General features: G+C 31.4%; 6 protein-coding genes across 8 annotated transcripts; 3 read left to right on the top strand and 3 right to left on the bottom strand.

Annotated features, from left to right (window-relative positions):
• Positions 1–78,493: 78,493 nt before the first annotated feature.
• LOC129984677 (prefoldin subunit 2-like) lies at positions 78,494–146,952 on the bottom strand. 2 transcript variants are annotated; one of them, XM_056094608.1, is made up of 4 exons: positions 146,913–146,952; positions 133,789–133,880; positions 81,637–81,760; positions 78,494–78,669 (listed from the first exon to the last, which is right to left on the bottom strand). In XM_056094608.1, the coding sequence occupies exons 2-4, from the start codon at positions 133,821–133,823 to the stop codon at positions 78,550–78,552; spliced, it is 279 nt and encodes a 92-aa protein (XP_055950583.1). In that variant the 5' UTR covers positions 133,824–133,880; positions 146,913–146,952; the 3' UTR covers positions 78,494–78,549. The 2 variants fall into 2 exon arrangements, with proteins under 2 accessions (XP_055950583.1, XP_055950582.1); XM_056094607.1 differs by lacking the exon at positions 146,913–146,952 and having other exon boundaries at positions 133,789–133,914.
• Positions 136,203–136,631, top strand: LOC129983948 (uncharacterized). The gene has a single exon (XM_056093679.1). It carries the CDS (start codon positions 136,203–136,205, stop codon positions 136,629–136,631), a length of 429 nt encoding a protein of 142 aa, XP_055949654.1.
• Positions 137,124–137,582, top strand: LOC129983947 (uncharacterized). Its single transcript, XM_056093678.1, has one exon. The coding sequence runs from the start codon at positions 137,124–137,126 to the stop codon at positions 137,580–137,582; it is 459 nt and encodes a 152-aa protein (XP_055949653.1).
• A 3,737-nt stretch (positions 146,953–150,689) lies between the features above and the next one.
• LOC129985362 (torsin-1A-interacting protein 1-like) lies at positions 150,690–163,482 on the bottom strand. Its single transcript, XM_056095366.1, has 3 exons — positions 163,287–163,482; positions 154,004–154,057; positions 150,690–152,396 (listed from the first exon to the last, which is right to left on the bottom strand). Exons 1-3 carry the CDS (start codon positions 163,320–163,322, stop codon positions 151,269–151,271), a joined length of 1,218 nt encoding a protein of 405 aa, XP_055951341.1. The 5' UTR covers positions 163,323–163,482; the 3' UTR covers positions 150,690–151,268.
• A 366-nt stretch (positions 163,483–163,848) lies between these two features.
• Positions 163,849–179,105, top strand: LOC129984146 (28S ribosomal protein S23, mitochondrial-like). Of its 2 annotated transcripts, none has more exons than XM_056093946.1 (7): positions 163,849–163,925; positions 164,764–164,826; positions 166,058–166,219; positions 170,315–170,389; positions 172,508–172,631; positions 175,983–176,033; positions 179,007–179,105. In XM_056093946.1, the coding sequence occupies exons 2-6, from the start codon at positions 164,783–164,785 to the stop codon at positions 176,016–176,018; spliced, it is 441 nt and encodes a 146-aa protein (XP_055949921.1). In that variant the 5' UTR covers positions 163,849–163,925; positions 164,764–164,782; the 3' UTR covers positions 176,019–176,033; positions 179,007–179,105. The 2 variants fall into 2 exon arrangements, with proteins under 2 accessions (XP_055949921.1, XP_055949920.1); XM_056093945.1 differs by having other exon boundaries at positions 175,983–176,045.
• LOC129983945 (probable ATP-dependent DNA helicase HFM1) lies at positions 176,061–244,763 on the bottom strand. Its single transcript, XM_056093677.1, has 32 exons — positions 244,593–244,763; positions 242,913–243,054; positions 238,922–239,073; positions 234,937–235,017; positions 228,617–228,788; positions 226,158–226,200; positions 224,545–224,698; positions 220,446–220,578; positions 219,315–219,416; positions 217,351–217,496; positions 215,025–215,072; positions 213,083–213,129; positions 210,600–210,733; positions 208,371–208,418; positions 208,189–208,272; positions 206,741–206,832; positions 204,656–204,759; positions 203,666–203,713; positions 202,767–202,864; positions 199,231–199,362; positions 197,704–197,789; positions 196,933–197,016; positions 193,627–193,784; positions 191,621–191,724; positions 186,824–186,891; positions 183,618–183,654; positions 180,608–180,795; positions 179,562–179,673; positions 178,964–179,039; positions 177,149–177,215; positions 176,331–176,410; positions 176,061–176,139 (listed from the first exon to the last, which is right to left on the bottom strand). Exons 1-32 carry the CDS (start codon positions 244,761–244,763, stop codon positions 176,061–176,063), a joined length of 3,270 nt encoding a protein of 1,089 aa, XP_055949652.1.
• Between the last annotated feature and the right edge of the window lie 4,569 nt (positions 244,764–249,332).

Here is a 249,332-nt window from a genome sequence, read left to right as displayed (position 1 = left end):
CTGTAATTTACCGATGAAATTTCTTTTTTCTTTGTTGAATGAATTAAAAAAAAAATAAACTCTCCAAGCTCCATTAAGTTATCCATTCATCAGCGGTTTAATGAATCTGTGCTTTAAAGTTATTCTCTCAAAAATAAGTTATAATGAAATGTCTGGCCAATGAATTGCTAAGACTGTCGGAAAAAAAATTTACTTTTTATAAATAACAATAATTAAAACAACGCTTTTGTATGTTTTAATCATAAAACACATTTAAAAGAAATGTGTTTGGGTTTGGTTTTGTTTGAGATGGGTTTAATTCGTCAAAATAGGGGTGAAAGGAAAGATGAAAGGAGGTGATGTTTACATTTAACAAATGAAGACTCACGGTTTTATGAGACGTAAACATTACAGATAATTAGTAATACAGAAAGAAAAAGGTACTTATGCACAGTAAAATATTTCAGAGTAATTTTTATTTAATGTAAGGGGCATAAACATTAAATTATAAAGAATAAATGAAAAATTTCTATTTTTAAAATTTGATAATCACTTTTTTACTAAATAATAATGATCTTTTTTATATTAAAATGCTTCTTTTTTATATGTTATTGAATTTTTTCGGCAATATTTTAACAACAATAGGTAATAGAGAGTTTATTCTATTTAAAACATTTTATTTTCCATTAAGGAATTGCTGTAAGTATAGAACTTCTTAAAAATATTATAAATATTATTTTTAAAATCTATGATATTTTGATATTTAAAAAACTTTATTATTAATGATTTTTTTACTTTAAAATATTATCATTTTTAAATACATTACATGAAATAATTTGCAAATTTTTACCTTTAAATATCGTCTTCCTCACTTTTAGCTCAAAGATTGGCTTCGCTGTCACACTCGCTATCACTTTCTTCTTCATTTATTAAAGAAATTTGAAGAGTTTCGCACATTTCTTCAATAATAGCGTCCTTTTCCCAATATTTCATTTCAAGTTTTTCAACGTGCTTACAGTGAGACTGCTACCTATCATTAGATGTCTTATATATTGCCTCCTCCGTTTCTTGGAGTAATTTATTCATTTCCACGTCGGCCGTGGGGTTGATATCTCTAATTTGTCTTTTTATATCTACCCAAATGTACTCGATTGCATTGATGTCGCAACAGTATGGTGGAAGGCGAAACACTTGAAAACCGTGTTTTTGTAACATAATATCAAATCTATAAGTTTTAAATTTGGAAACATTTAATTTAACTAATTCTCGGTTTTCTGCTTCTTGGTCTCAATATTTAAGGATATTATATTAAAAAAATTTCGTACCCTCCTGAAATCTTTTTTACCGCTTGAATTAGCCATATTAATACGAAATTTTGAGTTAAAATAAAGTGTGGCACATAACACACACATACACGTGAAAAAAAAAATTGAGCTAAAAAGTATCTAATGGGGAAAATCCAAAGTAAAAGGTGAATACCGGATATGCGCTTATCGTTCCGCATCTCACCCCTTAATGAGATGGAATCGTCGAAATGTGATCGTCTCAGAATCCGTTGACGAAACAATATATATTTTTTTTAGTACCGCTGTATTATATATATATATATATATATATATATATTCCTTAATGCGCATGCGTTTGTAAAATTTGGCGTTTTTGGCGTGAAAAAATGGATCACTTTGCATAGATTAATTCCGACATTTTTTGCTATTTGTTCTTTTTGATGTGAGGTTGTGTATTTTTGTTTCATTTTATTTGCCACTTTTTTTCCTATAGTTTTCCAAATTTAGGTATTCTGAACTTTTTTTTTTTTTTTTTTCAATTTTGCCATGCTTCTTTGAGTAAATATCCATCATTTTAATACTATACGCAGAGAAAAAGAAACATTCAGGGACGCCAAAACGGCAATTTATAGCTAAACATGGAATGCATGAAATTGTGCCAAACAGAAATCAGTCCCTTTTTGCGCATGCGCTGCCTACTGGCCGTCTTATAACTAGCCGAGTGTAAAACCGACATAATTGTGTTTGGAAGAAAAACTTTGCCACAGACTTTGCCCAAACAATCATAGAAATCTATAATTAGAATATATCAGCATCACAATGGTGTATCAAGGCACAAAATTTCATTCATCGTGGTTATTTCATTTTTGAGTTGTCATGCTTACGGGCAAACAGAAGAGACATAATTCTACAAATATATTCTTTTTGTTAATTCAGAGAAGTCTAAAAAGTAGATTCATCCAAATCTTGAGGTCAAATATTTTAAACTATTATAATATTTTCATGTGAAAAAAATAAAAATATTTAAAGTCATATTAAGATTTCACAGGGAAAATTACAATTTACGATAAAATATGTTTTATCAATCCTATTTCTTGATATGTTCATAAATAAATTCTCCCTTTATTATTTTCAAAAACCGCCACCATAAAGTTAATTATAAAATTTTTATTATGTGATTTTATTATTTACAGTTAACAAAACAATTTTTTTAGAAATGAATTTATAAAGATTTAAATACATTCCTGATACTCTGTCTTTGATCAATGATAGAATGTTAAACACTGCGTACGGATCGCGAGATTTCTCGTTTTTAGCAGGCCGAATGTTGTGGTCGGGTCACGAGATGTCCCGTTCTCATGTTTTTTCGGCTAAATTGATGCATAGCCATCTAGAGGCAAATATTTCCGCAAAGAAACCTGTAAGACCTGGGACAGCACGTTTTTGGGAAAAATTGTACGTTCTAAAATCATCATAACTTCTTTGTTATGTATGAAACAATAACAGACGGAAGACTCACCACGAAGAAACTCGTGAGCGGTCCGTAACAGATTGTACTCGAAACACGAGAAAATTCATGAGTAGTCCTTAATGTCTTTAAAAAAAAATACTGCTACAAACATGTCGAACACCATTGCACAAGGGAATATGCATTACGAAATATCACACTCTAAAGCATTATTCAAGTCAATGAAATAAATAGCAGCTAAAATGTAAAAAAATCTTATATAATAAATACATGTATAAAACCTATAGTAATATGTAAGGTAATCTAAAGAGTATAACGCGCATGTAAGTGTAAATGCATATGCATTTCCTATTAATATATTTTAGATGATTTAAACGTCATATAAAATAATTTCTATATTAAAAACAACGATACTAAAAGAATTGCTAATAATAATCATAGCTTATAGCACTGAATGGATGCAGTTTCAAAATCATTTCCCAGAGAAAGAAATAATAGCTTGATTCTACCAGTCGTAATCTACTAGGACAATTCTAAACATTTTTTTTTTTTTTTTTTTTTTTTTACTAAAAGTTATAAAAATAAAGTTACAATTTATCTGTTTCATGGTTGATTTGTTGCCAAACATTGTCAACAGTAGCATTTAAAATTTTGACAAGATGCATGATTATGTATGTATATATATTTTCATGAAAAAGAGCAATTCATACGTAATTACTTGATTTACTTCTATTTCTGGTCTAGTGATCTTAATCCTTTGTTTACATCTTGAATTGAATTCCTATTTTCGTAGACGCGACAAAAGAAACATCCCACTGGAATGAATTACGACACTGCAGATCACGATAAGGATAACACGCTTTCACAATACTTACCTAGACCTAATGATAACTCTCACGAACTCTGACAAAGCTCATTTCCGTTGATTGCACTTTTTTTGTGATCTAGATATCAAAGTTACTGGAATTAAGTCTGTAGAATGATTGTTTCTTTTAGCAAACATATGATTTGATCACCTTTGTTTGGTTTATAACATGTGGTTGATGTCTATGGCGCCAGAACTTTCATCAAATAAATCTAAATGTAATCGCGCCATTCTAATTCTATTATGTGGTTTTCATTATTTAGGATCTACATCTAAAATCTATCTCTAGCTTTCAATGAATCGGAGATATCATAAAACACAGAATAACATTTACTGACGAACACGAACACAAAGCTACATCGTTCTACGTTACATCTCTAATTAGACATTACAAATTCTGAATCACTAAGTAATAAAAAAAGAAGCGTATCAAAGTTCTACAGAAACTGCGCGTGCGTCGGTTGCCTGATGACTACAGCTAAAATACGGGAAAGGCGTCTCTAAGACGGAACAACATGTAAAAAACCCCAAAATTATTATCAGACTTTCTTTTGACGATTTTCATAAATATACTGGAAGTAGAAAAATGAAAAGTAGATTTTGTTAAAAACTGATGCATTAAAAGATTTTGTCAAAAAAAAAATCATCCAACATTATCTGTATAAATATGTGTAAAAAAGCATGAATTACTAATCTGTTGTCCCAGTTTTTGAAAGATTTAAATATTGCAATTTTTTTAATGTATAGTGTTATAGAGATTTATAAAATGAATTAATAATTTTCTAGAATAAGATGCCGAAATTTTGGAATGGCAATTTAGTGTTTTGGATTTTCCACGTGCTACGTGGAATGTGCATTTTTGGAATATTCTAATATGTTATTTTACTTCAACGAGTTCTTTTTAAAGATTGAAACACTTTTTAATCTTTTGAATAAGTAATGAAAAATATTTTGTAATTTCAAAATTGAAACTAAAGCTTTCTGTAGCATTTTATGGTCGCATAAGTAGTTTATGATGGAAGTAACTCATTTGCCTTCCAGCTAAATTTCTTTTTCAGAGTTCACCTTACAGCGTACAATATTTATATTACTTTTTATTCCTAACATACTTTATATAGTGACAAATATTTATTTGATTTCGATTAATTATTTTTTAAAAATTAATTTATGTCTATTTTTTAATAAAACTGATCTATTTCCAAATATTTTTCTGATTGCAGCTAATTATTTTTAAAATGATAATAATTAAAATAATTTTTCATGTTCTCCATTAGCGACTAAAAAATAAATTTTGCATGAGTACGACGTTCATCCGCATACTTCTTTACACAAGGTGGAAAGTAAAATAAAGTACGACATTTTTCTAAAATAAATATTTTGTTCTATTTTACTTTAAGAAGTTCTCATATGTTAATTAATACTAAGATCATTCGACTCTGTTAATTCTTTCAGTTTTTCCCAACATTTTTCTTCTTAAAATCAACATATTTTCTTAAATATTCAAACCCTCTATTGTTCCCGAAATACTTTTAAAAAAATCAATACATCACAAATGATGTGAAAGTTTTTTTTTCTAAAGAAATAAGGAACTTTTGAACTTCAGTATCGCATATATATATGCGAATCTAAATAAATCTATTTCATCTTCTTTTTTCCATGATTGAAATTATAATTATTTCTTCAAAAATCGTCGCTAAAATTTAATTTATTCCTTTTGTATTTACAAATCTTACAAATCTATGTTGCATATCAATGATGTGCAACATAGATTTGTATGTTTTAAAATTCTGCTAATAAATTTATTGCATAATTATAACACTGATTTCCAAAAGTATTCGTACACTTACAAATTTTAATGAAATACTGTTTCATAAATCATTAAAATTTAATATTTCAGGATGATAACTTTTTTACTCATATCAATAACTGTTTCTTATCAAAACTTCTTTAAATATTCTAAAAAACATTCAAAAACTTTTTTTGAAAAATCATTAATCAAAAAAGAACAAAACAGCTGTTTCCCATATATTTCCGTACGTTTCAAGGAAACTTTTAATTATTAGTAAATATTGTTAAGATTTTGTTAATTAGTATTTAGTAAAATATCCTGAAACATCTACAAAGCTTTTAAACATCTAGGCATGGAGTGCCCTAGTTCTTTCGTTGCTGTAGTTATTTCTGTATCAATTTTTTTCCCATTCTTCCAACATTTCTGTCCTTAAATTTGGTTTTCGTATTAATGCCGTGTGCCTTCATGCTGTAAAGAATTCGACCCGAAAATTGCCAGAAGATAGATGTCAGCACTAATAGTATTGGTGTAGATCAAAAATATGATGACATCCCACCGGTAGTACGTTTGGCAGATGGAGATTTTTTTTTTTCCCGGCTGGATTCAGCGTGATGTTGTGTGGTGTTGAAAGTGAAAGGCATTGATGCCTGTTGATGGTGTTCTATCTTGTGAATTAAGATGATGGTCGTGGGAATGGATTTACAAGTGTTGTATTGTATGAATTTCCTATTGTTTATATGTTTGTGAATGTTTTTATGCTGTGTGTTTTGTCCGAGTGTGATGTTATAAATAAACAAATTTAGCCTATTCACTCGGCTGTATTTTGAAGACATCACAACACTCTAACTTTCAGCTCTGGCCAAATATGTTTTAGCGGATTTAAATGGATGACCGAGGAGACATTTTCTGATTTTATAGATAGTTATAGATACCAGAGGCAGACATTGAGAGCAGTTGTTTAGGATCTTTGTCATGATAAAAAAAAAGTCATTTTAAATACCTCATCTTATACTGAAAATTTTGTATTGCATTTTAAAATATTTAAATAAAACAAACGATTCATTATTTCATCAATATATACTAAATTACCTATTCCTGATGCTGACATGTACCTTCACACAAGAACACTTCAATCACCAAGTCTTACTATTCCAAATAATTTCTTTGGATTCGCTTTTTCATTTTTATTCAATTATATCCCCATCAGAAAGAAAAAAATTGTATTTCCCTTTATCTACGAATAAGAAATAATTCCAATTCATTTCTGTTTATTTATCGTTGATTTAGCGAAGAAAAATCAAACATTTCTGTTTTTTTTTTTTCCCACTAGCAAAATCTTTGCAGTACTAAAGCGTAGATTTTTCATAAATTTTTAACTATAAATGTTTTATTACGAATCTTTATTAACTCGAATCTTTTATTTTATCGTTTATTAACTAGAACGAATGACATGTTCTTACCATATTTTCAATTCTACTTTCTTCTTTTATTTCTGCGTTTTGCTTTTTTCAATTCCACATTCATATACTTCACTGTAGAATGGAACAAATTTCAGCAATATGCTGAATTGATTTACTGCTATTATGATGAAAAATAATAACATTTCATTTTTTTCTTTAAGAGTTGTTAGCTATTCGTTGTTTTTACGAACTATTTTAAAATAATTAATAGATGTAGAGAAGTATATAAATAAGGTGAAATAAATTTTATAGAATTAATTAAAATAAAAATTTTATTGTTAATTTAAGTTATTTCTTTGTTGAGGAATAAAGCCATTAAAGGAGCAAAGATTAATTAAACGTTTTAAAATGTCATCAAAATGTAGAAATAAGAAAAAGAAACCGAAGATTGTTTTACTTATGAATTTATCTGAAAAATGTTAGATATACGATCATTTTTGTAATGTGTTTTATCTCTTTCTTCTTGCATTTTCCTTTTTATTAATTTTTTTATTTTTTTTGTGTTGAATCACATCTGAAAAAATACTTGACTTCATACTCGAATTTATTTCCAGGATATAGCACTCTTTCTTCCCATTTTAAAAGTGCACGTATACTTTGGGGAGTCGTTGTATATATTTTTTGTTTTCTTTAGAATAAAGTTAGTTTAAACATCATACATTTTATTATAACAATAGAAAGATAATAATAACAAGAATAATTTGTTTCATTCATGTTTTGTAATTAAATAAACATGGATAAAACAGAAATTATTTTTATTTCAATATATTTTCTGTCTTTTTTAAAAAATAATTTTAAAAAAATTGGAAATAGAAAACTTAAGAACTTTCTGAAATGCAAGCTGTAATGATATTTGGCGTCATTGTGTGGCGGAAAAAAACCAACAATAAATCCAAAAGGAAAATAATGAATTCTGACCTTTTTAATTCATTTAATAATGCCTTGGGATATTTTATTACCTAAATAATTTCAGGCATGTTTATACAATTTTGTATTCTCGAATAAATGATTGTTTCTCTTTTGAAAGTGTTTTGACTTTTGCAAATGATTATTTACTGTAACAATTCAGGGTCAATAGCCGGAATTGAGTAACAAGTATCAGTTCTCAACAAATAGCTTTCCATTATTAATCGCAGCTTTGATTCTGTTTCAGCAATAAAATAAAAAAAGAGAGAAAATATTTACTTTGATTATTTATAAATGTCAAATAAAATTTAGTTTCTTGACATTCCTTCAATAACAAATGTTAAGTTTACTTATTCTTTTTTTTAAATTATTATTATCAGTCTAGCATCTTATTATTGAGGTAACGTTTAAATATGAAGAGAAAGGACAGTGGCTATTAAAAATGACAGCTTATTTCAAAATTTATCGAAATGACATATTGTCTAATAATAATAAGACACTCTACGTACAATGGAAATTTTTTTAAATTTTCTTTCTTCTATTCTTAACAAAACTATACAATGTAGCGCGAATACAAATTTCTTCAAAAATTAAATAATTAAAGAATAACGAAAAATTATCTAATAAAAGTCATTAGATGCTTCAAGAAATCATTAAAAATTAAATATATTAATTTTTAGATGAAGTAAATATAGCAATTTATTAGTACATATAGTCATTTTTTAGATGAAAAATTAAAATTTTTTAGTTGGATATTCTTTAGCATCCATAATAATTTTCACATGTCTAGAAATTAATTTTACACTTTATTTTATAAATTCTGCATTAATATTCCTCTATTTTTGGAGTAACTGTTTTTAGTTCATTCTATTCTTGACTGTCGTATTTTTGACCTTTAACCTCTAGTTCTTTCCGATTCTACTCAGTTGGGTTTAAATTAAATAATCAGAGAGGCGTTTTCATAACATATGGATATTTACACAGACAGAAGGGGAAAAAGTATGAGATGTATTTTTAGAATCTTAACAAAAACAAAAACAAAAAAAAAGTGATGTTGTTTTCGATACAAAAATTTGGATTGGCAATTTTAAATTATTTTTAAAATAATTCAATAAAACGATGTACCATAATGCTGTTAATAAAAACTAAATTATCTAATCCTGATGCTTCCTACATTGAGCAACTAGATTTAGAATTAATTCCCCCCCCCCGATACATCGATGCTAACGAAGCTGTAAATTATCCAAAAGAGCTTTTGAACTCACTGGATTTGCCAGGCATGTCACCACACCTTCTACGACTAAAAGTTGGATCTCTGGCTATTTTACGCGATTGGTTATTAAAAAATTGATGAAAAACGTTATCGAAGCCACCGTTTTGAATGTCAAATTCCTAGCCGAAAATGTTTAGTTGCCACGAATTCCAATGATTCTCACAGACGTGTCAACTGAATTCGAAAGCGTTCAATTTCCTATTAGATTGGCATTCGCAATGACAATCAATAAGTCGCAAGGCCAAACGATGTCTGTTTGCGGCTTAGATTTGGACACACCATGTTTTTCACACGGACAATTATACGTGGCACGTTCTCGCTTGGGCAAACCATCGAGCTTATTTGTGTTCTCTAAAGACGGACTGACAAAAATTATCGTACACTCAACTGCTCTTCGAAATGAATATTGATTTTATTTATTTCATTTTTTTACTTTAGGATAAAAAATGTATTACTTTTTTCACTTTACGTTTACCTTTTAATAAATCAAACAATGTATATGTTCATTGCATTAATTGAGAAAATGAATGGTTGGTGTGTTTTTTTTATTATCGGCGATCATTGTCTACAGCGCTCCATTCCTCTTTCTGTCATAGATCCCATCCCCACACACTTACAATACATTCGTTATTTTTTAATTAACAACTAAAATATTCACTAGAAATAATTTATATGACAGAACAACATTTGCCGCATCAGCTAGTATATATATATCTTAAAATTATTCTAAAATTATGTATGTAAATTGTATGTGCGTAACGTAACCGGTAAATAAATAACTGTCAACACTAATTCGAACTTTTTACTGAACCCTTTAGCGACACCACACTAGGATTTTGCGAAATAATTTAGCAGATAAAAGCCAAACTATGCTTAAAATATCACTGCTATATATAAAAAAAATGAATTGAGAAATAAAAAATAGGCACGAATAAAACTTTTTTTTTATAAATTTATCTAAAAACATGTTAATATCTGATGGTTTTTGTGATTTCCTTTTTCCTTGTCTCTTTATACTTTCATTTTTAGGAGGAATTGAATCCATATTCAACCCTTAACCATGATGCTTGAGCGTATATATATATATATCGAATAATCTTTCCTTCCAAAGGATAAACTAAATCTGGTAATTTGATGAAAAAATGCAGATGTCTAACTAAAGATATATGTTAAATTTCATTTGAAATTAAATTGCGATGATATGAAAAGTAATCAAATATATATATTTTCGAATTCAGTACCTGTTAAAAGAAGCTATTATTCTTTCTTTGAGATTTTAAAATATCGGATCGCTTTAAACACTATCTGCTTATATTTTTGTTAAGTAAGCTTTAATAATTTAGCACCGTCACACACGCAAAAAGAGAACTCACCAGAAATTTGAGAAGAAATTAATTAAAGATATCAAATTACCTTTCTTTCAATTTCAACTTACAAGTGGATTGAAAAGCAAAGCAATTCAAAGATGTATTCGAATTCATACTGTAATGTCTTGATCCTGACCGACCAAATAAAAAAGTAGCGCAACAAAACAATTCTTTTATTTACAGCCGTATATATTTACACAAAAGCAACTTGTTCTCATCTAGGTTAATATTATTTACAAATATCAAATAACAGTTGAAAATTTAATCATTAAATGTAGTTTCTCGATCAATTCGGAGAATATACATCAGAAAAACGCTAACAGGCTGTGAATTCAAACGGCTACTCCAGAGGTAGCGCCTTTTGATATCTTTATCGGGTGGATCTTAACACAGAAGCTCAAATCACACCGAGCTTCTCACAAAATTAGGAACACCTTCCAGCATTCACGTCTCTCTGACTCCTCCTTAAAACGACTCTCACTGCTCTCCCTTCTCTTCAAAAAATACAGTAATTTATTTCCATCAAATCTCCGCCTCTCATTTTCTCCTGGGTGCACTTGAGCTCCTTATCACCCAATAGCTTTCTTTAACTATTGTAATTGGACATACATTTTCTCTTGAAAAATTTCAGTAAATAATATATTTAATTAAGGAAAACAGTTTGGTTGAGAAAAATAATAAAAAATTATATTTTTATATGGCCGCCCACAGCAAAAACTTGTCAGTGAGTAAAATATTTCTCTTACACTTTTCAAGCTGAAGTTTCACATTTCTATCAGTAACATTTGTTGAGATATTAAATGCTAAATTTACTGATTTACACCATTTTTTCATACATCTGTTTAGTGTTTGATAGAGCCTTTCTTGCAATTTTCAGGGATTTATAAGTGTTGATGTCTATGGAGCTAGAGTTTTCAACAACAACAAAAAAAAAAAAAAAATTCTAAATGTAGTCGCGCCATTTTAAATCTATTATGTGGTTCAGAGGTTTTAATTATCTATGATTGAACATCTAAAATCTATTTTTTAACTTTCAAGAATCAAAGATATTATTAAACTAAGATTAACATTTATTGACGATAACGAATATCTACACGAGCACAAAAATCTTCGCCATTACATCTCTAATTAGACATTACGAATTTGAATAGCTAAGAATTAAAAAAAGTACCAAAGTTCTAGAAAAACTGCTCATGCACCGATTTGCAGGGCAATCATTGCTGGAAAAGGAAAAAGTCGTCTCTAAGATGATACATCCCGGCAACAGTTGGATGGTTGTCCAACACCTTCTTCAAAAGGGAGTGGACAGAAAAATTTCTTTAGGGGTTCTGATGTCTGGGACATAAACTAGCCCACCTACTCCAGGATATGTCCTTTCAGTTTGGGCCAAATTCAATTCCACGGTGCTCTTGCTATTACACGTCATGAGTGCCAACTGTCCGGGTTTGATATTCGGTTCAGGTAGTTTCCATTTAGCTCGAGATTGCAAAGAGTTGAGATATTCTTAGGTCCATCTTTCCCAAAATTTGTATCTAAGAGACTGGATGAGAGACCATTTAGAAGATAAAGAAATGTTAATCAAGGAATCACTGGGTTCTGGTATTGACAAGAAGGTGCTCCCACCAAAAAATGGTCTGGAGTCGAAGGCTGAAGATCAGCTGAATCGGCAGAAAGAGGACACAATGATCTTGAATTCAAAACTGCTTCAATTTGTGTCACCACCGTAGTAAGTTCTTCAAAAGTCAACACTGTTGATTTAATCACCTTCAACAAAATCTGTTTCATAGTTTCAATTTTGGTCTTTCGCAATCCATCGAAGTAAGGAGATGCTGGAGGTTGAAAATTCCACACTATGAAAAATGAAATTCCACACTATGCCTTCCTTGGCACAAGAATCTTTGCACAGAATCCGATTTGCATGTTTTCCGTAGGGAGTCGAAAATATTTTTTGTACTAGTTGTCCCTTAAAATTAGTGGCAATGTCGCTTCATATGATTGAGGGTTTCGACTGCCTAGCTATGAATCTCCTAAGACAAGCTAAAAAAAAACTCTCGGTAGTCCAATCAGACTCAGTAGTCAATCAGAATTCCTCGAGCTGTTTCAAGCCAGTAATTATCAAATGGAGAGCGAATATAGACATTACATGTTTCTAATAGTACGGAACACTGAGTGTTTACTCTTACTTCTGGTTCTTTAATCTTTATATAATAGTTACAGCGGGAAACTGCGGATGCAATTTTATTCTCTGCGTTAGTGTTAATAGTTTTGTTTTTAATTTATAACAGAGTGATTAGTAGTGCTTCTTGTTACAATTTGCACACATATCCCTTTTCCTACAGTCTCTAATTCGATGATTTTGTTCTAGACATAAGAAATAGCTACTTTGTCTTCTTAAATTATCTCTTTTTTTCATCTATTGTTAAATCCTCACAAAGTTCTGAAATATGTTTATCATTGCAATATACACATTTTTTCTCAACAACTGGTGCAAAATATTCATGAGTTTTTGACGAATTATTATTCCACGGAATGCGATTTCTATTATATTGTCTATCATTTGTAAAGTTTGTTTATCGCATGATTTTTTTTGACTGTATCTAGAATTTTTAAAATCAACGTTATGAGCGAGGGTTTTTTTTTCTTTTCTTTCACCTTTTGAGACACTTAGCAAATTAAATGATTCTCGACACTCGATTTCAATTTTCAAAAATTCTAAAAATTCCATAACATTGAATTTACTTTTTTCCACTCTTTCCAAGTGTTTTCTATTAAAATCTAAAACTAGATCCTCGGGTATTATTTTAAGGAGAATCGGTTGAACCAAGTGACTATACATTCCAGTTGTAACGTTAAGTGACTCTAAGATATTGATTTGTATTTTACAAATGTCATACAACTTTCTCAATCCAACTATATTACTTGAGTCTTTACAAAAAAAATATTCAACAGTTTCGACATGTGAGCATTTATAACAAGCTCCTCTCTACCAAATCTTTCTTTTAATAACATTAAAGCTTTATCATAATTTTCGTCGTTCAAGCCATTCGCCACATTACTGACAGATCCCACTAACAAAGATTTTATTTACTCAAATTTATCTATTTTTGTTAAGGTTTCGTTTTTGTCAATCGAGTTTTGGAATTTATTCAAAAATTCTAACCATAAACAAGGATCACCGAAATATTTGTCAATGCTCAATTTAGGTAGACGGACAGAATTCACAGCACATTTAATAACCGAAGTATTTAAAGAAGCACTCTGTGTACTCAGTTTGCAAATTTAGGTTCAACTGTGATAAAGTACTAGAATCAATTTTAGACAGTTTGTTAATTTGTATTGAAATTCTAGAACATAATAAAGCAATCTTTTCATTGTATTGAAAAAAAGATTCTATTTCCGTGTTGAATTCGTTTTCATCTGAAATAATTTCTTGGATCTTACTACCTAATTCTCTTAATTGTCTTAACCTCTCATTTAAATATTCTAAATGCTCTTGTAAGTTATCAACAGACTGCTCATCAAATTCCCTTTCTAATTTATTTATGAATTTAGTTACGTCTGTACGAATGACAGCTGAAGGCATTTTCAATTTCTTTTTTAAGTCCATTCTTATAATATATTATTAATAGTACAATATTAAAAGTAATTTTAAAACAAAGGCAATATTTTAAATCAAAGAAATGTTCAGCAAAAAGTAGTAATCAAAATTCTCAAAATATTCCATTATCAATTCAATCAATCTCAACGGTTTCGTCACATCAATAATATTTCTATTTCAATGCCTGTCTCTATTTCAAACAATCAAAATAATATTTTCAAATCAATTCTAACTGTTTCCATCGAAATTGTATAATAAGGTATAAAGGTATATCTTACTTTTTTTTTCTTTCTGTGCAGTCAGTATCCGTAAGCGAAAACGATATTCTGAATCAGGATATTATCACATCCGGCTTCCCATTCCCAGCCGATGCAACAAAAAAAAAAAAAAAAAAAATGTTTATGTCTATGGCACCAGAGTTTTCAACAAATAATTCTAAATGCATTCACGCCATTCTAAATCTATTATGTGGTCAGTGGTTTTAATTATCTATGATCTAACATCTAAAATCTATTTTCTAACTCACAAGAATCAGCGATATCATTAAACACAGAATGACATTTATTGACGAAAACCTACACAAAAATATTCGCCGTTACATCTCTAATTAGGCATTACAAATCTGAATTAAAAAAAAAAAAAACGTATCAAAATTTATGAAACCACTGCTGGAAAGAGATAAAGGCGTATCTAAGACATAACGATACGTATAGCAAAACATTATTAAAAGAAAAAAGCGTAAAATAAAAGCACATTTTTTTTAAAAATTTCATTAGTTTTTCTAAAAAATGATCAGATTATACATAAATTGCAGTGTTAAAAATTTATTCATAATGAACACATTAAACATCTATACAGAGTAGTATTCTTTCTACAACATTTGCACATGTGCAATCGAGTTCATTTTTTGCAACGTAGAGAGAAAAAAAAAAAATTGAATATACCTGGAAAGATCTACAGAGCACGTTCTGCCAAAGTCAGTGCATTTCTTTGTTCAAACATAAGGCACAATTGAATGCATCGGCCATCGTTCAGTATACTACTATACAAAATGGAATTGACCAAAAGATGGTTTCTAAAATTTTTATACTGCACGTTTATAGAAAAATTGCCATTGATGATGAACTTCTTATACGAAGAATGGAATTTTACCGTTCCAAAAGTGGTACTTTTAAAGATTAATGTTTCTATTTCGATTAAAGCAACCTTTGTCTGTCCAAGATTGCTTGGACAGACAAAGAGATTACCAAAGATTTGATCTTATCTAAGGGAAATGTTTATTTCAAATGTAAAATCATAGACATCAATCGAGTAGTTGTTAATATAGTAATTACTATAGCTGTCCGTGGAATCCACGAATATTGTATAGATGTCACTTATTACCTTAAAATATTTTTCATATCGTCGATTTTGGAATATTGAGATCTGAGCTAACTGTTCTAGCATGAAAGTAATGTCAAATATAAGACAAAATATCGATTTCTGCATCACTTGTAAGATGTCTCATCTTTCTTCATCTCTGGGAAAATAAGAATCCTGTAGTTTGCAATCTCTTTCTTTAAGCACACTTTCTGAAAAGGATGCCGAGAATTCAGAAAACGATATTTGCATTTTTCTTCTACTAGGCCAGCGCTGTGATTGCGTCGAGTGTAAATCGTCAGCACTTCCGCACGTTTCATGTTACCAAAATATACCACTCTATTAATAAGCACACAAGTTAGAGCAAATAAATTTATTTTCTTTCTAGGCATTTCCAGTACTTTATTGAGATATTTTTAATGTTCAATTTCTCAAGTTTCTCTTCACTTCTTTATGAAACTGATGTTGCAATCATCAGTCAGTCAAGATGGTAAACAACCTTACGCGTGATTTACAAATTTCTTTGAAATCATGATGATTGAATGATGCGCTATTAGACAAATATTTACATATGGCACATTTTTTTGCATTGAATAAATGTGCATTTCCGAAGAAAAGGTTTTCATCTAAATATGTGATTTGTCTTTCTAAATTTAAAAATAAGCATATCTCTGCAAATTTTATAGATAGAAATGTGAAATTTTATGTCTGTATAGATGAAGGTGAGAAGAACATTTTATTTTTGACATTTTTACTCGATGCGGAACGTATAAAAATCTATTTATTTTCAACTTTACACTACGGAAGACACATAAAAATTATTAGTTTTTATTAGTATTAGTTTTTAACTTTTTGCACTCAATCTTCACAAAGGCCATAATTTTTTCATACAATTAAGACCTTATAATTAAAAATATCTAACTTGGTGCAATATTTAGGAATATAAAAACTTGTTTCACTTTTTTAGGACATCGAAATCTTCGAGCAGACGCGACAATTAATCTATCATCAATGAATTAAAAATTTATTTTCAGCAAAATGATATCGGTGAAGGAAAAGTTTGCTTCCATACTGCTGGTCCTTCACTTGTGTGAATTGCCACTTTGCGATTGGAAAGGATGTCTTCTAAGGTTTCTGAGGTATTTTCTTTCGAGAAAAATTTACTTACTCTTTTTCTTCTAGTGTCATATTTTAAGATGTCAAAAGCTCTGATATCTAGTGAAATAACGTAGTGTTCTCTTTCCTTGGCCTCTTCGATAACATCTAGCAATTTCCGAAGAGCATGATTTATAGATTTGCCTTCTGTGAAACCAAACTGGTGTGGGTGTAACACTTGCTGCTGATTAAGAGTAAAATGAACTCTTTGGAGTAATTTTAATTAGTAATTTTTCTAATAATTTTCCTAAGGTCGTAAGGAGAGAAATGGGTCTATAAGACTTCAATCTATTTTTTTTCTTTCCCTTTTTTGTGAAAGAGAGCTATTTATCCCGTTTTAAAAGGAGTTGGAAATTCTTTAAGCTCAAAGCATTTGTTCATGAAAGTGGTTAATAACTACTTTTATAGGTATTTTCTACGCCAATTCTTGATAGTGAAAGACTAAAGGATAAGATAGTAGATACCGTGTTTAGTATTACAGAACAATGGATGACGAAAACTAAAACAGTTTTGGCAATCTTGAAGCTGCAAAGAATACTTACCAAATCTCCTACTATAGTTGGTATCACTATCATTTCGATTAAGATATCAACACCCTACAGAACTAAATATGTGGTCTAACTGTAATAATTCTTGAACAATGAATTTTTGTAATCAAGGAATGATTTATTTTTTTTTTGTCTCTCTGCATTATTTCAAATGAAACGTCTTCCCTTTTTCATAGATCAGTAATTTAAATAGAGATAAATCACAACTTTCATTCGCAAAGGAAAAAAAATCAATTTTTATCAAAGAAACATATTGTGTCTAGCCTTCATGAAGAGTGAGAAAAATTAAATATAGTAGACTGCCGAGTATCCGACCTAATGTGGCGGAAGGAAAGGCCGGATAAGAAAAAAGCCGGACAGGCCGGAGAACTCATTTCTTTGTCCACCCATACCAGAAGACAAAGTTTTTATACCAAAACTAACTCTTATAATACGTATTTTCTCACTTTCTATTGAATACTAAGCACTCCATTTATCTCAAACCACGTGGAATGTGAACGCGGTAGGGGCGTGGTGAAACATAGAAGCAGTTGCTGGTAGAATGTCCAGTTAAAATAGAAGGCTCTGTACTGATAGTTTATATAACTCCTAACTACGAAACTATATTTTTTTTGCTGTTACATCAGAAACTATTCATTGTATTTCTCTCTTTTATCATCCATTTTGAAATCTTTATTGTGCTACTCTTAAAAAAACAATTAGCACATCTTCAGAACAATTTACGAATACTATGCAGTTATAATCAATCACAGCGACAATGTTTGAGGTCAAATGGCACTCTGACGGAAAAATGAAGAACGAGCAGAACACTACTCTTTTCCTGTCACAATTTGTATTTTGCACACGACACATAGGAGGATCGTAGCAGATGCCCGCAAAGCAATGCCTTGCCTTCCTACTTCCCGCCTTTCATTACGGTAAATGAAAACTAAACCGGATAGTCGCGAACTGGATACTCGGGAGTGTACTACAAATTTTATCCATTTAATATTGTTCAATTGCAGAGAATTTAAAGTAATATATGTAAAATCATTCATTTATTACAGGACAAAAGGGCGTATTTTATTTTCTTAGACACTTTTTTACAGTGTTTTTAGATTCTGAAATAATTAGAAGCCTAATAAATAAGTGTTCATATTTTGCTTGAAATGTATTTATCGTTCGTTACTGTATAGTGGCTTCAAAAGGAAACGTAAATCTAACAAACACAATATTATAATTTTTTATTTAAAGCGAACATACTGGAAATAAAAAACTGTATGGGTTTAATCGTCTATAGCATAGTTTGCAATATAATACGAATGAAAAAATTGCGGGTTCAGTAAAGATGATGATTGCAATGTTTGTGTGTTACTTTCACACACAAAATCATTTATATAACTGACGAAATCTGCCAAATGCATGTTTATGATTATTTATTCTTTTTCCTACGATAAGCTTTAAGTTGCAATCATATCTGGAACTACACGATTAGAGTGCGATTCAATGTTGTGGCGATGAAGATATTTGCCGTAAGCGGTTACAATGGAAAAGTAAAAAGGAATATAATAATAGTCGTTATTCTTTTGAAATGATAGCTTTGATCGATGGTTTTAAGTGAAATATTATGACTAAGTCGCGATGTTTAAATATAAAACGTTTCATCTTTCATCGTATAAAAGGGCTAAATGAATCTGAATTCACAATTTCGTCACTTTCATGAATAAGATTAAATTTTTGGGATATAAAAGAATCATTTGTACTTTCAACTTTACCATGAAAGATCTTCGAACATTAAATTAGCGATTTAGACCCGAATCCATTTATCCACTCCAGGCAGACTTTAAAATTTTTTTTCCTGTATCTCAAGCCGGAGATAAAGCTGAGTATTAAGATGAAATATATTTATATAAAAATAATGCTCAGTAATTTTAAATAATCGCGAGGATGTTAGATCATTTTAGATGTATGCTGGAAGTCATCTTTTTTAAACTGAAATTCGCATAAGCATGTATGATACAAAATTTTCCGTTACGTAACGATCGAATTTGCTCCACTTGCTATGATGGACTGGTCCAGATGCCTCTCTCGTCATTATCTCAAAGCTCAAAATTATGAGAGCAGATCATAAATAGCCCAACTACAGCTTCCTAATTGAGATGTTTATCAAGTTTAACCGACCCAAACTCAATTGTTATTGTATTTTTTAAACAATTTTTTAAAAGATATAATACGGAGTTCATTAATTGTCTCAACTTGCATCTTATTCTTTTGCATTCAAGTAATTCCGGAATTGTTTAAATATTTTTTAATTGTAATGCATTTACTGCAGAAAAAGGAAAGAATATTATATAACAAATTAATTAAAATACTTTTCGTCTATTCAAGTAGTTACAGCGCATGCGCGTATCTCTTGATGATTGACGTTCGACCCTTTCCTGATGACAGAAGACCCGTGGACGCTTCATCACGATAAAAACCGGTTCACTGGTATATCTGGTGTCAAATTACCAATCAATATCTTAAATTTCAACAGATCTAAAATCAGCTGATTTCCTGATCTCGCTCCTTGTGATTTTTTTTCTAACAGTGAAGAATTTTCTTATTGATAAATGATTCTCAAGTTATGAAGGAATGCAGAGACAGAGTCTTTGAAAGAATTGTCAAAAGAAGGCTTGTCATCTACATTCATATCTTTATATGAAAAGTGGCAAAAATGTATAGATACTTCACGAAAGTATCAATGAAAAGTTTTTAGCTATATTCATTGTCTCATCATAAATTTTTGAATATAGTAGTATATTTGTATCACACTCTATATCTTAAGTTCGTTTGTTAGACTTGTTCGTTGTCCCGCATCCTGCCAAGTATTCGGGACTGAAGCAAATTCAATCTGCGGCCTAGAAATTACATTTGTGAGGCCTCTTTTATTTTCGAAATTTATTTTCAAACTGTATTGCCATAACAAAATAATAACAATTAAATTTTAACAAGAAGCCGTGTTGCATCCAGCTATCTTCTAAGTTAAGGCATTGTAATATCTTGAACCAGATCGACCCAATAAGAGAGTAGCGCAACAAAGCAGTTCTTTTTTTACAGCCTTGTATATGCACACAAAACCAACTTGTTCTCATCTAGGTTAATATTATTTACAAAAATCAAATAGCAGTTCAATCACGAAATAGTTCCACGATCAAATCGTTGAATAAGTCACCAAGAAAAAAACACTAAGAGGCTGTTAGCTCAAAATGGCTACTCCAGGGGCAGTTCCAGAAATCCCCCTATCTTTATCGGGTGGATCCTAACACAGAAACCCGAATCACACGGAGCTTCTCAAAAAATCAGGAACAAATTCTCCGGGCACCGAAATCTCTTCGAATTACAATTCGAAGGATTTCTTTCTTCTCCTCTCTGCCTCAAAATCAATAAATAAAAAATCATGCATTTTATTTTCATCCGATTTCCGCCTCCGGTTTTCTCATTGGTGAACTTGAGTTCCCTATCACCCAATAGCTGCTCAGCAATGCTTCCTCAATGGTCTCCACTCGATAGTGGGGATGTCTGTTAAGGATGCATTTTTGTAGATGACCCTTTTGGAGTACATGTTAATTATAATCAATTCACAGCTAACACCGACTGAAGTCCACCTATGTTTGGCACTTAATGACAACGGCTGCTGGTAGTTGATCGTGTCTTCATGATTTAAAGAGTCTCTTCATAAGGAAAAAAAGTTTTGCATCAGGATCTTTTGTATCTGTGTCCCCTTACCTAGAGGTAACAAATGACCAGACACAATGATTCTGCTAGTGAACGAATCCCCATCGTGGAAAACCGGTTGGTGATACATCTGGCCTGAATGTCAATTACCATGCGAGGAAAAAAAAGGGAAACGTTACAGTATGCATATGTGAGAAACAAGTCTATAGTTTCCTGACTCTTCCATTGCTCATTATGACATTTGCATTATCTAGCTATACTTATATAAAGCACAATGTGTGTGTGTGTGTTTGTGTGTGTGTGTGTGTGTGTGTGTTGGCGCTTTACAGGCCAGACCGTATGACCTACAGCTACCAAATTTGGTACATGTATACCTTGGATGTCAAGAATGTGCACCTGGGGTCCCTTTTTTGAATTTTTAATTAGAATTTTAATTATTAATTAAAAACTAATTTTCCTGCAAAAAAAATCTTTTCATTTTCCCCACCACCAAATGAGTAAGGCTTCAGCATTTTTTTCCCCAACAGTAATGAGGCTAGGCTTAAGATTTTTCGGCTGATTATTTCAAACGATTCTTTTTATTTCCTTAATGTTTGATGCATTTAAAGTTAAACAGCGTTAATGAATCGATCTTTCAGATTCATTCTGAAGTACTTTTGAATTAAAATAAAACAAAATAAAGGAAATTATAAATTACTAATCTGCATAGTGTTACCCCAACTGGCGTAGAAAAACTCACGCATTTGCGTTACCGTAACTGGCGTTGAAAATTCACGCATGCGCATTGTGTTCTGATTGTTGACATGACAACCATTATCAAAGGATGATTTAAATTATTTTTAGATTAGTTGCATGCTTTTGTAATTAAATTGTATTTATTTCAGTTATATATTTTTTGTATATGCTTATAGCTTTAATATATCGTTTTTTAAGTAGTTTATTTTTACCTGTTTTAGACCGATTATTTTAAGCGATTCTGCTTATTTTCTTAGTGTTTGATGCATTTAAAATTAAACATTGTTAATGAATCGATCTGCTCATGATGAATCTGAGAAAATTTTGTTGACAAATTCTTGAGATATTACATAAATTAAGATATACAGTACACTCCCGATTATCCGCGGAATTGGGTGGCGCGGCCGCCGCGGATAACAAAAATCGCGGATAATCCGAAAAAAGCTAAAAACGGGTATAGCAAAAGAGAAAACAGTCATTCCAACTTTGAAAAATCGTTTTATGTACAATAAAACGTAAAATAAACAGCAGGAAATGTTTAACTAACGGCTTAATATTTTAGTATATCACTCAAAACGAACCTAAAATGCATTTTGTTAATGAAAACAGAAAAGTGCTTTGTATTTACGAGAGGCGTCAAGGATACACAGAAAAATGAATACATATGTACTGTTTTAATACTGTAATGCATTATGTAATTACAAAAGCATAAATGTAAAACTGCACCTTTTTGAAAAAAACAGTCAAAAAAAAAAAAAAACTTTGTGCGGTAGGCACTTTGTGCAATCCGCACCGCGGATAACCCGCTCGCGGATAATCGGGAGTCTACTGTATATTCTTAAGTGCCCATAAAGTTTAAACGCTCAGTGACTCTGTTTCCAGTAATCATATTATAAAAGAATGCTTTGTTTCAGTAAAAAATATTATTATATTAATTGCAGATTAATCCTTTCCACTTTAATTTAAAGCATAAATTCCACGGGAGCTAACAGAAAATTAGAGAGATACATATTACGTTATGACCGAAGGCCTTTATAATATAATGAGTGAATTATATGACTATCAAAATGTGAAGTTTTAAAATATTTTGACGAAGAAGCTATTAAAGTAGGAATTGCATAAAATATTTAATTATTAAAATTTTAACGAGCATTAAGATTGGCTAACTGGCTGGTCGCCAAAGGCGGTTAGTATTTAATAGACTGGCATCAGATTTTAGCAATGAATTATTTACTCTGTCAGGACTCAGACTAAAATCAGGAAAATTAAAATATATATATATATATATATATATATATATTAGCCTAGTTGCCAATTTGCTAGATTTTGTAATAAAAAACAAACAAACAGATTTTATGAATCAAAATGTTTATATAATACTAGCAATGTTAATTAACAATGTTTAATTTTAAATGCATCAAACACTAAGAAAATAAAAAGAATCGTTTAAAATAATCGGTCGAAGACAGGTTAAAAAAAAAAAAATACTTAAAAAACGATGTACTTAAAACTATAAGCATATACAAAAAATATATAGCTAACATAAATGCAATTTAATTACAAAAGCATGCAAGTAACCTAAAAATAATTTAAATCCAGTCCGCATCCGTTGTTAATAATTGTCAACAGAACACATTGCGCATGCGTGAATTTCCAACGCCAGTTACGGTAACGCAAATGCGTGAATTTTTCTACGCCAGTTGGGGTAACACTATGCAGATTAGTAATTTTTAATTTAATTTATTCTGTTTTATTTTAATTCAAAAGTACTTCAGAATGAATCTGAAATATCGATTCATTAACACTGTTTAACTTTAAATGCTTCAAACATTAAGAAAATAAAAAGAATCGTTTGAAATAATCTGCCGAAAAATCTTAAGCCTAGCCTCATTAGAGTGGGGAAAAAAATGCTGAAGCCTGATTCATTTGGCGGTGGGGAAAATGAAAAGATTTTTTTGGGGGAAAGTTAGGTTTTAATTAATAATTAAAATTCTAATTAAAAATTCAAAAAAGGGACCCCAGGTGCACATTCCCGACATCCAAGGTATACATGTACCAAATTTGGTAGCTGTCGGTCAAACGGTCTGGCTTGTAGAGCGCCAACACACACACACACATTGTGGTCTATATAAGCATATATTTAACTTCGTGAAGAATATATTTGCTTCGTTATTTTCACTTGCTTATAATAGTGTTTATAAATATCGATAACTTGCTAAAATAATATTGTTTACACCACATAGGGATACCGCGCAATCATGAGTCATAATAAATAAATTTTCAAAGACATACTTTTTCGAAAAGTTTCTAAAATAAAAAATAAAAATTAATTAAAATATAAATTATTAGCATAGTTGTTAACATAAAAAATGGTAAAAATGTAAAATTAAAGTAACTATTTTATTAGAAGATTGTTTCAGCCTGCCACTTGGTTCTCAAAGCTAACTTTTATCTGCAGAGGATGCTACACCTCCTCTTTATTATAAGTCGCACAAGCAGGACTTGACACGCGAGAACAAGTGGGATTAGAGTTACCTCTGTAAATGCATCAAAACCTTGCTTTATCTATTAATAGAGTTATTACTTATATTTGCATGAAATTGCTAACAGTTAAGGAATTCAGTTTTGAAATGCTAACCTTCTAGAGGAAATAAGTGAATGAAATACTGTGTAAAATTGATATTCCATCCAATATTATGAAATTTTTGTTTCAGCCATATGATGCAATAATTTGAAAAGTAATAAAAGATTAAATTATATATTGCTTTTCAATGCTGACAGATTCCTAAATAAGTTAATATATAACCGTAGATTTTAGAGATGTCACAATTTTAACCCTTTGCACTCGGAAAGCTCATTCAATGCATTATTACATTCTTAATACATGGACCTGTTTATGACACCAAAAAATAAATACATGCAACTGCTTTCAATTGAGTTATCCAGAAAAATGAATCTACATCTTCTTAACATTCTGTAGGTATTTTTAACAATTAAAACTAGAGAAATAAATTTAAAAAAATGTCAAAATGATGGACCAACTTGAATGGGGGCAGAGAGAAGATATTCGATTGCAAAGGGTTAATACATTATATAAAATCTTGATGCTTAAGGAAGTGACCCTTTTTCTTAATTGCATTATAATTAACTTTTAAAATGTTAAAATATTAATAAGAAAATTCTGTGTTCCTCTCATTTCTTTCTTTGAATTCCAATTCCATTTTCTTTGGATTTATTGAAACCAATTAATAACAGTTACAGGAAAGATTATTCCACCCTCAAAGATTTGTTCAATTCTTTTTAGAAAAAAATATCCATTCTAACAAAAGCAACCTTCTTTTTAAACCAGAAGCTGCACTTTCTGTGCTTAATCTACATCTGAGTTGTAGTCTCAGATGACTAAACAGAAACATACTTTTCAAACGTATACTTTGATCAGACAGAAATTATTTTAAATCACTTCAAATATACGCCTATAAATACTTTCGATAATCTCATTTAGAGGCTGATGATTCCAATTTTAACCGAATCTGTTTACTCATATTCGCACGAGTGGCTGTTTCATAATCTATGGGAGCATCTTCAACAAACAAAAACAGATCGATCCTTCACCGAGAGCCCCTCACACCCGAGACTGCTCTTTTCCTTCTGATCTGCAAAGGGGTGGAGTAGCTTCCTCCACTTCTTATCTGTTTATTTATCGTTTGCTTCGACTTCCGCGAAAAGGTGGCCGTAGGGGAGAAACAATCTTTGTGCTGGACCGCGCAGGAGGGTCTCTTCGGAGAACATTAGTTATCTCCGATCTCGAAGTTTGACATCAAAAGTAGCCATTATATTATTACATCTGGGATCGAAGAATAGTTCTTTCTTCTTTGGAAATAAGGAGCGATGTATTCTGTATTCTAGGCACAGCAAACATTAAAGATATACATTGTAGGGAAAAATATTTTAAAAAAAAACAGTATATCGTTTTTATAATTCTTTCTAAGGGTACTTCGTTTCTTTTAGTTTATTATTACAAAAGAAGGAAGAAAGAAAAAAATCCCTTCTGAATATGATTTTTAATAGCCTGGAAAACTTTTTTTATTTATAAACAATTTTTTCGGATATACGCTTTTCTGCAGAGATGCGAACTTGCCCAGTGTTATTTCGAGTCATCTTGATGGAGAGGTGGGCCATCAACTGATAGGAGAGCATGAGCTCAATATCAAACAATATTCAGAGCTACAATAAGATTAGGTTAAATGGATTTGGTAATGCTTTCCTACTACTGTTCTGCAGCGAGGGAGAGTTCGAACTGACAGAAATTATGGAAGCCTCTGAATGACTTTATTACTGGAGAATGGCGGCATTTATATTTGAATGAACGCAAAAGAAATAAATGGTGGCGTGTTGTCGGAATCAGAAACTCATCCAAACATTAGTTTCTGAACTAGTTTATCCTGCTTTCAGTTAAATTTCATCCCACTCACTGGATCAGAGGGGATATATCATTTTCTTCTCAGAACACGACGCTTTCTCTGCCTACCTCAAAAGATTCAATCTGTCGGAGAGTGATCAGTGCAGTTGTGGTGAGATTGGCACGGCACTTCATTATGCTACGGAATGCATCCTCACAATCTGATGGCATATGAAAAAACCATCACCAAACCATGAACAAGAAGGGCTAAAAAAAGTCGCCCTCAACTTCCTCTCCAGGCAAAAAATCCATGGGATAATTAAATGTATCAGTGAAAATACAGATCTCTTTTTGCCTCCCCAGCTCTCAACATCAAGTGTCATCCTCACAAGGACTAAGGGGAGAGGGGGGAAGCACCACAGTTTCTTCACGTTCATTTGCATTCATAAATATCAGTCAAACAGAGTTTTTCTTTGTTACCACTAACCAAATTATTTTTATTTGATTTTTTTATAGCTGTGTCTTCATCTACTTTGTCATGCTAACGAGTGAACACAGAATTCATGCCTATTTTCATACATTTTATCCTGTATATTATTATTCCAGATAGTTTTCTTTCATTTTTCAAAGTAGAAAATTTTTGGAAACAGTTTCATTTTATTATCATTTCTTATATGCTTGTCAATTCTGTGCATAGTTATTTTTGTTTTTTCTACTGTGAGTATTTTGTTACTTAAATAAAATTCCGTAACATGCCCATCAAACCGTTCAGTGACCAGAATGGTTACGGATACGAGGGTGTGAAGCGGTGCAGTATAAGAAAATGAGTTTCTTCACCAACGAGTTGCAACCCCTCTGCTATCTTAATTTAATGATTGCTAGATTCTTCCTTAACTTCCGATTTAAATATATAGTGTCATTATGAAAAGCATCCATTACTTGTTTTTAAAATTTGATTCAACTTCAATAAGTCATTTACCTTGAAATATATCTTAATATAATTCGGAATTATTAGACAGAACGTGAAAATTTTTCCTTTGGAATTATTAATTTTATTTATGTGTGTGTGGTGTGCTGAGTTTAAAATGAGTTTTGTTTTACCCGAACAAATATAAAGATATCCCTACATTTTTTGAGTGATTGTTCAATACCTTTCATTTTTTGTTTTCAGTCAGTTTTGTGATACAGTAACGTTCCTGAATTTTTGCTTATTGCAAAATCTGTACTTTGTAAAAATGTTTTATCCAGTCAATAAATATCGGATCCATTAAATGTGAATGGCACGGATAGATATTTGAGGAAAAAAAATCCTTTTTGTGAGCATTGTAAACAGAGTATGCGTTATAAATAGTTGCAATACATATTTATATTTTAGCATAAGGAGGAATGTAAAATATCATTCAACAAGCTCGCTGAATATTTGAGGTGTCGTGTTCATATACATAAAGATAGAAATAATTTCACGAAGATCTTCCTGGCTTAGGGAATTACAAAACGTTTAAATTATTCAAAATCTCTTGGTCAAATATTTTGTCGATTTCTCTTTGCATATTTCCTTTAAGAGAGAGCAAAAAACTCCATTCGCAAATACCAGATACTGGTTCTCAAGACGACTGTATGCACACTCAGCAATTCCAAATTCACGAGAGTTACATGAACTTCAATCTACAACAAGTTCAGTGCAAACAGGTGGGTGTACTGACAGCCATTCCCTGTCAAGACATCTGAAGTGGCCGGCGCAGCTCTTCCTGCAGCTTCAAGCAATCTCATTAAGAATCGAGCATCTTTCCCTTCGCGATAGTTGGATGAAACTCAATCTCTCTTAAATTCCGCGGAAGTCGTTGATCTTTCAAACAAAAGTTTGTTCAGTTTTCTTTGGTTCATCATAAAAAACGGAAATAAATGTATCAGAAGCAGGATGTTTATTCTGACTTTAAATTTGATGAAATCTATAAAGTGATAGTTAAAAAAAAATTAAGATATTAGTTTTCAATATTAAAATGATGATTTTCGCTATAAAAGAGATGATATTTGTTTGATCTTCCTTAAAAATCCTTGATATTATAGTTTAGTTCAGTTACATTTTAAAGCAACACTGGGGCTCATTTGGACAGACCTCGTCATTCTGAATCACGGTCAGATGATGAAGACAGCACCTGAGCTGGCACTCCCCTCCTCTCCAGACTTACACACCACACCAGGGGGTGGACGTTTGGCCCTGAAAGATTTAACCAGACCTGCTTACACAGCGCGTCTTCGGAGGAATCGGGTCTCGAATCAGAAACCCACCGGTTCCGAAGCCGAGACCTTACCACTCGCCCACCGCAACCCTTTGCTCGTAATTTTACATCTTCGGAGCTGAGGGGAAAAAAATGGTGTTTATATTTCAGCAAAATGACATTAAAAAGTAAACGCCCAATGAGACAGTTTTGACATGAACATAGTTACAGAAGTATCCAGTGGGATATAGCATAAATTACGCCATCTATTTTCCCCTTCATCATAGTAAAATCACAAGAAGGGAAACATTTCTATCACTTTGCTCTTATGTACTGGTGGGAATAGATGTGTTCCGAATTTCGTCCCTTTTTTAAAAACTATCTCTCCCGAGGTAAAATATATTGAACCTCATTCCAGAAGATTCTTTTTGGCCATGCATGTGCAAAATTATGTTTACAGTATTATATGTATCTCTATCTTTACTTATAATTAAGATGCATGCGTGTTAATGTTCAATGATATGTGCGTGAATTAACGCTCTACAGGCTAAACAGTTTGACTTAGAGTTACAAAACCTAAGGTATAAGTATTTTAGAAGAAGGAAATGTGCACCTGGGAACGATTTTTTTGAAATTTCGATTAGAAATTGAATCAAAAATTAAATAAAGTTTTGGCGTTTTCCGAGATAACTTCCAAAATTATTGCAGTATAATAAAGATTTTTACAATATATTAAAATTGAAAAGCGTACCTTTTCAAGGATATTAATTTTTTTATTTTATATTATTTTATTTCTATTTTTACTTAATTTTTAAAATAAATTAAAAGCATTTTACAAGATAATTTATTGTTAAAGTGAAATTCAAATTCCTCGTATCGTTGCTACTGATATTTCATCACGGCGTTTTTCCGATTGTTTTGATCAAGATATGAATATTTGGCGTATTTTTCCATGTTTAGAGTTTAAAGCATGCTTTTAATGATTTTTTGAATTTTTTTTCTTTTTCTTTTATTTATTTATTTATTACTATTATTATTGATTTTGGGAAGAAAAAAAAATACTCGCAATTATAAATCGTAATATGACAGATATTACGAAATTTCTTTTAATTTTAAAATTAGTGCGCAAATAACAAATAAATATAAATTTTTGTAAGAAAAATTCGTAAATATTGATGATGCACTTATTGGTGATGTTATTTTTCATTCGTGTGTGAATATGAATTCTACAGCAATCATTGCTTGTAAATCGACACCAGGGTTGAATGAACGCAAAGGCACTTGGTCCCGCGAGTGCGAGCTATATTCTAAGTATAATAAAATAGGTTGCATATGAAACAGAAACGTCATTGTCATTTGGATTAATATTTGTTTTACCTTACAGCACTCACTTTTATAGCAGTTTCGTCAGCTTTGTTGTTTTTGAAGATTCCTATTTAGTTACTAAAGAACGCTTTAAAGCCATTGAATAAACATATTTCAAGTGAGAATTATTGTTAGTAATAAAGACATGGAAAAATATGAAATAAACTAAAAAAAGAATCCCTAAAATATGACAAGTTAAAAAAAAAAAGCGAGCTTCAATAGTTATGCTTGCTATAAATTCCTTAATTTCAAAAGAAAACACTTCAATGAAAGAACTGCTTCAAAAATCATTAAATCATTCAGTTTTACTTATATTAAAATAATAAGATGGGATTTATATTTATAAAAGGGAAATAATGATCATCGTCTCATTTTTAGAGATGTTTGAGAAAAATACAAAATACAATACATCTCGAGTATCCGATCTAATATAGCAGAAGAACTGGTCGGATAACAAAAACGGAGGATAGGACTGAGTTCTATGAATTCATTTCTTTGCCCACCAATAGCAAAAGGCAAAGTTTTTATACCAAAACACACTGTTATAATAAGTATTTTCTTACTTCTTATTGAGTACTAAGTCCTCCATTTATCTCAAGCCACGTTAGAATGTAAACGCTACAGCGGCACGGTGAACCATAGAAACAGTTGCCGGTACCGTGTCGAGTTAAAATAGAAGGTTCTATACTGGTAGTTTATATATGTAGTGAATGTTTCAAGAATTTATTAGAGAAAAAATCAGTAAAATGATTTAAACTCTTCACATTTTAACATAAATTCTGTAATGTCCAACTTAAATGTATTAAACATAAACAAAATTTTAACGTAAAATCGTAGGCCTAGTTTTTAAGAAAATTCACTCAAACTGATTTTATTTTTCACTGATAAATAATTACAGAAATGAAAAGTAAAAGTAATAAAGTTGTCATGCTCTCAGGTGCGTGTTCTAGTGGACAGCTAAACTAGCGACCGCCGTTTACTAACGATAAAACCATACGCCGGGCTCATTCATCGAGCTCAGGTGTTTTGGGTTGTCACGTGGACAATCAAATAGAAAGACAAACAGCCAGACATTGAGAGATTTTGACAAAAATTTGAAGCATATAAATAACTTGATCGTAAAGATTACATATCAGATTTGATTCGTTTATTTATTTCCGTTTTTATCAAGTTCACAAACCGAAAGAGAGACAAACTTAATAATAAAAGTGTTTTTGACTCCAAAAGTTCTAAAAGTGAAAAAGAATTAAAATTCTGAATCTATTTTTTTAAAGACTGTATATACAGTACACTCCCGAGTATTCAATTCGCGATTATCCGACTTCCGTACTATCTGGCCTCATTTATCAATAAAAAATCAGTTTGAGTCCATTTTCTTAAGAATTGGTCCTACGATTTACGTTAATGTTTTGTTTATGTTTCCTGCATTTAAGTTAGGTGTAACAGAATTTATGTTAAAATGTCAAGAGTTTATATCCTTTTACTTATTTTTTCTTTAATAATTCCTTGAAATGTACAGTGCAGTATATAAGCATATATAAATTAGTACAGTGCCTTCTATTTCGACACATTCTAACTCTACACATTATCGGCAACGCTTCTATGATTCACCGGGCCAAGGCTGAGTTCACATTGAGATAAATAGAGGACTTAGTGCTGAATAAGAAGTAAGAAAATATTATAACAGTGAGATTTGGTATAAAGATTTCGTCTTCTGGTATTGGTGGGCAAAGAAATAGAACTCCGACTTTTTTACTATCCGATCTGCCGTCCCGCCACATTAGGCCGGATACTCGGGAGTGCGTTCTTTCTGTATACGAGAAAATTAAGAAAGGAAGAGAGAGAGATTGCAACGGATGCATAAACATATTTTTAACTATTAAAATATTATTAGAATTATAATATTATTAAAGTTATTATTACTCTGTTATTGAAACATTATACCATAATATATTAAAAGGAACTCCATAGTATCATAAAATTGTATAGATGTGAGATCTACGCAATCGAAATCGGTACACATAAATGAAAAACCACGCAAATCACGTCAGACAGAAGAACAGTAGAGCATGTTTCTAGGTTCCAGAATTCGCATTCATGAATGGTGTCTTTTTCTCATCATAAAAAAATGGCACAGACACCAATAAAAATCATAGCAGGTCAACAACATAAAAGTTATAAAGCTAAAAAAAAAAAATACATTCCATTCTAAAAAAGCGATTTCTACAAACATAGAAAAGGTGGAAATGAGGGAAATTTTTTTCCACTCTGATCCATCTAGTATAATTTGTATCAAAGAGATACCCTCTTAGTAGGAAAAAATATCCAACAGTCGGACTATTTGAACCTGAAAAACCGAACGAAAAGAAAAAGTTGCGAGCGGATGCAAGAAAAAGAACACGAATTGCAACTTCTGTTTAAGAGGGGCTAAGAAGAAAAAAAGAAACAGAAAAGAAAATGCAGCGAAGCGAAACCACTTTTTGGGGGTCAACACCTCGGCTTAGAGGAGAGCTGAAATTGATTTTCTGACGGCTGGTCAAATGAAATAGGAAACAGTTGGCTGATCACTTTCGCAGCGTGGATGAAACATTTTTTTTTCTTTCCTTTTTAACATTCATGGGCAATTCTGCAGACGATAATTATCAGATGCGTTTTGTATTGTTCTTATTTTTCACATCTGATTTGTGAACATCGTTGAATAGCTTTGTTATGGAAAAAAAATATGCAACTGAATTTTTTAGTAAAATTATATTAGAGTATAATTTTATTAAAACGTTACGTTTTTTTACAGTATGTTACATAAGCATAGGCTATTTTAATACGAATTTTGAAGAAATGTGATTCGCATATTGATAGTACAATTGAGTAATTCGATTGTTTCAAATTCGAATTCATCGATAATTCATTTTTTTTCTTTGGTGCTTAAATTTCCTATTAACATATCACCTATAATTCGAATTTCTTTTGGACAGTTCGAGATCAAAATAAAAAAAAAATTATTATCCTTTTTTAATCGTTTTCGTTAATTAAACACGTCCTTAACATGTGTCCGTAATGCAGTTAAGGAAATAGATTTTAAGGCTCTAAATTCTTTCGAGTATTTTACTGCTACAAAATTTATTTAATTAAAAAAGAAATAAAGATTCCACATTTTTTTATAAAAAAAAATTAACATTATATATCTGCCATCTACGGATGTTTCAGTGGTTTGAATTCTGAAAAAGAGCATTAAAATAGAGTAGACCTAAAACTTTTGATGGACAATGGAAAAGTGTGAAACAAGAGGGGAAAATTGTTCTATAACTGTTATGAAAACGCTTTTAAAATTTACATTCTGTTTTCTTATTAATAATGTGTTCTTTATTGAGATTGTTAACTGACATTTCTAATTTAATTTTTTTCCCTTACAGTAACTCCAGTTAAAACAACCTTCTTTTCATTCCGATCCGCTTGGAATTAGACAAATTCCTTTAAACGATAAAAATTTATTCTTTATCTTGCTAATCTCAAGGAGTAAAAATAACCATATTGTTTAAAACTGGAAACTAAGCTTTTAAAACATTTTTAAACATTTAGTGTCAAATAGATAAGCTGCCATTGGATATAATGTATATATGTAACGGCATTTGCTCAAAACAAGAAACAGCTATCAAATCCGACATGGAGTAAATTTTGAGTAAGTAGCTATTCATTGAGAAAAGATTTTTCGAAGTTTTTAATAAATTTTTAATTAATTAAAATTTATCGAAATTGTAACTTCTTTATTCAATAGCTTCATTGCGTAGCAAGTCAATGGAGAATTAGTTGGATCAGCCCAGCGAAGCACAAGCGATTGGTAAATTCAGCTGTGAGTCGAATCCTGGAGTTCATTATATAAGCAGCATCGAGTCGTGCTTGGAGTAGCCAGTCGTGTAGTAGTGAGTCGGCAGTTGGATACCGAGGAGACAGTGGAGAATTGTAGGCATTTGGAGAGACCGTAGACTACGTAAATTCCCTGCTCCTACTGAATTCTGTCTGACCGCTTTGTGAGCTGTGGTCGTTGTTTATTACCGATTACTACTTCTGGACTATTGTTTGTTGTAAGTATGTTGCTGTGTATTGCGTGTTTACGTCTCGGCTGTGTATTTGTCGCCTGTGAAATTCTATCTACGTGTTAATAAACGTCGTCGTTTGTTATTGAGGCCGTTTGATTGCGTTACACCGTACATCCACTACAAGCGACCCCGTAGATTTTATGGGCTCAGTGGAGGAAATTCCGTAACAATATTTAATTTAATAAGCATTTAAGGGATGCGTTTTTATTTTATGTAGTAAACAAAGTTATATTTCTGAGAGTCAATCAATTGTCAAATTGCTTCCCACATTGGCAGCAAATATAAAAACAGAGAAGTTTAAAGTGTTTTTAAAAATTTGGTGTTTTCTCCCACATTATCTTCGGAGAATATTTTCCTAAAAAGTCACTGTAAAACAGCAAAATTTGAAAAGAATAGAAACTAGTCTTCACTGTGAAATGTCAGGTTGCACGCGTTTATAGGCGGCAATCGAGATCTGGTTATGTAATTCATCGGCAATTTTCTCTTTGTAAATTCGTTAAAATCTGTTTCATATTCTTAAGTCATGGAGAGAGTTTTCAACAACATAAAGCTTCTAATTTTTATTCTCTCATTAATAGATTTTATTTCATAAAAGACTGGGAATTGAAACACAGTTTAAAATGCACCTCATTATTGGTGTTGTTTATAATGGCATTTGTCATGGACAAGCTCGCTGCCGAAGTCAGCGATTTTAAGCCCAGGGAGCGTCTCTTGTTTTCAGTAGCGCCAACTAGGGTCAAGAGTACGTCTTAGTTACTCACGCATCACATTCGCTTGTACAACCCCTTTTTACAGGGGGTACATTTACACATCTCACACATAGAACAGATGAAGAACAACCATACCCGAACCGGGACTCGAACCCAGAATACCCAGATCACGGAGAAGACGTGCTACCCCTATGCCAGGACACCGGCACCTCGTTATTAATTATCATTATTAATCCACGTTTTTTATTCCATTCAAAATTATTTAAATTACAGTACACTCCCAAGTATCCAGTTCGCGACTATCCGGCCTTGTTTTCTTTTATCGTAATTAAATGAGGAAGGCAAGGCGTTGTAGAAGCAGTCATCTATTAAGGACTTTTTCCAAAACTAAAAACGGTAAGTTTTGACCCTTATCTTTGGATTATCTTTTCATATCCGTGTAATCATTTATCAATCTATACTTATAATAAAGCTCAATGTGTGTGTGTGTGTGTGTGTGTGTGTGTGTGTGTTGGCGCTCTACAGGCCAGGTCATTTGACATACAGCTATCAAATTTGGTACATGTATACCTTAGAGGTCGGGAATGTGCACCTGGGGTCCCTTTTTTTGAAATTTTAATTAGAATTTTAATTATTAATAAAAAAATAACTTTCCCGCCAAAAAAATCTTCCATTTTCCCCACCGCCAACTTTTCCGCCAAAATAATCTTCCATTTTCCCCACCGCCAAATGAGTAAGGCTTTTTCTCCCAACAGTAATGAGGCTAGGGTTAATATTTTTCGGCGGATTATTTCAAACGATTCTGTTTATTTTCTTAATGTTTTATGCATTTAAAATTAAACATTGTTAATTAATCCATGTTTCAGATTCATTCTGAAGTACTTTTGAATTAAAATAACACAGAATAAAGGAAATTAAAAATGTATAATCTGCATAGCGTTACCCCAACTGGCGTAGAAAAATTCACGCATTTGCGTTACCTAACTGGCGAAGAAAATTCACGCATGCGTATTGTTCTGATCGTTGTCATGACAACCACTTTCAACGGATGATTTAAATTATTTTTAGGTTAGTTGCATGCTTTTGTAAGTAAATTGTATTTATGTTAGTTATATATTTTTTTGTATATGCTTATAGTTTTAAGTACATCGTTTTTTAAGTAGTTTTTTAAACCTGTTTTAGACCGATTATTTTAAACGATTCATTTTATTTTCTTAGTGTTTAATGCATTTAAAATGAAACATTGTTCATTAATTGATCTGTTCATGATGAATCTGAGAAAATGTTGTTGACAAATTCTTGAGATATTATATAAATTAAGAAAAATATTCTTTAGTGTCCATAAAGTTTAAACGATCAGTAACTCTGAAGTACTTTTGAATTAAAATAACACAGAATAAAGGAAATTAAAAATGTATAATCTGCATAGCGTTACCCCAACTGGCGTAGAAATCAGTAATCATATTATTAAAAAAAAATGCTTTGTTTCAGTAAAAAATATTATTATATTAATTGCAGATTAATCCTTTACACTTTAATTTAAAGCATAAATTCTACGAGGGGTAACAGAAAATTAGAGAGATACATATCACGTTATGACTGAAGGCCTTTATAATATTATGAGTGAATTATATGACTATCAAAATTTGAAGTTTTAAAATATTTTGCTGAAGAATCTATTAAAGTTGGAATTGCATAAAATATTTAATTATTAAAATTTTAACGAACATTAAGATTGGTGAACCGGCTGGTCGCCAAAGGCTGCTAGTGTAAAATAAGTTTGAGTCAATTTTCTTGAGAGCTAGGCTTACAATTTACTTTAAGGTTTTTTTATGTTTCTTGCACTTAAGTTAGACATAACAGAATTTGTGTTAAAATGCGATCCTTTAACTTACTTATTCTCTAATAAATTCTTGACGTGCAATATATAAATATAAATAAACTGCCAGTACAGAGCCTTCTATTTTAACTCGACACGTTACCGGCAACTGCTTCTATGATTCAGTGGGCCGTGGCTGTGTTCACATTGAGATAAGTGGCGGGCTTGGTACTCAATAAGAAGTGAGAAAATACGTATTATTATAGTGAGTTTTGAATGAAAGCTTCATCTTGTGGTATTGTTGAGCAAAGAAATGAATTCATAGAATTGCAGCCTATCTGGATTTTTTTTGCTATCCGGTCAGTCCTTCCGCCACATTAGACCGGATGTGTACTGTATTTTATAAAATTAGAAAAAATTACCAAAATCAAATTACAAATCTTTTATAATGAAGCAGAGATGGAGACGATTTAAGCGTGGAAATTATTTGAATAATAATAATAATTTCATTCTGGACAACTCAAATGACTCTTTACTTCTTCTTTTTTTTTTCAGTCTCACGACGGCTTGTTTACTAGAAAGTGAATTCTTTTGTCAAGTGCATTAAACTGAATTAAAACATTTAATTGATTGCAAATAAGGTAAATTCACGAAGTCCATCATGCATTCCCTTCACGGAAAGACTTTCCTTTAATGGATCGACGTTTGAATTATTTCGCTATAAACATTTCCGACGTTGGAATAAAGGAAGATTAAAGCAATCCACCCGTGCTTAAGAACCCGACGATATTCATTTGCTCCCAGAAGAGGATCCCGATTCCGCTCGGATGTTTTAATTAGACGACTTTATTTTATGGTTCTTTGGTGAATGAGGAAGACAAGGCAGTGTCTAATGAGTGCGTTTTAATTCTGGGAAGAATGGACGGCGGAATGCGGGCGGCGGTCAGTGGCCCCGGTCTTTACGACTGCCGCATCCTGCAGACTAATGACTCGGAAAAAGGAGTGTCAATGGTCGAGGGTCCCAATCGGAACAGAATTTCACTTCGTTTGATTCTTTGGGTGCTCTCTGGAGCCCACTGGGGAAACACGGAAATAAGACAATGTCAGGAGCTTGAGATTCAGGACGCCGAAGTAAAGCTGACCTCATTGCCAAAATTGCTTTCATAACCTTCGCTGTTGATGAAGAAAAATGACTTCTGCATGAGATGGTCGTGTGTCCATTACTAGACAAAAGGGCAGACACGTCCTCAATAAAAGGCGGTCAAACATTTTTTTTTACTGCTATGGTCATCTTCTGACGGCCAAAATTTTTTTTATTCATCCTCTATACCAGACTTTTCAGGTTAGGAACACATTTCATTTTTTCAAGGTGTTGCGGTCCACCCAGTGGCTTAGTTCTACCATAGTTATTATAACTTAATAATAAATACGGAATATGTACTTACCTACATAACTACAAATGTAATAATAATAATTGTCACAAATATAATATCAAGTGATGCATTTAATGTCAAACAATTCAAAATACATCAGAAAATAAATCATTTTCATCTAAAGTGAGTTCTCGTATTTATAGTGAGTAGAAAACTTCGGCTACATTCTGTCCGCCAATATCTCGGTCAAACTGTTCATCTTGCACTGATTCCAAGGGATCGTCTTTGAGACAGGAACGATATGTTGGCTTCATTGCATTCATCGATGGAAATTCAGTTTCACACAGGTAGTTAGAATTAAGATACGGTTAAAGATACAGGTAAAGATAAAGATATTAAGATACAGGTTAAAATTAAGATACGTCCCTTAGATTCCAAAAGTTATTCTTAGGTTCTGAACAACGTGCTTTAAAAATTATGTCATTTTGGAGGAGATAAATTTTGTATTCTCTTTTATTTCTTGAGAAAAACGATGTTCCATAAATATGTTTTTTTTTATATGCGCATCTTGGGTTTTAGGCAGTGACCCCAAAATGCTTTGGTGATTTCCCGGTTGACCGCGATCGATATAATGCCCACCCCTTCTCTGTGCCAATTAAAACAATATTTGAGGCTAATCAATGAATGACCATTTTTTGTTTGACAACTATCTTCGTAATGTAATATGGTGCGAATTTTATCAAGGAATCTTTTGGGTGATATGGCCTTCTTCCAGTTTTCAGTAATAGTTCTTGTCATCAAACAAACTAAAAAAAAAAAATGCCTTCAAGAATGTTTTTGAGCTCAGCGCCACCTTGCTGTGTAAGACATTATTTTTACAAAGAAAATGCCAATAAAATTTTCAGGCACATTTTTAAGCGTCCCGGCTATTTTTCATTGTCTGATTATAATTTTATAGATTACTATTTTAATAAAAGTATTGAAATACCACTTTTAAATCCAAATGCAATTTTTTAGTGCTTCTTATTGATAGACATTTCATATGCTGATAAATAACGCGAAGTAAATTTTCAAATAAAGTTGAGCCTGAGTTTGGTCAATTCTTTCAAAAATTCAATTTGCCAATAAAAGTTTTTACTTCCTTGTATGCGAAATATGCAAAGATAAAGTATTATGATCGTCAAAAATTCAAATTCAAACTTTTGATGAATCTCCAAGTTTCAAATTTCTCTGAGTTTGAAATATTTTATATCTGTTTATGAATACTACTAGTTTCTGTCTGTCTATCTTTGAACACGATAACTCAAAAATGTTTTAATCTAGAAAGATAAAATTTGGTAAGTAACCTTCAAGCAGAGTTTGTAGATTTGAATCAAATTTTAAATGAAATCCATTCAGAGGAAGTTTGTCTATCTGTCTGACAGCAAAGGGCACCGATAACTTAAAAAAAAACAAAAAAAACGTAAAACCTTAAAATTTTAAACGTATCTTTAGCGCCTAAAGCACAAATTTATATCAAAGTTTTTAAGAAAAAATGTGCCAGAATTTTAGTGCGAAATTTTATTAGAAATTATTCAAAATTCTGAACGTTTTTCTTCGGAATCACAGAGCATCTTAGAGCATAAAAACTATATATCTACAATCAAATATTAAAAGAAAAAAAAATTTGGTAATATTAATTTTATTTCTGAACAGTCATTTTCAAGAACGCTAATAAATTAAAAATATATTTTAAAATTTAGTACTTAACAACATTTTTTTCTTGTTTTAATTACTAAATTTTAGCTCAGCTTTTTGAGACGATACATTAAATGTTATATTTTATGTACGTATTATCGCTGCAACATAATGAAAGTGGAAATTTTAAAATTATGTGAAGAGAAAAAAAACCAAGTGTAAAAACATATGGTGTCACGAAGTTTCGAACTCGAGAACCAAATCAGCTATAATTTTTACTTTCTATTATTCGAAATATGCAAAGAAAAATCATAGTAATCCTTAAAAAAATTCGAACTCGAGATTTTGATGAAACTTCTTTTTTCAGATCTCTCTGAGTCTAAAAAATACATTCTTTTTTTTTTAATTATAGCATCTACCAACCATTCTTTCTATCTGTGAACACGAATATTTAAAAGCGCATTGAGCTAGACAAATGAAAATTGGTACATGGTTTTAGCACCAAATTTGCAGATTTCTATTGAATCTGAATGAAATCTATGTGCAGGAAATATGTCTTTCTGTCTGAGAGCAAATGAACATGATAACTACAAAAAGTAAATTGCAAAGGGAATAAATTTTAATACTTTTTTTTTGCATGTAAACGCAATAACTGAAAAAATAAAATTTGATATGTTTTCTTGACACTAAAATTCTATTTGTTGGTCAGATTTTAGTTTCAATCGATCTACGAAAAGTTGTCCAAAAGGCATTTACGGAGATCAAAACATTTATTTGCGTTGCTTTGAAAATAAAAATCTGAGCATTCGTGGCTTTCACGGCCTTGCCCAAGCTTTAAAATTTTATGCAGGGAGAGAGCATCTTTATTAGAGAGTATACTCCTCAGGGGGGCACCTCGCAATCGAGGATGAGAAGTTTCCGGCATGGTGATTGGTTCTCGCCACCCTGGTGGGTACAGAAAAAGGTGGAGACTGGCTCCTCCCGTCGATGACGGGACTTACTGCCCAAGGGAAGACTTGTACCGTGGCCGGTAGTGGGCCTTAGGACTCGACCACAGTTCCCGCCAATGCTCTGTAGCGGAGGTCAGATTTTTCCGTGTGCGTTCCAGTGGGTCGAAGTAGCCGGTTTAAGGTTATTAGAAAGTATACCAGAAATTTTGGGGAAACCACTCCGGCTGGGTTTTTTTCAAGAATCAATGGTTAACAAAATTAATTGAAAAATTCGAGATGAAAAGTAATTTTTTTGTTAATAATTTTAAACTTAGATGCTTTAAATCTTCATTTAGACATTCATTGAAAATATTAACTCAGATACTTTCTTACCCCTATTCCTTCACTTTTTTACAGATTTCTGGGATTCTTTCATACCAGCAAAAATATTTTTTCATTTAGTTGTCGATGAATGTTTTTATCCCCAAATGAACGGAACTATAATTAATCAGCCAAATTGACATTTGAAAAAAAGGCGCCCAAAATCCATACTCAATTTTCTTTACAATATTACGAAGTACAACATGTTTATGTGCAAGGCTTAGAAAATGTATCACTTGCTCATAGTTTACATTTTTTTTTTATTAGGAGAGGGGAGGGGGTAGCATCTTCATTATAAAGTATACGAGACAGTTTCGGTGAGACCACTACCACTAGTTAATTTTAAAATTGTTGTTTGCTCTTCCTGTGCTCGGACTCATCAGATTTTAATTTATCAAGAACCATTGAGTATTAAAATAAAATGCACTCCCTGAACCAAGATTCGCATCAGATATAATCGGAATGTCAATTTTCCCCTAAAGATTCCTGCATGGCTACGAACGGATTCCCGCGCTCGATCCGTTTTCTCTGACCTTGACCCTCGTTTTATCTGATTGTGTCACCTATTATCTTCCAAAGAGGTCATTAACGCTCCAGCAACTGTTATTGAACATTTATCGTCTGCATCGCTACACGTTCGACGGCGAAAGTGTTTTGTTCTGCTCTTTTTCTTTCTCTCCCATTTTAACTTTTTTTTTCCCTGCATGCTTTAGCTAACCATAATTGACGTTTTCAGTCATTGATACATTGAAAAGACATGAACTATACAGCAGTGTTAGAGGTATAAGGCAACTGAATATCAAATCATATAACGCGTTTTTATTTCATTTGTTCCATATTTTCAAAAATGAAATTTTGAAATGACGTTTTATTCACGATGCATTCTGAAACAATCCTTTACTGGATGAAAATACAATGCTTTAATAGTTTCAGAACATAGCAGTCATTTAATCAATTGATTTTCATCAAATGTTGATTTCATTCCACGGACTTCATCTAGAAGTAAATTTGAAGAAAAATTGAAAGGAGGATTCAGTTACGTTCATAACAATAAATTGTGAAATAAGTCACAGATTAAAATATCAAAGTAATAAAAATTTTAAATATTTTACTTTTTAGAGCGCTGATAAAAGTGTATTTTTATAACTTTTAGTCTTTTAGTGTATTATATAACTTTTAGTCTCTGAAAGTTCCATTTTGAAAAGAGTTGATGAGAGATGTGCGAAGATACCTTTTATACATACGCCGATATTATTTTTGAAATCGGGTGTTATTCTATTTTAGTGGTGATAATACTGTTATTAACCTGTTGCCGTAAATAATTAATACAGAACAAAATTATTATATAGTATAATCGATATAAAATTCTTAGTTACTTCTACATATTTATAATTATTTTTCTTACCATTGAGCAGTTGTAACATTTTGTTCAAAATAATTTTAAATAGCCTCTTTTAATATTTAAAAATACATTAGTGATTCTCTTTTTAAAAATATGCTTTTATTAGTGAATCAAAATAGAAAAATTTGATTAAAAAATTATTTCTACTTTTCAGTACACTAATACAAGCATGCTTTTTTAAAATTATTTTTATTTTCAATATCGGATTATTTGGATTTCCGATTATTAATGAACTTTTCTTCACATGTTTTTAGGAATTCATTTTATTTCAAATCTAGCAGGAGAAGAAAAATCCAATTTTCAAAACATATATTTCATTTAACACAGTCCGAAAACAAAATCAATTATAAAACTGTTTTGATTAAAATAAAACAACCTTTGAATAACCAAACTCTTTTTTTAATGAAATAGTTTATTGCAAATCATTTTTAGATAAGAAATAATTTTTACTTAAACTTTTAGTGTCAGGCTATTTTTAATAACGGATTCAATGCAATGCTTGGAATGCATCCAAATACGTTTGAAACGAGACGGATTACAATCATATAACAAAATGTAACGTTGTAATGAAACAATTCAATTCTATTTATTGTATATATAATATGACCGCCCTCATTTACATAGTCTACTCATAATAAAGATGAATGCACGTGTCTCTCTCTCTTTAGGCTGGACCATTTGATTGACAGCTACCAAACTTATCACATGTGCATTTTAAAACAATTTTTGAAATTTTTATTAGAAATTTAATTCATTAAAAACTACTCAGAATTCTGTCATTTTTTGGCGATAACATCCGAAAATACTACAGCACAAAATGGACTCTGACATCGTCTTAAAATTAAATGTATATATCATTTCAATTATATTCATTCTTTAACATGTAATTTTCTTTTATTTTCAGTTTTTAAAAAGTTATCTTAAGCATATTTTAGTGTTAAAATGACATTCACATCGTTTTCATCGATGCTTCTTATATTTTATCTTGATTCTTTCTGGATTCTTGATGATCGAGATGTGATGAGAAGGTTTATTTTTCCACGTCCCAAGGCACTTTGTTGCACTACCATTTCCGAATGAAACAAGAGTGAATAACTTTGAAAGTACGCTCATTTTTAATTATTTAAAAAAGTACTCGTTCTTGTTTGAAAAGCGCTGTGGAATAAACGAAAATGTGTATTGTTCCTTACTTACAAAATTCCACTACATTTAGAACAAAATCCGTGCACAGAAAGGGTCGGTCTGTCTTATTTCCATTTCAGATGATGTTTATAAAATGTAAAAAAGTTTGACAGATTGAAAATGGATGCACAGTTCAAACATCTGAAGTGTCGAACCGAACCAAATGGTGATCGAAATTCAACAACAGGTGGGTCGTCTTTGCATTCACATGCATGTAAGCTGAAAAGCCAACCAATTTAGAAAAATAAAATTTGCAAAGCGATCTGTCATTAAGATTGTCATTTTGAGTCAAGTTTTGATTTCAAAAGGCGAGAAAAAGGCTTCCAAAATACTTACCTCCTTCCCTATGGCGGAAAGTAACAAACGCTTATGTGTGGGATGGTGCATTTAAAAATCTCAACAGCCGCGGCATTTCTCAACTTTCACGCGGCACGGAAAGAGGAGAGGAATAACATCTTTATGAAGGAAAATGTCGGGGAGATGACTCGGTGGGTTGAATTTATATTTTCTTCGAAATATAATTCTAATTCGATTTTACGAAATTGGAGTAACCCATTCAAGACGGCGCTTTTTTTTTTCTTTCGAGAACGCCCTTTTGAAGCTGACATTCCATACTGATGGCCCACCTGGTGTCCAACCTGGTTCCGAATGTGTTCAGTTTTTCAGATGTTTTCGATACATTCTAAAATGTTGTTTCATTTATGTAATACGTTTTTGCTATGGATGTTAAAATCATGCGCACTTGTTAAATACCATTTACGTTGTATCGAGTCTTTTTGAATTCATAAAATATTTTGGCAGATTTATTTAAATGATCTATTTAGTTATTTTTTGTATTTATATTGAATGTATTAACAGGAGTGCAGACCATGGTGGCAAAAAAAAAAAAAAAAAAAAAAAAAAAATGGAAGCTAAAAAGATCACAATGTATACATTTTGATCGAAGTAGACGTAGAAAACTCTTTGTGATTTTTCACACACGCTATAATTGCTATAATTCATGCTACAATGCTATAATTTATGATGATTGAGGGAAAAAAAAATATTTTCTTACGGCAATCAACTAGACTTTAAAATGTTTCTTTTTTTCTTTTTTTTAGCAAATTGACATCTGTTTTGTTGATAAAAATAAATCAAAAGAAGCTTTAATTGCTAATTCTTTAGGCTGTCTAAATAAATTAAATAATATATATATTTTTTAATTGCTAAATGAAACATTTTTATAATTATTCTGAATACATTTTAAAATTCTTGCTGCAGCATATTTAGTTCAGTGCATCTTCTCTTTGCCTTTTTTAAAAATAAAATAATATAACTAAAAAGTTTCTGAAACAGAAAATGAAAGCAAGAAACTAAATTATAATAACAATATATAATCAAAACCAACCATTACATAAATAACAAAGCGTTGTTCAACATGTAAATTTGTTAAGCAGACCGTAAAGACAAGAGCTTTTATTAAATAAATAGCGAAGAATGATAAAGTTTCTACTACAACATTATTTTTCGTATTGGGAAGTAAAATAATACTTCTATCCCTAAAGAAAATAAACTGCTCCATTTTTTCAAAACACAGTGGCAGTAGGTATTTGCCTAATTTTAAAAGAAATTTCCGGTTGCCTTTTTGAAAAGTTTAAATCTGTTTCTTGTTGAGCGATCATTCTTTGTGGCGCCTAAAGAAAAAAGTCACCCATCGTCACGATGTTATTACTTCGCGAAAAAGAACTCCTGATTCCGAAAAACAAATCTCACCGGCTGACGACTCTTTCCCAGAGTCACGAACGCCTCTTCCTAACCTTCAATTTCTTTCTTCTTGCGGTGTTAACAGACTGCGTTCGTGTCGAGGTTGTTCCGCGGCACTCAAAACAATCTTATCATCTGCCAGCATCGGAGCCCGAGTTCTGTGTACACAATGCACGCAGGTGAGACAAAAAAGGGTAGTTTGGTGTGTTGTTGGGCATTAGCAACAATCACCAGAGAGAGAAAAAGAGCAGTTTTTCAGCAAACTTAATTGAATGGAATAACTGTAATCAATTCAGACATCTGAACGACTTTGGTCAGGTTTTTTTTAACTTGTTTTACGTTTACCCATTTTACGTGATTACGACGTTTGAAATCAACATATTCGGTTAAGTCTTTTGAGAATTCAGTAAGAATGTGCGCAAATTGGTTTCGGAGTTTTACATGGAAATGTTTATAAATTGTAGGAATGTTATTTTTTTATCTACGCAACCTTGTACCATAAGTGGAGTAATGAATCGTATACCAAGTTTACCACAGTCAATTAAACATCACGCCAACAGTTTGGTAATTTTTGGCCACAAGATTGGCGGAAACGAAAAATACTTAAATGTTTCACACATAATAAAAATTTAGCATTTAATTCGGTTCATTACCATGAGAAAAGTTTTTAGTTTAGAGTTCTAAAATGCGTAGAAACAAATATTAAGAGAATCAACAGCAATTTGGAACCATGCAGATTTGTTGGTCAATTTCATTTCTTGGAGACGATAATAAGAATTGACAGAACGGTTTTTGTGCATTTGAAAATCCGATGCTTTAAAGCCAAATAATTCTGATAAAGCAAAAAATCATTGAAAAATTATGAGACATAAATTTAAACATAAATAGGATCGATGGACGACGGAGATTTATGTAAATTCTGCACAAAATCATCTCTGTAAAGCAGTATTCCAACAACCGAAGAATCTTCAGGCGAGGCACGCGTTCCCCCGTTTTCCCTCTCTTGCTATTTACTGAGGGGCTTTGATGTTTGTCCAGTTTACCGATAAATTGTCGGTAAACTGGACAGACATCAAAGGAAAATTCAATTGAAGATTCTTCGGCCTTTGGAACATGGTTTAACGCTCTCCAAGAATGCAAACACACCAGCCAAGTGCTAACCTCGTCGAACTATAGCACTCACTAATAATGCCAGTGCGCCAACCTCCTTGCCAATGCAAAGTACGGCAGTACGATGCTAGCTGCAAGACTGTGAGCATGTAAACCTACCGATCTCGAGAATTAACTACGTTAAACTGTAAATTTAAGTATTGGCTAAATGCAGAATTGTTGCTGTGTAATTGTAAGTGTAATGTATTGTATAATTGGTTGCCTATTAATTTTTTAAAAATTGCTAGAACCCGTTTTCATGTATTGCTCTTACATCTCAATGTTATTAGGAAAGCAGTTATTGCATAGACACAATTCTAATATTGAAAATACTTCTGCTAATAGCTCGAGCCTGCAATAACTGCCAATTAACTTTTTCACAGTTAAACTGGGTCAAAACTTTATTCCAGTAATTTTCTCACCTTATTATCAATATCCGGGAACATTCTAACATTTATATATATTTGTATAGTTCCAGATAACTGAAAGTCATTTCATTGTTTTATACAGCCAAATTTTGAAACTTCAAAGCCTAACATGGCACGTAAGCATGAAGTCTATTGACAAATGCGCTTACGTTTTGGCATCGAGATTCCGTACATCTATATTACTTAGAATTTTTTTAAAATCTAAGTGCATGAAATCATTATGAATAAGTTGAAAGCTGTTTTCAGTATAAACAAAATAGTTTACAAACAGAGACGTTATATTTAAATCTAACAAAAATTATTTTAATTGTAATCTGGTTCTATATTATTACATATGGTTAAGATTTTGACCCATTGAGTACAGTTATACAAAATAAAACTAACTATCATTTCATACTTCGAAATTACCCCAGATTCGTAACGAGCTACTTCAAATGCCAGCATATGATCCGTCTGTACCCAGTTCTAGAAAAAGACTTAGAGCTGCAATCGAAAACTCTTACATTCAATTCCCGTCTATAAAAAAACTGAGAATTTACTAACTTTGTTACCAATCTGGTGGATTAAAATCTCCCAAAATTATTCCTGTTTCGACCTTAGATAGCTACGATGAGCTACAAGCGTGAAATTTCTGGATTTTATCAAAAATAAATAATCCAAATAGTTAAACCAGTCCCCATAGTAAAAGGCATCTGCAACGCAATTCCATTAAAGTTCTCTTTCCAACATAAATAATCAAAATATTATTTTATATTAATAATTATATTATAAAAATATTAATCTAACAATTCTCCCAAATTTCAGGACGTTAGAGCACTATGCACTCGTCCAAACTAGTTTCGATTCACTCGAAATCTTTCCCTAAGCTTACAAATTATAATAACTATTCCAAATTTGGTGTGGAGGTGTTCGTGTCACACCGCGGAACCTCGAAATCAAACAACGTAGCCCTTACCGATTTCGGCTAGTAGAAAGATGTATCCAATTTAATGTAATTTACCGAACAATATTAAATCAACAGCAGCCCAACAACTGATAAAATAAAACAATTTAAAGCTGCAACATTATACATTTTACCATAATTGTTTCAGGAAGTGGCTGGTCTGAAAATGTGTTGTTTGGAATAGGTTCTCTATAACGTAATTGTGTTCTGCTATTATCTCGTATGATGGCGTTGCTTTATTTCAGTAAACATGCCTGCTTTGACTTATGAAGATGAAAATTTAAATTGAATAGTAGTTGTGTTTTTCAAATAACCTGCTTCCCCAAGAGAGCATCATTATTTTAAATAAAACTCGTTATTCCAAACAGCTGCAGGTTATCAGAACTCTGAATCGAAGAAACAACTGAGGCGAGCTCTTCTCGCTGTCATTCAAAACTCTCTCTCTTCGAGCTGTAAGTTATGAATTTAATTTAAAAGTGCAAGCTAATTTAAATTTTTCTAAAATCTTGTAAAATTTTTTTTTATTTCATCTTATTTAGTAGAATAATTATTCAAACATGAAACTCTAAACAATAGCGGAGTAAATAAAACGTACGAGAAGCTCGCGGAAATGTTATGCAGATGTTTTAAGGTTTGTAAAGACCAGAACATCGTCAATGGTAGAATTTATTCTCTTTCCAGTTCAATGACATCTACCATTAGCTTTTAAAAGCTGTTGTGGAGGAATATAAAGTTGAACGGAGAAGAAAAAAAAGTTTTTTTTTTTTTTTCATCTAAAGCCAAGGTTTCATTCTTGTCTTTGTCTATTGTAACTGGTAACTGAATTCTTTGCGATTCGAGGGCTCCTTACGGTTGGCTGAAATCCTGCTTGAGGTGATTTCCTAAATGCTTGATTGACTCGTGTTTACAACGTCGGCACCAACTGTAGCTTTGATTTAAAATGAATTTGAATGAAAACTCCAGAAGTGTGAATGTTGGATGTAATCAAATGTATCAGTGAAAATAGAGATCTCTTCTTGCCTCCCTAGCTCTCAACATCTAATGTCATACTCACAAGGACTAAGGAAGGAAAAGCGCCACTGTTTCTTAACATACATTTGCATTCATAAATATCTTCCACACATCACAGTTTCTTTGTTACCATTGACCAAATTATTTTTTAAAATATTTTTTATAGCTGCATCCTCATCTATTATGTCATAATCACAAGTAAGCACAAAATTCATGTGCTATTTTTTTGCTTTTTTTAGTAATAATATCTTTCTGCATATTCTTATTCCAAATAATTTTTCTATAATATTGCAAAGTAGGGAATCTTTGTAAACGGTTTCATTTTATTATCATTTCTTATATGCTTGTAAATTTTGTACAGAGTGATAATTGTAAATTCTATTTTTGTTTTTCTACTATAAATATTTTGATATTTCATAAAATTCCGTAACATGCGCATCAAACCGTTCAGTGGCAGAATGGTTACGGATACAAGGGCATGAGACGGCGCTCTGTTCTGTAAATAACTATGATTATTTTCCAATAAACTTGTACCTGACGTTTCCCCCCCCCCCCATTTTTTTTTTCTTTTTGTTGTTGTTAGGTCCGAAATTAAATTTTCAGCGATAGGGCTGATCGATCTTCATCATCCCGATATATCAGCCAACATAAATCAATATTTCGAGATATATCGGGTTCTAGATTTTATTATTTATATGTTGCAATTATTGATAATCATTGGCCTTAGGCGACCAGCTGATTCGCCAGGAGTATTGGTGACATTTGATTTCAAATAAACCGTCATTTATAACTCTATGTTCACGATTCCGCCAAAGTATCTGACATTCAAGCTGTGTTATTTTAAAGGTCTTAGTCAAGTTCTGTTTATCTTGCACATGGATTTTTCTTATGGAAGCACACCCACAACATCATAGTGCTATTAGAAACGTAAATATCAGATTCAACTATCTTCTGAATTTCACGATATTGCCATTTCATCTTTTTATTTGCCTTGTAAACAACACAATTATTAAACAGAATCTTTCTTCTTTAGTTTTCAACAATAAAAGAAAATCATGCTATTAAATATTTGATGAAACAATGCAAACGGTTTGGATTTCAAGGCAGTAATGTAATATATTACTGGAAATGAGGAAAAAAAATATTAAAAAAGTTGTCAAAATTCAGTAAAAATTTGCTTTGCTATTAAATGGATATCATGAAAAAGATAATTATTTAAATTTAGAAATATTGTAAAATTTATACATAATAATAATTTTCGAAGTTATTGCTGAAAAACATCAAAATTTAGTTTAACTTTTAACTAACTAAAATTTCAGTTAAATTTTTTAAAAAAAAATCGCTTCACATTTCCACCCTCCAAGATATGCATTTGTCAAATATAGTAGTTGTAAGACAAATAGTCTGGCCTGTAGAGCATCAACATACAGACACACACACACGCACTTTAATCTTTATTATTAGTTTAGATATAGACATACATATGGATAAACGATGTTATTTAAAATACATTAATGCCTTTAACATTCGAATGAACTAGAAATTCTTCAAACAAAAGGAAATTTCAGTTTATTTTGCCACATTTTTATTTTATATTATTAAAATTTTTAGTCCTTTTTTTCAGTAAAATAATTTAAAAAAATAATTGTATTAAAATATTTTCAATAAAGTGGGTCAGATTCCAAACAATGACTGCATTCTAATATGCTATTTCATTTCCTCAATAATGGTGGAATTTTCAAAATTTTATTTTTTGTACTTCTGATTTATAAAATGTCTCGGGTTTTTCCTTTCTTCGCAAAACAACAATATATGAATGCCTCCAATCCGGAATATAAAATCCATTGTCATTAAAATTTTATTTATTCAGTACATGAATAATGTATTTTTTGTTTTTATTTAAAATATATTAGTGAAAGATTTTATTTAAAAATGCCATTTGAAATTTTACTCACTAGGCAGATAAGATGATCACAATTAAAAAGGGTATAATACAATTTCTAATTTCAGAAATCAAAAGGAAACTAAACGATGGGCATTTCGAAATGTATAAAACATGAAAAACAAGTATAATGGAATGCAAGTTCATTGATGGAAGAATCATACAATACATTAAACTGTTAGAAAAGATCTCCCAATTATTAAGCATTTATGGAAAAACATTGATATATAAAAGAAAAATATGGCATTATACATTACTATTAATACGAACTCACCGAAAAAAACAATTCAAATAAAACGTTTATGTTTCTACCTATTACTATCATTTTTGATTTTTTCTACCAGCATTAAGAAATATTGTGATGTATTCGAATGATTTAATTAGAAATTAAAATATGAAAAAGGGTTATATGAAAGGATCATCCTTTGAAAAACTAGCATTAAAGATTATCTGAAAAAATAATTCCACATAAATAATAAAAGTAATCTAAATGAGAGAATTTTTAAGAAATTCCAGACATTGAATATTTAAATTTATAAAAAAAATCCACATGAATAAAAAATGAAAAAATAAAAACTTTTTTAAACTGAATAAACTTTTTAAAAAAATAAAATCGCAGCAATGAACATATGTCATTCCAACAACATATGTTCCCATCGTTGCCTTTTCATCCATATAGAACCAGTTTCAGTATCGTGCTCCCGAATCGAATGTCGCTCCATTGCAACCTGAAATGAATCCGAATAATAAAGGTTTTAACACTCTGTCAGAAGGCACGACTTTTCTCGAAACGGTTCCCAAAACGATGCATCCGAAATAAATCGAAGACAGGATTCGATTTCGGATTGATTTTTAATGGTAACGAAAATTCGATCAACATGGAAATCGATGAAACTGGATCAGCATCGAAAGTGCGATGACCATAAGCGGCTCGATCAAGTCCAACCACCATCAAAATTTAAATAGTTATCAAATGATGAATGAACCGTCCTACCACTCATCTTCATTGGAAATACAAAATGAAATGCTTTTATAAAAAAATATAGTATTATGAATTTATAAAAGAACACTTTTTTTAAGACATAAAACTCAAAAATTATATTTTTGAAAATACAGGGTGACCCTACAATCATTTTTCCTATTTGGCGGCTTCTAGATCTAAAACGAATGAATGAAATAAAACCACTTTCCATATAAAAACTGTGGAAAGCATGAGAAGATAAATTCTGCACATAAAAAAAAAATAGTACTAAAAGTTATCGATTGGAGAAATATTGGCTCTGCTGTCACGTAGGAACGAAGGAATTTCTATATCGAGATGCATTATGTAAAATTGCCAGTGCGTGCGTGACAGCAGCGCCATGCATTCCTTGTAAAAAGGGGTAGAGCAAAAGACCTGTTAGCAATTCGTTCTTGATATGTTCTTGAGTGTTATTCGTGATTGACTGTTAATATTTGCTTAATATGAGGCCTGCTTTACCTCAGAATGCTTTACTGGTAAAACTGTTCCACACTAGACAGTGTCATGCCGTGGCTGCTCTTAAACAAACCTGCATGTCTTACGTACAGAACAAAAGACGGGCTGGTATGAACACCGAAACTGACAGTTCACACGCAGCAGGGGTGAACGTCATACACCGTATGAAAAATGTATTGAAATATTGCATGGCGTCCAGCCGACCTTCATATTGATGAATAAAAGATTATTTTCTGTGAATTTCAAGAATTTATTCATTACTATATTTCCACAGCGCCAGTATTTCCCCTATCAGCGACTTTCGGTACTTTTTTTTTCTGTGGAATTTATCTTTCCATGCCTCCTACAGTTTGTATATGAAATATATGGTTTCATTTCATTCATTCATTTTAGCTGCAGGTGCCATCAAAGTTATTTTATGGTCGCCCTGTATAAAAGCATATACTACAGTGAAGCATATGTATTAAAAAGTAAAAAAGAAAAACATTCCAACGTATATTCCATTCATATACAATATGAAATAAGTTCGAGTAATAAAAGCTCTCAATCTACAACAAATATGCTCCTTTGCGAAGGTGTTGCAAAGCAGTGCCTCCTGATAAAATCTGAAGATATTGCCGGGACTGATACTTGATACTTGAAGATATTGCCGGGACTGATGGAAAATTCGAACAGAATCGGAAATTCAGTTATTAAGTCCGATCAGCACTGAGGGACCGATCGAATTCAATATCAAAATTGAAATTGTGATAAAAGTACAGATGAACTGTTATACTATTAATCATTTAACTGTGTTCGACGTGTACCATCGAAACCTTCATTTCGGTATTCTCGACGTGTATGCGTATAGTGTGAAGTAAAATTTTTTCATTCGACATAAAAAATTAAAATGTTACTAAGATGTAATGCAAATGTCATTTAGTTGTATGTTTTCACTATAAAACAATAAGCTAGCTATAAATTGAGAAAACAATTAGGGTAAATTCTTTGAAGCAGAAATGATTCCCTGCATAATGTATTGTAGCTTACAAAATGAGTTGACAATTTTCCTCGATGCATTCCCTGTACTTTACTTGTATATGAAGTATTCCAGGTTAACAATTGCAACAAAGTAAATAAAATGCGCGAACTGTGAAGGTCACTAATAATTTCTGGTTCATGGGAGTAAAGTGATGTCTCTAAGTTTCAAAAAAAATTATCTTGACTTTTTTTAACTGCTTTCGACGTTAAAGCCGGTTGATCAAATACAGCTATAAAACTTACACATCTTTTCAGAAAACATTTCCCCAGCTTTATTTCAGCTATACCATCAATATTTACATTTGCGTTTTTTGCAAATTGTTAAATTTTTAATAACAATATATTTTTAACAATGGATTTTTTTTATCTAATAAAATTAAAATCTTATTCGCTTTACTGTGATTTTTCCGCAAAACTTTTTCCGCAACTATTTGTATTGCTTTCGACGTGCTTACAATTTGTCGTTTTATTTTGAATAAACACCGCGTGAGTGATTTTAAAAGAATAATCTCTGCAGTCAATTGATTAAAGACAATTTTAACTTGAACACAAAATAACATAACTTAATGACAAAATATGCTATGTTTTCAAAAGTATTTTTTTAAGTATAAAACCTAAACAGTTGTACATTTTTAAAAATTTAAAAGAGTATGCTGCTGAAATGGATGTATATGGATTAAAAAGAAGAAGAAAAAAAGGAAAACATTCGGACATGTATTCCATTGCTACACAAAGCAATGCCTTGAAATCCTGTTGTAAAATATTGTCAGGGTTAATTCTCGATGGTCATGAAATTATATCAGCATCGAAAACTCGAATTAATTTCGAAAGGAAGTGTAAAATTCTAGGGGACATTAATTGTCAGTGTTTTAAAGAATGTAAATTATCCGAGACTTTGGTTTCTTTTCCATTGTCAATTCCTGTGTCCCTTAGGGAAGAATATCCAACAGAATAATCACAAAAAGGACATTTACAAAGTTTCCTTTCACACATGATATTACCATTTATGCAGAAAACATGTTGGGGAAACTGGGGAAAGGGTGGACTGATGGCAAGGTCTCAGCCTCAGAACCGGAAGGTTTAAGGTTCGAGACCCAATTCCACCAATGAACCGTCGTATAAGTTGGTCTGGTGCGCGTTAAATCCTTCGGAGCGAAAGGTCCTCCCGCCGGTGTGGTGTTGAAGCTTGGAGAGAGGGTTACCAGCTCAGATGTCGTTCTCGTCATCTAACTGCGATTCAAAATGACAAGGTCCGTCCTGAAATAACCCTAGTGTTGCTTTAAAAAGGGACGTTAATATAGTTAAACTAATTGTAATGCTATCACAACTTTGAAAACACCAATAACAATCTCCATTAGATTTATTCAAAAACTTGTTAGAACCTTTGATTTGAATAGAATTATCGCTGCCATTTATTTTCAGGAAATCTAAAAGTTCTATTTCGGATAGTATCAGATCACATTCAGGTTCAGACAAATGATAAATTTTTAATTTAAATACGCTCGTCCTCCCGCTGGTGCGGTGTGGTGTGGAGAGGGGAGTGCCAGCTGAGGTGTCGTCCTCGTCATCTGACCACGGTTCAAAATTACGAGATCCGTCCCAAAATAGCCTTAGTGTTGCTTCAAACGAGACGTTAATATAACTAAACTAACTTAAATACGCTGCTGAAACTTTCAATTCTGCTTTGTTATTTTTACATTTGCTTATATCTTGATATCAGTATGTTAATTTTTTTCATGGAGGAATCATTCTTCATATCTTAGTTATAATAAGTTTAAATTGTTTATCATTTATTCATGAGATGTAATGTTTGTTTTCATTATTAAAAACCAATCTGTCCGTTTGGCTGTCCGAACACAAGTTAACATGATTACAGCAGAATGAAAAGAGAAAGATCCAAATAATCGATTTATCGTAGTATATTCGCATAAAATGTTCAATTAAATTCTACAAAGGGTTGGCCATCTACGGTCTGTACTTTCGTATGCATGTAAAAGCAATGACTCAAAAAAGTAATGGTTTAGATAAAAGAAATTTGGTTTTGATCTAGTGACTATACCTGTAGTTCGATGCCAAATTTCAATCGATCGGAAAGAAGACATCCAAAATGCATATTCGATTTTCCTGCATTCGTGTTAAGAAAATATTACAGATCGTCTGAAAATTCGAACTTGAGATTTTGGGGCATCTTTTAGGTTCCATACCTAAAAGATGTGTCTGTGCACACGATAACGCAAGGGCTTTTAAGTCAAACGGATATGATTTGGCACATGGTCTTTGCATCAAATTTGTAGAATTCATTTAAATTTTGAAAAAAAGCATTTAGAGGAAATCTGTCTGTTCCAATATAAGTTAACATGATAACTGCAAAACGCAAAGTGGAAAATAAATGAAATTTGGCGCACAAACTTTCGATCAAAAGCTGTAGATCCGTGTCCATTTTTGTACCAAATCCGACAAGGGGTTGATCCTCTTTCAACCCGTATTTCGGCGTGCGTGTGAATGTGCTTCTTTTACCATATAAATGATATATCCTCATTTCATTTTGAATCAAATCTATGAAAAGTTAACCATTTGTTGATCTGCACTTAATATGCGTGTGACTGCAAAAAGCTGTCTTAAATAAATGGAATTTGGTTCATAAATTTGTTTCTAAAGTTTACTTCTATGTCAAATTTTCTTTCCAATCGGCGAACAAAAAGACATTCGAAATGTATACTCGGGTTTCTTTAGAAGGGCTTTTCTTTTTTCCTGGTTCCTGGTTTTGATGGTTGGTTCTCGTCACCTTGTTGGATATAGAAGTGGTACGTGGGTCATCTAACTTCTACCGATGACTGAAAGGGCATCCTACGGAAGGATTGTACCGTGACAGGTGATGATTCTTAATACTCATGGTGTTCCGTTCATTCATTATTTCTGTGTGCGTTCGAGCGGGTTGGAGCAGCTGTTTATGTTTACTGTCTCTCTCTCTCGTTCAAAACACTCACAGCAGAACTCTGAAAACCAAATCTGAGCACTCATCGTGTTCATTTCCTTGTCTAAACTTCACACTTTTATGTCGTAAGGGTGAAGATAGATAAGACTTTCTTTAGAAGTATTCCAGAATCCCACAGATTTTGTTTATTTATTTTGAACAACAGGGACGGACATCTGGAGGTGCGGCGGATGCTATGCACCTGGGCTCCGCGATTGAGGGGCTCCAACATGATCAAGAACTGAAATAAATTTCTGAGCGGTCATAGCGGGATGGAACGAAAAGAGGACGAAATTTAACTGGAAAAAAATAGACGGGTTTTGAAATATACGAATTTTACAGATGTATTATAGTTTAGTGCAAGTGTACAACATATTATAAGCATAAAGTGAAGTCATTTATCTCATATACTAAATGAAATTGCATATTACTTTGATACTTTAAAATATTTAATATTGTTAGATCTAATCATGCCCATGCCAAGGAAGAGTCCCTCTGGGTGTCAAGACTCGGTTTCAAAAAAGAAAATGCGCAGAAAAGAAAAAAGAAGAAAAGCTATATTTCAAAGAGTTATGAGTAGATCTGTTTTCTGTCAACGAAGTAATTCTGGCAATAAAAATGTAGAAACTGTGAAAATCTTTGAGGAACCATACTTTTATACAAACATGATTGAATCAGAAAGTAGTGACAATAACAAATGTGATCAAGTACATATAGGTGATTCAGATTTATGATCAAGTATTATGAATGATAAGTTTAAAATGTTTTATGTTAAAAACAAACCTGTCAACACAAAGGAATTTTCCACTACTTACTACTTAAAAAAAAATGTGCCAAATTATGAAATGCAGCCTCGCAGCTGGTTGATTTATTCAAAAACTCAAAACTCGGTATTTTGTTTTAATTGTATTTATTTCCCAGAGGAAATAAAAAATCGGCATGATTTGTAGGTGTTTATAATAATTGGAGAAAGTTACCTACTGTCATTCAAGATCATGTGCGTTCTATCTGTCACCTAATTCATTTATTGCTTGGAAAGAGTTACTGAAACGACTCAATTTATGCTCGACTATTGATAAAGTGAAACAAATTAATATAAATAAGGAAATATAATTACTTAAATTACATTTCAAAAATTGTAGATGTGATTCTATTTTTAGCATGTAATAATCTTCGAGGAAACATGGAATAATAAAAACGACTATTAATGGATTTTTTTTAAGTTTATCGAATTATTAAATAAATACGACTCTGTTCTTATGGGTCATATAAATAGAATAAAAAAAATTTTAAAAATAGGATTATATATGATTTAGCACATAACCACAAAAGCAAATCATTCCTGCGTTAGGAAATGAAGTTCTTAACAAAATGAAAGACGATACAAAAGTAACCACGTATTACAGTATCCAAATGCATTCTACTTCTGATATTTCTCATATAAAGCGTCAGTCTTTATTAAGCATATAAATTTTGAATAAAAAAGATTAAGTTTTGCATGCTTTCTAGAAAATTATCCGTTTTCTTAAGCTTCAAAACTATAGCTTGCAGAGCATCTTAAATTCTTAAAACTAAAATAATACTCCAAGCAATTTAGAATTCCATCGGCTTGTTTATTATTTCAACATAACAGCGTATATTACAAACATTGCCAGATTCCAGAAGGTTTACAATGGATCATCAGCTATTATACAAAAAATTTACGAAATAATATTAACAAAATATGTCTATCAAAGAAAAATCGTTTGCTTTTACTTTTTAATAATATTTTAACAAAATAAAAATAGTAGCAGTTATAAAATGTCTGAAAAGGAATCGTCTGCTAAATTATTAACAGATTTGGATTATGATATTTACCGAACACTTCCACCTTTGATTATTCGTTAAAAATCAAACATCTAATAAGGTAAATAAGCATTGGATCCAAAGTAATTTGCATTGTTCAAGTCCTCAAAAATCTTGAAGGTACTTTTACAGTTCTACCTCTTCTTGTTGTAAGAGGTTTTTCACTAAGAGGGCTTTCATCTTCTGTACACTTTATCTCAAGATGATAAATCCGACGAACAGGACGTACAATCTCACCGCTTAGTGTTTTCATCGCACTACTCTAACGTTTTTATCTTTACCTGGATAAACCTCAAGAATTTTAGCCATTGGCCACATTAATCTTTTCTTTGAATCATCTTCAATTAAGACAATTTCTCCAGGTTTTACTTCATAATAATTGCTTTTTTCAGTGGTTGTAATAATATGCTTAAATATTCACGGCGAAATCTGTTTCTTAAGTGTTGTCTAAGATTTAGTCGATATTTCAGACGTCTTTTAAAATCGGTAGTGTCGAGTTTATCTAAATCGGGCACTCCCACCGTCGAAATATCTTGTTTAAACATTGATGGAGTGAGTGGAATGAGGTCATTGGAATCTTCGGATAAATACGTAAGAGGTCTGGAGTTAATGACTGCCTCACATCACATAAGATAGTAACTAACTCTTCATAATACAAGCAGGCATTCCCTAAAACACGTCTAAGAAGTTTTTTCACCATTTGTACAATCCGTTCCCAAAACCCACCCCACAAGGGTGCAGAGCGTGGTATGAATTTCCATGTTATTCTTTGGATAGAAGTTTCTCTTTCGATCACATCCCAATCCAGTTTTTGCAGCAAATTTTCAGCGCCTACAAAGTTAGTGCCATTATCGCTGTAAATAACTTTTGGTCGGCCTCGTCTGGCTATGAACCGCCGAAGGCAAAGGAGGAAGGATCTAGTATCGACAGTGTCAGTTCGAGGTGTATTGCTCGATACACTGCACACGTGAAAAGAACTATCCAACATTTCTCACCTCCTTTAAGCGTAAGTGGTCCAGCTAAATCTATGCCGCTCACTTCAAATGCAGCTGATTCATCAACTCTTTCCTGAGGCAAACCGATAGGTTGGGTCTCTAAGTTCCTGGAATTGTATCTCTTGTATCTTAAGCATTTGTTAATTTCTCTACGAATGATTCTTCTTCCATTTATAATCCAGAAATTTTCTCGCAATTTCGATAATAGAATCTGCACTCCAGCATGAGAGTTTTCCATATGAGCCTCTCTGATAAGAAACTCTACTAACCTATGTTTTCCAGGAAGAAGAATGGGGTATCTAAAATTTCACAAGTCGTCCTTCTCAGTTAATCTTGTTTTAATCCTTAAAATACTCTCCTCATCTCTAAAGACATTGAGGATCTTCAAAGCTCTAACTGATTCTTCGATGAAAGACTTCTTGAATCATCCTAATGATCTTTTTTTCTGCTTCATTTATTTCAGATGTAGTCAAACATCCCTCCTTTCTGTATTCCTTTTCGGTCAGAATTATGCTGAAATCTTGAAATCCAACCCAAAATTTTAATGATTTTTTCGTAGCTGGAAAACGGAGAGAAAAGACTTGCAGCAACAGGAGAGTTGTTTACAAGACTAATTGTTTTGCCACATTTTTCTACAGAGATAATCTCTTCATTAAAATGGTGATTCGATTCTGGCCACAAATCCTCACGTAAGAGTAACCATTTGGGTCCTTCCTACCATTTAGAATTCAGAAGCTTCAAAACGGAGCATCCACGAGAGAGCAAATCAGCGGGGTTTAATGGCCCCAGAACATGTCTCCAGTCGTCTATATTTGACAGCTTCCAAATTTCATTCACTCGATTGCGGACAAAAACACTCCAAGGTTCGTCTCGTCTGATCCATTAAAGAGCTGTGGTAGAGTCGGTCCAAAACTGTGTTTTCACATTTACAATATTTAAACTCTCTTTTACAAATTTTAAGAGTTTTGCACCAATGCAACAGGCAAACAATTCCAGTCTCGGTATAGTAATGGATTTTAATGGAACTATTCTAGATTTAGCAGCTAGTAATTGTACAGAGATTCCAGGGACGGATTGGCATCAGATGAATACAACTGCTGCATATGAAATGCCGCAAAGCATCGCAAAATACGTGGAAACTAAAGGAAGAAACATTGCTGCTAAAAGTTTTTCTTGGAATTTTCACAAGATGTAACATTTTAATATATTCTATACATTTAAGAAATGTTTCCTTCATATCCGTTGATACTTCTGCATCCCAGCTTTGTTTCGACTGCCAATTCGCTTGCAATAATATTTTAGGTTTCAAAGAGACTGGACAAATTAAACCAGTCGGATCAAAAACTCTATTGGCATAAGATAAAATCACACCTCTAGTAATTGTATCGGGAGGCATTTCCAGTAAAGAATTGTCACAAAAAAGGACCATCTGATTTTCCCCACAAAAGTCCTAAAACAGGAGTTGGTTTGGAATCTTTTAATGCAATTGCCTCTCCTGTGTATTCCCAACCTCTAAGGTAAAACTTCACTTGTGCCATCAGCTTTGTGGAATCTTCAATAAAGTGTTGCAGTTCCTGCTCTGAATCTACAGATATCACACAATTGTCGACGTAAAATGAGTTCTTTAACTTCACAGCAGTATCATGGTAAGGAGAAGATAAATACTGGTCCAAATGGTGGTGGATGACAGCACTCAACAGAAAGGGGCTGCAATTCAGGCCAAAAACTACTCTGACATGCTCATAAACTTTAGTCACATCTCTGCTCTCATTCTTCCACCACATAAATTTTAAGTATTTTCTATCTTCTTTAGCAACAGATATATGAAGAAACGCCTTTTTGATGTCTGATACAACATCAAAAGTTTTCTCCCGAAATTTCATAAGTACTGAAGGTATCGTATCTATAAAATTTGGACCTTTCATCAAACAATCATTCAATGTGAGATTACCTCTTGACTTGCATGAAGCGTCAAAAACTGGGCGCACTTTGGTGGTGGAATCATTTTTAAATACTCCTCGATGAGGTAGGTAGGGACCAGGACCCTCATCAGAATCTTCTATAATACCTTCTTTCTTCCATTCTTCGAAGGCAGCATCATAACACTCAAATTGATTGCTCTAACAACTTCATGCTAGTAGAAACGAGCCTTTTCTCAGTAATGTCTCTATTTGCAGGTAGTTCATCTTAACTGCGCATCCAGCGAAGGTTCACCTCATATCTTCCATCCCCGTCAATTTTTACATTTCTGGAGAAATAATCAAAAGCTTTACTTTTTAAGTCTCTTGAATTATCAGTCTCACATGGGTCCATTATACCTAGAGTTTCTAGTCTCCCTAGGTCTGAAATGTCATTACTTTGAATAAAAAGAGATATAGAGGAGTTTTTGTTGAAAACAGCTTTTGGTTTTCCCATTACGCTCCAACCCAAATAGGTTTCGACAGAAATCAAACCAGATGACAAGGGACATATATTTCCTGTGAAGAGATTTTCAGCATAATCAGCTCCTATCAACAACTCTATAGGCATCGAGCTTTTCCCAACATCAGTGAATTGGATACCTTTATTCTGTAGCTCCTTGACCCACGGACCCTTTTGTATGCTAGTATATAATCACAAATAATATCCTGATCCAAAACTTGTATCTTACAAGAATAATTTTTCTTCAAATTGTTCATTGACAGTTTATAACAATTATGTTTCTTCTTGGAACTAGCGCCGCCAAATTCTACGTGCGTTAAATTTTGGCTTCGTTCTGTGGTTATTTTCATTTGATTTACAGTAGACTTCAAAATATATAATGTTTGTGATCCTGTATCGAATAATGCTCTTACCACTTTGCTTCTTCCACCCGTCTCAATTAATACTAAAAGTGTTTGCAAAAGAATTTCCGGTTCACTTTGATTTTATAACACTATATTTCCATCAGTGCTGGGACATTCTGCGGCGTTAGGTTTGGCGTTATTGAACTTTTCAGGACATATAATTGTCCAGTGTCTTCGCTGACAAAGCATGCATTGAACATTAGCTTTACATTTTCTAGAAACGTGTCCAACCTTTAAACAGGCAAAGCAAGCCTTATTCTTCTTTAAAATATCTTGTTTTTCTTCCAAAGACATTTTTTGTGCTTTGAAACAGTCTTGAGAATTATGGAATTTTCCTCAAAATAAACAAGATTTCAAAGATTTTGCTTCATAAACCAAATCATTAGCCGTGGGAACAGGGCTTTCGAATTCTCGATATTTTTTACTCTGCCTCCGAGTTTCTGAGGAATTGAAGCCTGATTTTGCCATCAAAATCCTCTCTTCCCCTTCAATTTCCATACGGAGAAATAATAGCAATTGCGACAATTTATCGCCATAAGAATTTGTATAATCTATTTTATTTATCACTGGATTTCATAGCCATACTCTCAATGAATTTTCAGGAATGCAAGTTTCCACTAGCGGGAAAAGCATAGCAGCATATTTTTCGGTAGATACTCCAATAGACTCTAGTGACCTTAAATATGACTCTAATTTATCATAGAGTTGCATTATATTCAATTTTGAATTCATATTAACAACATTTTTTGCTACCAATGAAAGTAGTTCTCTTACATAGTATTCAAAAAGAAGTTCTTCATGGCCAAATCTAGCCTTCAGGCTTTCAATAACTTTAGCATAATTTTTTGCAGTTGGCGAATAACTATCAACCATTTCCCGCGCTCTACTGTCTATTATTGTACTCTGTATGAGATATTGAAATTTTACTTCATCGCTGATGGTAGCGTTCCTGTGAATTCTGCCAAATTGGCTCTTAAAGCTAAGCCAAACTTTAACTTCACCGCCAAATTTAATTAATTCAATTTCAGGAAGTTTTAATTTAGCTTTCTCTACATTAACTGATTACGGCGCTTCAGATATAGAACAAAGTTTTTCTAAACATGTTTTTACACGAATCCGTGCAGCATCTAATTTTTCACGATATTCTTCTATTTTTTCATACTTTTCTTCATATTCTTCAGATTTAGCAACTACTAATGCTTTACATACGCTGTCATGAAATTCTGCCAATTTAGTAACAACTCTTTCTAAAGAACAAAGTTTTATTTCAATATCATCACGATTTATATTTTCTTCATTCAACGCCATTATTACTGCATAATAACGTTTCGTAAAATTTGTCCTGGCTGAACTACGTCTTTTCATCAGATCTTCCATAATCGAAACCGAAAGCAACGGAAAACGAAAGTTTAGTTTACTGACCTTTTTCTTCAATCACATCCGGGTCATCACAATTTTGCATGCTTTCTAAAAAACTACCCATTTTCTTAAGCTTCAAACTATAGCTTGCAGAGCATCTTAAATTCTTATAACTAAAATGATACTCCAAGCAATTTAGAATTCCATCGGCTTGTTTATTCTTTCAACATAACAGCGTATATTACAAACATTGCCAGATTCCAGAAGGTTTACAATTGATCATCAGCTATTATACAAAAAATTTATGAAATAATATTAACAAAATATGTCTATCAAAGAAAAATCGTTTGCTTTTACTTTTTAATAATATTTTAACAAAATAAAAATAGTAGCAGTTATAAAATATTTGAAAAGGAATCGTCTGCTAAATGTCTATTAACAGATTTAGATTATGATATTTACCGAACAATTAAGTATAGATGAATCATTTATAGGATTTATTGATGGGATTGGAGAAGGACTTGCAAAAGCTCCATTGGATAGATATGGACAGGCATACAATAACGATAGCGCCATGAAAGGGAAATATAAAGGAGTACAATCTACAATAATTGCTCTAAACCCTCATGCAATTCGATCAGCAATACGTGTCTAACCTATGACAATCTTTTAAGCTATTAATTTATGATGCCGCTTCCAGCAGTAATTTTTTTTTGAGGGGGGGGATATTGTAACGTTTATATTGCTTATTTTCTGCATCTACAAAAAGATGGGACATTCTACAAAAGCATTTAAACATTACTTTTGAACCATTATGCGACACTCATTGGGAAACCAAAATAGATACGATTAAAGCAGTGTATATACAGTTCGAACAAACTTGTAATACTTTAAAGAATTTATTGATGCAAATAATAATATAGTGGTATTCGAAGCTAAATGTAATTGGATTCAATACAAGAAATGACATTTATTTTATGTTTAATAGTATGGTTTACAATATTGTCCAAAATGAGCACTATCAATAAACTATTTCAAGTAAAAACTATTGTTCTCGACTGAGCTTTTAATTTAGTCAATAAATTTAAAACTGAAAACCAAAATTTAAGAACAAAATGTAACTCATTTTTAGATGAAGCAAAAGCGATTGCACGTAATTTGAACCTTTCAGAACATTTTCCGAAAAAAATAATAATTTTATTTCTAACCAGTGGAAAATGAAATTATAAAATAGCCGGTTGAGGAATTTAGATATTATTTTTTTAACTCTGTAACTGATACTGTTATTGTACAGATGGAAGATCAATTGAAAAGTATTTCAAATTAGACATTGATGTAAAAACTGTAGAAAGACATGAATTTCAAAAATTTTCCCAAAACTTTGTAACTTTTTATAATATCGATGGAGATGAAAACCTAATCCAAATAATTGCTTTGCTACGGGATTTGAATTTGAATCGGGATTTCAATAATACTCTACACATATTGCAATATATATTAATTAATAATTTTAATGATTTATTTCTAAATGTATTAACTGTGTTAAAACTTTTCTTTACATTGCCAGTTACTATAATAAATGCTGAGCGCTCTTTCAGCAAATTAAAATTAATAAAGAATTGTCTTCGGTCAAGCAAGTATGCATAACGCTTAAATGCACTTTCTATACTAAGCATCGAAAGAGAAATTGCAAAAAAAATTATAATTTTTCTGAAGTAATTAGTAGCATCATGCATTAAATAAACATGCAGTAGTAATTTGTGTTTGTACTTGTATATTTTTCGACTTTGCAAGAAAATCTAGGGCCCCAATTAGTTTCTTGCACACGGCCCCTTCATAGAGAAGACTGGCTCTGTTGAACAGAATAAACAAAAATTATCTTTTCTATAAATCACAATGCTATTGATTCTTTCCCATTCCAGTCTCAGTACCCAAAAAAGGCACTCACCGAGATTCGTCCCGTATTTCTCCTAATAATAAATAAATGTTTCAAAGACGATGGGACAAACAAGTTTTTTTTTTTTTTTTTAATGTTACAGAGCGAAATAAAGGAACATCAGCTCATACAACGGACGAGCAAAACAGGAAACAATGCAAAAGCATTCTTTTTAATGAATTGATCGCCAAAAGTGATCCCCTTTTTCTGTTGCCGACAACTTTTCTCAAAGGTGCGAGGAGAAGAGAGGGTCGCGAAGAGAGTTGGTGAAAGGTTGTCGACCTTTTTTGGGAGAGACATGATTTGAAAGCGGCGGCAAAAGAATTAAAAAAGAAGAGTTCGTAAAAACCTTTCAGTTTTAAGCTGAAAATGAATCAATGAAAGATACATATTCAAGATTTCTCTGGATTTAAAAGACCAGATTTGTTTCGTTGCCTTTTTATACTACAAAATATCTTTTGTAAAATACTTTATAAATTTTATTTTAAAAATCTTTTCTTCAATGAAAGCCGCTTTTCTTCACTCCGCTCGGAATATCGGACGTCCGTCTGGGTGCATTATCGTTCTTCTTTCATAAAACGTTCTCTTTGTGGAATTGTCATAAGCCTAAGATACGCTTTACTGAAGAGAAGTAAATCCTTACAACGTCCTCTTTTTTTTTTATTTTTATTTTTTTTTTTTTTTTAAAGAACGAATCCACATTATATGATTCGAACTTCCTATTATATTGGATGCCATTTACCTTCTCGTGCATAAAATATACAGAGAAATTTGTACCCCCCCCCCCAAAAAAACATTTCTACTGCGAATTTTAATACGACTTTTTAGACATTCATTATCCGAACAAAATTGTTTTTGAAATGAATGTCTCTGTATGTGTGAAAAATAACTCTAAAACGAGCAAATATAGTATGCTTAATATTTTTTAGTTGTTATCTATTCAAATTTCTTAAAAGTATGTGACTCAGGTGATAAAATCGTACGCTACATTGCATCCTAGCTAGTTAAGTCGAGTTAGTTACGCTTTTTATACTTTGCGTTTCTAAATTAGCAGAATCTGAAGCATCCAGATAAACTTCCCTTTTTGACGAAAAATGAGTGCTAATAATACTGTTTGTAACAAGAAATTTATTAAAAGGAAAGCTTAAGGAAAGTTTACCTGCATCAAAACATGTTTCAAATGAGAGGGGGTAGTCTCCCAAAAACTTCTCGCACACTCTAATAAAGGTGAATTTCCCGACCACTTGAAAGCAAAATCTGATTCAGAACTGCAACCGCAGTTAAAAAAATCACACGCCACATTTGATGTATTTAAGTCATTGCTTTTTTTCAGATATCCGTTTATATGAGTCTGAAAGTACAGACTGACAGACGATCCACCCCTTGCTGGATTTAACTCATTGATGTTTCTTCTTTGTTTTGTAGTTACCGTGCAATTTTTATTCGAACAACTAGTTTGCTTAAAATTTAATAGAAATCAAATTTCCATATATATATATATATATTCGAACTCAGGGAGGTTTAAAACATAAAGATTCGAAAAATCTCTCGTCCAACATTTTTTTGACAATTACTGAACTTTTTTTATACTTCGTATACAAGAAAGTAAAAATGCTATCTGCAATGGATTAACTGTCTACTCCTACTAACATAAAAAAAATCCTAACTTCAGTGGATTATTATTTGCGCCAATAAATGGAAGGCACACAGACAAACTTGAATGACCGGACCGCCGCCACCGCCGTGGTTGGATCCTAAGGGCCATCACCGGCCAACTCTTTCTTAAGGAAGTACGTCCCATCAGCGATGAGAGGAGCCACCTTTTCGTGTACCCACAAGGTTTCCGAGAACCAGCCACCATTCCGGAAGATTCTCATTATCAATGACGAGTACCCCGTGAGACTGAATGATGGGGAAAGAAAGACGGAATTTCGAAATGTATAATTAGTTTGTATACATAGAAATGCAAAAGAATCAACAGATTTTTCTTAAAATGGTGCTGATTGTAGGCATCGAAATAGAAAATAATCAATAGATTTTCTTAAAATGGTACTGACAAGTCCCATGAATCAAAAGAAAGGCTCCAAAAAGGATTTCATGAAAATTATTTAAATATTTATTAATTGAAAATAATTTTGATGTATAAACAAAGTCTTTTATCTTTACTAGTGCTATTCTTACTGAATGAAAATGTTGCAGATATTTTAAAGCATTTTGCCTCCGAGTTGCCTTTCGCAATATTTAATTCAATTTTTTTCATAAAAATTGTTAATAAAATTATGGTAAAAATTTTTTAAGCAGTTTTTCAAAAAAAAAAAAAAATACTGATATCATCAATCATTTTCATTTTAATAAAATTTTTTAGACGATGAAATGATTTTATGTATCATAATGTTTTATATAAAATATTTTTAAGAATATCTGGGGGCACGGCAGTGCCCCCGCCAAGTCGAGCAAAAACAAGCGGCACGGCCGTACCATCCTTTTCTCGAAGCAGTTCAGGCTATTTTCGATCTTCTATAACTTCGTTGTGGATATAACTAGAAGCCTGAATTTTCAGTAACCAAGCAGGCATTATATAAACACGGCATATTTCAAATTTCATTAAATTTGAACCAGTAGTTTAAGAATTATAACTAGTCAAAGTTTGTGAATTTTGTCACTGATTGACTGACTGACCGATCATCAAATCTCTAAGGCACTTCTAGCAGACATAGAAGCTTCAAATTTAGAATACAATTAGTGTTTAGTGTATAAATCAAGGAAAAACTAAAATATGCGTTTAATAATGGACGGAGCGATAAATTTCTCGAAGTTTCTAGCATTATCCATTTTGTCGGCAAATTCGTCGCCAAATCGCCAAATGGTCGCCAAGTTTGGAATCACTGGCTCGGCATCCGACAGCATCCAATATAGATTACTGTAAAACGGTTTTCTTATGATGACGCTATTATATTGAGAAAAACTGTAGCTGAAGCTCAAGAAGTAGTACCGGAAAAGAAAAAGAGGAAGACTACATACAAAAATAAGAAAAGGACTATCTACAAAAAGAAATGAGATGCCATCAAAAACATAACTTGTAAAAAAACCCAAGTCTCGCAACTCAATTCTTCTATCGTAAAAAGTTGTGAGATCCATGTAATACCAAGTCAGTCAATTTATTCAGTCCCTACTTAAGGGTCCTTCTGTCTTAAGTTATTACGTAATTAGCTAACCTAACAACATCTTATAGTGACCATATCAATATTAAAAATCTTTTATGATTTAAATAAATAGATTGACTTGGAAATCGCACTAAACAATCTAATTTAATATAATATGTTAATGTAATCTAATTTAATGTAAAGATACATTGTGTTTTCATGCGATGGCCAAGTCACTATTTATTTAAACCATAAAAGATTTTTAATATTGATATGGTCACTATAAGATGTTGTTAGGTTAGCTAATTACGTAATAACTTAAGACAGAAGGACCCTTAATTAGGGACTGAATAAATTGACTGACTTGGTATTACATGGATCTCACAACTTTTTACGATAGAAGAATTGAGTTGCGAGACTTGGGTTTTTTTACAAGTTATGTTTTTGATGGCATAAATATTGTTCATCTTATGCAAACGCCGGCTTTGTAAATAAGCCGAGTAATGAAATAAATAACAATCGATCTTTTAAGGGATAAGTCCAAATTTTAATATATATTTATAAATCCATTAAAATAAATCCCAACCATTATTCTCTCTAATTGTCGAAGTGGAAAATGTATACAGACATGATAACTGAGACACAATGTTCATTTGAAATTTAATTTTTTTTGCTGAATAATAAGCATATAAAATCATCTAAAATTGAAGAACAATATATATATTTTTTTGTAACTCCACGAATTCGGACAGAAACATTTTTGACGACTCTTTTTCTTGTGGACTGAACAAAGTTTTTTTTACAAATATAATGCACCAGCGGAACTCGCACAGCGTTGTCCGTGGCATGACATCCAAGAGTAAAAATTAGCTTTGTCTAGCTTTCACCTAATATCATACGGCATGACACGCAACATCAAACAGGCATAAAAATATATTTGGAAATCATCAAAGATAACTACGAAACAATTTTTTATAGCATACATTCAGAAATATTTAGACTGCTTTTTAGCAGTCTAAATATTTCTGAAAAAAGATAAAAATGGTAAAAATATGAAATATTCATAGACAAAAGAATTCACTAAAATACAATAGAAAAGCAGTTTTAAAATTTAAAAATATACAAATTAGTCATTGTAACCACTGTCCCACATTTGTGCATCAACTCTGCATAATCTGATATGAAAATAAAATTCAGTTTGCTTCATAATATTTCTTTGCAAACTATATCGGATGTTTTTCCTCCTGGTGCCGAGATAAAAAGGTTTTGTTTGGATGTAACTCTAAAAAGTACCACATAAAGTTGTCCATGAGAAAAACAGTCTTCGCTTAAGTCAATTCCAGCAGTGTGAAACGTTTGTCCTTGGGCTTTATTTAATGTCATGGCGAAACAGAGCCTAACTGGGAACTGAACACGTTTAAAGGAAAACAGTAAATATGTTGGAAAGAGAGGGATCTTTGGTATTAAAACTGATTCTCCAGGACCAAATCCAGTTAAAAGTACTGCCTCAATAAAGAATTTTTTCAAACTTTTTATTTGTAATCGAGTGTCATTACGCAGTTTTGGAGGGTTTAAATTAAATACTAGTATAAAAGGAGCACCAACTTTTAAAATTTGTTTGTGCGGAGGAAGACCAGATGGATGAAGAGAATTTAAAAATTCAATTGGATAATGAACAGCCCCTTCACTATCCACTGAATAAATAATGTCCATTGAATCATAAATTTGATCTGTGATAACGAATAAAGATAGTACCTAGTTGTTGACTTTCTAAACAGGGTCATTTATGGTTGATAAAATTACTGTGGGAAAAGGCAACGACCAGCATTAATATTTGAAATATATTTATTAAGATTAAAGTACAAAGGACAAAACATTACTACATAGAACATAAAAGATACATGAGCGTGAGCTACACGTCTTGCAGTCTCACTGCCTAACTCTCGTCTCCCAATAATGGCGGGAAAGCATCACGTGATTAATGACGTGACGTAACATGGCCAGCATGGCGCCATACAGGATACGGGATCTGTCAGCGCTTCCCACATCGGCCATCATGACAGGATAGGCGACCTCGCCTTATGGTATACAGTACAATGAAGTAAATATATAAAACAAACAGCAAATACAGGAAAATAATAATATGTAAAATTGAAATATTCACAAAATAAAACAAATAAAATAGTCATACCATCCGTGACAGCATAAGTATATAGCAATACAATAGCGTGCACTGGAAATATAGAATAACTAACTAAAAATAAAAATAATATTAGTGTTGAACATATAAAAATATAATAACACAAAATAAACAGAGAAAAAAAATCGAAGTCTATATCGTCCAAATATACACACACAAAAAGAAGGAAAATAGTTCTCTTTCTCTTTAAGTAGTGTTCAGTGTTTTCTTTTGAAACACAATTCAAGTGATATGTTCTATATTGCTGGACCATGGTTTCATATATTCTGCACAAGTTGAAGTTTTTGATGGTCCATCGAAGAAATCACGCTTATCAACATCGTATGTGTCGTTTGCTTTAATTTTGATCACTTTATATGGTCCGAGAAATTTTTGTTTCAATTTCAGACCAGGGCCAAATTGAGTGCGCTTGATTGCGACGAGATCATTCAATTGAAATTTTTGAGCATGTTTACTACGCAGATTGTAGGTACGGCGATTTTCTTCTTGGATTTTGAGGATTTGTTGTTTTGCATCTTTACGGAGCTCATCACGCTGTTGGAGAAATGCAGACTGGATCTCTTCGTTGACGATTTCGAGGATTTTTATATCATGCTCAGATTTCATTTTAGTTCCAAACAAAATTTCGAATGGAGTAGAATTGATACTTCGTTGAAATGTAGAATTAATAATTTGCTGAACGGAAGCAACATGGTTATACCATTTCTCAGGGTTTTCTATGGATAGCTTGGAGAGTACAGATATGATAGTAGAATTAAGTCTTTCTACCTGACCGTTTGATCTAGGAAGTCCAGCTGTAATAGCAATGTGGGTGATATGCTGATGTTCACAATATTCTTTGAATGACGTAGATGTGAAAGCGGTACCTCTGTCCGTAATAATCCTTGAAGGATTACCGAAAACTGATCTTTGGCATTCGAGCTTATTGAGAACTTCAGCGGTGTCGGTGGACTTGGTCGGGTAAAGCCACACAAACTTCGTAAAGGAATCGATGATTGCCAGAATATGCTTATATTTCTTAGAAGTGCTGGGAAGAGGACCCAAATGATCAATATGGTATGTATGAAAGGGAGTATCGTCTTTGTCAAGTGGATGCAAAGTGCCATCTAATTTGCCACATTTTCTGTTATTTAGAATGCATGTTACACAGTTGCGTATGCATCGTTCAATTTTCTCTTTCAAGTTCGGAATAAAGAATTCTTTGTTTAACATTTCCTGCGTGCGTTTTACTGCAAAATGGCCTCGTTCATGACAGGATTTAATAATGTTGGCCTGCATATCATCAGGTACGACAAATAAATCGATTCCGTCTAAGTTCTTATATAAAATGTTGTTCTTGACTATGTAGTTCTCGTAAGATGCATTTTGAAGTAATGCTTTTATAGCTGTAATATGCTCATCTGTCTGTTGAGCTTTGAAAATTTGAAGATTGACACAGTCTTGAATGATCATACAGCATGGGCTTCGGCTAAGAGCGTCGACATGAGTCATCTTTGAACCGGTTCGATGCTCTATTTCGTAGTCAAAATCCTGAAGGTATAATGCCCATCGCGAAATGCGGGAATTCATTTCTTTTTTATTTAACGTTTTGACGAATGCATTACAGTCAGTGATAATTTTAAAGTGTGATCCGAGGATGTAAATTCGGAATTTTTTAAGAGCTTCTACAATGGCGAGTACCTCCAGTTCATAGCTGGTGTATTTTCTTTCGCTGTCAGACGTTTTCTTGGACATATAATACACTGGATGGAATTTGTTATCATCTTTGGATTTTTGTAGTAGGACTGCCCCCAAGCCATCAATTGACGCGTCTGTGTGAATTTCAATGGGACTGCCTTGATTAAAAATAGTTAAAACGGGTTTATCAGAAAGTAACTGTTTTAAACGTAAAAACGCAGTTTTTTGCTGAGCTTGAAATAGAAAGGGGCTGTCCTTACGAAGAAGATCACTAAGTGGTTTTGCTATAGTAGAGTATGACGGAATAAATTTTCTAAAGTATCCCGTAAGACCTAGAAAACGTTGTACGTCTTTTGCATTTTTTAACTCAGGATAATTAAGAACGGCTTTAGTTTTGGAGGGTGAAGGGAGCAATTTGCCGTGTTCTACTACGTGACCCAAAAATTGAATCTGACTATACAAAAATTGACATTTTTTAAAGTTTATATCTAGTCCATAATCGCGAGCTACTTTTAAAACAGTGTTAAGGCGTTCGAGAGCCTCAGATTCATTATTTGCGGGAATGACGATGTCATCCATATACGGGAGGACAATGCCTTTTGCAATAAGATCACGAAAAACGGCATTTATGTATCGCATAAAGACAGGAGGACATGAACTTAAACCGAATGGCATATAACGGAATTGAAATTGACCTGTATTTGTGACGAAACTGGTGTAACAACGACTTTTTTCTTTTACCGGCACATGAAAAAATCCGTTACGCAAATCGAGAGTACTGAAAATTTTAGCATTTTTAAGACGATCTAAAATGTCATCAATTAATGGTAGTGGATAATGGTCTTTAACTAATTTACGATTTAATTTTCTATAATCTATACCGACTCTATGTTTTCCATCTTTCTTACGAACTACGACAACTTGACTAGCATAGGGTGAAGAACATGGTTCTATAATTCCATTTTTTAACCACTCATGTATCTGCGCATTTACTATATCACGTTCGGCAAAGGGTAAACGTCGAGGAGTGTGGAAAATTGGCTCATCGTCAGTAAGCGTTATATCAAGTGCGATGTTCGTGGTTTTAGTTTTGTTAGGTTTATAGGCTAACAAAATCTGTTCAACCTCATTGCGAGTTTGTTTAGAAATATTCGGACCTATATCAAACGTGGGAGTTTCGGCAGAAATAGCCATTATAAAACTGTCAGTTTCAACAGGATCATCAGATTTAGAAATTTTGGAAAATACAACACCGTCAGGTTTAATTGTCAAATTTGCCTGATTTATTACGTCGCAACCTATTATTAGGTCATAAGTAGTACAATTATTAGGTACCACAGAAATAAAAACAGGAAAACTTTGTTTGTCAATAATAATTTCAGATTCAACGGAACCTATTATTTTAGTTTGGGAAAAACCGAATCCAGTTAGTGTCATCTTGTTATTCGTCAACGGCGGCGATCCTAGTTTAATCCATGCAGAATGTTTGAGAAGTGTCGAAAAACTACCAGTATCGACTAATCCGGAAAGTGTATTATTAAGAATAACAACCTCTTTATGCATATTCGACGGAGAATGCAATAATTGTAAAGTGTTGACATTATCCCGTGGGGTAGAACTGTCATTCCGAGTAGTACGATGACAATCGGAAGATTTATGTCCGAAAAAATTACAAGAAAGACATTTAGGACCACGATTACGATTAGGGCAAGACTTTGCGATATGTCCAAAATCGTTACAGTTAAAACAACGCGTCTTACTGTTAGTCGGATTACTAAGATTCAATTTTGATTCTCTTTGTTGGACAGGGATTTTATGTATTGTATCACGTCTTTGGCCGTCATTAGCATATCTAGAATACGACATCTTTGAATTATCTGCGTTCATTGCACTTACGATAGTTTCGAAAATTCGTAATTTTTCTTTAAACTCAGAATAACATTTTGCACCATAAAGAATAATTTTATCAGAAGGGGAACCCTGTATCCCATTTATTGTGTATTGAATAACAGAACATTCATCAATAAGGGTTTCAGACTGATTCACAATTTCACGCATGGCAATAAAATATTGCATAAAAGTTTCATTCGAGCGCATTTTACGTCTTTCTAGTTGTTTATGTATTTCAATAAAAGTTAATTTATCGGAAAATTCATTAATGAATGCACTTTTAAAAGCATGATAGGAATTTAGATTTCTTTGGGAGAATAAAAAAGATTTAGCAGTACCGGAAACTAACCTCTTTGCAAAGATTAATTTTTGTTGTTCGCTTAAAGAAGGAAAAAGCGAAAAATTCTCTTCAACATCACAAAAAAAACTTTTAATCGAATAGGAATCATTTCCTGTGAAGTTTCTGCTACTACCAAAGAGATCGCGTAATAAAAAACAAAACTGAAGGTTTATTTCATTCATCGTTTGTTTATTCGAGGGATCATTTTCGAGTGATTCCCTTTTGGCGCCAGTAATTAATGCCTGACTGTTATTTATTAATGTTTCGTCTGAAGTTACGGGGATGGGGAAGGAAGAATTATTACCCGTATTACTCATAGAGCTGTTATTAATAGATGAAGTTTCGGTTTGAGAAACCTTTTGAGGAGACAAAGGTTTTTCTTCTGTTTCCGATAAAAAACTAATATCTAGCGAGTTCTGAAATTCATTTAAATTTGTTAGGGCTTTAAAAATATTTTCACACATAGCATCTTTGTCGGTCTCAGTTACTTCTAAGTGTAATAAATTAGAAACGGAGATAAAATCAGATAAAGAAAAAATCTTCAGCAATTCTTGTTTATGTTTTTCTACATCTAAATTTTCAAATCTTTCAAAATTTCTCATTCTTTTTCGAGAAGAATGGTCAAAATTACTGTAACCTAACACAGAGTTAAGCAATTTTACGGAATTAGTTTTTGCATATTTAAGGGAGTTAGCGATTAATTCAATATCGCCTAGTTTTAAAGACATTGTAATGAATTAAAACAGAACTAATGCACATTCACTCGGGATTAAAATTTAAAGGGAGAATGGAATAAAGTAACGTACTATACTATAAATTACAAACTTGGGAAAAAATTGCGCCTACCTGGTTGGGAGCAGTCGAATTATTCACTCTTAAAAGTTCCTTTTTTTTAAAGCAGCCAGTATATGTCAGCACAGTTGCACAAGAACACGAAGTAATTGAACCTTTAACGTTTCCACTTGAATCATATCCATCCAAAACGTGCACTAACGTCCATTAAAATATCCACGGCAAAAATCCACTCTTATCAAAATTCTTAGCATCAATTTAACGTCTTAAATTGTACTAACGTCCACAGCTTTTCAACAATTTGGCGGGATTTGCTAGGGGTATTCACGAGAAAGGCCGAGCCCCCAAAAATGTGGGAAAAGGCAACGACCAGCATTAATATTTGAAATATATTTATTAAGATTAAAGTACAAAGGACAAAACATTACTACATAGAACATAAAAGATACATGAGCGTGAGCTACACGTCTTGCAGTCTCACTGCCTAACTCTCGTCTCCCAATAATGGCGGGAAAGCATCACGTGATTAATGACGTGACGTAACATGGCCAGCATGGCGCCATACAGGATACGGGATCTGTCAGCGCTTCCCACATTACCCTTATCTTAAACCAAGCAAGAGACTTATTGCGAAGTTGATTGATATCGGGACAAACCTTAACAATTGATTCCTGAAGACTTCTAACAGAAATACAGAAATTATCAGTAATGTGAATTTTCCCATCAGTCATCAACATTTCACCAAGGCCAACTTTAAGCAATAAATATGCAAAAAGGGCATTATCTTCTGAAGACAAAAGAACTCGCTTATTGGTTTTAAGTGATAATGTTGTCATTTCTCGCCAAATGCATGAACTTTTGAGAGAAGCATTTACTTTATCATCTCTTGTTCCTTTCATTAGAACAGGCAAAATTTGGAGAAAATCTGCAGAAAACAAAACTGTGCAACCACCCACAGGCGAGTTGGTACAACTGATATCACGCAACATCCTGTCCAATGCTTCGACGTCTTATGTGACATTGTTGCCTCATCGCAAACAATAAATGAACAATTTTTTAATAATTTAGCGGTGTTGCTTTGTTTTGAAATGTTACATACACTAATATTATCATGGCAAACTTTTAAGGAAAGTTTAAACATGGCATGTGTTGTTCTTCCTCTTCTAATAGTGTGGAAGACTTCATTTTACACTATGTATAGATATACGAATCTGAAGTTTTTACAAGATATTTCCTATATAACATACATATATTTCAGGGGAAATGCGAAATCTTACTTCAAATGAAAAAAATACGTTTTTTTAAATTTGATTTAATTTAGCTATCTTAACGCTTATTTTATACGCAATAGCTTATTTTATAGGTTTTCTATTAATACATATAACAGTATGTTATATGTACTAGGGTTTGACCGTTTTTATACCCGGTTTTAAAAAAACGCTTTTTTTTTTTAAGTAAATTTGTCCCATTCGAAAACCGGTTTTTAAATTAAGGAAACCGGTTTTAAGAATTCATATTATTAAGTAAAAATTAATTTTGAACTTATTTGATTTGCTATTCATTCTATGTAATGGGCAGCAAACACATTTTTTCAACGTTGCAAGCAAGTTACGTTGGCCAGTGCTTGTGCATTGCACAGTTGCGCCTCGAATTCGTCAATTTATGTTTTTCATGAACATCCTTTTTCACTTTTTTTTCTAGATGAAACAAAAGTTTGATAAAGTTCATCTCTTGCTTCTCGTCGGATGCTTTGCCTATCGGTATGAAGTCGGTGCTAATAGAAACGTCAGCAATTTGACTGGCTCGTTTCGAAGAACGTGTGAAAGGAATAAATAATTCCCCGTTTTCTGCTTCTTGATCACAGCATTTAATGATATCATATAAAATTTTCTTCGTAGCACTACTGAAAGCTTTTTTAAACCTCTTGAACTAGCCATATCAATACGAAATATTCAGCTAAAATAAAATGCTGTCAGAAATGACATAACACTCACATACACGTGAAAAAAGAAATAGAACTAAAAGAGTATCTAATGCGAGAAATCCAAGGTCAAATGTGCTCATTCCGCGTCTCACCCCTTAATGAAATGCAATTGTCGAAATGTGGTCTCAGAATCCGATCCGTCTCGAGTCACGACAGGTTTGCTTAATATTGTGAAGGTGAAAACTGGAAACAAAAATATAAAGTTGTTATATTTGGTAAAAATAACGTAAGTATTAAGTATGTTTATGTTTTATGTTTATATATTCTATTTTACATTTTAAAATTTAAATTTTATTATATAAATTTCTTCTATCAAAAATTAGTGTAAAATAAGAAGTTCCGGCTTCTGTTTAATGGAGTTTTAAATAAAACACAGGGTATTAAAATATTCCATATTTTCTTTCGCAACATTTTAACATAAATTATGCCTTTAGCAAACATCGGAATTAGATTAAGAAGTGTTTTTTTTTTCAAAATTCCTAGAAAATGTGTAGATTAGATTATTTTCAATTGCATTAATATTAATAGTTAAAATTGTAAAATAAACGTCAAAATATTTATTCAATAACTTTAATTTCATATTTAGATAAAAATGAGTAAGTTGGAAGTTTGAGATAGTTTCAAAAACTTCGGGATAGACAAGGCAATCTGAAATCATTGTAATAAAATGTTGAGCTGCAAAGGATCATCTACGAGCCATCTACATAATCATTTAAAAGCAGTTCATAAAATAATTGTCGGAAACAATATAATTATTTGGTTTCTTGAAGACCCCGAAGAAAAACTTACAAATCCAAAGACACTGAAAGCTGAATTTTCATTATTTGAACAAACGAATAAAAGAACAAAAAACTTTGATTTGTCATTTGACTCAGTAACTAGTGAACGAGTATTTTCAATTTCGGGCAATATTGTGTCCGAAATAAGAACGAGACTTAGCCACCGTTCAGTGGATATTTTATGTTTTTTAAAATTCTATTTTCTTAGAAGAAATTAAAATGAGTGAAAATAATATAAATATTATTTCAAATTTTTGTTTTAGTTTTCGTTATTTTGTGTTAGTAATATGTATATGCAACCTTTAATTTTGTTTTTTATATTTTGACTTTGATATTGATTTCGTTATTTGTTATTTTATATAAATTAAAATAAAATTTAAAAAAATAGAATAGGGAAAATATTTTATTTTTCTCTATTTAATTTTTTTTTGACAAAAATTCGAAAACCGGCTAAAACCGGTTTTTTTGGAAATATCGAATTTGAAAACCGGTTTTTCAAAAAGTCGGGTTTTGTATAAACCTTAATATGTACTAATAGACATATGTATGTTACATTATTATTATATTTTGTATGTTATATTATTATCATTATTAACAGTATATTTTAATTTAACTTTTCCTTTCAGATTAGCAGCCTCTTGTTTCATCGCGGAAATCCAATATCCTTTTTATGTTTCTCTCCATCCACTTTTATATAGTTCGACTGCGTGATAGAGTTCCATGTTTCGGATGACCGACGCAATCATTTAAAGCAATAAAGCTGCTATTAAATAATTTCCCCACCATTCGAAACTTATGGTGACCATTCAAATGTATTATTCATAAAATTTCCGAGAAATATCTGAAGAAATTTTAAAAATAAAACAGGCTGCTGTATAAAACTTTGAAAGAACATCGTAGGTCCTTTCCATTCTTAATAAGAAACAAAACAAAAAACTAACGTAATTCGTAATGGTATTTATTCGTTCATTACAAAGTACCTTCAGTTCTCCTTTCGAACTGTTTGTAAAACTAAAAATCATTCTTTGATAAGAAAACTTTCCTTCATTTCATCCAATGACCCTTAAGCAGCCAGCGATTGCTCCTCTGAAAGAATCTGAACGTTGAAGGTTATTCGAAATTGATCCACTTCCCTCGTTTTCTCTTCAATGCGCAGACGTAGATTTTCTATCTCCTTTTCCAGCTGAAAAGGAAATATTTGTTTTTTTACGGCGATGCAATTATTTCCTCAGAATAAGTTTTTCAAGTTAAAATGTGAAATATAAAAATAATCGTGCTAAATGAATGTAAAATCACAAAAATTCATAATAATGAAGAGCTATATTTGCGAAAAAACAAACAAACATGTAAGATATTATATTTTAAATAAAAAATAATTGTGAATTTTACATTCATTCTAAAGCCATAAAATTTCGAATGGAGTCTTTCATTTCGAAAAATTATGATTTCTGAATAATTTTTTTGTTCCTCTATTTAATGTCACATTTAGTTGTGAAGGAATTTAAAATTTAATTTATTTACTTTGTAAATTAAAATACCCTTTCTGAAAGAAATTTAGCAACTTGAATATAGAGTTCAAGAGAAGTATAGTAAACTATATCCTTTCTATATATACAGGGTGTCTCAAAAACCTTGACAGTGGCTTTTATTCCTTAAATATTGATCATAGACATATACTGTAAATTACAATGTTGAGTAAAAAAATATATATAATGTTATGAAATCGATTAAAATTTTCAGGGGATTAAACTTTAAAAAATACAAAATTTAAATTTTTATACGGACTCCGTACAAAAAATTCCCCAGTATGCAAAATGTGCCCCATCTTTTAATAAGGTCATGTACAAAATTGCAGAATTTTATCATGAATATTCTCAAAGATATGTTGAAACAAAGCTGGTGAAGGGTCAATCACAAATTAAAATACAGTTTACAGCTTCAGTGCAGATTACGCGACGCAGAAATGCATCATAAGGAAATAAAATATATCTTTAGTTTTAAATACAAATTTTAAAATCTATGCTTCCTGAAAAATACTTTAAAATTTTACATCATGAATGACAGAATATAACTTAAAAATAGCAAGTCAATGAACTTGTAAAAAAATCTTATGTAATCTTTCCTTTAAGTTATTATTTTTTATAAATTTTTAATTCTTTTGAACCAATAAATAGCAAAATTATTATTTATTTCTTCAATCATTACTTGCCTTGTTAATTTATGTATAGCCCCTAAAACACGTACCGCTGACATGATTTTTCCTTTTTGCGAACTCATATCCAGGCATCGAAAAGTGGTTTAAGTCAGCATTTATGCAGTTTCATATCTTTGAAACTTTTTTTGATAAATTTCTGAAATTTTGTACATGACTTTATTAGAGGATGGGATTTTACTCATTGGGATTTTTTTTGTACGGGTTTGTATAAAAATTAAATTTTGCAATTTTTAAAGTTAAATCCCCTGAAAATTTTAATCGATTTCATAACATTTTACACCTTTTTTTACTCAACTTTGTAATTTACAGTATATGTTTATGATTAATATTTAAAGAAAAAAAAGCCGCGGTCAAGGTTTTTGAGACACCTTGTATATATAGGAAGTGATATTGGCTGTAAAATTGTTTCAGGAATGGCGATTCATTGAATCATGTCATGCGATGCGTGTGACGTCAGGGCGCCTAGTAGGTCCCTAAAGGAGTAACACTCTTTTCTTCCGGCGGCGATGGACGAGTGAAGTCGGACGCGGTTTACGCACTATCTTTACTTAGCCTTTTTAGACTTAGCCATGTCTGGCGTCCCCATCTCAGGTGAACCCGGCTCCTAATTAAATCTTATCCCATTTCTGTAAATAGTGTAAATATTGAAATGATTGTTTAATTATATCTAGTCTCAATAAATTAATCGTTTCTTAATTCGAATATTATTATTCCTTTTTCCGAAAAATTCACTTTACCCCTACACGCCGTCCTACATACATGCTCCATAAATATAATTTATATGTTATCCTTGAAATATTCTTCTGTTCTTTCTAAGTGCATGTATATTATTGTTCAAGCATCGATCATCTCTGGTGAATGCATGCATTCTCATAGGTATTTGACATAGATGACGATATATTTGCTAGATATCATTCGTTCTCTTTTATACCGACATTCAGCACGCTCTGGTGGTGAATATCAAATAAAAATGCTTTTGTTAATATCATTCTTTATTATTGAAGAATAATATAAGCAAAATGTATGAAGGTTGGATATCGCATAAGTAAAGGATGCATGATGCATATAAGCTGTCCAAACTAAAATGAAAATAATACCAATAATAAGCTTGAACAAAAATGGCGCGATTATACAAACTTATGTATTGCAACTACGCTCAGAATGTTGCATTTGCCCATCAAATATTCGATCTGATCGACATTTGCAAGAGAACGCATATAACTTCAGTTTCAAAGCAGGAGATGTTTACATCATATATTTTAAAAGTAATATAATATTTTTAGGACATTCTAAATTTACAACAATTCTTTGAATGAAAATAAAATGTTTTAAATAGAATAAACTCACGATTATCCATTGTTGTTAATCTTAAAATAGTGTCAAAAAATAATAATACATAAGAAAAAAGCATTTTAATATAAAAAAATCTTTATTATTTTATAAAAAAAATAATTACCAAATTTTAAGAAAATAATTTTTTTTATTTATTCTTTATAATTTAATGTTCATGTTCCTTACGTTAAATAAAAATGGCTCTGAAATACCTTACTGTACATTAGTATCTTTTTCCATAAGTATTACTCATTTTCTGCAATATTCACGTCTCATAAATCCGAGAGTCATTCGAGTTTACTTCATTGTTTAATGTAAACATCTCCTCCTTTCATCTTTCCTCTCACCCCTATTTTTGACAAATTAAACCCATTCGAAAGCATGCGCAAAAGAGCGGAGGATTTTAGAATCCTTTGTCAAACATTACAGCAGGGATTTATTGTTTGATATGGAATCTGTCATTACCAGATAATTTCTTCAAAATTAGAAAATATTCTAATTTTTTCCATGAGTATATTGGCACAATACCAAAATATTTATAATACAATTTAATAAGCACTTTTCCTCATAATCAATATCAGAGAACAGCTCTCTTCCTCCCACCTTTTCTTTGCCCATGACGACGAGAGGGAAGATCTCCTTCACGGTTCTCTCGAGCAGAACACCAGACTGAGTGTAGAAGCATTTCGCTGCAGGGTCGCAATTCTTAAGCGTCTTCAGGACCTCCCTGGAACGTCGAGGAATAAGATTTTATTTAGAAAAGCTCTTAAAGTAAATTTTAAAATAACAGTATACAAGATTGCAGCGAAAAACAAAAGCTTCCTTGAATTCGTGAAACTTGTGAAGAAAGAAACATTTTGAAGATAAACATTATGATTCTCTGGTAGCAGAGTTTATTTGATCTGGATTAATGAAAAATTACCCTGTCACTCAGAACAATTAAAGCAGCTTATAATGTTAAACTAATTTCAAGTGAAACTATTTTGAATATCTGTATATACAGGTTTAGCAAGAAATAAGTGACCTCCTTCAGAGGGCTCTAATTTGGCGCAGTATGGTCAACATTATGGCTCTTGCGCCATAAAACCTCAAACAAACTCAAACTCAGAGGGCTCTAAAATGCGTTCTATTAATCCAAATGAAATAAAATTTGAACTACAGATTATTAAGATGGCGCGCTTTACATTTATTAAATAAAAAAATAGCACGAAAATTCACCGTTCGATGGCGTTGTAATACACATAAAACCATTTAATATGGTTTATAATTGTTAAATAAAGTAAAATTAAAATGGCTCAATATGTCCTCCTTCATTTTCAACAATATGCTCTAATCGGAGAACCATATTTTCTATAGATGACGAGTGAGTCTGCCGGAATATTAAGAATATGGCGCCGAATGTTGTCCTTCAGATCTGGCAGATATGATGGTTTTTGACGGTAGATATTGTCCTTTAAATAACCCCACAGCCAAAAGTCGCAAGGGGGTGCTGTCTGGCGAGCAAGGAGGTCATGCTTTTGGAAAATGACGGCTGATAACTCGTGCTTCTGTGAAATACTGTATTAACAATCGCTTTACATGATGATCAATATGATGTAGTACACCATCCTGCATGAAAATCATGTCTTAAAGGTATCCACGCTGTAGAATAATTGGCATTATAAAATCCCACAGCATATCTTGATACCGTTGTCCTGTGACTGAACAGGTTTGGATTCCATTTGAAGTTTTATCTTCAAAGAAATACGGTCCAATGATAAAGGTAGCTGTAAAACTACACCATACTGTCACTTTTTCAGGATGCGATGATTGTTCCTGAATAAGTAAAGGTTTTCCTCTGCCCAAATTCAGCAGTTGTGAGTGTTAACTTGCCCATTGAGGCAAAAGTGGTCCTAATCACTCCACAGAATTTTCCATGGTCACGTCGTGTCAACCACCATTCGAGCAAGGAACTGAAGTGCAAAAGTTTTACGGACCTCTAAGTCCCCGTCCTGCAACAGGTACACAGATTTGATTTTGTAGGGATAAAAATGCAAAATCCGCCGTACGATTTTTTTGTACATTTGAATACGGCATATCCAGAACACGGGAAACAACTGGCAAACTCACACTATTATGCGGCGACTGACTGCTGGCTTCAACGAGCGTGGTCGCAACATTTTCGACGCTGGAAGACAGGATTTTTTTTTTTCGTCCTCTATCTGGAAGAATGCCAAGTTGTCCAGTTTTCTTCAAATTTCTGCATCATCTTGCTTAGGGCACCTGAATATTGGACTTCGTATCAGATTAATGCGACAAAATTCCTTTAGAGCTGCAATGGAGTTTTGCTAGTTTGAACATAGAACATTTGCTGATAGAACAATTCCACCAGTAGCGCTTTTTCTTGCAACGGAGGCATGACGAACAGAGAAGAAACTAATGTTCGTGCAGAATCCAACTTCTTTTTATCCAAACAAAAAATGGTAATAGACGTGCATTGTAACGCAAATTATGTTTCACATTTTCAATAAAAGCAAATAAATGCCATTTGTGTTACAGCAACATCTATTGTACTAATTGGTAAATTTTTTTACTAAATTTTTTTAAATAAATAAATGTAAAGCGCATCATCTGAATAATCTGCGATTCATATTTTATCTTATTTGGACCAATAGAACGCATTTTAGAGCCCTCTGACATGGGTAACTTATTTCTGGCTAACTCTGTATATTACGGTCATAATGAATAATCGGTTATTATTAATACACACCGGTCATTATTAATAATAACCAAATAAACCGGTCAAAGTGAATAATTTATAGGCATTTATGACATTAACAAGTTATTATTAACAATAACCGATTAAATTTGGTCAATGTCAGTTTTTGACGGGTTTTTTTATGTGCTGGCAACAGCTAAGCAATATCAGTTGATTGCTTATTTTTGAAGTTAAATAAACATTTCTCAGCCCTCTTTATTTTCTTCCTTTTGTTCTGTCTTGTTTTGAAATATTTGTGTTTTCTTGGCTTGATAGATGTGGTTGTTCAGTCTGAATGCATTTTTTTGCCTTCTGGGCCTAGCTGAATGTCAACAGATGCATTTAAAAAAGGATCCAAAGTTATCTTCAGTTCCCGAAATCTTGTTATAAGAGCTACTTTTATAAACATAGCATATAATGTTTTAAAAGTTATTGGTTATTTGTCAATGTTAATTTCTTTCCTGTAAAAAATGAGACACATGCTATGTTTAGGAGTGATAAATCACACTTTCAATTTTAAGTGAAACCATGTCTGTTGTTTAGAAAATTTAACCCGAAGAATTACATGCAAGGAATACTTATGTATATAAAACAACATACCTTTGCGCTTTTTTTCTTTGTGTGTGTTTAAATCCATCCAAGGGCGTATATATGGGAAAAGATTGTTCACCTTTTTGTATTTAACTTCTGGACATTTGGTAAGCTTTTTTTTGCACTCATTTCTTGTATTTATATTTATTTATTCAAGATCTTCAATGTAGAAAACTGACTGGTTACGATATTATTTTTAAACTTTGTTTTATCTTTCTTGTATCTGGCAACTTCTTTTTATGAGAACTTCTGTTTTAAATTTTATGTTTGATGTAATGTTTTGTGTGCGTCGTCGTTTTAGATGTCCGTGAATGTCATTAGATGTAGTTAAAGTAGATAAAAGGCTTTTTGTACGTTTTTGAAGAGTGTTGTGTTTTATATACTACATCACATGAGTACTGAGAATTAGGAATATTGATCCATAATAGAGTTTTTGGAGATCGATATCCGACATCTGGCGTCCACGACAGGACATCTGCTACGATTCCTGTAAGTCATAACTTTTGAGCTTGTTATATTTTCGTAATGGAGAAACTAAAAAATTCTCGAAAACAGTATCGGAGACTCTTTATGATTGCTCGTAGTAACTTTTTGAACTGTGAAAAGGAGCTGACTGTCGAAGATAAAATTTTGAGATTAAAAATTGTAGAAGAGAAAGCGAAACTAATGGTAACGTGTGGGTACGAATTTCGAGAACTATTGTTTGCTTCCGAAGAAACTGAGGAAAACATCAATAATGAGATCGACATTTCAGAGAGCTATATTGATAAGTGGCGAGTTTTAGAAAATAAGTTACATGATCTTTGGATGAGAAAAAAAGGACATTCTTCGGCTTCTACTGTTTCCGGAACGGTCAGTAATTTATTGCATTATCCTAAAATCAATTTACCCACTTTTGATGGAAATATAAAGAACTGGTTGTGTTTTTGGGGACAATTTCAAAAAATTGATATCGATTCCAACCTCGATAATCATGATAAATATGCTTATTTAGCGCACGCTATGGAGAAAGGTTCACGCGCTGACGAGTTGATTAAATGTTTCGCCCCGGTAGTGAAAATTATGAAAAAGCGGTTAAACAGTTAAAGCTACGCTATAGCAGAGAAGAGTTGCTCATTGAGGTTTACGTGAGAGATCTGTTATCTATTGTACTATCAAAACAAAAGTTGCAAAAATTCCCCATACGTAAACTGTATGATCAGTTAGAAACGAAACTAAGAGCTTTAGAGACTTTGGGAGTGACCAAGGATAAATATGCAGCAATGTTGTTCCCTCTAGTTGAATCTTCTCTCCCTGACGAGACTTTAAAGGCATGAGAGCGATTCCGAACTACACATAGGCGGGTGAGTGAGGAGGTGACGTATAGTTTAACAACCGAGGGAAAAGATACCTCTTCAAGTAAGAAAATGCCTAGTAAATCGTATTGAAAATAATGATCTAGATAGGCTTTTAGACTTTCTCCAGGATGAAGTGGAGGGAGAAGAAAGAATTTTGTTAGCTTCCCAAAGTTTGGATCAATCTAAAAAATCCAGCTTTTCGAACAACAGTCGAGAGTCTAACGAGAAGTTTCAAACCAGAGTATCAACAGCAACTGATTTTTTGGCATCTAATTTCACTAAGAAGAAGCTCTGCATTTTTTTGTACTGAGGAACATAATTCATGGAACTGTAAAAATACTTCTAAACTGCATGAAAAACAAAGTGCTGTAGAGAAGGCCCGTTGTTGTTTCTTGTGTTTGAGAGAGGGACATGGAGTGAAGACGTGCCGTTCAAAGTTCAACTGCCAATTATGTGGGAAGAAACACAATTTATTTTTGTATAGAACATTATCACCAGAACTCAATTCTTCCTTTGTCCCTACAGATGTTAAAGTTCAAGAATCAGTGATACAACACGACGAAGCTCTGGCCAATTTCTCTAAATCTTCCGGTGTTTTCCTACAAACTTTAACCATTCTTGTGAGAGGAGAAACCACTAAACGTAAAGCTCGAGCCATCATTGATTCTGGATCTCAGCGGTCGTATATTCTGAAAGCAACAGCTGAAGAAATGAATTACAAGGCCAAAAGGAGAGAGTATTTACAACACTCACTGTTCGGTGGTTGCAATACCTCAACCTGCCAACATAATGTGTGTATAATATATTTGTCAAGCGTTTCAGAGGAGTATAACTGCATTTTGAAGTACTCGGACAGGAAGTGATTTGTGACTCAATATTATCTAGAAAACGAGGGTCACATTTTAAAGAACTTAGAGATTACGACATTCATTTGGCAGAAGTTAGTTGGTTTTTATGGCGCAAGGACCAGATTTGATCATTCTGCACCAAACATTTGTTAAACATGGCTTTCGTGTTAAAAATTAAAGCATTTGAAGAAAAAGATACAATTGAATCTGATGTAAAATTTGAATATCTTTTAAAAAAGTAAAAATATTTGGATGAGGATTATCTCCTAAAATGTCATTTAAGTTGAAAACAGTTGCTCCAAAATGTACTTGTCGTTGTGTACTAAAAACTTGGCATTCACACAGAATATGCTTAACCGTTAAAACACAATTGCATTTATCACAAAGTGGTGCATGATCAGAGTGCAAAAGATGTTTTTGGGTCAAATAGTTGTGGTCTATTCGAAGTCTCGTGATAATGACATCTTTCTTTCTAGTTAGAATTGTACTTTTGAAACCCTTGACAGATAGCTGTATTTGAAAAAGTTTATTTGTAGATACCTTTTCCCACGTAGATTGCCAGAATTTACTTTGAATTATTTTTATTGCTTGTAATGCATCGGATAATGGAACAAAATTTTCCTTCAGCAGGGTTGAGCTTTTTGCTGCCTTGTCAGCTTTTTCATTTCCCCAAATTCCAACATGCGCAGGAATCCAACAGAATTTAATTGTGAAATTATTTTTTAGCGAATTATATATGTGCAAACTATTTAGAACTAAGGGATGACTTTCCGATGACACATTCTTAAAAGCTGCAATACTACTTTTAGAGTCGGTATATATAATAAATTTAGAGGGAGATGAGGTTGTAATTCTTTGAAGGGTTAGATATATTGCATAAAGTTCGGATGTAAAAAAAAGAACAGAAAGGGTGGAGTCTTTCGGATATTACTACATTACGAAAAACTGCTGCTGAGTCAACATTATTACCACATTTTGAACCATCTGTATAAACAGGTTGAAAAGAATGATACTGTTGTCTGTGTTCATAAAAAAATTTCTGAAACAGCACGTCTGATGTTGATGGTTTCAGGAAGTGTATAAAATCATCTACAAAACTGAAAGACGACTCCTGCCATGGAGGTGGACCACTAATATTTACAACAATCGGGAAGTCTTCAGTTTTGAATGTTCGTAAAATCTCTCCTATACGGAATCCAAAAGTTGGCGTAAAAGACAATCTTCTAGAGAATAAAGATCCGTATATAGATTTGAAAACCTTGTTGCACAGTGGATGGTATTCGACACTTTTAATTTTATAAAAGTACGATAAACAAAGTCGTTTCCGCTTGAGTTCCAAGGCCGGCTCACCACTTGTAAACTTTGAATTGGCGATGTTCTAAAAGCTCCTGTAGCTATACGAAGTCCTTGATTATGCACTGAGTCTAACAATTTCAAGGTAGATTTGGCAGCTGAGCCATAAGTTGGTGCTCCGTAGTCAAGCGTTGAGCCTATAAGATGTATAAATATACATCTTCATGAAAGAGGCTCTATCTGCTCCCCAAGAGGTGTTTGATAGGACTTTTATAATATTTAGCGTTTGAAGGCATTTTCTTTTCAAGTTTTGAATATGAGAGCGAAATGTTAGTTTGTTATCTAATATCACGCCCAAAAACTTTTTCTCACTAACTGTGGGAATGACCGACTCATTCAGTCGGAGCTCTGGATCTGCATGAAGGCCACGTCGCTTGCAGAAGTGAACGCTAACTGTTTTCTGAGGAGAAAAAACAAACCCATTTTTCAAAGCCCAGTTTATCATATTGTTTATGGATGTTTGTAAATTTTTTTGAATGAAATCAAAACTTTCATTGGCACAATGTATCTCGATGTCATCGACATAAAGTGAAGTGAGTACAAATGGTGAGATTTTCGAAACAATCCCATTTATCTTTATGATAAACAGTAAAACACTTAGTACGCTACCTTGAGAAACACCTTCATGCTGAATGAAAGTATCTGATAAAATATCACCAACACGAATTTGAAATATCCTTGTCCTCAAAAAGTTTTGTACAAAAATTGGTAGATTCCCTTTTAAATCCAAGTTAAATAAATCTTTCAAAATGCCATAACGCCAGGTTCGGTTCCAGGCGTTATCCATATCAAAGAAAATAGATACAAGATGTTTTTTGCTTACAAAAGCCTCTCTGTTAGTAGTCTCCAATTTTCGTAAATTATCCAATGTACTTCTCCTTTTGCGAAAACCGCCCCCTCAGGGGCTCACCTACTATCTTTCTCCCTTTCAGTTCTCTCTCCCCTACGCCTTCTGCTGTCTGCTTTGTCCTTCTATCCCTCGACGGCAAGCGAGGGAGCTCACCATGAGAAGCTGTCGCCGCTCTGTTTGCTTCTTGCTTCTCATGGACAGCCAAAACCCCACGTGTTGGCCGTGCGTGGCGACCCATTAGAAAGACGGGTGGTGCATTGTGGTCTCCTGTGCATCAATCGGCTGGTAGATAGTCACCTGAGTGGCTAGTCGGCTTGGGATCAAGCGAAGAGGTTACTCCTTGGGCTTGGCCTTAAGAGTGGTCACTGTCTCCGGGGGGTAACTCCGAGCGTATAGGTTCCGGCTAACACTAAGGTAAGTGCCGAGGCTGGGAATGGCCAGAGCCGGTGGCTGCCTTCCCTTGTTGGGCTGGAACGCGTTCAGCTTTGTTGATAGTGGTTGTGTGTTTATACAGCTCCTAAATTTTCATTATATTTTGCTTACAAAAGCCTCTCTGATAGCAGTCTCCAATTTTGGTAAATTATCCAATGTACTTCTCCTTTTGCGAAAACCGCCCCCTCAGGGGCTCACCTACTTTCTTTCTCCCTTTCAGTTCTCTCTCCCCTACAGAGAGGCGTTTGCGTGAAATGAAGAAGAAAAATATACAATTTTTGTGTTTGATCAATGAGCAAGACATAGAAAATTGATCGGTAAGGATATTTTAAGTTATTTTTGCTTATTTCTTGAAGAAATGGAAATTTAATTTTACGTATCGAGTGATACGCCTACCTGAATGCAGCCATTTTGTATTCGAATGATCAACTGCGCATGCCTTGATTGAATTGAGAGAACCGTTCAAAAGGTGAATTCATTCAATTAACTTATTTTCATCGAACCAGGGTCCTGTTTCAGTGGTAATAGCTGCAACAATTTTTCTGGGAAAGTCACCCGAACTTTTATTGGTTTAATTATTCTTTAAATGAAATATTGATTTGTATTGAACAAATTATTAATATTCCTTTACTAATTAGCATAATTGCAACAATATGAATTAATTAATTTCGTAAAATCAAGAAACTTTAGAAAAGTTGGCAACGATAGCAACATCGTCGACCAAAATTTTACTTGTTTTTTAATTAACCAACGGTGTCTTCATTGTGACATGGCGTATGATCCAGAGGACTTCATAAAATCAGCAATTACCATCCAATCCTCAGTTTTCTCATTTTTGGATACTATTCCAAAACCAAGCAAAGATAATAGTAAAAGAATTAGAGACTTCATGGCAGACTTTGTTTCCGTGGTCTCTAGACAGCAAGCTGTATTGCAGATGATAACAGGGAAATTACATGAAAAGGATGAATTTATCGATACAAAATTAGATTTAATTGGAACGAGGAATATGGAAGACATGGAAAGAGCTACATACGCTAAAGCTATAAAAACAACAAGACAGAGGTCAAGGAGTAGGAGAAGAGAGGAGGGATGAGTCGCTCTGATTTATCCCAAAGATATTGAAAAAGAAGGAAATCTGAAAGAAAAATTACAATCGGCCATAAACCCTGCAAAAATAAAAATAGGGGTTAGGAATCTTAGGAATTTAAATAAGGGATGAATCGCAATTGAAGTTGCTAATGAGGAAGAAATAAAGAGACTGGGCGAAGAAATTGAGAGCAACAATTCTTTGAAGGATGATGTCCTTATAAAAAGGCCTAAAAAGATGCCACCAAAAATAATAATTTATCGAGTTGAAGAGAACTTCGATACCGAAAAAGGTATCGAACAACTTAAAAAGCAAAATGACATATTAGCCGAAGAAGAAATACAACACGAATACTTAATGAAAATAACAAAAGGGAATAGTTGGATTGTGTCTATCGACCCAACATCCTTTAAAAACATAATGAAAAAAAAAAAAGTCAATCTAGGTTGGCAAAGACTATCTTTAAGGGAATACCTTAGAACGAGACAATGTTTCAACTGCTTTCAATATGGTCACTTAGCAATAAAATGTCCTGATAAAGAAAAATATAGCATGAAGTGTGCGAGATGTGGCGGAGAGGGACACAAAGCGGAGACCTGCCAAAACGACCTGTGTTGCTATAATTGTAAAATTCATAACGAGAAATTTAAAAGTAAATTTGACCTAAGCCATGACTCCAAAAGCAGACAGTGCGAAACATACCTTAACGAGCTGGAATTCCTTAAAAAAAAAATAGATTATGGCCAATATTAGTTATAATTCTTCTCAAACGTGCATTTGTCCTTTTTCTTTGGCACTAATTAATCTAAATCATGCGCGGTCTGCTGCACTTATGCTCGAACGGGATATTATTTTTCGTGAAATAGACTGCATTTACATTACGGAACCCTATTTATATGAAGAACAGTTAGTTGGGATACCAAATGGATATAATGGAATTTACGACAGTGGTAGTAGAACAGCAATCATTATAAAAAAAGCTTTAAATTTATTCCAATTCAAACTGAAAAAGATTTTATTGCAATCAACTGCACTGATGATAACTTTCAAACAATAATCATATCAATAAATTGCTCACCCTCAGAAGATTTACATCCAAATCTAGAGAAATTAGAAAAAATGTTTGCTAGATTTCCAAACCATCCCATTATTATCAATGGTGATTTTAACGCTAAAAGCCCCGCATGGGGAAAAGGCAAACAAGACGAACGAGGGAAGCATTTATTAGAATTTTTGAATCGACTTGATCTTGACATTATTAACGAAATAGACTCTCCACAGACTTTTGACTCTACTGGAGGAAGGAGTTGGATTGATTTAACTTTAGTTAAAAATATTGCTAGAAATAAAATATTGGACTGGAAAGTCCATACTGACATATCCTTAAGTGATCACAATCTTATTACATTTTCTTTGGATAGTGGCGCCAAAAGTAAAGTAACACCAAAAAGATGGTCCTTAGATAGTCTTAAAATCCTGGAATTTAGGAGAGATCTAAAAATGCTTTTAGACTCGATATCTGAAATCAAAATTAATAAGGATAACTATTTGGAAATTTTGAATGAATTGGATGAAGGTTTGACAATAATCTGCAAACTAAACACGAGAAAAAGGAATTTTAAAAAGCAAAAAGATGCCATTTGGTGGAATCAAAATTTAAACATCACGAGAAGTAAGACCAAGGCCTTAAGAAGAAGATATCAAAAAATTATGGAACCAATAGAAAGAAAAAAAATGGGAAATTATATATAAAAAGGAATTAGCAAAATATAAACATATGATTCCTATTGCTAAAAAAGATTGTTTCAAAGATTTCCTGAGCAACATTTTACAGAAAAAATCATTTGGTAATGTGAAAAATATAATAAAAGATAAAAAAATGGAATTAAAGATTAGTCAAATAACTAAAGATAATAAAGAAATGACAAAAACATATAATGAAAGCAGAGATTACATTCTAAAGAAACATTTCCCGTACATTACGATTGCTACAAAAGAAGAATGTATCATAAAGAAAGAAAGAAATATTTTAGAATTGAATTACTGAAACGGAAATAGAAAATGTTTTAATAAGCATGAAAAAAAAAAGGGTGCCCCAGGATATGATGGCTGGAGAGCAGAAATTATTCAAGAAGTTTTTTATGCCAATAAAAGATGGTTTTGTAATCTTTACAACATATGTTTAATTCAGGGATTCTTTCCAAAAAATTGGAAAATTGCAGATATAGTGCTAATACCTAAAGAAGGTAAAGATTTAACAGACCACAAATCATATAGACCAATCAGTTTATTACCAGTTATGGGCAAAGTATTGGATAAACTAATCACCAAACGATTGTCATACTATTTAGAAAAAGAAAATTTAATACACAAAAATCAATTTGGGTTCCGTAAGTATCGTGGCACAAACGATGCTTTGAAAAGTATAATTAATTGTATTCACGAATCAAAATGCAACAATATGATAACATGTGTGGTTTCCCTCGATATCTTTAACGCATTCAATTCAATTAGATGGGTGGACTTGAAACAACTTTTTGAAAAATACGATATTGATTATTCCTTGAGGACACTATTGGAAGACTTCTTAAGTGACCGAACAATTCTACTAACTGATGGTAATAAATGGAAATACAACATAGGAGTCCCACAGGGATCTAGCTTAGGCCCTATCTTGTGGCTCTTAATAATTAATGAATTATTAATGGATGAAGAACTTAAAAAAGATTCAGAAATTATGGTCCAAGCTTACGCAGATGATATCATCGTATTAATTAGAGCCAGAGCATCCTACCTCTTTACTGAAAAGAGTACCATAGTTATGAATAGATTAGAAAGTTGGGCAGATAGATATAATTTAATTTTCAATAGAAATAAATCTGTTTATACTATGATAAAAAATAAAAAAGATATCACCCATTTTCCTGGTATAAAATTATATAACCAAAGATTAACATATTCAAAAGTTATTAATTATTTGGGAATAATAATCGACTCAAATCTCTCATTTATGCCTCATTTAAACTCAATACAAGAAAAAGTAACCAAATTGCAAGAAAAATTAAGAAGAATTGCTCGCCCAACTTGGGGCTTTAAACCAAAAGTCCTAAAACAAATCTACTTGGATGTTATAGAGAAGATCATAACTTATGGAAGCGAAATTTGGTATAAGGATCTGGTAAAAGTAAATAATAAATTGAATAGCATTCAGAGGCAATCTCTACTAATTATAACTAAATGTTATAGTACTGTTTCCAACGAAGCTCTCCAAGTATTAAGTGGATGCCCACCACTGCATATTAAAATCAAGTATTCAAACCCAGTGTTTGAAGGGATAAAGAAACAAAAATTAAGTGAATATCAAGAGGGAATAACTAACATCAATTATGTCACATTAATAGCACCTTGGAACGTAAAAAAAGTAGATTGGACATACTTTAATGAAATCATGGAAGGAACACAAATTTATACTGATGGGTCGAAACTAGAAGGAAGAGTGGGGTGCGCCATTGTAATCTACCAACAAGGTTCTGATTCTCAGGCTTAATGACAATAGTACAGTTTATAATGCGGAACTTGTGGCCATAAATACAGCTGTTGACTATATTATACAGAAGAAATGGTTAAATGTTTCTATTATTTCGGACTCGTGATCAGTTTTGGAAACCTTACAAGCAACTAATGAAGATAGAAAATATATAAATGATTTAAAGACAAAAATAATTAATTCAAACTTAAATATAAGAATTAAGTGGGTGAAGGCCCATAAAGGAATTATGGGTAAAGAAAGAGCGGATCTCCTAGCAAAAGAAGCCACAAAGAAAGAAGAAATAGATATCAATTTTGGCCCCTCCATCACACAACTAAAAACAGAACTAAAAAATAAGATAATTACAAAATGGCAGGATAGATGGTCAAACACAAAAAAAGGGGAATGGACCAAACAATTTATAAAACAAGTCAGTTCTAATAGATTATATGGAGATTTTTACATCAACCAAATTATTTCTGGTCATGGGACCTTTAGGTCACACCAAGCAAGGCTTTTTGGCAAATCGGCTATCTGCATTTGCGGAAGGGATACAGGAACAATCTTACATGTATTAAAATTTTGTGACCTCTGGAGTGATATCCGGAATCAATGGCCGAAAGAATGGAGATCTATGGAACTTGAATTTTTAATTAAAATCCCAAGTTTTCGTACTAGTGCTTCACAAATTATAGCAAAATTGCAACAAATGGAAATGTCTTATATTGGTTAATTTTGCTCAATTTGCTCTTTGTTTAATACTACTGTAAATATGTTGTTATTTCTTGAATGTTTTTTACAAGTTTTTCTCTTAAGATTCACGTGCATTTCAATGTCATTATTTTAATGTCTAAATAACTCATGTTATTTTTGTGTATATAATTATTTTGAAGAGCGTATATTTTTGCTCTTAATTATGTATAAATTAATGTTGTATGTCAATGTTGTAATGTTATATGTTATAATGTTAATGTTATAATGTTGTATGTTAATGTTATATTATTATAATGAATTGTATCAAATTTAAGATAATATTTTAGTAACTTAACTATCAATGTATAGAATAGGTAATCTATGGTCTGATGGAAAAAGATAAAGAAAGTTTCAAGACTCAGTCCTGCGCCATTGTGCTGGGTGGGGTTGCTTTGCGGCGACCCATCGTTTTATCCGAATGGCTTCGGCTGGGGCGGACTGTAGGTATGCCTTCCCTTGTTGGGCTCCGTGGTGGGCGGTGCCGTCGGGCCTGAATCTTATTCAATATCGTATGGGCTCCTCCCGAAAATCTCCCTTCAGTGGGCATCCGAAACAAATATATTTTACATCACCTCAAACATTTGATACATATTTTGTCATAAAAAGAGTCTCGGAAAAACAAGAAACCTTTAATAACGTTTCACCATTTTTGGTACAAAAAGCAATTACAGCAGTTGTTGGTGAAGTTAAAGCAATCCGTAAAATGCACTCTGGTGACTTGCTGGTTGAAGTTTGCTCGAAAAAGCAAGCCCAGCAAATCATAAAATTAAAAGCTCTGGCAATTATACCCGTCACTGTTAGCTCCCACATGTCACTTAACTATTCAAAAGGTGTAATTACATGTGGAGAGCTTTTTAACGTCCCGCTAGAGGAAATAACAATGGAACTCAAACCGCAAGGAGTGACAAATGTAAGCCAAATTAATATTCGCAGCAATGGACAACTCCTTCACACCAAACACTACATCATTACTTTTCATAGTCCGAAATTACCTGAATTTTTATATGCAGGTTATATAAAATTACCAGTGCAGCCATATATTCCAAACCCTTTACGATGTTTTCAATGCCAGCGCTTTGGGCATTCAAAAGCTAACTGCCGCGGGACCCTCACTTGCGCCCGCTGTGCAGAAAAGGGACACGAGAGCCAGCAGTGTTGCGCACCAGAAAAGTGCGTAAACTGCGAAGGCAATCATACATCTTTCTCCCGAACTTGTGAACGCTGGCAATTAGAAAAAAAAGATAGTAGCAATTAAAGTAAAAGAAAACTTATCCTATCCTGAGGCCAGGCGAAAGGATTTGGTCCAAACCCCTAAACCTGGCATAAGTTATGCTGCTGCTGTACAGAAACCATTCTGAGAAAACTGTTCATGCAACAACTTTACAAAAAGCAAACCAAAAACAAAACCCAACCATGAAAATTCAGATTCTGAAACAGAAAACTCTACAACCATTACTCCTGAACCCCGTCAAACAGAAACACAAAAAACAAAATCCAAATCCAATAAATCCCTCAAGCTGAAGCTATCAAAACGCGGCCTATCTGCAAAAGATTTAAATACGAAATTTAAAAAATCAACGTTACGTACATCTGTCGCCCTGGGACTCACAAATCAGGGTGTCGTCCATAAGGACTTAACGTCTATTTTTGGTGGAACATCCAAGAGTTCCGAATTTATCTCACTTCATCCATCTGAGGAGGATAATGAAGAACTTAAAATGAGTTGCGATCCCTCGCAACCTACTAGCAATGTCCTTAACTCTTCCCTTGCAACAAGAACTTCTTAATGGGTACCTTTCTTTCATGGAATTGTCGCGGCATTCGGTCCAAATTAAATGATATAAAGTCCATTTTTAACAAATTTCATCCTGTCTGCTTAGGTGTTCAGGAAACTTTCTTGACACCAAACATTCCCATAAAACTACGTGGCTACAACTGTGTACGGAAAGATGCAGACACAGGATCTCACAATTCCGGAGGTGTCTGTATCTTTACTTCAAATCTCTATCCAAGTTCGCCTCTCAATTTACAAACTTCCATACAGGCTGTGGCTGTACAAGTTCATGTACGGAAGTTAGTCACAGTCTGTTGTATTTACTTACCGCCACATGATGCCACCTGTCAGCAAGATCTGGACAACTTAGTGGACCAGTTTCCTAAGCCTTTTATATTGCTAGGTGACTTTAACGGACATAGTACTTTCTGGGGTTCGGGTACTACAAATTTTCGTGGGTGGTAGATTGAGGAGTTTATTTCTGCCTCTGTCTGCTCAATAACGACGAATTGACATACTTTCAAGAACCCACACGTACCTTCCACAGTCTTGACTTGGCCATTTGTTCTCCAGAACTTCTGCCATCACTAACCTTCGCTGTTAGCAAAGATTTATATAATAGCGACCATTTTCCTGTTATCGTCTCCCATGCTGATAGCGGTAGTGTGACTATTTGTCCTCCGCGTTTCCTGTTCCAGAGGGTAGACTGGGCTACTTTTTCGCAACTGGCAGATATCACAGAGACAATGGTCAATACATCAGACATCTCGGAAGTGGTATTGCAAGTAGTTAGCACCATAATGAATGCCGCTAATAACACAATACCAAAATCATCCCCACGTCTGCGAAAATTTCAAAGGCAGTGGTGGAATGAAACCTGCCGTGACAGTCCAAAACAACAGAAAAAATTTTGGAATAAGTTCAGAAGGTACCCGACAACAGAAAATCTTGTTGCTTTTAAAAGAGCCAAAGCACTAGCACGACGAATTCGTCGTCAAAGTCAGAGGAATTCATGGATATCATTTGTTTCTTCAATAACATCTTGTGCATCTAGTAAGATCTTGTGAGAAAAGGTAAAGGCTGCTAGTGGGATTTACAGTGAATCATCCCTTCCTATTTTAAATACTGGAAATATGATGCATTCTGCCCCTTTAGACGTAGCCAATATCCTTGGCAAAGCATTTGCACAAGTATCCGCAATAGATTCTTATGGTCCTAACTTTCAGGCAATTAAGAATCCCGCGGAACGGTTGCCCTTGCATTTTGATGACAGAAATACCTATTCTTATAGCTGTGAGTTTAAGATGTTTGAGGTAGAAACAGCATTATCTCAAGCCCATGATACCAGTCCAGGACCAGATGTAATAACTTATAATATGCTCCTGCATTTGAATACTACTTCCCTTTCTAACATGTTGCTGCTATTTAACAGAATCTGGAATGAGCAGAAGTACCCATCACAATGGCGGGAAGCTATTGGGATACCTATCTTAAAACCTGGCAAAGAATTTTCCAATCCTCTTAACTACAGACCGATTGCTTTAACGAGTTGCCTTTGCAAAACTTTTGAGCGAATGGTCAATGGTCGGCTCATATACGAATTGGAGAAACAAGGATGCATATCCTCGTTGCAGAGTGGTTTCCGCAGAGGTCGTTCTACCTTTGACAACCTCATTTTACTGGAAACCCAGATCCGCAACGCATTTGTTAAGAGGAACCACCTTGTCTCCATATTTTTCGATTTAGAAAAAGCATATGACCGTGCTTGGCGCTTTGGCATACTTTCAACACTTTTTAACTTTGGTTTTAGGGGAAACTTACCCATCTTTTCACAAAACTTTTTATCTCATCGAACATTTCGCGTTCGTGTAGGCAACTTTTATTCTAATCATTTTATTCAAGCTGAGGGAGTTCCCCAGGGAAGTGTCCTCAGTGTCACGCTTTTCATCGTCCATCTCAGTCAGATTTTAACAAGCTTACCTTCATCTGTACATGCCAGCCTTTATGTTGACGATCTGCAGATATCATGCCAAAATAGCGATATGAATTTTATTGAACAACATTTACAAACCGCCGTGGATAAATTGGTAGCTTGGTGCGATAACAATGGGCACATTATCTCTCCGGAGAAGAGCCGATGCGTCCACTTTTGCCGGAAAAGAAAGATTCACCTTGATCCGAATATATATATTCGGAATATTCAAATCCCTGTGGTGAACGAAGTACGGTTTTTGGGAGTGATCCTCGATCGGAAGCTCACCTTCCTTCCGCATATCTTATATTTGCGGAGGAAGTGTGAGAAATCATTGAACATTTTAAAAGTGCTCTCGAAAACATCTTGAGGTGCCGATCGAACCTCTTTAATCCGTATTTACCAAGCAGTAATTCTTTCCCGAATTGATTATGGGTGTGTGGTGTACGGTTCCGCCTCCCCATCAGTTTTGAGGCGACTGGATACCATTCACCATTCTGCTTTACGTATTTGTTCCGGTGCATTCCGTACTTCTCCGGTTGAAAGCCTATACGTCATATGCCATCAGCTACCTCTATGTTTAAGGCGTAATAAATTGTCTGCCATATTTTATTTTAGAACAAAATCTGTTCTCAAACATCCTTTAGGCCAATTGCCATTGACAGTTGGTCTTCACCGACTGTATAATGCCCGTCCTTTGAACATGCTACCCTTTTTTGAGAGAACCAAAATACTCCTTCATGACTCGGACCTTAACGATATTCGTGTTAGAGCTGTGGATTTCCTTAGTTTCCCACCCTGGATTATCCTGCAATTTTCTTATTTGAATCCTTTTCTTGGATTCGATAAATCCTCAGCAGCTAGTATTGTTCTCCAACAGATCTTTTTATATTATCGCTATTGCTATTCTACTTTTGACCCAATTTTCACGGATGGCTCAAAATCAGATGGTCATGTCGGTTGTGGAATCATATTTCCATCCCATACACTGAGCCACCGTCTTTACTGCTGAGTTGGTAGCAATTTTCTGTGCCCACCAGAAAATTAGATCTTCCTCTCAGCGTCAATTTATTATTTATTCCGATAGCATTAGTGCTTTGGAGACCCTTTCACACTATCACAATCGGATGCATCCGGTTTCGATTAAAATTTTATTTACTTTGCGACTTTTGAAAAATGGTGGCTTTCAAATAAATTTCTGTTGGGTTCCTAGTCATGTCGGCATCTTCGGGAATGAGAAGGCAGATTTGACAGCAAAATCTGCAACGACCTTTTTAAATATAGGACTTCCCTTTTGTGATATCAAAAGGTCTATAAATCATCACTTTTTTTCTATTTGGCAAAATTCATGGGATCTGCAGATCAGAAATAAATTACATTCTGTTGAAACGAACATTGTTTCTTGGCCTGTTCATCCTATACGTGAGATGGATGTTAAGTTGACCCGTCTCCGTATAGGACATACACGTTTCACTCATAAGCATCTTATATTAGGCCAAAATGCGCCGATGTGCAGCAGCTGCCAAGTATATTTTACTGTTCATCATATTTTAATTGAATGTCCTGTTTATAATGTTTATCGTGCTCAATTTTTTAATTCGTCTTCTTGAACATTGAAAGACTTGGTGGGTGCAAAATACCACCCAAACATTTTTAAATTCTTAAGAGTTATTGGCTTTTTTCACTTGCATTTAGCAGTTTATTTTCTGTTTATGAGAAACCTTCTGTTTTGAAGTTCATGTACATTATATAATTGCATCAAATTTTCATGTACCATTGTTTTAAATTTTAAGTTGCTAAAATCATTTCTTATGTAATACTTACGCAATATTATTCTTGCACATCTATGTTTATAATTTAATAAATGAGGGTTTTTAAAAATATATTTTATACTTTTACCATTCGATTGGCGCAGTATAGCCAGATATCGCTTTTGCGCCAATAAACCAAACACAAACAACCAACTTGCGAAAACCGCTTTGGAAAGGGGAAACCCAGTTTTTCTCTTCTAAGACGTACATCAGTCTGTGACTAACCATACGTCCCATTAGTTTACTGAGGCAATTAGTAAGGGCTATTGGTCTGTAGTTAGAGGGATCTTGCCGATCTTTCCCAGGTTTGAGAATAGGAATTATTATTGCTTTTTGCCAGCAGGTTGGGAAGAATCTTTCTATCTAAATTCTGTTTAAATAAAGTTAAGAGTACCCGCAATGACGAATCGCCGAGATGTTTCAGCATATCATAATGTATTCTATCAGGTCCCGGTGATGTAGAGTGGGACTTTTTTAATGCATTTTTCAATTCATGAAATTTAAAAGTAGTATTATATTCCTCCCCATATGAAGGTAAAAAATCTAATGTTTGTTTCTCTGTCTGTTTTTTAAAAGCAATAAAATCTTCTGGATAAAATTCTTCACTCGATATGTTAGAAAGAGATTGTCCAATTAGATTAGCAATTTCTTTTGCATTAGAAATTACTCGTCTGTTCAATTTTAAAAAGGATATTTTATCTGAATTTGAGTAACAGCCAAAAATCTTTTTTATTTTGTCCCACATGATTTTTAAAGGTATTTGTCCTTGAATGGAATTGACATACGAATGAAAGGATTGCTCCTGACTAATGCGTCGAATTCTACGAAATTCAGATTTTGCTTTTTTAAATTTAAAGAGATTTTAGGTGGTAGGGTATCTCCTGAAGTTATTCCATGCTTTGTCTAGTGCTCTTTTACAGTTTTCATATTTGTCATTTCACCACGGTTTGCACAGCTTTGGTATTTTCCCCGATGTTTTGGGAATACTGAGATCTGCTGCTGCAATTATATGTTCGGTTACAAGCTTGACTGCCAAATCAATAGAAGTATCATCAATAATATCTGGTGTAAGTTGACATATTGAGTTGAACAATGGCCAGTTTGCTTTACTAATTAATATTATATCTCACAGGTCTTTTAGGAAATAAAAAATCATTGTGCATGTACGTCAGTACAATAAGAAAGATCGCTGTTGTATAAATTTGAGTCCACGGAAAAAATTTCCAGTAGGGTGCAAGGGAAGGAGAACAAAGTGCAAGATCAATCGTGTGGAATGTTTTGCTAGCTTGATGAAAGTGAGTGGGATAATTGTCATTAAGTATACAGATACAATGATCATCAATCAGTTTTTCTATTTGCCTTCCTCTAGTGTTGATACCATCATTATTCCAAATAGGATTATGTCCTTTTAAATCACCTTGGAGAAAAAAAAGGTTCTGACAACTATTCTATTAATTGATCCAAATGTCGTTGTTCAATACGTTCATTTGGGGGCAGATATAAAAAGCAAATTGTTGTTAGAACTTTCAACTGAATTTGGACAGCAGTTGCCTGTAAATTTGTGTCTAAAGCAACTTCATTACTTGGCAAATGACGTATAGTTAAAGATGCAACTCCGCCAGATGCTCTAGAATTTTGTTCATTATCTTTTCTTTGAAGAACATAGTTTTTAAGATTGGGAGAGACACATGGAGTCAAATATGTTTCTTGTATCCCCAAGCAAACAGGTTGATATTTGTTAATAATAGATTTGATATCCTCTTTATGAACTTGAAAGCCATGGCAATTCCAAGAGACTAAATTAATATTTGTCATTTCGGTTTCCTGAAGAATTTAGATTTGAAAACTTTTGACTTGGCTGTGCCAACTCTAGCTTCATCGCTCAGATTCATTTCGCTGAGAGATTCATTGGATGGATGAATTTCCAACTCAACATCCTTATTGTTGGCATTTATCTTTTCTTTCTGTTCATTTTGGTTTTGAATGGAAAGATTCTTCTTTTTCTTTTTATTTTGTGGAACATTTTTTTTGGAATGTTTTCTTCTTTAATTATGGAAGACTTGTTAGATTTTACTATTTCAAGCCAATCTTTCAGTTTGATGGTAATGTATTCCTCATTTGAAGGAGAAGGAAAAGGCTTCAAGATTGTTTGCGATGGACTACTGTTTTCTTGAATTTGTATCGGTTCAGTTTGCATAGTTGAACAAGTCGTCCTTTTTAAAGCTGTACTGTAGGGGAGATTTTCCTTTGGAGTTCGATTTTCAACTATTTGCCTAGCTTCTGCAAAAGAGATATTTCTAGAAATTTTAATGGTCTGGGTTTCCTTTTCAATCTTCCACTTGGGACAGGATTTAGAATAAGCAGGATGACTACCGTTGCAATTAACACATTTTTCGGGCTTTGTGCAAGGAGTATCATCATGGCCAATATCATGACTTTGTGAACAGCGAGAGGAAGAAGCGCGGCAATTAGTTTTTGTATGTCCAAACCTCTGGCATTTAAAACAACGCATCGGGTTTGGCACAAAAGGACGTACATCACAACTTATAAACCGAGCTGTTATCTTTCTGGGAAGCACATGAGTAGCAAATGTTAAAATAACATGCTTAGTCGGAATTATTTTACCATCTCTTTTTAATGTTATACGACGTGTACTTGTTACTCTAAATGACTGCAGTTCAGAAACAAATTCTTCATCACTAACCGTAATAAGGTCCATACTAGATATGATACCTCTGGTATAATTCAGAGTTTTATGACCAGATACTTCTATTGGGGGATCACCGAAATTCTTTATTGCTAGAAGTTGCTCTGACTGTTTCGGCGTCGCAGTCTCTATTAACAAATCTCCAGATCTAAGCTTCTTTACAGATGTGACGTTCCCAGCAGAACTTTGAATATACTTTTGTATCAAAAAAGGCGACATGTTTTTAAGTTTATCGTCTTTACCATGTATAACTAAAAATTTTGGAAGAAACTTCGTAAGCTCAGTTTGTGCAACGTTAATTGACTTGTCGGAATCGGTGTGAGAAAAAAGACCCATGCAAAAAAGACAAAAGTTCAGGCCCGACGGCACCGCCCACCACGGAGCCCAACAAGGGATGGCAGCCACCGGCTCTAGACATTACCAGCCTCGACGCTTACCATGGTGCTAGCCGGAACCTATACACTGAGAGTCACCCCCGGGGACAGTGACCACCCTTAACGCCAAGCCCAAGAAATGACCCCTTCGCTTGATCCTCTTGAGCAGCCCAGTCAAATACTGGGATACCGGCCGATTGATACATCAGGGACCGAAATGTACCACCCGTCTAAAGGGTCGCCACGCACGGCGAACACGTGGGATTTTTGGCTGTCCATAAGAAGCAAGAAGCAAACAGAGCGGCGACAACTTCTCATGGAGAGCTCCCTCGCTTACTGTCGAGGGATGGAAGAATGAAGAAAACAGAAGGGAAAGGGGGCATTTAAAAAGATAAGGGGGGAAAGAAGAGAAAAGGGATAGGGGAGAGTAGGAAGAGAGAAGAAACAGTAAAGATCCCTGGGTACCTCGGGATTGGGACACCCGTACCCACCTAAAGAAGGTGAGCCCCTGAGGGGTTCATTTGGCAGAAGATTTGGATGGTCCAATTGAAATTCTCATAGGAGCTGATGTTGCAGGAAAGCCGATTACCGGAAACCATCGCCAACTGAAAAATGGAATCACTGCAATTGAAACAAAGCTAGGTTGGACGGTTATTGGACTTGTCAATGGTGAGAATACAAGCTTATTAATCACTTCGATGCTCACAACAAGTGCTTGCATAACATATTTGTGGACTCTCGACTCTTTTGGTATCACAGACCCATCTGAAAAAAAGACGGCGGTTGAATTACAAGAAACAGCGAGGCAGCATTTCTTAGACCCAGTTAAAATAGAGAACGATAGGTATGTTGTGAGTTTACCTGGGATTGAGGATCATCTTCCACTTCCTGAGAATTTTGAATTTTCTCAGAAGAGATTACACAAAGTTGTAAAGAGACTTAAAACCGAAGGACTGTTCGAAGCCTATGGAGCTGTGGTTAAAGAGTGGTTAGAAACAAATATCATAGAAGAAGTGACTAAAGACGAGGTTGATCTCGCTGCGCATTATTTAGCACACCGTCCTGTTTTGAAGGAGAATAGTGCAACCAAAATCAGACCTGTATTCGATGCCCCTAGTCTCAATGACTATTTAGAAACTGGAGTTAATTTGATTGAATTGATACCAATATCGTTTATCTTATATCTTTTTCGGTTGAAAAAAATTGGAGTTATTGCTGATATTCGAGGTGCAACTTATCTTGTTGCATTCTTTCCAAAATTGCTGCTACAGAAAACTTGGGAGCGAAAATTGAATTGGAAGGAAGAAGTGAACTCTGATACTAGAGAAGAGTTTCTAAAGTGGATGAGAGACATATTTCATCTCGAAAAGGTGCAAATTTCTCGATACTTAAAAACTGGTGATGCGGGTGAGAAATGTTGCTTGCATTTTTTTCAGTGATGCGAGAATGTATGCTTATGCAGCAGTAGCTTTTCTTCGAGTTGAGACGAGTGAGTATGTCAAAGTTCAGTTGTCAAGTGCTAAAGCCAGAGTTTCCCCAACAGGAAAGAAGAAGGCCACCATTGCAAGACTAGAGTTGTTGGCGGCTACAATCACTGCTCGCCTTGCCTCATCTATCACAAGAGAGATCCCGCATGAAGAAATGTTTGAATCCCGCATGAAGTTTGTGGTCTGACTCAACGATAGTGATAACTTGGAGGAAGAGAGAAGATGCTTGGAGTACCTTCGTTCGAAACTGTGTTGCTGAAATCGGAACTTTGACTTCCAAAGAAAATTGGAGACATTTGCCTGGTTCGTTTAATCTTGCCGATCTTCCAAGTAGAGGTTTTTCTGCCAAGAAACTAGTGCAGTCCAGATGGTGGGAGGGCCCTGACTGGCTTCATTTACCTGCTGATCAGTGGCCTTTCTCGGATGTAGTAGTCAACGAAGATGAAATGCTGGAGGAACGAAAGAAAATCCTTGTGTCTACCCCGACTGCCTGTTTGAGTGCTCACGCCATCGAAAACGTGAATGTGGAAGAACCTGATTGGCACTACCGTTACTTTTCACAATATGAGAAAATTGTACGTATGATCGGCTGTATATTGAGATTTTTTAGAAATTGTAAAAAACCAAAAGAGCTGAGAAAATGTGATATTCTGGATGCAGAGGACTTTGAAGAGGAGGAGAAAATAGTAATAAAGATCATTCAAAGTGAAGCATTCGTTAAAGAGAAATTGAAGACTTTATGTGTTTACAAAGATGAGGATGGCATCATCAGTTTGAGAACAAAAATTGAGTATCACGAAGACAGCCATTCTTTTCGAAGACCTGTAGTTCTTTCTTCTCAACCCTATGTTGTGAAACTTTTAATAGTTTCTTGTCATAAAAGACACTGCCATGTGGAGACTCAAATGCTACTAAACTTGCTGAGAGAACGTTTTTGGATCTTAAATGGCCGAAAAACTGTGCGATCGACCATCTCAAAATGTGTTATCTGCAAGAGGCATTCTGGGAAAAGATTCAGGTCTGAGTATTTAGGTTCGTTGATTCAAACGGCAAAATAGGTCGACTATTTCTGTTGGTAATGTTGTTCTTGTAGGAAACAATAATCAGAAGCGTATCAACTGGCCCCTGGGACGTGTGATAGAAGTCATCCCAGGAAAAGTGGGAATTCCAGACTCGTGAGACTTAAAACAGCCCATGGAGAAATACTAAGATCGATTCAACGACTGTTTCCGTTGGAGATAATTTATGATGTGGCTAAGGATGTCAGAGCTAAAGTGCAACAAGAGCAAGCTACTCGTGACGTGTCTCAGACACGAGTATTAGATCCTGAAGGTCCCATTTCAGAAACTGTTAAAACTCGGTCTGGAAGAATCGTCCATGGACCAAAAAGACTCGATTTGAGACTTAGTGACTTTTTGAGTTGCGAACTTTCCCAACTCAAGGTGAGAGGATGTGGAAAACTGACTGGTTACGATATTATTTTTAAACTTTGTTTTATCTTTCTTGTATCTGGCAATTTCTTTTTATGAGAACTTCTGTTTTAAATTTTATGTTTGATGTAATGTTTTGTGTGCGTCGTCGTTTTAGATGTCCGTGAATGTCATTAGATGTAGTTAAAGTAGATAAAAGGCTTTTTGCAAGTTTTTGAAGAGTGTTGAGTTTTATATACTACATCACATGAGTACTTAGAATTAGGAATATTGATCATTAATAGAGTTTTTGGAGATCGAAATCCGACATGCAACGTCTTAACTATTTGAAACTGAGTCACTCAGCATTCATCGTTTCGGACTCGTCTCCTGAAAATCATACTACAATAATGCAGGCTTCGGCAAACATTAAAATCCATCCTACTTCAAATGAAAATTTCTTTAAGAGTGGAAAATCCACTAACGAACTCCTTATCCGTATTGGGCAAAGACAATATGAGGAAATAAACATAAATCGTGTTCAACAGAGATGATCCCTCGGTTGAACCCATTCCTTATCCAAGCCTACATTAAACAGCACAGCAATCGGCACAGCAATAGTTTGAATTTGAAATTTACAAGGCAGGGAAAGATCGTTTTCACGTCATCGGATCCCGCGTGCGCTGTCCAAATTTTAAGCTTAGAAAACATTCTTGACATCCCCGTCTCGACCGATGTCATTTGGGAAAATGTGTCAGACAGATTCTTAATATTTAATATACCCACTCAAACTTCGCTAGAAGAATTGGCTGTGGAATTAACACATAATAATGATGTAGAAATCCTTGAAATAAGAAGATTTGTTAAATCCAACTCGACTCGAGACTCCTGTCCCATCCTCGTGACAATACTCGGCACCGCGATACCAGAATCTATTAAAATTTGTTTTACGAAGCAAAAAATCCAAAAGTTTGTTGACAAACCACGGCAATGCATGAAATGTCGCAGTTTCATGCACCCAACAAGAATTTGTTCCAAATAGATCTCCCCTCACGGGCTCACCTTCTTTAGGTGGGTACGGGTGTCCCAATCCCGAGGTACCCAGGGATCTTTTTCTCTTTTTCTCTCCCCCTCCCCCCTTTTCTCTCTTCCTACCCCCTACCCCTTCTCTTTACTTCCTCCTTCCATCCCTCGACGGTAAGCGAGGGAGCTCTCCATGAGAAGCGGTTGCCGCTCTGTTTGCTTCTTGCTTCTCATGGACAGCCAAAAACCCCACGTGTTTGCCGTGCGTGGCGACCCTTTAGACGGGTGGTACATTTCGGTTCCTGATGTACCAATCGGCTGGTATTCGAGACATTTGACTGGTTTGCTTAAGGGGATCAAACGAAAGTGGTCAACTTCTGGGGCTTGGCGTTAAGGGTGGTCAACGTTCCCGGAAGCGGCCCTTAGCGTATAGGTTCCGGCCAGCACTAGGGTGGATGCTGAGGCTGGAAATACCCAGAGCCGGTAATTGCCTTCCCTTGTAGGGCTCCATGGTGGGCGGTGCCGTTGGAAGCCGAACTCTTGTTTATTTTGCATGGGCTCTTCTAATCACACCGTTGTTACTGCTGATTCAAAGTTTTTTATCATGTCTACTGTTGAAACATTTCACGAAATTTCACCATTTCTTGTTCATAAACTTATTTAGTCACATATTGGAGAAGTGAAAAATGTTAAAAAATTGAAATCTGGAGATTTATTAATAGAAGTATCGAATTCTTCACAAGCAATAACTTTAAGTAAACTTACTACATTAGGAAACTTAAAAGTTAACGTTTCTGTGCACAGAAGTTTAAATTTCTCTCGCGGAGTTATTTCTGAGCGTGGTCTCAAAAACCACACTGAAGCAGAATTAGTTCAGGAATTGTCTGAACAAAAGGTTTGTGCAGCACGCCGTATTTACATCAAACGGGATGGTCAGCTAATTCCTATACAGCATGTTGTCTTAACGTTTTCAACCACTGATCTACCAAAATTTATCAAAGCAGGTTACTTAAGATGCACAGTAAAACCGTACATTCCAAATCCGGTCAGATGTTTTAAATGCCAAAAATTTGGCCATTCACAGCAAGCTTGCAGAGGGTCGAAAATCTGTGCTAAATGTTCTGTTTCTGGTCACGACTCTTCTGAGTGTATTTCTGATGATGTAAAATGCATAAATTGCCGCGGAGATCACCCAGCGTATTCGAGATCTTGTCCTCAATGGATACTCGAAAAAGAAATCCTTTCAACAAAGATACGTCGAAATATTTCCTTTGCTGAAGCCAAAAAATTAGTTACTGACCGCAATCCCAAACCAGGATTATTATACTCATCTGCTGTAAAGCAATGTTCACATTGTGGCCATATTACAGATTCCACTAAAGCCGAATCTAACATGTCTTCTAGAACGATTTTATCAACAATACCTCCTAATTCTTCACAACAGGCAAAAGAACCACCAATTTCTGCAAACACTTCTTCCACTATTAATACTTCGTCGAAACAAAAACCCGAAAGTTCAAATCAAATACAGACCATTAAAGCAACAAACAACCAAAACTTGTCCAATTCTAAGAAACCTGAACATCTAAAGGAAAAGAAAGCAGTCAAAAAAGCTCGTTTGGCTGCCTCAAAGAAAAAGAAAGATTTGACAAATCGCCCTATAACTAAAGACGATTTTCTAAAAAAAATGAAAAAGACTATAGATGCACAAAAAGCTGAAACTCTGTTAAATATCCATCCATCAGATGATGACCTTTTGACATCAGCTAGTGAGACAGATATTTTACTATCTTCTCCGAAAAGGTCCTGAGGTTAGTTTTTTTCCCCCATCTTTTTTATGGCAAATCTGATTTCTTGGAACTGCCGTGGCGTTAAAAATAAGATTTCAGATCTAACAGATATTATTAACGCATATCAACCTTCCATCATTGCACTTCAAGAAACGCACCTCAACCCAGGAGATACAATTTCACTAAAGCAATATAATATTATACACAAATTTGGAATGGGAAATAGAGCCTCGGGGGGAGTAGCCTTGCTGATTTCGAGCTCATTTCCTTCATCTCCATTAACCTTAAATACTCCTTTGCAAGCAATAGCTGTTCAAATCCACACCCACTCATTATTTACAGTTTGCAGCCTTTATCTTTCACCGAACACATCTGTCGATCAGACGAGTTTTAATAACCTCATTTCTCAACTTCCTGAACCATTTATTATCCTAGGTGACATGAATGGTCACAGTCCACTCTGGGGTAATGAAGATGTTAATTCCCGAGGCTTACAAATTGAAAAGATTTTAAATGATTTCAATCTCTGTTTATTAAATAACGATCAATGCACTTATTTTCATGAACCGAATAGAACGTTTCACTCTGTTGATCTTGCTCTATGGAGTCCACCCCTCATACCCTATTTTTCCTTACAAGTTGACAAGTACCTACACAATAGCGATAATTTTCCTTTGATTATATCTGATAACAGACGACAAACCCCATCTGCCAGTTACACTTCAAGATATAATTTTAAAGCAGCAAATTGGTTTAAATTTCAATCTATGGCAAACATAAAAAAGGAAATAGTAATTAATAATAGTATAGATGCTGCAGTTAATAATATCACCGATATCTTAATTGCCGCAGCCGATAATTCAATACCTAAAATCTCAAATAATTTCAGAAAACACAGGAAGGTTAGGTGGAATGATGATTGCCGAAAAGCATACAAGAGACAACGGAAAGCCTGGGACCTTTTTCGACGCAATCCAACAATTTCAAATTTGGTCTGTTATAAGAAAGCTAAGGCTAATTCAAGAAGGATACAACGGCGCAGTAAACGAGAATCATAGGAACAATATATCAGCAGTATACACTCCTCTATATCCAGTAAAAAGTTATGGGAAAGAGTGAAAAAAACATGTGGCATATTTAAATCTTCAAATATCAGAATATTGTACAATAATGGACTTCCAGTTACATCTCTACAAGATATCGCTAACTGTATTGCGTCTGCATTAGCTCATACCTCAAATAGCAATAATTATTCTACTCTTTTTTCACATCACAAAATTGCAGCAGAAAAGCAAAAACTTAATTTTAACGCTTCTTCATACGCCCCGTATAACACAGATTTCACTTTATTTGAACTAAAACAGTGTCTTTCCCAAATGAATAAAACCTCTCCAGGTACGGACAACATCAGTTACCTTATGATAAAACATCTTTCGAATACATCTTTGCACAATTTATTATTGCTTTATAACAGAATTTGGAATGAACACTCTTTCCCCTCCTCATGGCAACATGCTATTATAGTGCCAATTCTCAAACCAGGAAAAGAACCATCAAACCCTTGCAACTACCGACCCATTGCTCTCACTAGCTGCCTTTGTAAACTCCTTGAAAAAATGGTTAATAAGCGTCTAATTTATTATTTGGAAACCAATAAAGTTTTTAGTCCCTTTCAAAGCGGGTTTAGACAGGGACGCTCCACAACTGATAATTTGCTTGCTTTGGAGACTGAAATACGTAATTCTTTTATTCGTAGACAGCACACAGTATCTATCTTCTTCGATATTGAAAAGGTCTACGATCGCGCTTGGCGATTTGGCATTCTTCGCGATCTGTATAACTGTAATTTACGAGGTAACCTGCCCCTTTTCATACAAAAATTTTTAGAACTTAGAAAGTTTAAAGTCAGAATTCGAGATCAGTTATCCGACTATTTTATTCAAGAGGAAGGCGTACCTCAGGGCAGTGTTCTCAGCGTAACACTCTTTGCTTTAAAAATAAACGATATTTTAAAACATCTTCCAACTTCTGTGAAAGGTTTCCTTTATGTTGACGACTTGTGCATTTCATGTACAGGGGATAATATGAGTTTTATTGAAAGACAACTGCAGTTAGCAGTAAATAAGATACAAAAATGGTCCAACTTTAACGGATTTAATTTTTCTACATCTAAAACCACATGTATGCACTTTTGTCGCAAGCGACGACTTCATCCGGAACCTGAGATTAACACTTTGTTGACCGGTGACGAGATAACTCGTCTTTTCATGCCCGAACGTTGTTGACCGGTGACGAGATAACTCGTCTTTTCATGCCCGAACGTTGTTGACCGGTGACGAGATAACTCGTCTTTTCATGCCCAGACGTTGTTGACTGGTGACGAGATAACTCGTCTTTGCACTTTGATATTTTTTTCTAAGTTCATGAAATGCAAATATTTTTTCAAAAACTTGCAATGCAAAATTTTGTCATGTTGGCTTTTCAAAATCAAAATTACTTTTCTGATTTCTGTTTCCATTGCATTGTAAAAATTTAAAAAATTTGAACCATGTCGGAAGAACTTTTTAGCGAGTTATATGCGGATGTTTTGTCGGATTGTCCGAGTGATTTCGAGTTCAGTGATTCTGATAGTGACGATTCAGACATTAGACCATCAAAACGACAAAGAAGAATTCTTTCCGATAGTGAAGCAGATAGTGATGAAGAGTGGAATGATATTGAAAGTGTTCCTTCTTTGGAAGATTATTCGAGAAATTCGAGAGTACCGAACTTCGAATGTGATCCACTAAGCATCGTTGATGTAATCGATTCGTTTTTTGATGAAGAATTTTTTAATTTAGTTGTTTCTCAAACAAATCTATATCACACCCAAATGAAAGATTTGCATAAAAATTCAGCCAAAACTTTACAGTGGAAGGAAGTAACAACGAACGATATGAAAAAGTTTCTTGGATTATTGGTATTGAGGGGACAAACGAGAAAAACTTGCTGGAGAGATTATTGGTCAACTGACCCTTTGGTGGAAATACCAATATTCCCTAAAACAATGAGCAGGATGAGGTTTGAACAGATCTTCACATTTTTCCACCTCAGTGATAACGTTGAAAATGTACTTAGTACAGACAGGCTTTATAAAATTAGACCTCTCTTAGACTACGTTATTTCCAAAAGTCAATCGATGTATGTACCGAAGCAGCAATTATCATTAGACGAAGCAATGATACCATGGAGAGGACGTCTAAAATTCAAAACATATAATCCTGCAAAAATTACAAAATACGGAATTTTAGTGAGAATGGTTTGTGAAAGTGAGTCAGGGTACATTTGCAACCTTGAAGTTTATTCTGGTGTTGGGAAAAAACTTGAAGAAACAATATTGTCAATTTTGCAACCGTATTTTGGATTTAATCATCACGTGTATCAAGATAATTATTACAACAACGTTTCAACAGCTAGTATTTTACTTGAAAATAAAATACGTGTATGTGGTCACGACCTCCGTAATACAAGGCCTCACAACTCCCAACGCGTTCAGCCCGTGACGTCACGAGTTAGGATGAATTTTCAGGAAAATTCTAAAGGCAGCTGGCGTAAAAGAGTGCGGTTAGTCACGGTAGATGTTGGCGTAGCGAAGTGCGGGTATTGTGTTACTGGTTTTATTTAAAAGTTTTCTGATCTTTTTTTCATATTAATTTTAATTTATTGTAATAAAGATGCCTAGTGCGTGCTGGGTTCCTAATTGTAAAAGTAATTACACGAAAAATAGCCCCAATATTTCAGTACTTTCGTTTCCAAGAGATGAAAACACTAGAAGAGCATGGATCTCTGCAATAAGGCGGGACAATTTCGTGCCAACTAAATATAGTAAGGTAAGTTTGATTCTTTTTTGTACAATTTTTAGTTAATTAATTCTCTTGAACTGTGAAACATTTAAAATTATGTATAACTTCTATTTCTGTCATTTTGTTTTCTCTACATTTAGTTGCTTATGCTTCCAATTACTTTGGTATTGTTTGCTTGAGCTAAATAAAAAATTTCTTTGTTTTATTGTTACTTCTCATAGTCGTTTTTTTAATTTGTTCTTAATATTTAAAATGTTTTGTTTCTGTATCTTTTTAATTATACTTCATATATATTTTTTTAAAATTTGACTTAAGCCTAATATTTGTTTCATATATGTAGGTCTGTGCTAAACGTTTTCCAGAAAATCAGTTTTTAACTGTTAGAGAAGCGTTTAATACCAGTACAGGAGAACTTATTCAAGTACCAATGGAGTATAAAAGGTAAGTTTTTTTAGAAATATGTAATAATTATCACCAAAATCTTACAAAGTACTAAAGTGATTTACTGTTATTATACTCTTATAAAAAAAGTTTAAAATCATCTAATGAATAATAAAACTTAATTTTTTATTATATATATCATGACTATAGATTGTAGCAAATTAAATTTATATTTTGTTCTAAAATATTATGTAAAAAAGTTAGATATAGTTGTAAAACAATATGAATTGCATGCTCATATAGGTTTAGAAAATGGGGGTAAACTTTCTTTCCCGCAAAAACATATTTTAAATGCAGTGCTCTATAATTTTACAGTATTTAAAAAAATATGCGACGAATATGAGTCTGAATTCCTAAAACTTCACGATCAAAGAAAAATAGTTTCTTGCCTTACATATTCTATTCTAGAAGAAAATGAATTCTGTGATAGTGGAGCATGTGATGAAGGTCATCAGTTTAATTCCATTATCTGGAAAGTTTGGTGCTCCACAAATATATTTTTAAATAATTATGTTAAGAAAAAAAATGATAATTTAGCTAAAGCTTTAGTTCAGAAAAAAAAACCTAGCTGTAAAGAAAGCAGAAAAAAGAAAGGAAAAAAAAATTAAAAATTACTAACTTGAAAAAGAGGAGGGATGATAAAAATATTTAATATTAAATTTTCAAACATAACAAGTAATATCAGTATAAATTGTTAATTGACTTTTATCACAATTGTTTCTTTTAATATTGTTATTAACTTTTATTTATAAATTTGTATTTTAACTTTATTTAATATTATAATTATTTTCATTTGTCTGTGTGAAATTTATAATAAAGTTAAGAAACAAAATGTATTTTGTTATTGTCTCTGAAAATAAAATGTTATGAATCAAATAGTGTGTGATTTTTTATTTGTGTTATCCTTTACTGTTACTTCAGATTAAGTATAAGTGCATTGAAATTTGAAATCAGATGTAATAAAAGCTAGTTTATTAAATTGTATGAATTACTAGTATATTAAATGAAAACAATTCTTAATGTGAAAAAACAAGGTGTGAAAGTAATTCTTTTTTATCAACAGAATTAGTTGGTGTAAAATTTAAATCTGATATTAAATACATTAATGTTTTATTTGAAAGTTCATAAGTAATTTGAGAAGTAAACAATTATATGTTAGTTTATAAAATACATGTATTACCTGTCACTACAATAAAAAAAATCATCAAAAGCTTTAAAAAGTCTTAATGATTAATTTAATTTCAAGCTTTACAAAATATTTTCAAGGAAAAAATAAAACGATTTTTAACAGCTTTTAATAAAATAAAAAAAAAACTATTAAAACAAGAAAACTAACAATACCTCAATGTATATATCTAATAAATTCACATCTTCGAAAGTTTGAATGTTATTAAATGGTCAATACGCTATAGAGGACTTTTAAGATTTTCTATCATGCCGTTTCTTTTATTCACACGGGAAAAAATAAATCTTGAATTTTATGCAAGATTCATGTCTTAATATTAGGAATAGTAAGTTATTTTTAAGTGAATTTAAAATATACCTACACATCAAGGAAGAAAGCAGGATTCTGCTCACGGCAGGCAATCATCCTAATTGTGTGACGTCACAAACTAGTTGTGAGGCCTTGTATTACGGAGGTCGTGATGTGGTACCATTCGCGAAAACCGTGGCTTGCCAAAATTACTTATAGAAAAATCCAAAAATCTTCAGAGAAGGCAAATGACATTTTTACGAAAAGGACCGATTCTGCTCCTCACATGGAAGGATAAAAGGTTAGTGCGAATGATTTCAACAATTCATGATGCGTCTATGATAACAACTGGAAATCGAAATAAAAATTATATAAACGATAAAATAAAACCTTCATGTATAATTGAATACAATAAATATATGAAAGGAGTCGATCGTGCAGATCAATATTTGGCAAACAGCAGCATACTGCGAAAAAGCATCAAATGGTCCAAAAAAACAGCATTTTTTTTTATCAATTGCCTTCTATTTAATGCTTTCGTGATTTATTCGAAGAAGTGCCAAAATAAAATAAGATACAAAAAATTTCTCTTAGAAGTAGCTAGGATATGGCTATCTTCGGAATCAATTGAAAGCAACACACAACCAGCAAATACTTCTCATGCATCTAAAAGAGCTCCACACAAAGATCCTGTATCTAGGCTTTCAAGAAAACTTCTGGACCACGTTTTAGAACCAATAATTACTGCATCTAAAACAAATCCAACAAGAAAGTGTCGAGTATGCTCTTCAAAAGGAAAGCGCAGCGAAACGAGATATATTTGTAAGACATGTTGTGTACCTTTACACGTCGGTGAATGCTTTAATTTTTACCATACAAAAAAAAATTATATTATAGTTATCATATATTATAGTTATTATTATTATAGTTAAAATTATATTATAGTTATTATATAGTTATCATTATTATTATTATTATAGTTATTATTATTATTAGTTTTACTATTGTTTTGTGCAAATAAAATGTTTTGAAAATCACTTCGAATTTTATTCAATTACATTTTTTGCCCCGGTGACATGAGATATTTTCTATATCAAATAGCGGGTGCCATGCATACATTTTTGTGCGAAATGGCCGGTCAACAAAATAAATTTTTGTATGAAATTGCCGGTCAACAAAGTGTTAAGATGGACGGTCAACCCATCAGTGTTGTAAATGAGGTTAAATTCCTAGGATTGATTTTTGATAAAAAACTTACTTTCCGCCCTCATATTTTACATTTACGTAAGAAACTTGAAAGAGCTCTGAACATCTTGAAAGTCCTTTCAAATACATCTTGGGGGGCTTCCAGAACATCATTACTTCGAGTCTACAGAGCAGTCATACTCTTTAAGATCGATTATGGATGTGTGGTTTATGGTTCCGCAAGACAAAGTGTGCTAAAAAGATTGGATCCTGTTCATCATTCAGCTCTCAGACTTTGCAGTGGGGCCTTTCGCACTTCTCCTGTCGAAAGCTTGTGCGTTGAATGTTGTGAGCCTTCTCTAGATCACAGAAGGAAAATGTTGACGCTTCATTATTATTTTAAAATTTCATTTCTTCCATCACATCCCTTTTTTAACTACAAACAAAGTTGTTTCATACATCACTTGCAAAATGCTAGGCCAACAATAATTCCTTCATTTTTCTCAAGAGCTACAAACATTCTCAATAGCTTAGGTATGACTGATATTCATGTTATGCCGATTTTAAAACATCATCTCATCCCATGGAAATCTTATGGTATAACGTATCTAAATCCATTCAAAACTTTTGACAAATCTAATACGACTCCTACAGCTTACCAACAACTTTTTGCGCACCACAGAGAAGAATATATGAATTTTATTCCTATTTTTACAGACGGTTCAAAATGCTCTTCTAATACTTCATTTGCATGTGTTTTTATCAATTCCAATCTCTCGTTCCAACTTCACCCATCATGCTCTGTATTTACTGCCGAGGCCACTGCTATTCTTCATGCTTTATCTCTACTTTCTAATAGTCCTCCTGATAATTATATCATATATTCAGATTCCTTAAGTGTCCTTGAGTCACTGACATTGCTACATCACTTAAGTCACCCGTTGGCCTTTAATATTCTCGAACTGCACGAACATCTTACATATCAAGGATTCTCTATTCTCTTTTGCTGGGTTCCCTCTCATGTCGGGATAGCTGGCAATGAACAAGCTGACAATTTAGCAAAATCTGCCACTTCTATTTTAAACTGTCCTGTCCCTTTCAATGATATAAAAAAATATGTTAAAATCAACCTCCACTCAAAATGGCAAGGTGAATGGGACCTCAAGAATACAAATAAACTCCATTCAATTAAACACATTATTGATCACTGGCCCAGTCTCTCTAACAGAAAGAATGATACAACTCTCACTCGTTTAAGAATAGGTCACACTCTACTCACGCACAAACATTTGTTGCTGGGAGAACCCGCTCCTCAGTGTACAGAATGCCAATGCCAATTGTCAGTTCAACACATTTTAATTGATTGTCCACAATTCATTTCACAACGCACCCGTTGCTTTCAGTCTTCCTCTATCATTTTGAAGGACATTCTTCATAAAATTAATCATCCAAATCTTTTCACTTTCTTAAAAATGATCGGTTTTTACCATTTGATCTAATTAAAAATGGTTCAATTATAAGTTGTTTTTTTTTCACCTAAACATTGACAAATTATGAAAAATACTAAGTAGTTTATGATTATATATTATTATTATGATTAGCTTATGATTATATTTCAGTTTATAAACAATGTTTTAATCAATACCATACGTTTGGCGCAGCATAATCAAAAATGGTTTTTGCGCCATAAAACTCCACTAAATCAAATCAAATCAAACCAAATAGATCTGTCGTATAGTATGTGGTGAAACACATGATGGCCAATGTCAACGTCCCGAAAAGTGCATAAATTGCCAGAGTCCGCACTCAGCGATATCGAAAGCTTGCTCCTATTATATAAGAGAACGACAAATACTAGAATTTAAATGTCGAAACTACCTAACAACTGGAGAAGAAAGACGTCTCTTTCAACACGCCTCAAAATCAAGTTTTTCTACCGCAGTCAAATCAAACATATCTATATATAAGTGAAGTTTAGGAAACTGTAAACCAAAAAAACGAAGCTATAGTTAAAAAATTAGAACGACAAACAAATATGCTCATTAAAATTTTTCAATAAAACTGTAAAAAAATTACTGCAAAGTGTAGCCAGCATGTTTAATCAAGGAGAATCAAACAAATATCCCGGGAGAAAAAAAAGCTACAAAAGTTGTGGCTCAAACTACTGGCATTCCGATTTAATAGGATGCAGATGGTCCTTCAAGTTTAGCTTAAAAAAAAGTTTTTCTTAGTTAAATTCTACTCGTTTTCCTTTTTTTTTTTTTTTTTTTTTTTTTTTACGTGTGCCTAAACGTCGGAATTGCTTTTCCTCCTTTTCAAAATTCGAATTTGAATTTTCGAGCCTGCTTTTCGAATCCCTTTTGCTTTTTGTTCCTTTTAAAGCCCTAAGCTGGGAGCAGTTTCTAATAATCCTTTTTACTGTCTTTTTTGTCCTTTTTACTGTTTTTCGAATCTTTTCTACTGTCTTTCTGTAATGGAATTACAGGGGAATTAAAGAGAAAAAGCTCTGGCTTTCAATTCCTCCTTTTTCTACCTCTTCCTTTTGGATCTTTCAAAAATCTTTTCTTTCCGAAACTGATATTTTTTCTTTCCGAAATTTTTTTTTTCACGTACACACAGACAAAATAGATCTGGTGGTGGTCTTCTAATTGGCATTCCCGCTAACATGTCAGGTGGAATAATTCCCAACAATATTAGAGAAAATTTTAACTTGGAGCTTTTCACAGTCCACAGTTAATATTCTGCAATCCCAGAATATTAAATTCAACATTATTAATTTATATGCTCCACAAGGTTTTGATATTGCCCAAGCAAAACACTTCTTTTATTCTCTCTCTTTACCTACTTTCAGCCTCGGTGATTTTAATTTGCACCACACTCTTTAGGGACAATCCCGTTCATCAGCTTTGAGCAACGATTTCGTTAATTGGCTAACTTATTCACATTTCATAATTCTCAGTACAACTATTTACACGCACAGTTCCTTTAGAACTCAATCTATCTTAAATCTAACTCTATGTTCATCTGATATTCATAATCAAGCATTTTGTTATGTAATGGATTCAACTTTCGATAGTGATCAAAACCCGATAGTTGTTTCCTGGCCAGTTATAGAAAATGTCAGTCGCAACTTAAAAACAATTAATTGGACGAGGATCACACAACAAACACACGATGTTTTTAATAATGCCAACCAATGTTCCCTTGAAGGAATTACAGTGAACGCAACTAAGATAATAACCCAAAATACTTCATTTAAACGTTTGTCGCATAAGTCTTATCCTCCTTGGTGGAATCTTTCATGCCTTAATTATGAAAAGCTCAACAAGTACTTTCGGAAAAAAGCTATCAGAAACATTTCTGAAACAGATTGGATAAAACAACAACAATAACAAAAATTTGCAAGTCGGTTTCGTTTTCATATTAAAAAGGCGAAAAGAGAATATTGGGAAAAAATTTGCACAATATCTCGTAATCCAAAAATATTTTTTAAAATTCTAAATAAGCTTTCGAATCACACAACATCATTACACAAAACAATCGCTATATTTGCGATCCTGCTCATCAAAGTGAATTATTTGCAAAGACTTCTTTGAATCAAAATACAAATATGAAACCTATTCCCTTGGATTTCTCTGGAATAAATTCTTTCCTCAACAATAAATTCGAAATTTGGGACCTTCAGAAAGCAATCCATAAAACTAAAAACTCTACTCCTGGAGCTGACAACATCCCAGCCATCTGATTCAAAAATCTCAACAATTATCAAATTATTTTGAAACTATACCAACATCAATTTAATTCAGCTGACATCCCCCAAAAATGGAAACACCCTCTAATTATTCCGATTCCGAAACCTAACAAAGACAAAACCAAAGTTTCTTCCTATCGGCCCATTGCCCTAACCTCAGTTTTTTGCAAAGTCTTTGAACGTATCCTCACTCAACGCATTACTTACTATCTAACTTGTAACAAAAAGCTACACAATAGCTTACATGGTTTCATAACCTTCAGAGATAACCAAACTGCAATTTACAATATTCAGCCTAAAATCACTGAAGCTCACGAACAAAAAACTTCATTTGTGTGAATCTCGATATCAAGAATGCATATGATTCTGTTTATATAGACAGCCTTATTTTTAAATGCTTACAGCTTGGTATAGTAGGCAACGTGGCAAAGTGGTTGTCCAACTTCCTTCAATCCAGAACTCTCCAGATTCGCTGAAGGCACTCCCTTTCCAGTAACAAGACACTGAACAAAGGGTTACCTCAAGGCTGTGTTCTTTCACCAATTCTGTTCGTTATCTTTATGCACGACTTCTACGAAACCATAGAGGAAGGAGTCGGATGTACTCTTTTTGCGGATGATATCTTTGCCTTCTGTAGCCATCATTCCTGAGAAATCATTATCAAAAAAATACAAAACACAATGGAAAACATATACAAGTGGTGCAATTATTGGAAATTATAAATTCTCCAGAAAAAAGTGCAATAGCTGAATTGCCCAAGAAAAAAATTGCAATGTATCCACGCATTTCTTTTGCGGGACACCGTTTAAAATGGAATGAAACGATTAAATTTCTTGGTATTCATTTTTCTAAAAAGAATCAAAACTCAGTTATCTTTAAAAATCTTAGAAATCATGCACTTAAAAAAATAAATGGTCTCAAGATATTTGCATTAAAAAAAACCATGGCCCCAGAACTAAAGATATTAATATCCCAAATACTAGCATTTTCAACATTTTTTTATTTTGGTTGCACAGTAATGAACAGGTTTTCCGAGACTCCATTTAAAGCACGCAACACATTTCAAACTATTGCCCTGAGAATTGCTTTAGGCCTCCCAAAATGGACTCTGAATGTTGTCCTTCTGAAAATTGCTTCTCAGGAAATTCTTTCTGAAAAAATCAAGAGATTAGCTTCCCAGTTTTTAATTAAGCAAATTGCCAATGGTTTACATTCTCCACTTTTAACAGAGCACTCCCATAATAATCTGGAAATTAAATTAACTACCAAAGACAAAAAACCCATTTCGTTTATACTCAATAATTTAAACGCTTCTACCAGCCAAATTATCGCCTTGCCTGAAAAACCATTGAATAACTCTAATCACTTTGCATTCGGAATGCATTCGGAATTTCTTTCCGGATCATTTTATCTTTGCTATACAGATGCATCCAAAACACTCCAACACACCTCAATTGCTGGTTTTTCTTCCATTCAAAAATTCATGTTTCGAGTCCATCCTGTTATTTCCATTTTTACTGCAGAAAGGTTAGCCATTGCTGAAGCACTAGATGTTCTCGTCGTTCCTGGTAAAGATTGTCTGATTCTTACAGTTAGCAACTCTGCGCTTACATCGTTGAAAAATAACTCCATCCAGTCCCCAAAAATTATTCAACGTATAATCTCCAAAGTTGAAACTTTAACCAAACTAAGTCAAAATATATCCTTCCTGTGGGTACCTGGTCACTCAAATATAATCTAGAACGATCTCGCAGATCGCTTAGCCAAAGAATTTACAGAAAATACACCTTGGATTGAATGGATCTTTCCTGAAGATATAATTTCAAGCCTCAAAAAAGCGTCTAATAAGATCGAATTATAGAAACAGTAAATATTTCAGCGCCTTAGAAGACATCCCTAGCATTGAAGAACTATCTTCCTGGTCCAAAAATCGGAGGGAAGATGTTGTTTTGGCCAGACTAATCAGCAAAACAATTATAACACCAAGATTGTTGAATCGTTTTAATCTCCAAAATTATTCCCTTTGTCATGAATGTAATTGTATTAATGATATAGAACACATAATTCTCTCGTGCAAAAAGTATACATATTATAGAGACATGTTGCGGACTTCTCTACAGTTAGATAAGCAAGATATCTCCTTCAAAAATGTTTTAGGTAAAATTACTGCAAACAAGATCAATCTGCAAGATTCTCCTCAAGCACTAAAGCACTTCAACATCTATTAATTTTATTGACCACATTCTGTTGTGGTCTCTTTGTGTCTCTTTGCTCTATTCACCATTCCGTGTTGCGGGAACTGTCCGTCTTAGAATCTCGAATCATCGCAACTAACTAAATCGCATCATCGCAATTGCTCTGTTACTGTTAACTGTCTGAAACTTCATCTGAAAACAGGGGATAACAGCCATTGTTGCTATAAATCCCAATAACCTGCATCTTTCAAGTTCAAGAGATAAGATTATTATGTTGTAAACGCTGTGTCAAACACTTCTTTCAGTCAGAAGATGTAAAAGAAATTAGCATTAATTGGAATGTTTAATAATCGAGAGAGGATATAGGCTTAGCCATTACTGTGGATACTTATGGAAATGGATGATTTTCAAAACTATTCATTTCGCCCAAAGGCTTTTGCAAATAACTTAAAATTAGAAAAATTACCTCTTTAATGATATCGATTTTATTTCTGCACAATTTCTTCACTTTTAATAAATTCTTCAAGTTTAATTTATAATGTTACGATGTTTTTAATGTTATGAAATTCGAATTCATCCGTCAAAATATTCAATCGGCTGCGTTTGCCAATGTTAAAATTAAGAAATCATTTTTTTTTATCCTATATTCCGAAATAGGATTTTCACTTCCGCTTATATTTAATAGTAAATTTAATTTGTTCCCAGAATAATTTGTTGCAGAATAATTCAGTTAAAGTCCTATTTTTAAATCGTATCAAATAAAACTGAAATTTTTAAAAATGCATTTCATATTAATCGTTTAACAGCCTACAAAGTCGATATTTTTAGACATAAGTGGTCACCAAAGGTGGCTAGTTAATAAAAACATTTTAGCACTATTTTTGTAAAGGACAAAAAGTTAAGTTCTTTTTGGAAGTTTTTTTTTACCTTGTTAATAATAATAAAAAGCTTTCAAATTTAGCATTTCAAACAAAATATTCTGTTCACCAGTGTTTTAAAATTGACTGTCTTAATATAAAATTTCATTTCAACAGAATATTCAGAAATTTTCCGTTTTTTGTCTGAATTCATCATTTCTTTGATATTTCTGCATATCATTGACAATTGGGAAATCAAAAGAAAATAAGTAGAATTTTTTTTAAGTGTTTGATGGATTCAAGTACAGTGCCGTTGATATCTTCGAGCACTAGACGCTGATGCTCATTTCATTTCCTTCTATTCGTACCATTTTTTTTTTTGTTAATCTTTTCAAGGATTCTTATTTTTAATGTGTTATAATCATAAAATCCTACTCCCACAGATAACAAAGTCTCAAATGTTTCTTTACGTTCTCGTATACGCAGAATAGAAAAAGTGTTGTAATCGTAAAAAAAAAAAAAAAAAAAAAAAAAAAAAAAAAAAAAAAAAAAATCTAACTCGAGATTTTGATGAATCTCCACGTTTAGATCACTCTGAGTTCGAAAAAACAGCTCGAGTATAGTGTCTGTCTATCTGTTCTACCTGAAACAAAGATAACTCAAGGACGCTTTGAGCTAGATGGATGACATTTTATACATGGACTTTATAGCCAATTCCGATTGATACATAATCAAAATAGTATATTTCTATCACATTTTGAGCGAAATCCGTTTACAGGACGTCTGACTGTCCAGTTGTCTGTATATAAGACAACACGATAACTACAATGCAAAGAGATTTCAATGGATATATTTGGCACATAGATTTAACATCGAAAGTGTTGATACCTTTTCAAATTTAGAATCAAATCAGCCAAGAGGTTGACTTTCACAAGCATGTAAAAACTCAAAAAATGCAAAGATTTTAATCTATGAATTGAGTGATTATAATTGTAGTTATTCAATTTTGGTTGGTTGGTTGAGTGAGTTTTACTGGCGCAAGAGGCAAATTTGGCCATACTGCGCCAAACTTATGGTGGATAAACAGGATCGTGGTTTAAAACATATGGTAATGCACTATAAAAAGTTAAAATTCTAAAAACATTTTGAAATTACAGCGAAATTGAAAAATAGTGAAATTAAAAAACTTTTTTCATATCTGATTCCAATAGAGAAATTGTCAAAGTAAATTTAAAAAACTATACAAAATGTGCTTAAGAAACAATGTTGGAAAAAATTAAAATATCATTAGAGATGCAAACATGTAGATAAAATGCAATATACATACACATAAGTGTACACACATATATATGTATATACATACATATACACACATACACATATATATTACACACATATACAAAAGCAAATACAATAGAATTTCAAGATGTGAATCTTCAAAGGTTAAAAGCAAAAAACAACATCGAAAAGACAAAAAAAGTAAGATGCAAGTTCACTACTAGTTCTTATATTTCGTTGGAATAAGGTTTTTTTTTTCTTTTCTTTTTTATATTTAATCGAGGGAGGAGGACTTATAGTTTCTGGCGAGTCTTCTAAGTCCTCAGACATACGATATTCCAACATATCCCCATCTGATGCAGTGGAAGAGCTCATTTCCGCATCAGCATCAGATTGACTCGACTGTTGCAGATTTGTTCCTATTAAAGGAAGATTATCTATGGATTGTAGTGCCGTATCAGGAGAAAGTAATTTTATTTCAGCCGTAATTGGCTTATTACACAATTTGGGTTTCACAGTTGGCGCAATTTGCGACGCAACAGTTGTGGGAACTTGGTGAGGTGAGGTAGAGTAAAATTTTGAAATTTTTTCAGCATTGGTTAAAGATTTTGTTTCCACAGGCGAGGCCTTTTTAAGCTTTTTAGTGTGTGTCACTAGTTGAAAACCAGTTAAATCTGGCGAAGCTGAAGCATTGTCATTGATTGGTGCAACAGACACAGGCGAAGGATTTGGCAAGTTAACTGGAATAGGAGCTCTTTGAGTAGATTCCAATGGTTTTAAAACCTTACCAGAAGACTGATCATTCAGATCCCACTGAGTAGATATGGTAGCCGACATTTTAACTGCAAAAGCGTAATTTATCCCAGCTGAAGGCGTTTTCGATTTTATGAGTTTGCGAGCTTCTTGATAAGAAATTTTATTTTTGATCTTAGTTGAAATTATTTCTTTCTCCTGTTTCCAAGCAAGACAGTTTCGGGAAAAGGAAGTGTGCCGTTCTTTGCAATTCACACACTTCTCTTCGGCAGTGCAGTTAGTACTGTCATGACCAGATTCTGCACAACGGGCGCATGTTAGAGTCCCGCGGCAAGAAGTTTTAGAATGCCCGAAGCGTTGGCACTTGAAACAACGCAATGGGTTTGGAATATATTCTCGGACAGAAAGGCGCATATATTCGGCTTTTATGTGCTCAGGTAATTTAGGAGAATCAAATGTCAATACTAAATGTTTTGTTTTTAGGAGCTGGCCATCCCTTCGTATAGAAATACGCCGTACATGGGTCACTCCCTGATTTTTTAAATCTTTAGTTATATCTTCAACAGAAACATTTAATAGCTCTCCGCAGGATATAACTCCCTTGGAGGAATTTAATGTCGGGTGGGGACTAACTTGAATAGGAATTGTTGACAGATTTTTCAGCATAGCAATTTGTTTGGATTGTTTGGAGGATCCAACTTCAACTAGCAAATCGCCAGATCGAAGCTTCTTTATGGATTTAACCTCACCTACATTACCAGAAATGGCTTTCTCGACAAGAAATGGGGACACATTATGAAAGGTCTCTTTTGAATCAGATAGTCTTTGAACTAGAAAGAAAGATGGAAAATTATTAATCTGTAAAATCAAAATGGTGTTTTTTTTTTTTTTTTTTTTTTTTTTTTGCCCATACGACATTGATGGGGATTCGGGTCCGACGGCCCTGCCCACCATGGAGCCCAACAAGGGAAGGCAGCCACCGGCTCTAGATATTCCCAGCCTCAGCGCTTACCTTAGTGCTGGCCGGAACCTATACGCTGGGAGTCACCCCCGGGGACAGTGACCACCCTTAACGCCAAGCCCAAGGAGTGACCCCTTCGCTTGATCCATATAAATAGCAGATATAAATAGCAAATTGTTGTTAGAACTTTCAACTGAATTTGGACAGCAGTTGCCTGTAAATTTGTGACTAAAGCAACTTCATTACTTGGCAAATGACGTATAGTTAAAGATGCAACTCCGCCAGATGCTCTAGAATTTTGTTCATTATCTTTTCTTTGAAGAACATAGTTTTTAAGATTGGGAGAGACACATGGAGTCAAATATGTTTCTTGTATCCCCAAGCAAACAGGTTGATATTTGTTAATAATAGATTTGATATCCTCTTTATGAACTTGAAAGCCATGGCAATTCCAAGAGACTAAATTAATATTTGTCATTTCGGTTTCCTGAAGAATTTAGATTTGAAAACTTTTGACTTGGCTGTGCCAACTCTAGCTTCATCGCTCAGATTCATTTCGCTGAGAGATTCATTGGATGGATGAATTTCCAACTCAACATCCTTATTGTTGGCATTTATCTTTTCTTTCTGTTCATTTTGGTTTTGAATGGAAAGATTCTTCTTTTTATTTTTATTTTGTGGAACATTTTTTTTGGAATGTTTTCTTCTTTAATTATGGAAGACTTGTTAGATTTTACTATTTCAAGCCAATCTTTCAGTTTGATGGTAATGTATTCCTCATTTGAAGGAGAAGGAAAAGGCTTCAAGATTGTTTGCGATGGACTACTGTTTTCTTGAATTTGTATCGGTTCAGTTTGCATACTTGAACAAGTCGTCCTTTTTAAAGCTGTACTGTAGGGGAGATTTTCCTTTGGAGTTCGATTTTCAACTATTTGCCTAGCTTCTGCAAAAGAGATATTTCTAGAAATTTTAATGGTCTGGGTTTCCTTTTCAATCTTCCACTTGGGACAGGATTTAGAATAAGCAGGATGACTACCGTTGCAATTAACACATTTTTCGGGCTTTGTGCAAGGAGTATCATCATGGCCAATATCATGACTTTGTGAACAGCGAGAGGAAGAAGCGCGGCAATTAGTTTTTGTATGTCCAAACCTCTGGCATTTAAAACAACGCATCGGGTTTGGCACAAAAGGACGTACATCACAACTTATAAACCGAGCTGTTATCTTTCTGGGAAGCACATGAGTAGCAAATGTTAAAATAACATGCTTAGTCGGAATTATTTTACCATCTCTTTTTAATGTTATACGACGTGTACTTGTTACTCTAAATGACTGCAGTTCAGAAACAAATTCTTCATCACTAACCGTAATAAGGTCCATACTAGATATGATACCTCTGGTATAATTCAGAGTTTTATGACCAGATACTTCTATTGGGGGATCACCGAAATTCTTTATTGCTAGAAGTTGCTCTGACTGTTTCGGCGTCGCAGTCTCTATTAACAAATCTCCAGATCTAAGCTTCTTTACAGATGTGACGTTCCCAGCAGAACTTTGAATATACTTTTGTATCAAAAAAGGCGACATGTTTTTAAGTTTATCGTCTTTACCATGTATAACTAAAAATTTTGGAAGAAACTTCGTAAGCTCAGTTTGTGCAACGTTAATTGACTTGTCGGAATCGGTGTGAGAAAAAAGACCCATGCAAAAAAGACAAAAGTTCAGGCCCGACGGCACCGCCCACCACGGAGCCCAACAAGGGATGGCAGCCACCGGCTCTAGACATTACCAGCCTCGACGCTTACCATGGTGCTAGCCGGAACCTATACACTGAGAGTCACCCCCGGGGACAGTGACCACCCTTAACGCCAAGCCCAAGAAATGACCCCTTCGCTTGATCCTCTTGAGCAGCCCAGTCAAATACTGGGATACCGGCCGATTGATACATCAGGGACCGAAATGTACCACCCGTCTAAAGGGTCGCCACGCACGGCGAACACGTGGGATTTTTGGCTGTCCATAAGAAGCAAGAAGCAAACAGAGCGGCGACAACTTCTCATGGAGAGCTCCCTCGCTTACTGTCGAGGGATGGAAGAATGAAGAAAACAGAAGGGAAAGGGGGCATTTAAAAAGATAAGGGGGGAAAGAAGAGAAAAGGGATAGGGGAGAGTAGGAAGAGAGAAGAAACAGTAAAGATCCCTGGGTACCTCGGGATTGGGACACCCGTACCCACCTAAAGAAGGTGAGCCCCTGAGGGGTTCATTTGGCAGAAGATTTGGATGGTCCAATTGAAATTCTCATAGGAGCTGATGTTGCAGGAAAGCCGATTACCGGAAACCATCGCCAACTGAAAAATGGAATCACTGTAATTGAAACAAAGCTAGGTTGGACGGTTATTGGACTTGTCAATGGTGAGAATACAAGCTTATTAATCACTTCGATGCTCACAACAAGTGCTTGCATAACATATTTGTGGACTCTCGACTCTTTTGGTATCACAGACCCATCTGAAAAAAAGACGGCGGTTGAATTACAAGAAACAGCGAGGCAGCATTTCTTAGACCCAGTTAAAATAGAGAACGATAGGTATGTTGTGAGTTTACCTGGGATCATCTTCCACTTCCTGAGAATTTTGAATTTTCTCAGAAGAGATTACACAAAGTTGTAAAGAGACTTAAAACCGAAGGACTGTTCGAAGCCTATGGAGCTGTGGTTAAAGAGTGGTTAGAAACAAATATCATAGAAGAAGTGACTAAAGACGAGGTTGATCTCGCTGCGCATTATTTAGCACACCGTCCTGTTTTGAAGGAGAATAGTGCAACCAAAATCAGACCTGTATTCGATGCCCCTAGTCTCAATGACTATTTAGAAACTGGCTCCCTCGCCTACCCTCGAGGGAAAGAAGAAAAAAGGAGACAGCAGAAGGCGCAGTAAAGAATAAATATAAAGGGAGTAAAGGTCCCTGGGAACCTCGGGATTGGGACATCCGTACCCACCTATAGTAGGTGAGCCCCTGAGGGGTATTCAATTTTGGCTTCAGTCAGTTGTAAACAGCTGACTACAACACATATTCAATTTTCGGGTACTTAATGCTAAATACTAGATATTGATTGGCAAAAAAAAAAAAAAAAAAGAAAGAAAAGAAACATTAAGGATCACACAATTGATTTAATATAAATGCTATATTCACGCCAAATATAATGATTTCGTACCTATTATTCGTCAACGCCATTGCAACGGGCTTCACCCATGACGCATAATTTTATGTGGGGAGGAGAACACCTTTATTAGGGAATATGTGAAAAAGTTTTGGGAAGACTCCTCGTTCTGTTAAGTCACAAGTTTTGCCCCTTGCCCACTTGAAATGCTGTCGATAGTATCTTGAGTATGATTTAATCTATTTTATTTGTTTTATTAAAAAATCTTTCATTTTAATTTTTATTGAAGTATTATGTACTTGTCGATTATAACGGTGGCCAAAACGCGCTAAGAAAAAATTTCGCCCATTTTGCGATTTTAATCGTCAAACTATATAGCATGTAATTGGTACGCAAATGGATCTATATTTATTACTAGCCGCCTTTGGTGACCAGCCGGTTCGTCAATCTTAATGGTCGTTAAAATTTTAATAATCAAATATTTTATGCAATTCCTACTTTAATAACTTCTTCATCAAAATATTTTAAAACTTCAAATTTTGATAGTCATATAATTCACTCATAATATTATAAAGGCCTTCAGTCATAACGTAATATGTATCTCTCTAAGTTTCTGTTAGCTCCCGTGGAATTTATGCTTTAAATTAAAGTGGAAAGAATGAATCTGCAATTAATATAATAATATTTTTTACTGAAACAAAGCATTCTTTTATAATATGATTATTGAAAACAGAGTCACTGAGCGTTTAAACTTTATGGGCACTAAAGAATATACATCTTAATTTATGTAATATCTCAAGAATTTGTCAACAAAATTTTCTCAGATTCATCATGAACAGATCGATTCATTAACAATGTTTAATTTTAAATGCATCAAACACTAAGAAAATAAGCAGAATCGTTTAAAATAATCGGTCGAAGACAGGTTAAAAAAAAAAAAACTACTTAAAAAACGATGTACTTAAAACTATAAGCATATACAAAAAATATATAAGTAACATAAATGCAATTTAATTACAAAAGCATGCAACTAACATAAAAATAATTCAAATCCAGTCCGCATCCGTTGTTAATAATTATCAACAATCAGAACACAATGCGCATGCGTGAATTTTCAACCCCAGTTACGGTAACGCAAATGCGTGAATTTTTCTAATCCGGTTGGGGTAACGCTATGCGGATTAGAAATTTTTAATTCCTTTATTCTATTTTATTTTAATTCAAAAGTACTTCAGAATGAATCTGAAAGATCGATTAATTAATAATGTTTAATTTTAAAAGCATCAAACATTAAGAAAATAAACAGAATCGTTTGAAATAATCGACCGAAAAATGTTAACCCTACTCTTTTTAGTGTGGAAAAAAAAACTGAAGCCTTACTCATTTGGTGGTGAGGAAAATGAAAAAATTTTTGTGGCTGGAAAGTTAGTTTTTAATTAATAATTAAAATTCTAATTAAAAATTCAAAAAAGGGACCCCAGGTGCACATTCTCGACCTCCTAGGTATACATGTACCAAATTTGGTAGCTGTAGGTCACACGGTCTGGCCTGTAGAGCACCAGCACACACACACATACACACACACACACACACATTGAGCTTTATATAAGTACTAGCCGCCTTTGTCCTTCAGCCATAACATAATATGTATCTCTGTAATTTTCTGTTAGTTCCGGTAGAATTTATGCTTAAAATTAAAATGGAAATGACTAAACTGCAATTAATATAATAATAATTTTTACTGAAACAAAGCATTTTTTTTAATAATATGATTACTGATAATAGAGTCACTGAGCGTTTAAACTTTATGGCACTAAAGAATATCTTTCTTAAGTTATGTAATATCTCAAGAATTTGTCAACAAAATTTTCTCAGATTCATCATGAACAGATCGATTAATTAACAATGTTTAATTTTAAATGCATCAAACTTTAAGAAAATAAAATGAATTGTTTAAAATAATCGGTCGAAAACGGGTTTAAAAAACTACTTAAAAAACGATGTACTTAAAACTATAAGCATATACAAAAAAATATATAACTAACATAAATACAATTTAATTACAAAAGCATGCAACTAACCTAAAAATAATTTAAATAATTGAAAACAGGTTAAAAAAATCTACTTAAAAAACGATGTACTTAAAACTATAAGCATATACAAAAAATATATAACTAACATAAATACAATTTACTTACAAAAGCATGCAACTAACCTAAAAATAATTTAAATCATCTGTTGATAACGGTTGTCATGGCAACAATCAGAATGCGCATGCGTGAATTTTCTTCGCCAGCTTCGGTAACGCAAATGCGTGAATTTTTCTACGCCAGTTGGGGTCACGCTATGCAGATTATACATTTTTAATTTCCTTTATTCTGTGTTATTTTAATTCAAAAGTACTTCAGAATGAATCTGAAACATGGATTAATTAACAATGTTTAATTTTAAATGCATAAAACATTAAGAAAATAAACAGAATCGTTTGAAATAATCCGCCGAAAAATGTTAACCCTAGCCTCATTGCTGTTGGGAGAAAAAAAAATTGAAGCCTTACTCATTTGGCGGTGGGGAAAATGGAAGATTTTTTGGCCGGAAAGTTAGTTTTTAATTAATAATTAAAATTCTAATAAAAATTTCAAAAAAAGGGACCCCAGGTGCACATTCCCGACCTCTAAGGTATACATGTACCAAATTTGATAGCTGAATGTCAAATGACCTGGCCTGTAGAGAGCCAACACACACACACACACACACACACTGAGCTTTATTATAAGTATAGATAGATATATGTTTTATAATTTCGTGAAATTCTTCCTCAGCGCTTTTTAGTCGCCATTACAACCAACAAGTACTATTATTGAAATAATTAAGAGTACGACTGGAGTTTAACCGCCCTGCTTGGCGCAATTTTCAAAAATCGCCAACTCGCGAACAACGGTCTCGTGCCGTGTTGTGCAAAAGCAAGGGAGCAGATGTCCAATCATAGCGCATAATAAAGGCGAAAGATAATAGGTTTGCCAGTCTGAAAGTTACCAGTTTTGGCGCATTATCGTAACTTGGCGAAGAAGGGGGTTAAATTCCGGTTCAACCTAATTAAGTTCCCTCTCCATAGTAGTAAAATTGTAAGATATTTATTGTTAAATACTTTTGTAAAAGGGTAGTTTAGTGTGCCCCTTTCAGCGCCAAGGATGCCAGTAAAGATGGCGGACAAAATAAACAAACACTTCTGCAAAACAGTTACGGTTACCACTTTCTGCATTAAAATTATGATCTTTATTGATAAATATAGTTTTTTCTGTGATTTTTATTTAATTTTTTTTAATCTTTGGGATCACTATCGCTGCTTATCTTAACATTTTCAAATAAAGAAGTTTTTTAAACTGACTGCTCTGGTCTGTTGTGCAAAGAGCAAAATTGAGAGCATGCGATGCCTTCGGCTTTTGAAGAAGGCACCGGGTACAATTTTTTAATTAAAAAAAAAACCCATCTAACGGCTTCGCTAGCAGCGGAAGCAGGAGCCTAGTAGCTTCGCTAGTACATTGAACATAAGGACTGTCTGGATAACAAGAACAGTACATAATCAAAAGAAAAGAAAGAACAGAGAAAGAAACAATCAAAATATTCTCCATACAAAATTTCAACTTCATTTCCCAACTTCATCGTAAAATATATATATTCCATTCACACTTCATTCATTCTGCAGGTTCAAAATATTTCCTGCCATCACATTCACCAGATATCCGTTCTTGAACAATTAGCGATATTACAAATTACCGCCAGAGCACAAAAAGAATTACCAGAACTGCAAATCTTATGCAATTCCATTGCATAAGATTTTTAAAGTAAGAATTCAGACGATTTCTTAAAGCGCATACTGATAGTTAAGAATAGCAAAAGAATAAATATTTTCTGTTCGTATTCACATTAAAAATAAGATTACAGTGTCTTAGCAGTAAAAAAAAAATAATTTTAATGCAGAACTAAATTAAGTTCTTGAATCGATATTTTTTTTATTATTTTTAATTTAACATTTTTCATAAAATAGTTGTAGCTCCTTACAACTCAACAATTGTAAAAAGTAGTAAACAAAACAGCATTAGGGTTGATAGAAAATTGTTTCGTTGAGTTCCCATATTGGTGATAAACTCGGGGGCACACTAAAGTACATTTCAACCAATACTATTGTCCAATACACAAATCGGCGCAGCTGGTTTCATTTTTAGGTTTAAAGATAATTGAGCAACATTGATCCATAAAGGTTCAAAAAATAGATTTCGTTGATAAAGCGATTCCACGCTCAAAAATTAACTTTTTTTATATTACAATTATGAATCCTATTTGATTCATAATTGTAATAAAAAAACAGTTAATTTTTTACTGTAACTTCTTTACACTATAATTCATATTGTAAGCAATCTTGATTTTTTTTTTTTTTTTTTTTTTTTTTTTTAAATATGGGGACTTGGCATTGTTGGCATTCTTGGCGATATGAAGAGGCACATTGAAGAAGTGGATTTCAAACAAGTTAAATTAAAACTTAAGGAACATTTGACGTTCTTATTCTCGAATTTAACACTTTTAAGCAATCATGTATTTTGTTTTAATAGCAACGAATTTTCATGTTGTAAGCTAATTCATGCCAAAACAAATCAAGTAGACTTAAGATGTGGCATAAATGTCAAATTCAAATTTCTTAAATCAATACCTTGCCATATTTGATTTCAGATCTAACAAAATTAAGATTTATAGTTGATTAAAGTTTGTCAGTTGGATAATTCTACGTTTGAAGGTCGAAGTACATTTTAATGAACGAACTGAAAAAGATAGAAAATTTTTTATATACCAAAATATATAACTAAGATATTCCAGATTATTTCATCAAGTTAATTCTGGCATCTACCTTGTTTTTTACTGATGGCACGATTTGGTATATCTTGACTGAGCGATTGCAATGGATTCTAAATTTTTGTCTATTAAACAAACATTACCTGTGATCTGATAACTGAACTTCTGCGTTTGCCATCTCTGCGTACAATTGTCTCTGTGTTTGTCTCAATAGCTCAAATTTCTTCTTCACCTCCTGTCGAGAACAGTTCCTATTATCGTCCGCCATTTTTGAAAGAAGGAAATAATTGAAAGAACATTAATAATAATAAAAAAAACCTGATACTTTAATAAAAAGAAGCTTGCTTTTACCAGCGAGTGCTAAATTAATGGCGAGATTACACTCGGCCAGTTATAAGACGAACAGAAGGTAGTGCATGCGCAGAAAGGATGTTTGCCATAATTGCAAAGAAATTCAGGCATTCCATGTTTGGCTATAAATTGCCGTTTTGGCATCCTTGAATTTTTTTTTTACACTGCTTATTGTATTAAAATGGTGGATATTTACATAAAGAAGCATGTAAAATAGAAAAAAAAGTCAACATATCTAAATTTGGAAAACTATAGGGAAAAAAAATACAGTCCTCGCATTAGAAAGAACAAAGGGCAAAAAATGTCGGAATTAATCTATGATAAGATATAAATTAAGAAAGAAATTAAAACCGTCAGATTCTACAAACGCATGTACTGTAAGGAGGGGAAAAAATATAGCACAACGGCAATTTGTTGCCCCGTCGGGACAATTACTCGCCATCAACTGAACAGCATTTTTCAGCCTTTCTACGCATGCACCGCTTACTGGCCGTCTTATAAGTGGCCAAGTGTAAACCCGGCATGACCACCATCAGTCGCTGTAGAGTAGTTAGATAATTTTGAGGATGTTTTGCTTCTCACTGAGTATAATTGTAGATCGTTTGTTATACAAATAAACAAAATTAAAGACGATTTCAACTTTTAGTTCAAAACAGTGCAACATGATTATATACTCGACGTGCCTTTTAATTTATTATCACATTATCAATCAGTTTTAAAAGACTTCATTCGTCTTTTTTAAAAAAGAAATTAATCTTTAGGTATAGAAACGTTAACATGCACATAAAAAATGTCTTTAATATTGTTGTAAAATAAGTTTGCATAAAATGTTTAGCTTAAAATATGTACAAAGAATAGCTGCAAAGGTATTTAAAAATATTTTTGTAAATTAATTAAAATTAGAGAATTAATTATAAGAAAATAAAATTGTATCATAGAAGAATTAATTTTAAAAAAAATAGTATAAAAATGAATTTTCTTCATTAAATGTATGTAGCAACTGAATAAAAAATGTAAAGTTTGATTGATTTTTATTTAAAAATTTGTGTGTATTGCTTAAGGACAAATTTTGATGCCGAACCATAAATCTCGTTGCCATAATCAAGTTATGTAAAATCCAAATTCTGTAAAATTTTATAAGAATGGAATAATCATATTGCATTTGATAAAACTTTTAAACTGGTTAAAGACATTTTTTTTTCTTTCCCAGGAAAATGGGAAACATATTCCGTTAAAGCTTACATATTTATACGTTTGGGATATTAAGTAATCATCTCCCCTTATGTAGTTGATGGAAAAGTAACAAACGTTCAGTAACAAGTTCCAATGACTACATAAATTATCTAATAAAGGCACGAAAATCATAGAAAAATAAAAAATATTTAATTGCTTCATCATATGTTCAGTAATTACTTTCATACAATTTTTATACTTCTGTGCATAAACAACATTAGTTACTTGTATTACTAGTATTATTGGTAATATTTATTATTATTATTAATAATAATAAATATTACTAGTAATATTTAGAGAAAACAATTATATTAATAAAAATTAGATTGTGTTGATATTCACTCGTATCTTCCATAAAACTAATGAAAGATACAAAGTTTGAGCCAAATAAGCGAAAACTGCACTATTATGAGTGCAAAACATTGCTAAAGAGATGCCAAGGCTTAAACCAATCAGAGCACGTCGGTATCCTTTGCCATAGACTTAGTCTGTACAATTTGCGAACTAGCGTTTTTCACGGAAATAGGAAAAAACGATAATTTTTGAATAAATTAAATTAAAAGAATAAAAAATTCATTTTAATATATCGTGGTGCAACCAAGAAGCAGAAAAACATTTTATTATTGAACTTAGAAATTGTGCAACAACTCAACTCTACCTTGATTATTGGCTTGTATTCTAAAGATTTGAAATCGCATTAGCGCTACCTCTGTTAATCTACGATCGCTATATTTAAACGTTTTAAATGTAAATATTAAATGTTTATGTCGTTTTACTTTGAACTGAATTACTTTAACAAGAACACACCAAATGCATGACAGCACAACTTCTTCAGTTTCGCTTTAGTCATTCCATATCTGGTGACCTAGGACTTTGAAACGCAGTCTTGAAAACTCAACCGTTAGCAATATCGATGTCAAGAATTCTGTACAAGTGATCAAAAATTAAGGTACATTCGTTAAAGTAATTTAAAATGTCTATAACGGAAGAAAAATCACCTGTCTTAAATCTCGATATTCCAAATGTTGAAATCAGTCGAGTTGCAATTAAGCTTCCAAATTTTTGGCGAAACAAGCCAAAACTGTGGTTTTTACAGCTTGAAGCACAGTTTGCAAACAGCGGTATTTCTCAGGATTCAACTAAATACAATATTGTCGTCGCTGCATTAGACAAAATTGTGTTAGGCCTTGTGGTTGATGTTTTGTCCGACCCTCCTACAGATAAAAAATATGAAAATTTAAAACCAGCTTTATTAAACAGATTAACTGATACTGAGGAATCGAGATTAAAAAAACTCTTGACTGATATGGAACTTGGCGACAAACGGCCTTCCGATCTCTTAAGGCAAATGAAAAGCTTGGCCGGAAATTCTATTTCGGATGAAGTTATTAAATCTTTGTGATTACAAAGGCTTCCACAGCAAACCCAAGCTATTTTATCAATAAGCAAAGATACTATTGATAATATTGCAGAGATGGCCGATAAAATTATCGCGGTTTACAACACTTCTGAAATATGCCAAGCAACGAAAGTTGAACCATTGCCAAAATTAACTTCTTCAGCTGACCGGCATAAATTAGAAGAATTACAAGCAAATATAGCTGCATTAACGAAAACATTTGATGAATTCTCTCAAAATACTAGACCACGCAGCATATCTAGAGAATATAGAAGACGACCTAGATCGAAATTCAGATCAAATCGATATAAATTTTGTTGGTACCACCATAAATTTGGAAGGAATGCTTAAAAAATGCCTGAAACCATGTCAGTTTAAAACGGAAGATTCGGAAAACAAATAAGCCAATTGCTTGATGTGGATAGCGACATTGGCGAGAAAAGTTGCCACTTATATTTATATGATAAATCAACCGGAAAGCAATTTTTAATAGACATGGGAGCTGTTATATCTGTAATTCCTGTAAATAAACAAAGAGATCGTAAAGCATCAGATTTTGTTTTATTTGCCGCCAATGGCTTAAAAATTCAAACTTTTGGCAACAAAGCGCTAAAATTAGATCTTGAACTGCGTCTCCAATTTACTTGGTCATTCACAATAGCAAATGTCTCAAAAGCTATTATTGGAGCAGATTTTCTCAAAAATTTCAGTTTATTAGTTGATTTGAAAAGGAAATGCCTTATTGATACACTGACATCATTGTCTTCATTTGGTAAAATAGCTACATTTCCAAATTTTTCTCTCACTACGATAGCTTCTGCAACATATGATTCACCAATATCTAATCTTCTTAATGAATTCAAGGAAATCACAAGGCCGAGTTGTTCGATTAAGGACCCTAAGCATTTCGTTACTCATCACATCATAACGAAAGGCCCTCCTGTCACATCATAAGTTCGTCACCTTGCGCCTGACAAGCTCAAGATAGCAAAAGAGGAATTCTCATATATGTTGGAGCAGGGAATTTGCAGACCTTCAAGTAGTCCTTGGGCAAATCCGTTACATCTTGTACCAAAGAAAACAGGTGGTTCCTTGCGGGAACTATAGAGCTCTGAACGCTGTTACCCAACCTGGCCGATATCCAATTCTGCACTTACATGATTTTACTCAAAATTTATATGGACGTAAATTTTTCCCCACTCTTGATTTAGAAAGAGCCTACCATCAGATTCCAGTTGAACCATCTGATATAAAAAAACAGCCATTTGTACACCTTTCGGTTTATTTGAGTTCACAAGAATGACATTCGGTTTGCGCAATGCAGCCCAAACCTTTCAACGATTTCTTCATTCAGTGTTACGGGGCTTAGATTTTTGCTTCAGCTATCTTGATGATATTCTCATCGCATCGGAGGATTAATCTCAGCACCTTAATCATCTTAGACAAGTTTTTCAACGTCTTCAAGATGCTGGTCTGATATTAAAGGTTTCAAAATGCAAATTCTCCCAAACCGATGTAAATTTTTTAGGTCATCGAATTTCTTAAAATGGTATCGAACCAACAAAAGAAAGAATGAAAGTTATCGAAGATTTCAAGTGCCCTGAAATAGTCAAACAATTAAGAAGATTTTTGGGAATTATCAATTTTTATAGAAGATTTATTCCTCAAACAGCTCAACATCAAGAGAGCTTGTACGATTATTTAAAAAGTAGCAAAAAGAATGATAATCGAATTCTCAAATGGACTGACGAGACTACAAAAGCCTTTACAACTTCAAAAGAGTTATTGAAATATGCAACACATTTAGCTCACCCTGAACCATCTGCTAAACTTGCTCTCATGACAGATGCCACCGATGTAGCATTAGGTGGAGTTGTGTAACAATTTGTAAATAATCGTTGGCAACCACTTGGTTTCTTTTCCGTAAGACTGACACCAACGCAAAGGAATTATAGCACATATGATCGGGACCTGCTTGCTGCATTTTCGCCCATTAAGCATTTTCGATACCTTCTAGAAGGTCGTGAATTTACTTTATTCACGGATCACAAACCGCTCGTTTATGCGTTCCGTCAAAATTTGGAAAAGGCACCCCACGTCAACAAAGGCATTTAGAATTCATTAGTCAGTTCACGTTAGAAATTAAACACATTTCTGGAAAAGACAATATTGTTGCTGATGCCTTATCTAGACTGGAGGAAATTAGAATTTCATCACAATTTGATTACGAATTCATAGCAAAAGCTGAAGAAATAGATACGAAGTTAAAAGAAATAATTGCATCTCAAAACTCTTCATTTGAAATTGAAAAAATCTTAGTTTTTGGATCTAATTACGAATTTTATTGTGATGTTTCAGCTAAAACTAAAAGACCATTTATTCCAGTCAACTTCAGGAAAACAGTATTCCCCAGTGTTCACAATCTATCGCATCCTGGAATTAAAACAACTGTAAGATTAGCTTCATCGAAATTTGTTTGGTCATCCATCAACAAGGATATTAGCAATTGGACAAAAAGTTGTTTAAAATGTCAAAATAACTAAACATGTCCATCCTCCATTACAAAGTTATCCTACAGTAAGTCAAAGATTACAAGAAATTAATATGGATCTTATTGGTCCTTTGTCACCATCGGAAGGATTTCGGTATTGTCTTACAATAATAGACCGCTACACACGATGGGCAGAGTCTGCTCCTCTTCCTGACATCCGTGCAGAAACTGTAGCTGATGCTATATTGAAAAATTGGATCGCCCGTTATGGCATTCCAACTGTAATTACAACAGACCAAGGTACTCAATTTGAATCTCAACTGTTCGAAGAACTTTCAAAATTTTTTGGTTTTAAAAGAAATAGAACAACCGCATATCACCCACTAGCTAATGGTTGTATCGAACGTTGGCACCGTACACTGAAAGCCAGTATCATGTGCCATGAGAACCAAAGCTGGACAAAATCACTTCCAATTCTTCTACTTGGTTTACGCACAGTGTGGCGTGAGGATTTTCAAGCCCCGCCAGCTGAACTCCTGTATGGTGAAAATATAAAACTACCATGCGATTTTCTTCAGAATTCAAGCTTACAACCACAATCTGAATTTATCCAGAGTTTAAAAAGCACTATAGAAAACTTAAAATCCGTTCCCTTTCATAATCATTCAAGTAAAAAAATATTGTTTTCAAGGACTTAAAAACTTGTTCACATATATTTGTCCGTACTGATAGTTCCCGTTTGCCACAACCTTATCACGGACCATACAAAGTTGAAAGGAGAAAAGATAAAGTTTTCACTTTAAAAATAAATCAAAAAGCAGTCAACGTTTCTGTCGGCAGAATAAAGCCTTATTTTTCGGACAATCCTTCAGAACCTGATTTGATTTCCAAATTTCCAGCAACTGTTAAAAAGAATTCAGTAGCTGTATCGCACACTGCAAATTCAGAAACTCCTTCGACCAAGCAAGTCACCAGCGACAAAAGAGTGAGATTTGCTGCTCCAAAGCTGGACGTGCAGTCTGCATTCCATCTCGTTACAAGTGGCGTTATCGTTCAAGTAGCTCACGGGGGGGGGGGAGTACTGTGGTGCAACGAAGAAGCAGAAAAGCATTTTATTATTGAACTTAGAAGTTGTGTAACAACTCAACTCTACCTTGATTATTGGCTTGTATTCTAAAGATTTGAAATCGCATTAGCGCTACCTCTGTTAATCTACGATCGTTATATTTAAACGTTTTAAATGTAAATTAAATATAAATATTAAATGTTTATGTCGCCTTACTTTGGATTGAATTACTTTAACAAGAACACACCAAATGTATGACAGCACGATTTCTTCAGTTTCGCTTTAGTCATGCCATAATATAATAAAAATTTATGGTAATGAATATTTATAATAATAATGAAAATATATTAATTTATAATAATAATGAAAATATAATAATTTATAATAATAATAAATAATGAAAGTTTATAATATTGTTTACACTCATTTTCAACTGTAAAGTTCTATTAAAATATCTTTCATTTCATTTCTAATCATTGTAAACATAAAATAAAAACTGCGGCGGAATGAAGATCCATGCAGTGGAAGCAAGAGGACGTATGTTTTCGGGAACATTTCTTTAATGATCCCATTTCACTGAAAACAAAGACAAAACACGAAAGATATGACAAGACATTAAAGCGCGTACACCTTAACAGAATAGCATCTCATCTCATAATAATTACAATCAAAATGCACTATGGAATGCGTGGATGCGTACCTAATTAGGCATCACCATCTATTATCCAAAAGAGAAATGAAAATGCTACAAAACGATTTTGAAAAGACAGGAAAACAGGCTTTTAGTTAAAGCCCCCCCCCCTACAAAAAGGATGCTTAAAGATGTAAATAAAAAATGAGTGAAATGCATAGTATAATGAACAGAGCGGTGGAAGGCTTCTAATACAGTATAAGCTTGAAAGTATTTTGCTGAAGAAGACATTATGGCATAATTATTACACAAAAAATTTTAATGAAATTTTCAGCAACCGTTAATCCCAGCGAACCAACTGGACTCCAGAGGAGGTGAGTTATGAATAAAAGAATCTTTTGATGCACTTGATAGTGCGAAAATATCTCATCATAAATTCTGTATATATTAAATATTTCAAAACTCTTTGATTAAAGTAATAGTTATGATAATAGTAATATTGTAATAGAAAAATAGTTACAATATTATCAAATAATATGACACAAATAACAGCCCTGACACTCTTTCATTTTTAATGACTGAAATAGAACACTTTTTGTGCAAACAATGAAAATAGCCTAATTTCTATAAAATCAATGATTCGAATATAAATAACGTGGGATATATAGCAACAAAGGCATGCTTATTAAAACAATAAAATTAATTTACATATCATAGATAAAAATATTTTTAAAAATTAGAAGAAACAAATTTTTGAATTATGAGATGGTATAAAAATAAATTTTTTCATGATGGTATTTTTGGAAATTATCATACTAAGAAACATCTCATTCGGTTTCTACTGTTTTTTTTAATTAAAAACCCCTACGATGAGCCTTCTAAAATAGGTTTATAAAAAATTTTGTAGCTCGAAGTACAAAGGTCTTTGTACTATCAAAGAAGATACCCTTTCATTCTTGTTATTACTAGAAATTGCACTGGCCATCAAGTTTTAATATTTCGTGTATATCAGAAGAGAGAAGTGTCGATTTCCAACGACTTCAACATTCTGAGTCAAACAATGACTATTAATATGCCCAACTTTGAAATGTATAGTACATGAAACTATAATAAAACTGCGCACATGCATGTGACAGAATACTTGCAGCACAAAAGAATCCAAATTATTTTTATTTTCTCGTGTACGATGTTTAAAGAAAACATTAAAATTACAAAAACTTTTTGTTACCGGACAACTTTTTCAGCTTGCCACCTAGCGGCCGCTCGATAAAACTCCAGTCTGTGCTCTGGAGTCAAAGATGGAAGCGTACCGTTTAAGCCCGAGATTTGTACTTTTCCTTAAATGCTTGTCCTATTATTTTCGTGTGTCCTTTAATGCTTCATTGAAAAGATTTAAATCAATCAAGCTTCTTTCCTTAAGAGTTTTGTTTTTCCCTGGCAGGAATAGTTTTAGACGCCCAACGGAAACTCGTTTTGTTTAAGGTTGCACAATCGAGATTTCTACGAATTTCCAATTTTTAGACTTCCCCGAGTTCGAAAAACTCATTTTTTGTATTGTCTGTGAAATCGATAACTCGAAACCGCTTTGAGTTAGACGGAGGAAATTTCGTTTAAATATCGTGTTCACCAAATTTGCAAATTCCTATCAAATTTTGGGCAAAATACATTTAGAGGTATTCTGTCCGGCTATTCGAATACAAGTTAATAGAATAACTACAAAACGAAGACCGCTAGATTGAAAAAAATGAGTACACAGATTTAACATCTACAGTGCAGACTCTGAATAAATGTTGAGCGAAATAGAACTAGCGATTGACTGTCTGTCTGACCGCTCTTCCAGAAACATGTAAAACGCAGTCACTGAAAAACGAATGACTTAAATACACTAAATCTGGTATGTGATTTTTGTGACTACAAATAGAGTTCCGTGTCAAATTTTTACTGCAGTCGGTTGGAAAGACACATCTAAAACACAAATTCGATTGTCGGATACTATGTCAGGGATTCATCGCCAGAAAAAAAAAAAAAAAAAAAAAAAAAAAAAAACCTTGCCAAGGATGACATAGATTTGGTAAAAATGCTAAACTAACGTCAAAAGTTAATATTTCGGAACTATTGTACGCAAGGCATTCTTTGGGATAACATATTTATTACAGTGTATGTGAGAAAGTTTGTGGGGGTCCATTCCGTTCATTTAACTTTGAAAAACACAATAACACGACTTTTTATTACAGGTCTTGTTTTATGGATATGCAGACAATGAATGCGTTCCAACAATAGTCGGCTAACATGGACCTGATTCATTTCTCATAGTAGTATTGCTTTTCAATAGTCTGCTAGCATATTATTATATTACTTTTCGATACCAGTTATACTTCCTTAACGAACGTGTTAAAATGTCAGAAAAAATCACAATTGTCAGGCAAAAATTCAACGAGGGAATGTAAAAATAAAGACCGTATTTCAAAGTGATCCCCCCCCCCTTTCAGTTATTGTACCATTGTAAAAACGAATGCCATGCTTTATCTTGATCGGCAAGTTAGCAGTCTAAACAAAGCTTGGGGGTGATTCTTACGAAGTAGTGAAGAGACATTTCACTTCTGAGGAGCAAACGTAAATTTTTCACAAATGTAACAAAAACTTCCAATGTCATTTACGAATTTTCCAGGCATTGTGCACGAAGTACAGTAACATGCTGATAAAATTGCAGGAAGCAGTAGAGGACGCGTCTATAACGTCGTATCTCACTATGAGGACTAACGCGAAAGTCAGAATAATGCAATCTCTGATTGGTGCTGTAATCTAGTGGCTGCTGTCAATACTAACAGTTGTTAAGCAGCATTCACACGAGGCCAACTATTGTGCACAGTGGAAGGACACGCCTGCTTCAGGAAGATCATATGACAGCAATGGGACAAAGGGAAACAGTTGTCCTGATGAGACAACCGTTTGCCATTGTCCCGTTGGGGTCAAGTGATGTTCCTGAGGTAGGTGTGGCATTCGATTGCGCACAATAGTTGGCCTCGTATGAACGCTGTTTAAGGAGAATTCCTTCAATAGCATAATGTCTTACGAACAGTGGCAGAAAGAAGGGCAACTTAAGCATTGTATATTTCATGAATTAATATATAAAAATCTCATGTCACGGTGTTTGTGTTCGAACTCCTCCGAAACGGTTCGACCGATTTTCATGAAATTTTTTATGTGTATTTCGTAGGTATGAGAATAGGTCGTAAAGTATATTTCACAACGCTAGGTAATTAGGGTGTTCCTATCCACGTTCACCGTTCTCTGAGGAGATCAACGTTTGCTTGAAATCATCGCTACTGTGGCGTAATGTTAAAAAAGTCCAGCTAAAAATAAACACGCGCGTCCAAATGCTACAAGATCAATCTGCTAACACAATCTCGGACCAATTGTTAGATATCGTTGATGGAAAAGTTGCTGTCTATGAAAATACTGGATGCATAAAATTGCCCACTCATTTCTGCACTATCGTTGATTCGCAAAATACTCTCATTGACCGCATATTTCCCGATGTAGGCACATAATACATAAATCATGCGTGGCTGGCAGAAGGAGCCATTTTGGCAGCAAAAAATGTGGACGTCGATGATTTAACTTCAAGAGATAGCAATTGTTGCCAGGCGACTTGGTATCATACAAATCGATCGATACAGTTTGCGATGCTAACGAAGCTGTAAATTATCCAACAGAGTTGTTGAATTCACTAGATTTGCCAGGCATGTCACCACACCTTCTACAACTGAAAGTTGGATCTCCGGTTATTTTACTTCGGAATTTGAACCCACCATGGCTGTGCAATGGCACGCGATTGATCATTAAAAAATTGATGAAAAACGTTATCGAAGCCACCATTTTGAATGGTTAATTCCGAGCCGAAAATATTTTGCTGCCACGAATTCCAATGATTCTCACAGACGTGGCAATCGAATTCAAACGCGTTCAATTTCCTATTAGATTCGCATTCGCAGTGACAATCAATAAGTCGCAAGGCCAAACGATGTCTGTTTGCTGCTTAGATTTGGGTACACCATGTTTTTCACACGTGGCATGTTCTCGCGTGAGCAAGCTATCGAGCTTATTTGTGTTGGTTAAAGACGGACTGACAAAAAATGTACACTCAATTGCTCTTCGAAATGAATATTGATTTTCTTTATTTCATTTTTATACTTTAGGGCAAAAAATATATTACATTTTTCACTTTGCGTTTAAATTTTAAGAGATCAAACAATGTACGTATATGTTCGTTACGTTAATGAAATACATTGTATTGAGAAAATGAATGGTTGGTGTTTTTTAGTTTTTATCGGCGATCATCGTCTACAGTGCTCCATTCCTCTTTCTGCCATACATCCCATCCCTACACACTTACAATACATTCGTTAACAACCAAAATATTCAATAGAAATAATTTATAAGGCAGAACAACGTTTGCCGGATCAGCTAGTATATAAATAATAAAGCAAAATAAAAACATAATACAATATGCATATAGAGTATATTTGTTTTTGAAAGCAACAGCCAAATTGTAATTTTTATTGTTACATTCTTGTTTAGCACCCTCGAATATTCCATTGAGTTGGTATTAGAAGTGTTTTAGCGGCATTTATTTGCAGTGTTAGTGATTAATGAGTCTAATAAGCATATTTTTAGAGTACGGGAAAAAAATATATTATAATTCTCTTTTTTGCGTTTGGTATTGTAGTGAATGCTTATCATTAATCATATATCAATATGAATCTGTAAACTGCAGGCTCCGTCGAGGCTGTGCGTGACGTAACTGGCGCGCTGCCCATCATTCTGGTATTGACACGCGCGATGCTTCTAAAAAGCTATTCTCTCCTTTTTCAGAACACTCGCGCACTCGCCACAGTGAAGCTTGTAGTTAAAATCAATTGTTTGATTTCTTAAGTTTAAAAGTAAAGTAAATAAAATTATTTTTCTAATATGTCGCAATAATTGGAGTCAACCACAACTACAGGCAACCCTAAAAATGACAGTAGGAAATGCTTTTAAAATTTATATGGATATGTTGTTAAGTAATCTAGTTAATGTATTCAGTCAAATATACTTATATCACGATACCTTTTAGTGTTTACATATTATAAATGTTGATATACTATACATTGCAAGCATTATAGAAAACATTCAAAACTCTTTACAAGGCGACCATTTTATCTCGAGCTCCAAACACTTGGTACGTAAATCTCACTAATAAAAAAAATGTTAAAAAATTTGTAATTAAAAATTTATCAAAATTTTAAAGTTTTTCTTCAACACTGCAGCACATGATTGTACAAAACCATTTTTACACAACTTTAAAACAATAATAATAAACGTTTTCTTAATGATATAAATGACACTTCTACGCAATTTATTTTTTGAAATTTTAATAAAATTTTAAAAATATATTTAAGTACTTTTTACAACAATGTTAATTATTATTTTTTTATTCAAGTTATATTCAGGCACATTATGGAAATAATAAATAATTTGTGTGTGTATACTATCACTTCGATATAACTAAGGTAAAATTTAAAAAAAGACATATTAAATTTAAAACAAACATTAACATGATATGAGTTTTCGGACTTGAGGTTCGAAGCATCTTTACTTATAAGTATTATAGATACTTATTTTAATAATTTAACATTTTATTTTCTACTGTTAAAATGCAAAAATATATTTTGAATGTAATTTTTTATTAAATGATAACAATTTTATATTTAAAGAAGGATGTATTTCAGCCTTTGAGAAATATTTTTCACAATGTTATAGCATTTTCAGTTTACTAGTAAGTTACGGAATTAACGCTGAAGTTAATGGGCGACGCTAGTTAGATTCACTCATCCGTGCTGCCATCATGTAATAGTTTCATGAACTACAATAAAATAAGAGATGAAAAAATTTACTTGGAGCATTTGAGAAACCCGAGAAATATTCGTGGCTCTAATTCCAAATAAATTCGGTGCATGACGTAAATATTGACATATGGTGATTAGTGACGATAAAACTTTTAAAACCTTATACATACATATTAACTATATAATAACAAAATCAAAATTTAGACACCTTTTTCTATATTCTTCACTGAGAAGGAAAGGTAGGTCCGCCATTGCAAGATTTTCTCTCCTTTATCTTTCATTCGCAGTAGGTAACTGTGGTAAAATAATTGAAAAAAAAAATTAATTTAACATTCATTTTCAAAAAATTCTTCGGATAAGACCTTTTTTATGTTTCATGAAAATTTTTTTTATTAAAATTCTTTCCAACTTCAATCTAAAGTGTAATAATAATTTATTTCAGTTATTACATGATACATTATTCAGAATTAAAATTTTAAGTAAAGAAGTGCAAAAATGCATATATCTGCAAAGTTGCATTGTGTAAAATTTTACTTTCCAGTACAGCCTCCACAATCTAGTAGTGCTATAAAAGTTTTTTTTTTTCATTGATCAATTATATTTTCTGCCGAAACCAGCGGGAATTTGAATAAGACTTATTTATATTTGCACAATTCATATTAGGACGAAGAAGAGAATTCACATTTTGCATCCTTCTTTTAAAATCAGCCGAACAGGTTTAGAATTCGCGTTTTGTTTCAAATTTATTGCTAAGACATACATCATCATTCATTCATCTTGCCTACTCTGCTTTGGTTTAGTTTGGTTATATTAACGTCCCATTTTAAAGCAACACTAGGGCTATATTGGGACGAACCTCGTCATTTTGAACCACGGTCAGACGAGGAAGACACCTGAGCTGGCACTCCCCCTCCTAATTTCCGCATCACACCAGCGGGAGGATGTTTCGCCCCGACGGATTTAACGTGTTATTCTACTTTGGAGCAACTGTATTCTCATACACATGAACAATATTCATTGGTGTGATGTGGAAGTTTGGAGAAAGGGGCGGGGGTGCCAGCTCAGGTATCGTCCTGGTCACATGACCGCGGTTCAAAATGACGAGGTCCGTTCCAATATAGCTCTAATGTTGTTTTAAAATGGGACGTTAATATAACTAAAATTCATTGACGAATTATAATTTAAAATGAATGATTTACAATTTAATGTAAAAATCATTCACCACAATTCAACTAACTTATTGCAATTTTGAGTCGTCCTATTCATATATAAGCGATTAAACAGATCGGCCGACCATCGGACCTTCGACAGGTTTGAACCAAAATTTGATGCAAAACAAGAATTTTAATAATAAAACAGAAAATCGCACGCCTTTATGTAGCAAGTTCGTTTTTGAGTATCTTGCTTTCAAACAACATTAACAAATTTTATTTTCGTAAATTTCGGTCAAAATTTACTAGAAATCAACAATTTTACTTAAAAGACAATAAACTACATCTTAACCGTCTAGCTTCAGCTCAAGCGTTCTGAACTCTCGGCACACATAATTCCGAAAACATCTAGAAATCATCGAAACCTAGTACCCCAATCGATAGTTTAACCTCATACAATAGGCTGTGCAACAGATTAATTAAATGACAGATTAAACAAATGACTTAAGTGATTTGTTATTATATTCTGTACCACGAATACAATAAATAACAATTGTATAAAATTTGGTACACAAATTTATCATCCAAAATGTAGATTTTTATCAAATTCTGAACCAAATCATTAAGAGATACTGTCAGATGGTTTTTATTTTAAATCCATATAAATGCAACATCCACCAATTTAGAAAGATGGTATTAGGTTGTATTCTTGTAGCAGTTCTGTATCAAATTTTGGGTTTGATTCCTCGAGCAAAAGATCATCAAAATGCATATTTGTGTTTCCTTCTCTATTGCATGATCGCATGCATAGAACAACAATAAGAAGAAGAATTGAGCATTTGTGGATTTATAGCCGGTCCCAATGTCTTCAATTTTATGTACAGGATATCAACGTCATTAGAAAGCATACAAGAAAGTTTTAGGAAAACTATCCCCACAGTTTTTTTTTTTTAAATTTTATATTCTAGAATGATACTAATATAAAATTAGGGGAATTAAACTTCTGTCCTTAAAATTTTATGCACATACAAGATATGATCCTATATGTGTTCAGCAAGCACATGCGTACATATATATATTTATCTATGAACAATTGCAAAGCCTGTTAAACACTTATACGTACATATGTATATACATGCATTCATACAAATGCAGTATATTTGCTTACATAATGTTCTCATATATGTAATGTATCAAATACTATACATATGCACTATATTTTTGTATGATGAATTATTTAAATATGTACATCTAAATATGAATATAATATTATACAGATGTATATATACATTATGAAACTCATTATATATGCACACATACATATGCATGTATACGGAACTCTTTATATACATAAAGCATATACTTGCAATGCGCAATATACAAAGTATGAGCATATACAAATGCCTGTTCAAAAGTAAGCGCTAATATTTGTGTTGTACTAGATGTTATAAACATACACTAATTTGTATGTTCACGTTGCAAAATATAAGCAAACAAATGTATGTATGCAGACACACAGAGAAATAGGTTTGTTTATCTACATGCCTATAGATTATGTATTTGAATCATTACATTTAAATATGAAAGAAATAAAATTATCTTTCCAATACTATCGATCATTCATAGTGTTCGACTGTAAAATATCGATTTTTTAAAAAACTATTTATAGTTTTGCAAGAGTCAAAACACTTCCTTTTTTACTCCAGGAGTGTTTTGATTTATGCAATATTAAATATTAGAAGGATAGTTTTCACTCCAGGAGTGAATACTGTCTTCTATTGTATTGAATTTTTCGATAGTTTTGGAAAGCTATCGTTTATACTGATGATAGTTCAACTATCGATGTTTAAAGAACACTAATCTAGATTAAACCATATAAAAAATTCTATAATGAGTTCTGATCATACATGAGAGCTAAGTTTCATTGGCTTTCTTAAAACATTATGTTTATTGTGCACAATTTTAATTTGATCATGCAAAAATATAAGAAAACTGACAATATATATTAAAGAAAAACAAATCTTGTTTCTATAATGAAAAAAAAAAAAAAAAAAAAAAAAAGGAAAGCTTGAATTATCAATACAAAGTTTCTTTATCCTTCTTTTCTCCAATTTAAGAGACATTACAAAATAAAACTGTGACAGAGTCCTTAATTTCCACAACTGGACTAATTTCCTCACTTTGTGATGTCAATTAAGTTCACCACTTTGAAAAATGTTTAACAAATCAGAGTGCTCTTATCATTATTGTGTATAATATAGTCTTTTGTTATGATAAAATATGGTTAAATGACATAACTAAATTAATATTATTAACACTAGTTACCTTTAGAAACTATACTAATGATGGTATTATTACAATCAAGTCGAAAATTCTGAAGGAATATATCTTATCATATTAAAAGGGAGCACTGGTGGTTCGCTACTCATGCACAATAGCAAAATAGATTATATCTCTAGTTGAGATCTCTATCTTACTTTTTCCCCTGCAATATTTCTCAAATATGGAGGTGGTGGGAATATATGAAGCTTTGATGGTGTACCTAAGAGACAAAAGCTTTCATGTGAAATAAAAATTAGCAAAATCAGAACACTCTTAAGTTATGTCTAATAACTATTTTTCTCCCATAGAAATTTCCCCGAAAATAGGTATTAGTGGTGGAGAACAGGAGTCCATTAATTATGTATCTACGTGTTATTGATTTTCATATGAAAAAAAATGAAAAGATATTAAAGTACAATATTTTTATTGAAATTAGTTTTTTTTTTAAATATAAAATACAGCTATTTTAAGATATAAACACAATATTAAATAGACTGAAGATCATACTGAAATTGGTTGTAGTAATTCAATGAACATTTTTATGCTTCATATTATAAAGTTATAAAAATAACTAAAATAATTTTAAATTTTCACAGATTTTAAAGTTGCATTATGAAATTGACTAAATAGAATAAGACATTATTTCAAAATATTTAAACATGTTGAATGAAATATTAAGTAAATCACTTATAATTTTTTATGTTTTATTTCATTATGATTAAATAATTTCAGCATAATGTAATAAAATGTACTGTAAAATTTAATTAAATGCAAAAAAAAAAAAAAAGTGATATTGCAAAAGCAAGATTATCAATTCAAAAAGCTTAAACATATTGCATAACTAAATATCAAATTGAACCCCAGCAAATTTATTTTTGCAAATAAGAACCCCAGCAAATTTATTTACTTTTCTTTTCACTTGTATTTCACTATGAATAAATAATTTGCATATAATATAGCATACCACCAATCCTAACCAAAGCAATACTGAATTAAAGAAACATATTTCAATCACAAATTTATAATTTACAACTGATATTAGAAACAATACTTTGACACGAAATAAAAATAATAGCTATAAACTGAAGCAATCATTTTAAAGATTCAACAGTAATTACTGCCACACTCACAGTCAAGCGTGACAGCAATGCAGTTACTTGATCAACACCAGTATCTATCCATACACTAAGCAAATGATCATTAGCAGCTTTATCCCATACTGTTAGATCGGAATAATCAGTGATGGCTTTATTCAAATTGATAGTCATAACAAAAACTGCTTTTTTAAAAGGAGCATTTTCGTGATCATAATATTTATGCAGAATGATGGCAGCTTGCCCAGGAATGTGGTCTAAATCTTCAATTAAAACTGAACCTAACTGATTGATTTTCAAAGTCTTGTCAATCTTTTTATCAATATCCATTTTGGCTTTATTAACACTTGCCAGTTTAAAGTCCTCGCCTGAAAATTTGAGAGTGAACTTTGGTACAGATAATAAATCAACCAATTTATTTGCAAAATCACTGCAAACAGTTTTGGAGCCATTTGTTGCAAGAAGCAGAATGATTGCTGGAGATTTAGGTTGTGCCACTAGAACATTCTTTAAGGCACTGTGAATAATGCGAAAAGTCATTTTTGGCTGATCTCCAAACTTGGATCTTAGACTGTTCACCAGGGTGGTTGCAGGGTCATTTACATGGGAAGTATCAGGATATCTTACATAAAAGGTTATGAATAAGGCAATTATAATAATAAAGATAATAAAACAAATGATCAGAAATGTTACTGATGAAAAGAAGTTGCTAGGCTCTGATGTGCTAACTGAAGCATATCTTTTTGGGGGGGATTGTTTCAGAGGCTGATCATATCTTCTATCATCTGCAGAGTCCTCAAATCTATCTGACGAATAATTCTTTTTCTTGCTACCTGGGGAGTTTTCAGAAATTTCTTGCTCTTGATCAGGCAGATAATTACTGTTATCAAAATCATCAGAATTCTCACTATATCTATTCTTTGGAGATCTATTTTCATTACCCCTATCTCGATACTGATTTAAATTTTGCTGATGTCTCCCACTTCTATATTTTAAATTGTTAGCTACATCCTTGAAAGAATCTGTACTTGAAGGTGAAAGATTTTTCCTTTGATTTCTAGGTGAGGGGCTATCGAGAAATTTCTTTTCAGGAGAATCATCAGAAGAGGAAACATCCATATTTTCCTGCAAAAATGTACAAAATAAATCCAATTCATAACCTACTTTTCTTCTTAATATCTAATTTTCAAATTTAATAATCATAAAGTAAAAATTTCAACAGATATTTGAAATGTGTGTCATTTTTTAAATGACTGGCATCTTAATGCGGTACACATTTCAAGTAATTTTCATTCAAATTATTATGACAGATAAAAAGAAAAAAAATATTCAAGAAAAGAGACAAACACAAAAAACAAGGAGAATAACCATCATAGTAATATTCTAAAAATATTAAATGCATATAGTTTGAAACAGAACTGTAACTAGAGACCTCAGGACACTAGGTCAATAGAACACACATCTTGATATATTATTTTCTTAATAATTAAAGTAGCTTTGTGCATTTTAATCAAATGATTTTTTTTCTTTAGTAAATGCCCTGTTGATATGCGGTATTGTATGCTATTTTTATTTAATCCTGTTAAATAAATAAAAAAAAAATGATATCCTGAATTGTGACTTTATATAGAATATAGACTGAAACCTGAATATAATCAAGGTAAAATGCTTATTAGCAAATTATTAAATTTACTTTTATTTTTCTATATGGGTTACAAAAAGTACTGTTTTTTAATTGTTGATAAAACAAACACATTAATTATTTCATTCAGTCAAATTTCTTGGTCAGTTTTTTCTGTCCCATACTGCATCATAAATAATTTTTATGAATTTCAAACACAATCCTGCAAGCTTAGTACAATCACAGGAACCATGGAGTACATTACTCAAGGAAAATCAATTATAGTGAATTATGATTCATAATCAATCATTCTGAAAATCATTTGACATTATGAAAATTTTTAGATTCCTTTTTATATGATGTATTAACTAAAAAAAGAGGGGGGGGAGTTGCTGATGGTACTCCCTTAATTTGTTTTGGAAAGTATAAAGAATTGGGACAATGTATGACAATTCATTTAATCTTCTGCATGAAGAATGCATCGCATGTCTATGAAACTAAGCTGTAAAAAAGGACATAGACCATAAAGGCAAAGCAATAACTATAATCACTAGAGACCAATCATAAGAGGTAACTGTTAACCTTTTCTGTCTCAATACGAAAATAAAATACATTGATCTGCTATTTTTATATCTAATGCTCTAAAATATTCAATTGCAGGACTGTATTGCTGTACTTTTTTTTGTAACTTCTAGCTTTACCTAGAAGTCTTTTACACCACCTGGTAGCAAAATGGATAAAATCTGTAAATGATCACAAGTAAGATTCCATTAAAAATTTAATTAGAAATAAACTATTTCTAATTAGGCAAAAAAATTTTGATTTGGAAAGAAAAAATATAAATACTGTTAGTGCAGTATAATTTTTCAATTTTTTTTTAAAAAAATTGAAATCTTGAATATGATAAGAAAAAAAATTGCTTTGTCTTCCTTTGGGAGTGTCTTTGGCTTGAGGTCTGTCTATAGCCGTGGTTAAAAAAATTTCATTTTGTAAAGGAAATTATATAATAAAAAATGATTTATATAAAACATTGATAAAAAAGAAAATATACAAATAATGATTAAAAACTGAAGAAAGTATTACATTTTAACAAATGAATTTCCTTACTTACTTTTTCTGCATTTAAATCAGGGTACAAAGGTCTTCGTGTCAACTCGAACTTATTCTAAAATAAATGTTCCAAAACGAAATATAAGTATTTAAATAGTAAACAATGAAAGAACAAAAGTAATTTGATAGACTTTTTTCAATAACATTAGAATAAGTACCATGGAAGATGTTGATAAAAATCTAGAAATTATAAATCCTAGGTTTATAAAAATGTGAATTAATAATGAGATGAATTATAAGCAAAAACAATTTTAATTTAAAATTACTGTTAGAAATTAATACTTTATTAATAATAAAAATCCTTTGCAGCTTTAACTTTTTCATAATGATGACATACTGACGAAATTTTTTTATTTGATTTTACACATAAGAACATTTCTGAAAAATTGAGTTAGGAATCTTAAGGTTAAGGCTTCGATTTTGTGGTAAATAAAATCATCAAATCAGTGAAGTGAAAATCCCACTTGGGACGAGGCCAACTGACATCACCAGGGATAAAAAACAGCATCCCACATAAAAAAGAAGCAATTGTTGTTGGACAGATTGAAAAGAAAAAGAAAATATTGTTACAAATCTGTAATTTTATAGTGTCATCATAAGAAAGACCGTTTTACAGTCATGTGTAATAGATGCCGAGTCAGTGATCCGAGAGCTTGGCGACGAATTTGGTGACAAAATGAATAATGCTCGAAACTTCGAGAATTTTGTTGATCCGTCCATTAGGAACCGAAATACGCCTGATGGTCTAGAAGCTTCTAGCCCCGCTTCCCGAGAATATAAAAGGCCGGCACTCTCAAGCTGTGTCGATTTGTCGGAGTTGCCGACAAGTAACGAGACTTCGAGAGGATAGCGAAGCAACAGCGGAGTGCCAACGTTGTGTGGAGCGCTGAATTGAGCTGTGAGCATCCAGTCCTGTTGTCTATTGTGGCGACAGCGTCGTATATTTTATGTACAAGTCAGTTGTAAGAAATAGTGAGTCGGTAACTAAAGCGAGAGAAGTTCAGCCGTTGGAGAGACCGTAGAGCGAAGCTCCGAGGAACCCCTCTCCGGCTGAATTCTGTCTAGCCGCTTCGTGTGCTGTGGACGATTACTATTTGTGGGCTACTGTCGTCTGTAGTGTGCTGTCCCGTGTTCGTCTCGGTTGTAAATATTTCTCGTCTATATAAATAAACGTCGTCGTTTTTTTCTACTGAGTCCTGCTGATTGTGTTCTCTCACACCATATCACTACCACTATCTGAACGAACCCGGCTGTGGAGAAAACCGTAACAATATTGTTACGGATTCCACTACTACTAAGTTCGTAAATTCGCCGGGTTCGATTGTAGTGGGTGTATGATGTGAAAACAATCAGCAGACCTCTGTAGAAAACAGCGATAACGTTTATTACACACGAAGAGACGAATATACAGAGACGACAAATATACACAGCCGAGATGAACACAGGACAGCACACAGCAGCAAACAGTAGCTCACAAGTAGTAATTGACCACAGCACACAAAGCGGCCAAACAGAATTCAGCAGGAGGGGGAATCTTCGAAGCTTTGAACTACGGTCTCTCCAAACGGCTAAAATTCTCCACTGTCTCCTCGTTTTAGTCGTACCCAAGTACCGACTCACTATTACATGACTGGTTACGCCACACACAACTTGATGCTGCTTCCACAATAGACAACAGGACTCGGCACACAGCTCAGTTCAGAAATAGCCTGGGTTCCACACAACGCTGGCACTCAGCCGTTGCTTCGCCATCCTCTCGAAGACTCGATACTTGACTACGACTCCAACTGCGATTCGATTCATTGCAGCTTGAGACTGCTGTCCTTTTATAGATGCCAGGAGGCAGGCCGAGAACCTTTTGGGCCAATCAGGCGTATCTCAGTTCCTATTGGATGGATCGTTAAAATTCTCGAAGTTTCCAACATTATCTATTGTGTCGCCAAAGTAGCCAAATTCGTCACCAAGCTCTGGGATTATTAGCTCGGCACACGAGCAGCATCCAATACAGGTTTGTAACAATATATACAAAAAAAAAAGGAGATATGCAGAATTTTTAATCTAGCATAGAATAATATGTAATCACAAATCAATAGCTTAATGTAGATTAATACATCATTTTTAACTGTAGTTGACAATTTTCAATAACATAAAAGGAAAAATTTCTTTTAGTTAATCATTTTTGTCTAGAATCTGACTAAAATAGCAGCTGCATATATTAAAATGTTAAAAACCACAAAATACATGTCCACAGCAAAAAAAAAAAAAAAAAAAAAGTGCAAATGTAGCATTTTTACAAAGCTTTGAAAAAGTGGAATGAGATCAGGAAATAAAAGAATATTTTAGAATGACTTTGATATGGGCTAAGTTAAACTGAAAGTTAGGAAATTAATTAAGTTTAAATTAAATTTCAAAATATCATTATATATATACACATAAGAAACTACCAAATACAATCTTTTGAATAAAGAACAAAACAAAGCCTAAAGTTAAAGAATCAATTTAAATTATATTATAAAAAGAACAATGATCCATGTTTAATAAACAACAACATTTTTGGATAAGTAGTATTTGGTGAATACATGTAAAAATCTCTTGGATTTTCTAGTATCAGATTACATAGAAACTGTTGCAAAAACCAAGCACTTTGAAGTATGTTAGCAGAAAAGAAAAAATCATACATGTTTGTATACACGAGTCTATGCATTTTCTAAGCATACGATACCTTCCGTTCTATAACAATGGACAATGTACAGATTGTACTAACAAAAATGTTTGTACAAAGTTAAGATATTATTTATATAAAGTTACCGTGATATATAAACAAGACATGTTATCAGGGTTGAATAAAATTTATAATTCGACAGTCAGATCCTATTTATGTGCTTTATTTGAGCTTGATTAAATTTAAAAAAAAATATTCAATTAAGGATAGAAACTGCATTATTTAAAGGTGAAGTTCTTCAGTGGTAGGAATGATTATTTCTTTTGAAATGTATTCAATCAGAATAATGAAAAAAAAAAAAAAATCCTCTAAGGATTTTAGCAATTCAATTAAAAGGAAAATGAAAGTCAAACAAAAATTTGAGAGGATCATCATTATACCTCTCACCTCCGTCAGTCAGATCATGACTTTCATATTGGACAGACCATAATCCTTTAATCCTATAGGGCAGATTTAGATGACACTTTTGTATGACTTCCATAAAGAGTTAACTTTAAATATTGTATGATTTCTACATATTGTTATACAATACTCTAAATGTTGGATAATATTATGAAGATATTGTAACAATGTTGTAGGACATTTTGCACTAACAGAGTAAACTTGCACTCATCAGGCATAATTAAAATAAATTCTTGACTATCTAAGATATCAAAAATTAAAGAAATTCAAACATTTATCAAATCATAGCAAGTTTAGTGCAGTCTTCATTTTGTTATGCCCCTTCAGAATAACTATTTCACTGCTGCAACATACAGCTGTACTGACTGTTGATAAAAGAGAGCAGGGGGGGGGGAATGTCATTAAGCATTATTTTAACTTGTGTTGTCATCCCCAAATCTTTCTCACCCTAGATTCTATCCCTAAATTCTTCTCTTAATACATCCAGCAATCAAAGCTTAAGACCTATTTTTTCAATTTATAGCATTCAGTGTCAGGGGGGGGGGATGTTTTCTTTGCACTTCAAGAAAATTAAACACCGTACAGTATTTTTAAGGTGCTTAAAAAGGTTTTATAGAATAAGGTATTAAAAGGTATACAAAATTCATGATGCTACACACACAGGTGTACAACATGCAACAAAGATGAGAGACAGTCCTTGATTTATTTTATATTAATAATGCAGAGGTGAGGTGAATTAGAAATTGTTCATATCAAGCAGTCTTGCCTTTTATGTGAAGGATGTAGGGAATGAAATGAATTCCCCTTAGGTAACAGTTAAACACCAAAAAATTTAATCAAGTATTGGAATCAAAAAACAATTGAGCTGGTTTTAATGTGTTGGGTGATGAAACTTTTTAAAAATTCTTTTAACCTTTAAATCAAATAGAATAAAAAATGATAAAGCTTTTTATGTTTATGGTTACATACAGGCAATTTTTTGGCAGATTTATGGATTCCCCAATTCTCTGATAAAGTAGTTAATTTTCAATGACTTTACAAGCATACAGATCAAACATTCTTCAAATCTGTCAAGAACTGTAGATTTGGTCCAACAAATATATAGCTTCTATTTTATATATGTATGTTTTATGCTTGTAAATTTAGTAATAAGCAAAAATTATGAGTAATGTTTATAATTAAAAATGTTTTTTCATTTAAAAGCGATTCTTATTTGTCATATGTGTTACCAAATAAAATATTTTAATCAAATTTAGAATGCAGCTTAAAATCAACAATAAGTATGTTTGGCCAAAATGATCTCTTCTGTTAAATTGCAGAGCACAGTTCAAACACTCCATCAATGATAAAGAACAAAATTCTCACTTTTATAGGGGGAAAAAATGCATTGAAAGATCTTTTTTAGAAAATTCAAGGACTATAAATTACATATTTTAAACATAAAATTGCAATGTGGAAATGAAATGAAATATTTTTCAATGTTAATATTGAAATGAGACATTAATTTCTTACAATTTCCAGATGCTCTTGAGTTAAGAGCATTATTGACTTACATTGCAGTTAAAAAAACAACAACAACACTACAGTTCAAAATGGATTTTGAGATCAAAATCCAAGTTTCATTGTTAGTCAATTAAACTTTTATTGTTATACAAGTTACTATTATACAAGTTAATTGTTAGTCAATCTAACTTTTATTGTATTGTTAGTCATCATTTGAGAGCTACTATGCACTAATTTCACACAATAGACTATTGGTTCTCACTTCACAAAAATCTTCTAATTTTAGAAATAAAAGAAAAAAAGCTGCAATAATTTTTAACCTTGATATTGACTACTGTTTGGCAAAACATCAAGAAAGATGAAAGAGACAGATACAAATCAAACAAACTTTTATTTACATTTAAACAAATGAATGTGATGCAGCGTGTCATTAAAATGTTTTAAATTTATTTACATCTTAATTGACTTTATAGAATTTCAATTCCACAAACAGTTTGATCCTGCTATTCATTGAAAATACTTTTTCTTTTCTGCCTTTTCAACTAGTTTGTTTTCTACAATGAGAAATCATGATTATTTAAAAATATCCTTTAGTTCATCTATGATGTGCATCTTTTTCTTATTTTTTTTAAATTATTCTGAGATTGCAATTTCTGTTTATTCACGTTTTCAACATATTTATAGAGCTGATATTTTTTTGCATAAAATCCAAATTCTTTCAGGATTTCAAAATTCTCTGCTCTACCACATTTTTTTTTTTCAATTTATATAAAACCACATATGCCACTTCTTTAAAGTTTATAAAACTCAAATGTTTTTATTTAAGAAAAATTCCTTTTCAACTATGGTCTGATATGGGACAGTAATTCTTCCCATTTAATTTACCTCCTACAGTTTAATTTAAAATTAACACCTACAATTTCTGATCTTATTTAAGGTCAGAAATTTAAATTACCTCCAACAGTTTCTGACAAATCATAAATATTGTATTACAAGCAACATCATTTAAAAACTTTATCAAGTTTATTAAAATAGAATCACATTTTTTCTTCTTCTTGCAATTCACACACACACACACACACATACACACACAAAAAAAAAAAAAAAAAGAGAGAGAGAGAGAGAGAGAGGACGATTTTTAGTCCATTATCACAGATACTGTATCAAGAGACTGTGTTTTACCTTTCACTTCAGATCTAAAACTTTTTACTTGACAAGTACACAGCCAAGAGGAGATTTATTCAAAAATTTTTAAATGATGATATTACACTTTATAAATGATTATACATACACAGTCCTGATATTTATGTTTTAAATCTGTTAGCTGTTTTTCTGATTCCCCCTCCCTTTTCCAAAAAATCCTATACTAACTTAACTGATTTTGGCACATGAATCTATGTTTGAAATATCAAATGCAAACATGCCATTTATAGTGATAAATATTAAAAAACATTATTTTTCATGTACAAAAAATTTTAAAACAGCCAATGAACATTTTTTTTTCATGCCCTGTGCCAAAATTAGCAAAAGTGGAAAATTTCTTTTCTAGAATATTAAAAATATTTGGATAATTTTGTGAAATGATAAGAAACATTTCACATTACTAAGTAGAATCAAATATTTGCTGTACTTTACAATAAATTAGATCTGGTGTAGTAAAAATTTTTTCCCAACTTTCTTAAAATATATGACCAAGTTGTTCCACATTTTAATTGCCTGTATTTTCAAGTTACATGATTTTGAGAAAATCTGTTGCAAATTTACTACTCTCGGAAAATTTAGCTAATTAGCAAGAATTCTTCATTTTTTTGTTGGCATATATTTGTGTAAATAATGCATATTAGGTAAAAGAGGATTAAATATCTGCTGTGTATACTATTTTGCCATGAACTGTTGATAACATGCAATAACTGAAATTCTTTTTGTATTTCATTACTATATAGTTAATGAAACTTCTATTTCACTAATAAACCATCCATTGAGATAAATAAAACCTTCTTCAAATCTACTTTTTCTGAAGAATATCAAAAGTCATGTAAATCATCTTTTGGCTGTAAAGTAATAAATAAAAATTAAAGCAAAATATTTAATTTTTATTTTTTTTTTCTCTCCAAAACCAAAATATGCACATATGTAATTATTAGCAAATGTTTACTGAATGTTTCACCAAATATTATATACACATTAAGAGCACCAAATAATTGAAATAAATTATACTTAATTAATGGAAAAGTTTTAAATGAAATTAGTACTTTGTTGACAAACAGAATAACTTTTTGACATTCTTACCGACTGTGAATATTTCTTGGAAGAATTTTTTTTTATAAGAGGCAATAATAATAACTTTACAATATTCAAAAACCATTTCAATTCTTTATATAAATATTACAAAGATACAATAAATGGAATAATAATAATATTTCCAGCTACTGAGTATGGCAAAATTTGATTATCACAAATGTCAAAGCTTGAGAATAGTGGCAATAATTTTGCTTGCCCCCTCTTCCTTACATTTTCCTCAAAAGAACACAGAAATAAAAGACTTGTGTCTGACACCACTCACATATCAACACCCTTTTTCGATTAGTAGAATTCTCAAGGTAAAATTGAGTCAAACTATTTTTCTGGTCTCTCACAAAAAATAATAGATGTATATCTTGCCTACTCTTTAAAGACCCAATGAAAAATGAAATATTATTTCTGAAGACTAGACTCAACAAAATAAATTCTAAAAATGTTCAAAAATCGTGAGTACTCCAAAAAAAACTTCTCAAAAGTTCTTCAATAAACTTCTTTAAATAAAGAATATATTTACTATAAAATCCTAAAAAAACACTGATAAAGTTGTAAAACATGTAATTTAAATTAGGAGTTAAATTGCAATTGTATCATGCAAAATTCAACTGATACAATATCACACAATAGTATATTTATGATAGTCCAAATAACTGCCATTTTGATCATTTAAAAATGAATATTAAATTACATTGCTTAGCAAAAGACATTCAGATTTGAAACTGAAATGAAGCCAGCTTGATATAAAATGATAATAGAATAAATCGTCTCAAATTAAGCAAAATATTATCATACACTATTTGTATAGACTAGAAATGTAAAAAAATACTATTTTTATTGTAATTTGAAATTGTAGTTTACAATTTTAAAATTTAAACAGTAGTATTTAAGTTGGACAGATTCCTTAAAGAAAGACACTAAACACTTTATATGTAAAACCTTAAAATAAGTCGGGGTTAATTTTCACTAAATGGCAGGGATTATCTTTTTATATCCATTAAGATGATAATAAGTACCATCATCTACCAATAGAAATGTTAAGAATGTTTGACTAAAATTTTTTACAAGAATTAGTAAGATTCCTTAAACTAATATTGTTTAAACGAAAAAAAAAAAAAAAATTGTAAATGTATTTCTATATGTTATAAAGTAAAATATAACATGCAAATATTTTACATTAGAAAAATTTATAATGAACAGAAAAGAAAAATTTTGTAACAATCCAGACTTAAATATATTGATTTAATATAATATATTAAATTAACATATTACACTTAAATATATTAATTTTTTTTTTTTTGTTTGTGGGATCCTTTACAGAAAGCAATTTACATTCCTTTACTCTTTTCTAGTTCACAAAATACTCAATATTTTTTTCCCTAAACAATTATGTGAATTTTGAGTGACTGAGATTATCTTTAATTTATAAGGCCAAAAGAAAAATATGAATCTCAAAGAGATTTTATGTATAATGATAGAAAGATTTCATTCTAATAAGTCTTAGAAATATCTATTTAGTTGTGTATTTTTTTAGTAAATTTATTTTCCCTATTCCTTGACTCTCCCCTATATTCTTTAATTTATAAGTTGATCCATTTATTAGCACTAAACTTACTACTAGCAGTCAAATGACAATTTTCCTATGGTAATTCCAAATTGCTGGCATTTAAATATAAAATTTTTTTAGTCAATTAGGTTTGATTCAAACATAAGTATGAGAGTATATAGATCAATAAACAAATTATAATTTTTTTTAATGTTTTAAACATGACTTTTCATTGTTTTGGATAATTAAGAGTTTCTTCTTTTCATCACGTACTCAATATCTAACTTATCAATTTTTGAATCTATGTTTGAACTTCAATATTATAATTATTACTCAGTTCAAGTATGCATCAACTAAAAAAGAAAAATTCTTTGAGGCTACTTAGTTACAATTTAGCATATATTAAGTAGTTAATTTTGTATTCCGATTATAACAATAAGCACAGAAAATATATTTTCCTGTAATTAGTCAATTAATTTGCAAAGTCTTTTGTAAACTTTCAATTCCAAATATTTAATTGATGTCAAATATTCTATACAAAATATTTGCCTGTCGGTAAAAACATTTATCGATTCGAAAGTTAAATTTACTGTAAGCACAAGGTTTTGACTTCATTTCCAGGTTGATTCTAAATTTTCCAAAAATAATATATATACAGATTAAAAATAAGTATTACATAATGACTATCCTTGCTCTTCGAAACACTTTTTAATATTAAAGACTATTTCAAAAACTTTTGACACAAGTTTTTATGTAAACAAGTTAATAGAAATTTTATTTATGAAGGAATATTAGATTTTCAGAAGCGAAACTTACAGCAACATTCTTTTGTTTCGGTTTTTTAGGTGACATAGCCTTGCAGTAATAAAAAACAAATGAAAAGAAAATATCTTAACTATGAGCAATAAACTATTTTTTTAAAAATTATTTTCATTCTACAATTAAATTTGCGCCATATCCATATTTTGAAAACGTGCAGCATATATATATGTCAATATTTACGTCTGCAACTGCGCATGCGTCCAGTAAACGAACTGAAACTTTTCCTTTTACTTGTTGCTTTTAGTGCATTTTTTAAAATTATTTTTTTACGTTTGATATTGAATTTTCTAAAATGCATCAAAATTAAGAAATAATTTAGCAACTGTAATTTATTAATTATTTACAAAAACTAGTCGTCACTACATTAAATATTTTCTGTTTCACATTAGATCCTCAATCTATTCGAACATATATTAATGTAATCTATATTTAAAAACGAATGCTTCAATATTTTTCGGACAAATCGGACGAACACTATTAAAAATATAAAGCAACGTTTTTGTAATTGAATCTAATAATCATGAATAAATATTCTCATCAGCTATTTAATGGCAACAGTTGTGCCGGTTCTCGTATTTGTTTATTTTGTTTCATAACGTTTGAATTTGTTTTCCGTATCAACATTTTAAAGAGGTATTACTAACAACAATCATAACGAAACAATTTTATGCTGATATATGTTTCTCCCTCTCGCCTTTTTTTATTTCTCACAATGCATTAGTGTAGATTTAATTTTGTATTTATTAATGCTGTGAACTGGTTTCCTACAATTCAAAAGTATTTAATTGAGCGTAAAATACAGTATACTCTCAAAAAATTAAAATACCATCCTATTATTTTTTTTTATGATGCTCTTCTCTTCATTCTTGTAATGTCTCTGTAATCAGTTGAAACTTAAGAAATATTTAAGGATACATCTTTGCTCTAAATTATTTGTTTCGAAAGCTTTTATTCCGTTAAATTATATTTATGCTGTGTTATTTCTTTCATATTTTAGGAATAATATGCTTTAAAAATGTTTAATTTTAATAAGTTTTGTGGAAAAGTAAGCTTATAACTTGGCATAGTAAAAATTTTTATTTCATATTGTTATACTGGTAGTTATGTATTAAATACATACCAATTTGCCTGTTGTATAAAACAAAGTTACCATTATGCAATCTTGGTTAATTTATTTGGTGATTTATTGCTTTCAGGTTATTGATTGCCATAAACCATGAAATATTTGGTTTGCTGCCATGTTGTTAATACATATGTATCATTATTTTTTCTAAGTTTTTATTGTTTGTGGCACATTTTAGTGCTATCAAACTAACAGAAAAGTGCTTGAAAATCAAAGTTAAATTCTTATAATTAATATTTGATTATTGTTATCACTTGTAATTGTTTTGTTTCACATTTAGTTTGTAAGCGATTTATTAACTTTCTAGAAATGATTCAATTGATTCTTCTCATTCTCCTTCTTATTTAGCTTAGATATACCAATACATATGGCTGGAAACAGATTGCAAAGAATTGGTTCTATCTTTGAAAGGTATTTAATATGGATTTGTTTTTCATTTTGTTTGAATTTGTGTGAAATTCTAAGAATTTAGTGTAAATGTTCACAAGTTTTCAGAATATTATTTCTTATTAATATTTGTTGATAAACAGAAATAGATGATGAAATTATTAAATTATTTAATAATTTCAATACTTTATTTTCCTTATAACATACAATGGCTTTTAAAAAATAGGATACTTGAAAAACATATTGAGACATACTGAGTCAAAATTTTTAATAATTATGAATTAAGTTAAAATTCAAAATCTTTTTTTTACCAAAATTAAATTAGTATTTTTGTTAGTTATATATATTGTGAAATAAATATAAATGGAAACTATATATATTTGCAAATTATGATAATTAAATACAATACTTTTATGAGATATGTGTAATGCCATAAAATGGCTTTTTTAAAATGTCATTACTGGAAAAGGCATGGTATAATATCAAATGTATATATATGAATGCATATCATTTTTGCCAAGCTGGTGGCTGATTTTATTGTTGTATTGAAGTGCTGCATTAAAAAAATATTTAAAATTATAGTTATTATCTTTTTATTAAACAGATTTACTATTTATTAAGGTGTCATGTATTATTTATTTAATCTATATAATGTTACCAATAAATATTTCCATGTTTATTTTTAAATTTATGTTTTCTCTTCTTGTAAACTTAATTTTTCTTAAATTAAATTTTTGGATAAATCAAATTTTTGTTTTGGTCTCATTAGTTTCAAATTAACCACATTCTAAATATTATATATATATATATATATATATATATATATATATATATATATATATATATATAGTAACAATAATTCGGTGCAATTTATAATTCAATATGTTATGTTATTGATTAACTAGTATTTTACTGATTTAAGCCTAATGCTTTTAAACTGCACATAAGAGTGCTTTCTTTGTTGTATAAAATTGATTGATCTTCAGTATGCCATTCAATAAAAATATGCTTATTAAATTTAGAAAAATTCAGCTCAGAAATTTTTCTGCAATATTTACTGAAATGGCTATATCTTAAAATGAATTCGCTGCTGCCTTTCTATATTCAATTGATGTTACTCAAAGCACTTCATATATAAATATTATTAATAGATTGATATTAGGTTTTGTTCCAAATTATTATTGAAGAATTATTATTATTAGAACTGTCAGTGATCATAAGAAGTCATGCAATATCATATGAGTTTACTTTTCAGAATGACAGGTTTATTGAAAGCTGGTGCTATCAAGGAGCAGGATAAGCCCCTCTGGTATGATGTGTACAAAACTTTTCCACCCAAACATGAACCTGCTTTTGCACGTCCAGCTGTACATAAAACAATCAAGCCCATCTTTTATCCAGAGGATGTTATTAGAGGGTAATAATTTTGACTTCTTTGATATATATAATATTTTTAGGTTTAAATTCATTTTTTAAACATGCTAATTAAAGAAATCAGTTAAAAATATAGTGGGGATAAATAAAAACTTGCTTCCTTTTGCAGAATTTTTTTAATAAATGTTGTCTAAACATATTCATTTACTGATGTTTCTTATTTGTAGAAAAAGGGGTTTTTTTTTTTTTTTTTTATCCCCTTCAGGTTTAAACAATGCATATGTGTATTTGGCCCAGATTCTCCTCAGGGCTAAGTGCTGCATCTTTGTGTTATTGCAGAAACACACCAATGGGCCTATTGATGAAGGGGTGCATTGGGCTTTGGGAATGAAATGTTTTATATTAGGTGACATTATTAAATTGTGTTTCTTTCATATATTTTTCCATACATTTGTATTTCTCTTTCTAAGTCAGATTGGGTAAATGTCTGTGAATTATTGGATTTTTGCAAAGGTAAACAGAAACATATGAGTGGAAAGAGAAATATGTTAATTTTGAAGTGGTTGTTATAATTTATTCTCTCATTTGGATAGTGTTTGTTCTAGTAATAGTTTTATTTATCTCAGCTTCATTTGTCCAGCAACCATGGCTAAAAAAAAAAAATGTTTTTTTTGGGTGGATGGGGGATACAGAAATTTATCAGTAATCAATCTGTTTTTAGGTATTAACAAGACATTAAATTATTTATGGTAAAATATATTATTAGAAATTTGAAATGATTTGCTCAAAACATGATAAAAAATGAGACTCCCCATAAATATAAATTGTGTAATGTTGGTTTCTATGTTCATCTGTGTTTTGAGATTGCTCATTAGAGTGGAACAAAAATTATTTAAAAAAAAAAATTAATTTGATAATAGTGCAAAAAAACTGCCTTTTAGATTCGAAAACATTTTTTTCATATTTGGTTGCAATATTGCATTATTTTGAGATACTGTAAAGAGTTGAAATTTGTAAATAAATTGAAAAAATGGAAATTTTTAAAATGGGTCTTTAAAAATTTTTTTTAGATTTTAGTTTGGTAATAGTGGAGAAAAGTTAACTTTTTGGTTCAAAAAGAATTTTTAAAAATTCTGGGTTGCAATACAAAAATATCCCAAAGTGTCGCAAAAAGCTTAAAATTTGTAAAAAAAATTTAAAAATTATAAACTTTAATAAAATATTTTTATGAATTTTTTGTTCATATAATGTTACAAAAGATGATTTTAAATACATTTATAAGCATTACAATTGGAAAAAATTATTAATTTTAAAGCATAATAATAATAAAAATATTTTTTTATGTCAAATTTTGCATTTCTTACTTTTGTATCCTTAATGGTTACAAATTTTACAGCTGCAAAATGTTTGTTTCTATTTCATTGCCTCATTAAATGACTTTTTTTTTTTGATTAAATTTTGGCATATTCACACATGAGTCAATTTTTGCTGTTATGTTTCCTTATCTTGTGATTAACCCAGAGACATTTTGAGCCAATTCAGCCACCAGTTTCACAGCCTGCATGTGATAAGGAAGTCTCGAAAAGTCTATAACCGAGTCCCCTATACTATTTGGTTCAGCTTCAGATGCCTTCTGTATGAAGCCTTTCAGAGAGTCATTGGAAACGTGTTTTAGCAAGGGGGTTCAAATACATCATTTTCAAGCCTTGAGATCATGTCTATGTAGTCCTTTGCATCAAAGTTTATGTTTGGAACTTTAAACTTCCTGACTCTGTCTTTACTTTCTGTTCTTGATTTTATAACACATCATAAACCAAGTTCTCTTTGAATTTTATTTTCATCACTTAGCATGGACAAAAGTATATTTTCTGAAGCAGCAAAGTACCTTTTTTATAATCTGATCTATAATGTTCTAAAGGATTGTCAGAGAGATAGCGTGAATATGAGATAATGTCAAAAAGATGTTTGGAACCATAAGTACATAAAAGGTAACTTAATATTGAACCACACAGACACCTAGTAATTTTATCTCTTGTCTATTTGGTGGATCTGGTTGCTTTGCCTCTTTTTGTAAAGAATACTGTTGTTCTTCAGTGTTGTCTTTGTCACCAGTAATTGTTTCTGATGCACTAGTATTTTTTTGTCCATTCTTGATTAAATTTAACTATTCTCTGTAGTTCTTTACTCTCTCTTGCTTCTTTTTTCCTCAAAGTGCATATGTTGTAGCAATATCAGTATTAAATATAACCATTTTCCTGTTAGAGGGTTGATCATTTAGAACCTTTTATTCCATAACTGGCACTTTTTTTTCTTTTATTCAAATCAGCAATATCAAATAAATGTCTAGTTTCTTCTCTAAGTTCTGTGAGGTTTTAATCAAACTTATCAGAATATTTTTTGCTTTTAGACTTTAATAAATATCTTATATCTGTGTGTTTTCCATTAATGATCTGCTATTAAGTGTAGTAAAATAACTATATATTTTAATTCTTTAGCATAATAACAAGTATTTTAATGAGTTTTTAAAAAATTGTGGGTGAAAGTATGATATCTATTATCATATATTTAAAAATTGTTTTATTTGTATGCTAAGATTATATTTTTCGAAAAATTATGTACACTTTTACAAAATAAAATGCATGTTAGGACTAGAGTGAAAAAGTGATATGTACAGAAACTCTGTGCTTGCTAAATCTTGTCTTGGGGTGAGGGCATTTTTTCCCATACGCATTTATCTTGAAGGGGTTTTAAGACTTATGAAAAATTATTATTGATATAACTATATTTTTTTATGTTTGTTAAATATCTATCTAGATTGATTTCTATTCAAAAGTGGCATAATGTTTCATGTCATTTATTACAATACTAGCAGCAAATTTTGGTGTTTTTATGTCTTTATTTTACATCTTTTTATTGTTAGAAGATGGTGGTACGCTAGGAAAAGTATGTTTGCTTAACTTCCACATTGTTTTTGATCATACAATAATATAGGTCAAACTATATATAATATTCATTTTAAGAATTATGTATATATTTGGAAATAATGTGCAATTGCTTGGATGATATATTTAAATGTATTTCATGACACTATATATTGATAATATATAATCAGTGCTAAGCATTAATGATTCAATGGTACTTGTTGATTTTAATTGCAACCAAAAATCCCCAAGGAAAAATTTCACCAAACTATAAAAATATACGTAAGTACATAAATATGTATAGTAAATATGTGCATAAATATAAATCAAATCATGTGTGAATCACTTGCTATATAGTTTGGTAATTGCAATCGCCAAATTTGCGAAATATTTTCTTGGTGTTTTTGGTTGTCATTATAAAGGACAAATACCGATAAAATGAATTGAAATTTATTTTTCAGTTGGTATTATCACTAGCATTAGTACATATAAATTTAAAAATTATTTTAAAAAGCAAACTGTTTTTTCCCCTTTTGTTTGTTTTTTCATCATTATTTAGATCCTTTATGAAATGAATAGTTACAGTTATTACATAATGTGAAGGAAACTGCATGTTATGGACATTTTAGAGTAAATAGTATTAGTAATATCATAATATGTTTGTTATATAAATTAAGTTAAATTTTAGGTCCCTATTTATTTGAAAAAGTTGTATCTGGAACAGATTTAATTTTTGATTCATGAAATAGCATGTAAAAGTTGTAAAATTAGTGTAGAAGCTCATTTATTATGAAAATTTTTAATTCCTGTCTTTAATGTGCTAGTTTCTTTATGGATATTATTGAGTTTTATTGGTTTTTCCTAATTTAAAAACAGTTTAAACTTTAAACTGTAAATAGTTATTTATGTTATTATAATGCTAATATTTTTTCATAATGAATCATATTTTTGTTAAGTTCTATTAATGCACTTAGTTTATTTATTCATTGCTTTTTTTTTGCTCTAATAAGAATAAATACATTAGAGAGTTTTCTTTTTCTTTCTTTCTTTTACTTTTTTTTTTTTTTTTTTTTTTTTTTTGCTTAGTAATTATTTTTAAGGAGGGAAACTTAATTTTTAATAAGAATGGACTTTTGTTAACTCCTTTTGTAAAATTAAAAAACAAAATTTCTTATAATAAAATAAATTTTGCTTCATTTTGGTATTTTTCTTCTCAGGAAATTTTTAAAAATTTACGGTTCTGTTGATACATATAATATGTTGAAAGCAGGAGAAAAATCTATTATGCAAAGGTAAGAATTTTTCATTGTTTATAAATTTTTAAACATTTTGAACTATAATCATTTTTGCTTAGATATTTAAATAAACCTTTACACATGCAAAAGAGTATTTTAGATAAGATAAATCCAAAATTCTGATTACACTTTTTTTTTTTTTCATTATACCATTTGTTTCAATAATCCAGTATTGCTGAAATCAAGAGCAATACCAAAAGAGACTTCTCAAAGTTATTTATAAAGTGAAAAATATGCACTAATATTGAAGGGAAAAGTATATATAAATATATATTACCAGCAATATATGAATCACCATCATTCTTAGATATTTTATGGAATTTGTTTTCTTGGAGGTTTTGGGGATAAAGTATGAAATATGAAAATTATACATTCTGTATGTGTTGTATATAAAATCTGGGTTTTCTGTAGAATGACAAATGTTATTTAGATAAAGTATGAGAAAAAAAAGTAATATTAAGGTTATCATTTAAAACTTTCTTTATTTAAAAATACAAAGGTTAGTTTGACAAAAATAATGATAGAGTGCCATTACAAAACTAAAATGTAGATATTTCTAAAAATATATGCTATCGCTCTGATGAACTGGACTCGTAAAATGAATGGCTCATAATAGCAATGATATTTGCTGTAATGCTATAAAACTGTATATAATTTTAAAGATAATTTAACCAAAGATGTAATTCATTAATTTATGCTCAGTATTTATTTTTTTTTAAGTTAGCGAAATAACCAAGAGAAAGAAGAACACCTTGCTTAAATTGATAAGACATAGTTTGTCTTTAATTTAAACATTGAAGATGGGGGGTTACACATCAAATATGATAGTATCTTGTTATTAATAGAATTTACATTGCCAGCAATGTTGCTAAACTGTAATTGATACTGAAAATTGCTGAATTATTAACTGCTGTCTAATTAGAATTCTTGTATATATCATTATTCCCAAGTTTCCTTTTTTCTTTCTGCTGCTATTCTAATAAACTAAACTAAACATATTTGCATGACAGCCCTTTGGGCCAAAACCTACAGTGCCCATATCTGCTTTCTTGACCGAGGGCCTGCATATGCCCCAGTTATGCAGTCAGCCTAGCACAGAACCCCTAATGTTTAGTTCCGAAACATGATTGGTCCTCAGTTTATCAACCCACTGAAGGGATGAAAGGCTGAGTCGACCTTGCCTGGCCAAGGATTGAACCTCGGGCTATTCAATACAAATATCTATCATAAAAATTGTTTTATTAAATTTTTGATTAAATTTCCTTTAAAATGGTACACAACTCTATGGTATATATTTATCTTAATAAAATTACTGTTATGAGCCATCAAATCTCAAAAATGTGTTTTTTCCACAAGATTTCCACAATTTTGGTAACTGCTGTATTATTTATTTTGAATTTTACTGTAAATGTTATGTAATTGTTGAAATAATAGGAGTTCTAATGAATTAATATTTCTTATGTTTTTCTTTTTCTCCCCTCCCCTCCTTTCCTCAGATAAGATTGTTCACAAGCTTATATATGTTTGTATATACTGCTGGTACCATTCAAACTAATTGTGTATACTAATAATATTAGTTTCTAAGAATTTCTAACTGATGCTGCATACTTTTTTTTGTATATAATTTAATAATTAATCATTACAAAAGGCATAATATTAAAAAAAATTTATTAAGTTTACTATTTTTATTTTGGGAAGTAAAATAAAATAGAAATATTGTTAGTTTGAGAAACATTATCTGTTGCTATTAAAATGGGAAAATTTAAATTAATTAAAATCTGCAAATTCAATTTAAAAACCACCTTTGCACACTCATATGATTATTTAATTCTGAAAAGTACTAGAAGCGATTGTGTTTGCTTCTAGAACAACTATATGTTTTTATTATTATAGTTTTGTTTCTTCTTCCATCATACTAGGGAAGATGTATCTAGTGATTTTTGTATTAGTGTGTTAGGTGCGATATTCTGATTGTTGAAAAATTAACAAAGATATTTTCTTATAATTTTCTTCTTTGTAATTTTTTTTTATTAGTGTTCTATTTTCTATTAACGTTTAATTAATAATTTCTATTAATTGTGTACTTGTCCTTGTAAATTCTGTTTTTCTGCATAGATTTGTGGAAAAATATCAAGAAATAGAAAAAAGTGGGACATTTCTGAATGAAGATGAAATTTTTAGGGCTACAGAAAGTGCTTTGGAAAATGAAGGACTGAGGTTTGTGAGAGCAGCAGCAGCAGTATGTATTATTATAAATTAGCTTTTTTAATTTATTATTTAAGATTTTCATTATTTCTATAATTTTTTTTTGAAATCATATATGTTTTAAAAATTTGTATTCATAATTAAATCCTTTATATCAAAATGTTTTTAAAAGATTTGTTCATTAATTTCTTAAACACATAAGCATTTTAAGATTAATATTTGAAACATGTCATGAAATACAATAAGGGTAAATGGGTTTTTATTGTGAATCATAAAGTTTGATTGATTTGTGCATGTCTAAATAGAAATAGTTAAAATTTATCTATTTCCTTCCTTGCCTTTTTAATGCAATGAAATATTCTATTAATGAATAATTCTATATTATCAAAAGTAATATGCAAATATGTTATGAAAAGTAATGTGTGTTGTTCAATTCAAAATAAACATAAGTAAAAGTTATTCTCTTGACATTTTTCTTTCTTTCCATATCACAATTAAAACAAATGTTTTGTATTTCTGAAACAAATGTATTTTTCTATTTATCATGTTATTATTTCTATTTGTATTTGTTGTATTAATCAAGATATCACCAATAAATAATAAAAAAATATGACCTTTTTTTATATTTGTCAACCTTTAATTTTGAATCTCATCAAATCCAAATTTATGAATTTTTAATCATATTATTTTAAAGGTTTTTACATAAAATTGTTTTTTATTGGTTTAATATTTTGCTTTAAAATGAATTTAAGAACTGGATTTAAGCCGCTATTTTTAGAGTTTTTAATCCAATGAAATGGTGTATATAAAATGAATATTTGAGAGCAAAACTTAAAACCTTTATCACCAAAAGCAGTTTTTTTTTTTTAAAAGGCATTCTACTAATTTCAGCATTTTGGTTGCTTGTTTACAGAGTGGTATTTGTCTAAATCCATGCATAACAATTTTATTACTTTTCAGTATATGGGATTGTATTATTTACTATTCTGGCATAGGGAATTTAAAACAATAATTTAGTCAATAATACAAATTCTGTTTTTGTATTAGCTGACAAACAGTGAAAAGGGAAAGATCATACTAACAGAGCTCTTCTTTCTTCAATGGATATAACTGCAAAAATCAAATTGACAAAACTGAATAAGCGTCTAATTTAATCAAATAAATTATGTATTTGTAGTTTCTGCCTTAAACTGATAATTTCCTTCCTATTAGAAGTAACAAAGTTTATAATCAAAAGTTTAGTTAACAAGCAAATAACTTGAGCTATTTTCTTAGATATTAATCAATAGTTTGATTGATCTTGGAAAGACAGACTCTTGTTTAAATTAATTATCTTCATCTTTCTTCTATTTAGTTAAATTAAATATTTGATATATAATCAACAGAAAATGAATTGTAAAAGTAAAAAATGAATTAAGTTGGCATTTGACAAAAGAAAGGAAAACTCACGAGGGACCACTTTTGATTTATTTTAATTTCCCATCCCAGCCTGATATTATAATCAGATGTAAGGAAGAAAATTTTGGAGTCAAATAAGGAAAGTAGCATTTTTATTAAGTTATTAATTCTGTCTATGCCTTAAACAGAGAAATACATTGAAATAGATTTTTTAAAAAACAAACAGATGTATCATGTTTTCTTAAAATATATATTTATTTGGTAGAATTTTTTGAATTGCAGCTTTTGCTGAAATTGGTTGGCCCCTTGCTTTCTACATGACCATGCATATTTCCGAACTGTCGCCCAACCCCCATAGTTTTGAAAGAATACTCAATAGCAAAAAAGTTTCATTATTGTCTCATTGAGCTGACTGTTTGAGTCTCCTAAATTGGCAGTTTCTGTATGGCGAACTGCTTCTTTCAGGAAATCTCAAACAAAGAAGCCTATTGAAGCGATATCTTACTGGCCAAGGATTTGAGCTCCCTACGATTGTGGATACTGTTTACTCAGGAAGACCTGAACTGTCATTGAAGAATGTATAGAGCACCCATCTTATTGCGAAAAGATTTTTTTCTCATTCGAGAGCAGACAGCAAGCAATCCTGATGATTTTTTGGAATGCTAAATAGAAATTGCTTCTCAAATGACTGTATTTTCAAAATGTATGATTATTTTAAGTGTTTGTTTGTCAAAAACGTTTTAAACTGTGATTTTTCCTGATTTGTAACAAATTCATTTTATCCGTTGCAGTTTGCTAGTGATAAGAAATAAGACAGGGTTGTAGTAATGTTTTATGATTTACATGGTCACTCTTTTTTATTTGGCAGATTAGATCAAACTAGCCCAATATATTAAGAGATTTTTAATATATTATAAAATATTAAAAAATAAAATATGCTCTCAAATTAATTCAATTACTCAAAATAAATATAAAAAAAATAAGATGGATATATATTTTGATTTCAAAATTCCATTATTTGGAAATGTATTCGAGATAAAAATTTATGAAAAAATTTAGTAGCATATATCTGATTAGTAAAAAAAAAAAAAAAAAGTTTAGCATGAGAACAAAACTTATCTGTCTTATAAATAGGATATTAACAGATTGAAAATAACAGAAATCCAACAAAATTTATTAATCAGATTAATATGTATTTCCTATAGATAGATAGAATGCTTTTATGTTATAAAATATTCCACTCTTAATTTTTTACCATTGAAATTCTATAATAACCCATATAGTAGTACAAACAAGGCTATTAAACAAAACAATAAATCTTTGTCTGACTCTAAACTTTAATAATCCCTGTTTATCTTATTATTAAAAAAATAACTTTTATTATAAATTAAAAATATCTGATATTAAGCACCTCCAGTTTTAAGCACCTCCAGAAAAGTTTATATTTTCTCTATCTTTATGCAGGCCTATCATCTAATTCTTTTCATGAATTATATTTCAAGATGTTGATGAATATAGATGATTATGAAATATTCAGTGCTTGTTTCACTTAATACTTTATGTTTAGACAAAATAGTTTTCTGTTTCTCGTGAAATGTGTAGCAAAATGTATAGAAAATCAATTTTTTTGACAAATGTGGTTTTTATTCTATTTATCTATTACTTTACTAAATTCAACAATTATGTTCTTTAGTGAAAAATCAAGGAAAAGAATGATGAAATTTAGATATTTCTTTGATGTTATACTTTTTTAGTATTATTTTATATTAATGTGAATGAAAAATTTTAAGATTTAATAAATATATTTTTAAAGAATTAAAGAGAAATATGGAATGAATAGAGGAGAGAAACTTTCACTATTAATTTGTTTATAATAAATTTTACAATATCTTTATAAGGACTATAAATTTATTGAAATTAAAAGCTTTGTTTTTGGTACGGCATACGCCATTTTATTGTTCTTCAATATTCGTTTTCTATTTTACAGACAAATCAATCAATTGAAGAAAACTCAAAAGACTGAGAATCTATTATTGAAGTAAGTTTCAAGGTAATGAATAAATTTTTATTCACATTTTCCAGATAGGAAATTTACACAATATTCTAAAAGTTCTCCTGCTGCTACTGGATCTATCCATTTCTCCCTAAAAGAAATGATAGTTAAAAGATGAATCATTAGAAGATATTTATTTTGAATTTCAGATTTTTGATATGAATGAACATGTTTGTTTTGCATATAGGAATAGTAGAATTTATTTTTAACTAACTATGTTATAGAACTTTAGTTATTTATGTTATAGAAATTTATGAACATAAAGTATTTAAAAATAATTACTTTGGCCAGACTTCTCTTTGCTCGATTGCAGGTTGTGCATTCATATTTAAACTTGATACTGCTGGTGTTGTTGATTCATTCTAGAAGTGTGGAAAAGTATTTGAGTTGCATATATTTAGTTGCATATAATCTCTTTATAAAAGAATTCAATTTTTAAATAACTTTGAAGGCTACTTATCATAATTACTTATATCCAGAAATACTATTTATGTGATAAAATGTAATAGAGGCTCCTTTTCTTTAGAGTATTCAAATAAATTTATAATTTTTTATTTATACTTGGATAAATTTGATATGTTTAAAGTTTAATTTGATATTATATTGACACATTTTTACATCTCATATTAATGCTTATATTGTATTCAGAATTTAACCTGCCAGCTCATTTGGCTAAGAGTAATATACTGCTATCAGGTTAAGAATTTTATTCTAAAATATGTAATTATTTACAAAAATTTTAATAAAATTAAGAATACAAATTGCACTTAAAATATGTAATAAAAAACTCATAATAAATTAATATTTGAATCAGTTTAGATTATCAGTTATCATATTAAAGCTTCCTACTAAATGCTTTCTCTGTTAATACTATATCTTGTGTTTGAATAATTCATTGTGTTTTTGAAAGTTATAAAAAGGAAAGAAATTTAATTTTTCTTATAAAATTAAAATATTTATCTTACCAAGAGATTACTAATTATAGTTAAATGTCGTAATGTAGTTCCCAATCCAATTAAATGGAATTGTGATTCACAATATCTAAATTGCTATGCTAAAAAGAGCATTAACACATACAAAATATTGAACCAAATTGTTACCTGTTTCTCATCTACATTTTCTGTATCATTTGATAACATATCTTCATTTGTCATTCCATCAAGATTTCTAATGTGAAAAATTATTATTATTTTACTTTTTCAACCTGCATATAAAAGCAAGTAAATTGGAAAAGATTAAATCAACTAAATGTAATTTTATATCAAATGGCAGTGGATTACCTTATACCCTTAGATTTTGACTTTAGAATAATTCTGTATAAAACAAATTAATAGTGATTCTTTGCTTTAACATGTTTGAAAAATATTACACAAAAAATTTATATCTTCATTTATATAAAGGATGATATAATTAAAAACTGTGTTAACTAAAAATAAAAGTAAAAAATTAAATTTTCTAAAAAAATTTTTGTTAAAAATTAAAAGAGGGATAGAAAAGATAAAAAAATAAAATAAGAATGAATAGTCATATTATTTAACACTGTGATATATGAAGTACTAAAGACAGTTTATAATTTTGTAGCTATGCAATATTGCCTATTAAATTTTTTAAATGACTTAATATGTTCCATTATTAGAATTTTTATTTAAATCAATTTCTCCTGAACATGGTCCATTTCACATCATTGTTTGTATACCTCCTACTGCAAAACGAACTAATGCATTTTTTTTTTTTTTTTTTTTTTGTACCGAACAAGTTTTCTGGTTATTATGCAATAAGGAACCTATTGCTGTTTAAAGATTTTATATTAACTGTTGGAAATTGTATTTGAAGATGAATAATTCATTATTCAGATTTATTCAACAATAATTAAATCCACAGTAGATTTTGTATTGAATGAAAACTAATTTTATATAAGCAATGCAAAATTTATAATTCTATGTTACCCAAGATCTAGAGTGATGTTGTGTAATCTGAGAATAATATACTTTTTCTTATTGTAAATTAAAATTGTAATAATTGTGGTAATTTTGAAAAATTGAAATGCACTTGGTTATTAGTGCTATCCATTTTCTTGAAGTTTTTAAAGGTATTTTCTGCTTTCACTTTCAAATATAAAATTCCATTGAAATGTTTTGTAAAGTTTTATATTGTCAAAAATGACCAGTGAAGATGATTCAACCATTTTTCTTCTTTTCTAAATAAATTCATTCTTAATGAGTTTTTATTCTGATTAAACAAAGAAAAACAATAATAAAAGATGCATTTTTATTATTTTATGAAGAGAAATCATTTATTTGCATTTTAAATCATTCAAATTATAAAACAAAAAGAGTTTTAAGTTTACGAAATCTTTTTCTCTAAGCAAGAACAATAAATTTTTTGAGAAAATTCACCACATATTGTTGAAGAGTTTTCAATCTTTTATCTTTTTCAATGGAGCATTAAATTTCTTTGTCAGAAAAAGATCAAAATATGATTAATTGTTCTGGTAAAGAAGCATATTCAGATTTTCTCAGCCTCATTAAAGTTATTGAACTATCATGGAATGCTTCTATCATATTTTATTATTATTATTTTTTTCTATCGTGATTGCAGAGTCTTTTTTTTTTTTTTTTTTTTTTTTTTTGGCATAAGTAAAACTAAGGCTATAACTGCCAAGTAGTCATGTTACCCACAGATGTTTTATTTTGCAACAATAGGTCTTAATCTAAAAATACGTATTTTGGAATTAATTCTTATTTTAACTATATTTTATTCATATTTGTTTTGCATTTTTTCATGAATCTGTCTATATGTTTTATTGTTTTAGCATATTACTGCCATTAAGGATCTTTTAATGTTTTTTATTAATTAGTATGAAAATAAGTAAAACTCAATATTTGTCTTTAAAAGTATAAAATTTGATTTCTTACAAATCAAAAGAAATTGTTTCTAAATCATTATTTTCTTCTGCAGGTACATCTTCTGTGATGTCTTCATCCATAATCACTGGAAAATAGACTCATTTCTTAGTGTACATAGAATTGTAAATAAAATATTACCTATCTTATTCAATATTATTGGTGGTTTTTTTTATTAATATTGTAGTAGCATGAACAACTGCCAGCATTGCAATATATTTTAACAAAAGAATTAACCGAAGGAATTAAAATACCTTTACTCTTTTCAGGAATTATGTAATAATAATCGAGAAAAGGATTGAAAATCAAATGATATGGAAACATAAGCTGAATATAATAAATGAAGTTTTTTTTTTTTTTTTTAGCATGGAATTAAACTTGAGCATTGATTAACCACAGGTGTAAAGTTTGTATAAATATTCTATTTTTAGCATTTGTGAATGAATTGAAAAGTAAATCATTCAAAAGCATCCAGATTTGAACAATTTTATCTATTACAAGCAATAAAAAATATTCTAAATTTGTGTAGAAACTGAAGTTATGTGGAATAATGATTAAAGAGGGTGTGGGGCAGAATGGAAATCATATTATAAAAAAGTGTATATATTACTTTCTTCAAGCCATTCTTCATCTAAGGAGGGGGTTAAACATTCTTCTGGGAGTTGCTTACAAAGACTATTAGAAGTTGTTTCAAGGAACTTTTCTTTTGTTTCACTTTCTAACTGCAGAAAAAATTTTATTACTTTCAGTAAGTTATTAATTTTTTTATTTATCAAATATATTAATATATCAATAGAAGTGGCATTTTTAATTTTAAAATGCCCAATTTCCATCATGTGTTTAAAAGCTATTAAATAGGGGCTAATTTTATATTATTTTTGAAATAATTCATTATTACTTTGGTTAGATATTTTTATTGTGATTTAATTACGTTTTATAAAGCAATTAACACTGCACTTTGCAAAGTTGTTAAGAAAAATCTACAGATATACTATTCGCATGTTACATTTGTTTCGCGTTACATTAAAAAATATTGAAATAATTCGCATGTTACATTTGTTTTTTAATACTACATTAAATGCTTCAAAGAAATGAAGAAAGAACATTTTTAGATGTCCTTTGCAAATTTTTGCTTTATCTTTATTATAGTATGCATGCTTTACAGAAGTTACTATCTCTTGATTCTTATATATATATCTTTTTTTTTTTTAATTATTTTATGTGTGTGGCTAATATTAAATGATTATGTGATTGTAACTATCAATTATATAAATATTATAATATTTTTAAGAAAAAAATTGTTCTATCAATAATCACTCAATGAATAAACACTAATTAGTGGTTTTTACAACATTGGGCAGTTGCAATTTGATTTCTTTGCTATACAGTTTTCAAATTGATTTTGTTCTTTTAATATATTTGTGCATTCAACTTTTCTTTGAATTATTAAACATTTCTTAAAGGGCAGAATTTTCCATGTTTATTTTCAACATATGTTTTTATTAAAAGTAATGAATTTATTTATAAATAAGTGCATTTTTTTTTCTTTTTATAGTATAAAAAAGATTTTTTAGTTGTATATACAATTACATATAGATATACACTTACAATACATGAGCATGATCATGATACGCAACAAATGGGGTAATTTTCTACCTTGACTTTTTTCGATGGAAATGCGTTCATCTTGTTGTGCAGCTGATCCATGAAGTTCTCAACTTTAGTTTTTTTAGGAACAGTGGTATGCACTTGAACTCCAGTTTTGCAACAGAAATGGCCACAAGCTATTTTATTCAGGCATTTATGATAACAAGCTCTTTGGTTCTCATTCGTGGAATTATCAACTGTTATAGAAATAAAGGACCAACAAAGAACATTTTTTTAATTAAAAATATTTTTACAAGGAATTAACTTCCAGCTGAAGAAAGCAAATGTGTATTTCAACTAAGCAAAAATAGTTTTACAACATTCAAAACAATATTTTTTTTTTGGTTATTAATTTTTTATATAATAAAAATTTTGAGAAATTTCTGAAGACAAGTTATAATACATTTTTCGTATTATAGTACTGCATACTAGTACTTATTATAGTGCTGTATTTACTTACTATAGTAATACATGGAGTACACTCTTAAAAACATTTCATAAGATTTTAATGTAAAATAAATCTTTAATTTCTAACAGACTATTTGGACACAAGGGTATTAATAAAATCATCCATGGGTAAAAGTGTCTGCATTAAATTGTGAATTATGTTAGGAAAAAGGTTCAAAATGGGATATTGTTCTTTAATTTACAAAAAAAAAAAAAAAAAAAAAAAGTTAACTATTTCATGTGTTTCCTAAATTGAATAACAAAAATATCTTTCCAACTATGTATTTAAGTGTAATGAAATTCAAAAATACTAGTCAAATTATGGTCAAGAGTTTAAGGTTTTAAGAATAAACTTCATTTGCACCTAAAAAAACATTATTTATGAGGAAGGCTAACTGATATGACCTATTATTGCCGAAGTTAAAATTTTAAAACTGCAACTTTTCCTTCTTTTTTTTTTTTAAACGTGAAAATTAAGTATATATATAGATATATATATTTAAATTACGTGAGTACTGCTCAGCAGGCAGCTTATTTAAAAGAGTGAATACAGCTTCTTTCCATATCGTTCTCGGCCTTCTTTAACTCTTAATGCTCATTTAGAATTGCATCAAACCGCATAGCATATTTAGTGTTAAGAAATGAAAATTATGGATTCAGGAAAGAAACCAAGAATGTTTTAATGTGATAGTTTAATATTTCCAGAATTGATATCTTTTTTAAGCTACAGAACTTTGAAGTATTGTATCAGGTTTAAAAGCACAATTTTAGATTTGAAAGGAGATTTGATTTCCTATATTTCAATATTTTTCATGAATTTGCACTTAGAAAGAAGATTGTGTATCCATAGCCTCTTAGAATAGAATACAAGTTTAGAAAGATTAGATACAAAGTTGTAATTATTCAAGAACTTAAGAGATTTGTAGTTGAGTTCTTTTTGAAGTGATTTTTACTATTTCAAAACGTAAATGTATCTTCAAGCACTACAAAGGTTCCAAATATATATATATACATATCTTAAACATAATGTACATCAAAATTTCATAACTCAAATTAATAATTGCAAATATTGAATCGTGTCACCTATCGAAGCTCTTATGTTTAAAAACCATAGTAATTATTTAATGCAGTAATTTTTAATATTTTTATGTATATTTCTTCTGTTTAGTTGCATATTTTCACTTGAACAAAAAATACAAAGAAAAGATATTGTATTAAAAAAATTCGAATTGAGATTTTCAAGAATTTTCTTGTTCAGATTCTTCCCGAATCTGAAATACTTATTGTTGGGAATATGTCTTCTGTCTATCTCTGTGCAAGATAATTCAAAAATATTTTGAGCTCAACGAATGAGTAGCTAGAGCTAAAAAATTTATATTTTTATCAAATTTTATGATGAAATCCATGTAGAAGTAATCTATCTGTCCGGCTGTAAACGTATAGGTGAACGCGATACCTGCAAAACATAAAGAACTTGATAGATAAAATGGGATTCACAGGTTTAGCATCTAAAATGTAGATCCTTATCAAATTTAGAACCAAATCTATCAATGGGTTGATTGTCTGTACTTTCGTTTGTATGTAACACGAAAACTCAAAAGTCCTATGACTTAGATAAATGAAATTTAGTCCACAGCTTTAGCATCTAAAATGCAGATTCTATCAAATTTTGAAGCAAATTTGATGAAATATTGACTGTCTGTCTATCTGCATTTTGGCAAGCATGTAACTATAATAACTCAAAGATGCAATAGCTAAATAAACGAAATTTGGTATGTGATCTTGCAACTGCAATTGCAGTTCTAGAATGAAATTCTAATTGCAGTTCTCGTGGAAAAAAGTGCTCAAAATATATATTCGATTTTCTGATAGCGATTAATCGTCTAAATCATCAAACATTTACACTAAATTCAGTAAAACCGCTGGATTCACACTCGTAGTTGATGTTTCGTAATTTTTGTTCTCCAATGCCATGCGATTAATGCACAAGTTGCAGCTTTATTTACTGTTCTATGAAGCGCATAATTCGCATGGGTGGGATTCTAAAAATAAACATCTGAACACTCCTGGCATTTTCGGGCTTGTCTAAGTTCCACACTTTTATGAGGGAGGGGGGAGAATTAATACCTTCAGGCGAGAAAGTTCGGAGAGACTACTCTCGCTTGTTTCATAAATAATGCCTCAGACAATTATCGTAAATCACAATTACTGTGCAATTGATATTCGCCTCTTAAAACATTATCGTTGTTAATTGTGTAGAATAATCTGTCAGTATATATATATATTTAGAAGATGCTCGATATTGAAGAAAATACACATCCAGCAAAATATTGTGATGTGAGGGTCTATCTTGATAAAATTCTGGTGAACAATGTTTCAATGACTATCACAAATGTTGTATACGAAGAAAAATGTAGCATAACTTTCCGCATAAGCTTTGGAATGAAGCTTGATGGCTTTATTTTTATTGAGATACAAAATGTCCATTGCGCATATTTATTATTTTTGTAGTTTTATCTATAATGAAAAAATAATAAAAAAGACAGACTCATTACTTGACAAGAGTTCTCACCTTGGTGAATATTTCTGAGGATTTTATTGTCGGTTTCCTAAAACAAAAATGTGTATTTATGTATTCAAACAATATTTACACCACAAATATACTTACAGAGTATTTTAAAGATTCTTAGACAAACTTTAATACTATATTAGGAATGCAGAAACAATTTATATTTTCATTAAAACACGGGTTTAAACTCAAAGAAGGACTTCGTTAGGTAGTCTTCCAATGGTTTTCCAGAGCTTCAGCACACGTTACGTTATTTCAAAACATTATTTATTAGCATATTTAATAATATTTATGGTCATTTACTTCTTAATAATTCATGATATTACCGATTGCATATTAAATAGGTGTTATCTTGATATTGCTAGTGGCATTTTGTTATCGAAGTTAAGACGGGAAACTCTATCCTTTTCCGAAACATCTCAAAATTAAAACGTTGAGCTATCAGTGTCCCAGCACTGAATAACCAAAAATGTGCCCATCGTCTCTGTGCATCGTGAATCGTCTCCGCACAAAGAAAAACGTGGGGAGTGCTGCAACGGAACAAAACTAATCCTAACCAAAGGCAGAAGAAAACTCTTAGTTTTTTCCCTCCTTAACTATCTAGTTTCTATATGGGTTTTAATATTCCGGCGAAGGAAATGTTATCAGCTTAACATGTACAGTAGTTCATACTGAGGTCTTTTTCTTTTTATTCCTCTTTAATCAATCCTTCAGATAACATATTAGGAGAAAATAAACATATTTTGGAGGGTTGTTTTGTTAATAGAGAAGATGAACAGCGTTTTTGTTGCGAAATTCTTTTGTCGGTACTTATACACATATATATTTTTTTAATTTAAGGATTTAGAAAAAAAAATTAAATGTTGCTAGCTTAACTAAGCTAAAATGCATAAGAATCACTGTTTCACAACGAATTTAAAAATTTTTATTTTATATAAATTAACAACAGTTATTACTTTCTCGTTGCAAAGAGGGATTTGCAGCTGTCAAAAAAATTCGACTTCCAAGATTTTTATAAATCTGTTCATTTTATTGAGTTTCTTAAATAAAATAAATTTTTTAGCAAAATCTGTCTGCAAATATAATAGTTTATAAATGCTACAACATAGAAGAATAAAATTTAATATATGTCTTTAAGCCGAAATGATACTTTTCTAGAAAATATTGACCGAAAGTTTAAAAAAAATATTTTTTTAAGTCATTCTATATATCCTTGAGTGTGTATATGGGTATACAATAACTGAAAAAAGGCTTGGACTAAACAGATGAAATTCGCCTCAGGGTGTTTACTATTTGAATTCTAAATCTGTATCAATTTTTAAATAAGTCTATCGAAGGATTGACTGTCTACCTTTTAAATGTTTGTTTCTATGTCAATACGAGGACTCATGAATGTATCAATGTATGGATGAATATTATTTTTCATTATCTGCACTTTAGAAATTATAGATAAATTTTTTATGTCTAACCATTATCCTTTAGTTGGGGAGAGTGGCCGTGTGTATATAAATACGGCAACTCAAAAATACAGTAAGCATGATGAATTAATTTCGATTTATCATGATATCCAAACTATAAATGTCGTGCCAATAGGACAATGATAAGAGATTCAAATGCAAATATGATTCCCTTTACAATATAAAATTAAATCTAAAACGCGTCTGATTATGTGAGTATTCGAAAGAGTCGAAGGAAGAACATTGCCATTAATTTGGATAAATAATATATTTCAACCTTGATGAGCCACCACTGGATTTATTATTTCTTAAGCAGTCTTTAAAAATATTACTTTATTTGGGGCGAGGGTTTTTTTTTTTTTTTTTGTGTGTGTGTGTGTGTGTGTGTGTGTGTGTGTTTGTGTGTGTGTGTGTGTGTGTGTGAAAGTAAAAGGTGCTTATAAGAGATAATTTTAATTAATAAAGACGTTCTACAGGTTTTGTTTGAAATGTTGAATGAAAAGAAAGTGGAACGTATTAACAGAAAAATTGAAATTCTTTCTTTTGTAATAAATATCAGTGTATAGACTATTTGATGTTTTAATTTCAGAACATCCGGATAAATATTTTTCAAAGTATTTTTGAAAAAATATTTTTAGATTTCCTTTTGACAGTAATAAAATAATATCGATTTTTATTTAGAATAAGTTTTCAAGAAAATTTATTCTAAAGGCAATCTTATGTAGATGGATTCTGATGTCACAATAAATGACCGAATTTACAATATAAAGTGGCTGCACGAACTCCCTTTCTTTAAAACAATTTGATTAACTGAAAACTTATATAAAAGGTAGTTAATGTTTAAAGTGATGGCATTGGCTAGAACAAATTAGTTCCAGTTTGTAGTATCTAAATTTGAATATAAAATATTAGAAATTATTTTGCATTCAAAATAAAACCATATAATATACAGTACACTCCCGAGTATCCGGTTCGCGATTTTTCGGCTTCTATACAATCCGGCCTAGTTTTCTTTTATCATAAATAAATGAGGAAAACAAGGCGTTGCATTAACAACATTTTCAAGGCATTGGAAGCGACCGTCTGCTGCTATTTTCCTACGTGTCATGTGTAAAATACAAGTTGTGACAGGAAAAGAGCAGCGTTCTGCTCGTTGTTCATTGTTTCATCAGTGGGTAGCTGACCTCAATTGTTATTTAACATTTTTTAAAGTATACAACAGTGAAGTTTACAAAGTTAATGTTAAAATGGGAACAGTTTATATCCTTTAACTTACTTTTTCTCTAATTAACTTTTGAAACATGCGGTGCAGTATATAAACATATATAAACTACCAATACAGAGCTTTCTATTTTAACTCGGTACGTTAACAACAACTGCTTCTATGATTCACCACGGCCGCATTCACTATCTATGTGGCTTAAGATAAATGGAGGGTTTAGTACTCAGTAAGATGTAAGAAAATACGTTTTATAACAGTGAGTTTTGGTATAAAAACTTTGTCTTCTTGGTATTGGTGGGCAAAAAGATGAGTTCATCGGCATATCTGGCCTTTTTATTATTCAGCCTGCCCTTCCGCCACATTAGGCCGAATGCTCGAGAGTGTACTATACCATAAAACATACAAATTCACAATAACTTGTACAAAAGTAATTTTTCTTAATCGTTACTCTTGCCTTTTGATTTAGTACAAAAATCTATTGAATTCTTATAATGTGACTTTAAATTAAATGAAAAAAAAAAATATATTACTTTAGTTATGACGTGCAAGTTCTTAGCATCATACTGAATCACGAAGGATTTGTGAACATCCAAGCCCACTAGAAAAGAACTTTGTATTAATTTCAATATTGAGTATGCCTTCTACTTATGAAAAACTAAACGCTACATTGAAAGTTGAAGGATCTGTATTATAGATTTTCCACATATTAATGCAAATGGCCTCTAGAGAGAAGAATTAAGAATTTTCTTAAATAATGCAGTATACGAAGCCCATTATTTTGTTCAAACTCCGATGGACAATAAAAAAGACCTATGGAGAACAAAATGATTTTATTACCATAATTTATGTACATTTATGGTTATTCTTCGAGACAGTCGCTGTAAAGATTCGCCTATTTGTCATATTGATAGATCAGGTTCAGGCCAATGTTTTTCAAAAAGTATCCTGTCCTCGAAAAACATTGGCGCGGCATATATAAAATAAGTCTTGCAGTTCTTTTGAAGCTCGTCATTAACATGGAGCTATTGTTTTGGCATCCTAATCAGTTTTTTTCAAATCCAGGAAGAGATGAAAGTCACTCAGCTCTAAAGCACTTTTTCCATGAAGGGTGACTGTCACTACAGAAGATTTTGTTCAATGTGTTGATCATGATCAATCGACTATTCATGCAAATAAATAACGAATTGGTCGACCAGCATGTCAAAATTGTGACTTTGTAAGGTGAATATTTAGATATTCCTGTTTCATGTTTTTTTTTTTTTTCTTAAATTTTTTTTCAAGAACCAAGCTAATAGCTTCAAAGGCCCGTTTCACATACGTTAACACTCTTTGAAGGGTGGGTGGGGGTGGGGGTAGGAAACCTGGTCCATTGGTATGACAAAGACCAAATTTTCATTGCCATTATGACGAAAAGTAACCATAAATCGTACATAAATTTTGGTAATGAATTCATGATCCATCGGTTCATGGGGAGAAAACAAAGACATCGTACTTTGTAAAATATTGGATGTATTAACTTTATGTAAAGATTTAAATTATGATTTAAGTTGTCAGTTTTCGAGTAATCTATGCGTCTTCTAAGTCGCGTAAGAAATTCAAGTCGGTAAATTAGTTTATTTTTAGAATAGAGTTTTGTTTTGAGACTACATGAAGGCTATTACAAAAGAGGCCCCATAATTTTGTGCTATGGTTAGATAACAAGACGACATTTAGTCTAACCCTTTATCTGAATTTCCACACCTTATTAACGTGAGGAGGATGTTTCATTGTGATAATTAGATTTATTTTCAAGTTCACATGCGTAGCAAATCATTGATGATGTCACCAATAATGCTGCAACAGAAACAATTTATTAAATTGATCTTGAACTATATCTGGCGTATTTATTTTTAATAAAAAAAAATTCTCTTTCAGTTTTACTTTATAAGATTTAGTGTAGCTAAATTATAAAATATTTAAAACTTTAAGAAGCATTAGTTATTTTTTAAACGGTTGGAAAAGAAAAAAGAGGGGGGAGGTAGTATTTTTTTCTTATACATCAATTATATGATGAATTAAAATAGTATGATGCCATGAATTTGATCAAGAAAAATATAAAGTTAAAAAAGTTAATAGGTAAGCTTGTATGGACATAAAATTAGTTTGCTAACATTTTATCACCTATTAGATTGTATGAAATATCCAAGCTTCTTGTGCCTATTAAAATATAGTACCAAACAATACCTTTAGATAAGAATAAAATGCCATTCATGAACTCTTAATCGGACGAAGTGAATCATCTTCTTTCTGAAGTATATAAAATTAGAAATAATAAAGGGTTTTATGAAAGCACTCCATCAGAATACTCTTACTTTACAAATATGGGACAAAATAAATGAATAAAAATGACTATCAAATAAATAAATAAATAAAAATGTTGTTAAATGTTAGATTTACGAAACGATCCTTATTTCGTGAATACCATGAATAAGACACAACAAAATGCACAGATCTCATTTTTCTTTTCTGCCAAAAATATTCTAGGCAACCCCAAGGCTAATAATTATTTTGATAGAGTTAACAGCTTCAAGAACCTTTGTTTGCAATATGAGCATCCCATTATTTTCACAACTATTTAGATAATTTCCCAGAAGATTTTGACTGTACTAGTGAACGATCGTGAAGGAAGGAAGGTAGCGATCTCATCAGGTCTATTAAGTCCATTGAGGATCAATAGCAGGGCAGAGGAAATACACATATGATGGCAAATTACAATTGAAATATGCAAAAAGCTTGTGTAAATAGATTTCACTCAAGAATGTCAAACAAAAGAAAGATTGGGAGTGGAAGAAAATGAATTTTCTTTTTCTTTTTATTTCCTTTTTTTAATTTTTAATTTATTGTGCATTTACAGAATTGTGTTTTTTCTGTAATAAATAAGTAATTCTACGTAGTTATTATGGAAAATTTTTTAATTTTTGGCATATTTCTTCCCTATTAGCACAAAATACCTATAATAATTTTACGATTGCTACACGATATTGCATTCAGAATAATGGGGGACATCGTAAAGATATCTTACAATATCTTATGCTCAGGACCGTCCATATGGGGGGGGGGGGTATGCGGTGGATGCTATGCATTGTGGCCCCGTGATTGAGGGGCCCAAACAAGATCAAGAATTAAAATAACCTTCTGAACAATGGAATGTTCGTCTGAAAAATTCGAAAAATATAATTGTGCATCATTTGGTGCATAGATCACAAGAACAAATTATTCCTGCTTTAGGAAGTGACGTCCTTAACAAGATTAAAGACGATGTATAAGCCACTACGTACTACAGTATCCAAATGGATTCTACTTTTGATATTTCCCATAAGTAACAAACTTCAGTTCCTATAAATTTTGAAGAGAAAAAATTAACTATAAATAAGTCCTTTATAGGGTCTATTGAAGAAACTAAACAGGACTCAGAAGGCAAAAACTATTGAAAAGATTAAGTGAGCTAGATTTAAATATTATGAACTGTAGAAGCCAGGCATACAACAAGGTAGCAACATGAGAGGGAAATAAAAAAGTGTATAATTTAGAATAATTACTCTAAACCCTCATGCAATTTATGTGCCTTGCCCATCGTACTCTTTTAATTTATTAATTTGCGATGCCGCTTCCAGTATAGTAAAATAAACAAATGGTAAGCAAAAGTTTTTGGATTTTGCAACTTTCTTATTGCTTACTTTCTGTATTAAAAGATGGCAAATTCTACAAAAGCATTTAAATGTTAGTCTTGAACCATTATGCAATCTCTTTGGGAAGCCAAAATTGATTCAATTAAAGCAGTGTATATACAATGTGAACAAATTTGTAATGCCCCCTAGAAGAATTTATTGACGCGAATAACGATAATATAGCAGTATCCGAAATTAAAAGTCAATTGGATTCAATATAAGAAAGGCCATTTATTTTATGTTTAATAGTATGGTTTGGAATGTTATCCAAAATTAACACTACCAATAAACTATTTTAAGACAAAATAATTATTCTTGGATGATTTAATTAATTTAGTTAACAAAATTATAACTCAAATCCAAAATTTAAAATCAAAATTCAACACATTTTTAGATGAAGCAAAATGGATACCACGTAAATGGAATATTTCGGAACATTTTCCTTAAAAACGAATTCGGAAAAGAAAAAGATTATATTCCGAAATAGCAGAGTTGGAAATTATAGAAAACCCGATCAAGGAATTTCGATGCCATTTTTAATCTGTAATTCATATTGCTATTGTACAGATAGAAGATAGATTTAAAAATATTTTAAATTAATCATTGATATAAAAACTTAAAAAATATAAATCAGAAAAATGTTCCAAATTTTTTTTTAATTTTTATAACAAAGAATGTAGATAAAAACCTAATTGAGAAAATTGGTTTACTGCGGGATTTGATTTTGATTGAAGGGCATGTAAATAACTCACAAGATATGTTGCAATGCTTACTAAATAATAATTATAATGAGTTATTTCTAAATGCCTTAACAATGTTAAATTTTTCTTTACGTTGGCAGTTACCATAACTAATGCTAAGAATTCTTTCAGCTAATTAAAATTAATAAAGAATTTTCTTTGATCAGTCAAATGTGCAGAATGTTTTAATGTACTTGCTATCCTAAGTATCGAAATAAAAAATCCTGCAAAAAGTTGTAATTTTTCTGATGTAATGAATAGCAAAACAAAATCACGCATTAAATAAAAATGCAATAGTTTTATATATTCATGTTTGTAATTTTTTTTATAATACAAAAAAAAATGCGAGGCGCCCCAAATGGTTTCTTGCACCCAGGCTCCTTTTTGGAGAAGGCCGGCTCTGCTTATGGTAATAGGATAAGCTAAATTTAATGTGTTAACTTAAATGACACTAATATCATATGATACAAAAAAGAATTTTTTAGAAAAATCTAAAATTATATTTGCGTTTGGAGTTTGAAATGAACATAAAATAAGTTTTAAACAATCCACTTCATCAAAATATGTGTTGATTTGTGTTATTTGCTTCATACAATCCGATCTTCATGTAATGTCTGTCTACCTTGTTCAACATATATTCGAGGAATGAGTAATTTTTGCCATATATTTAATTTTGTTTTATTACCTAAGAGCCATATTACCAAATGCGAGGCAAAAATCCTTGAGAAATAAAAACATTCAGCTGCTTTTCAGTAACATTCAAACTTTTTAAACAGATTTAAAAGATAACTTATACAGGATTTTCAGGTCATCTAAAGTTTTATTAAATATAATATTAATATATGCTAGTCTTCTTGTTAAAAAGGATGGCCTACAATACCATAAGAATCACTAATCCAATGAATATGCAGATTGTCGCCTTTTTGGGCTCTGGGGACTTCCAGCCTCTTGGACCACAGACCCATCTCGAGCAGCTGGAAATCTCTGAGAAAAGAAAGGTGAAACAAAAAGTCATTATAGAAGGATAAAAATATAAACATAGGAATAATCAATCATTATTAAAATGAATAATTTCTTCGAAAGTTTTTAATTCTTCAATGTTGAAATATCGATTAGTGATGTCAAAAAAAATATCATGAAATGATATAGCATGATACTAATAATTTGCTCATAAAATATTCAAGTATAAATAATGCTCTAATTTTTTCTATTATTTAATTATTATTTAAATTGAAATATAATAATTTCAAAAATAATTCTTCAAGTAGAACAAAATATACAGCTAAGAAACAATGAATAAATATAGTTTTCAGTTTAAAATGTATTAGATAGAAATATTGATAGGTCAAATAGTAACAAGTCTTTCGAAAATTAATTCTGATCAAATGATGAGTCCCATATGCCGCAAAAAGATACTGCCTGTCTGGTTCATATATTTTACCAAATTGACTATTATGTAACAATATAGAATTGATATATACCTAATCTTTTAAATATGAATATGGAATGAAAAGTCAATCAAAATATGTTATAAATGTTATAAAAGGATAATTGTAGAAAAAACGATGTCCACAAAAGTTGGTATTTTCAAGGGGACGGGGAACTCTATTAGGCATTTTTGCGAATTTTTCACTTAAAGTTCTGAAATGTTTAGGCATATGTATTAAAATACAAATACATCAAAATTCTTTAAAAATTTTTTGAAACGAAATATTATTATTAAGAAATTAAAAAAAAAAGCATAATTTTTTTTAATTTCAAAATATTCTAAGCGACTCGATTTTTAATTTTTTTAAAAATTATTTTTCCTTATTACTCAAATTTATTTGGAAGGAAACTGTGTATGATTTTGTTATTCCAATTAAATGCCAACTTTTAGAAATATATTTATCTACACTTTACTGAATTTTCATAAGAAGTTTAGGCTTTTCGGAACTAAAATTGACCATTAACTATCTAAAACAACTCAAAAAATAAAATGCCTTCCTTATTTGCTTTTAATGTTTAACAGGAATCTTTATTATCAATTCCCTTTAATTTCTTCAAAAATGAAGACACTTGGAATGTTTCAAATATATTTAAATCTCATTACAATAGCATTTTAAGGATAGTAATTAAAATGTGATTTTTCAATCTTGGCTTTTGAGATATTCATTTTATTGAACAATATATTTTATAACACTATTTCAGTTGAACAGAAACATATATTTTTTGGAGGAAGCGATATAAATAATATTTCATGTGTCTGCCCATTTTTGCTTATTTTAAAGTCCCCTGTCCCCTTAAAATTATGAGTCAATAATATCTGTCAGATTGAAGTTTCTTTTTTGAAACTACTCTTGATCTATTAAGAACAGATGTTGTCATTTTGAAATTAGTTCGAAAACGAGGAAAACAAATGAATTATTTCCACTTCTTAAAATATCTACATATTTCTTCTTTCATCGCTTCCAACAGCACATTCAATATGCGACAAGTCCACTTCGTATAATTGAATCCACCGATTACATAACAAATGGCACTTCGAGCTCGTTGATAACGATATTTAATAATTGGAGTAAAAATTAAATTTAATAAATTCTGTGCAATGAAATATTTTCCTGAAAATATTCACTTGAAGAGGATCGCTGTCCTTAATTTTCAAATCAATAAAATAAAATTTTCGCTTTGATTAAGGCAAAATATTGCAAATATTTAATGAAATCTCTCTTAATAGTGAATTGATTTTTTTATACAGAATGAAAAAAAAAAAAAAAAAAAAAACAATAATAGCTTCTTTGAAAGTTATTATTGTTTGAAATTATGTTAGAGTACGATATGTATCATTACTAGAAAGCATTATAAGTTGATAATAATCTTCGCATCTTTGTTCTGAAAGCAACTCACTTGATTTTCTTAATCAGTATGATATTGTTGTCCTCGTTGCCTACCAACAAAGTGCATCCATGGTGGTCGTAAGTGGTTCTTCTTTCCAGCAAGTCATCTCTGTTACGGATGAATACGTTGATGCAAATGGAAGCACAAGCACTTTTGTTACTGAAACTCTGAGGAAATAAGATTTCCCGATTATGAATTGTTTCAGGGCACAATAATTCAACAAAATATTTTCTACATTGGTCATATTTATTCGAAGAATTTGACTCAAGATCTTACATATTTTTAATAAAAAATCGTATGTAAATTTGTATTTTAAAGAAAAAGCCCTGAAACTCTATCAATTCATTATATAAATCCTGATAAAAAAACTCATATAGTTGTGAATGAAGGCTTCTTTTTCTTTTTATATTTCAAGCATCGGCTGTAATTCTTAATTGTTCTTAATACGTGGGTAGGATGAAAAGCCTGTCCTAGAGGTGACACTTCTAGAGTTACTTAGACTAAGGCACTACAGTGCCATCTTTGTTTAATACTTCTTGCGTATTTCCAAAATATTTGTGTTTGGATGTTTTTATACTGTGCTTTTTTAAAATGCTCTTCTTTTGTTTTTAGCCCAGTATGAAGAAAAATGAAGTGCGAGCTGTGATAAAATATTTTTTGATAAAAGGCTTATTTCAAGATATTATCAGATATTACAGCTGAGTTAGATACTAGACAGGGGGAATCTGCTCCTTCATTCACAACTGTTAAGACATGGGTTGCAGATTTTAAACGTAGTCATACAAGCACTCCGAAAGCGGGGTGTTCTGGAAGACCAAAAGCAGTCTCTACACATGAAATCGTTAAAAAAGTTCACAAAAATATTATGAATGATCGCCGATTCAGAGGTTGCTGGGTCTCTTGGTGTACTCAAAGAGCGATCACATCATATTTTAACCAATATTTGAGTATGAGAAAGTTGTCAGCAAATTGGGTGCCGCGTTTGCTGACTTTGGATCAAAAATTGCTGTAAATGACGATATCGGAACAATGTTTAAAATTCAAACCCATCTTTTTTTTTTTTTTTTTTTGCGGCGTTTTGTTATTGTAGATGAGACATGGATTCATCACTATACTCCAGAGACCCAGTAACAATCAAAACAGTGGGAGCGAAGGACGAATCAGCACTAATAAAGCAAAAAGTATGCCATTAGCTGGAAAGATTATGGCAACAGTTTTTGGAGGCGCTAAGGAAACTTTATAGTTGGATTATCTAGAAAAAGGTAGGACTATCTGTGCTGAATATTATGATAATCTTTTAGATAAAATACATTCTTATTTAAGAAGGCCAAGAAGAACATTCTGTTTAACAAGTGTAGTGCTCCCGCCCACAAGGCTGTCATTGTGATGGTAAAACTTCATGAACTGAAATTTGGAATTCTTCTTCATGCTCCCTATTCTCCACGTATGTAGGTACCCTTGGAGTACAGCCTCTTCCCCAACATGAAAAAATTCTGACTAGAAGGAAATTCTGTTTGATACCAAAGTCATTTCAGCGCCATATACCTACTTTGAAATCTTTGAGACGAAAGCTCTTAAAGAGAAAGGGTCCAAGCATTGCCGTACCATTAGAGAAACTGTATATCTTTCGAAGGGAACTACGCTCAAAAATCATCAAACATAATTTTTTTTTCTTTTTAGGTCGGAAACTTTTCTACCTATCCTTGTAAAAGTTTTGAAACTCTGTTATACTTAAAAATAAGGTTTAATTTTGAAAGCAAGCAGGGTCAAGAATTTTTAAAGTATGCACATTTTCAAATACTGCTGCTCTTTCTAGAGATATATTTAGTTATGTAAAGATATAGAGAGAAGATTAGGGAAGTGCATGACGAAATAAAATTGAGACGTATGGCTTCTAAAATAATATTAAATATATGTCTATCAAAATTGAAATTTAAAAATATTTTTTTCAGGAAGTCATTATAACCAAGTTACACAAATTATTGAATTGAATTTTTTAGTAGCCATCAAATCCGATGAACAAAGTCAGTCATGAAAATATGTTTAGAATCTATATTATAAATTCAATGCCTTTATTTTAATTATTTCAATTTAATGAGATAATCTTGTCTATTTTTATAAATATTTCTTTTTGTTTTTACAATTCACGAGCTTCAAATTCGTAATTTTTGAATTGCTACTTTTTGCGTGAAGTCATCTTATCTAGTTATAGAAAGACAAGGGGTTTCCTCAAGAATGACTAGCTATGATTCTGTTGTATTGATAAACAAAATTTCTGCAGGAACTTAATTCTATTCTAAATAATAAAAACACAATTTAATTTTTTTAATAAAGGGGTTGGATGAAAATTGAAAAAATTTCCTCAAGGAAGTAATCCTCAAATTTCTAATTTAATTATTAAGAAATGAAAGTTAGTTGAAAGACAATCATACCAGCCTTATAATTTACGTTCAATTATTGTTGATTCCTAAAGAAAATATCACGCAAATTAAATTGGAAAAATAAGAAAAAAATTAAATAGTTGGCAATTATATACAAACAGATATTTGTGAAATCTGCAAGTGAAAAGATTTAAATTAGTAAGATTAAAGTTCAATTTCTAGTTTAGTTTACTTTGCGAGAATAATGCAAATAACGAATTGGCTAAGAATATTTGCGCTGCTTCAGTAGTGTTTCAATTATTTGCATGAACATAATTGGATAAGTGGGTATGCTGGATAATAAAAAAAGAAAAAGAATATATTGTGGTATAAAATAATGTCCTTCATGATATCTTCCATTTCAAGATAAAAAGAGGTGTTTTAAAGCATTTTTCAATGCTTATGAATCATTTCAAGATTGCTAATCTAATTTAACTGTTCTTCAGTTTTGTTTAAGTTATTAATAAGCTGAACTGTTTTATTGTCCACCATTTCACATTGTTCGTTATCACTTTCTCATTCATTGTACAAAAGTTAATGAAGGATCAGTAAGGATCCCAAAAACCATAGAATTTGTGTTGCCAGTTTTACTTGTTTGCTACAAATGATGAACAAAATAAGAAAGTGAAACTATTGACAGCAGTTTTAAATTTTTAATTAGTTCAGAATCGTTCTCGATTGGATGAGATTCCATTGTATTTTTTGAGTTTCTTATTATTCAGCTGTTTTCACTTATTTTAGATTTCTGAACACCTTGATGAAAAAACAAGATTACCAATTCTAGTAAAATAAATAGTGTCCTTGAGTTTTTAAAGGTGCAAAATAATAATTAAAATATCGCCCACAAATGAGAAAAAAAAAATCAAAGATAAGAGTAAAAAACAGCATGTCTTACCTGTTCAGCTTCGATTCCATAATTAGGTAAATGTTTAACGTTATCAATCAAAATGGAACCAAAAGGAGGATTCCGGTTCAGGATCTAGAATAAGATAATATCTCTTACTCAAATAAGCTTATCTTTAATTCTGATTTTTTTTTAGACTTTAGCCATAAAAAGAATTATTATTTATGGTGACAATTTTCGTTTGAAAAAAAAATATTTTCAGTACAGCCGACCCCCTTTCATTCACTGTGCGGGTAACCATTTCTCCAGACTTAAAGTCTTTTTGAAGAGGTCTGATCTCTTCCATGTACATATTTGCTGCTTTCCAGTTTGAAAAACATTATAATTTATGCTGGTAACGGTATTTAATCGTATTAATGGGTTAAACAATCCTTTGACGTTGAAATCAGAAATTTTTGTTTATTCTTTTTATATTGTTTTAGGAGAATAATTTTAATACCGTTATAAAAACGTATATATTCTTTCAAGAGAAAACTAATGAAATAATTTTCAAATATTTGTAGAAAAGAGATATGGAAGCGAATCTTGTTTTATAAAAGATAAATGCAAAAAATTCTTTCTTTTTTTATTTGGACTGGTTTATCTAAGTTATTATATGAAAACTAAAACTAAAATAATAATAATAATAATAATAAATAAATAAAATAAAAAATTACTTAACTTGTATTCATTGATAGAAAGTAAGTCAATGCAAGTCCTGAAATTAATGTAACATTTATTTGTATGCAAAAAGTGAGATTTATTCTAAACCAGTTATCTCACCAGCTCGAGTTCCCTGGGATTTGTGTTCGCCAAACTTTCAAAAGAACTAATACCTGCGTTGACTAGTACAGTGGACAATGTAACACCTATTAAAATATAAAAATATACGTATATTTTAAAATGCAATAAAATAAAATCAATTTCAAAATCTTATAACCTTAAATGAATAGTTCTTGTATATATATGCAAATTTATTTCGTGTATTTGGGAAACGGCTCTAACGATTTGGATCAAATTTGATATTTAAATAAAGTTTTGCTTTTAAAATTTATCTATATAGATATCTTCCCAGAAGAAACGCGATTTTACACACACACACATATTTTTTTATAACTAACTATTAGAGCCTTTTTCTATCTGCTCTCACCCTGACACTGTCATACAGCGCCATCTCATACATTTTTGTGGCACTTGCGGTGTTGCCATCTGATGATAACCTGCAGATACCTAAAAATGTTGTGAGATGGGGCTATAAGACATTATCCGAATACGAATAAGTTCGGCTCACATCTAATAGCAACAATGCAATTATTGTGTCAACCAATTCGAATGACATGTTAAACTAAGTGTATTCATGTTTTTTATGTATTTAAATGACCAGTCCATATGTAGGTAAGATTGAAAAATATTCAAATGAGATTCGAATCTAAATATTTGCACTGAAAAAACACGTTCTATAAGGGAAAAAAAATGACGAGCAAAATTTGGTCTCTCAGGTTTTTTATACTTAATAAGACCAGAACACTGCATAATAATTAATAGTCAAAATTAATCTATTCATTAAATCCTAAAAAAGGAAAGGATGTTAATGTTACAAAATTGGCAGTGTTTAAATGAAGGGTCATATATCAGCCAAGGTCATATATATTTAGGAAACTTGACAGTAAAAGCTTTAAAATCTTTCAAATCTAACGTTTACAGTAGTGCTTTCCACTGTTTTGACCTTTATCAATATGCCTGAGTATTAATCTTGTGACAAAGGCGAATAAATAAAATTTAAATGAAAAGTAACCAGGGGACTACTTATCACAAGTGGTGATAAAAAATGGAAATAACTTCATTCTTTTAACAAAAAAAAAACAAAAAAAAGGTTAAAATTGGAAATAAAATAGAGTCAGAAAATGATACATTAAATTGGAACTTTTAAATCAACAATAATTTACCTCTTACATTGATAAATTCTTAAAGAAAAACGAAAACTGACACCTTATTTCTTTAATTGAATCGACATATTTAAAATTTAGACTGCAAAATGATAACTGTCTCATAAGCTCCGAGATACAGCAATATAAAGAAGTATACTAAAAGTGAATAAAAATTGAGTATAAGATTTAATTAATAATTAAACAAATGAATACCAGGAAACTTTCAATTCTATTTTTATATATTTATATGCTCTGTTTTGTAACGATTATATTTGTCATTTTACATGCACATATACATGCATCGAATAGAAAAATGGATACAAAAAGGTATACAAGAGGACATGGATGCAAAATGTATCATTCCATGGATACAAAAAGGTACCTATTTTGTCGAGTTGTCTGGCCACGTGCTTGGAGTTTTCCCACAATCGAGCCTTGAAACACTTAGCTAGCAGAACGGCATTGTATAGAATCGAAAAACCTTTGGTATCAAATGTCAGATATTCTGCCAAACCTGAACATAAAAATAAACCATTGTATTTGAGGTAGCTTCGGTAGCGTTGACAGTGTTAATAAATTAATCGGTGAGAAGAACCAGAAACAAAAGACAATTTTTTTAATGAATTGGTTTGATAAATGTAGATCTAAATATTTAGTATTATACCAACTTCCCTTCAGTGCTTCCAGATATGTTTTAAATTTGAATGTACGTATAAAAGAACAGCTGCTGTTGAAACTTAATTATTATCTGGAATTCATAATTTCGAACTATTACTGCTCATCTCACTGATTATGAGACAAATATCTTTTATCATCACGAGAGAAAATTCCAAAATTATGTCTATATCAATATTTTAAAAATTAAGGTAACGAATTTGGTTTCTATGGAAGCAAAATTATTATATCTATAATAATTAGTAAAAAGAAGTGTTTAAGAACCATTTGAAATATCAAAAAATTCTGTTAACCAAATTCTGAATTTATTTATTATTTTTTATTTTATCATTGTTATTGTTTATTTATTCATTATTTTATTATTGTTTTTTTTTATTTTGATGACATTAAGGTAACACGGTACCTCAAAAATTTTTCTTTTAAATTTTAAGGCTCAAAATTATATTTTACTTTTATTTTATGTAAAATAGCACTCTATAACTCTCCCCTAAAATTTGTTTTGAAATAATTTGACATTTTTTTTTAAATTTAAGTTTTTTAAAAAATATTTTGTCTTTTTTTTAAAACACTTTTTTAAACACTAAACACTTTTAAATATGAAGATTTTTCTCCAATTTTTTCCCAGGTAGCTATTAATGCACAGGATGATCAAAAAATAACAGGAGGTGTTTGGAGCCCTGTAGAGTGTTATGTACTGGACAAAATGCAACAAAATTTGGCCACCATACACATAAAAAAATGCAATTTCAATTTATATATATATAAAAAAATAGTACCAAAAAACGCCGATAGGGGGAATTCTGGCGCTGTGATCGAAATCTTTATTATGTATTTTGCATATACGGGTACTTTGTGACTCGATATCGAGGGTAAAAGGAAGGGTTACGGGAACTGAAACCATTCTGCAAGAATTCGCCTATCGATGGCTTTGTCACTATGTGAACGTGCCTTATTAGTCAAGCTGTTTTATCAGTAGGATGAAAATGCCAGTGCTGCTCTAAGTGAATACGGTGGTTAAAACAGTTACTTAGAGGACCGATGGCCATCACTAACTTACGAAGAATGGTTGAAAGATTTCAAACAGAAATTCTTGGTGTTCAACCAGACCGAAAAAAATATCAAAACATAAAAATATAAAGAAGAAAAAAGTTGCAACTGCCTTATGGATCAGGCGATAGTTAATAAGCAGGGTACCAGGAGTGCATTTTCAATATCACGACAAACAGATATCCCGTTTTCGACGGTGAAGAAGTTATTGCGTAAGATGCTGAAATTGCATCCGTATAGGATAACACGCATTCAAGAATTGCTCTCAGGGGACAGAAATACCCGATTTGAGTTTGCTTTGAGATTTTTGGCTCGATTAGAAATGGATGACGAATAGCCGTGGCAGATATTATGGAGCGATGAAGTTCACTTTCACGTGCACGGTGATATCAAGATACACAACTGCCGTATTTGGGCTGACACAAATCCACACGTTGGTCAACAGATCCCCTTACATTCGCCGAAAGTCACAGTTTGGTATGGATTCACTGCTTCTTTTATCATCGTCCCGCATTTTTATGAAGAAGTTGGTAGAAATGGACTAGTAACTTGTTCTGTCAATTCCGACAGGTATGCCAATACGCTCGAGAACATTGTGATACCTCAACTGCAGCAAAGAAATTGTATCGAGTCTACAAATTTCATGCAAGATGGTCCGCCACAACACATCGGACGTCGGGTGAATGATGTTCTGCGTCAACATTTCACAGACGCTAGAATAATTAGTCGAGCATTTCCCATGAATTGGCTTGCGAGGTCCCCTGATTTGAATCCTTGCGATTTCTGGTTGTGGGGCTACTTGAAACGCGTTGTGTTGTGTTCCTGACATTCCAACTTTAATCAAATAACGTTACATATCAGAAGAATAAATGCCGATATGCTGTGAGCCACTGTCGAAAATCTCGTTTACCGCATGCAATTATTGGAACATCAGGCTGGTGGTCACCTTGAGTCAAATTTGTAAGTTGCTTTAATAAATGTTTTTCATTAGTATTTGGCGTGTTGTTATTTATTGTTTCCATTGGCAGCTATGCATTTTTTAAATGCATTATGTGCTCGCAGCGATAGAATTTTTCCTATCGGCGTTTTTTGATACTTTTTTTTTTCTTGATAAACCGAAACCGCATACTTTAATGTGTATGGTGACCAAATTTTGTTATATTTCGTCCAGTACATAACACGCTACAGGGCTCCAAACACCTCCTGTTATTTCTTGATCACCTTGTACTACATAGAACTTAGTATGGATTTCATCCTTCCAACAGTATTTAGTTTTTTTATAATTTTTATTGTAAAGAACACACACACACAAAAAAAAAAAATGAAAGAAATGTAAAAATTCTGACTTTGAACCTTTTTAAAAAATTACTACACACCCTAAGGCTAATTCTATATTAAGTTTTATAAAAATATATTTTTGAACAATCAAAAAAAAAATCACACCTTTACTTCCATTTTTAAGAAAGCCTTAGGTTTTCGAAATGTAGCATATAAGCAAAAATATAACATGGAGAAAAATGCCTTTAAAGATTTGATTCATCTAAATCATAATATAAAATCTATTCACTTTGCCTATAACTTTTACAAAATGCGATTCAAGTTACTCTAAATTGTTTAAAGTTGAAAAATGTAAAATTTATTGAAATTTATTGAAATATTACATTTGTATATTGAAAATTTTAGAAAAAATTAAAAAAAGATCAAAATTTCTCAAATCTTGATTATAACACCTTTAAAAAAATTAATACGCATATCAAAATTGATTAAATGCGTATTTCTGCTATTCTGCTTGATCGATGCAGCTGTAACTTTTGAGCATTTACCCCAAATGACAATCTGGAGAGTCTCATTAGAGTTTTATGTCGTACACTGAACACAACGTTCTAATAGCTCATTTGATGCTAGCCGTTAATAAATTGGCAATATTTTTGGCAAATGAACTTCTTTTACAGGTGTTTAAATCTGAAAACTGGGCGTGGCAACATTGTTTACTCTCCTTTCATGCATCAAAAATGCTTCAATAACTTAATACAAAATAAAGCTACAGCTCTAAAATTTTGCTGGAACATTTAGAAAGCACTCAGTTTGTCATAGTAGTCAATAAAATTTTTTGATTTTTCCGAGTACTGTGCCGCTTTAATGCAAAACGTGATTACTAAAACATCTGGAAAAGCTTAATTAAAATTATAAACTTACATTGAGCGACTCGTATTCCACTTCTGAATATTTTGGCTATGTCTTGGTTAAAAGCAGGCTCCGAAATAGGCAAACATCCAAACGTTGCTTGAGTCAAACTGTTTTGAAAACATTTATTGCGGAATTGAATTTAGAAGCTATTCTTAGAATTTAACTATAACGATGAGTTTTGCCCTCATTCGTGGCTATACATATTTTATGCAAACCATCTTGAACGGAGGCAATATTTTCTAGATAGTTAGGCATTTTAAGTGATTAAATATTGATTCCATCAATGGTGCTTTGTCTCGGAAAAAAATTTAATTCGCGAGGCTTTGATATCAAAAATTTTGAGGTAATACAATTCAAATACAAGTTAAAATGCTAAGAAAGTACAGTTTTTACCGTTTTTTTAATGTGACTTAGAATAGAAAGTAAAACTTCAAAAAGGGTTTTTTAGTTTAATTTAAAAAATAAGAGAAAATTAGTTTAAATCGATACATTTGTTCGTTTCAGACTTACAAGCCTTAACTGAGAATTATTTTTTAAGTAGCTCTATTTCTTCGAATTTGCTATGAGATTTTTGCAATAAATAAAATTAAATATTTAAACTCTGAAGAGATATGCCGATTTTTCTAATAGCACAAAATTTCAGACGAATACACACTGATATGGTCTAAATGTTAAAAACTTATTAATATAACTCTTTTCTGTTAAATAGATAAATAAAAAATAATAAAAAAAATTGTTTGTTCGACATATCTGAAAATAGATATCAATAAAAATATTATTTAAAAAAAATTGATAAAATATTGTTTGAATTAATGTTGTGTCCATTACAATTTGTTGCCAATTTCAGAAAGTTGAATTACTGATAACAATCATCTATTTTGTAATTATAGAATGTAAAGTAATGATACCAATTGATTTTCATTGCTCTTGTTTTGATTTTTCCTTGAAGAGGAAACCTAAAAAAAAACAATTAAATTATTTACAATGATTTTTTTGTGTATGTGTTTTGTGGTTAATCTTTTTTTGTCAAAGAAAACAAATTATCCCTTCGGTATGTTTAGAAATTCGGCATATCAGTCAAAAGATAGAAATTAAGTGAGATTAAATGTGAGTTCACATAGTGGTCATATCTTTATGAACTAACTGATCGAGGCTATTTTAGCCGTTTGTCAATTTCGATTTTCTAAATTAACTTTTTTTTTTGTTTAAGTACTGCATTTCTATTTCTATATTTATTAATCATAAAAAAAGTAAACAAAAAAAATGAAAATTTTGCTTTATATTACCCTATATTTACAGGGTATTTTGTTTCAAAGTAACAAAGAAATACAAGCAATGGTTTCATTAAATGAAGTTAATTTTGAAATGTGAGTTCTTTCTAATTTAATGCGTTTATGTCTTCAACAGGAACGAACTTATACTTCATTGTTACATTGAAATTGCACTAAATGAATGGTCATTTTTATCAATTGTTGCATGTTTAGTTTCAAATATCTAAAATTTACAGAAAAAAATAATTTGCTAGAAAAAAATTAGTTTTAACTCTCAAACTACGGATTTTTTTAAAAATTACTATTTAAAGAAAGCTCGTGTGGTAATTTGGTGTCAATCTATCGAAACAGATTTTTGCTATTATATGGAAAGATATAATGGTATGATGTAATTCAACGCTATAATAATAATGAGAAGTAAGAACTACATTTATGAGTGCTTAAACCCATGGAAATTTCAGGGCTGAGCAGAAAAAGAGTGATTTCTTTTTTTGACGATTTTCATTGCTTAAATGGTGGGATAAGAAACTGGGAAGTAAATTTGAGAACTTATCTATAATAAAGAGGATAAAGGATTACAGAACATTATAAACGATAATAAAATATCCATGAATACAGCAAATTTACCGTATCGATGTCGTTTTACTTTTGTTAAGATCATTCAAGAATTTTTTCTCGTTCACTCTGAGCTGAATATCCTCGAATTCTTTACTAGAAGAAACCAAAGCGAGCTGAAAAAATAAATTTGCATTGCACTTTATCACAAAAATTTATAACACAATAGCAAAGAATAAACATAGCAATTGCATTTTTTTTTTCATTCATTCCAGATTTTATTATTAAGTTACCGCTGGTAGAATAAAATTGTCACATTTTACTCGTTACATGCAAAGATCAATTTCAATTTTAATTTTTCTTTATATTCAATATCTAGGAAAGAGAATATAGGTATTTGAAGAAAAATTTTAATTTTGACCACATTTTTCCTACTTATTCCAGTGAAATTACTTTTAAAATCATGAAAAAAATATATATATAAATAAGACAAAAAAAATGGGGAAAAAGTTTTTAAATAAAAATTAAAAATTATTCTTCAAGAGAAAAATGGCTTTAAACAAAATAAACTAAACAAAGAAGATGGCGTTATATTTTGGTAATGACAAAAAGAAAAGTTATTTATCCTAGAACACATTTCAAAACACAATACAACTTAGGCACATTAAGTACCAACTAAATAAGCGAAATATAAAGTTTAAATAGTAAAAAAAAAAAAAAAAAAATTTGAAGACTTTATAAAGAGTTACAAAGATCGTGCTCTAAACATAGTGTTTCTTCCTTTTAAAAGTTTTCGACTCTAAAAGAGTTTACTTTTTAGTATGGTTTTTCATAAATTTTGTTTTGGGTTTTTTGTTTATATGTTCACACATTAAGTACATAATTTTGAACAATCTCTTCAGGTAAAAGATAGGAGGAATTATGAAGCATTTATTTAACATCAAATATCAGGGAAAAGTATATTTAAAATACTGTAAATTTATCAAACCTTTTCGACTTTTGATTTCATGTAACGTCTGAAAAATAAAAATTGAATATTTATTGTCTTATTTTAGGTAGAAACCCAAAACATATGTCTTGCCAATCATATTTGAAACCATTTAAAAAAAATTCTTAATTTACGCGGCATTTCACAAAATTTTCTTAGAAAATTGAATTTTGATAATTAATATTTTTATCTTTATGGTGCATTAAAATTATCTACATTTCTTTTCAGTTTTGTCAATTTTTACTTCCATAATTCCTCGAAGTTAAATATAATGTTTTTATCCAAGCTCTATGGCTTTTGGCTTTTCCAGTGCCTTTCAAGATGTAATTGTTGTAACTTTACTTGCCTAGCATTGATCTGCGTATCACGTGAGAATCATAAATCACACATATATATAGCATGATATGTATTTCTGAGAAACGCCATCTGGTGAATCGAAAACAATTTAAATATAGAAGAAATGTCTGACCACTACAGAAATTTAACTTCAAAACTTTATTCAAAAAATAAAATAAGAGAAATTATTCTGTATAGTTGTCAGGTATCATTATATTTTTATATGTCTCAAAGTAGTATTGATACGTTTTGATAAGTTGATGCATCGTATCTTGTTCCGTGTAATTATATCTTCTTAAATTCTAATTATTGTATATTTTAACGAGAGATTGTATTGCCAAACAGAACTTAACATTCACTTCGACTGTTCAATTTTTAGATAAACATAGGGAAGAGCCAGAAATTCCATGAGAGGAGATCTATAATTAGAAAGGTAGCTGATGCCATAGATACTTTTGACTCAAAAAACTGAATTGTAAAAAAATTAGCATATGCTGTTTGTTCTGTTATTTACCGCTTGAAATAATACCTAGATTGCGGCAAGTGCGGCCCGCCAACCTACTTTGGAAATACGAGTTGTTGCTGATAGTTGGTTTGGAGAAAAATAATGTATTTCTTGAAAAATGAGAAATAATACGGTAAAAAAAAATGAATATATTGCATTTCCTTTTTAAAAAAAAACTAATAAAATTTCATAATAATCTATCCCAGGTTGCATTATGGGATGTATTTACCTTAAAAGGAGATACTTGATTTGTTATTTTAAACACAATTTCCTTTTTCCTTTAAAAAAAGAGAGAGAGAGAGAAAGAGAGAAAGAAAGAAGGTAATACCAATTCGGGCAAATTTTCATTTCCAGTTAAAGTAGAGAAACTCTTCATAGTTTCAAAGGCAAGATAATATCTAGCCATTAGCTTTCCAGTATCTGTGAAAAAAAAGTATCATCCATTCAGCTAGTATTTCAAATAAAATTAAGAATATGATCATTTAATGCATAAAATTGTTGATGAGTTTTATTAATTAAGAACTGAATTACTTTCAGACAAAAAGAGAAATAGCAGCCGTTTCTTGTTTCATTAATAACATTTTCCGTCATAAATCTGCTATGGTGTTCACTTTTTATACGAGAGAGAAAAGGATGATTTATAATATATATTACGATTTCAACGATATTAGACTCAAACTATTTTCAGTGTAAAAATTGAATTGTTACTTTTTCTCACTGAATAAATACTAAATAAATTACTTGGTTTTCAATAGTTTGAATCAATTTGAAAGTTAGAAATATATTTATCTGCAAACAATTTACAGATTCAAAACATAAAATATAATATTCAACAGATTTAAAATTTATAAACTTTATTATAAACGATCATTCTTTATATTAGCGGCAAAGAATTTTTTTAAAATAAGTCTCCTTCTGTAATTAAATGAAGTTCCTTATGCCGGGTTCACACTCGGCCATTTATAAGACGGTCAGTAAGCACAGCACGCGTAAAAAGGTTGGAAAATGCTGTTCGGTCGTTGGTAAGTAATTGTCCCGAAGGGGTAACAACATGCCACTGTATTGCATTTTTTTTCTTACTGCGCATGCGTTTGTAGTACTTGGCGGAGGGTTTTTTTTTTTCTTTGCGTAAAAAAAAAAAAAAAAAAAAAAAAAAGGATAATTTATCATAGATTAATTCCGATATGCTTTGCTCTTTGTTTTTTCTAATTCGAAGTTGTTGTTTTTATTTGAATTTTTTTTTCTATAATTTTCCAAATTTAGAGTATGTCGACCATTTTCTTTATTTTATTTTACCATGCTTCTTTGTGTAAATATCCATCATTTTAATACGATACGCAAAAGAAAAGAAAACATTCAGGTACGACAAAAAGGCAATTTATAGACTAGGAGGGAATACCCGAATCTATGTTATGAAATTGTTGCAAGCATAAATCAGTTCTTTTCGATGCATGCGTTGTCTACTGGGCGTCTTATAACTGGCCGAATGTAAACCCGGCATTACTCCCTAAAGTAAAGATCAAGTTATAATGAATGCAAGGAAGCATAAATAGTACGGCAAAAGCTCATCTTAGAATACTAATTAATTAGAGAACTTAGAGGCGATGTATTTACCTAAAATAACTTAAACCTCTTGAAATTACTTTTTAATGTTTCTTACACAATTTTCTCTTTTTAAAAATTTCTGCGCAATTTTTTACTTTTTCTTTAAATTTTGAAAGAAATTTAATTGTAACCAGGCAGTGAGTAAATATTATAATAATAGTAAAAGTATACCAGTTGGTCGAAGATCGAAGCTGTCATCGTCCATGTAAATAAGTTTGTATTTCCTTAAACCATTCAACTCTTTGAGGCACATATCTACAGAGAAGTGCGAAGGAGTTTGTCGTGTTATTAAACAATAAAATCGGAAAAGAAGATTTTTCTAATGCAAAGTTTTGAAAATTTCAGTGAATTACCTTGAAGTTTCCTTTCGATTTTTCCTTTGGATAATTCCATATTGATTCCTAGAAATATTTTTCTCAAATCAATTTCAGATAATAGAATTATTAATATATTGTTTTAAATAACTAGATACTAGATGATATACTCGGTATTACCCACGATTAAAATTCTTTCAGTGATTTTTTAACATAATTTTTTTTATAAAACTTTATGATCTGCAGCTCCGTCTTTTTGCAGCTCTAATAAAATAAAATCCTTTTATTATCTGAAATGTTTTAAATTAAAATTGAATTATCAACAATAACATTGCAGTAGACAGTTTTATATAGCGCCGAATGTTGATTTTTCTTCATATGTTTTTTTTATATTAAAACTGCAAATTTTGTTCACAAATACTAAAGTATAAGAACGGGTTAAAAAACATTTCGAGAAACAATTAATTAAGTACTTGAACTTTCATTACTAAAAAAACTTCAAAATAAACTAAAGCGATAATTTTTTATTTATAAATTGTTAATCGTGACTGCTTCTAAAATTTTCTCTTGGAATTTTGTCCATGTGCTCTGTAACAACCCGTTTTACATGACAGTTCCTCGATGGACCCGATTCCATCGAAGAACCGTCGTGTAAAGCGGGTCTGATGCATGTTAAATCCGTTGGGGCCAAATGTCCTCCGCTGATATGGTGTGAAAGTTTGGAGAGGGGGCTGCCAGATCAGGTGTCATCCTCGACATCTGATCGCGGTCCAAAATTACAAGATCCGTCCCAAAATCGTCTTAGTGTTGCTTTAAAATGGGATGTTAATGTAACTAAGGTAAGCTGTAACAGCTGTTTGTATGTATTCTTGTTCGTCAATAATGAAATAATATTTTATTTGCCCACGAAAGATTTACTTTTTGAGCTTAGGAATGAAATTGAGTGTTACCCTTATGTTTAATCTCGGTAATCATTAAATCACTGTTTTAAGACAAACAAAATCTATTTTCAACAGATATGAATTAATATAAAACTAAATTTAAAAAAAAAAAACAGTTGTAAAGTATTTAAAGACTTAATGCTGCTTACCAAAGGAGTATCTATATTTGAGAATAGTTGACTTTAATTTTCTTAAAAAATTAATATAGGTTGAATATTAATTGCATAGAAATGAAACTGATGTAATTGAAAAAGTGTAATTTTGAAATGTAAGCTAGTGTAAAAATATTTTTTCTAAGATAATTTTCACCAAAGTTACTACGGAAAACAAGCAATATTTTGATTATATCTCACAGCCTAAGGCCGTTGCTGTCTTTGAAATCTGTTTCATTTGCTTGTTAAAGCCTTACTTTTCTCATCAGATCAAAAAAGTGAAGTTTGTGCGATTGAACATTTGTTTGCTTTTAAGACGCATTAAATAACTATTTTAATGCCATTGCAAACTAATGTAAAAATATAGGTATCAAAAAAGAAATTTATAAAAAAAAATAATGGTAGGAATGTATTTTCCGAGTTTCTCTTTGTATTTGAGCGATGTGCAAAATGAAATTGATATCATTAAAAAGTAAATATTTTTAAATTATGATGGTGAATTTTTTGGGAATAATTTTGTCTTCTGGCAGAGTAGAGATTAATAAAGCAAGGAATCAGGCACGCAGAACATTCAGCTATCCGGTTGAATAATAAAGAACGTTTGGGACATCTAGGTAAATAAGTTGCTGTTCGGTCAAGAAATCTATTGGCATTGCAAGAGCTAGAGAATAATACCCTTAAGGGGAAGAGAGAATATTTTTGAAAATGTTTTGGGTTCCCATTTCAAAGCAGGCGGTCAGCCATTTTAGAGGCATTACGTTCCAATAAATGTTATGCAATTTCAAGAGAAATGATTTGTTTCAATTCTTAACTTACAAGAACTGAAACTTTTGCGATTGCTACAAAAGCTGGAAACCATATTTCAGCTATTATGGTTTGAACTGTTAAAAAATAAATAACTGTTAAAAAATAAATTAACTGGAAAAAATAAATAACTGAATAAAACTGTTGTATAAAGAAACTTTCCAAGAGATTTTCATTTATAGAATGTCATAGGAACATTCATTCTAATATTTCTCAAGCGAAGAGATTGATAAAAACAAACTTCTTGAAAAAGGCAAATAACTTTGAATTTTTTTAAACAATAAAGTTTAACTAAAAGAGAGAAAAAAAAGGGCAGTTATGAAAAAACAAGGTATTTTTCAAATTCACTCAAGAAATGCATTTTATCTTACCGTAATGTTTAGGATTCTTGAAAACTCTTTGATAAAGATAGGTGGCTTTCAACCATTCCATAGCTATTGAAGTATCTGTAATGGTTCCCAAAACAATCTCTGCATTCAAATGCTCTACAATATGCTTATGCAAGCTGTAAATTGAACAGGAATAGTTCAATGTTGAAATTTCAAAGTCAAAATTCTGACAAATTTCACTCTCAAAAAAGTGTTTCCACTACATTTTTCAGTTACAAAGGGTCCTTTGTCGGTATTTATGAATCACACAATACTTATTTTGATTTTTAAAGGCTTTTAAAATTTTAAAGAGTATTATATTTTATATTTGAAGCAAAATCTAAACATCTACATAAAATTTTATTCTTATATTTCTTAATTAATGAATGTTGAAGTATTTTTAATATTTTTAAGCTAAAATTTGCTTAGATAACGTTTCGTTATGATATTGTTGCAATGATATATCAGAATTTCATGTAATGTTCAGATGTTAAGAATACTTGCACAAACATTTCACTCTAGATTTGTCATTCCTGTCTATCGCGTGTACATTTATTTGAGAACCGCAACTATACATCTTAAAATCTATTATGATCCCATCACATGGTGGAGGTGAGTTTCGACTCGGCTATTCCGAATTCAAAACCTTACCTTTCAGACCTCTATGCGAACTTAAAACATGAATTGAAGAATTCTCAATTTTTTATAACATTTTGAAATGATATTTTTGAAGCTATTTTCTTTATCATTAAATGTATTTTTTTTTTCATGGAATCAGCTACCAATTCAGTACTGGAGAAGGCTTCGGCTATTTATTGACATGGTACCGACCGGAAAGCGGTAGATCAAAAATTCGAGATGCGACTCTAAAGATCGTCATGTATGTGGTCCTTGCACATATTAATTTATTAATGAGGATCTGAAAACTTCGTGTTTCTGGGGCCTGATAGCAGGGAAACAGAGAAATACCTTCTCGAATAGCATTCTCATCATTGAATCGGGGCTCAAAAATGTGACATTCAGCCACAAATTGCTTTCCTGTATCTTGAGGACGTTGAACTGATATTATGGAAACCTCTACAAAAAAGGTTATTTTCTTTTCTTCTTCTATTTATTATTATTCGGCATAGAAATATTCATTCTTAACGGAAATGAAATAGAAATTTTCAAAAACATGAGATAAGAAGTAGCCATTTTAAATTAACATCAGATCGGGCAGTAGTAGTTTTAAGGGACCCTGCAAAACTCAGCTTATTTTATAACAATATTAAGAATATTGATCTTTGAATTTTTGAAATTAATAATGTCATTTATATGTTGCAAATTATATTGTGTAACATTATAATCAGAAATGTTAGATTCAAATGATTGAATTCTTCATTTATTCAAATCTTTTATCTAATTTGATTTGATTATTTGATTTTTCTGTTTCTCCTCGAAATTTCACATCCTTTTGTATTATTTTTATAATTTCAGAACTTAATTATCTGTCAATCATTTATTTAATTCAATTTTAATTTCCTACTAGTACCCATTTGGCAGGTGAGTTTGAGTAACAATAAAATTCAAGATTGCATAGAAAATAATTGCACTAAAAAATGTCTTTGGTTCCAAATTTTTTACTTATTATATTTCTTAAAATTATTTCCTTATATTATTTTATTATTATACGTTTTAAAATAATTTAATGTTTGGATGATTTTATTTGTATTGATTGCCAGGGTTATTTTTTTATTTCTAAAGTAATCTGCTCTATTGCATTAGCTTATGCTAATTTTGTTTTAATTTTAGTGCTATTCTTGGAACAATACTTGTAAAAGATTTTTCTTTAGAACTTGTTTCTCGTGTTAAATGCTCAGTAATTTTTTATCTTATATTTATTTACAAATTTAACGGGAGAGAATAATTTTAATGCTTTTATTATCTGTTACGGCTGTTTCACGTATTGATAAAAACGTTTCAATTTTTAAAAAATTCCTTTGAAAACGTTGGCTTTTTTCATCTGCATAAAAATGTCAAAAGTAAATTTAAGTATTTTATAGTGAAAATCGTTCTTAAGAATATATAATTAAGATTTAAAAAAAGTTGTTTAATGTTTTTTTAAAGGAGTGTGAGTTGTTTTCGGATATATATATAGCATTTCTCAAACATGTGGAATATTATTCGATGCATTCAAACATTGTTCGAGAATTTTTCTTCTTTGTCTCTATAATTATTTACCATTTCTTTATATTTTCAAATCATAAATATTTTTATAAATAATGTTGCAGTTACCGATATTGGAATTATTATTTGATAAAGTACTCTAATGAGAATTAATTTTCCTATTCAAACATTAACTCCAAAATCATGATTTCAACTTCAGAAGAGATAAGCACCAATTTATCTGGTGCATTATAAAACTTGATCCCTCCATGAAATTTCGTGCGGAAACAATCTCTATGTTATTACTTTCGTAATGCAGAAGACAGTTCAGATTGTATTACCTGCTTTCAATAAGTTGTTTTCCAGACACCAAATTTTCATATTTTTCCTGAAAGCAGAAATAGAACAAAACTCGCATTGCAATGATAGTGATAATTTATCGATGAAATATATTACAAATTTGTAACTAAGATAATTTTTCTTGCGTATGGCGTTTACGCTTGTCCATTTCTTTTCAAATTAATTACGGTGAATTCGCAAATTTTTTACCTTAAGGTGGCTTATTTTCTTGTATAATTTCAAATAATCGCCAGCCCAGATAGCAGCTATCTTTAAGCATGAAGATTTTTCTGCATGAGAATTATCGAGTCTTCCCAAATTTGGCTAAAAGTGTTTACAATTGCTATCAAAAAAGTTTCCTTTACGCTTGATTTAAAATGTATATATTGTAGATATATTTCGCAAATTTTTATCAAAATTTTTACAACACATGGTAAAAGTCAGGAATATATTTCATTAAAAATTTCAAATATTACAGAGAAGAAAGAGAACGTACATTAAATTTTGTTCTCGCAGTGAAATTTCTGCATCCGAAATATTGCAAAACTTTTAAAGACGACTTTTTGCCAAAAACTATGAATTTGATTAGTATTAAAGTTTTAAGATGCTAAAGAGTTTGTCGCAGATTCGCTGTCTAGTAGATCGTTTGCTACAATTAATGATCAAGATATGGATAAGGTCTGATAACAGAAGTTTAGAGGATTGTCCTTCGATAAGAGATATTACTGAACAAGTTAGTAAATAATTTTTTTCTGTCAACCAATTTCAAGCGACCATTTATAGGTACGATCATCATAGATCATTACGGATCGCTTTTCGAGTTGTTCCAAACACTTTAAATTTTTCCAAAAACAACAACGTGCTCCAGCCCCATTGGCCAAAAAGTTATTTTCACAAGATGTCTCTTTCCTAAAATGCTTTATTGCCGCTTATAAAACTTTGATATGTCCTTTTGATACAAAAACAATTCAACGGTCAAGTAAATGTAGTTTGAAAGATAAATGTTTGGAAGACAAGAAAAAAAAATCAATATCGCTTAAAATTTAAAGTAAGAAAGTTGACTTTTTTTAAAAACTTTTTGGGTGGTGTACATTATGAATTTCCAGCATCTGGTCAAAGAGTCGATTAAGATTATTATTTGAATGTTTAAGCGTCATCTGCATGAAGCCAATTATTCCACAAAAATGAATCTTTCTCCATAATATCCTTAAAGGCTGACATGTTTTTGTTTTTTTAAATGTAACATTTTGATTATATATAATGCCATTAAATTATGATAACTATATATAAATTTTATCAAATATATATGATTTTTGTTGCCACAGCTATGTTTTGAACAAAGTATTATTCTGAAAAAAAATGCAGAATTATATACTTGAATTTCTTACAATTATACAAGAAAGTTAGTCACAGCATTGATTGAATTGAAAACAAATTTCTGGGCTTCATTTTAATTTTTACCGCTCGCTTGGTAAAATAAAATTGCTTGATTAAATGCTTACAATGTTTTGCTGATCACATTCGCCGGTTAAATTCTTTAAATCTCAACGCAATTACTTTTATTGGAATTCGAAATTAATAGCTGCAATATCAGTAAAGTCTTCCCTATTCTTTGAATAAAGAATTGTATAAATGTTTGAAGCCTAAAGTATGCGTGCAGTCTAGTGTAGGTCCCAGCGGTTGAAGGTTTAAAATAGTAGAATTATCCAAACAAAACCATTTAAAATTTTTTTTAGAAATCACCAAATATTTTTAAAAATATAGCATAAATAGAAAATGTTCGGTAAATTTCATACATTGAATTTTTTTAAACTGTTTTTAGCTACAAAAAAAGTTCAGAGCCTACTTTCTTAAGAAACGAATCAACATTAAACTGTTTATCAATAAGAATAATATAATAATTAATGAAATAAATTAAAAATATGGTGCTAAGAATCTGCTTACCTTCAATTTGTTCTTTGTCATTATCACTGCGGTTGCGCTGGAATCAAACTAACGAGAAGAAAAAACTCAAAGCAGCATAACATTTAAAGAAATAAATTCTAAAAAAATAAGTGGTGACACAAGATTTTACTTTAAAAAAGTTTTAAGAACTTTTGCTACATCTTTAGATATTACAGCGTGTATTAAACAATAAGGGCAATTTTTCATTGACAGTAATGGAGACTTCATTCTAAGTAACTCCAAAGAAAGTGACATATCTATACATTAGAAAGAACTGTCAATGAACAGAAAGTGACATATCTATAAATTATTATTTTAATCTATAAAATTATGATGGAATAATTCAGGTTGCTGAGGGAAAGTATTTCTTGTTAATTCTGAATGTTTATACAAAACCCTAATTCAGCAAGTATAGTTTTATATATTTAGTACAGTTTTTACAGATAACAGTAGTATCACGTATAAAATGCATAAATTATAAATGGACAGTGCTTGAATTGAAGTGATTCATTGAAAAGGTTTTTGACGTGATTATCGCAACATGATCGGAATTAAAAGATTTGGAACGCGGAGTGGTAATTGTAGTTAGACTCATGGGACATTCGATTTCGGAAATCGTTAGAGAATTCAATATTCTGAAATCCACGAAGTCAAGAGAAGGTCAAAAATACCTAATTGCAGACACAACCTCGTACCATGGGTAATGCGGCGGTCGATAGCCTGCACTTAATGATCGAGATTAGTGACATGTGCGTAGAATTTTTAGTGTTAACAGAGAAGCAATATTACATGAATTAACCGCAGAAATCAATGTGGGACGTGTCCGTTAAGACAGTACAGTGAAATTTGGATTCAATGGGTTAAGGAAGCGGAAGACTTATTCGAGTGCTCCAGTGTTTTTATTAACAGCACCACATCGCCTGCAGCGCCTCCCCTGGGCTCGCCACTATATCGTTGGACACTAGACTTCTGAAAAACTATGAATTGATGAGATGAGTCACGATTTCAATTGGTAGAGTTCAGAATGTGGCGCAGACCCCATGGACCATGGGCCCAAATTGTCAACAACATAGAATCGACTGGGTCCAACTGAACCAATCATTGACTAGAAATAGTTATGTTCAGCTACTTGAAGACTACTTGCAGCCATTCGTGCCACCCAAACAAAGAGGACAAAGCGCCATGTTATCGGACCACAGCTGTTCGCGATTGGTAGGAAGAACATTCCTAACAATTCTAGGGAATGATTTGGTCACCTAGATCGTCTGACATGAATCTCATCGAACATTTATGGGACATAATTTAGAGGTTAGTTCGTCCATAGAATTTTGCACCAGCAATTATTCCATCATAAAACACTTTCGCAATTATGGATATCTACATAGCCCGCGTGGCTTAATATTTCTGCAAGGGACTATTATTTATATAATTTGAAATATATAAATAGAAAGCTTAGAAATAGTAAAAAAAAATCATTTTCATCTGATGAATCGCCAAAGTTTAGATCTCACCGAAAACAAAATTGAAATTCTGTTGGTCTGTCTGTCTGTGAACAAAAGAATAGCAAAATTGGCAGATGAAATACAATGCACAGAAATTGCATATATTTTTTTTATAAATTTTGAACCATATCCATAAAAGGACCGCCTAACTCTCTATCTTTGTTGTATGAACACGATAATTCACACACTCACAAATAGATAAATTGAAATTTAGCATAAAAATTTAGCACTAGATTTAAGTATAGATATCGAGTTTTGTATCAATTCGTCATCGGTTTAATCAGTTGGCCATATCTGTATTTATATGTATGTGGATGGGATAATTTAAAAATGGCATTCAGCATTTACCGTTTTAGTCTTTAGTTTATACCAGCGATGTAGATTGGGAACCAAATTTCGAATCATATCAATCAAAAAGAGGAGATATTGTTCCGAAATGCATATTCGGTGCTCTTCATTGTACGATGAAGCTAAATGTAAAACGTCTCGTAATTATAAAGCATTCTATAAGCTCGAAAGGGCGCATTTCCATCATCAATTAATGAATAGGTAGGCATATTTCTCTGAGAGATATAAACGCATCTTGGAGTGATACACATCCTTACAAATGACTTGATATCAATCACATTTACTTTCATCTCTTCAAATCATATTGTTGATAGAAGAAGATATGTCTTGCTGTATATAGTCATATGTACGTTTTCTTCGTTTAGCGATTAATCAATAAATCATTCGCAAATTTAATTTTGAAACATTGTTGAATACAATTTAATGGCATCACTCTATTGTAGAGCATTATTATGCAACATGTAAGATGAGCTTACCTGTGGTCTTCCCGCCCTACCAATCATTTGCAGCAATTGCGTTTCCGAATATTCCTTATAGCTTCCTGCGGCATATTGCGCCGTCGATTTGATCACAACCAAATGAGCGGGGAAGTTGACACCCATAGCCAGAGTACTTGTAGATACTAGAAACAAAAGCTGTCATTAAAAATTAAGTATTCACACCTCATATTGTGAGTAAGCGCAATATATTAAAAACGTATTTTCAGTAAAAGATTGCATATTTTTTAGAAACGGCATTTCTTATTAAGTTCCTATTGCCCTTTTATTTTGTGGATTTCATTGTTTTACCATGCAAGGTTGGAGCAGTTATAAAAACTTCAATCTTAAATTAAAGTCAAACATTTTAGTCCAACCAAATAAAAAAATCAGTTCTCCAAATTTACAAGAAACTGATATATTACTCATTTTCCATTTACCGAATGGTGATGGATTGCTCATCTATTATAATTTTTCTTTAAAATGTATTCACATACATTCTAAAGAACTATTAAGAGTAATAGAAGTAATACCTTTCAATAAATTTCGGTGTATGTATATATATAATGATATCTCTAAATCTAAATTAAATCTTAATTAATTTCCTAATTTTTATCTTAATTTAACCCATATTTTCATACTAAAATGTTCTTTTATTTTCTGATCCAATTCTACCTTTCTTATTTAATTAATGCTACACAAGCTCTGTAAAACTGCGAAATCGGCGAGTTCCCACACTCCGGGTGAAGGAATAAAAATCTATCAAACTAAACAAATTCTTTTATAAGATACCTATATTCCCCTTACTTAAATCAACACGTGTAAAGAAATTCCTATCAGAATATCATAGTGTGTTATCACCGGGGAAGAATATTTCTCTCTCTTTCGCTCTTCTGCTCTTGTATTGCTTGTGAACAGACGTCAGTTTCGTCATCGCTTTTTTCTGGTATATCATTTACGCCTCCTGGGATAAAATAAATACGAAGTTTTCAAATTTTCAAGCATGTCCTCTCTCTTCGGCCACGGCTCAAAAATATATATTTTTTACATATGTATGTATTATCAAAATGAGTTTATAACATTTTAACTCTAACTATTCATTTAAACAAATGTGATTAAAAGTAAAATGCTTAAATTTCTCAAATATGATATTATTTTTGAGTAGTAAATTTTTGCATAATACTGATGAACTGACAGATTATTTTTCGGTTTTCATGCCCAAACAATTATTGCAAATACGAAGTTTAACCCATGTCTGTTCATAACATCTGGTATTGGCTTATTCGAATTAATTATTAATTCAAATCTTTGTTTTAATCTTAAGTTTAGGATTATAATTAAAGTTACGATTATATTTAGCTCCTGGGATTATAGAGGACATTTTATTCGTTATAAATGTGGGCAGAATATGTGTAGAATTTTTTTATTAGCGACTTATACATTAAATCATACTTAGATGGCAGAATTGATAATTCATCTTTTAAAAAATTAATGCAGAGTAAATAGCATGTTTCACATGAGCATGAATAGACTCCAGAATATTTATGAATACTGAAATAATTGCATCTTTCACAAAGTTGATATGATTATGATTTTTAATAAGATTTTATTGGGGAAAAAAACATTCCATTGGGTGTGTGATAAACTTTGGGAATTTGTTGGGGTTCCGGAGAATAATTTTTCTTTAGTTTATTTCCTTCTACAAATTTCTGAATTCAAATATTTACTCACGCTAATACCTGAATTTCTGAACAAATATTTTTTGATAATACTTGAGCATTTTTTTGAAATTCAATGTTTAATTTACTTGCCAATTTTGCTATTGGAAATTTCTTATATATATGAATTGAATATGATAATTAATGTTAAGTATAAAAAAATACTGGTTAATTCCAGCATATTTTGATTTAGATGAACTTTTAATAACAAAGAATATCTGTAATAAGAAAAATAAGAGTAATTACTAAGGACATGCAACCGAGCTGAGACAAACATTTCTTCAATCATTCGTCGATCGGAAACGCTGAGACCCGCATGATGAAATCCGATGCCGTTCAGTAGGCATTCTGTAAAGGAAGAAGAATGACTGAAGTTCTAATAATTAATATATAGTTTTTTTTAATATGTCCTTTTAAAGGAGAAAGGATAAAATATTCTTTACTCTGGATGATTAATGCTCTGAAAAAAAAAAAACAATATTCGTATTCTTCAACAGTCGATGGAATTTATTTTCACATTTCAAAAGAACTATTATAAGAGAATGGCGACTTCGTTATAAACCATGCGAGTGACTCTAATAATTCGAACGTTGCATTTAAGATGGGATTCTGCAATCTTTTGCAAAATAATCCCAATTATAATATTATCTTTTCTACTTGTAGAACATCTCATCTTCAGACATGAAACAACTCGAAATCAGATACTGTGAAAAAAATTAAAAATAATTTTTTCGCTAATAGTTCTTCAGTAAGCAAAAAAAAAAAAAAAAAAAAAAAAAAAGAAGAAGTTTTCATTTATTTTTACGGCACTGAAACAAGGGATGAAATTGAAATTTAGTTGGGCTTATTATGATACTATAAAACTTTAAAAAGCTGCATTCCTGGACAAAACCATCTAATGATTTCAATTGTTCAATATGACTATATCTTTTGGGAGAAATTGGATTTTTAAAAGTAAAATTAGTTGATTCAAAGTAAGGTCGATTTTCTAACTAATAGTCCATTGAATTCGAATATTCACAAATAATTTTCGATAGGTTCATTAATTGGAACCTCAATTTTTCAACCACTATTTTCAGTTTATAATGATTATTATGGAATGATTCTCATCACTTGTTCCTCTAAAATTGAATTTCTTCACAAGAAAAAAAAAAGAATTCTAAATTATTATTGGATAATTACTGGATTTAAAATTTTAATTTTAAAGAAAACCCTATAAAAACGGATGAACATTCATATACTTTCTTTTTACATTTTAATTTTTACGTTTTTCACAATTTGATACTTGGCAAAGAAGTAAAGGAAATAACTGAAAATTCCTCATGCTGACTCATCAAATGATTATCTATCTTATTTTCTTTTAGAAGGAAAGAGTACCTCTGAGCTTAGTATCATGCATTGAGTTGGCAACATCTATTAATTGTTGCTTGTGTGCTGCATTATTAACGAAATGGGTTGACTTAGCCAGGATGCAGGCAGTCTGGATAACGCTCTTCCTAGTGGCGCAAAACTGAAAAAAAAAAGAAGTTAATTAATTCTCTTATTCCAAGTAATATTTATTAAATATTATTAAAGTAGAAAATAATTTGCAGAGTGGCAAAACACTAATGTAAATGAATGAGTATAATGTTAAATTTATTGATGGTTGAAAATAGAGATACATTTAAACGTTTCAATTTTATAAATTGCAATAAATTATTTTGTTAATATCGACTATTTACAATATTTCTAAATATTATAAAATATTGAAAACAGGAAGAAATTATAAGAGTTTTTTCATATATCACTAAGCGTTGATAAGTAATATATAAACATGAAAAATTTTAAGACGCTGAGAATCTATAAAGATATTAGCTAATGTAAAAGCATTATAGGACGGTCAAACATTAAACATATTTTATGGCAAAATGAATATTATTCTAGTGTAAATTTAGACAAAGTTGTTTTGTAGTAAAAGCATGCCATAGATACACCTGTTCACAAAAGTAAGCCATTATATCTATTTCTAATGTGAACGATAGAAGAGCGTGAATTCAAAGAGTAATTAAACAAATTATTCTAATTTAAATTAAATACCATACTCTGAGAACATGTCGATAATTAATAGCATCATTCACCAGCATTCTACTCACACTACGGCGCAAAAGTTTCGACAATGAACACATTCTCAGAGATTCCAAAATGCATTCAATTAATTTCATAACAGCTTCAGTACAATGTGTATGTGTATGTGCGTGTAAATATATATATATATATATATATGTAAGCTTAGAAAAATCTGAAATTAAATTTAAATAAATAAGATTGATTATTAAATAAATAACAACGGGAATGTTGATTTAGTAAAATAACAGGATTGCTGATTAATTCATAAATACGAAATTCCATTGAAGCAACTAAATCTTGCATCGATTGGGGCTCGGTTTTATATCATACATCGTCAGTGGATCTCTTAGATCTAAATGCAGAAGAATAGTGCTAGCGTTGCTGCAAACATAGCGATGAATAATGCTTCAAAGACTCTATATCTGGTTAAGAATTGGGCTATCTGTTATCAAGTCATGCAATTTTATTTTCTGATCATTAAACTAAATCTTTGTGACGCTTGCAGTGTGAACTGAAAAATTGTCTTGTTGAACTTCTCACAACTGGCCAAGTAGAAACTCATTAAATGATGGCAGCAAGTTATCTAAGTCTAAATGGCATATACATTTGTTCATTTTAGCAAAAGCATGTTTGAGTCATTACCTAACCACCACCTTGTTTGTAAATGATATAACACTGAAGCTCCTTCCTTGCATAAGTTATGTCAGTACGATGAGATTATCTCGGTTTTTCTTCGCACGCAGTCTCCTACATTTCCGTTTTGCTTTATATCTCAATCCATAAAGTAAAACTCGATAAATAAATTTCCTTGATCAAATAATGGTAGTTGAAACGAGCGTACATTCAACTTTTAAATGCTAAATCTTCTTTAACCTCATCTGTTTGAATTCTTTTCTTTGCGGCATATTGACTAAGAAGTGTTGTTATTTGCAGAATTTAAAAATTCGAAGTCTGTGAAGTCGTCTTTTTTTATATTTGCATAAGCTAACAAACATTCTTAGCAGCTCGCAATTATGTTTAAACTTTTTCAAAATGCCAATTTCAGTTTTTATTCAAAAAGTTAAAAAAATAAAAAAAGTATATTTTGATTATACCATTTTAAAGGGGCTTTTAAATGTGCTAAATTTCTTTGAAATTCTTCTATCCCAATACTAGATGTTAAAGCCGAATGAATGCGAGTGTCTTAACTTTTGTATCGCAGTGTATCATAAATGAAATTCTTAGATAAAATTGAAAACTGGAATAGGAAAATTATTTAAGTCTTATTCTAAGAAAATTAATTTTATATAAATTGGTAATAAAGGGAACATTTTGACTTATTTTAACTAAAAATATTCTGCATTAAATAACTTATAAAAATATTGGTTAAGAAAGTTTAACTATTCTGAAGTATAAAGTGATTCGACAAACGAAACGATGATTTCATTTTCCTTGAAAAAATTGTAACCAAATTAAATGGGGTTGTCATACAAAGAAGGTAAAGAATAACATTTATCATGCCATTAATTTTAGATAGAATCAGATAAGATGACGTAATGAGCTGGTGAAAAACTCACATTCGTTTGAATTTTTTTCACAAAAATAATAATGCCTACGTGATAATGAAACGCGCTGTTCTAGAACATTTCAGTCTCGTACATTAGGCCCCATTTCTTGAAGCTCATACATTCAGTATATGGTTAAATAACTTTTAAAATCGGCAAGACTGAGACGAAGATAGATAAAGGAGGTTAAAACATGACTCATTTAAAAATATACTGAGCATTTGGTAAAACTAACTAAAACTTTTGAAATATTAAACACTAGCCGCCTTTGGCGACCAGCCGATTCGCGAATCTTAATGTTCGTTAAAATTTTGATTATTAAATATTTTATGCAATTCCAACTTTAATAGATTCTTCAGCAAAATATTTTAAAACTTCAAATTTTGATAGTCATATAATTCACTCATAATATTATAAAGGCCTCAGTCATAACGTGATATGTATCTCTCTAATTTTCTGTTACCCCTCGTAGAATTTATGCTTTAAATTAAAGTGTAAAGGATTAATCTGCAATTAATATAATAATATTTTTTTACTGAAACAAAGCATTTTTTTTAATAATATGATTACTGATAATAGAGTCACTGAGCGTTTAAACTTTATGGGCACTAAAGAATATCTTTCTTAATTTATGTAATATCTCAAGAATTTGTCAACAAAATTTTCTCAGATTCATCATGATCGGATCGATTCATTAACAATGTTTCATTTTAAATGCATCAAACACTAAGAAAATAAAATGAATCGTTTAAAATAATCGGTCGAAAACAGGTTTAAAAAAACTACTTAAAAAACGATGTACTTAAAACTATAAGCATATACAAAAGATATATAACTAACATAAATGCAATTTACTTACAAAAGCATACAACTAACCTAAAAGTAATTTAAATAATTGAAAACAGGTTAAAAAAAACTACTTAAAAAACGATGTACTTAAAACTATAAGCATATACAAAAAATATATAACTAACATAAATACAATTTACTTACAAAAGCATACAACTAACCTAAAAGTAATTTAAATCGTCCGTTGATAATGGTTGCCATGCCAACAATCAGAACACAGTGCGCATGCGAGAATTTTCTTCGCCTTTTACGGTAACGCAAGTGCGTGAATTTTTCTACGCCAGTTGGGGTAACGCTATGCAGATAATACATTTTTAATTTCCTTTATTCTGTGTTATTTTAATTCAAAAGTACTTCAGAATGAATCTGAAACATGGATTAATTAACAATGTTTAATTTTAAATGCATAAAACATTAAGAAAATAAACAGAATCGTTTGAAATAATCCGCCGTAAAATGTTAACCCTAGCCTTATTACTGTTGGGAGAAAAAAACTAAAGCCTTACTCATTTGGCGGTGGGGAAAATGGAAGATTTTTTTGGCGGAAAAGTTAGTTTTTAATTAATAGTTAAAATTCTAATTAAAATTTCAAAAAAAGGGACCCCAGGTGCACATTCCCGACCTCTAAGGTATACATGTACCAAATTGGGTAGCTTTATGTCAAATGACCTGGCCTGTAGAGCGCCAACACACACACACACACACATTGAGCTTTATTATAAGTATAGATATTTCTATGCATATACACATTTTTTTAATTTGCCGCAAAATTTAAATAAAGCGCTTTTCTTATTTTTATTTAATGTTGTGATGAATAAATTTGTTCTTTGCTGAATAAACTTCTTTATTTTAGAAATTTTGCTTAGAATTCGATACAGCATAAAATCGTAATATATTTTTTCGGATATCTTTTTTTTGTATAATATTATTGACAGATTTCTGTGAACTTTAAGAAATGAAGGAAAAGCATTACTGACCACAAGCGTCGGTTTTCCTTCAGAATAACTTTGGATCACATGTCCTAGTTTATAAGAAAGGTTCAGATCAAAGCGAAATTCGGAAAGCGTGTCAGAGCATGGGTAACCCAGAACGACCTTTCTTAAATGAACTGGTCTCAAATTGTCATTCATTCTGTAAGACAGAGAACAAAGAATTATATTTTGTCACAAATGTGATATGTTTTATTATATATATTTAATTAATAATTTGAAGAATCAGTAGGAATTCCTAGCTTAACCATAATATGATGTAACTCTTTTGAGCATGCATAATGGTGAAGCCAGGAAAAAAATCCCATGATCCCACAGAAAAAGAAGTCAGTTTCAATTTCAATTTAGTTTTGGTTGATAAGGTGTGTAAGAACGCGACTATATAAAGAATTCGTGCATGTAAAATAAAATATGTAATTATTTGTAAATAATCTTATGCGCCTGTATCCTCGTCTTGAAAATGAAAAAGATAATAAAAAAGGAGAACGCTTGGATTAATGATTTCTATATTTATGTGAACTAATTCATGTTGGAATACCTCGATTCTTCCGATTTAGAAGTTCCCGTAAAGACGGAAAAGAGTTAATTTTCTCCTTCATTGCAATATATTTGAATTTGGGGCCTAGAAATCCCCAAAGAAATAAAACAATCATGGAGTTTTAAATTAAAAAAAACGCAGGATAACATAATTAAGAACATAAAGTATATAATAAATAAATAATAACTGTAATAATAAATTAGAGGTCATAAAATTAAACAATTCGAAACTGTTAATGATTTATAAGATTACTGGAAAACTAAAAAAGTATCACCGATTAACACTGCAAAAACATATCAATAACTTATATATTAATGTCAATCTAAATATTAAGTATACAGATATAATAATATTGAAACATTGACCGAATTTCTTTGAATGCTATTGCTTTGATTTCAGAATATTTTTAACGATGTCAAACTTATATTTCTTAAGCTTTTGTTTCAAATATTATTTATATATTTTAAATATTATCCTGATGACAGAATTACACAATATTTGTAAATGGGAACTTTCAAGCTCCAACAATAAAAACCAATAAAAAAATTTATAAAATTAATTGAATAATGCGTCTCTGATTACGTCAATAATTGTGTTGTTCCCTTTATTTTTAAAGCGTTATTTTGACTGAGATAAAAGTAAAATTCATGTAAGTATCTTATTCTAATTTTTTTAAGAAAATGATATTACATATTTTTCTGAAAGCGGCTGATTAAACTTTGAAACAATTTTTAAATAATCAAAATTTCAAGTTGAAAAATCCACTTCTTAATTATGTCAAATATTCCTTTGAAAGGAGAGGGTAGTGTTGTGAATCAGTTTCCCTCAATATCCTGCAGGGAGGTAACAAAACCCCTTCCTTCATCATGCTGAAGATGTCAGATTTCTAATTCAGGAGGCATGTAATGCTCCACGGTCATTCCTTCCTTTATCATGAATTCTTGACTCAAGGATTAGACGAAATATATTTGAACAAGTGAGAATAGAACTCCAACTATAATTTTTCTTCCTTTTTTTTTTTGAAATAGTTTTAAAATCCAAGAAGCTGATTTAAGAAGCATACTTGTAAGCCACTCCTTTACAGTTGTCCATTCCAAGCCATTCAGCTGCCTGCAACAAAAAATATAGTTGATTTGATTCAAACATTGTAGTTTAACGATTTATAACATTTACATTGCGGTGATATCTTAAATTAATCATTTTATTTTATCTATACTTATAATAAAGCTCAATGTGTGTGTGTGTGTGTGTGTGTTGGCGCTCTACAGGCCAGACCGTTTGACATACAGCTACCAAATTTGGCACATGTATACCTTGGAGGTTGGGAATGTGCACCTGGGGTTTCTTTTTTCGAATTTTTAATTAGAATTTTAATTATTAATTAAAAACTAACTTTCCCGCCAAAAAAATCTTTCATTTTCCCCACCGCCAACTTTTCCGCCAAAAAAATCTTCCATTATCCCCAGAGCCAAACGAGAAAGGCTTCAGTTTTTTTTCTCCCAACAGTAATGAGGCTAGGGTTAAAATTTTTCGGCGGATTATTTCATTCGGTTCTGTTTATTTTCTTAATGTTTGATGCATTTAAAATTAAACATTGTTAATGAATCAACCTTTCAGATTCATTCTGAAGTGCTTTTGAATTAAAATAAAACAGAATAAAAGAAATTAAAAATTTCTAATCCGCATAGCGTTACCCCAACTGGCGTAGAAAAAAATCACGTATTTGCGTTACGTAACCGGCGAAGAAAATTCACGCATGCGCATTCTGTTCTGATTGTTGCCATGACAACGTTATCAATGGATGATTTAAATTATTTTTGGGTTAGTTGCATGCTTTTGTAAGTAAATTGTATTTATGTTAGTTATATATTTTTTGTATATGCTTATAGTTTTAAGTACATCGTTTTTTAAGTAGTTTTTTTAAAACCTGTTTTCAACCGTTTATTTTAAACGATTCGTTTTATTTTCTCAGTGTTTGATGCATTTAAATTTAAACATTGTTAATGAATCGATCTGCTCATAATGAATCTAAGAAAATTTTGTTGACCAACTCTTGAGATATTACATAAATTAAAAAAGATATTCTTTAGTGCCCATAAAGTTTAAACGCTGAGTGACTCTATTTTCAGTAATCAGATTATAAAAAAATTGCTTTGTTTCAGTAAAAAATATTATTATATTAATTGAAGATAAATTCTTTCCAGTTTAATTTAAAGCATAAATTCTACCGTTTTCAACCGTTTATTTTAAACGATTCGTTTTATTTTCTTAGTGTTTGATGCATTTAAATTTAAACATTGTTAATGAATCGATCTGCTCATAATGAATCTAAGAAAATTTTGTTGGCCAACTCTTGAGATATTACATAAATTTAAAAAGATATTCTTTAGTGCCCATAAAGTTTAAACGCTGAGTGACTCTATTTTCAGTAATCAGATTATAAAAAAATGCTTTGTTTCAGTAAAAAATATTATTATATTAATTGAAGATAAATTCTTTCCACTTTAATTTAAAGCATAAATTCTACGGGTACTAACAGAAAATGAGAGAGATACATATTACGTTATGACTGAAGGCCTTTATAATATTATGAATGAATTATATGATAATCAAAATTTGAAGTTTTAAAATATTTTGATGAAGAAGCTATTAAAGTAGAAATTGCATAAAATATTTAATTATTAAAATTTTAACGAACATTAAGATTGGCGAACCGGCTGGTCGCCAAAGGCGGCTAGTTCATAATAATTATACTTTCGAATGTTTATTGCTACTCCATATCTTGGAGGATGAAATTAAGTACAATCCTAGAAGAATAGATATTATTAAAAAGTGAGATTCAGTAGTTAAGTATTTGATTAATTTAAAGTTTTTTTCACAGTATTATTTGAATCAATATGTATCCGTTTTTCTGGATGCTGTTTGATACAACGGTTGCAGTGACTCTTAGTATAGGCGATATTTTGTGAATACAATCAAATAAGTAATATATTGGGACAATTATATAAGATGTCATCAGAGCTCCGCATTTTCATTTAACAAAAAGAAAAATGCCAGTTAAGATAAATTAAACTTGCATTCGTCAATAATTTACTATGCAAAAAATGAGCACTGAACAATGATCTCGTATACATTCTGTTTCTAAAGTTGCTATCAGAATTAACTTGCATTATTATAGCACTGAAATCTTTGGTTTGATTTTATAGCGAATTTTATCTAGCAAAAAACAAACAAATTAATATATATATTTCAAATTTTTATTACAACATTTTATTTCTTTTTTTATAATCTCAAAGATGTAATGAAGGCGATTTCGGTGTCCCACGCACCAGTGGAAGAATGGAAAAATATGCCAGCTTATTGCACCATTTTAATATCACGACTCGAATATTTCGCCCCCCCCCCCCCGAAAAGCACTGTTCTGTGGATGATATTTACCCATTTGACACCTTTGAAGGTAGTTGGTAATCATACCATCTCCAAGGTAATATCATTCATTTTCACAATAAAGATACATTTAACTTACATCTTCGGCGTTCGGAAATGTGGCGGAGACGGCAACGAACCTCAGAGAGGGTTCTTGGGCGCCTGGTTTTCCCCTTGCCTCGCCGAGCAAGACGTTTTGGATGGTTTTCATCCGGCTGAGAGCAGCTTCCATGGTGGCACCACGCTCCTCTTCATTCAAAAGGTGAATCTTAGGAATATAATTGGCTGTCTCAGAATTATGAAAAAGTTATTCAATGTGAAAGATAAAAAAAAAAATCTATTATCGCTGAAACATCAAATGTTTATCCATATATGTTTTATCATTATTAATTACGCAGGTCTGCAAAGAATGTTTTCTGAAAATTGTATCTTAATTTACGATCTTGATTCCAAAGATGAAATCTATGGTTTTTTCAATTACGTAAGATTTCTTTTTTCATCGAAAGATTTCATATGTTGGAAGAAATAATTTAAAATCAAAATGTTATAACTTTATAAATGCATATTTATATTCTACTTCTGTTGTGATTTAAAATGAAATGAATTTTTTTAAAAAAGGTCACAAATTTTTCCAAAATTATACTATCTTCTTTTCGAAAGTTCATTTTCTACTTTTCTCCTGGTGAAATGGACGACAATCTCTTCTTTCTAACTTCAGCACTTAGGGGAGCCAGGGACTAATTGTAACATGCACATTACATCGTGGGTTTTAAATTTTTAATTAGAAATTTTGTTAAACCTGATTATTATGGTGAGCCTTATTACATCAACACAGTTACTGAACCAGACGAAACAGATAGTGAGAAATTGTGAGTGCTCCATTTTGACTAGTCAGTTTTGAAAATAAATATTTTGCAAATTTTGATTTAAGATAATTTAACTGATTATTTTTAAAAATATTTTGTAAATTTTGATTTAAGACAGGTTAATTGATTATTTTTAAAAATATTTTTACACATTTACTTTGTCTATGTATCAGGATTTAAGAAGACGGTTTAATTTTTTTTCCTAATTGCAATATATTTTTTATAAATCTATAAAAACGTCCGAAACTATGCGAAGGAGCAAGTTGTTAAGATAGCAACTTGCGAAAGTTTTTTCAGTTGTGCTTGGTTCACGTACTTAGACTTTTTGCTTTAAATATTATAATGCGTCTTCAAATATCATATCTTTCTCTACGGATTCACCTTTGAAAGAGTCTAACAGAGACTTTAAATTTAAAGAAAAAGATTTAAAGAATTAATTCCAACCATCTGATAAAGAAGCAGTGGAAATAAAATAATTATATAATTCATAAGAAATAAAAGCAAGAAAAAAGTATATGAATAAGGAGAAGGTATAAGCGAAAAACATAAAAGCAAAAACAATGTAAAAAAGAGTGAAGAAAATAATTCTGAATTAACACACAGATTTTAAAGAAGACGAATGATCTTCCTTTAGTTTTCGGAGATGTCTACATCAGCTCTGATGATTTTTTAAAATTATTATTATCGTATATTTCAGTAACATCCTATTTTGAGGCAAAGGTAGGGCTCATTTGCAATAGACCCAACGATCAGGTCAGAGAATAGCGTCTGTGATGGCATTTCCTCTTCCTCTTTCGCGGGGCGAAGACATTTAGCCCCGACAGATTTAGCGCAGCATCAAATCTGCTTAGACGGTGGTTCTTCGGCGAAATCGGATATCTAATAGGGAATGCTCTAGTCTGGAACACAAGACATCACTGTCTTCTTAACCCAATAAAGATAAATGAGTTCAATGCTTCATTAGAAACATGTTGGTACAAGATGTGTACGATAGGAAACATTTTACTACTTGCTTTCGTTCATTTCAATTCTAATGCAGAATGACTTCTGTATTGATCGATTAAATACTTTTATTCTTATTTTACTGTAAACTATTTGATATTATTTGTTATCATTATGTTAAGTGGTAGTAATCACCAAATGTCTTATGTAGCTTAATTAATAAAAGAATGGTAAAGAAAAAAGAATCTTAAATATTTTTGCTTCTATTGTTACAACTTGCTGCATATCCGGGGTAAGTTGTAAGAGCCGACTGGTTTTGAAAAAATATTTCTTGTGCTAAAATCAACAAAATTATTGAATGTTTTTATATATATAATGAATGAATAATTGTCATAAAAAATAGTTATAATCATAGAATCCCGAATACATTAAAAAATATTAACATTTTTTTTCTTCCAAAAATTGTTGCAATTAAACATTGCCTTTCCTACTCGATTATTATTCTTATATTCTACTCTCCTTGATATCGCCGTTCTATTCCTTTTATATTTTAGTGAAGTCTTCCCTTCTACTGCTCGTTGATTACATTAAATTTTTTAGCGGATTCAAGCGCGAATGTAGTTGGTGAAATTTTCATGCTCATATTGCACTATATCTTGAAATTTGCTAACGTCTCATCCATGAAAAATTTGTAAATTGAATCTCTAAGTTGCTAAGAAAGCTATTTATTGTTCATTCGAAAGATTCCATCTTTTCTTTCAATTTTTCCTATTTTGAGCAAAAATTTTCATTCTTTATCTATTTTTTTCATCGGATCTTGCAAATTATTTTGTCTGGATTCTTTCAGTTTTTCATGATATAAATGTGGGAACTATTCATAAAAATATTTGAAACACTTTTCTCATTTGGTAAAGCCTTGAAAAAATTTTATGATTTGAAATTTTTACGAGATGATGTAAGTAATAACTTTTTTGTATTATTAGAAATACTCTTTCGAATATTTTTGACTCCATATCACAATATCTTTCCTTTTGCTATTCTTCCTTCAAACGAATGCTCTTTATTAACACGATTTCTCTATTCTCAAAGACAATTGGGAATTTTATGCAACTAGTTTATAGAAACGATAAAGATTAATCTTCAAATCACCACACATTACCCATTTGTATTCTGCATGCAAAACATTAGATTAAGCACAAGATTTCAATGATCTAACAAAACATGGATGGGAGTGTAACAGGAATAGTAAGAAAATGGGAAAAAATAGTGAAGAAAGCGAGGATAGGAGAGGTCATCATTGCTCATGCTAATCCAATCTGAACTTGCTTTTCTCTGACTTGAATGCTGTTTTTATTAAATATTTTACAAATTTAAATAAAAGCGTTAAATAAATAATAGTTGATTCTTTCTAGTATAGAATATACAGGGTGTACTAAAAGTATGGAACAATCTTCTATATCTCTAAATATTTTACCTAGAAATATGCTTCGATTTACCAGGTTTCATTAAATAAGATAAGAAATTTAGCTTCTATGGAGGCTAATAGGAAAATTTTTTTAAATTAAATTTTTATGCATCCTTTATAGTGTAAAAGTATCACTTAGTAAAATGTTTTTCTTACATTTATCTACGTTCACACAAAATTCCTCCTTTATATCTACAAAATTTGCACAGATATACTTATTTTTAAATTTAAAAATACTAATCACATATTTAGATGAAAATATTTAATTTAGAAATGAAAATTTCTAATTCTAATTCTAATGAAATTCAATATAGAAAAACTGTAATATGTAACACAGTTTGTGATATGTAATATGCAACAAACTGTGATAGTAATCACACAATCATCATGGCTTGAAAAAAATTTACTAATCCATACAACGTTCACTTTCATTGATCGACAGTTGCAAATTCCACTTTATAGAAAAGAAAAGAAAAATTTGAAAAACTAAATTAAACATTCAAAATATGTCAGAGAAAAAATGGAATGAATAGCAAGAAAATAAAATTTTTTACTTGCTCTTTTGCGCTTACTAAAAGAATAACATATTCCAATAATAAAGAAAATTTGAATATGAGGGCAGTTTATGCTGTACACAATTATAATACCAGCTTGGTTGCTGCAGAAACAAATATCATTTTCTGAATTTCTGTATTCTTCTAAGAAGTGTGTCTAGTGAATACAGATATCAGGATCCTAATTTTCCCGAAGAAGAATGGGGAGGATGAGTCGTTATACATGTGATACAAAAATTGGCATTTTGTCTTATTTTTCAAATTACACTCATGCTAGTTTGCGAACACTCAGTCCAGAATTCAACATTCCAAAACCGACAATTTAAAGAATATTTCAACGTAGTAAGTGGCATTCATATAGAATACATTTACACCATTGACCTCTAGAAATTTACAACTGGGCCCAGTTTTAGATAAAATGAAATCTTTCTTTTCTGGAAAATGCAATTTTGACAGACGAATGTTGCGTTAATTCAGATAGAGACATTAATTTTACAAATTATCGCTTTTGGAACGGTAAAAATCTATCTTTCGTGCTAGAGGTTCATCATTTATGGTAACTTTCTGTAAAGTCTTAATATATTTCGATTTTGGTAAATTCTTTGTTTGATTCCATTTTATACAACAGTATGCCAATTTGTTCAATTTTTTTTTTGGGGGGGGGGTATTTATTTTATTATGTTTGAACTAAGGATGCATTGGCTTTGTCAGATGCTCTGTAGATCTTGGTTCTACGAACTGAAGCTAGTCCTTATATCGCATGTGATGAGCTCGATCTCATATGCGCAAGTATTGTTAAAAAATTAACTTTGTATAGGTATCGAAAGTGTTCATTTTGAACAAGTTTTTAAGCAGTTTAATTAATGTATTATCTTACTATGTTTTAAAATTTAATGTCAGTTAACAAATGAATTATTATTTTTTGATTATGTTCTTTTAATAATCTTTCGTAATGTTTATATTATATATCTGAAATTTAGTACAAAATTTTTCCTCAAACATCGGCCAGAAGCACGAAAAAATGTTAGAATAAATTTGTCATTGATTATTGCAGCAATGTTACGGATCAAAGCATGAAATTTTGTAAATGCATAGATAAATATAAGATACATATTTTACTAACTGACACTTTTTAGCCTTGGGGACAGTATAAAAATCTAATTTTTCTTTATATCATCCTTTTTTTCAGAAGCTGAAGTTTTTCATACATTTTGGAATCATATTTGATGAAACTTTGTCGTAGGAAATATATGTTTAATCGCAATAGTTAAGAAAAAATAAATACTTAGTCCACTTCTTTTGAACACTTTCACATATAGTGAATTATTACTTAAAGTATGAATTGTTTAATGAATTCATACATATATTATTTTACTGCTCTTAAATACACATAATTTGTGCGCATTAAACTTATAATTTCAATTAAAGCTTTTCTTGGAGAAATTTTTTAAAAATCATTTTTCAGTAACGAACAACCAAAAGGCTATAAATAACTGTATAGTAATTTTTGAGACAACATTTTCATAATAGAAATTAATGCTTATCTGTCTGCTTGTTTGTATTGGTGCTCTACATGGTAGATCTTTTCATCCAGTGTTTTTAAATTTTGCATAAATATAGTTTGAAGGCTATGAAATACCCAACTTGAAGTGTTTTAGTAGAAATTTTAATTAGTAAACATTAAGCAAATTTTTTTTTTTGAGTTTTCTAGCAATAATTTTTAATATCAACGTGTAATAAATCATTTTTACTGAACCATAAAATTCTGAATATTATCTTTTGACTTAATTTTTGTCCATTTTTTTTCACAAATTAAAAAATTAGAAACATTAAGGCGTTTTTACGTTAATAACTCTTGTTTTTGCAATGAAACTCAAATAATTTTTGTCGCAATATTATATTAAAATATTTAAACGCGGGCATTTCTTCCACCATTGAAGGAAATTAATATTATTGTAAGTTTTATTCTTTATTTCACTGCTTATTTTTAATTCTATTAATTTTTTCATTAAAAGTGTGAATAATAAATACATAACTGTGAAGTCCTCCAATAGTGAAATATTTTATGAAATATATCTGGTAAGTACAATGATTATGGTGCTATTTTTTCTTATGGACATGAGATTGCGCGCTGGGCAGTCATGCTGTTTGAGGTAAAATGTGCACGGGATTTTAATTTCGAAATAAATGCATGTTTTATATGAGGAATAAATGGGTGGAAATCAGTGCAATTAAATGTGGATAACGAGAATAGATATCTATTTTATCTGAGACGTTTATATTAACAGCAGTAACTAAAAAAATAAAGATTAAGTGTTTATCAAAATTTGCAGTCTAAAATGCTGAAAGGAATTTTTGTTAAGGAAACCATGAATATTAAATTATATATAACAAATTCAATCGAAGTTAAACATAATCAGTGTCTCCAGTTACCAAATGAATCGCTGAAAGCAATTAAATTTAAAATAAGAATAAGCTGAGATTTTGCTGGCAATGTGAACCTGTATAAAATCGATAGTTGGAGGGCATGTCGATAGCTATAGAGAATACCTTAGAGGTAGATACTATTTACATGTACTAAGGCAATACCTCATCTATGAGAAGCAACTTGACTGTCTGTACGAGGTTTTTGTTGTTTTTCCATAGTCTTGTTATACTGTCCCACTTTTCCTGAAACAATCCAGAAAAATTCAGAGTTACATAAGGTTGTAGAATAAAATAATTTTCAAATATTAATTCATGTCTCAAAAAAAGACAGAATGGAAAGGTCGCATTAAACTGTTTGATGGTGTTCATAGTATAGTGTTTAGTCACACTTTAATATTTGGTAAACAATTTTAATTTTTTATAGAGATTCTCAATACAATTTATTCTGATAAGGACTTTTTAAGGATCTAATTTCTAGTTTAGATAATGAGAGCCTGGCAAAAAATAAGTCGGATAAAGAAGACCTGTAGATCATTTCAATAAAAATAGCGTCATAGATATTGATGAAGAACAAAGTTTTTGTTTTGAAATCTGAAGGCGCTGGTGAATTACTAGTAAAAAAGAATATACTGAAACATGAAATGGTTTGATCATTGGTATTTGCTAATTTTCTGTCGTCAACAATTTTCAGATCAAGAAATATGTGAAAAAGTATGAGCTTATGTGAAAAATACACTTATGTAGTTTATTTTAAGCTTTTAATAGGAAAAGTATATTGAGGAATGCGTTTATTTTATTTCACAGAAACAATGTAAATAAAAAAGAGATCAGAATTTCCTTAGTGAAATTGATATGGATTGAAAGATTTCGCTTTCGTCGTTTTCCAATCGAATGCATTTGTGCTCTTTATCAAGCCTCACTTCCAATGATTTTTAGAATCAAACATAGTTATTTTAGAGGATTTAATACATTTGTTATGATTTCGGAAGAAAGATATACGCATGTACACATATTATATAATACGGCAAAAAATGCTAGATGCAGCTTTTGCATTTATTTCTTATTATACTGTTAATCTATATACTTATACAGCCCGAGTAAAAACTTTAAGGCCAGTAAAAATTTTTGAGAAAATGTAAAATGAAATAAAAGGGATTCAGATAATATTAATTATTAAAGTTCATTGATAAGAAATAAATGCCATAAACATAATTTGTAAATACATAATTATGAGAAACATGTGGTTATTTAAAAAGTTAGTATTTCTGCCTGAGTAAAAACTTTAAGGCCACCATTCATTTTTTAAAAAATAAATATAATATAATCGTGTAATTACCATTGCAACTACTAGCTTGTGACAACGCTGCAATTTTCATATTTGTCATACATTTCTTCGAAGTATTGGTGATCTTTGTGAAGATGGCGAAGGGTAAGAAGTTAACTGATCGTGAAAGAGGACAGATCGAAGCTTTGTCTTCAACAGGAATGAGTAGTCGTGCTACTGCGATAAAGATAGGAAGATCAAAGACTGTAGTCAACAATTTTTTTAAATTGAAAGACAATTATGGTAAAAAGAATACTGGGGGAAGACCTAAAGCTTTGTCCTCGCGTGATGAAAGAAGAGTTTGCCAACTTGCATCTACTGGAAAGTACTCAACCAGGAAACTGATTCCGACGACAGGTTTAAAAGTTTGTCAAAAAACGATTTATAACACAATTAGAAGGTCTGGAAGGTTCACTTATACAGCAAAATTGACTAAGCCTCAGTTACTGCAGATACACAAAATAGAGCGTTTGATCTTTGGCCAGAAAGTCATGACCTGGGACAACCGATGGATAGAAATTATTTTTTCTGACGAAAAAAAATGGAATTTGGATGGACCAGATGGCAGGAATTTCTACTGGCATATAAAAAATGAAAAAGAAATATTCTCCAAGCACTAATTAGGTGGAGGATCTGTCATGACGTGGGGCTGTTTTGCTTACAATGGTGTGGGCTCAATTCCATTCGTTTCAGGTAGAATGAATTCACAAGGATACCAAAATGTCCTAACAAATCATCTTTTGCCAAATGCTGAATGTCTTGCTGGAGAAAATTGGAAATATCAGCAAGACAATGCAACTATCCATTCGAGTAACAGCACAAAAAATTGGTTCCAAGTCAACAATGTTGAAACTGTGAAATGGCCAGCTAGATCACCTGACCTCAACCCAATCGAGAACCTTTGGGGTGACTTAGCAAGAAGAGTTTATGCAAATGGGAGACATTTTATATCAACAACAGGGCTGAAATCTACAATCGAAGATGAATGGTATAAAACCGACCCCACCCTTTGTTAAAAACTTGTTTCATCCATGAAAACAAGAATATTTGAAGTAATTCGAAGAAATGGCTCCTACACAACCTTCTAAGAATTTGTAATTTTTTTCTTATATGTTATTTTCTATGTTGGCCTTAAAGTTTTTACTCAGGCTCAAATATTCCTCTGTGTGTTCTGTAATATTTTCCAATAATAAAATATTTGCAAATTAATTTTTCTACTTTTATTACTTTTATTTATACTAAATAATTATCAATCAAATGGTATTTTAATTCCTCAGTTTATATGTTTCCATTTTCTCAAAAAGTTTTACTGGCCTTAAAGTTTTTACTCAGGCTGTAATAAAGCTCAATGTGTGTGTGTGGATGTTGGCGCTCTACAGGCCAGACCGTTTGACCTACAGCTACCAAATTTGGTACATGTATACCTTGGAGGTTGGGAATGTGCACCTGGGGTTCCTTTTTTCGAATTTTTAGTTAGAATTTTAATTATTAATTAAAAACTAACTTTCCCGCCAAAAAAATCTTCAATTTTCACTACCGCCAAATGAGTAAGGCTTCAATTTTTTTTTTTTCTCCCAACAGTAATGAGGCTCGGGTTAACATTTTTCGGCGGATTATTTCAAACGATTCTGTTTATTTTCGTAATGTTTTATGCATTTAAAATGAAACATTGTTAATGAATCGATCTTTCAGATTCGTTCTGAAGTACTTTTGAATTAAAATAAAACAGAATAAAGGAAATTAAAAATTTCTAATCCGCATAGCGTTACCCCAACTGGCGTAGAAAAAATCACGTATTTGCGTTACGTAACTGGCGTTGAAAATTCACGCATGCGCATTGTGTTCTGAATTCCGCATTGTGTTGACAATTATTTTCAACGGATGCGGACTGGATTTAAATTATTTTTAGGTTCGTTGCATGCTTTTGTAATTAAAATGTATTTATGTTAGTTATATATTTTTTGTATATGCTTATAGTTTTAAGTATATCGTTTTTTAAGTAGTTTTTTTAAAACCTGTTTTCAACCGTTTATTTTAAACGATTCGTTTTATTTTCTTAGTGTTTGATGCATTTAAAATTAAACATTGTTAATAAATCGATCTGCTCATAATGAATCTAAGAAAATTTTTTGACAAATTCTTGAGATATTACATAAATTAAAAAAGATATTCCTTAGTGCCCATAAAGTTTAAACGCTGAGTGGCTCTATTTTCAGTTATCAGATTATAAAAAATTGCTTTGTTTCAGTAAAAAATATTATTATATTAATTGAAGATTGATTCTTTCCACTTTAATTTAAAGCATAAATTCTACGGGTGCTAACAGAAAATTAGAGAGATACATATTACGTTATGACTGAAGGCCTTTATAATATTATGAATGAATTATATGGCAATCAAAATTTGAAATTTTAAAATATTTTGATGAAGAATCTATTAAAGTAGGAATTGCATAAAATATTTAATTATTAAAATTTTAACGAACATTAAGATTGGCGAACCGGCTGGTCACCAAAGGCGGCTAGTAAATAATAGTTAAATATTACTAAAGTGTAAAATTTTAAAACATAGCTGTTGTAATCAGTTACTTTTTAACTTACAGTTAATTCTCTGCAATATATTATTAATTTATTCTAACAATTATCATTATATATTATTATCAAATAATTTTATAAAGGAGATAAATTAAGGAATTGATCATGTTACGTTTATGTTAGCTAATGAGAGGAATATTAAAAGAGATAATGCTTTTGAGTGAGATTACATGAATAAATTTTATCATTAAAATGATAAGACAAAAAAAGAACATTTTGCCTTTCTTACAGGCGTGGTGAGGATGATGGTGTACTTTTGCAACTCAAAGTAGTCTTCATTCTCGGTATCTCCCGTGAGCTGCATGCACGATGCTCCCAGACACTCAAACTTCTGCCGCCAGTCTTCAAAACGCTCGTGGCAGAGGCTCTTCACGGGCGCCACTGCAATATACAATCCCAAAATGACAATGAAATCTTTTAGAAATTATTACAGTTATAAGCAACAGAAACGTAAATAACTTCATGCTACCGATAAGCTATGTTTATGGTCTGCAAAATAGACCAGCGTTTTTTGTTTTTGTTTTTTTAGCATACAATGGATGGATTTGGATTGCTTCTATAATTATCTTGAATGCTCCTGATTGTTTCTCATAAAAAATATTCACAATTAAATTAGATTATATAGACTAGTCATCTTCTGTTTCATGCAATATATAAATGCAGAGCAATTTTAAATTGTCTTATTTGCCTCTACTTTCATTTTCATTGGTAAATGGAAATGCATTCTTTAGACGAAAGAAAACAATAATCTATGAAGCAATCGCAGTTTGTTAGTTCAGACACGAGCAGTGCTTCAAATAATATTATATAAGAGAATAGATTAAAATAAAATTCTGACAAAAGACCTTTACTACTAACTAGAATGAAATTTTTTAATTGTAATTACCTTTATTTTCATTTAGAGAACTACCAACATATCTCTCTTTCAATAAATTTCTAATAAAAAAATCCGACTGTATATTGAAGCAAAATATTTCGTTTGGGCAATGTGAAAGTGAAACCATCACCAAATAATAGTTAACGCAAAAAAGTGAAGGAAAACAAATCAAGAAAGGTCAAACTTGTGGAGGAAGGAAAGGAAGAAAAAATACAGAGTGGTAAAAAAAAAAAACTTCCCTTATATATGAAAAACCTAGCGGCCTGTCCGCTCAACCAATCGAACCAAAATTTCAGACATGGTTGTTTGAAGGTATGCGCTGGAGATTGTGATGATTTTAAGCAACGCAGAGCTCACGGTTACAGTTACAGTGAGAGAATTTTGAAATTTTCGAATGGCAACACCCACTTTTTCCTTTCGCAAGTTGATCAACGTATTGAAAAACCACAAATGGTGTTGGAACGATTAGCGTGTCATGAAATTTGGCGGCGTAAAGAATTTGCAAAGAAGAGCATTATAAAGGACAAATGACAACATAGTGAGGAAAGAGAAAAAAAGCTTTTATTGGAATGGAAAGTTATAATTACAGGTTTTCAACGTGTTCACCTTCGCAAGTGACAAATAATTGCATTCGGGAGATTGTGGACAACAATGCCGAACGTAACATGAAAGGAGGAATCTACATAACTTCACGTGTTATGGTATCTTGCAATTCTGACACATCTCGTGGACCAGGCTTATACACTTTAGATTTCAGATAACCCCAGAACCAGAAATCTATAGGAGTAAGGTCGGATGATCGCGGTGGCCATGAAACTGCAAAGTTACGAGAGATGACTCTATCACCAAAGTGTTGTTGCATCACTGGTCGAACACATTGGGGCGACGTGTGGAGGAGCTCCATCTTGCATACATACAATGTCACTAATGACATTTCGTTGCTGCAATTCAGGAATAACGTAATTCTGCAACATTGATTTATACCGAGCACTTATGACAGAGCACGATTTCAAACCTGTGGTAGTGACCTCTTCGAAGAAGTACGAACCGAGAACAAATGTGCTAGCGATGCCGCACCACACAGTCACTTTGGCTTTGTGTAAAGGCACTGGTGCCACATCGTGATGGTTTTTGTCAGCCCAGTGAGCACAGTTCTTGGTGTTAACGTTTCCAGTTAAAGAGAAGTGTGCCTCATCCCTCCATATTATCCGCAGAGGCCATCTGTCATCTTCATCATATTTGATGAGGAAAAAATTTGCGAAGTCCACACGCAGTTCCTCATCTCCAGACTGCAACATCTGGATGCGCTGAAACCAATAAGGAAACATCCGCAGGACAGAGCGCAGAGGCCTGAGAACTGTGGTTTTCGGTAAATCCAAAATGCGAGCAATACTTCTTGCAGTATGTGATGGACCTGCAGTAATCGTGTTATGCACTTCCGCAACAACTTCAACTGGAACAGATGGCCACCCGGATCGAGGCCGATCGCAAGTGCATCCAGTTTCTTCAAATTTTCTTACCAGATCACGTACACTTCTTACGGAACATGGGCCTCGTCTTAGCTTGTGATTTCGCCGATAAATTCGCACTGCTTCGGCAGCATTTGCCCCGTTCAAATAAAACAGTTTTATCAATTCACCTCGTTGTTTCTTTGTAAGCGTCATCTTGTTGGTGACTGAAGAAACACTCTTCCCACACTGCTTTGCACGTGGCGTTCTGCGATTGGTGTTTCTACTGTCTAACCCATGTGAATTATGCAAAATGCGTCAAAGCTCCTCCTCTCTGTGTTATCATTAGTCCTTTATAATGCTCTTCTTTGCAAATGCTTTACACCGGCAATTTCCGTCACACGCTAATCGTTCCAACGCCATTTGTGCTTTTTCAATCCGCTGATCAATTTGCGCAAGGAAAAAGTGGGTGTTGCTATTCGAAAATTTCAAAATTCTCTCACTGTAACCGTAACCATGAGCTCTGCGTTCTTTAGAATAATCACCAGCGCATACCTTCAAACAACCATGTCTGAAATTTTGGTTTGATTGGTTGAGCGGAGTAGCCGCTAGAGTTTCATATACAGGGGAAGTTTTTTTTTTTTTTTTATCACTCTGTATATAAATAAAAGACAACTAGCAGTGTGCTCGGAGCAGCGCATGCAACCCTAAAGTCAATGGGAGAAATGTTCTTGACTTTTGCTAATCTGCAACTATTTCATAATAAGAGGATTTCGATATCTTCTGCAGCTGGTTTCCATGCAACCATAATTTGTAACATTTGCTGCTTTCTTTACTTTAAAAGTTTTATTTTCAATGCACATCGAATTCTCAATGTGGAAAAATTGTCAAACAGGTTTAAAAACGTAAAAATAAGATTTTTTTTTTATTTGGTACTGTAGTGAGCAGTCCTTGCTACTGCTGTAAAGGTTTTTCACACATTTTTACAATGGATTGACATATAAATCACGTTTCCACACAAACACTTTGTTCTTTGAATATTAGATTGTATTGATCTCTCCTTAACTATCATTCCACATCTCAATTTAAATGAAAATAATACTGTTTGTTAACTTTATATGGATTGTTTTTCCTACTATTTTCCATGGGCCTTTTTCTTTAGTAATTTTATGTCTATGATACCTAGTCCTAAATAGCATCGAATAGTTTAAATTGATTGCATGAAATTCTTTCCATTTTTTGTATAAAATATTTTATACTAGGCCATTTACAGAAAAAACTAAAATGAAAGTGAAATTTCCATTTATAATAAGCATTTTTTTTATCATAATATTAAAACTGAGAAAAGTACGCGAGTAAAAATTTGGTAAAATAATAAAATTGGTTTGAATGAAAAAAAATTATTACAAATTGCGTTTCAAACTATTTTAAAAACTTAACAAGATGAAATTTAAAATAATTGCACAAAAAATAAAGCCAATGCAAAATTAATGAATGAATTTTAAATGTGTTTGTATTAAAATATAAAAGGAGGAAAGAGCAATTATAAAAGATAAAAACGTTGGAGTTTCGGTTAATTTTTAATTCATTAAGAACTTCATTGAAATTTTGAAAAATCTTTTATTACTGAGAACATACTGCCAAAAAAATAATTACGTGCTAAATTTGGTGATTTTAAATGAAATTTTTTACTTTATCAGAGTATTTTGAGCGATATTTGCTTTTATCTCACACAATTTACTGAAAGTAAGCCAACCTAAAAGCCATGTTAAAATGATTAATAATTAAAAACAACTTTATTATGTGAAATAAATAAATGGAAATCTCTGATAGTCAGATTTTGTAAACGTATAAACATTTTTCAAAAAGAAAAACTTCAAAGAAATTGTACTTACTGTAAACGACTTTATATCTGGAGAGAGCATTTCCTAAGTCTGAAACAAGTATGAGCAGTCTCACTATGCACAGTTCGAAAATAACTGTTTTTCCTGATCCAGTTGGAGCACACACCACCAAGTGTTTATCGGTATAAAATGCCTATGAATAAAGTTTTCATAATTGTATCAAATAAATAAGAGTAAATTTGTATGTTTAATTTTCGAAGTAAATACATCATTAATTAACAGTTTCACCACAAGAATTAATAATATTTGGCCTAGGTCTAGTAGATTAACTGAAATAAGCTTCATTAATTTGGTGCATTTTCATCAAAAAGAATAATACCACGGCAACTTCGGAAAATAAAATCCAGAAATTTATGCACATATTTGATCGGAGAAAATTACTATTCATGCGGTTGAATAATTTTTTTAGATATTATGAAGAGGCATTGTATTATAAAAGATTGGAAGATAAGTATATGATTTAGAAAGATATTTTGCAGTTAATTAAAAAGTTCAAAAAATAATTCTAATCTGCCTGAAATCATTATATATTTTTGTGTACTTATTTTACTTTCTGTCTTTATTTGTTTTCATTTGCATTTCGTAAGAAAATTAATGTACTTGAAGATAGCAGAAAAATCAAGCTGGATAATAATTTTAAATGCGAAAGCACAACAAAAGACTATTAGACAATTACAAAATAACTCATTCATTATTAATAGTAACTTGGAATTTTTAAAAATAAGGTGAAAGGAATACAATATTTGTCCTAAATTCTCAATTAAAAGTAACAATGTTAGAATTTCGACAGATATTACTTTTCTATACTCATTCAAATTTAAATATGCATGGAGTCAATGAAAGTCTAGGAGTTCTATTCATTCTTTTACTTCGGTATCTTCTTTATTTACCAAATTGCTTGATAAAAAAATTGAACTTGTTTGGTTCTTTCCCAGATACAGTTATTGAACGACAAATGAATAAAAAAATAAAACATTTTCTTTCACAAATTTAAGTTATTTTAGCGAATTGAAAAGAAAGGAAAGTTATGGCAGCTGAAACTTATGAAAAATGTTTTCAGTGCTATTAGTTAATTTAGAAAATATGAGCAAAACAGATAGCTTTATAATTCATCATTATCATATCGAAATGATCGGATAAATTTGGTTTCATGATGTTGCTACTTGCTGATATGAGGGTTGATTGGTTGGTTTGGTGGTGTTTATGGCCACATATGGTGTTTGTGCCCATACTGCGCCATAGATATGGTTAAAATAGAGAACATGAATGAAGTCCCAAACCATTAATCTTTGGGAAAGTAAAAAATAGAACAAACTATAGAATGATAGTATTACTATGAAAAAATTAAACTAAATGAAAGAAACCAGTAGCTTTTAAAAATCTAAAATGATTTGGATGAGGTTGTTCCTCCAAAAGGCGCTGCATATTTCAAATTGATGAATTAATAAATGTATGCGATGATAATTAAAAACTGGAAAGTCAATTAAGACATGTGAAACACTTAAATTAACATGACATGTTAAACAGGTAGTACAACATTCTCCGTATAAAAGGTGTCTATGTGTAAAATGCATATAATAGACAACAAATATAATACAATAGATAACAAATAGAATGTACAACAATAGACAACAAATATAATGTTAAGAATAAACAATAATTTTCACTTACGTCTTCGAAAACTGTCGATTGAACCACATTGAAGTACGGGAAGGCGTTAAACACGGATCGATATTTGAATGCTATCAAAATGGTATAGGAATACTGATACAAAGAAAGTATTAAGCAGAAGTTAAAATCAACAGAGAAGAAGTACTTTCGTAGCAAAAACGATTTATTCATATCAGCTGACGCATCATTTGTAATAAGTTCTATTGCTATTAAATTAAGTCATCTATTTTATATATAAACGAGTTTTAAAGTAGATGTTTAATTTAATAAATTAGAAATTTATTACATTTAAGAATGGGAAATATAATTAAAAGTCAAATGTAATTTGACATTTAATTTCTTAATCAGATTTTGTAAATGCCATCGTTAATATTAAAGCCATCGTTAATATTAAATTTAGCTCACATGATAATTAATCATAACGAATTACCATGTTAAAGAAAAATGACAGTTGCTACATTACAAATAATAATAATAATAATAAAATACAAAAAAAATTCAATACAAAAAACAAAACTCAGTTGCAACTCAAAAAAATTAAGCCGCAATAATTATAGAGATATATTAGATACTGATGATTGCAGTAAATAATCAAAGTTCTTCCTCCGCTATTCCATAATGCGAGGAAACAATTATAGCCTCAATTAGTTATCTTTCATTTTAATGGATGCCTCATTCGTACATATGTTTACAAACGGTACACAAGTTCTGATTAAGATTGATACTATCTGAAATACCAGCACCCTTCAATTCACTTCTAATGACCGCTAGTGATATTCTTCTATTTTTAAGTCATAGACTTTTAATTTTTCTGTCATCAACAGATGCAATACACCATTTTTTGAGGGGGGGGCTTTTCTGCTTTATCTTTTATTAAATTGGTCTCCTGATATAGTAAACAAAGCTTTCTGACTGCAGATGTAATCTCTTGCAATTTCAAAATAGGAACATTCTTGTTACAATAACCTTAGTTCTCTTTCTAGTCTACTCTTTTATTTGATGTCGTTGTTTCTTGATTAAATATTAAAAATATTTACAAAAATTTCTCTTAAATATTAAAAAGTTGAACAGAAATTTTTACTTGTAATTTAATTACGTATAAAGCAGCCTTCTTTCAATAAAACATATTGGGACTTGTTCCAACTTTAAATATGATGTCAACTTCTGTTGACCATTACTGACATTTGATTGGTTCCCAGAACAAGAACAGTGATTGGAGGAAAAATTTAGAAATTGCAATCCACTTCATCACTGTATTTGTTTTTCAGATTAAAGTAAGTATGACTTTGCATATTTGAATTTTACTTTTTATATTTAAATCAGAATTAAATTCTCTTTAAAATGATATATAAGAGTTAGCATTTTGTGAAACAGAACATTTTCTATAAGCATACAAAGTTAGAAAACATACAAATTTCTAAAAGAATCCACAGTTTTGGCCATCATTGTAAAAAATTATTTTTTATGATGATTTCTCAGTAACTTATCCGCCAAATAAGATTCGTTAATTTCCACTGTTTCCTTTTAATTCCTTCTGATATTTTTTCAATTTTTTTAGTTCTTTATTTTAAGTATAAAAAAAAATAAGTAGCGTTTTATTTTTGTATCTAGAAAAGATACTTAAAACCAGATTTAAAAGCTCAGAAATTGTAATCTTTCTATCATTTTCTAGAAATTACGAAAGATTACCGAACGTACCGACCATTAGAATTTCATTTACATTTTTCTTTCATAAATAAGCGTATTAAGTATTTGTTGAAAAGGATACGTATTTCAGAAATTGGTATTAAATTGGGCATGGAATCATCATCATTGTCTATAAATGAAATAGAAATAGCTCACGATGTTTTAGATCTAAAATTTAAATGTAATAAAAATTTTAATAAAATGAAGTTTTGCTTACTATTTTTCAAAAATGATTCGCTAGAGTCAGTCCTCCTAAAACAAGAGGAAAATGAAATGAAATTATTTAGGAAATAAAAAAGAAAGGAAAATAGAAAAGTGAGAAACTGGAAGAAAAGAAATATATTTTAATCTGTTATTTTACTTTACAAATTAATAAAATAAGTATGCAAAAAAAGCAGTCAGAATTAAGAAGTTAGAGGCAATCTCAGATATCCATTTTTAACTTCACTTTGCAACATTTGAAAACGGATTTATGGAAACATCTTATTTATTTGTTACAGTGGATTATCAGAAAAAAAACTTAATAATTTTACTATGCTTCCATTATGGTTTTGTATAAATGTCAATCCTTAATAGAAAATCTTCAAATTATGATAACAGTATTTTATTAAGAAGAAAAAAAAAATACTATGTTTTAATTTTAAAAATTATTAATGATAACTAAGAATTTTTTTTTACAGTTATTTATTCACACTTCAAAATAACAATAAATTTCCGAATTCACTCAAAAATCGACTTTTCTACAGAACATTCACGGAACATTAATAATTCTAAAAATGTTTAAAAGAAGTATAATTATAAAAAAGTAGAAACATTTTCTAAAAAATTTTATACTTTAAAGAAATAAGATTATTTGTACTGAAATTTATGCCACTTACTTCTTTGTTTCATTTTCTGATGTCCAAATATTACCGAAAATGGAATTAAATGCGTCCATTTTATTTAGCTAGTATATATTTACATGGAAGTCAATTATAAAAATTTCAAACGGTTTTTTTTTTACTTATAAATTAATGAACATTTCTTTGCAGAAAAAAATTCCTGACAAACGATTTTTATATTTCTACTTTCAATAAACAGAAATATGTCCAATAATAAAAAAAAAATCTGTTTTATTTTTCGAAATGATTAATTTATATTTTAAAAATAAAATATTTAGTAAAATAAAAAGAAAAATAATATATTTTTTGAGATGATTAATTTATATTTTAAAAATATTTAGTAAAATAAAAAGAAAATAACATATTTTTTGAAACAAAAAAAATATATTTTCAAAAATAATCAATAATGATTATATTTTAACAGGATTAAAAATGAATTAAATTTGTAGCTAAATTCTATCTTTTATTTTCAAAACTTGAGTATAAAATATCAATACTTAGCATTTTAAATTAATTTCATTAATACATTTGCATCTTCTATTTGTTGCAATCGGTTGGATTGAATTTTAACACGTATTAATTTAGTGGAGTCATTTCTCTATGCACGTGTTTATTCAGTTATGTTTGTGTAAAGTTGCACAATGTGGTAAGCTCATGCTCGCATTATACATATGAAATGCATTACGACTATTTGATTTTTGAAATCCATTGTGCATGCTGGAAAGCGTGATGCCGCTCTAGATCTTAAAACAATTACAAGATAGATACTAATATTTAGATAACTTAGAGATAGAATTCGATATGTGGTATTCGATAATTTTGAGTGGCAATTTTATAACCTGATTGTGATGTCAAAAAAAAAATTATATTTGGAGTTATTTTCAAGATACACTTAAATATAAATAGCTACTTTTCTAAAACGTTAAAGAATTCATTGTAGTTATATTTTAGTCAAACCTTATTTTACGAGAAGTTGCCGAAATCAGAGTACTACTTCTCGGAGTACAGAGAAATCAGAGTAAATACTTTTTTTAATGTACAGTGTACATTTATCGTCAAATATCATACACTGGAATAAATAAAAGCACTCTATACACGCTAAACATCGATACTTAGTAACTTTTGTTCACCAATGTATGTCATTAATGCATTTATTATATTATAAAGCACGAAATTCTCATGTGTGTGACTCTAAAACAACAAAAAAATATCTGAACGTTTTTGGCACTCTTGGCCTTGTCTAAGGAAAACAATTTTGTGAAGAAGTGGGGAGAAGGTTAAAGCTTTTCATAGAGGGTCTGCGGGAAATTTTCGGGAAGGCCACTCCAGCAGGTTTTAACTAATTATCTGATATCGTCTAAATATAAACGTTTGTTTTTCAACTGAATTTAAATAAAGCTTCCTCTAAAACTGATTCCATGTAAATCATATATAAGGTTTGTAAGGATAGTTGTTTATTTTAACAAAATTCTAGTTATGAAATGTGTTTACTTTACCATAATTATAATTATATTTGCGATGCCCTTTCAATCTAAGCAATGGTTAAAATTCTGTAACTCTTTCTTTTGTATAATCAAAATGATCTATATATTCTATTTCTTATTCTATGGATTGAAGTTGCCTCAGTTTTATTAGTAAATTAAGCACTCTAACATAAAATCTAAATACAATTGTGACTTCAGAATCCTTGAAATGCCATTGGTTGTTAACTATGATGAATTGAATGATCAGTTAGGCATTCATGGTCTAATGATTAATAGAATTTTAAAAAAAGTTTCCTTAGTTAAGAAATCAACACACTAATCAAATAATAAATTAAACAGTTCATAGAAATTAAATGGTATTTCTTAACTAAAAATTCTGTTGAAAGGCTTGATTGCACATAGCTCATCTTGATTCTATAAAAACACAATATAAAAGAAATGCAACTTAAGGTTGTAATTTGTTTGGGGAAAAAAGAAATATCAACCTGCCAGCCTTACTTCAAGTACAAAAGTCTCATTTAGAAAAAAATTAGTAAAATGATTTCTAAATATAGATTACATTCTGATAAAATAATTGACTGATAATAAGAAAATTTTTTAAGATTTTTAACTCCTTCTATTAGAAAATTAATTCACCGATAAAAATTATTTTTCCAAATGTCTAAAAAAATCAATAGTTAATGAATATT

This window comes from Argiope bruennichi, chromosome 9, assembly GCF_947563725.1.
Source record: "Argiope bruennichi chromosome 9, qqArgBrue1.1, whole genome shotgun sequence".
In the NCBI taxonomy this organism is placed as follows: Eukaryota; Metazoa; Arthropoda; class Arachnida; order Araneae; family Araneidae; genus Argiope; species Argiope bruennichi.
Note: the sequence above shows the minus strand (reverse complement) of the source record. Positions and strands in the feature narration are given on the sequence as shown.

Excerpts from the sequence above, each read along its gene's own strand:
- LOC129984677 (XM_056094607.1), bottom strand. The coding sequence starts at position 133,913 with ATGGCGGACGATAATAGGAACTGTTCTCGACAGGAGGTGAAGAAGAAA. Across the intron at positions 81,761-133,788 it reads GTTCAGTTATCAGATCACAG|GGAGGTCCTGAAGACGCTTA; the intron begins GTAATGTTTGTT and ends TCGACGTTCCAG. Across the intron at positions 78,670-81,636 it reads TCGTCATGGGCAAAGAAAAG|CTGGAAAAGGAGATAGAAAA; the intron begins GTGGGAGGAAGA and ends TTTCCTTTTCAG.
- LOC129983948 (XM_056093679.1), top strand. The coding sequence starts at position 136,203 with ATGTCTATAACGGAAGAAAAATCACCTGTCTTAAATCTCGATATTCCA.
- LOC129983947 (XM_056093678.1), top strand. The coding sequence starts at position 137,124 with ATGGGAGCTGTTATATCTGTAATTCCTGTAAATAAACAAAGAGATCGT.
- LOC129985362 (XM_056095366.1), bottom strand. The coding sequence starts at position 163,322 with ATGTCACCTAAAAAACCGAAACAAAAGAATGTTGCT. Across the intron at positions 154,058-163,286 it reads CGAAACAAAAGAATGTTGCT|AATAAGTTCGAGTTGACACG; the intron begins GTAAGTTTCGCT and ends CATTTATTTTAG. Across the intron at positions 152,397-154,003 it reads CTGATTTAAATGCAGAAAAA|GAAAATATGGATGTTTCCTC; the intron begins GTAAGTAAGGAA and ends ACATTTTTGCAG.
- LOC129984146 (XM_056093946.1), top strand. The coding sequence starts at position 164,783 with ATGGCTGGAAACAGATTGCAAAGAATTGGTTCTATCTTTGAAAG. Across the intron at positions 166,220-170,314 it reads CCAGAGGATGTTATTAGAGG|GAAATTTTTAAAAATTTACG; the intron begins GTAATAATTTTG and ends TTTTCTTCTCAG. Across the intron at positions 170,390-172,507 it reads GAAAAATCTATTATGCAAAG|ATTTGTGGAAAAATATCAAG; the intron begins GTAAGAATTTTT and ends TTTTCTGCATAG.
- LOC129983945 (XM_056093677.1), bottom strand. The coding sequence starts at position 244,763 with ATGAATAAATCGTTTTTGCTACGAAAGTACTTCTTCTCTGTTGATTTT. Across the intron at positions 217,497-219,314 it reads AGCTCGGTTGCATGTCCTTA|TATCTACAAGTACTCTGGCT; the intron begins GTAATTACTCTT and ends TTTTGTTTCTAG. Across the intron at positions 191,725-193,626 it reads ATACTGATTAAGAAAATCAA|AGATTTCCAGCTGCTCGAGA; the intron begins GTGAGTTGCTTT and ends TTCTTTTCTCAG.